The sequence below is a fragment of the Pongo pygmaeus genome, chromosome 22 (genome assembly GCF_028885625.2).
Source record: "Pongo pygmaeus isolate AG05252 chromosome 22, NHGRI_mPonPyg2-v2.0_pri, whole genome shotgun sequence".
Lineage (NCBI taxonomy): Eukaryota > Metazoa > Chordata > Mammalia > Primates > Hominidae > Pongo > Pongo pygmaeus.
The window spans coordinates 57,447,609-57,720,735 of record NC_072395.2 but is presented as its reverse complement, the minus strand read 5'-3'; the positions used below and the strand labels follow the sequence as shown (position 1 = coordinate 57,720,735).

The 273,127-nt window shown below is 50.1% G+C and overlaps 16 protein-coding genes and 2 pseudogenes across 41 annotated transcripts; 9 read left to right on the top strand and 9 right to left on the bottom strand.

Moving 5' to 3' along the window:
* Positions 1–55,773: 55,773 nt before the first annotated feature.
* On the top strand, positions 55,774–271,641 carry TSPEAR (thrombospondin type laminin G domain and EAR repeats). Its single transcript, XM_054468651.2, has 12 exons — positions 55,774–55,913; positions 201,222–201,442; positions 236,833–237,071; positions 239,505–239,595; positions 240,629–240,785; positions 241,997–242,128; positions 243,054–243,280; positions 244,736–244,922; positions 248,382–248,611; positions 261,524–261,711; positions 265,944–266,045; positions 269,612–271,641. The coding sequence occupies exons 1-12, from the start codon at positions 55,832–55,834 to the stop codon at positions 269,763–269,765; spliced, it is 2,010 nt and encodes a 669-aa protein (XP_054324626.2). The 5' UTR covers positions 55,774–55,831; the 3' UTR covers positions 269,766–271,641.
* Positions 63,452–63,940, bottom strand: LOC129022489 (keratin-associated protein 10-3-like; annotated as a pseudogene).
* On the bottom strand, positions 69,907–70,788 carry LOC129022486 (keratin-associated protein 10-12). The gene has a single exon (XM_054468676.2). The coding sequence runs from the start codon at positions 70,771–70,773 to the stop codon at positions 70,012–70,014; it is 762 nt and encodes a 253-aa protein (XP_054324651.2). The 5' UTR covers positions 70,774–70,788; the 3' UTR covers positions 69,907–70,011.
* Positions 85,697–86,343, top strand: LOC129022492 (keratin-associated protein 12-1). Of its 3 annotated transcripts, none has more exons than XM_054468681.1 (2): positions 85,697–85,918; positions 85,979–86,343. In XM_054468681.1, the coding sequence occupies exons 1-2, from the start codon at positions 85,719–85,721 to the stop codon at positions 86,085–86,087; spliced, it is 309 nt and encodes a 102-aa protein (XP_054324656.1). In that variant the 5' UTR covers positions 85,697–85,718; the 3' UTR covers positions 86,088–86,343. The 3 variants fall into 3 exon arrangements, with proteins under 3 accessions (XP_054324656.1, XP_054324658.1, XP_054324657.1); XM_054468683.1 differs by having other exon boundaries at positions 85,737–85,858; positions 85,919–86,087; XM_054468682.1 differs by having other exon boundaries at positions 85,737–85,901; positions 85,950–86,087.
* Positions 90,454–92,057, top strand: LOC134738979 (MICOS complex subunit MIC60-like; annotated as a pseudogene).
* LOC129022491 (keratin-associated protein 12-2) lies at positions 100,968–101,705 on the top strand. Of its 2 annotated transcripts, XM_054468680.2 has the most exons (2): positions 101,009–101,081; positions 101,226–101,449. In XM_054468680.2, exons 1-2 carry the CDS (start codon positions 101,009–101,011, stop codon positions 101,447–101,449), a joined length of 297 nt encoding a protein of 98 aa, XP_054324655.1. The 2 variants fall into 2 exon arrangements, with proteins under 2 accessions (XP_054324654.2, XP_054324655.1); XM_054468679.2 differs by having other exon boundaries at positions 100,968–101,705.
* LOC129022493 (keratin-associated protein 12-3) lies at positions 110,331–110,740 on the bottom strand. The gene has a single exon (XM_054468684.1). It carries the CDS (start codon positions 110,690–110,692, stop codon positions 110,402–110,404), a length of 291 nt encoding a protein of 96 aa, XP_054324659.1. The 5' UTR covers positions 110,693–110,740; the 3' UTR covers positions 110,331–110,401.
* On the top strand, positions 111,577–114,433 carry LOC129022701 (keratin-associated protein 12-4). The gene is given in 3 exon segments (XM_054468967.2): positions 111,577–111,609; positions 114,100–114,218; positions 114,220–114,433. Coding segments are annotated over 3 exon segments (366 nt in total).
* LOC129022478 (keratin-associated protein 10-11) lies at positions 121,417–122,313 on the bottom strand. Of its 2 annotated transcripts, none has more exons than XM_054468660.2 (2): positions 121,993–122,313; positions 121,417–121,881 (listed from the first exon to the last, which is right to left on the bottom strand). In XM_054468660.2, the coding sequence occupies exons 1-2, from the start codon at positions 122,311–122,313 to the stop codon at positions 121,417–121,419; spliced, it is 786 nt and encodes a 261-aa protein (XP_054324635.2). The 2 variants fall into 2 exon arrangements, with proteins under 2 accessions (XP_054324635.2, XP_054324636.2); XM_054468661.2 differs by having other exon boundaries at positions 121,417–121,755.
* On the bottom strand, positions 130,292–131,074 carry LOC129022485 (keratin-associated protein 10-10). The gene is made up of 2 exons (XM_054468674.2): positions 130,706–131,074; positions 130,292–130,609 (listed from the first exon to the last, which is right to left on the bottom strand). The coding sequence occupies exons 1-2, from the start codon at positions 131,072–131,074 to the stop codon at positions 130,292–130,294; spliced, it is 687 nt and encodes a 228-aa protein (XP_054324649.2).
* On the bottom strand, positions 140,589–141,467 carry LOC129022479 (keratin-associated protein 10-2). Of its 3 annotated transcripts, none has more exons than XM_054468663.2 (2): positions 140,778–141,467; positions 140,589–140,675 (listed from the first exon to the last, which is right to left on the bottom strand). In XM_054468663.2, exons 1-2 carry the CDS (start codon positions 141,465–141,467, stop codon positions 140,589–140,591), a joined length of 777 nt encoding a protein of 258 aa, XP_054324638.2. The 3 variants fall into 3 exon arrangements, with proteins under 3 accessions (XP_054324638.2, XP_054324639.2, XP_063515994.1); XM_054468664.2 differs by having other exon boundaries at positions 140,589–140,900; positions 141,120–141,467; XM_063659924.1 differs by having other exon boundaries at positions 140,589–141,053; positions 141,147–141,467.
* LOC129022488 (keratin-associated protein 10-8) lies at positions 155,626–156,501 on the bottom strand. Its single transcript, XM_054468678.2, has one exon. The coding sequence runs from the start codon at positions 156,477–156,479 to the stop codon at positions 155,700–155,702; it is 780 nt and encodes a 259-aa protein (XP_054324653.2). The 5' UTR covers positions 156,480–156,501; the 3' UTR covers positions 155,626–155,699.
* Positions 167,007–168,603, bottom strand: LOC129022474 (keratin-associated protein 10-7). 5 transcript variants are annotated; one of them, XM_063659922.1, is made up of 3 exons: positions 168,418–168,603; positions 168,136–168,387; positions 167,007–167,664 (listed from the first exon to the last, which is right to left on the bottom strand). In XM_063659922.1, exons 1-3 carry the CDS (start codon positions 168,592–168,594, stop codon positions 167,341–167,343), a joined length of 753 nt encoding a protein of 250 aa, XP_063515992.1. In that variant the 5' UTR covers positions 168,595–168,603; the 3' UTR covers positions 167,007–167,340. The 5 variants fall into 5 exon arrangements, with proteins under 5 accessions (XP_063515992.1, XP_063515991.1, XP_063515990.1 ...); XM_063659921.1 differs by having other exon boundaries at positions 167,007–167,635; positions 167,792–168,603; XM_063659920.1 differs by having other exon boundaries at positions 167,007–167,704; positions 167,837–168,603.
* Positions 176,754–177,659, top strand: LOC129022477 (keratin-associated protein 10-3-like). Of its 4 annotated transcripts, XM_063659923.1 has the most exons (3): positions 176,754–176,945; positions 176,976–177,284; positions 177,369–177,659. In XM_063659923.1, exons 1-3 carry the CDS (start codon positions 176,754–176,756, stop codon positions 177,657–177,659), a joined length of 792 nt encoding a protein of 263 aa, XP_063515993.1. The 4 variants fall into 4 exon arrangements, with proteins under 4 accessions (XP_063515993.1, XP_054324634.2, XP_054324632.2 ...); XM_054468659.2 differs by having other exon boundaries at positions 176,754–177,164; positions 177,372–177,659; XM_054468657.2 differs by having other exon boundaries at positions 176,754–177,284.
* LOC129022483 (keratin-associated protein 10-5) lies at positions 188,494–189,453 on the top strand. 4 transcript variants are annotated; one of them, XM_054468673.1, is made up of 3 exons: positions 188,494–188,739; positions 188,851–188,934; positions 189,148–189,453. In XM_054468673.1, exons 1-3 carry the CDS (start codon positions 188,494–188,496, stop codon positions 189,451–189,453), a joined length of 636 nt encoding a protein of 211 aa, XP_054324648.1. The 4 variants fall into 4 exon arrangements, with proteins under 4 accessions (XP_054324648.1, XP_054324647.1, XP_054324645.1 ...); XM_054468672.1 differs by having other exon boundaries at positions 188,494–188,769; positions 188,848–188,925; positions 189,022–189,453; XM_054468670.1 differs by having other exon boundaries at positions 188,851–189,453.
* On the bottom strand, positions 194,730–195,347 carry LOC129022481 (keratin-associated protein 10-12-like). Its single transcript, XM_063659925.1, has one exon. The coding sequence runs from the start codon at positions 195,345–195,347 to the stop codon at positions 194,751–194,753; it is 597 nt and encodes a 198-aa protein (XP_063515995.1). The 3' UTR covers positions 194,730–194,750.
* Positions 210,487–219,423, top strand: LOC129022487 (keratin-associated protein 10-3). 8 transcript variants are annotated; one of them, XM_063659805.1, is made up of 3 exons: positions 210,487–211,059; positions 219,085–219,234; positions 219,337–219,423. In XM_063659805.1, the coding sequence occupies exons 1-3, from the start codon at positions 210,487–210,489 to the stop codon at positions 219,421–219,423; spliced, it is 810 nt and encodes a 269-aa protein (XP_063515875.1). The 8 variants fall into 8 exon arrangements, with proteins under 8 accessions (XP_063515875.1, XP_063515874.1, XP_063515873.1 ...); XM_063659804.1 differs by lacking the exons at positions 219,085–219,234; positions 219,337–219,423 and having other exon boundaries at positions 210,487–210,731; positions 210,894–211,789; XM_063659803.1 differs by lacking the exons at positions 219,085–219,234; positions 219,337–219,423 and having other exon boundaries at positions 210,487–210,777; positions 210,934–211,789.
* Positions 229,890–231,121, top strand: LOC129022482 (keratin-associated protein 10-1). Of its 3 annotated transcripts, none has more exons than XM_054468668.1 (2): positions 229,935–230,270; positions 230,367–230,798. In XM_054468668.1, exons 1-2 carry the CDS (start codon positions 229,935–229,937, stop codon positions 230,796–230,798), a joined length of 768 nt encoding a protein of 255 aa, XP_054324643.1. The 3 variants fall into 3 exon arrangements, with proteins under 3 accessions (XP_054324642.1, XP_054324643.1, XP_054324644.1); XM_054468669.1 differs by having other exon boundaries at positions 229,935–230,279; positions 230,520–230,798; XM_054468667.2 differs by having other exon boundaries at positions 229,890–231,121.
* Positions 271,642–273,127: the final 1,486 nt, after the last annotated feature.

The window sequence follows — 273,127 nt, the reverse complement described above, 5'->3', positions numbered from 1 at the left end:
CTCTGCGTCTTGTTACTTAGCATGTCAATAAAGAGGCAGATTCCTGTGTCAGTGATTTGCTGTTTCTGTTTTGGTAGTTGGCGGTCAGCTTTCCTTTGTAATCCTGTGAGGCAGGGTCCCCAGGCTTCCCCAGGTGCTGGCGCCTCGTTCCCTGGGCTGGTTCCCAGGCTGCTCCTGGTAGGGTGCACTGGGCGAGTGCCTCAGCACAGGCCCCCAGGCGTGTCTGTTCTGCCCTTTGCCCAGTGTTCTCACTAAGCATACTTTTTAATGACTAAGAACTCTAATGTGATACTGAGTTAGGGTCCCCAAGACCACCCAGGGCGGCGATTCTCCAGGAGGACGGAGGCCACGCAGGTCGTGGTAGTCACGGCTGTGATTTCCCACAGGGAGGACACTGAGCAAAATCGGCCAAGGGAAAGGTTCCTGGGGCTGAGTCCAGGAGCACCAGGCTCAGCTTTGGAGGGCTCTCCTGGGGTGGGGGTCACGCAGGACACTCCTCACTCACCCTGCAAGCAGCTGGGACGCTGTGCGTGCGATGTTGGGGATGCCCTGCCTGGTGATGTACCTGGACACTGGTCACGTGAGCAGCTTCTGCCTGGGCTGCGCTACAGTTCCAGACTCTCAGCAGGGATGTGGGTGTTCTGCCTAAACCACCTTGTACAAACAGCACAGACCCAGTGAGGCGGGGCTCGGGGAGCCCCTCGGAAATCCCAGTTCCCAGACGCCAGCCAAGGGCCAGCCCGGCCAGCGGGCCTCAGGACGGCCGTCCCCACCCACTGTGTGGACCCTTTCTGCACAGATAGCCTTGGGGGTTGACAGTGATTTTTACCATTTCATTTGCTCTGTGTTTCTGGGTTTTGTCTGCTGGCACTGGTTTGCCACAGTTGTTTGCCTGTCTGGCTGAGTGCCGTCCTTGATTTTCCCATGTGCCTGTCTGCTTCCTGGGATGGGGAGGGCTGCTGGGGTGGCCAGGGAAGCTCTAGGGTCTCATCTTCTGGGTGTCGGGGCTTTTCACCCTTCCTGGGGGTTAGCGGCCACAGTTCACTGCTTGGGCCACAGCAAGGGTGGTGTCCACAGCTCTGACTTTCACTTCCAGGATTGCTGCACCTGCTGGGGCTTCTCCAGTCCAGTCTCTGTGTAGATGAGGTTGCTAATTTTTGAGAGGAGTGCTGTTCTGTATCAGTTTCTTCATAGGATACGGAACTGCTCCAGCTGCACAGAAAGGCACCCCAGGGCAGCCCCAGCTTCCCTCCCCTGGGCCCGCCCTGCACCGTGGCCCCCCTGAGCTGACAAGGTTTCTGCAGGCTGGAATTTGTGCTGGAGGCGAGGGCCCTGGGGATGCTACCTGGACACAAGGAGGGGACAGGAAACAGGTACAAAGATTCGGTACTGCCAAGGGGCAGTGAACACACTAAGGACAGGTGGATTCTGGAAACCCTGCCCTGGAGGGGACCGTGGGGCCGGTTGGGGTGGGGGCAGGGGTTGGAGAGGGGCTGTGGACAATGCCAGCCCCTCTGGATGTTGGCCTGGGGCCTGGACCCTGGGCTGTGGGGGGCACCCTGGGAGGAGGTCTTGTCGTGCTGATGTGGGGTGGTGGCCCCATCTGGGAGGGAATGCTGTTGGGCCCAGGTCCTGGCTGAGCCCTGTGGAAGCTGGAGGTGTTCAGCTCCTCAGATCTGTCCAGGTTGTGCCCCGTTGTCATGAGAGCCTGGCTTTGTTGAGGGGACAAAGCAATGTGAACCTCCCTGCAGAGGCAGGAAATACCAGCTTCCTCCCCCAAACCCCAGCACCACTCAGCCAGCCATAGCCTGCACCCCCTCCCCATCCCGGACACACCTTCCAGGCCTCAACACCCACCGAACCCACCCACTGTGCAGTGCCAACTGTCTGGTGCCCCCGAGGCAGCTGGCCCATGCCTTTCGTCATCCCCTGGCGAACATCTGTAACCCCTGCCCTTGGCCTCACCCTGTTGAATGTCTCAGCCCTGCCCTCTGCTGGGTGGGCGCACTGGTTTGGCGATTCCGTAGGAGCGTCAGGGAGGTGGGGTTCTCCACCTTTGTGCCCCTCCTGTGCCCCTGTTCCCATGCCTGGACTGTGAGCGCTGCTGGCTGTGGTGGAACCTGACCTCCAGGGCCCGAGCTCTGACACCAGAAGTTGGCAAGTCCTCACACGTCCGGGCATCTTCCCCTATGAAGGCTTCCCTGTGAACCCAGCCATGAGATGTCCGAGGACGTGCTCTGAGGAGTTGAGGTGGGGGAGGTGAGGTCCTTTGCCAAAGCCCCAGCCAAGAAATGGTCCTCGCCGTGCCCTGATGCATCGCTGAATCTGCAAAGCCCCCCACCCTCCAGGACTGTGGCCCCTCTTCCTCCATGGGGTGTGGTTGGTGGCATGAGGCCCACTGCACCGTCCTATGCAGTGTCCACGTACACCTAGGGGCCTGCTGGGCAGCCTCCACTGCTCCACCTTCCCCCGCTTCAGGTGCTGGCCTTTGCGACACAGCCACCTCACGCCTCTTCTCGCACCCTGGTCTGGTCCTCTAAGTCCCCCCACCATCAGGCTCATTAGCCCACCTGCTGCACTTGGCAAAGCCTCACCTTCCACTCGGGGCCAGGAGATACCAGGGCCCGGCTCTCAGCACCCTCCCTTACATGCCTGGAAGTTCCTCTGTCCACCAGCTCAGCGGGGACACCCCAGCCACTTTCCTTCTGCTCCAGACTCCAGATTTTCCTCCCCGTGCAGTGGCCACGCATGTTGTCCGCCTCCAACAAGTGTGGCCCTGCAGCCGCCTGCGGCCCTGCCCCCAGCTGGGTGGTGCACTGGTCAGGTGACTCACTCCCCTACATCCTTATCAGAACCCCCCTGGGGCTGGGGTGAAGATCGGCCAGCCTGGTAGCTGGCAGTGCTGTTGCTCTAAGTCGTTTGTCACAGGGATACCAAGAACGCATACTGTAGCTTTCTTTTGCCATCGCTTTCTTTTTTGAGTACAATTTCATGAGAGGCTAGGGTGGCAAAGTGAAAGGAACTGGTTTTTCAGGTGTGTAAGCACAGAGCATTCAGCCCCATCTCTGTGGTCGGGAGATGACGCAGGGCCCTATCCCCGGTTTAGGCTTTGCAGTGGCACCCTGTCCTGTGACTGTGGGTGGGGTGCTGTCGTGTAGGGGCCACAGACCTGAAAGCTGCTCATGGCATCGCCAGGACTGTTGTCTGGGGCCTGCAGAATAGGCATGGGTGGAGTTGGCGTGGGGTGGTGGGGGGGGTTGGAAGGAGAGCAGGGTGTGTTCTGTGGTCTTGCCCTTTGGGCAGAGGCTGACATGGGGCAGACCCACTGCTGCCTGGTCAGTGGCTGTGGGTGAGCTGTGGGCCTGGCAGTTGAAGGTGGCTCTGGCCAGCCTGCTGGGGGCTTGGCCTTCCTCAGACCCCAGCAGCTGTATGACTTGGACTAGCTAGGGAAGCTGTCTAGGTCTTTGTTTTCTGGTCTGGGAATGCGTTTGATGGCAGTCACACCCCAGCCCTGAGTGGTGGTGAGGATTAAGACCATGTGTGCAAAGCACAGAGAACACAGAGTAGCTCGGGAGACAGCATCCCTCCCTGTGGTGGGCGTGTCCAGGAGGCCGCCCCCGCCCGCCACTCGGGGCAGGATCTCCTGTCTTGGTCCCTCCCAGCCTAGCGCATGTCTGAGCTGTGGTCAGACATCCCCTTGTCCTCAGCTGTGCCCCTTGCCCAGTCAGCTCTTCAGGTAGCAGTGGGCACATGTGTGCCAGGAGGGAAGGGGGCATCGTCCTCACAAGGGTGACATGGGGCCACCTCCAGGGCACAGCCACGGGGCCACCTGAGACTTGGCAGCAGTCAGCAACATGGCTCCTGGATGCCTTCCCACTCAGGCCTGTCCGAAGGAGAACTTCTCCAACGTGGGGTGGATGGAGCCCCACCCTGGGTGGTATCCCTCCAGGAGGTCACCCACTGAGAGGCCTGGGCCTAGCTGCTCACTCTCCCACCACAGGGCCAGGTCCCTACCAGGCGGCCACCATCTCGGATCCTCAACATTCCAGTCTGAGTCTGAAGAGAACTTTCAGATCAGAGCACGAGTTCCATGGGCCTGGGGCGGCATGTGCTGGGTGTGTGGGTGCCCTGGGTGTGCAGGGTGTCCCGGGTGCCCCAATTGTGCCGGTTGTGCTGGATGCCCGGGTATGCTGGGTGCCCTGGGTGTGTAGGTGCCCCAGGTGTGCAGGGTGTCCTGGGTGTGCTGGATGCCTGGGTGTCCTGGGTGTGTAGATGCCCCGGGTGTGCTGGATGCCCGGGTGTGCTGGGTGCCCGGATGTGCAGGGTGCCCCGGGTGTGTAGGTGCCCCGGGTGTGTTGGGTGCCAGGGTGTGCTGGGTGTCCCGGGTGTGCAGGGTGCCTGGGTGTGCTGGGTGCCCTGGGTGTGTAGGTGCCCTGGGTGTTCTGGGTGTGCTGGTTGTGCTGGGTGCCCAGGTGTGCTGGGTGCCCGGGTGTGTAGGTGTCCCGGGTGTGCTGGGTGTGCTGGGTACCCCAGGTGTGCTGGGTGCCTGTCCCTTGGACGTCTCATGACAGGCACATCCCTGCTGGGCAGGGAGCACGTTGGACACCTGCCATGGCCCCAGCCTCTGTGCGCGGCACTCCTGTTTGCTCAGGGCTGGTGGAGGAGCAGCAAGAAACCAGAAGAGTTCTCAGGTTGTGTGCATGTGTGGGGCTTTCCGGCAGAGGACTGTCTCATGTTGGAACCAATTCAGATGGAAACAAACGTGGAAGGTTGTCCTTTGCTAATGGATCTTTGAAATCCTGGATAATATACTAAATGAGTTGGAACCACATGAAACATTTGCAGCTTAAGGGCAGAAGAGACTTGGGGATTCTCTCGGGTTTCTCCTGCTGGACTGGTTCCCACCTGAAGGAGCTCCTAAAGCAGAGGACGGGGCTGCAGCACGATCCCAAATGTCCCGGCGGGGGCTGATCCCACCCAGACCTCGGGTTCCACGTCACCAAGCATGTGTGTTTGTGCACACGTGTGTGCAGATGTGTGCACACATGTAGGAGAGTGTGTGTGCCTGTGGGGGCGTCTTTGGAGCAGTTCCAGCAAAGCATTTGGCCTGCTCTTTTGTGAAGTTCTCTGTCTCTCGGTCTCTGTCTCTCCATCTGTCTCTGTCTCTTTCCTCATGCCTGGGCTGCTCTGCAGATGTCCTGTCGTGTCAGCCCTGACCTGCTATGGAGGGTGGAGCCCAGGGGCAGTGAGGCCAGCGGCTCATGGACTCCAGGGGCATACGTGGTAGAGTTAGGGCCAGAGCAGCCCAGAGTGGGCACCTGGGAAGGCTACTCATCCCAGCCCCAGAGCAGCCCTGCTGACAGCCAGCGTTGGAGCACACCCCTCTCTCCTCCCACAGGGGCTGCTGAGAGGTGGATGTGGCAAGAACCTGATCCCTGGAACTGATGGGGACATGGGCAAGACAAACACGTGCCCTTAGCTGGCCACTCCTGGGCCTGCCTACAAAGACCCCAGGGCTGGGTGGAGCTGGGTCGCCATCTGGCCTGGGAGCTGCGTCCCTGGATGGAAGACAGGTTGGCTCCTCATCCTGCCCCCACCAGCCATGTAACCCTCCTTGATGCCGTGGGGTCATGAGAGTCTGTGTCTGGTGGCTCTGACGAGACTAAATTAGCTACCTAGCAAGGGTACCTAGCGAGCCCGGCTGTGGCAGCCCTTCCTGGTTGAAGTTGGCAGTTGGGGCATGGTCAAGGTCGACTCTTAGCACACTGGGAGCTGGACAGAGAGCTGCAGGCCACAGGCTTCCTGGCCAGAGGTCCTGGAATCGGCTTGCCAATGCCTGTCCATTCCGGTTGCTTCTAGCAAGAAATGTGAAAATGTAACCTCCAGTTGAGTGTGATCTCCAACCCAGTCCCCTTCTGTGTTTGTCACAGGGTTTCCTAACAAGGGGCTGCCTGGCCTCCTGGGCACACTGGGCGGCATCTGCAGACCTTTCTGGTTCTCACAGTGAGGGGCGGTGTGCTGTTGGCCTCCAGTGGGCAGGGGCTGGGGTGCTGGCCAATGGGCCCCCAAACAGGGACCCAACCCCGGAACTCAGTTGGACCGAGTCAGCCTAACCTTCCATTGGGCTGCTTCTGTTTGAGAACCCAGGGCTGGGGTTTGCCCTGGACAATGATGTGGGTGGTGACAGGGAAGGAGAGGAGGGCAGAGCCCGTGACATGCCGAACACCAGGTGCTGGAGGGCAGTGGGGTGGGGAATGGACCAGGGAGCTACCCGGCCACGCCCCTGCACCACCCTAGCGTGCCAGACCCCCACATCTGCACACCCACACAGTGCCACGCCCACACGCGCCCAGGCACACAGCCACCCACACGTGCTCACACATACACACAGACCCTTTGCTCTCTGTTCTTCAGAATACGCCGTTTCTATTCACCCATCTTCAAGGCCACTGACTCTTCCGCCATCTCCATTCTGCTACGTGCCCATGGGGTAAAATTTGTATTTCGTATGTTGTATTTTTTAGTTCTACAGTCTTTGTGTAGGTTTCTTTCCTGCTCTCCGTTTCTCTGTTGGGAACGCCTGTCTTCTCACGCAACCCAGGTGTGCTCACCTTCGCCTCCGGAGGACGCTACCGGAACTGCCTTAGAGCCTCTTCTGATGGTTCCAGCCTCGGCCGCATCTTGGGGTTGGCATCTGTTGATTATCTTTTCCTCGGGAATTGTAATTTTTAAATTCACTATATGTTGAGTAATTTTATGTGAGTATTTTGAATGTTATGTTTCCAGACTCTGGTGGTGGCGGCAGAGCTCTTGGGAGCTTTTCTGTGTGGCGTGGACCTTTTCTCTGTGCAGCTTTGGGGAGACAAGAACTTTCGCTGGTCCACGCCTGAGTGAGAGGCCTAGCCCAGCCCTCTTCCCAGGAGCTCCAGGGCACCTTCCCCACCATCTCTGGCTGGAATCTGGAATGCTCGGAGAATGTCTCCCCTGCTCCGTGCAGCTCAGCACAGCTGGAGCTGCTTCAGAACAAGGCAGTGATGAGCATGGAGAGAAAAGCAATGTAACTGTTCATGGAAGACGCCCTGGACTCTCCCCTTCTCCGGAAGAGAACTGTTGCTCTTGGTCCCCTTGGCGCTTGAGAACTGGTGGGTCCACCTGAGTTGGTCTGAGTTTGGTTTTATGCTTTGTTGGGTGGGGTCTGAGAAATGTCACAGGGGCCTCCCAAGTCTCTGTACCTGAGTGGGACTCCATGTCCACCCTCCTTCTCTCCTGTAGCTCCTGCCAGGACTTGCCTTTAGGCATGGCCAGCATCTAGGGTAGACCTTACTTGAGGGCGTCTTCCTCACTTCTCAGTTGTGGCCTTTCTGGTTTCTCGGCTGGATGCCCAGGGGATCTCAGAGGGACTCGGGGGCTCTTTCCATGCTGGCCTGGCCAGAGCTCCGTGTCCCCAGCACCCTCCACTTCTTGTCTATTCCCCACTCAGCCCAAGGCAGCTTCTCTGTCGGTTGCCACGTGCTCCCTCCGGGCAAATGCAGCAGCACCCAGCTGAGGCATGGGGTCCCCATGGATTTTAGGCCCCGCCTCTGTGCACTCCTGCTCCCGTCTCCAGCTCCTAGGCTCGGGGGCCCTGCCAGGCTCTGCCTGGAATCTAGCCTCTGTGCCTGGGTAGAAATTGCCCTGGGAAGGGAGCTGTGGCACCTGCAGTGTGTCCTTCCCCCCGGATCACAGCCTTCACCCACCCGTGCCTGTAGACAGGTGCCTGTGTGTTCCGTCCAGTGTTTGACTATTTAGGGCAGACGTGCTAGTCCAGGACTAGGCCCCCATTCTAGTCAGCAGCAGAACCTTGAGGGAATTCTCACCTTTATTTTGTATTGATTCCCTTGTTAGAGCCAATACGTGTCACTTTTTTAATTTGAAAATCATGAAATAGCGATGGGAACGTTGATAAAATCTGTGGCCTGCCTTTTGCAGGTACAACTCTGCCCGACTGCTCAGACCGACCGCTCTCGCTCAGCACTCTGAGGGGCAGGAGTGGGTGCAGCCAAATCTTCTGCGTTTTCTCCTGAAGTCTGCTGCAGGGAGAGAGTGAGGGCCGCACACCTCCAGGGAGGGGATGCAAGCAAACATAAATTCAGTTTTGACGCCTGTTCGTCACCCTTTAAAGAGAGCATTCAGAGCTTACGTGATGCTCATTTTGGCTTTAGTCATTGGGCATCTGAGCCCACACTCGGCGTTTGGAGGCCTGGTTTGGAGATTCCGACAGACCTTGGCTAAGGCCCATCCAAAGAAGCAGGAAAGGCCAGAAGCCCCATCTCAGAGAGGCCGCTGCCCATCAGTGTCGGCGCCCTGAGCTGGCCGTGGGGGGTTGTCAGTGGGCTCTGTGCAAGGACACCAACCACTGCCATGAGGGCAAGTCCCCCTGGGCAGGGATGGTCATCTGGCAACACCGCTGGCCTGGTGTCCACAGGGAGAAGAGGGGCCACGGGGCAGCTGGGGCTGCTCAGCTCCAGGCTCTTTCTGGATTGCGGCTCACAGAGGGCTGGCAGGAGGGCATGCTGGCCTGGTGGCCGGGCCCTCCCACTGTGGTGGGGTTTGCTCTGTGTTCAACTGGAGCCCTCTGTAGGGGTGGAGCAGTCCCTCACTTCCATGGCAGCCACTGTCAGCCAAAGTGGCCGGCTGATGGGAGATCGTGGCCCCGAGGTGGGGCTTCGGCCTCAGCGGGCTCAGGGAAGGCTGGAGCCTCAGCAGAGGGAGCCAGGTCAGGGTGGGGAGGGCTCAGGGCAGCAGCTTGTTCTGGAATGAGGGTGGAGCTTTGGAGCTTAGGGAGAGGCAGGGGCTCCTGAGCTGGCCTGGTGGGGCTGCGCCTGGCGGTGGGGGATGTGAGGGAGGCGTGGCACGGCTCTGGGGGGCCCTGCAGCCCGGGATCCAGACTGACCTTCGGGAATGTTCACCTGTGCTGTTGTGTGGGAAAGGATGGGGTCCAGGAAGGAGGAGACTGTGGCGGGAGCCCAGGGGCCAGCTGGCGACAGTGAGGAGGGGCCGGCCCAGGTATCACAAAGGGCCCCACATTTACGAGGGACCACAAAGACACACAACTCCAGGGGAGGATGAGGGGCTGCAGGACCTGGGGGGCAAACAGGCTCCGCATGCACACACGTGTGCACCACGAACTGCCCAGGGCACCAGCGTGCAAGCCCTGGACAGGCGACGCCTGATGTTCCTCCACCTGGGCTCGTCCCACTCCTGGGGTGCCTGCCGCGGGGCGGATACCTCCAGCCTGCACGGCCCCGGGCGGCTGGCAGCAGGCCCATGAGACAGCACTCACTTGCCCGCACTCAGTGTGTGTGGACCGCCTCTGGTATTACCATGTGCCCTCCAGACAATGATTACAAAGTAATTAACCTAAATTTAGCCTGTTTGTCATAAATAAATTAGCCACCTGAATCATCTGATTTGCCGGCCTACACAAGCTTGGCTACCAGGTGAGTGTCCCTGCAGGGGGAGCTGGGGTCCCTGCAGCCCCCATATCAGGCTGCTGCTGGCATGTCCACCTGCAGGTGGTAGAGGAGGTCACCCGTGGGTGCTGGCTCACACCCCAGCTGGGCCTTGGTGACTGAGGGTGTCGCTCATTGTACCTGGAGCTCCGCACTGGCAGAGAGTGCAGCCTGAGGGGTTTGCCTCGGATGCTGGCTGGCCCCTTCCACCAATCCCTGAGGGCTGAGTGGGTGGCATTGGGGGAAGACCCCGCAGGCCAGGGAGGTGGCACCCTCTGGCTGCAGGACCATGCTGGGCCTCAGGAACTGGCCCTGGGGGTTTGTGGACCACACGGGGCTGCTTGTGGCCACTCATATGGCAAATACCTGTGGCCTGCGTATGGTTTTGTGGGGGTCCCGGCTGGGGACGTGTTTCTGTCAGAGTGGGCCTGGCTTATGCTGCAGAAGCAAATGGTCCCCAAATCTTAGGGCTTGAGGTAAGTTTGCTTCTCACATTCATTACCAACCAGTCCAGTGAGATCTTCAGAGGGGCTGTGTTCCACAGTCACTCAGGGACCCAGGCTGGTGGGGGGTCTCCTCTTTGGCAGCCCCTCCTCAGCTGCCTCTTCCACCTGGGCTCTCTGGGATTCCAACTGGGCATCTGCTTTCCAGCACTTGCCTCCCTCCACAGTCTCATGGTTTTCTTGAAAACGTCAGTGCACGCCCTCCCTACCCTCCCTGTCCCAAACTGTCTGAGTGGTCCAGTCATTGCGGCTGGAGCTCCAGTCACCACCCCCAGCTGCCCCATCAGGTCCCAGGGTCCCCATGTCTTCCCCATCAGGCCCTGCCTGAACACATGGCCCCGTGTCCTGGTGATTCTCAAACTACCCCACCTGCGTTCTAGGTTGTTCTCTCTCACCTGGACCGTGGCAGTGGCCTCTCCTTAAATAGACAAAACACTGAAACAAGCCTTTTAATTTTCAATGAAAAATCAATTTATGATCATTTTGGAGAAATTAGAAAAGAAAGGTTAGCAAAAAGCTGGAGCTAAAATATATCCATGGTCTGGATCAGCACTGCTGATAATTGCTTCTTGGTGCCCTGGTCTTGTGCCCTGTCTTTGGACACATGTTATATTTTCATACCCGGCACAGTGCTCTGTACCAGGATGCTGGAGATGGCAGAGGTGGCGAGGGTGGGCCTGGTCAGAAGCAAGTGGGAGCCTTTTCATGCTGCCTGCCTGCTGGTGTTTCCGGCGCCGAGATGGGGCCCTGATGGACTACAGTGACCGACTCCAGGGCACAGACGGCGTTCAGCCCTGCACTTCTCCTGATCCCAGACTCACAGCCTTTCTCCGCCTTTCTCAGCCCCTATGCACATTCCCTCCAGTTGGCATTCAGGCGTCTGAGTGGCCCCCCACTTCAGAGCCACCTCAGAGGCCCTATCAGTCTTCTCTGTGGCAGTCAGGACTTTTCTACCATGAAAACCATTGCAAACACTATCTTTGTTCATATTCTTGACTGTGTCCTTAAGATGGCTGGACAGCTGTTGAGGGGAGCAGGGAAGCAGAGGCCCCATCGCATGCTAAGACTAGGCAAGTGTTGCAGGCCGAAAGAGTGAGGGTGGTGATCCACTCAGTATACCACTGGAGGCTGTATGAGCAAACAGCAATCTGTTCTCTTAAACGCAGAATGTTGGGAAACTGACAAACTGCGTCTGCTGCCCCGAAGAAATGCTGAGGGCAGTTACGCCTCAAGCGCAGTGTTTCTTGTGATTAGGCACATCTGAAGCCTGCGAGCAATAATGTGAACCTGTGATCAATCAAGCAGCTGACCGATCGTTACCTCTTCCTCCCTGCTCTTTCTAACAAATATGAAGGGCTGTGGAAGCTCGGGGCAGTGGCCCTTGCTCACTAGAAGCAGGGAGCCCTCTTCTTCTTCCCCGGACCCCTTCTTTAAAACAGTTTAAGTTTTCATTTCTGCGTTTGTCCTCCTTCATTCAGTCCTGTGGTAACTGTAGTAACCGTGGCAAACCGCAGCAGACAAGTCTCAAGAGAAACGTTTGTCCACAGGGTTCGATGTGGGGTCTGGTGGCCCTGCAAAGCAGATCTGGGGCCCTTTGGGTCATGCCTGGTGTCCAGACCTCCCTGCTCCTCCAGCATGCTTTGGTGCTCTAGCCATTGGCCTTCTAGAACCTTCCCACATTCCTGAACTTCAGTAGTAGTGCCCTCCCTCTTCTTCTCCATCACTCCAGTTCTGTTCATTCTTAAATTTTTTTGTGTGTGTGAGACAGGGTCTCACTCTGTTGTCCAGGCTGGAGTGTGATGGCATAATCACGGCTCACCTCAGCCTCAACCTCCCAGGCTCAGGCAGTCCTCCCTTCTCAGCCTCCCAAATAGCTGTGACTACAGGCATGCACCACCACACCTGACCAATTTTTGTATTTTTTGTAGAGATGGGGTCTTGCTATGTTGCCTAGGCTGGTCTCAAGCTCTTGGGCTGAAGCAGTCCTCCTGCGTCGGCCTCCCAAAATGCCGGGATGACAGGTGTGAGCCACTGTGCCCAGCCCTTAAATAAATTTTGCAAATTAAAAAGTAACTTGAATTTTTACGGGGCGGGCGGTGGTCTCAAAGGGTCTCAAAGAAATGATTACAAAGAGGGTCAAGATGGTATTCTTCTTTTTTTTTTTGAGACAGAGCCTTGCTCTGTCACCCAGAGGACATTTAACCCATTATACAGAACAGTCCGCTATAAATGTCTGGGGAATAAGTGGTGCCCCCAGGTGGCAGGATATTGAAGTTTCTATTTTACCAACCCAGCTGCTGTACAAAGAATGGAGGTCGCATCCAGGGGCATTTGCGTGGTGGGGGATTGTAGATTGGGAGTAGACCGGAAATGCCTCCCCACTGTCTCTTGGCTTCCACAGCCACTGTGCGGCTTCCTGTGGCTCCTCTGAAGGAAATCTGCAGTTTTCTTTGGCTGCTGTAATGCTTTGACTTTAGTTTTCTGTAGTTTCACTATGATGAGTCTACTCTGTGTTTCTTTTTATCTATCCAGCTTGGATTTCTCTTGGTCTCTTAAATCTGCAGAATGATGCATTTTATCAGTTTTGGAAAATTGCCGGCTAGTATCTGTTCAAATGTTCCTTTCTCCCCATTTTCTCTCCCCTTTGCTTCCGGGATTGGAGTTAAAAATATGTTGGAATAGTCCAGGGAGACTCATTTTGATCTTCCAACCTCCAGAACTGTATGAGAATAAATTATGTTATTTTAAGCCTCTAAGTTTGTGGCAATTTGTTTGTAGTGTTTCAAACATGCAGATTCCACTTTTCATAATTTCTAGTTTCCTGCCAGAATTTCCAAGCTTGCCCAGATGTTTACATCTATGTTTAATCTGGAGTCTTTGAGGGTCTATTTTCTGTTGTTTTGGCCAGTTTTTGTTCATGTGGTTGTGTATCCTTGTATGCTTGGTCATCTTTATATTCCGGGCATTTTATTTGAAAACTTATTCATAAAAAATAATTTGAGGCCTAGGATAGTGTTATTTTCTTCCAGATAGGATTTTACAAATTGCTTCTGCTAGGTGCCTGTTGGCATCAGTATTTGGAGATTGCCTTAACATAATTTCTGGGCTTGATGTTTTCCCAGCCTGAATGCCTAGAAGCCAGGCTGCAGGATGTGCAAGGGCTAACTTGTATTCTGCTCACCCTGGTCCTAGAGTGCAACCCTTCTGGGTCCTGGCATGAGGCAGGGGTGCTTCCCAGGGCACCCACCTTTTTTTTTTTTTTTTTTTGAGACAGAGTCTCACTCTGTCACCCAGGCTGGAGTGCAGTGGTGCCATCTCTGCTCACTGCAAGCTCCGCCTCCCGGGTTCATGCCATTCTCCTGCCTCAGCCTCTCGAGTAGCTGGGACTACAGGCACCTGCCACCACACCTGGCTTATTTTTTATATATTTAGTAGAGACGGGGTTTCACCATGTTAGCCAGGATGGTCTCGATCTCCTGACCTCGTGATCTGCCCGCCTCGGCCTCCCAAAGTGCTGGGATTACAGGCATGAGCCACTGCACCCGGCCTGGGGCACTCACCTTTGTTGGGCAGACCCCAGTTCCTGTTCTCCAGGTCATGGGCAACTCAGCTCAGCTGCTTAGCTGCCTCCTGCAGGTTGTCAAATGCCTCCAGAGCAAAGCGGTTCCAAACCCTGGGCCCATCTCTTGGCTTTGTGTCGTCTCTTGGGTCTTGACCCAGGAGTGCTCACTGGCTTGTTACCTCTTTGATGGTATTCACGAGATTTTAGACATGTTTTTCGAGCTCTGGAAAGGTCTTCAGCATGAGGAGAGCACAGACGGCCTGGGCTGCTGCTGCAAAGACTCAGGTGGGTCTCTTCACTTCACAGACGCTTCACTGCGCAGAATCAGGTGGGTCTCTTCACTTCACCTCTCTGGTTTATGGACTGCTACACTGTTTTAAGTCCAGAGCTTAGTTTTTCATATCAGAGCCATACGTAGACACTTTTCCCATGGTTACCTCCTGTGTGGAGGATTCTCTAGGAAGCTGTTCTGCTCGTTGTGAACTGACTCCTCTGAGAAGCTGCAACGATGAGAAATCAAGGATTGACTGAAACTGACCCTGAGCCTGTACATCCTGCAGCCAGAGCCACGGCCCCCTCTTCACCGAGGGCCTCGCACAGTGGCCTGGGGCTGGTGGAGAGCTGGGGCTCTGGCATCAGACAGTCCTGGAGCTGCTGCATGAGCTCCGTCGTGTGGGAGCAGCCGCCGTGCTTGTGGACACAGAGCCTGGCGCGTGGCAGGTGCTCCGCAAACAGCCCCGTGTCGTCCTCTTCATCAGCGCCATCGCTCTCCCATGCTGCTGGACAGAACTGGGCCTCCCCCAGGAGCCTCTGAGGGTGGGTGCTTTGACACGGGATTCTGCTACGAACACACGGCCCAGCCACAGACACGCGGAACAGGTAGCTGGGGCCCTGAGCAGTACGGACGGCGAAGATGTGTGATCTCTCAGGGTGCTGCACTTCCATCTTTTACAGGCACAGACGCACGTCGAGACCAGTTGTGGGCCGCCTCATTAGCAGTGGCACCCGACTGACGTCTCCTCGTGTTTTACACTTGAAAACCTGGAGTCACACTCGGAATGAGTCCAGCTTCCTCCCCTTCAGCCACCTGGAGATGCAATCATTTCCTTTATCTGGCTAGATTCTATCTGCCCCATTCAAAGCCATGGGCCTTTCCCCAGTTTTAATTACCTGTGGCAGGAGGTGACTCACAGCGCCTTGGAATCTAATGAGGCTATTGCTCTTGCTGGTTAGACAGCTACACTCACACACATGCACATACACGTGCACACAGCACACAAGCATGCATGCACACACACACATGCACACGCACTCACGCTCACACGCATTCATGGACATACACACATGCACTCTTGTGTGCACACAGCTTGTCGGCCCCGGGCAGTGAGGCCACGTGCAATGGCAGAGGCTCAGCACATGAAGAAGCACTAAGCATTTCCTGGCTCCTGTTGCCAAAATCACATCTTTATGCAATAAGTTGTCAACAAATTGTTAAATGTTAGAAGTTTAAAAATTCCCTTTTCCTTCCCCTCTCCTTCTCTTCCTCTCTCCCTCCCTTCCTTCCTCTCTCCCTCCCTCTCTCCGTCTCTTTCTCTCTACGCTTATTTACTATCCATCAGGTGGCCGGCGTTGTGCTTGGTGCTAGGATAACAGTGGAGAAAACACTCGGCAGCTGTGGGCTTCGTGGATTTGGGAGATGGACGATACACAAGTGAAAATGGATGAAGGGAACATCCAGTGCTCGAGGCGGTGAGGAGCGGCCCAGGGTGCACACCGTGAACCCACAAAGCCCTGGGCGGGTGGGAGGAGACTTCCCATCTGCAGTGGCTATAAAGGGTCGTTCTGGGAGCATCACAGGCAAGGGCTGGGCTGAGCAGAGGGTGAGGGGTCCAGGAGCCAGCAGGCCGGGGCCTCCTGCAGAGGCCTCCTGGGCAGAGCTGGTGGGGAGAAGTCTGGTGCCGTGGGCTCCATCGGGCAGCCTGGGGGTTTGGAGCTTACCCTCCTGCGAGGAGAGGCTGGAGGAGGTTGAGGAGCCGCACGCTGGGACTTGGGTCTTCAAGGGGTCCCTCTTGCTGGTGCGTCGGGTTGAGGGAGGAGCAGGCTGGGAGGCCGGAGGCTTAAGTGGGGGTGGGGGCGCCAGGGGGCGCTATGGAGAGGGAGACAGCAGGTGCACTGAAGATGGATTCGGAGTGGAATCCACAGGATGGGCCAATGGCTCGGAGGGGGTGGAGGGAGAAAGGGAGGACGAGGGCTTGCCAGTGGGACACTGGGCAGGGGGCGGCTGGAGCCATGGGGAGGACCAAGGGGCCGGGAGCAGGTTTGGAGCAATGGATGTGGGGCCTGTGAGATGCTGCGGCGACACGTTTGTGTATTCGGCCACAGAACCCATTCTCCCTGATTTGGGTGGCGCCCCCTCCCCCGTTTCCTTTTGGCAATCACCTCTTTCCATAGCAGTCGCACGGGACATGGGGAGCGTGTGGCCGTTTCCTCAGCCACCGGGGTCCCACCTCCTGGCCTGTGAGCTGAGGGTCCAGGGACAGAGCACACCCGGAAGCCCGTGCCCCTCCCGGGAGGCCCCGTGGCTGTGAAGAGGCTGTGACCCCGAGACGCCGTTTTGCAGAGCCCAGCCGGATGTTTTAGCCACGCTGTGACCCCGGAGCCGGTGGAGAGGCACCTCATCCACCAAGGGCGGGTTGCACTCTCAGCAGCACAGGGACCCTGGCGCTGGGCCTCTGAAGGTTCACCCTGCGAGGTGCAGGAACAGGCACGGGAGCTCCAGCGGCTGCAGGGAAGAGGTGCAAGCCCCAGCCAGCAGAGCCTCTGGAAGGGGTTAGGTCGCTGCGGGCGAGGGCCTGGGCATAAATGCAGCATTCTCAGTTTCTGTGCTCCCCTGTAACTGGCATCTGAAGTTTCCGGTGAATTCCAAGGGAGGCCTCCTGCCAGGCTTTGCTCCCTTGGGGAATGTTCTCTGTAAGAGCCGAGGCCATCACGGTCTCTGCCTGCCTCTGACAATTGTCACACTCACTGACCTGTGCCTTGTGAGCTTGGTTCAATTATCTAACACACACCTGGTGTTTAATTCTACCTTTTACAAAACACCCAGCCGCGGTGGATCAAGGAATCAAATTTGCTTTTAAAAAATACCAGTATTATTGGAACAAGAAACCAGCTAGTGATGTGTGTGCGGCTGTATAAGCAACAATGTCTGAGCGACTCTCATCACCTGGGCAGATGGAGTGCAGCCTGTGGAGGAAGCGTGACTTTAGGGCACAGCGCATTCACAGGGAGGAAGCGGGAATGGAGAGGCAGGGGGCCATCGTGGAGGGGTCAGGTGGTGTTGACCTCTGCCAACACACAGAGGTGCAGGGACACAGCCAGGCTGCTGCAAGGCCTCATGGGGTTGCAGGGAGCCCCACATCCATAGCAAGCAGGCCGTCTGCCCCGGCATGCACACGGCATGCACATGGCACGCACACGGCACACACGGCAGGGACGTTGGTTGGTTGGTTCAGCATGCACGGGCATTGCTCAGCCTGCCGGAGCAGGGAGTAGCCGGGATTTGGCCAAGGGCTTCCGAGCCCTGGGCAGAGGCTGGGCTGTGTACCCCATCCCTAGACACCACCACTGAGGACACAGTGCCCGGCCTGAGGATGGTTTCATTCCTGGGGCAGGAGGACTCTGGGTGACTGGCGCTGCGGGGTGCTGGCACTGGTGCGGGGAGGCCAGCCTCGTGGGGTAGGTGACTGGCATTGCGGGGTGCCAGCCCAGTGTGGGGAGACCAGCCGCGTGGGGTGGGTGACTGGCGTTGTGGGGTGCCGGCCTGGTGCGGGGAGGCCAACTGTGTGGGGTGGGTGACTGGCGCTGTGGGGTGTCGGCCCAGTGCGGGGAGGCCAGCCGCATGGGGTGGGTGACTGGTGCTGTGGGGTGCCGGCCCGGTGTGGGGAGGCCAGCCGTGTGAGGTGCTGCCCTTGGGTGGCGGTGTTTCTCCTGGAAGCTCCTCACCAGTGGCGGGTGGGCACAGCGCGTCCTGCTGGAGGGGCCACAGGCCCTGTCCCAAGCTGGGGTCTCCTGGACCAGCCCGGGAGGAGTGAAATTTGAGTAACTGCAAGGAAAGGCCAAGAATTCCACAGTCAGCTCACAGCCTTGGACGTGGCCCACAGGCAGGGATGGGGAGACCTCGCCGGCTTCAGAGGGTGTCAGGGACCTGGACCCTGGAAGCAAAGGTTAGGAGCAAGGAAGCAGCGCCACCCCTCACACCCCACCTGGAGGCCTCGGTGGGCCCAGGGCGCTGACACGGAGCTGGTGAACAGGCATCCTCGCTGGGGCCCCTTCATCAAAGCCTGTTTCCCTTGTCTGGAGACCCCCCGTGACGCTCTGCCCAGCCAAGGAATCCAAGGCCACCCCCGTGAGGGGATCCGGCCTTCTCCTTGGGCTCCCTTGCCCCAGTCCTGGCCTCTGTCTGCAGCTCACAGCCAGGTGAGGGCACAGAAATACTGCGAGGTCTGGAAAGAAGCCGAGCCCGGGTCTCCCCCGGCCTGCCTGGGCAGCCGCAGTGCTTGCAGCGGGAGCTCCCCCGAGGATATCTGTTCACCAGCTCTGTGCCGGCGCCCAGGCCTGACCGAGACCTCCAGGTGGGGTGTCAGGGGTCGCGCTGCTTCCTTGCTCCCAACATTTGCTTCCAGGGTCCTGGTCCCTGACACCCTCTGAAGCCGGCGAGGTCTCCCCGTCCCTGCCTGTGAGCCACATCTAAGGCCGTGAGCTGACTGCACGATTCTTGGCTTTTCCTTGCAGTTACTCAAATTTTACTCTTTCTCGTCAACCTGGGCTTCATTCCCCTGCCTGCCACTGCCCCTCCTCATCCACTGCCCCCACTTTCCAAATGCCTTACGGTGCTAGTCTCAGTGTGGCTGAATTTCTCCCTGAAGCCCCAGCGCTGGTTCCCAGTCCATAGAGAGAACCAGAGCCACTCCGAGGCTTGTTAAGACAGGGCTGGCCCCAGCCCTGCTTGCTGACTCCGAAGGGCTGGGTGGGGCCTGAGAATTTGCATTTCTAATGCGTTCCCAGGTGATAGCCCTGGGGCTGCTCTGGGAGAGCCTTTCAGAGGCTCTGCCCTAGAGCCGTGCTTCCTGACCTTGGTGCCTGGTGAACGTAGCTGGTGGCCTCAGCTGGTGGCCTCAGCTGCTGGCAGGCTGACTCAGGCCTGGGCTGGGGCCCCCTGAGAGCTGCTGATGCCCTGCGGGGTCTAACAGAGGTGGCGGCGGTCAGTGGACTCAGACACTGCTAAGCCAGCCTTCTGCAAGGGCCAGGGAGAGTAAAAGGACCGAAGCCCCGGAGAATACCGTGGAACGTGATCTGGTTTTCCAAAGACACAGAGGATCCACTTCCTCACCGTTGTAAAAGAGGTGTTTCTATTCCAGAAAGTCTTTTGTTGCTCATCACACTCATCTGCAACAAAAAATAGATATATTAATTGAAATTAAAGTTTAAAAAATTTTATGAACATAAGGATCTAAGTGCTAAATATATATTTTTTATTTTTTCTCTGGATTTTCTCTTAAATATTAATACAAAAATGTATAAAACTGCACTGTTAACTAAAAATAAAATTGGAAGCCCCCTACCAATTGAATGGACCTCCTCTTCGCCAAGGGGACCCCAGAAAAACCTGAAAAACATATTTCTTTCCTGGCACAAAAAGCCCTTGAGCCCAGGAGTTCCAGGATGCAGTGAGCCATGATCGCGCCACTGCACTGCAGCCTGGGTGACAGAGCAAGACCCTGTCTCAAAACAATGCCCCAAAACTGACGAAGTATAAACAGGACCTAAACTCCTGCCAGACAAGGGTTAAGTCACACACCCCGTAGGTCACACTGACCCAGTGTATTGGTTCGAAGACTTTCTGATGTTAAACATTCTTTTCTGCCTGCTCCAATTTTTTATACAAAGCTTTATTCCTTTAACCAATTGCAAATGAAATAATCTCTGAATCTACCTACAACCTCTAAGCCCCCCGTTCACAGTATTCTGCCTGTGACCCCAAATATCTGAGACAGGTCTCAGTCATTTTAGAACGTTTATTTTGCCAGGGTTAAGGACACCTGCCCGTAACACAGCCTCAAGGGGTCCTGACATGTGCCCAAGGTGGTTGGAGCAAGCTTGATTTTAAACATTTTAGGGAGACATGAGACATCCAACAATATGTGTAAGATGAACATTGATTTGGTCCAGAAAGGCAGGACAACTTGAAGCAAAGGTGGGACACCTCAAAGTGGGGAGGGGGCTTACAGGTTATAGGTAGATAAGAGACAAATGGTTGTGTTCTTTTGAGTTTCTGATTAGCCTTTCCAAAGGAAGCAATCAGATACGCACTTATCTCAGTGAGCAGAGGGATGACTTTGAATAGTATTGGGAATAGGCCCCCAAAATCTGGCCATAAACTTGTCCTAAAACTGGCCATAAACAAAATCTCTGCAGCACTGTCACATGTTCGTGATGGCCATGACGTCCACGCTGGAAGGTTGTGAGTTTACCGGAATGAAGGCAAGGAACACCTGGCCCACCCAGGGCGGAAAACCGCTTAAAGGCATTCTTAAACCACAAACAATAGCATGAACGATCTGTGCCTTAAGGACTTGCTGCTGCTGCAGATAACAAGCCAGAGCCCATCCCTTTATTTCGGCCCATCCCTTTGTTTCCCGTAAGGAATACTTTTAGTTAATCTGTCATCCATAGAAACAATGCCTATCACTGGCTTGCTGTCAATAAATATGTGGGTAAATCTCATCTCTGTTCAAGACTCTTAGCTCTGAAGGCTGTGAGACCCCTGATTTCCCACTCCACAGCTCTTTATTTCTGTGTGTGTGTCTTTAATTCCTCTAGTGCCGCTGGGTTAGGGTCTCCCCGACCGAGCTGGTCTCAGCAGAATAGAGTGGGAGGTAGGTTTAACCTAAGCAGTTCCCAGCTTGAATTTTCCCTTTAGCTTAGCGATTCTGGGGCCCCAAGATTGATTTTCCTTTCGCATTCATTTTCGGGCTGAACCAATGTATACCTTCCATGTATTGATTTATGTCTTTGCCTATAACTCTTGTCTCCCTGAAACGTATAAAACCAAACCATGGGCCGGGGATGGTGGCTCAGGCCTGTAATCCCAGCAGTTTGGGAGGCCGAGGTGAGCAGATCACCTGAGGTTGGGAGTTTGAGACCAGCCTGACTAACATGGTGAAAGCCCATCCCTACTAAAAATATGAAAATTAGCTGGGCGTGGTGGTGCGTGCCTGTAATCCCAGCTACTCAGGAGGCTGAGGCAGGAGAATCGCTTGAACCCAGGAGGCGGAGGTTGCAGTGAGCTGAGATCGTGCGACTGCACTCCAGTCTGGGTGACAGAGAGAGACTCCATCTCAGAACAACAACAACAACAAAAAACCATAACCCACCATGTCAGGCACACTTTCTTAGGCCTCATGAGACTGTTTCCGTGGGCCATCATCAGCCATGTTGGCTCAGAATATCTCTTTAAAATGTAATTTTACAGAGTTTGATTTTTCTGCTAACAGCACAAACATAATTATAATATTTAATAAACTACTGAAAAGTGAAGTAGGTAATTGTTTGGAAAGTGCGTCTCCTGCTTAGGTGGAATTTTTCCATAGTTCACATGTCCACACTCCATGTAGTATTCACGCAGTCCATGTGTCATTGATACAGGACTTCTCCTCCTTAGCTCAGCAAAAACCTGGGTTCTTGTCCCACAACCAGGAAAAAGTTAGGCACGTGAACATGCTGAAAGGTGAGGAAAGCAGAATTTACTAAAAAAAAAGCTCTCAGCAAAAGAAGAGGTCCTGCCAACAGGCTCCCACCACACAGATTGAATTCCAGGCCACCACACATGAGCCAGAGACAAGGCTCCTCCCTCTGCATAAGGCCCAGACTTCCCATGGCTCCACCGCATCCTCCTAGTACGCAGGTGGGCCCCCAGTCCGTTGTGGGCATGCGCAGACAAAGCCCTGGGCAGCTTCCCTCATCTGTCTCCTGCATCTGTTATTCCCCCTCTGAAGAAGTACATCTAATTGGTGTTAGAATAAGGATAAGAATAAGGACAAAGTCTTAATTGCTTCCTGCTGACAGGGGCACTGTTGTGGGGAAACAGCAGTCAGAGCTCCCTCATAGGCCTATTTAAGGGTTCCCAGCAGAAGGGGCTATCGCCCGAGGCTCCCCTTGCAAGACTGATTGGAGTTTGATGGCCTGAAGGCAAGAGGAGACAAACTAGATTATTAGAAAACATGTATCGAAATGAAATAATTGGGGGGTAAGGACAACTCAAAAATCCTGAGGCCTTTTCCCAGACTGTAGAAGGAGAGGGAGGCCAAAAATCCAACTGCTAAAAAAACAAAACAAAACAAAACAAAAAAACCTTGACCCTTTTGCTGGCATGTTGCACTTCTGGGATCCCTTCCCTTGAGTCCATTCCTAAGCCAACCAGTTTAAGGTTTGGGAAATTAACTTTTCCCAGTTTGGAGGATGCATCTGAGGGGAGTGTCCCATTGTACAGAGACACAATTACCTATCTATGAAGACAGGACAGAGGAAGAGAGAGGAAAAAAAAGAAGGGTTTTTTTTTTTTCAAAGGAGTCCCAGGGGTCAGGATGCATTTAAAAGGGGTACAGATGAAGATGGATAGCTACCCACTAGAAGGAGGGAATTGAGGCATCCCAGGTTCCCTTCTCTTCCTAGCAAATACCTGGGGTATGTGAGGGAGAGAAAGTGAGGCAACCTTTTTTCTTCTTCCATCCTCATATCCCTGGGTCCCAGCGACCACAACAGGGTGCCACCTATGGGTGTCAAATCGGCTTTCACCCATGTTACCAGGCGGGCCTAGGGGGAGGGAGTATCTGCTGTCACCCATGTACGTCCTATTTCCCCTGCTATCAGTAGCCTCCGAATTGCCTAGACCTCGCTTATGCCTTGGATACTAGCATGACCTTTATCCATGAAACGGGAGGCTCGGCTTAACCTGCAGGAATCACTCATCTGTGCTGTGCCTTTTAACTTCATTATCATCTGCCTCTGGGTCCTTCAGATCCAATTTTCTTTTCTAGGGCTTTGACCTGAAGCTTGGAACTGAGTTTGGGACAAAAATGTGTCTTGAGGAGGTTGCATGGACTCCTTATCATAGGCTGAACGGTAAGGTGAAGCTGTGGAATTGAGTCCTCCTCCAACAAGGGAGAGAAAAGGATGTCCTGTGACCTGCCCTGATAACTGGTGGATATAGTTACGCTTGCCAAGATTTGGGTGCATGGGGCTTGGCTTTGGTTAGCTCCCTTGGTCTTACTTTCACGAAAAGGAAACCTCCAGGTGATAGGCACTATATTTATTCCCATCACCTGGCAGGATTTGCAGGATCATTGCTCAGAATTAAATATTGATCCGGATTTTTACATTACCCATCCCCTTTTGTTCCTTCTGAGCTACAGTTGGAGATCACTGGTTGGTTCACAGGAATAAGCAGGGTTAGTCTAAAATGTAGGCAAAAACGTAAAAACAATGAATGAGTGTAGAATTTAATGAAAAATGTATGATAAGTTTTGAAACATAATGTCTCTCTCCAGTCCTCATTTTTAAAAACAAATCATGATAGGACTGAGTTGTTTGCAAAATAGACTTTAGTCTTATACTTGGCCTGATTATTTGCATAAAGAGCAGCAAGCATAATTATTTTAACATGGGGCTTTTAGATTTACATGGGCTTTGATGGAACTCTGTTTCACAAGGAATCTCAGATAGGACTTTCTAAAGCTGAGATTGTACCCTCAAATACTTGTAAGCTGGGTAAACTCCTCTCTTCTTGAGGTCCCAATAGCATGGAGTTCCTGGACCTGTTAGAAAGTGACATGCTTTACTCACCACAGGTTAGGAACCCTGTATGGGGACTGTGTAGACCAGTTATGAGGCCAGTTTTCCCAAGGGTCTTTTATTGGCTCACAAATCGAGCTTGACTCCTTAAAGGTGAGCATAACCTTCTAGTCAAAGCCTTGGTAAAACAACCAGTTTCTCCAATTGTGTCTTGTTGCAAAAGAAAATGGATTCTTATTGCACTGATGCAAACAACTATATTGCCATAAGTTAAGAATACTTATAACTAGTTTCCAAATCCCAGAGAAGCCAGGCAGAGAGAGAGACAAATATGTTCCAAATTGTGTTCACAGGAGTATACCTTACTCAGTTATTAAAGGCTGTAAATAGCTCAAAATGTTTCCTGGACTCTAAAAACAAAACAAGGATCAGCAATTTTCCAAGCAAAAGTAAAAAATATTACTTCAGTTTTCTATTAGTTCAGTCCTTTCAGTTAACTCTTGTTTTACTTGATATTTGTGAACATTTCAGCTCTTCATGAGTCCTGTACATTTTTCCTTTATTCTAATGTCACAATCTCCAAAGTTATTAGAAACCTGCATTTGAGAGCACCTGGTGAAGTTCTGTAGCTGATTATAAACCATCCTTTGAAGAGGATCAAAACAAGACAACAATTGTCTATGAGTAAAAAAATGTCCAGGGTAGTTACAGTCAGAAACACGATTGACAAATACATTTGGTTATCTCCATAGTTTACAATAACTTAACAACCTTAATTGTGATTGATAGCATATACTCAGACATTAGAATTTTAGAAATTCCATACAACTTTGGAACATATATTAATATTATTCCCTAAAATATAACCTGAAGAATATTAAAGATCATTTTGGCAATCCCATGTACCTAACTGTGTCAGGTAATCCTGTTTACCTCTCTTCTGGGTGCTCCAGGGGCCCTCTGTAGCATCCAAAAGTCAGGGATCAGGAAAGACAATTTTTGAAACAAGGGTTTGATTTTGGGAAGCCTGTCAAATATGTTAGAGGTTTAAAAGAGTTGATGTTATGAAATATAATTCCAGATTTTCATGTTATTTATTTCACCAAAATGATGACTCAGACATTTTTTTAAGAAGCGAAAACTTTTTATAACCCTTTACAAATTTTGCTAGATAGCATATTAGTGTCTTAAGAGAACCCTTTTTGGCTTTTATTTCAATGCTCAATTTATGGAAAAGCCATAAATTAAAGTCACGTGAGCTAAAAGGTACCACAGCTTTTATCTTCCCTTTAAAAAATATTTGATCCAAGTGCTTATCCTTCCTTGAGTCAATTAATTAGAGCTCTTTTTTTATAGACATCACACACACAACACATATATAACTACACAGGCAGAAGAAGATTCAGTAGCTATAATATTTTTCATTTACCAATCTCCTAATTGGATTGTTGGCCTCTGGGTGGAGCCCTTTAAGAGCAAGACTAGGAAAACATGCAGTTTCCAGGCTCTCATAAGCAAGTATAGCTGGGAGACAAAAACAGATTTTGAGAGGGATCCATCTGCCTCTAATTCCTGGGGCTCCATGAGGAAATCAGAGGTCTCTCGTCTCTCATGTGTGCATTAAGAGTGGCAAGGCAAAATGGAGAAAAATAACTCAGTTGACTGAGAAAAAAACCTCTTTCCAGCAAAACAAGATCCAAGAAGAGAAAAACAAAGGCCTTTTAAATATACCTGTAACTTGGATATCCACTTTTAATTAAAGCCGAGTGCTCTTTAATAAAATCCTTTTTAATCTCATTACCTGACTTTAGCCATGCCAAGCAGCCAATATTTCCGGCTTTCAAACTTTTCTGAAGGTTCAGAGAAAGAAAAATCCAAGGCGGTTTGTGGAGGGGAAGGGAATGAACAAATGCCAAAGGTCACGTAGATATCAAACCAGAAAGAACTCGTTCCCTAAGCCAGGATTGGACCTGGGCCGCCATTGTAAAATGGTGAAGGCTAAACCAAAGCACTGCCATGTCGTTAACAGGTCATGCTCCCAAGGACAAAACAAGATGGAGGCCTGCAGCAAAGTTTGCTACTGACCATACAGAAAGACATGCAGAGCACACCAGATTGGCTGTAGCTTAAGACCAACTCACAAATCTTTCCTTCCTTCCTTCCTTCCTTCCTTTCTGTCTCTCCTCTCTCTCATCTTTCTCTCTCTTCTCTCTTTCCTTCTTTCCTTCCCTCTCTCCCTCCCTCCCTCCCTCCCTCCCTCCCTCCCTCCCTCCTTCCTTCCTTCCTTCCTTCCTTCCTTCCTTCCCTCCCTCCTAGTTTTTTACTCTTGTTGTCCAGGCTGGACTGCAGTGGTGCAATCTTGGCTCACTGCAACCTCTGCCTTCTGGGTTCAAGTGATTTTCCTGCCTCAGCCTTCTGAGTAGCTGGGATTACAGGTGTGCGCCACCATGCCCAGCTAATTTTTTGTATTTCTAGTAGAGACAGGGTTTCATCATGTTGGCCAGGCTGGTCTTGAACTCCTGACCTTAGGTGATCCACCCACCTCGACCTCCCAAAATGCAGGGATTACAGATGTGAGCCACTGCACCTGGCCCACAAATCCTTTTTCATAATTAAAACTTTACAGAGAAAAACAATGATAGCTAGGGTCCTGGCCTACTAAAACGCTTTCTAAAAGGGGGAAAAAACGCTCTCACTTAAAAGTTAACTCCTGATCTGGTGGAGAAAAGAAAAAAAGCTTAAAGTGCAGGGTTGGAAAGATGCCTTGGGAAAGAACCTCTTATTCTCATGCAAATAGTTTTCTCCAACAGGGAGAGAAACTTATTGCTGTTTCTTCCCTAGGGCTTGAATGGAGCTGGACTCCTCAGTCATGGAATGGGGAGATACCATGGACATATGGTGGGGAATGCTGGCCAGCCTGCCACATGCAGCCTTTGAGCTACACACCCCAGCCCCAGCTGGGAGGGGAGGCCGGGGGGTGAGGGGGTGGGAGTTGCCGCTCGCCCATCTGTCCCAAACAATGAAGGAAAATGCCATAGAAAGTCTGGGTTGGACTGAGGCCAACATTGTTGACCCCTGGGAGTGGCAAGGGTGGGGGCCTGTTTCCTTTACCTTCAGAAGAAGTCTGAGGACAAACAGGCTCAAAAACAAAAGGGAAAAAGATGTTTTGGTCTGCATTTACTCACCTTTGCTCGTGTCCCTGTAGGGGCCACCAAAATGATGCAGGACTTTTACTCCTTAGCTCAGCTAAAACCTGGGTTCTTGTCCCATTACCAGGAAAAAATTAGGCACGTGGACATGTTGAAAGGTGAGGAGATTTATTAAAAGAAAGCTCCTGGCAAAAATAAAACGAGGTCCTGCCAACAGGGTCACACCTCACAGATTGAATTCCAGGCCACCACACACAAGCCAAAAAGGCCAGGCTCCTCCCCACTGCACAAGGCATGTACTTCCCATGCCTCCACCCCATTCTCCCAGTGCACAGGGGGGCCCCCAGTCCATTGTGAGCATGTGCAGACAAGACCCTGGGCAGGTTCCCTCATCTACACAAAAGCATCTGATATAAACACTTGTCGGGTGGGCTGGAGATTCTCTGGGGACCCTCACTTATCTGCCTCTTGCATCTATCATCATTTTGTGATAAAATGAAACTGAGCCCTGCAGAAATTAAAAGCAAAGAGATAATAATGTCTTGGCCATTAATAAGTCTGGAGCTTAGGATGAGTATTTTGAAGACTGTGCTAAATGTCTTATTTAAGCTAGAATTGGCATTGTGTTGTTGTTCATATGATCTAAGTCAAGTCAGGACTGATAGGAACGAATGGACAAGTGGAAACATAGCAGCTGGGCAGCAAGAAAAAAGACTTGTGCCCAAATGCAAAGTGACTCTGGATTTATAGTATGCACTACAGTCTACTGCTGTGTAACAAACTGTCCCCAAACAGTAGCTTAAAACAGCCAAATGTGTTATGGCACACAGTTTCTAGGCATCAGGGACTCGAGCAGCCTAGTTGGTGGTTCTTGTTCAGAACATCTTATGAGGTTGCAGTTAGATGTTGGCTGGGGATGCATCATCTGCAGGGTTTAAAAGGAGTGTCACTTTTAGGAAAGCTTCCTCACAGGGCTGGCAGTCAGGTTGTGCTTTGGTTCTGTACCGCATGGCCTGTCCAGCAGGATAGCCTGGATTTTTTACATGGCAGCTGGGCTCTGAGAGATGGGGGAGAGGAAGAAAGAGAGGGAGAGGGAGTTCTGATGTGTGTCCTTTTCCTTAAAGATTTATTACTGGTCCATCAGAAGGAAATGTGAGACTTCCCACTTCCTCCTCCTTGAGATGCTACAAATACACAACTGACCTTAGGGCTGAGGTTCAGGGGCAGAAGTGGAGCTCTCTGTCATGGCCCAGAACAGAGAGGATGCCGAGCGGCATTTCACAGCATGCTGTTTGGGTAACATGATACCCTAGGTCTGGGAGCAATAGATGCATAAATGGATGGCTGGGCAGGTGGATGGACAGAGGGAGGGACACTGAAGCTTATCCCAGGTGTCTCCTACATGGACTTGGGATCTACACTGCCATCTTTGCTTTCTTCCTACATTGTCATTGCTTGAACAGGACTGCCCCAGGAGAAATGTGTTTTTTGGCAAGTGCAGGGGCTAGAGAAGGAGCAGTTAAGGATAACTGCCACTGTGCCCACTCTACCTTCAGAGCACCCCATTGTGGCCTCAACATCCATTTTTTAATGCCAACTTTTCACTTTACATTTCAAGAAAATAATATATCTCTTAAACTCTTGGGCTTGGATCCTCTGAGGACTGCATGCCCTTGAGAGAGTGGGGCTAGCTTCTGGTTGAAGACCTTTTTTGTAAGATTTCTATTGATTCACTCCCCTTACATCTCTTAAGTCTGTGTATAGTTGTCCCTCCTTCTTTCTTGCTCCTCTCTCACTGGGATTATTGCTACTGCCTCTGTGGGGATGTATATGGTTTTGGCCTGTCCAGCACCCACTCATCTTTCCCCTGCTAACAGCTGCCTGGCTGGCCTTGGGGCCTATGCCATTCAGGGGACTTGGGGCTCCTGGCTCCAGGACAGGAGAAAGCTTGGAAACAGGATGTATTCCTCTTGATTTCATGTGTGCTGAGCAGAAAGGTAAGGCTCGTCAGGTTTCTCAGGTCAGAGGCTGACCCCTGTGGAGGACACCAGGCAGCTGCTGCTCAGAGGTCTCTGCAGGAAGGACAGAGAGCCCACTTAGCTGGTGCTTGCCAGACCAAGGCCTTGAGTCTGGCAAGATTGAGTATTTTGAGTAGCGATGCAGGAACATGATTTAGATTTGCATAGAGTGATGATGACTTCCTCCAACCCATTTCTGCCAGCTGCTGGATTCATACATCCTTGGAAAGATGGTTGTTTGCCATCTTTGCTTCTCTTAATGATCTATCTGGGATCTTGTGTCATGGAAAATGTCCAGATATACTGTCTTCATTTGAGTGGCTGCATAGTGTCCCTTGAATTGACATCCCAACCTTTACTCAGTCCCCTCTGTATTGACAGCCAATTTGTTTCCATCTTCTGTTCTTAAACAGCACTGCCATAATATTTTGGTTCTCATGTTGTTATATGTATGTGGAGGTAAATCTGTATATATAAAAAAAGTCCCAAACAGGAATCACTGGGTCAGAGGTATTGCCATTTTAAATACTGAGAGATTGCCCCCAAATAAACATGACTTGTACATTCCACCAGGTGCATAAGAGCAATGTTGCCTTTCATAAACAAACAAAACATTTGGTTCTGGTTCTGCCTTCATGACAGTTTGTGGTGAGCTTTTAAGGCCTCTAATGAGCTTTCTGGTGAATGTCAGCTCCTTTGCGAGCATATCTTGATTGAGACTCTCCTGCACTCTCCTTTTTGGATGCTCTGGCATCCACCAGCATGTTCTCTGCCTGAAACTCCTGTCCCCCTTGTTTTTCCACCCAAAAACCCCTTCTTCAAAACCTGTCTTATGCACCCTGTCTTTCAGGAAGCCCTCCCTGCCACACCCAGGCTGAGTCTCTTGTCTTCCATGCTCTGAGGTTCTTCCTCCATCTTTGGGTTCAAACTCCACTGTTCAAGTGTGTTGTTAGAAGAAGCAGGCTGCCTGTTTAATGGATGAGGGCTGGGCTGAGAGGGGACAATTTGGGGAAAATCATTTATTTCCCTCATCCATTTGGAAGAAACTTCCTTTATTACTCAAAATGCTTCGGAATATGACACCTTTTAAATTCATTTTCCCCCAAATCACTCTTCATGCTGCATTTTTGACCAGTGGGAGAAAAACCAGAGTCCATGCAGTGGCAGGCTATCCCTGTCCTTTGTTCTGCCTGCTGTTTGGCCAAGCAGTGGTGTGTGAGGGAAGAGGGCTCCCCATGCCTGCTCTCCTCCCTCACATCCACATCTCATTCTCCTTCAGCTCTGTCTGTCCAGCCTTTAAAATGTGTTAGTTTTATCCAAGCATCATTTCTCCAGGACATCCTAGATCCTCCCAACAGTCTCTTGCTCCCACTTCTGCCCCCAAGTCTCCTCTCCCCGGTGCTCAGATCATGCACCCCACCCTGTTCAAACCCTCCCTGGCTCCTTGTTACACCAGATTTAGACACAGACACCCTTCCCTGCCCACAAAACAGATGAAGCCTGCCCCCACTCGCCTGTCCCTCCCCTGCTCACCTGCCCAGCCCCCACCTGACCTTCCCCCTCCCCCTGCCCTCCACCCCACCCTACCCCTCTCCTGGCTGTTCTCTGGAAACCTCAGCCTTGTCTCCTGCAGAGGGCCTCTGCATCAAGTCCCTTCTCAGAGACACTTGGCTGGTTGCTTGCTGCATCCCAGCCACCCCGTCTCTCTGCTGTCCCCTCTGTGGGACGTTTGTTTGCATGATCCACCATGACATGGCCTCTGTGGCCCCACAGCAGATGGGGGACACCCAGAAGGGCTCTCAGGAGGGAGCTGTGATTTATCTCAGGGCACAGGGCCCTGCAGGTCCTTGCTAAGCACCAGTGTCTGCCCCTCCCATGGATGCCCAGCCCAGTCAGGGCAGCTGTGTCACTCACTATGTTGGCCTGGTGCCCATGCTCTGTGAGTTCAGCTGGACTGTAGTGTCCTGCCGTGTTTGCTAACTTGCTCCCACCAGGCTATTTCCTTGGCCTCTGGACATGCAGCCTACTGTAAATGATCATCTCAGTGAATCTAGTGCAGCTTTGCCACAGGGACCCTGAAGAAGATGCCCACTCCTCTTGTCCACTCTTGTGTGCATGAACTGGCAGATAATGAGAAGAGGGTGTCACTCGGGGAGGGCTGGTGCCCTGGAAGCATGTGGAGCCTGCAACGGCCCTGCTGCTGCTGGCTAGGACAGAGTGGGAAGTTAGGTGGGCCTGGGGTACCCAGGGATGTGGCAACAGGACAGGGATTTTGCGACGGCCTCAAGGCGAGGCTTCTGGAGAGCACCAGAGGATCCGGCCAGGAGCGGGCCCAGCTCCTCTCCAGCTTGCTGTGCCTCAAAGAAGCCTCTGGATCTCTCTGCCTCAGTTTCCCTAGCTCACCACTGACAGGCTGGACTTCAGGCCCTCTGTAGTGGCCCACAGAAACACCCATGATTCTGCATGGCCACCCCAAAAAAGATGCTGAAGTCCTGTTCCTGTGAATATGACCTTATTTGGAAAAAGGGTCTTTGCAGGTATAATCAAGTGCAGGTGAGGTCATTGGGGTGGCCCTAACCCAAGAGGCATATGTCCTTATGTGAAGGTCGTGTGGAGACAGACTCAGCAGGTGGCCGCATGACAACGGAGACAGAGGTTGCAGTGATGCGGCCACAGGCCGGGAAACACCGTAGCCGCCAGGAGCTGGAGGAGGCAGGAAGGATCCTCCCCTGGAGCCTCCAGAGACAGTGGGGCCCAGTGACACTTTGATCTGGGACCTCTGGCTCCAGGCCTGAGACAAGACTTTTCTGTTGCTTTAAGCTGCCCGGTTTGTGGCTGTTTGTCACAGCAGCCCCAGGACACTGGCACTCCTGACATCTCAGCCGGCCACCATGAGAGGAACCAGCTCTTCTCTCCTGAAGTCTACCTTTCTCCAGCCTAGACCACAAGGAAGGACACTGTCTCGCACCCTGCAGGGAGCACCCATGACCCTGCTGGGGGCTGGAGACCCCGTGTATTGTGGGAGGACGTGACACATCCCTGCAAGGAGGACCATCTGCTTCCTCTCTCCTCACGGTGCGTGGGTCTGACCTGGAATTCAGAGCTTTGGATTACCTCGCTGCCTGCGTGAAGGCTCCTCAAGTGGGACACCCTCTGTGTGTTCTGCTGCGTTGTCTATCTTAGGTCAGAGCCAAAGCACACAGCACACTTTTTATGCCTTTCAGAGTTAATCTGTCAGAAGGCAGGGCCTGCTGGGTAAACACCGGGAGCTGGGGACCCCAGCCTGGCTGCGAGGGCTGGAGAGGGCAGTGCCTGGAGCCCCACAGAGCCTGGGAGCTCCATGCCAGTGCCGCTCTTCTGCCTGCTCTGATCGTCTCCGGGTAGCTGCTGAGCCCTCCTGTTGTCACCAGTTTTTCAGGTGACCTCAGTGGCCTGCCAGTTGGGCCTCAGGGCTCATGCAGCCCATGAAGAATTTCTGGGTCCTCATTTTCCTGAACATTTATCTTCCATCCTGGAACATTTATGCTTCCTCACTGAGAAGACAGAGAATGCACCCCAGCCCTGGCCCCTGCAGGAGGCTGGGAAGCGACGCTGGGACAGTGAGTCCCTGCTCGTGACTTGCTGCCAGGCAGCCCTGGCCATTCCCAGAGCAGCTCTGGCCTCATTTCCAGGGATGGGGCCTCTCCTGTCCTGCCGCCTCCTATTGGCACCCTCCCTGCAGCTGGAGCCTGGGGTTGGGAGAGGGAGGCTCTGACAGTAGGGAATGACCTGGCATTGGCCACAGCAAGGAGGCAGACGTCTCTGGGACAGGCATGGAGGGCAGGGCTGGAAATGGTAATTGGGAGAGGACAGGGCCAGGGCGGGCGGCGTCCACAGGTTACATGGCTACTGCTCTAGCTCCAGCCCCATTTCTCCCAAACCTCCAAGTTTTGGGAAGCTCAGGAATTAAACGATTGCATCCTAAAGACCCGTGTCATGCCCTGAATCCCATGTGTGGGTGAAAAGTCACCGAGGCGGACAGCAGATCCATATGGAGTGTGCCCTGAGCACATGTATCCCTGGCACGGGGGGGTGGGTGGGCCCTGCTCTGTGGAATGACTGAGGGGCCGCTCCCCACTTCGGGGACCCTTTGGATGGAAGGCTGAGTTTCCAGGGGCCGAGTGGCATTTGGGAGTGGCCACTGCTGTGGTTACACTAACGGCATTATCTCCTAGCCCAGTGGAGGGGGCTGAGCCCAGACCCAGGCCACCTGCTTTGTAGGAACTCGGGAAGGCAGGACACCGGCCACCAGCAGGGTTCCCATTTTATGGGTCAGGAAATGAAGCCCAGCGAAGTGAAGGGATTTGCTCTTCCCTCTCACCCAGGGGCGGTTTAACCCCGCCTGCAGCCCCACCCAAGCCGGGCCCTATCTCGAGCAGTGACATTCGGACAGGACAGAGAGCCACAGCACGTCTGGGGAGGCTGACTTCAGGCCACGTGGCACTTTCTCATGGATGACATGTCCTGACCCCATAAGGGTTTTACCTCCTGGAGGTAATGCTCTGAGGCCGGGCACCCTGCACTCCAAGGCCAAGAGCCAAACCAGCTGAGTCAGTCACGAGACACAGGCCCAGATGCACCGTTCAGCTCACATAATGTGCAGCCCACATCCCCGTGGGTCAAAACAGCCAAGATCTATTTTTGCATGTCGCAAGTCTAAGGAGGGTTGAAGTTACTCAAGGCTCAAGGGGAGGGAGTACCCCATGCCCTGAGTCTCTGCTGCCCATGGCCCAAGGCCCAGGAAGCGAGCAGTCAGAGCCAAGAACCAGCAATCGCCCCCCACCCAGAAGACCCACTGCCAGGCCCAGCTCCAGGGGCAGGGAAGGCAGGCACAGCCGTCAGAGACAGCCGAAAATCTGCCCAAGAGTCAGGGCACACTCCGTATGGATCTGCTATTCCAGAAACACAGCCGTGCAGTAGCCTGGATGCAGCCTCTGCCCCGGTACTAGAAGGCCCCGTGACATAATCAGAAATACAGATTCCTGGCACGGAGCTTTTAAAGCCCTTGTAACTTCCTGAGCAATGGGGCTAGAGAAACATCGTGTGTTACAATATTTTGTCCTAGCTCCTAAGACCCTTGGACTCTTGGGAGAGATGAATGTTTTCTGTTTGTTGATAAGATGCCTGGAGGCGAGGCCCTAACCAGGTTCAGGATGGGGTGCTGGTGGCCCGAAAGACCAAGGCAGATGACTGGAGGTGGGGCCTTAGCCAGCTTCAGGATGGGGTGCTGGTGGCAGAAAGACCAAGGCAGGAGGCGGGGCCCTAGGCAGCTTCAGAATGGGGTGCTGGTGGCAGAAAGACCAAGGCAGGAGGTGGGCCCTAGGTGGCTTCAGGATGGGGTGCTGGTGGCAGAAAGACCAAGGCAGGAGGTGGGGCCCTAGGCAGCTTCAGGATGGGGTGCTGGTGGCAGAAAAACCAGGGCAGGAGGCGGGGCCCTAGGCAGCATCAGAATGGGGTGCTGGTGGCAGAAAGACCAAGGCAGGATTCAAGGCTGGGACTTGCCGGAACCTGTGACCTCCGTGCAGAGGTTGGGGACTGAGTCAGTCACCAGGAGTCACTAACTTCACCAGTCATGCGTCACGGAGGCTCCTTCAAACCCCCACACAGCGGATGCAGAGAGCTACCGGGCTGGGAACACATCCTAAGCTGGGAGGGCAGGGCAGCCCGGGCTCCACGGATGCCAGCTCCTGCACTCAGGGCCCCTCTGGGCCTTGCCCTGTGCACCCCTCACCCGCTGCTCATCTGTGTCCTTCAGCACACCCTTTATTAGGAGAGTAACCCAGCAAATGGAAATGACGTTTCCCTGAGTTTTGTGAATCATTATAGCAAATTATTGAACCCAGGGAGGGGGTCATAGGAACTCCCAATTTATAGCCGAGGTACTGGGGACAGATGACACCCCGGGACCTGTGATTGGCACTTGGAGTGGGGACAGTCTCCTGGGCCCATCCCTCGGCCTGAGGGGTCTGTGCTGACCCTGGTCAGTTGATGTCAGAACTGAATTAGATTGCGGGATACCCCATTGGCACTGATGCAGAATTGGAGAATTGGTATGGAAACCCACACATTTGGTGTCAGAAGTGTGGTAAACACAGTTTGTTTCCATTTACCCCCATCTTGCTTCTGTCTTTTAATGCCACTTTATCCTATTCCTAAAACTAAGCTGAAGAACAAAACCTGTGCTGAGGGAAGCTGAGCCCTGCAGGATGTGCCTGGTCTGGGCCCCGGCTATGGCTGTGCTCCTTCAGCTCCAGGCATCTCCCAAGCCTGCTGCTGCTTCCTGAGCTCCCATGCCCAGGTCGCAGGTGCCAGGCTCCAGGTGCCTCCTCACTGTTGCAGGGGCAGAAGTCCCTGTACTGCTGTGTATTTGGCTCTGAGTCTCACGCCCAGCCGTTCCGAGTGTTCCTTTCCCCTCACCTGCATCTCCTCTGTGGAGCCTGCCTTTCCTCCCTGTCTGTCCCTCTCCTTCCCTCACCGCCTGTCCCTCTCCTTCCCTCACCGCCTGTCCCTCTCCTTCCCTCACTGTCCTCTTGCTACCAGGTTGTCAGCATTTTGCAGATAAGACTTGTGTTGGATGGGGCTGTGACTAGCTTTCCATGTGACATAAAACCTGAGCATCTTGATGCGAGGAGTCTTGCCATGCTGTTTGGATTTCACTGAACTGAAATCTGGGTTTTGTGGTCATTGTCGTGGACTGAATGTTTGTGTCTCCCCCAAATATATATGTTGAAACCACAACCCCCAAGGTGAGGGTATTAGGAGATGGGTCCTTTGGGGGCTGATGAGGTCATAAGAGTGGAGCCCTTGTGAATGGGATTCGTGTCCATATAAAAGAGGCCCCAGAGAGCTGCCTTGCCCCTTCCACTGTGTGAGGACACAGCGAAAAGACAGCCATGTGCAACCCGGGAGAGCTTTTAACAGAACCCAACTGTGCTGGCACCCTGGTCTCCAATTCCCAGCCCCCAGCACTGTGAGGAAATAAATGCCTGTTTTCTGAACACCATCCAGTCTACAGGCACTGTTGTGGCACCCAAGCCAGGACAGAAGATCAGTGCGAGGAGTGAGAGCTGCTGCAACCAACGCCTGCGAATGTGGGTGTGGCCTTGGAACTGATGAATGGGGGCAGCTGGAATCATTCGGAGCCACATGCTAGAAAAAGCCTAGATGGCTACGAACAGCTTTTTAAAGGTGATTCTGGTGCGGGCTCAGCAAGAAGAGGAGCACTGCAGAGAGAGCCTCTGTCGTCTCAGAGGGCGCCTAGGGGATCGTGAGCAGAACCCTGGATGGGAAGGCTCAGATGGAAACCAGGAACATGTTAGTGTCGACTGGAGGAAAGGCCACCTTGTTAAAAAGCATCAAAGAACTCGGCTGAACTGTGTTCATGTCCCGGTGTTGTGTGGAAAGCAGAACTTGTGAGTGATGAAACAGGATATTTGGCTGAGGAGGTTTATAAGCAAAGTGTTGAAGGGATGGCTTAGTTCCTCCTGGCTGCTTACGGTAAAATGTGAGAAGCTAGAAATGATTTCAAGACCAAGCTGTTAAACAAAAAGAAACCAGAACTTAAAGATTTGGAAAATCCTCAGCCTATGCATAATGTAAAAAAATGAGAATGTATGTTTGGAAGAGAACATTAAGGGCATGGTCAGGTGACCGTGTGATAAGGGGATTTGTGTGGGTGTGAACCACAGTCACAAACAGCTGTCCCGGCAGGAACACTCAGCTTGAACCAAAGGTGGGAGAGAGGAGAAGGAAGTGAGTTTGGCTGTCCGATCTCTTGGGTTGTACCGAGCAGGACCAGGGAGCTATTTGGCTGTGAACATGCACTATTCTTCAAGACAAGGGAAGAAGGACTCAGAAGGTGACTTAGAGTCCATCAGGGCTGCCACATGGGCAGCTGCACCCTGGGAGCAACAGGCCAGATGCTCCCTGCCCAAAGCCTTGGGGGCAGGACTGCCCAGAGCCTTGCACGCATGACCCCTGCCCCCGAGAGCTGCAGGAGCAGGACCATTGCCACAGTGGGTCTGGAAGGCAGGACCACTGCCCCAGTGGGTCTGGAGGGCAGGGGCTCAAGCGAAAGAAGATGATTCTTGAGCCTGAAGATTAACATTGTTTGCCCTGTTGGGGTCCAGGCTCCATGGGACCTGTTACCCTTTTCTTCCTTCCCATTTCTCCCTTCAGAATGGGAAAGTCTGTCATATGCCTCTCCCACCATTGTATTTTAAATGCATGTAACTTGTTCCCTTTTACAGGTTCACAGCTAGGGAGGAAGTAAACTTTCAGTGTCACCCGTATCTGATTTAGATGATGTTTAGATGAGACTTTGGACTTTAGAGTTGATGGTGGAACAAGCCACCACTTTGGGGTTGGAGGGATGAAATGAATGTGTTTTGCACGTGAGAAGGACATAAAATTTCGGAGTCAGGAATAGAATGTTATGGACTGATTGCATCTCCCCAGAGTTCCTATATAGAAGTTCTAACCTTGGTGTGGTGGCGCTAGGAGGCAGGGCATTTGGGAGGTGATTAGGTTGTGGCCCTCATGAAGGGGTCCTCTTATGAAGGAGACCCCAGAGAGCATGCTGTCACTTTTGCTCTGTCTGCCACATGAGGGTGCAAGAAGACAGCTGCTAGCAAACCAGGAAGAGTGTCCTGGCCAGAACCCGACCCTGCTGCCACCTTGGCCTCCAACTTCCAGCCCCTAGACTGTGAGGAACACAGCCTGTTGTTGAAGACACCCAGTCAGTGGTATTTTCTTACAGCGGGCAAAACCCACTAACAGTCATCAAGAAGCTGATGTGTGATTAGGAACCACCTCTTGCCCAATGTTTGGGGAATCAGTTGGACCCCGACGGAGCTGCCTCGGTCAGGAGTCCCGGCTGCAGAGGACATCCACAGAACCCAGAAGTTATGGAGAAGCCACTGGGGCACACGCAGCCTGGCTCCCTAGGATGCAGAAGACACCAGGCTCTCCGCCCCCTCCCCGCTGCAGGCCACTTTGCTGCGCCTCTTGCTATGGTCAGGGGTGCCGTGTTCCCCTGGCCGCCCTCTGCGCTGCCTCGAGTCTTTGGCCCGCTTGTGGCTTGGGCTTGGTCTTACCGCAGTGCTGTTTTGTGAGGGGCACAGACGCACACCATCAGTGCTCAAGAGGCAGACGTGAGATCGGGTGATACTGGGCCAGCAGGCCAGTGTGCAGCACGCGCCACTTCCCGGCCCTCTCAGATGGTCACCTGTCCTGAGCCTGTGGCCCAGCAGGGCCCTGTCCCCCTGATCTGTGCATATTCACAGAGGCAGGGTGCTGGTGGAGAACTCAAGGGGGCCCAGGGCTGGGAGCAGCCGGTGCTCCTGGTGAGCTCACTCTGACCACCTGCACAGGTCATGTGGAGGAGGGGACGATCCCCAGGTACCCCACGGGCCCTCCTATCCCCCGTCTCTTCAGGAGAGGGATGACGGCCACTCCCAGCGGTGACTCAATGCCTGTGCCACCCACATCATCAGCTGTGCTGGCGGCTCACAGAAGATGATGGGACAGACCATGTTTTATGCCCATATATCATATATCTTTTATCTACAATGGGTATCTACATACATTCTTGCTGCACGGTGAGGAGATGCTCAGTGTCTATCTCTGACAGTGAAGTTGTGATCAGTTTTCATTTCCTACTTTTTGTCATCAATATGTGATGGGGTTTCAACAAGGAACCTATTATTACTTGTGTCATAGGAAAAATAAAGTTATTTTTAAAAGCAAATGTATGTCTAAGTGATGTAATTTATTTGCTGGGTGTAATAGGCTAGAACGCTCTCAGAAGCCTCCCACCTGACAGCTCCCCTCAAATCTGTCAGCGGGGAATAAAACTGTAAGGGCGCGACGGCCTTTCGGTTGTTAGTTTAGCAAACTGCACGAGTAAGACACAAGCGCGTTCTTGTCTATCAACGCAACGGCCTCTGGGTTGTCAGCTTAGCAAACTGCACGAGTAAGACACAAGCGTGTTCTCATCCATCAACACCAAGTGGGTTGTCGTGGCAGGGGCAGGACCAGTGCTATGAACTCGCTGTAATTTGGAATTCTACCCGAGAAAAATGCAGTTATTCAAGGGACACTTTGACCCTTGCATTTGAATTTCTTTCATTTTACTTGGACCAACATTATCAATGCTGGGGGTCTATGGTCTCCACTGTCCCACCACAAACATCACTGGTGGTGATGCTCAATGAGTTGCCATTTTGCCAATTTGACTTCTGATGCTGAGAATAGCACTAATGCCAAGATATGCTTTTTTTTTTTTTGAAACGGAGTTTTGCTCTCGTTGCCCAGGCTGGAGTGCAATGGCGCGATCTCAGCTCAACACAACCTCTGCCTCCGGGATTCAAGTGATTCTCCTGCCTCAGCCTCCCAAGTAGCTGGGATTACAGGCATGTGCCATCACACCCAGCTAATTTTATATTTTTAGTAGAGATGGGGTTTCTCCATGTTGGTCAGGCTGGTCTCGAACTCCTGACCTCAGGTGATCTGCCCGCCTTAGCCTCCCAAAGGATATGCTTTTATCTGCCTACTTTTGTTCTGAATAACGACCTCGTGTGTCTTCTCTGAGGATGGTTTTTCCTGAGCCCTGGCTGCTAGGGCGTCTCCCAGGGCTGCAGGTGTCTCCGGGTCTCTCGTCCTCTGGGTCTCTCACTGCTGACCCGGACTCCATCCCTCTTCCTGTCCCCTCCAGGCAGGCTCCACTGTTCCCAGGACCCTCAGCTCTTCCTGCTGCTTGTTCACTCTGCTCCCACAGCCTGGAAGCCTGTGGGCCACTTCCTGCCACTTGCCTGAAGGACGATGACCCCTCAGAGAAGCTCAGCGGCCCAGGACTGCCCCCATCTTCTCTGCCCACAGCACCCCTAGGGTCACCGTGCTGCCCTGCTGTGCCACCCGGCTCACGTGCCCCTCCCATGCCACTGTCACCAGCGCCAGGCTCTGGGAACCCAGGGGTCTCTCTGGAGCAAACACTCCCTCGGGGTTCGTGAGGCAAATGAATGACGTATGATCTCTAATACTGTCAGCCATTCTGATGGAAAGTGCTGGCACCGTGGTCCCTGGAAGTCCATTAGGACTGTGGTGACACGCTGTCCTCGTGAGGCATCCATTCCTTTGGGGAAGCCTGGGGTCTTCTGACCGGAGGCCTCCGCCGTCCTCTGAGCTCTGTGGGCTGAGAGTTGAAGCTGGGTCCATTTGAGCATCACCTGGATGTGGGCACTGAGCTGGACCTGGGATTGTCCAGGGACCAAGGCTTAGGAAGAGCCAAGGAATTCACAGGAGGCCAGAGAGGCTGTGGCGGAGGGGAGGCTGCGGCGGAGGGGAGGGGGAGTTCAGGGCAGCTGTGCTGGGCACAGCAAGGAGGTCTAGATCCTGAGTAGGAGCAAGTGAGGGGCACATGTCCCTCCAAGATGGAGAAGGACCCTGGGGGGACCAGCACCTCTGCTGGGGATGGAGCTATGGTGTTTCTCAAAGTGGGGTCAGGGCACTCCCAGCGCATGCTGACCTCACAAGCTGGAACCGCCAGGGGTTTGTGTGCACTGGATTTTGAGAACCCTGTCCAGGAGGGGTCCCTTAGAGGAAGAGGCGGCAGGGCTGAGTAGGGAGGGGTGCCTTCAGGAATGAGGACTGTGGAAGGGAGTTGGTGTGGACAATCCAGATGGCTGTGCTGGCCCTTGGTGGAGAAAGGGACAGGCTTGGGGTGGGGGAGACTCAGAACTTGGTGGCTGTGGACCTGGGGAGGAGGAGCGGGCATGGCTGGCTGCTCAGCTGCAGGAGCAGGAGCGGGCACCGGGAGCCTTTCCGGTATCTGTGATCTGCAGGGCAGCTGGGGCGGGCTCACGGTGCCCAGCAGGTGGGTCATGAGGGCTGCTGGTAAGTCCCGGAATCAGCCCACCATGGGGATGGTGGGTGCAATCCCTATGAGATGCCTGGGCACACTGAGAGCTCCTTATGGGGTAAAGACCTCCCCATCCCCACAGCCCCCACCACCACTGAGGCAGGCTCCCCCTCCCTCCAGCAGGCAAAGGCACTCACCCAAGCCCACACAGGAAAGATCTTGCCAAAGGAAAGCTTGATTCGTAACAAAGTCCACAAACTGCCACAAATTCTATTTCTAGTGAAGCTGAAAAAATGCGCACTCTTTAAATAGCCTGCCTGCCCCTGAGTGCCACAAAACGCAATTTAAGGAAAACACGTGGGTGCCTCAGTGACAACATTTGCAACGTTAACCTCGCTTTTAAAATTAATTTTTAAATTGAGGAATAACATACATACAAAATGTACCATCTGCACCATTTTAAAGCGTACAGCTCAGTGACGAGAAACACGTTTAGATTTCCCTCCTTTATAGCCCCTCCACCTCCTTCCTCTAGGAACCACCATTCCACTCTCTGCCTCCACGGGAGCCTCTGGTTTAGCTTCCACATGAGTGACAGCGTGAGATGTTGGTCTTTCTGTGCCTGGCTTATTTCGCTTAACAGAATGACCCCCAGTTCCATCTATGTTGCTGCAAATGACAGGATTTCATTCTTTTTGATAGCTGAATAATATTCCATTGTGTATATTTACCACATTTTCTGTATCCATTCATCCACCGATAAGCCCTTAGGTTGATTCCATATCTTGGCTATTGTGAACGGTGCTGCAATAAACACAGGAGTGCAGGGATCTCTGACATATTAATTTCCTTTCTTTTGGATAAATACCAGTAGTGGAATTGCTGGATTACATGGTAGTTCTGCTTTTCGTACTGTTTTTCATAGGGGCTGTACTGTGCTACCTTCCCACCCACGGTGTTCTATATCCTCACCAGCGTCTGTTATTGCCTGTCTTTCTGATACAAGCCATTTTCACTGGGCTGAGATGATAATGCACTGTGGTTTGATTTGCATTTCTCTGCTGATTAGTGATGTTGAGCATGTTTTAAAACACCTGTTGGCCTTTGTATGTCTTCTTTTGAGAAAAGTCTGTTCACATCTTTTACCCATTTTTAATCACATGATTATTATTTGTTATTGTTGTTTTGAGATAGGGTCTCACTCTGTTGCCCAGGCTGGAGTGCAGTGGCACAGTCATGGCTCCCTGCAGCCTCTGCTCCCCAGGCTCAGGGAATCAATCACCAATCGTCCTGCCTCATCCTCCGGAGTAGCTGGGACCACAGGTGTGCAACACCACGCCTGGCTAATTTTTGTATTTTTTGTAGAGACAGGGTTTTGCCATGTTGCCCAGGCTGGTCTCAAACTCCTGGGCTCAAGCAGTCCACCTGCGTTGGCTTCCCAAAGTGCTGGGATTACAGGTATGAGCCACTGCACCTGGCTTTTTTTTTTTTTTTTTTTTGGCCATTGAGTTGTCTGAGCGCCTCATATATTTGGGTTATGAATCCCTTGCCAGATGGATAGTTTGCAAATATTTTCTTAGATTTTGTGGGTTATCTCTTCACTTTGTCAACCTCATTTTTTTGAACTTGCCATTTCTGTCTTTGGCAAAATGTTAAGCAGGGCACAGGGTGGCCCTTGGGGAGGTCCACACAGTGACTGCAGCCTGGTGAGCCCTTTCCAAATGAGCCAGTCTCCAAGGCTTACCCCAGGCCCCAGGTCCCCGCAACACACTCCAAAAGCTCCAAATGAGCCAGTCTCCAAGGCTTACCCCAGGCCTCAGATCCCTGCGACATGCTCCAAAAGCGTGGTCCTAGTTTAAGACTTTTTTTTTTTTTTTTGAGACAGAGTTTTGCTCTTGTCGCCCAGGCTAGAGTGCAATGGTGTGATCTCGGCTCACCGCAACCTCTGCCTCCCGGGTTCAAGCAATTCTCCTGCCTCAGCCTCCCGAGTAGCTGGGATTACAGGTGTCTGCCACCACACCCGGCTAGTTTTGTATTTTTTGTAGAGATGGGGCTTCTCCATGTTGGTCAGGCTGGTCTCGAACTCCCGATCTCAGGTGATCTGCCCGCGTCAGCCTCCCAAAGTGCTGGGATTATAGGTGTGAGCCACCTCACCTGTCCACTTTATCAGATTTTTTAAAAATGTACTAGAAAATCATAAGAAGAAAAATAGCTCATAATCCCAAATGATCCCTTTTGGTCCTTCTAGAAAAGAAGTAATCCATGATTGAAACCTGGAATATTTAAATATTACAGAAACGTGCACAGAGCCAGAGCCTTCCCACCTGGCCCCACCACCTTCCCCACAGAGGCTCCTCTTGGATTCATTCTAGGAAGTCACTCCTACACACACGCCCGTCCACACTCACACCACCTACCCACACAGACCCTGAGCCCCAGTCAGCACCTTGCTGCCGGAGGGCACATCCTGCATCTGTGTCCTCAGAAAACCCTGTTTTAAAAACACCTTAAGATAAGAAGCATAGCACACCAATATGGAGGCCAGAATACTCGGACTTGGAGGCAGTCTGGGATCAACAAGCCATCAGGCAGGTGGCTGGTGGTCGGCCCCCTTGAATCCCACCCTTCCTTCTCTCTGGGTGGGTCCTTCTGGAACCTTCCCCACAGCACCCTCCCCATGGCTCCTGGTCCCCTTAGGCGCGGGGCGGGGGGGCTCCTGCTCTCCAGCCCCCTCCCTATGCGGACACCCAGGGCGGGCCCCAGCGGGGTCTCTGCCCTGTCTGGGAGCAGGGATGTGGCCAGTCCAGGCCCTGTGTCCGCAGATCCCAAAGGGTCCAGGGAGCCTGGCCGGGGGCAGACCAGGGCATCTCCATCCTGCTTCAGGCGCTGGGGGAGCACTGGCAGGGCGGGGTCGCCGTCCCATGCCATCGCCCCTAAGCCAGGCTTCCTTCTGCGCCCTGACTCTGCAGGGACTGGGCGGGAGAAGTGCTCCCGCCTCCCTTCCCTGGTTCTGGGTGATTCACATCAAACAGGAGGCGTCTTTGTTCCTCCCTGTCTCTTCGCTCCCACGCGGGCCTTTCCTTGCTCCTTGGAGGCCGCGAGGCGTGAGCAGGCCCGTGGTCGCCCGGCGGGGCCCGCACTAATTACAGCTCTGCCTCCCTCGGCTCCTCCCGCGCCTTTGAAGTGGGGGCTGCGGCCCCGCCGGCCTCGCACCCGGTAATTGCAGCTTCCCTCCAGGGCCCTGGGGACGGCTGGTTGCTAAGCTCCCTTGGTCTTTTCAACAGGTTGTTGGGGTAAATTACAATGCAGCTCACAGTGGAAGGGAAAACGTTTGCCTTTACCGGGTTTAGATTAATGTGGGTTAATCTGTAAAGAATTTTAAGAACATGCTTGGCTGGGTAGGGTGGGCTTTGCCTGGAGGTGGGAACTGGTGCCTCGGGCAAGCTGAAAATGACAGGCTTGGGGAACCCGAGGGGAAGGCGCGCCAGTGGCCTCCACCGTGGCTGAGGCAGCCTGGTCGTCTAGGAAACAAATGGCCAACGCTCGCTTGCCTGTGCCTTTAGACCAGAAAGCCTTGCCAACTGAACGTCGGCTTCCTTTCCCTAACGAGCTAAGAAAACTAAGTTGAATGCTTGCACTAATGCAGAGTTTGGTATTTGAAATAAGCCAAAAGTCAGTTACTGAGGGAAAAGGAGGAAAATAGTTCCTTCTTACCCCTATTCCCTAGATTCTCTGCAAGGAAACATACTGTCGAGTCAGTCCTTTGGAGACTTTGTCTCCAGCAGCAAATGATTGTAGAAAAGATGACCTGGGCTGGGGGCAGGGGAGTTTTGCGTGCGGAGATGTCATACGTAGAGATGCAGGAAGGCTTTACCCACCCCTCGCCAACAGTAGCTGCTGTCTTCCTGGAGCGCGTGGCTCCCTCAGCCACTCCACACCTGCCTTCCACACGTGGACATCAGACCGACTGTGGACAAACGTGGCAGAGCCCAGAATCTTCAAAGAGAAACTCCAGGGCCCTCCTTAAGTTGCAAGTGTGACATAATTTACTGAGTCCTTGGAAAGGGTTTGTCTGGGCTGAGTTCATACTGAAGAGTCTCATAGAAATTTATGGGATGTTATTAGAGAGCAGAATATTGTGGAAAACAGTAAATAAATGCCTAATTCATGTCTCAACCTACTTAAGGAAGGGGGGATCTGAAAACAGATCTCGGCCAGGCACTGTGACTCACGCCTGTAATCCCAGCACTTTGGGAGGCAGAGGCGGGCACATCACAAAGTCAGGAGATCGAGACTATCCTGGCTAACAAGGTGAAACCCCGTCTCTACTAAAAATACAAAAAAAAAGGAGCGGGGCGTGGTGGCATGCATCTGTAGTCCCAGCTATTTGGGAGGCTGAGGCAGGAGAATCACTTGAACCCAGGAGGCAGAGGTTGCAGTGAGCCGAGATTGTGCCACTGCACTCCAGCCTGGGTAACAGAGCGAGAGTCTGTCTCAAAAAAAAAAAAAAAAAAAAAAGAGAAAAGAAAAAAGCAAACAGATCCTACCATCAAATAGGTCACATTGAAATTCCCTAGCGGGCCGGGCACAGTGGCTCACGCCTGTAATCCCAGCACTTTGGGAGGCCGAGGCAGGTGGATCACAAGGTCAGGAGTTCGAGATCAGTCTGGCCAACATGGTGAAACTCCGTCTCTACTAAAAATACAAGAATTAGCTGGGCGTGGAGGCGCGCGCCTGTAATCCCAGATACTCGGGAGGCTGAGGCAGGAGAATCGCTTGAACCCAGGAGGTGGAGGTTGCAGTGAGCCGAGATTGTGCCATTGCACTCCAGCCTGGGCAACAGGGCGAGACTCCATCTCAAAAAAAAAAAAAAAGAAAAAGAAAAGAAATTCCCTAGAACAGTGGTTTCCAGGCTTTTACACTTTAATTTAGGAGAATCTTTTTCCCCTGAAGTGACATTACATAGAACTCCAATATATGATAATAATAAAAGCAGAACTCTTCTGTTTGTGAAGAGGTCAAGATCCAGGAGCCTCACTCCCTCAGTTCAACCCCCTCCTCTTCCTCCACCTCCTCCACTCTCCCCACCCTACCTTAGGGTGTATGTTGGAAAATAATTTCAGAATTACTGCCCTATCTATCTATCTTTTTATTTATTTTTGAGACAGAGTCTCTGTCATCCAGGCTGGAGTGCAGTGGTGCAATCTCAGCTCACTGTAACCTCTGCCTCCTGGGTTCAAGCGATTCTCCTGCCTCAGCCTCCTGAGTAGCTGGGACTACAGGCGCATGCCACCAGGCCAGGCTAATTTTTGTAATTTTAGTAGAGACAGAGTTTTGCCCTGTTGGCCAGGCTGGTCTCGAATTCCTGACCTCAGGTGATCCGCCCACCTTGGCCTCCCAAAGTGCTGGGAATACAGGCATGAGCCACTGCACCTGGCCCTATCTATCTATCTATCTATCTATCTATCTATCTATCTATCTATCAATCATCTATCTATGACATATTTTTCTGGAAAATCACCCACTTCCTTGTGTGTGTGTGTGTGTGTGTGTGTGTGTGTGTGTGTGTGTGTGTATACATATATGAGTGATTTATTTTAAGGAATTGCCTTATGTGATTGTGGGGGCTGGCAAATCCAAAATCTGCAGATGAGTTCAGCAAGCTGGAGATCCAGGGAAGAGTTGGTACAGCAGTTCGAATGTGAAGGCCAGCTTCTCGCAGAATTCCCTCTTCTTCATGGGGAGGTCAATCTTTTCCCCAAGGCTTTCAATTGATTAGAAGAGGCCCACCCACATTATGGAGAGTAATCTGCTTTACTCAAAGTCTCCTTATTTAAATATTAATCTCATCTAAAAAATACCTTCACAACAATATCCAGGCATGTTTGACCAAATATCTGGGTCCTATGTCCTAGCCAAGTTGACACATAAAATTAACCATCACACTAGCAAATGTAAGAGCATCATTAATTTTCCAAATGAAGACACTTTCTCTGAGGATACTTCTCATGGGCTCTGAGCAGGCAGTCCTGGACCCCTGGAAGAAGGGGTAGCTTTCCTGAGAGTGTGGGACTCAGTTTATGTCCAGCATATTTTTCTTTACTGACTTGGTTGAATATCATGAATGATATTTTATAGTACCACTCCTTTCAGTCTGGTGAAAAGAGATGATTAAGAGGAAAAGCAGAGGGTAGAGATAAGGTGGGCATTAGGCTCTATTTGACATGAAATTAATTAGTTAATCCTGGGCTCCTTACCATGGAGATTTACAAAGTATCTCTATTTCAGGACTGGTTCAAATGTCTCCCATGTTATGACTTTTTCACCAGCTCCTCAAAGCCATACCCCTCCTGTAGGCTCTTGTGGTACTTTTGTTGTCAGGTGGAAATCTGTATGGTGGTGTCTGGTGAGTGAAAGCAGAGACAAGTGACAGAGACATCAAACACTGTGAATGTTGGTGGAATGAGGGCCGAGGCAGAGCTAGAGCTGCTCAGGAGAGCTTCAGGGATAAAGAGGAATGTTATGTGCCAACCAGGGAAGAAGAAATGGAGAGCATTTAATGATCGTGAACATATATGCACCTAACAATATAGCATCGGAATTTATAATACAACAATAGACAGAATTACAGAGAGAAATGGAACAGAATAGAGAGCTCAGAAACATACACACACACTCACACAAACACACACAAACTGTAGGAGAATGGATTGTTTTGTAGGCAATGTTGGTAAAACTGTCTACTATATGGAGAAAAAGCAGAGTAAGACCTGTACCCAAGTACTTAAAATATGTCTAAATGTATTAAAGATCAAAAACTGAAAGGAAGAATTATAAAGCTAATAAAATATCAGGTCCAGGGGAAAAACAGAATATCTAAGGGCTTGGTAAAACATAATTTTAACATACATTTAGAAAACTTGGGTATTCAAAAGACTCATAGATAAACTCATGAGAAAATGAAGAAGGACAGAACACAAAAATATGCAACATTAAATATGAGAAAACAGAATTGCAGATGCAGGAGAGATTTATTTTAAGGACATTTTATGTTAATTATTTGTTAATAAATTTGAAAATTTGGAGGAAGTAGGTGATTTTCAGAAAACTTTGTCATCACTGTTATCTCATGAAAGAGTAAAAAACCAGAATAAACCAATAATCATAAGAGAAATATGAAAGTTTAAAGCATTTACCACCTAAAGAGTCCCTAGCTGGAATTGAAATGTAGAGTGTATATTAGCTATTTTTATGGGATCAGCGATATTTTTCTTAGATGTGATAATCTTATTGTAGAAATTTGGAGTGTCCTTATTTTGAGGTGACAATGCAGAGATATCTAAGAGTGAAAATCATGTTAATAATTTACATCTAAATGATTCAACAACAAAAAAGAGTTTACATGGGCACATGTAGACATGAGAGAGAAAGCAAATGTGACAAAGTAGTAACTAGCAGTGCATTGGGGTGAAGAGTGTTTGTCAAATTTTCTGTAGGCTGGAAAAGTGTTTTAAATGTTGCCAGGTGAAGAAGGCTCAAAAGTTTTCGCAAACGACTTCCAGTTTATCTTTAGGAAAGAAATTTTATTAGCCAAAATATTCTAGACCATATAAAAGCATGAAAAGCACTCCAATTAATTTTATAAAGCTAGCATAATCTTAGTATCAGCCCACAGTCAAGCTAATGAGTTCATTCGCTGATTGGTTACACATTTATTGAATGGCAGGCACTGAAGATACAAGGCTGAACCTAAAGAAGCATGGTCTGGGCCACCTGGAGATTCCAGTCTGGGCAAAAACACACACAATGATCACCTAAATAAGGGATGAAAACCACCACCCTGAAGTAGGGGCGGCACATAGTGCAGTGAGAGCTCCTAATGGGGTGGCTTTCCCCAGAGGAGTTAATTGGGACTGGGACAGAAGAAGGGTGTTCAGGGAGAGGGCCCAGCCTGGGGGCAGCCTTGGAAGCAGAAGCTCATCATGGATGCGTGCCTGGGAGACACTAGTGGCTGCAGCAGAAAAGGGAGGGCATGTGCAGGGCTGAAATTGCAGCTGGGTGGCAGGCGAGACTACTCCAGGGCCCTATAGGTCACATCCTGGAATGTCGTCTTTATTCTGGGGGCAACCAGAAGTCCTTGAAGGGAGTTCTGGCCTAACCAGTTCTGGGTTTTGCAGAGACTGCTCTGAATAGATCCAGGGGACCTAAAGGGGATGTGGGAGACTAGTGGGCAGTGAAGGCCATGGGCAACGAAAGTGGCTGGGCCAGGAAGGTGGCCAGGAAGGAGAGCAGGAGTGCTTGAGGTTAAACTCAGTGGGACTTCCTGAGAGAGATGCCAAGGATGACTTGAGGATTTCTAGCCTGAACCCCTGGATGGAGGGTCATCTTTGAGATGGGAAACATTTCCCACCTCAGTGGAGAGGGGTGGGCCGTGGCACCCATTTCTTAATCTCTGCATTTAGGGAAGACCAAAGCCTGAGGGGACTGTCTGGAAAGAGCACTAAGAAGAGAAGAATGTGTATAAATGCGACATCAGACTGAACTCAGCCGTGTATTAAAAGAAAAATGCATCTTCACTCTGTGTAATCTATTCCAGGAATGTGAGGAGGTTCAGCATTAGGAAAGCAATACTTGTAATTAACTCCATTAAAAACTAAAATTGGAAATGTGAAACCATATCAACTGATGTGCAACAGCATTTAAGAAAATTCAGCAGCCATTCCTACTCTGAGAGGAAAAGAGGTAAAATTCTTTAATATGTTAATGACTACTAAACCCCACAGCCATTACCATTGAAATTTGGAATGAATAAAAAGTCTACTATTGCCACTATTTTCAACAGTTTTGAAGGCTCTAGTTCATGCTATAAAATAAGAAAACAAATCTATTGGTACACATAGTAAAGCTGAAGAAGAAAATTATTTATCCTAGAAAAACAAGAGATTCTAAAATCACATAGTAAATTCAAGGTTGCTAGATATAACTGTACAAAATGAAACAATTTTCTTTATACAAGCAATAACCAATTACAAATAGAAATGGGGGAATATGTTTACAATAATGATAAAATCACAAAGAAATTTATAGGAAGAACTTTACAGAGAAAATACAGGACCTCTACAGTCAAAACTATAATTAAATAAAAAATAATTGAAAATTGGAATAAACAGAGAGATATCTTCAGTGGGAAGACTTCATATCATAAAAATGTCCATCTGAGATAAAAATGTCCATCATTCTCAAATTAATCTATGGATGTATTGTCATTCTAATAGGTATTTCTAGAGTGTTTTTCCTTGTTTGTTTGATGTTGATTTGGGAGGTGCAGATGGAACCAATAATTTTTAAAGTCCACGTGGAAGAGTAAGTATGTTAGAATTTCTAACACATTTTTGAAAAGGGAAACTAATGCGTATATTATCAGTATGAACGCTTACTATAAATACTGTTATTAAAATAATATAATTCTGGCAAAGGAAATTGACAGAGATAAATAGAGCCAAGATTAATGGAATAGATCCAAGTATATATAGAAGCCTAATTAATCATAAATGTGACATTTCAAGGTGGTAGGAAAGAAGTATGTAATAAATGGAATGTGCATAAGGACTTTCTGGAAACAGAGTTAGATTCACTGCATTCCATATGCAAAATCGCATTCCAGATGGAAGAGAGATCTAAATAGACACATACAATTAAATAGCAAAAAAGTCTAAAAATTGTAATTCAAAAATTGTCTCCAAGTTTAGTGAGCATTAGAATAAAAATTGTATTTTAAGACCCATAAAGTCTCAAAGAAAATATTGCTGACTAAATGAACATTTAAAATACCTGGCAAAATGACAAGGTAAAACAAAGCATCCAAAAAAGGGAAGCAGGCCGGGCGTGGGGGCTCATGCCTGTAATCCCAGCACTTCGGGAGGGCGTGGTGGCTCATACCTGTAATCCCAGCACTTTGGGAGGCCAAGGCAGGTGGATTACTTGAGCTCAGGCATTCAAGACCAGCCTGGGCAACATGGCGAAACCCCATCTCTAAACACACACACACACACACACACACACACACACACACACACACACACACACACACACACACACACACACAGAAGCAATCAGGATAAAGCAGACAAAGGGTAATACCCTACTATTTAAGGATCTCTTCAAAGGAAAAAAAAAAAAATGGAAACCCTAATGTAATAGGTTAAGGGTCAGATCCTAGTGTTAGATTTTAAGAACCAAAATTTCCTCTCCTTGGAGGTCAGGATTAATAATTATGTTGTTCTTAGTGATATAAAAGACCTACAGTATTTCTTGTTTGAAAAAAAAAAAGAACTCTGTGTGAGAAAATAATCTCTTATTCTCTTATTAAATAACTAATGAGATCTAAATGACTTTCAAATTGGAATTCTAGCATGCATTTTCTGGAGACAACGGACCTCACTTGTGCCTGGCCAGTTGACTCAGTTGACTGATGGACCCAACTGCTCAGTGATGGGGAGCCCAGCCTTGGAGGGCCTGGCCCAAGAGCATATAACCCCAGTGTATTAGTTCATTCTCACACTGCTATAAAGAACTACCTGAGACTGGGTAATGTATGAAGAGGCTTATTTGACTCACAGTTCCACAGGCTTAACAGGAAGCATGACTGGAAGGCCTCAGGAAACTTACAATCATGGTGGAAGGTGAAGGGGAAGCAAGCACGTCTTACCATGGTGGAGCAGGAGAGAGAGAGCAAGGGAGGGAAGCACCACACACTTTTAAACCATGAGATCTCCTGAGAACTCACTCACTACCACGGGAACAGCACGGGGGAAATCTGCCCTCATGATTCAATCACCTCCCACCAGGTCCCTCCTCTGACACTGGGAATTACAATTCGAAACGAGATTTGGGTGGAGACTCAGAGCCAGGCCATATCACCCAGAGAGCTGGCTAATGCTGATTGTCCAGGCTTGCCAAGTACTCCCCAGTCTATCTAAACTCATTGTCAGACGCCATGTGCGTGCCTTCTCTTTTTTTTCCAGATACCTTTTCAAATGTCATACAACAGTGGTCATTATATACCAAGTGATGGTATATTCTGGAAGAATTTTTGTGTCTTTAAGTTATTAAAAACCAGCCTGGGCAGCATAGTGACTCTATTTCTACAAAAAAATTAAAAATTAGCTAGGTATGGTGGTATGTGCCTCTCTGGTCCCAGCTACTTGGGAGGCTAAGGCAGGAGGATCACTTGAGGCCAGGAGTTCCAGGCTGCAGTGAGCCATGATCTTGCCACTACACTCCAGCCGGGGTGACAGAGCAAGACACTATCTCTAAAAAAGAAACAACAAAAACCAAAATACAAAGTCCTTCTGGGGTTCATAGACCACAGAAATGATGGTTTAGTTTAATAGAACACAAAACTGGAGGAGTGAATGTAAGAGTGTTATTTTTGTAACATACAGTTATCATTTCCAGTTTCTCTTTGAGCTCTGTTCCTTGTTTTCTTGGAGAATGCATTGTTCCCTGGTTGGGGCATGTTGAACATTTAAAGACATGGACACCCTTCACAGCCACCTTTGGCCAAACAGTGACATGCTCAGGGTTACTTCTGCAGCTTGATGAAGCCCATGATGACCTCCTGGGGTTTGCTTACTGATCTGACTTGACTAACAACCTGTGTCCTTAGAGGATAGATGGAGCCCTCCTCCTCTTCTGTTGATCGTCTCTATTTCCCTTGAAGCAGACAAATTGAGTGACAGCCTGCACCAGGATGTGTCTGGGGGAAGTTCTTGGGACATTTTCTCTTTTGTTGTTTGGAGGCAGAGTTAGCAGACCTGGGATGGGCTGCCGTTCCTTCCTATGCTGTGAGGGCCTGGTGGGCCGTGAATTCCCTTGTTAACAATGCAGCACTTACCCAACCTGCTTCTCAGGAGTGAAGTTCAGCTCTGATGTCCGATGTTATGGCAGGGACATGCTTTCTTCTTTACACGTGCATTTCTCTTAGTGGGTTCTGGGGATTCGTCTCCATGAGACTTTGATACATATGATGTGGAGGATTTCTCTCTTTTCTTTTCCTCTTTCTTTCTTGATTAGTCTATTTTCACACCGCTATAAAGAACTACCTAAGACTGGGTGATTTATGAAGAAAAGAGGTTTAATTGACTCACAGTTCCACAAGCTTAACAGGAAACATGGCTACGAGACCTCAGGAATCTTACAATCATGGTGGAAGGTGAAGGGGAAGCAAGCACATCTTACTAAGGCAGAGCAGGAGAGAGAGCAAAGGGGAATGCCCTATACCTTTCAAGAAACAGATCTCGTGAGAATTCCATCATGAGATGGCACAAGGGAGATGGTGCTAAACCATTAGAAACCACCCCCATGATCCAATCACCTCCCACCAGGCCCCTTCTTCAACATGTGGGAATTACAATTTGACATGAGATTTGGGTGGGGACTCCTTCCCCTCCTCTCCCCTCCCCTCCCCCCTTCCTCCCTCCCTTCCTCCCTGCTTTCCTTCCTTCCTTCCTTCCTTCCTTCCTTCCTTCCTCTCTCTTGACAGAGTCTTCCTCTGTCTCCCAGGCTGGAGTGCAGCGGTATGATCATGGCTTACGGCAACCTCCACCTCCTGGGCTCAAGTGATCCTTCAATCTCAGCCTCCTGAGTAGCCGGCACTATAGGTGCACACCACCACGTCCAGCCAATTTTTAAAATTTTTTGTAGACATGGAGGATCACTATGTTGCCAATGTTGGTCTTGAACTCCTCAGTTCAAGCAATCCTCCCAGTTCGGCCTCACAAACTGCTAGGATTTCAGGTGGGTGCCACCTCGCCCAGCCTAATCAGGCTTCTGATCACCAATGTCTCAGAGCTCTGCGTGGGTGAGCCAAGCTTGTGTCCCTGAGGAAGGGGCTGTGGAGTCCTCCTGCAAATGCACCTGCTTTTTCTCATTGAGCATTTTGGAGCTGGTGTTCCCTGGGTCATGGTTCAAGAAATGCTGATTTAGGTACGTTATACCTATCACTTAATTTATAGGACAGTCCTACCACACATGTCCTCCTAGGCGCATTTTACAGACGTGGAAGTTAAACCTTGGAGAATTTAAGTGACTTATCCAGGGTCACACAAGGAGCTGTAGAGGAGGGAACTCTGAGCTTTCCTCCTGCACTCAGCACATCTTTGTGAAGTTTTGTATATGAGGAGTATTTCCACTGGCTCACCCTTAGTTATCTTTGAGACTATTACTAGTATTACTGCATCAAATGTAACATGAGAAAAATTTCCCGGAAGGGTTCAAGGCAACTTAATTGTGATTCTTTAAATTAGCTCTGGAGTGCCACCTGCCCATCATTTGGGGGGAGTCCCCATCCCCTCAGGGGCATGGTCTCAGAGGCCACTGCGACCCACAGCTGGCCTGGGAGCGGCCCGGCCCAGGACAAGTTCTCATGGATTGGGAAACAAAAGAGGAAGACTCCATTTATTCCATTTACACAACGATCAGGCCTTTCACTCCTTTGAGGAACCACGTCCTCCCTCATTAGGTTAGGGTTGTCATGAATGGTGCTATGTGGAGCGTTTCCAGCTGCTGAAACCCCAGTGGGGTGGGGAGCCCACTCAGGAAGCCTCTGTCCTGGCACTGCATGCCCACCAGAGCTGGCAGGGGGTCCTGGGGGCTGAAGGAGGCACACCCCACCCCAGGGCTCACTTGGGTGCTGGAAGAGGAGTCATATATAATGGGAGACCTTCAACCTCCCTTCATATGATGCCAGTTAACTCAAGCCTCATAAATAGGACTACGAATTAATATCTGTGAATTAATATTAGCTATGAATTAATATCCCTGGGGGCAGGGCGGGGTAAAAGAGGAAGAGATAGGGAGACAGAATGAGCCTGTCCTATCACAGGGGCTGTTTATGGGAAAAGCCTCCAGAGCCCCAGGAGCTCTCTGTGCCTCCCCACTTTCTCCCTCTCCCTCTAGGTCTTTCCCCAGTCTCTGTCCCTCTCTTCGGCCCCTTTCTTCTCCCCTCGCTCTATCTCTGTCTCTCTCAACAGGCCCTAATGACAGGGTCTGTGCTCTTGGAAAACTCATTGTGTCAGAGGTCCCAGAGCGGGGGCTTCCTTCTGAAACTAGCAGGAGTGTGTGCACTTTGTGGGCCTGTGAACCAGGGAAAGCCATCGGCCTCAGACCAGTTTGCCAGGGCCTCCACACCAGGCACAGAAACCTAGCACCCAGTTGCGTTGATTTCTGCAAGAATGCTGCGTTCAGTGCTGTTTGGAGAGGGTAGAGGGCAGGGCACTTTTGTAAAAAGAATACTCCTAGTTAATAGCTGCTCCCCTCGAGTGGCGTTTCATGCCCATTGCAGTGTCGAGAGGTCAGACGTGAGGGTCCTCGGCTCTGGATGAGTGACCATGGCTGCGCCCCTTCCCCGAGGGACACTTACCCGCTCCTTCTCATTAGCTGTTCCCTTTAAGGACCGACTTCCCTCCAGAGGGAAATTCCTGAAACCCAACAGTTGACAAACCCACACACCCTCAGGAGGGCTGGGCACCAGATAAAAAGCCCTCCGAGGGAGCCCAGCCCCTCCTGGGGACGGCCGCTGCCGCCGGGGGACCCAGCAGAGCCCGGGACCTGCTGCCTAGACCCCCAGCAGAGCCTGGGATCTGCCTCCAGGACCACCCCCCACCAGCAGAGCCCAGGACTTGCTGCCTGGACCCCCCACCCCCCGCAGAGCACAGGACCTACCTCTGGGACCCCCCCTCCCCCACCACAGCAGAGCCCCGACCTGCCTCTGGGACCCCCTAGCAGAGCCCCGACCTGCCTCTGGGACCCTCCAGCAGACTGTGGGGACCTGCCGCCCAAATCCCCAGCCAGAGTGCACCCACCCCACCCGCTCCCGGCCTGCCATGGTCGCCTGTGTCCCTGGTCCTAAAAGGCGGTGAGCCCAGGGAGCCTGCGCCTGAGGGAAACGGGTCTTCTAAGTTTCTCTGGCTTGTTCTCAGCTCTCCCCAGCACGATCTATTTCTGTCTTTCCTTTCGGAAAGTGTGCTTTGCCAGTGACTAATCCCAGGCCGTGCCGAGATTGTTATCACCTGTCACCTGCACGCAGGACCCAAGCCCATCAGGGAAATGAAGAGATAAACCAGAGGCTGCAGCCCAACCTGCCGGGGCCACCTGCCTCCCACAGGCAGCAACCAGAAGCTTCCCCACCGCAACCGCCAGGGCCACCTCTGTCCCCCTGCAGGCCGCTGGCATGTGGCCGTCGCAGTGACCCCCGGAGGCCCCGCGGCCGCCCCTGGAAAGGCTGACGCAGACGTCTGAGGAGCAGCCACTTCCCTGCAGGCTGAGCAGAGCCCTGGATGGAGCTTGGCACCCAAGCCCCTCATGTCTGCCCTGCTGAGGCTGTGTTTTGTGCTGCCCCTGGTGGCCCCCGCCCACGGTGCGCAGCGTTGGGAGCCCTGCACAGGTAAGGCAGGCGCGTGGGAACTCGGGCAGGGGTATCTGGCAGGGGAGCTGGGAGGGGTATCGAGTCACAAATGCCACTTTCTAACACTGATTCAAGCCGCGGTGCCCGAGGACGCTTTGGCAGGACTGGCAGGTAGCACCCTGGGGAGACAGGCAGAGGCGGGAGGAGCACAGGTGGGGAAGATGAAAGCGCAGGGCAGGCAGTTGCAATAGAAACGCGGCTCTTTAGAACGCGCGCAGGGTGGGGACGAGCTTCAAGAGCTAACCAGCAGCCACCGGGGCCTCCGCAAGTGCTTACCTGCTGGGCCTCCCGGGAAAGGCTGACACCTGCTTTGGGAATGAAGAATGAAGTCGCAGCAGCCCAGGAGGCCGCTGTGCATGAGCCGTTTCCTTAGCTGGTGGAGATGCCCTCAGCCTGCACTCAGCAAAGTGAAGGGCCACACCGGGCCTGCTCCTTCCCCACATGAGCAAAAAGATGGAGACACAGACACAGCCCCAAACACAACCAGCTCCGGAGTGAAGGGCTCCGTTCTTTCGGGCATAACCTGTTTGAGTGGAGAGCCCTGGGCTGGCTCACCCGGGGGGTCCTGGCGAAGCCTGGGGGTCTCCTTCCCACCTTTTAGAAAGGCTGTTTGGCTTGCTCATGACCGTGACACGCTAATACTTTTCTAGAGTTTCTACTGAGGGATTTTACTTATCAAACCAAAATTTAATAAAGTAACAGGACAACTAGACCTGGTCACTAGAAACCCGGTTACTGGACAGTAAATTAGTGACTCGAGCACTCAGGCTCTGCAGCACGGCTATCAGGGGAGGCAAGGAGACGGCTTGCGCTTCTGGTTTTGTTTGCAAATCATGCATCCTTGGTTCCCTGGAATAGATGAAGTCCACCCCCGGCACCGGGCCACAGCTCTCTGCTCGGATGGCACTCAGATCCCGATGACATGACCAGGGGATGAGCATGATCACCCGAATATGGAACGCACTGACTCGAGCGGGTGGTGGGGATCGGGGTGGGGGGTCATAAACGTGCCTGCCCACCCAGGGACGGATGGCTGTGCCTCCAGGACAGCCCTCGGGCTGTGCGGTGGGAGGTAGGCAGGCCTTCCGTTCTGGAACCATTACTGCCTGGGTGTTGGGGACAGGACTGAAGCTCCAGCACAGCTGCACCTGCCCGCAGGGACTACCTTGGAACTGGGTGATTCTGCAAACAATACGAGAGCCAAGTCAGCTTGTCGCAGAGCAAAATCCCCTGGCTTCACGCGATCGAGGGCCCAGCGCCAGCCTTTCTCCCTCCCCTGCTCGGGGACCCCTGGGCAGCTGAGCGACTCCTCAGCACACCCTGGAGTGGGGGGGGTGGGGGGTGGGGGGCATGAGTCACAGACATGTATTTTCATGTTCCCTTTAGCTCTGGGAACAGAATCAACCTGCATAATAATAATACAGGTTATTTATAAAGCCCTCCCCCTCTCCCCTGAAGCTACGTTGCAAATAGTTAAAAGATGACCCAGTTATAAATACCACGAAGCAGGGAGGAAAGATAAAAGTCAAGTAGGTAATATTGAGCTAAATTTGGAGCACTCCCAAGAGACTTGCGTAAGGGCCAGCCAGGGCTTCAGATCGTTCTGTAGAAGTCACCTTGGTTCCATTCCGTTTTGGGAAGCACAGGCGCTCGCTCGCTCTGTAGGGTTCTGTGGGATTCCGCCTTAGCATGGGCCCCGCTGGCTGGGGCTGTGCCGCTGTGCGCGTGAAGGCACCGGGCTGTGGCTGCGCCGTCTCAGCTTTCTAATCCTGCTCCCTGAGTCTGTGCCCACGGCGTGGAGCCGCGGCGGGTGGTTGACCCGCAGGTCACAGGCGGTGGCGAGGCTGGGGGTTTGGGTCTGCCACGGGGCCCATGCCCCTTCTTTGGAGTTGTCGGGAGGGGAACCTGCTGTGATATTCGGCGCTCATTCCCCCTCTGTCTCTCGCTTAATAGGACTCACTTTGCTAATCAAGTGACTGCCAGGCTTTGGGGAAGTTGTGGGCTGGGATTTTCAGGCGGCTCCAGCCCCGTGGGCAGCAGTGGAGGACAAACCTGTGTGTTTACACCGTAGGAAGCCTCAGTGCGAAGGGCGATTGCAGGGACCCTTCCGATTCTTGTAAGGAGCCTGTTGTCCGGGCTGCGTGGTGCTGCGGACCCAGGAGAGTGGGCTGTGCCCTAGGCTCGGCACCCCTCATTCAGAGCAACCCACTTCACCTCCATGTGGATAGGAGATCAAGGCAGGAGATCCCGTGGGAGCCCTCTGAGGAGCGCTGGACCCAGTGGGCGGGGTCACTGGTGGGCTCTGGGGGGCTGGGTGGGAGGCTGGGAGGCTGGGAGAGCGGGAGCTGCAGGATGCGAGGGCGGCCACGTCTCTTTCCATTGCCTCTCCCTGTCCTGAGTGTTACCCCAGGAACCGTCAGCGGTGGGGACCGGTCACACAGGACCCTGCTCAGTGAGGCCTCAGTCCCTCAGCTACCTGGCTGTCCTCATTCACTCCCCTTCCCCCTACATTTGCTCAGCATCCACGCCAGGAAAGGCCGTGCCCCTACCCGGGATGTGGCAGCCACAGGCCAGGGCCCCTGCCCACACGGAGCTGGCAACTTGACCAAACTGCAGCTCTGCCCGGAGCGAGTGCTGTGAGGTCCCTCGGGCTGTGCCTGCCCTGCAGGTGTCCAGGAGGGCCTCAGGGAGCAGCATTCGGGAAGGGGACTGCAGGAAGGCTGTCAGCAGGTGGACAGACCCCAGGGTGGGCTGAGGGAGGAATGAGGGTGGTCAGGTCTCTGGGCCTGGGGACGGGCAGGGTGCATCCCCAGAGCTGGAGAAGGCACTGAGGAAATAAATGATGCCGCAGATTTGCATCTTAAAAGATCACTGGGGTGTGGAGGCTGCTGGCTGGAGCCCCTTTGCAATAGGAGGTTGGGGGAGGTTTTCCAGCCCAGCCCTCCTACTTCCACTGGTGCTCCCAGGAGCTCTGCCCTCAACCTCTGTCCTCTGGACTTCAGCGCCTAAAGGAGTGTGAGTGCTGGGGAGTCCTGGTCCCTGGCGAGGTCTCCAAGGCCGCTCCTGGAAGGCTGTGTGCCAGCGACACCTTCTCTTGGCTGCGTGTGCTTGACCAAAGCCCTTTGAGTGTCCTGCAGTTAGGAAGTGTGCCCATTCCTGACCCGGCAGCCCAGTCCTCTGTCCGGGCGGACCAGCTCCCCACTCAGACCAGCAGCCTGCAGTTCCCCCTGCTGGGGGCTGGGAGAGGGATCTGAGCTCCAGCCTGTTACCCCCAATGCATGCATGCACGGGTTACCCCCAGCGCACACTGGCACTCCCTCTCCCGTCCTCTCTCACTGGCTCTCTCTCATATCTCTATCGCCTCCTGCTGTGTGGTGTGTGGTGTGTGTGTGTGTGTGTGTGCGCGTGGGGCAGGGAGGGGAAGGGGGGAATCGGGGGGCACAGGCTAGGGAGCCAGGAGGGATTTGTGTGACCCCCAGGGCTCTGGGAAGTGTGGGGGACCGAGGCTGAGGGACTCACTGGGAATGGACTGTCCAGTCCACTCCAATGGGCCTAGGGCTTGTGGCATTTTTCTATCATGTTTATTTATTGAATCCATTCATATTCTGAAATGAATGACCCCCACCTATAGAGAATCAGAGGCTTAGCCGCCTCACTCATCACCTTTGTCTCTCAGAAAACAAATCTCAGAGTTAAGAAGCCCCTCATTCCCTGCTCTGAGCCAGGCAGTCACTATGGGACTCCTGAAGCACAAATTGTCAGTGGCCACGCCTTTCCTTTTATAAAATTCTAAACTATAAAGCCAGGGCTTTTCCCCTCCTCGGCCCACACGGTCATCAGGAAACAAAGAATGTTTAGCTTTAGGGCTGAGCCCCATACACTCTGTTGGACACTAGGTTTCCGCTCCAGACAAGCCAAGGGTCTCCAGCCTCTCTGTTTCCAGGATAACCAGCGGCACACGCAGGGCCCCGACGGGTCTGGACTAGGTTCCCATCTGAACGCCCCTCCTCTGCCCTTCCCTGCGCCCCGCAGCTGCGCGGCCTCGGCCTCCGCCTCTGCCACTACCCCTCACCCTCCCGACCCCGTGTCCTCTCTCCCCGCACCCCCCCTACCCCGCGTCCTTTCCCCACCCCCATCTTCCTGGTGGAGACCTTGGTATTGCGGTGGGGGCAGGGGTGGAGCGGCAGGAGTGGGGAGGGTAGGTGCGGTCCTCCTGGCTGTCACCCCCGTCCTAATCCCAAATCCGCGTCCAGTGGACTTCGCGCCCCGATCGCCTGGGCTTGGGCTAGGGGTGCTCGCCCAACCCCACCCAACTGATAAATGGAGGCGACCCTGCAGGATTCCTCACTGATCCCACAACCCCCAACTGAGGCCGGCACCAATTCCACTAGGAAAGCCGGGCGGGGGCGGACGTGAAAGCGGGTGCTTCCCAGCCCGCCTTTGTCCTTAGAGGGGTTGGGGGTGGGGGGATCCCATCTCTCGATGGCTCACTTTTCATCCCCTCCCCCCCACCAAGGTGGGGCTTGGGGGTGGCTTTGGCCCTGGGTGGGGTCTGCGTAGGAGGCTCTGTCGAATCCAATCCCATGGGCACCTTGGGCACTGTCAGGGGTTCAGGGGCGCCGAAGAAAAACAGAAGAGAAGCTCGCCTCGCTTCTAGGGTGACCTAGTCGGATTCAGCCTGGGGAGCCCCTCCCTGCCCCCGTCCCAGCATCTGGGAAAGGAAAATGGTGGCGGGGCAACCCCTGAGGCCCAGAGCTGCTCGATCCCCGGCACCTCCGCCTCGGCTGCCCCCTCTGAGAAGTGGGTGAAGCGCAACCCAGCAAAACGACTGCGTGGGAAGCGTTTAGCGTATGCTGCGTGCAGGTCGGAGCCGGGGACTCAGGGAGGATCGTTCTGCACGGCTGGGGACAGAGGTGTGCGCGCGTGCATGTGTGCGCATGGGTGCACGTGTGTGCGTGTGCGTGGGCGTGTACGCGTGGGTGTGTATGCGTGGGTGTGCGCATGGGTGTGCACGTGGGTGCGTGCGCGTAGGTGTGTGTGCGTGGGTGTGTGAGCGGGTGTGTGTGCATGGGTGTGCACGTGGGTGCGTGCACATGGGGGTGTGCACGTGGGTGTGTGCACGCGTGTACACACAGCCGCGCGGAAGAACCTGGGACGCCGCCGCCGTTCCTTGGTTTTGCCGGTGCATGTTTTCTGAGGTTTCTACCAGAGCCTGGTGTTGCAGCTGGGGAGGCGCTGCCAGCTCTACCTGGCCTAGGCCGCCGGTGGGCACTGGGAAGGGTCTGGGGGGACCTGTGCTCGCACTAGGCCTCGATCTGCAGCTGGGGGTTATGGGCTGAGCTTGGGGCACCGGGGAAGAGTCACCAGTGGTTGGGGACAGGCCATCACCAGCCACAGAGAACAGGTCAGCGCGTCTGGGCGGGGCGGGCATCCAGGGCTCCTTTGTAGTTAAACTGCGCTCCTGGAGGCAGCTGGGCTCCATCCAAGGTCCGTGGATGGCGTGCAGGGGCTGTTACATGACACTGGGTGGGAGCTGCTGCATCTTTTTCCTGAAAACATCTCCCCAGTGATGGGTGCGGAGACAGTGCACGGCTGAGTGGGCAGCACCTGCCACTGTCACCCACCAAGGCTCCTCTTCTGGTCCCCGTGGTAGATTTCTGGAAATTTCCTGTGGGCCCATCCTGGAGAGACCCCTGCTCCTCTTGTTAATCCAAGCCTTAGTGGAAAGACCCTCAAGCCGCTGCCCCTCGGTGTTGAACGATCTGGGTAACCAGCTCCATCCAGGTGTTCCCCTTGGAAGTCTGGTGTGTTCTGTCTCATGTGTTGAGAAACCTGTTCTGAGAAGGCCGTGGGTTTTACCCGCCAGCTGGAGGCCAACAGCTCTGGCAGGTCAGGGCCACCCCGCACTGTCTGGGTTCCCTGGGGGTTGGGGGGTGGACTTGGCTAGAGGGAGGCCGATGATGTCACGGAGCGGGTAAAGTCTGGACTGACAGGCCACAGAAAATTTCAGGCCTCAACAGCCAGGGAAGTGGGGAACTGGCTTCTCTCACCCCGTGTTCCATGGTAGGGACCCCTGTAGAGTAGGGTGCCCCAAGGAAGCAGGGGGCAGGGTCCCAGCTACCTCCCCACCCCCAGGGGCTAGGAAGAGGATAGTAGGACCCAGTCTGTCTGAACCCATTTACACCAGCCCCGTTCTAATTGCGGGAGGGCCCTCCACTCACTGAGGGTCCTTGCAGGGAGAGTGCACTGGAAAAGCTGGCCCAGTCGAGGGCATCTGCCCCACACTCTCCAGGGGACACAGAGGCCGGGTGATCTTAGACCTGCACTGAGGGTCCTGGGAACATCTTGCTGGATTTCAGGGCCTCCTGGGATTGCAGCCCTGTGCACCCCTCTCAGTCCCACCCTGTTCCAGCTCCACTGCAGCTGGGGGGACTCAGGAGCTGGGCAGTGGCATTGGTGTGGTGTGGAGGGGACAGCAGGTGAGGAGGCGGCTCTGGTGGGGAGTGAGGCTGGGTGTGGGACCCTTGGGGATCCTGGAAACACTGGTCTCAAAGGAAACCCCCGAAGAGTGGCCAGCTTGGGCCCCAGATGCCATCGTGTGGGATCCCTAGGTCATGTACCCTTTGGCCTCTTTCCCTCTGACCTCTGCCACGCCCGGCTAGACCTGGGGCTACAGAAGAGGTGCTGCCATTAGCCTTCACAAGCACAAACAGAAGGCGCTGGCCATTTAAATAAAATGCCAGGGCTCGAGGGGAGAGGGAGGCCGCACCCCATCCCACCCAGGAGCCGGTTGACCACAGTGACGCTCAGCTTCAGCTGTGCCTGCAGAGGCCAACCTGGGCCCTGTCCCCGGGGTTCCTCAAACTCACCGGGGACAGGGAGGCATGGGGGCACCAGGCCCCTCCTGCCAAGCAGCCCTGTGGCCAGATGTGCCACCAGAGACATCACCACCTGAATCCTGGATTTGCAGCAGGGTCACCCTGAGAGCTGCCTGGAGGTGCAGATCCAGGAGGCCTGGGCTGCGGGATGGGAGCCTGGAACTCAGCGCCGCTGGAGATGCTCCCAGGACGTGGCTTGTCTCTAGGGTTGCCGAAGCCAGGGCTGTGTTTGCATAGAGGGCCCGAGAAAGCATGAAATAGAACCCTAGGCTGGGGGAGGAGCATGCAGAGGCAGGGAAGGCCAGTTTATTCATTGTGCAAGGCACATGATGGGCAAGGGCAGCCGATGGCTTGGAGGAGAAGGGCACAGGGGGGCCAGGGACCTCCTGTGGCTATGGGGGAATATTCCGCCAGGGAACACTTGGGGCCCCTCAATAATAGAAGAGGGCTGTCTCACGGTTGCCTGGGCCTGGCTTGGAGATAGTGGATGGGTAAGCCGTGGTTGTGGGGTATGAGGTCAGCCAGCTTGCACACTGTGGTGTGTACCAGTGCGGTGTGTACTAGTGCGTGTGCTGAGAGGTCAGCAGTGGGAGAGGTTGGGAGGAACCTGAGCCTGGCTGGCCCTGGGGGACGTGCCCGTCAGCAGCTGGGCTTCTAGCCTGAGCAGAGGCCTCAGCAGGCCGGGCGGGAGCACACAGGGCGGCAGAGGAGGGACACGCAGGAGGCTAGGCGGCAGCAGCTGGGCTGGCAGGAGAAGGCGGGTACACAGAAGGAGGGGTCGGGGATGCAGCAGGCGGGTCTGCACACAGGGTGGCAGAGGAGGGACACAGAGGAGGAGGGTCTGCAGCAGGAGGAGGTGCAGCAAGCTGGCTGGCAGCTAGACTGCTGGCAGCATGAGGGCGCGCAGGAGCTGGTGCAGCCTGATTGGCAGAGGCTGGGCTCACGGGCCGCCTGGCAGCAGGAGCTGGACACACAGCTCACTGGGGTGCAGACCAGGGTCAGGCAGGGGGCTGGGGCGCATCAGCTGGGAGCATAGCAGAGGGGCTCACAGCAGCTCTCTGGGCAGTCGTCCACTCGCCAGGAGTCTGTGCAAGCACTGGAGCAGATGGACATGGTGGATGCAGCCATGCTGGGGGTTGAGCTGGGGGAGATGGGAGGGAGTGGGTGAGGGAGCAGGGGAGGGAGTGGAGGAGGGAGTGGGTGGGGGGAGGGAGGGGGCAGGGGGGGAGGGAGGGGGCAGTGGGGGAGGGAGGGGGCAGTGGGGGAGGGAGGGGGCAGTGAGGGAGGGAGGGGGGAGCGGGGGAGGGAGCTGGGGAGGGAGTGTGCGGTGCTCGGGGCTGGGAGCTTTTATATCCCTATGTGTTGGGTGTTGTCTCAACAAGAGGCTTCTCAGGGTTCCTCTTTCCTTGTTGGTGTTTGGATCCGGTTCTTGGGAACCCCTCATCAGGGCTGGTTGATTTTCCCTGGAGAGGCCACCGCCTCATAAAAGCCCCCCGGAGAGGCCACCGCCTCATAAAAGCCCCCCGGAGAGGCCACCGCCTCATAAAAGCCCCCCGGAGAGGCCGCCGCCTCATAAAAGCCCTGGCTGCGCTGGGTCTGGGCTGGCAGGTCCTGATTCGGCCTTGTTAGTAGGTAGGGAGAATCACGCTCCGGAATTTGAACCCTTGGGTGCTGGGCTCTCATCTTGGGGGACCCAGTGACGGGGTGACTTGGGCTCTCAGCTCACGGAATGGCTCAGTTGTGAGCCCCGCTCTGGGGCCTGTAGCCCCCTTCCGTTTGTGTTTGTCGACAGGTCTCTGCAGGTGAAGGGAGGGTGGCGATTCCAGGCCCAGCTCTGCCCGTGACTGAGGCCCACTGTTCCTGCCTCAGGCTGCACCCCAGATGTCTGTGTGCTGCCCAGGGCACCAGCAGCCCACGTGTTTTTTCTGCCAGCTGAGACACATGGGCTCCAGGTGGTGGGGTTGTGTTTGTGGGCAGGGGACCAGGTGGGCCGGCAACTGTCTGAGCAGCCACACGGAGGGTGTGAGTCCCTTCCAGCCATACCTGCTCACAGCGCCTGTGCTGCTGGCCCAGCAGGGGCTCAGCCAGGTGTGTGTGGCCGCACTGCGTGTCACAAGCTGGGGGCTCTGGAGGCCCCGTGGGCTTGGCTTTAGCCTCTGCTGCCCACCAAGGAGGTGGTTGGCGCTGCTTCTGTATCTTCTTCTGCCGCCCTCGTGTGTGAGCACAGACCCTCATGCCCAGTGCACCTTTCCTGGGGGCCGAGCCGAGGCATCCATCCACGGGCCCTTGGACAACCCCTGGGCTGCTCATTGGTGGTCAGGAGACAGTGGCTGATGCTCTTCCAGAAATGAAAGTTGTGGTGTCCACTCTCAAGGAGGCAGCGGGCACGCACAACTGCACTCAGGCTGCCTGGGCCCTGGGCTGGCAGGACAGAGGCAGGTGCCTGTGGGCAGGCAGGGGGCGAGGAGACTGCACTGTGGCAGGCCGCAGGTGCCTGTGGGGCACATAGGGGCAGCTGGAACACCACGACCACCAGAGGGTGGGAGCCCAAGGCAGGGAGGCCCTGCAAGGAGGCAAGGCTGTCAGGTCCTTGAAGACCGAGAGCACCTTCCTCTGCTAGGGATTGAAGGGGCTAGACCTGACCCATTAGAAGGCTGGGGCTCTATTTCACGATTACTATTTCACTATTACTATAATCTCAATGACATTTGAAACCAGAATACCCGGAAATTGTGCAAGTTACGTTGATCATACAATGCTTCACATACATTTGCAGAGTTTCTCATGGCTGCTATAATAAGTCATCACTAACCTGATGGTTTAAAAAACAGAAATGTATTCTGTTATTCTGGAGGCCAGATGCCTGGGAGCAGTGTTACTGAGCAGAGAGTGAGGAGTCTGCACAACTGTGCTCCCCGCCAGAGGCTCAGGGAGGCTCCTTTGTTCCTCTAGAGCTTTGGCTCTGTGGGTGGATGGTGGCCTCTGCTTGCATGGCTTCAGTCTCCACCCCTGTGCTCACATGGACGCCGCCTCTCCTGGGTGAAGTTTCCCTGCCTCCGTCTCATAGGAACGTGTGTGATGGCACTTAGGGTCTCTCTGGCTAAGCCAGGATCATCTCACATCTCAGGGCTCTGAACTCGGCTCAGAGATTGAAGACAGAGAACGTGGATCTCGCAGAAGGAAAACAGGGCAGGAGGTGCTGGAGGGTGGAAGGACAGGGCAGGGAGGATAGGGAGAGACTTGCTGAAAGACACGGAATTGCAGCTGGTCGGGGGGACACGTTCTAGTGTTCTATAGCAGGGGGTCCCAACCCTGGCACTGGGGACCACTAGGGCCGTGGCCTGTTAGGAATTGAGCTACACAGCCAGAGGGGAGTGGCAGGTGAGTGAGCTTTACCGCCCGAGCTCCGCCTCCTGCCAGATCAGTAGCAGCACTGGATTCTCAGAGGAGCACGAACCCTGCTGTGAACTGCACATGCCAGGGGTCTACGTTGCTCCTTGTGAGAATCTAATGCCTGATGGTCTGCCCCCATCTCCCCTCACCCCCAGACGGGACCATCTAGTTGCAGGAAAACAAGCTCAGGGCTCCCACTGATTCTACATGATGCTGAGTTGTATGATTATTTCATTATATATTACAATGTAATAATGGAAATAAAGTGCACAATAAATGTAACGCGCTTGAATCATCCCCAAACCATCCCCCTCCCCAGTCCGTGGAGAAGTTGTCTTCCACAAAACTGGTCCCTGGTGCCATAAAGGTTGGGGACCGCTGTTCTAGATAGCACTGTAGGATGACTGTAAATCAGCAAGAATATATTGTTTCACGTCGCTGGAAGGAAGGTATCAAATGTTCCCCACAGAGAGAAACAGTATGTTCCCCACAGAGAGAAACAGTCCGTGTTTGAGATGATGGGAGCTCTGGGCACCCCGGCCTGACCACTCCGAGCTGTCCCCATGGAAGCATCACTGGGAACTCCATGGATATGTACAATAATGATGTGTCGGTTTAAAAAATGTTTAAGGATCTTAATCAGCAATCTAATCAATCTGCAAAGTGCTTTTTCTCACTATAAGGGCAGATTCACAGGTTCCAGGGATGAGGGTAGGGACATCGTCTGGGGGGGTGTCATTTTGCCACCACACCCTTTCCCAGGGTTCTGTTGGTTTCTGCCTCTGTCCACCTCTCACCTCTGACTTGGCTTGCACAACCTTGGAATATCACCCTGTGGGCTGCGGTTTCCTTTTCTGCAAGATGGGGTCATGGTCCACTCACCCCACAAAGCCACGTGAGGATTACATGGTTCAAAACAGGTCACGAAGGCATCCTGAAGGTCAGCCACTGTTTTTATCGGCCACGAGCCAGTATCAAGCTTAACAGTGACACCTGAATTTCCTCTCAAGCCTGGAAAGCCTGGGATGCCTTCAGGTGGAAGGTTTCCCTGCTGTAGGTGGGTTTAACCAGACCCTGCTGAGGGGCTGAGGCTTCAGGGCCCCCAAGAGTTCTTTAACTGTGAAGTTCCCACTGCCCGGCCCCAAGGCAGATTCAAACCACTGACTTCATGGATATCGTGAAGTTCTAACAAAATAGAAGGCCTTATGAGGCACCCCCGGGGCTTCCAGGCCCCGCTCACTGTGTGCTGTTTGGTTGGCAAGGGGGGGCTCTGAGAAGTCTCTACTCCCTCAGTCGTGTGGACTGGCCTCCTCTCTCTGGTCCTTCAATGCTGAGCGACTGCAGGGATGGGCTGAGGGACTGCACGGAGGGTGCGGCAGAGGAGGGGCCCCAGCAAGGACAGAGGAACGGCTCTCCCTGCCAAGCACACGTGACACCCAGCACGACCCCGGCCTTTGTGCTGCTAGCCCTTTTCCTGCTCTCTAGCCTTCATGGTGGTGGAACCCTGGACTGGAAGGCAGAGTGTCGCCTGAAGTCACCAAGTTCTTCCTATCTTTCTCCAAAATCAGCATCTTCTCTTGGACAAAGAACATGCTTTCTTCCAAAAAAAATTCTGTAGAAGAATCTCTGTTGTCATGGGGCACTCTCAAAGCACGGGGCATCTCCTAGGATGCTCCTACCTGTGGACAGGACTGTTGGCAGCCCTGCTGGCCCAGAGCTGTTTAGCTAATCAGGGGCCAAAGTCACCCTAAGCTAAAGAAATGGTGGTGGGGAAAGGCAGGGCAGACCCCAAAGATATCTGGCAGCTTAGTGAAGATGGCAGGCCAGGGGACTGGGTGGAGTCCAGCTGCCCCAGCCTGTCAGGGGAGAGGGCAGTTTGGAGGAAGACACTAGCTCAGCTTCAGATGTGCCCAGGTGCAGCTTCCCTTCAGTCTAGGGGCACATCTGGAGGCCGCTGTAAGCGTGGCTGGGAGCCCAGGGGAGGCACCTGGTTGGAGGCCTGGAGTTTGGGGGCAGGGAGAGAACACACATAGAGAAAAGTCAGAGGAATGGGCGCAGGAACTGAGACAGACGCAGCCCAGAAGCCCAGGGAGATGGCATTACAGGGCCAGGCGCAGCAGGGGCTGGCCGGCAGAGTGAGGGACAGAGGGAGAGTGACCTCAGCACTGCAGTTCTTGGCCAGCTGTGGGAAGATGGAAGAGAAGAACGGTGTGTTGGAGGAGCTGGGGGTGAGATGGGGTCACCAGAAGCCACTTCATCTGGGAGGTGCAAGGCAGCACTGAGTCAGAGGCTGCAGTCAGGAGGGAGGGGCCTTCGGCTGCATCCCTTTTCTTTCCCCCACCATTTTTTTTTTTTTTTTTTTTGAGACGGTGTCTCACTCTCACCCAGGGTAGAGTGCAGTGGCTCAATCATAGCTCACTGCAGCCTCGATCTCCCAGGCTCAAGTGATCCTCCCACCTCAGCCTCCTGAGTAGCTGGGACTACAGGTTCATGCCACCATGCCCAGCTATGTATTTTTTATTTTAATTAATTAATTAATTAATTTTTTGAGACAGGGTCTCACTCTGTCGCCCAGGCTGGAGTGCGGTGGTACAATCTCGGCTCACTGCAGCCTCCGCCTCCCGGCTCAAGTGATTCTTCTGCTTCAGCCTCCCGAGTAGCTGGTACCACAGGTGCGTGCCATGATGCCCTGCTAATTTTTGTATTTTTAGAGACCAGGTCTCACTATGTTGGCCAGGCCGGTCTGGAATTCCTGGGCTCAAGTGATCTTCCTGCCTCAGTCTCCCAAAATGCTGGGACTGCAGGCCTGAGCCACACGCCTGGCCTTTTTATTTTTAATGGAGACAAGGTTTCACTCTGTTGCCCAGGCTGGAGCTTTATCTATTTTCTGTTAGAAAAGACTTCAAGATATTCATGATCTGGGCAGCAGGCTTTACACACGGGAGTTGTAGGGGCAGTGGAAGGAAGCTGGACCGCTTCTGGAGCTGGAGAGGCGGGAGAGGCTTGGGCAGCTGAGCCTGGGCACTTGTCCTGGGACTCTGAATCTCTCTGTGAGGACTGAGGGGCTGGGCTGCAGGTGGAGCGAGCCATCCTCTCTGTCTGGAGCCAGGACTCTGTGTCCAGCCAGCCCCCACTTGGCAGGGACCGGCAACTCGGCGGGGAAATGCGGGGCAGTGGGGGCGGCTGTGCCTGCGAGTGCCCCGCTGCCACCTCTGACACTCGCCCATCGGGTCCCTGGGAGATGGACTTGCCTGCTGGGCTGGGGTGGGGACGGCTGCTCCATTGACCCTCCCTGGGACTGGTACATTCCTGCGGGGACGGCACCAGTGCCAGACTTATGTGTGTTGGGGCCTGGAGAAGGGCTGAGGCTGGGCATGAGGGCCCCAGGAGGCTACACCTGTGTCCTGGCCTCCTGTCGGGCTGGTCAGCAATTCAACCAGAAATGACACAAAGAAGAGAGCAAAGCGCAGCCAGGCTACGTGGAGGGTGTTTATTAGGACCTCCAAGCATGGTCCTAGAATGGCCAGAGGAGGCACAGCAGCTTCCAAGGAGGCCAGACCACAGGGGCCTGGAATGTGGGAGTGGTCTGGAAGAGCGGGGGGCAGTGGGTGGAGGCAGGGTCATCTGGAGCTTAGCAGGAGCCCCCAGGGCTTAGGGGAAGAGAGGCTGTGCACGCACCTCCAAGGAAGAGACAGACACCAGAGCAGCCAAGGGGCCAGTAGTGGGAGAGGTGGGGGACTCATAGTGCCCAGTGGCCCTGGGGGACATGCCTGGCAGCAGCTGGACTTCTGGCCTGAGCAGAGGCCTCAGCAGGCCAGGCGGGAACATGTGGGGTGGCAGGGGAGGCACCTGCAGGAGACCAGGCAGCCGCAGCTTGGCTGGCAGGAGGAGGTGGGGGCACAGCAGGAGGGGATGGGCACACAGCAGGCGGGTCTGCACACGGGGCGGCAGAGGAGGGACATGGAGGAGGAGGGTCTGCAGCAGGAGGTGGTGCAGCAAGCTGGCTGGCACCTAGACTGCTGGCAGCAGAGGGAGGAAGCCCCAGAGCAGACAGGCACACAGCAGATGGGCTTGCCGCAGACGGGCACACAGCAGGACTGTTGACACGGGGAGGAGACGCAGCAAGCTGGCTGGCAGCTAGACTGCTGGCAACATGAAGAAGAAGGCCCACAGCAGACAGGCACACAGCACACAGGCTTGCAGCAGACAGTCTTGCAGCAGACAGGCACGCAGCAGGACTGCTGGCAGGGGGAGGAGCAAGCCGGCTGGCAGCTAGACTGCTGGCAGCATGAGGGTGTGCAGGAGCTGGTGCAGCCTGATTGGCAGGGGCTGGGCTCACGGGCTGCCTGGCAGCAGGGGCTGGACACACAGCTCACTGGGGTGCAGACCAGGGTCAGGCAGGCAGCCGGGGCGCAGCAGCTGGGGGTGCAGCAGCGGGGCTCACAGCAGCTCTCTGGGCAGTCGTCCACCTGCCAGGAGTCAGAGCAAGAGTCACAGGAACCAGGAAGGCAGACGTGGCTGCCGTAGCTCAGGTCGCTGGAGCAGATGGACATGGTGGACGCGGCCATGCTGGGGGTTGAGCTGGAGGAGACGAGAGGGAGGGAGTGAGTGTCTGGGTGCTGGATGGGAAGGAGGGAGGGAGGGAGTGTCTGGGTGCTGGATGGGAAGGACGGAGGGAGTGAGTGTCTGGGTGCTGGATGGGAAGGAGGGACTGAGTGAGCGTCTGGGTGCTAGGAGCTTATATATATCTCAAGTGTGTGTGTGTTGTCCCAGCACAAGGCCCCAGGCCTCTTTCCTTGTTGGTGTTTGGGGTGGTTTCTTGAGGATGCTTACCATGGACCGTGTAGTGTAGCTCAGCTCCTGAAGCTCCCCAGGTGTCAGAACTGAGCGGGACTGTGGGACCGTGGAGGGAGCCGACCAATGGGCTGGAGCCCAGCCTCTGCGTGGACCACAGAAGGTCAGCAGCCCCTGGCCGCTCCTCTGTGATTGTCTTTTGGGATTGCTTACTATTATTTCCCCCTAATTTCTTCATACTCAGTTGAGTCAAGGATGTTTTTCTTCTTGTTTTATATTCTTTTTATCTTGAATCTGTAGACCAATGAATGGCTTGGGAGCTGGATTTATTTTTATTTTTTTTCGGCAAACAGTCCTGTGATAGGTCTTGCTGTGTGTCAGGAAATATTCTGAGCAAGTTTGTAAATATGACCTCACTAACCCATACATCAACCTTGTAAAGTAGGGGCTGTTATTATCCCCACTCTACAGATGGAGAAACTGAGTCACAAGAACTTGTGCAAAAGCCTGCACCAGCAGGCAGAGGAGCCTGCACTGGAGGCCTGGCAGGCCCGTATTCTGTGTTCTTAGCCATCAACCTCTGCTGCCTCAGAGAGCAAGGGACGTGGGAAATCAGAATGAGAAACCCAGATTGTATGAGAGGAGCGGGGTGGAGCACGGTTTAGACATGGCGGTGTGGGATTGATGTGAAAGTATCTGATGGGTGCCCGGAGGGTTGGGTCTAGCTATGAAAAAGGAGCTCCTTCCATCTAAAGAGAGAGGATTTGGGTTTATTTATGAGTGGGAATGTGAAAAAACATTATTGTGAAGGGAAGCTCCGGTTCAGAGGGGTTGTTCTAGGAGGTTGAAAGATTTCTTTATGGGAAGTGAATTGTTTTTAATTTTGAGAAGAAGACATTCTGCAGCCTTTATGATTGAGGACTCCAGAGCCCTAGGGCTAATCTAGCCTGGAGGATCCTGAGATTAAGGGAGAGCTGCTTGGCTCTGCCTGGAAAGTTGGAGGGCTTCAGGCCCACAGGCAGTGACCAGCAGGTGAGGGCTCGAGGTGTGTGGTTGATGGGCCCCTTGAAGTGAAAAGCCCTGGTGTGTGGTGTCTGCTGGTCTCTGCGTTGTAAATATTACCCTGTGATGAGATGAAAGCCCTGGTGTGTGGTGTGTACCCCTGTCCCACTGTGGTGAGAGGAGAGCCCTGGTGTGGAGTGTTAGCTGTCATCCATGGTATAAATATTCATATCCTGGCTGATTTCAAGCTATGAGCAGTTTAACAACCTGCTTGAGAAAATTCTGAATATTTAACAATCGTTTCTCCTAAGCTGAATAAACTGGCCCACCACAAGGGACCAGGAACTTGGAGGAAAAATCGGACTTGGGAAAAGGGTCTTGGGATCGGAGGTCATTGCAACCCTGAGGGAGTGTGAGCCAGGTTGGGGCATGGCCAGGGAGAGGCCCGAGGGAGGGAGGACCAGCTGATGTCTCTGGCCTGGGTCGTGCATTCATTTCCTGCTTTGTGTCATGACCTGACCCCCCACCTCTCAGTAGAAGGTCTGAGAAGAGGTGCTTTGGGGACCGAGACCCAGGGGCCTGTTCTGTGCAGATCAGAGTCTGTGGTGCACTTGCGTACCTGAGAGGCAGCACAGTGTCCAATCCAGTGGGAGCAAAGGTGCCGGGACAGGACCAAGAGAGTGTGAATGCCCCGAAACCACAGGAGTCAGGGCGGGGGCGGGGGAGCCTGGATAGGCTCCCCACAGTTTGGAGGGCATTGTCTCTTGTTATTTTATTTGGATTATAAAGAATGACCTCAGAAGGACAGAGGATCTGGGGACATCTGGGTTAAACACCTCCGAGTTCAAGTGTCTGCATCAAGCAGCTCCTCCTCCAGCTTGTGGCAGAGGCCTGCAGGGTTGGGGCAAAGCACGACCCGCCTTGGGGCAAGTCCAGGGGAGACCCTCCATGCTCTGTGTGCGCAGAAGGGACATTGAAGAGCTGGAAGATACGCCATTCCACCCGGAGTGTCCTCGGCAGGTTTATTCAATCTTCATGCCGCACCAGCTCACGCGAAGCTCCGTGAGCGCCGCCTTCTCCCCACTTCCTCCGCGAGCTACTCGAGCCACTTTTCTGAGACTCAACAAGGTCAACAACCTGAGACTCAACAAGGTCAACAACCTGCAGCCTTGTGTGCATTATTTTCATTATAGGCACTCAATAATTATTGTTTATTATTACTTTATCAATAAATGTGTGCCAAAACTGCATGTTCTTCCATTTGACTGCCTTTAAAAATGTTTTATTGTGATAAAATATATATGACATAAAATAGCCAACTCTTTTCATCTTTTAAACATTGTGGTAAAATATACATAGCACAAAATTTACCATTTTAACCATTTTTAAGTGAACAATTCTGTGAGTTAAGTACATTCACAGTGCTGTGCAACCGCCACCACCGTTCACCTCCAGGACTGTTTCTTCTTCCCGAACTGAAACTCTGTCCCCATTAAACATTCATTCCCCATTTCCTTCTCCCCACTGTCACTGGTCACTTCTATTCTACTTTCTGTTTCTGTGAAGTTGCCTGTTCTAGATATTTCATGTAAGAGGAATCAAACAATATTTGTTTTTTTGTGACTGACTTATTTCACTTGGCACAAGGTTTCCAATGTTTATCTGTGTTGCAGTATGTGTCAGGACTTCTTTCATTTTTATGGATAAATAATATTCCTTCATACGGATATACCACGTTTCTTTTCATGTGGAAATCTAGTTTTCCCAGCACCATTTGGGGAAGAGATGATTCCTTCTCCAATGAATGGTCTTGGCATTCTTGTTGAAAATCGGTTGACCATGAATGAATAGCTTTATTTCTGGACTCTTAGATTCCATTGCTTTTTGTGTCTATCCTTATGTTAGTACCACACTGTTTTGATTACTGTAGCTTTAAAGTAAGTTTTAAAATTGGGAAGTGTGAATCCATTCATCCATTCATCTGTTGGTAGATACTTGGGTTATTCATACCTTTTGGCTATTATGAATAATGCTGCAAAGAATGTTGACATACAAGGATCTATTTGAGCCTCTCTCTTTTTATTTATTTACTTATTTTTAGTTCTTTTGGGTACTCCTTATTTCCTGAGTCATGTGGTAATTCTATGTTTAACTTTTGAGGAACCACCAAAATGTTTCCATAGTGGTTGCACTATTCTACATTCCCACTGGTAATGTATGAGGGTTCCAGTTTCTCCACATCTTTGCCAACACTTGTTATTTTCCTTAAAAAAAAAAAATTACAGCCATTCTGGTAGGTGTGAAGTAGCACCTCATTGTGGTTTTGATTTCCATTTTCCTAATGAGTAATACTGTTGAGCATCTTTTCATGTACTTATTGGCCATTTGCATACCTTTACTGGAGAAATGTCTACTCAATCCTTTGCCTATTTTTTAGTTGGGTTGTCTTTTCGTTGTTGAGTCACAGTCAGATGTATGATTTGCAAATATTTTCTTTCATTCTGTGGATTGTCTTTCCACTTTCTTGACAGTGTTCTCTGATTCAAAAAAGTTTTACATTTTGTCGAAGTCCAATTTATTTTTTCTTTTGTTGCTGGTGCTTCTTGTGTAATATCTAAGAACCTAGTGTCAAATCCAAGGTCATAAAGCATTTTTCCCATCTTTTCTTCTAAGATTTTGATGGTTTCAGCTACCATATTTAGGGAATTGATTCATTTAGAGTTAATTTTTATATATGATATTAGGTAAGGGCCCAACTTCATTCTTTCCCATCTGGAAATCTAGTTTTCCTAACACCATTTGTTGAAGAGATTATTCTTTTCTTATTGAATTATCTTGACACTCTTGTTGAAAATCAGTTGGCCATAAATGTATGAGTTTATTTCTGAACTTTGAGTTCTATTCTATTGATCCATATGTCTATTCTTAGGCCAGTACCACACTATTTTGATTACTGTAGCTTTGTAGTATGTTTTGAAATTAGGAAATGTGAATCCTCCAGCTTTGTCCCTCTTTTTTAGAATTGTTTTGGCTATTCTGAGCTCCTATAATCCATATGTGCTTGAAGATCAGCTTTTTCATTTCTGGAAAAAAAAAGACTTGGAATTTTGATAAGGACTGCATTGAATCTGTAGATTTCTTTGGGTAGTACTGCCATTTTAACAACATTAAGTCTTCTAATCCATGAACATGGATGTCTTTCCATTTATTTAGGTCTTCTTTAATTATTTCAGCAATGTTTTATAGTTATCATTGTACAAGTCTCTTACCTCCTTGGTTATATTTTTTACTATATATTTTTGTTACTTGGATGCCATTGAAATGGAATTGTTTTTCTTAATTTCCTTATCAGATTGTTCATTGCTGGTGTATAGAAACATGCATGATTTTGTATGTTGATCTTGTACCCTGAAACTTTGGTGAATTCTTTAATAAAGCTCTAGTAGCTTTCTTGTGGATTATTTGGGATTTTCTATAGACATGATCATGTCATCTGTGAAAAGAAATAATTTTACTTCTTCCTTTCCAATTTTAATGACTTTTATTTATTTATTTTTCTTGTTTAATAGCTCTGGCTAGAACTTCCAGTACAATGTTGAATATTGGTGGTGAAAAGGGACATCCTGTCTTGTTCCTAATCTTAGGAGGAAAGCTTTCAGTCTTTCATTGTCAAGTATAATGCAAGCTGTGGGTTTTTCATACATGCTGTTTAGCATGTTGAGGAAATTCCCTTCTATTTCTAGTTTTCTGAGTGTTTTAAAATCAAGAAATGGTATTGGACTTTGTCAAAGCCTTTTCTTTGTTAATTGAGATCATGTGGGTTTTTTCACTTCATTCTCTTTGTGTGGTATACTACGTTGATTATTTTTAATCTGGAACTATCTTTGCATTCCTGGGATAAATCCAACTTGATCATGGTATATAATCCTTTTAATATGCTGTTGGAATCACTTTGCTAGTATTTTGTTGAGAATTTTTGCATCTGTATTTACAAGTCATGTTTGTCTGTGATTTCCTTTTCTTTTGATGTCTTATGTGGGTTTGGTATCAACATAACGTTGGCTTCACAGAGTGAGTTAGAAAGTGATCCTTCTATTTTTTTCTTTCACAACTTGAGGAGGTTTTTGTTAAATTTTAAAAAAATGTTTGGTGATATTCACCAGTAAAGCTGTTGTTGGGTGGAGTGTACTATACATATCTTTTGTGAGTAACTGGTTTATAGTGGGTTCAGTTCTCTGTTTCCTATTGACCTTCTGACTAGATGTTCTGTTCATTATTGAAAATGAAATATTAAAGTCTCCAATTATTGTAGAACTGTCTATTTCTCACTTGAATTCTGTCAGTGTTTGCTTCATATATGTGGGGACTCTTTGTATGGTGCATATATGTGTCTAATTCTCATATCTTTGATGAGTTGAATCTTTTATCAATACATAATGTCCTCATGCATTTTTGCAATTGGCACAATATGGATGAATAGGTCCTTGATGTTCTGTCTCTCAGTTCTTAGGGTCTTAGTGTACGGACAGGGACATAAGGATTCTTGAAAAAATAAGCTTATTATAGAGAAAGTCAGCTGTAAGTAATGGCTGATACATCGTATGGTGTTAACAGTTATACATTAGAGACATAGGGGTGAGTGCCATTCTTTGCTATCAGCTCTGTTCCCTGGCCTAATGATGCGCATGCTAATTGCGTAATCTCTTAAAGCTTGGAGAGAGAGAGGGACTCAAAACAACAACGTTGTAAAATCATGTTCTTAGGAGACATTTCAGATGCTGCCTAGGTAAGGGGGTTAGCTGTGAAGACAGAGAAGTAGGGGGAGAGGAGGCGAGGGGAGATGAAGCAAAGGGAGGGGAGGAGGACAAACTGATAGGTGTCTGGATTCTCCACCCCGCTTTAAATTAGAGAAGCTGTGTTTTACTCTGTTTTACAGACTTGACATCTAGGTCAGATTCAGTTTGAAAAAATATTTCCACTACTTTAAAATATTTTGAAAAGAGCCCGGCATGGTGATGCATACCTGTAGTCCCAGTTACTTGAGAGGCTGAGGTGGAAGGATCACTTGAGCCCAGAAGCTTGATGCTAGACTGGCAACATGGCAAGACCACCCCTTCTCTATAAACAGACAGACAGAAATGTAGAAAAGCAAATGACCACACACCCAGAGGATAAAAGAATGCTACTTAGTCTTCGAAAAACACATATGCTTACTTAATAGTTTTATGGTTAATAATTTGCTGTCATGTTTATTGCTTATCTTAAGAACTGTTTATCTTCTGCTTAACCTGTTTATTTAGAGCATGCTCATCTTTGAAAGCGTGGGCTGAATGTTGACCTCCCGGACATCGTGAGTGTTGTTCTGTGAGTCTGTAGCATTCGGTGTTGCTGATGAGATGTCTGATGCTAATCTGATTTTTATTGCTTGTGGGTGACTTGTTCATTTGTTTGTTTGTTTGATTTTCTGGAAGCCCATGGGAACAACTTGTTATCTTTGATGTTATATCATTTCAACAGGACATATCTAGGATTTTTCCGTTCATTTTTCTTGGCATCACTTGGTTCTTTTCAGCCTGAAGACTGTGTCCTTAGCCTTGGGAAATGCTCCTCTTTAGGGATTTATTTGTGCATCCTCTCATCATTCTCACTGTCCCGCCTTTTGGGACTCCCACATCTCAGGGATCACATTCACTAGATCAGTCATTTGTGGTATTTTTTTCCTCATTTCTTTTTTATCTCTTTGATGTTTTGTTCCAAATCAGAGAGATTTCTCAACCTCCTGGTGATGGTTAATGCTGAGCGTCAACTTGACTGGGTTGAAGGACGCAAAGCTCTGATCCTGGGAGTGTCTGTGAGGGTGTTGCCAAAGGAGATTCACATTTGAGGCAGTGGCTGGGAAAGGCGGACCCACCCTTAATCTGGGTGGGCACCATCTAATCAGCTGCCAGCGAATATAAAGCAGACAGAAAAAACGTGAAAAGGCGAGACTGGCCTAGCCTCCCAGCCTACACCTTTCTGCTGTGCTGGATGCTTCCTGCCCTTGAACACTGGACTCCAAGTTCTTCAGTTTTGGGAATCGGACTGGATCTCTTTGCTCTTCAGCTTGCAGACGGCCTATTGTGGGACCTTGTGATCATGTTAGTTAATACTAACCCCCTCCATATATATATATATATATTCTATTCTGTCCCTCTAAAGGAAGGTGAGTACCTTCAAGCCTCTCTGTTTAATTTTAAATATCAATGAGATGTTTAATATCTGTGACATTTTAGGGATCATTGTTCTAATTGTTCATTTTCAAAGCATCTTGTTCTTGTTTGATAGATGTAACATCTTCCTGAATGTCTGAGTATATTTAAGATTTTTTTTTTTTTTTTTTGAGATGGAGTCTCGCTCTGTTGCCCAGGCTGGAGTGCAGTGGCATGATCTGGGCTCACTGCAAGCTCCGCCTCCCAGGTTCACGCCATTCTCCTGCCTCAGTCTCCCGAGTAGCTGGGACTACAGGCACCCGCCACCATGCTTGGCTAATTTTTTGTATTTTTAGTAGAGATGGGGTTTCACCGTGTTAGCCAGGATGGTCTCGATCTCCTGACCTTGTGATCTGCCCACCTCAGCCTCCCAAAGTGCTGGGATTACAGGTGTGACCAACCGCGCCTGGCCATATTTAGGATTTTTTAATTTCCTTAAACCACTGGTTTCCTCTGGGTGCAGTGATATGTTAGTTTATCTTGGTCTTGCTTTTCGTGCCGCTGGCTTCCCTCCTGGCTGGGGTGAGGGTGGTCCCGGGCTGCCCGGGCTCTTCTCCTCCTGTGTGTGTGGTCTGTTTTCTGCTGGAGGAGACCCCGCCTGAGTGGGGAGGTTGGACTGGTGCTCTATGCATTGGCCTGGTGCTCTATGCTCGGGGCGCAAGTCCATCCGTCGCCAGCCTCACTTTGGAGTAAGAGCAATGGGACCCCGAGGCCAGCATCAAAGAACTGTGCCTGGTGCCCCTCGGGGCCTTTGGGGGTCCTGGCCAGGGGGTGCTGTGCTCACACCTTCAGTCCCCTTCTCCACTGCAGCCCTCCCCACTCCCCTTCCGCTGGGCTTGCTGGGAAGCAGAGCCTCGTGGGGCTCCCAGGCAGGTGGGTCCCACTTCTGCCCTGGCCGGCAGTCCACACACACCCCTCTCTTTCCTTTTCATTTTTTTTTTTCTTTGAGACAGAGTCTGGCTCTGTTGCCCAGGCTGGAGTCCAGTGGCTCGATCTCGGCTCACTGCAAGCTCCACCTCCCGGGTTCACGCCATTCTCCTGCCTCAGCCTCCCGAGTAGCTGGGACTACAGGCGCTTGCCACCACACCCGGCTAATTTTTTGTATTTTTAGTAGAGACGGGGTTTCACTGTGTTAGCCAGGATGGTCTCGAACTTCTGACCTCGTGATCTGCCCTCCTCGGCCTCCCAAAGTGCTGGGATTATAGGCGTGAGCCACTGCGCCCGGCCCTCTCTTTCCTTTTCATTGCTGGAGTCCCTCATCCTTGGTAAACTCACTTACCCTCCCCTGTAGTGGTCTTGGGAAGGTGGAGACGGGAATGGTGGACTGGGTCTGCCATCCTGCCCTGGGGCAGCCATGCTGTTTGAGTGTCGGCTTCCTCATGACTGTCCTGCTGCTTCTGGGACATTTGGCTGACCTGCGATCCAAATTCTTATTCTCCTTGAAAGCTGGGTACCCCAATTCTCTGAGTGTATCCCACTTCCCTCTGATCATAGCCCAGTTCTCCAAAGCAAGGATCCCATGTGTGGCTTCTATTTTTTATGAAAACATTTACTATTTTCATCTTCTGAACTACTTTTTAAAAACTATCTTTATTTTCATTTTGTTATGAAAAACGGAAACATACAGAAAAGTTGTAAAAATTAAACAGTGGGCATCCACGCACCTGGCCCTGGATCTGCACCTGGCACAGCACTCACTCTGCTCGATCGGATACTCACCCCTGAGCCGGCCTCTGTCAGTGCATCTTATTTCACAGGCACTGCAGGGGAAGGCGCAGCAACTGCGTACTTCACTCACACACTGCAGCAACGTGCCATTAACTCAAGTTCAGCATTTGTTTTGCATGTGAAATGGTTCAAATCTCAAGGGTATCATTTGATGAAGTTTGCCAATCCGTCAACACAGCTCACCCAGGACCCTCAAGGCCCAGGGGTGAGGGTGGTCCCGGTTTCCCGGGCTGGGAGAGGACCCCCATCAGGACCCTGGCCTTTGCCATCCTCTCCAGCACTCTTCTGCCTTCCCCAGTCAATTTCACCCAATCCCCCAGAGATGGCCACTGTTGAGAATTTTTCAAAGCACAAATTGGTTCTCCTTGTTTTAGAACTCATTTAGATGGAGTCATACAGCAAGTCCTCCGGTGCTGGCCTCTCCCACGCCACGCGGTGTTTCTGCGATGCGTTCCTGTTGCCGTGTGCGTAAGCGATGCCGCCCTCAGTGCTCGTGTGGATTCCGCTGTACCGCTGTGTCAGGCTGTGTTTATCCATCCACCGGCTGATGGGTACATGGGCCATTCTGGTTTTGTCTGTTATGATACAGTGGGAGAAGTGTGCCTGCCGTTCAGAGCCCTCAGTACCCAGAAGCTGAGTAATCACCAGGCGCCAAGTGTGTCACTGGGAACCCTGGCTTTCAGGGGACCCTTCCTCCTGTTGAGCTGAAATTTACCTCCCCGTCACACTGGCTCAGTGGCCCCAATCCAGCCTCTGGGGAAACACACGCTGAGGGAAAGCCCTTCTGACACCCGAAGGCAGCCACCAGGTTCCCCAGGCTCAGCCTCCTTCTTCCCGCAGCCCTTTGTCCTGTGGCTTGGTTTCCAGGCTCCAGAAGAGCCCTGGGTGGGAGATCCTCATCTGAAACTACTGGGAAGGAGACACCCCCTTTGGACTCAGCAGCTTCAGCCACAGCTTTTCCCAGAGCGGCTTCCCGACATCCCAGGGTGAAGCTCCACCTCTGAGCAGTGACCAAGGACAGAACCCCGTGCTGTGCTGACATTGTCTTGGTCAGGAAGGCAAAGGACAATGAGAAACAGCTTCAGGGAAATTTTTAAAAAGACCCAGTATTGAGGAGCAGACAGACTTATTTTTGATAGGGAACTAAGCCTTCCTGCACAAGAACGTTCGGGGGAAATTCCAGCTACAGTGGGAGGTGGATCCGTCACTGGGGACTAAGAAGTGCAGGGGGATTCTGATAATAGGACAAAGGGAAAGGCTTTTGCTAAACAATAGCAGAGAGTTGATTATCAGGATAATCCATCAGCAGCAGGCCGGTGTGGCAGGTCACAGGCTACAGGCCAGGGAAGGGGCAGGAGGGCCGGCAGCACCTAGAGGACCGGCAGCACCTAGAGGACCGGCAGGAGGCGGCCACACACAGGCCCGACCTGAGCATGCAGCAGGCCAGCTGGCAGGAGGTGGACACCTCACACAGGGGCCGGCACAGCAGAGCTGCACAGTGCAGGGGGTGGGGCGGGGGTGGCCAGGTGGCAGCAGGAGGTCCCACAGCCCTGGGTGGGCAGCAGGTGGTGGGGAAGCAGCATGGAGCCAGGGCAGGCCATGGGCGTCTGGGCAGCAAGCCCCCTGGCATCTTCCTCCTGGTTGGGTTCTCCTCCTCTGCCCTCTCCTGTTGATCTTTCTGGGTTTTCTTGTTGAGGTTACTCAGTTCAGGAACCTCTGAGCTGGGGGCTCCCATGACTCAGCAGACCATGTGTTTCCTGGAAACAGAGCCGAGAGGAGCTGGTAAAGGGCTGTCAGTGAGGCCAAGGGTCCACCTCATGGATGTTCAAGGTCCCCGCATTGTAAATGCTGTCTGGAGCTCACACAAGCACAGTCACACTCACTGCACCAGGGGCCCCGTTTTGACTGAAAAGCTCAGTCATCATCAGGGTCTTCCCAAGTAACGAGAGCCAAGCTACTGGGCTCCATATTGTGGAATAATAATGATGATGATTGGGGTAACAGTAATGCACAGAGATCTAGTGCTGTGCCAGGCTGTGATTGGCAGCTTACGGGGTTATCTCATTCAGCTTTGCCAGCATTCGGGGTGGCCGATACCCCATTTTACAGACGTGCAATTTGTAAGTCATAGAGGGTTTGCACAATGGGTGCGTGTCTGCACCACTGCAGAGACGCAGGGATCTGGACTGCTTAGCTTCACTCTGGAATCCATGGTCATTACCACTGTGCCAAATTATACTGGGGCTTGAGGGTTCAATAAGTGATTCATCCTGAAGTCCTGAACCAGCTGGGACAGAGAAGATGGATGAAAACTTCAGCCACGTTGGCCTCTGCAGAGCATGGCCCAGGAGTGTGACCGCAGTGGACTTCCTGACACCACACTTCAGAAGTGCCCACTTCACACAAGTAGCACTAGTGGCCACAGGCCACCTCCTCTGCAGACGGAGCGCAGCCCAGGAGGACCCATCACGGAGTGGGGCGTGAGCTACTCATATCTGGTTCCTCTCCCACGCTGAGGGTCTGATCAGTCTCACCCCTGCAGAGGCAGCTTGGGGGAAAGTGAGGAGCTGGCGTGAAATTCCAGGATGCCCCTGCACTTGGGAGGCAGCGGGCAGGAGTGTGGATGGCACGCTCCTCCTCACGCTCCAGCTCTGTTCTCTTGATAGATTGGCCACAGCGCTTTATTCTACGGTGGTGTCACACGGTAGGGGGCTGAGCCATCTCTCAGGGCAGAGCTACTCCCTCCATCCCAGGCAGCACCCAGGGGCACCCTCTGCTCCTGTGTGGGTCCTCCTGTGCCTGCTGGTGGTGGATACAGGTGATTCCTGCCAAGAAGCCTTTGGACAAGTCAGACACCACGTTAATGAAATCCCCTCCAAGGCTGAAGACCAAGTGGGGTCTCAGAGCTGTGGACAGAACTTAGAAGTCTATGGACCCAGAGCTGATCTGTGGCCATGTGGGAGTGACCTTAAGGCCTAGGGACAAGCCGGGTGAGGCCACAAGTTCACAGGCAACTCCTTTCACTGCTGTAGTTCAGAATCACACTTAAAAACCAAGAGAATTGGGGCAGCCACAGTGACCACATGTTCCTATGTGACCTAGTCACCAAGTAATCCATTTTAAAGGTTGGTTGTCTTACGAGTCGACTACAGAAGAACGAGGATGCGTCTTTGATATTTACCTGCTCCTTTACCTTCCCCCATCCCCCCTACTCTTCTGTGCAGGTCAGGGTCCACCTGGCCTCGTCCTAGTCAACCGAAAGCACATCTCCACGTCGCCTGCAGCGCACATCTGCAGGGGAGGATTTCTCCCAGCTTTTGCTCTTCTGAACAGGTTTTCACTTCAATCTCAGTTTCTGGGGTTTTTTGAGACCCTTCTTGCTCGGTCACCCAGGCTGAAGTGTGATGGTGCAGTCATAGCTCACTGCAGCTTCGAACTCCTGGGCTCAAGCTATCCTCCTGCCTCATCCTCCTGAATAGTTGGGACTGCAGGTGCACACCGCCACACCTAGCTAATTTTTAAATTTTCTGTAGAGATGTGCTCTTGCTTGTTGCCCAGGCTGGTCTACAACTCCTGGGCTCAAGAGATCCTCTTGCCTCGGCCTTCAAAGTGCTGGGATTAGAGGTGTGAACCACAGTGCCCGGCCCGGCCTCAATCTCAGTTTTGAAGCACGTTCTTCATAGATGTGGACTTCTGGATTGCCAGTTCTTGTTGCTCAGCATTTTAAAGATGCGTCTCCATTGTTTCTCACGAGAAGCCAGGGTGTTTTTCTTATCCTTGTTCCTTTGTATGTAAAGTGTCTTCCTGTCACTGCTTTTGAGATTTTTGTCTTCATTTTTGGTTTTCATCACTTTATAATGTGCCTGGATGTGGTTTTCTTCCTATTTATCCTACTGGGGGTTTTCTGAGATTCCTGGATTTGGACGTTGTTGATTTTTGAAGTCAAATTTGGTGTATTTAAAATTTTTAACTACTGTACTTTTCAGTTCTAGGATTCCCATTTTAAAAAATGGTTTCAATTACTCTATTGAGATTCCCTATTTATCCATTCATGAAGACAATGTTTTCCTTTAATTATTTGAACAGTTTTCTTGGATTTTTTGGAACATGTTTGTAATAGCTGCTTACAGTCATCATTTGCCATGTCCAATATCTAGACCATCTCAGGTTTATTTTTTTTTAACAGCGAATTAAATTTACCTATATCTTTTAATACCTGATGATTTGTTTTTTGAGACAGGTCTTGCTCTGTTGCCCTGGCTGGAGTGCAGTGGTGTGATCATAACTCATGGCATCCTCAACCTCCCAGGCTCAATAGACCTTCCTGCCTCAACCTACCGTGTAGCTGGGACCACAAGCATGCACCACCATGTCTGGCTAATTTTTAACCATTTTTTTGTAGAGACAGAGTCTCACTATGTTGCCCAGGCTGGTCTCAAACTCCTAGCCTCAAGCAATCTTCCCATCTTGGCCTCCCAAAGTGCTGGGATTACAGGCATAAACAACCGTGCCTGTCCAATATCTGATGATTTTGATTGTGTATGAGGTATTATAATAATGCATTTACAGACTCTGAGCTGTATCATGTTTCTGATTTTTCTTCTAGCTGTCAGTTACTGGAGAATGACCTTAATCTTGTGAGTTTTTGTTCAACACTTTGCTAGGGTGGATCTCTGGGAAGTATCTACAACTTGGAACACTCTGTATCTTGGTGGGACTCACATTCCAAACTGTCTTCCCTAAAAATCCTATTCTGAATTGGTTTAGGCTTTGTTCGGGCTGGCCTAGGCGGGTCTCACTGTAGTCTGTGGTCCTTACTCATTTGGTGCTGGGCTGTAGGGGGTCTCGGCTGGATGTCGATGTGGGGGCTGGAGGGAGGCTTCACTCTCAATCCTCTAGCAGCTTCTCTCTGGTGAGCCTGTGGTGGCCTTGCCCTGGGAATGCACAGCCCTGCCCCATTCCACAGATTCACAGTCAGTTCCCACACTGCGGGGCCTGCTCTCCACACGGATCCTTCTTTCCACTTCTCTGCTCCTCGGACTCCAGGGCTTCAACTGCATGGGCACTGGTCCCTTCCTCCTCGGCAGAGTTGGGCCACTGTATTTTGCTCTGACTCCAGCTGGTGACACTGCATTTTGGAAGCCTGCCCCAGCAGAGAGCTGGGAAATGGGAGTTTATCTCCTAAGTTTCTTCTCTCTCAGGAAGCACGGTCTGCACTGCTGGTTGGCAGCTGCCTGAAAATGAGCATCTCCTAAATCTCAACTGTATAGCTGATAGAGTAGCCAGCTTTGCATCACTCACTCCAGCAGGTTTCCCAGTATGATTACATTGTCTATATTCAGTTCTGGTCTCTTCCCCAAAGTTTCTGGTTGATGCAACAGAAGTTGTGGTTCGAGGAGGTCTTTTGGGTACCACTCATGTCTGCTTCAGTGTAGAACTAATGAACGGAGGCAGATATCAGGCAGGTGGAGCTAAAACAGCCTGTGCATCACCGATAAATTTGGGCAGGTTTCCAAATGTAACAAGAGCTTGAAGAAGGTGCAATTAGTCATGAAACAAAGGGCCAAATAAAAAACATGAGCATCTACAACAGAAAACTGAGTTCCAGGAAACAGCCTTGAGGAAGAAAAACAAGGAAGACAACAGGTACGCGCTTCTGTGCTGTGGGGATGCCTGGGTCCAGGTATAAAGGCTGCCCAGGGAAGCTGTCCCCAGACATCACTGCCCTCTGCCTCGACCTTATGCAGCCACACGCCACCATGTGCCACACCAGCTGCTCCTCAGGCTGCCAGCCAGCCTGCTGTGTGCCCAGCCCCTGCCAGGCATCCTGTTATGTCCCTGTGGGCTGCCAGTCCTCCGTGTGCGTGCCCGTGAGCCTCAAGTCAGCCGTGTGCATGCCCGTGAGATGTCAGTCCTCTGTGTGTGTGCCTGTGAGCTACAGGCCCATTGTGTGCGTGGCCCCCTCCTGCCAGTCCTCCCTGTGTGTGCCTGTGAGCTGCAGGCCCGTCGTGTATGCGGCTCCCTCCTGCCAGTCCTCTGGGTGCTGCCAGCCTTCCTGCACCAGCGTCCTCTGCAGACCCGTCTCCTGCAGCACCTCTTCCTGCTGCTGAGCGTGAATCTCCAGACCTGCTGCTCCCCGTGCAGATGAGGCCACACCTGTACACTCCCTGGATGAGTCCTCAGTTGGTCTTCTGCACATGGTGCAGGTGAAAAGCATGCTCAGTGAACCCTCTGAATTCTGGATCGAGAATGTGACAGAATGATCTGGAGCCCTTGCTGACCTTGCCCATCCCCCCAGGGAAGTCTGGGGTCCCAGAGTCATTCTCTGACCCCATGAGAGCCAAATAAACCAGCTTTCCCCACGCAGCTCTGCGTTTCTTGTCTCTCTTTTTTATTTCCATACTCCCCGCTATCTATTCTGCTGATTACATAGAATTTGCTGCTAAACCCTTTTCAGTGATCCCTTCACCCAGTGCTCATCAGAAGGTGGTGTCCCCGGTGAAGGGCACAGCTGCAGATTCCCATGTGGCCTCTCCCAGGGCTCCCGGGGCCCAGGTGCAGTAGCCACAGAAGTGACTTACCCGCCTGTGGTGGAGTGGTCTTGCTTCCCCACTGGCTGCCCACTCCTGCTCCAGGCCAGCAAGCCCTGCACTGATGGCCAAAGCCTCAGAGCACTGAGGATCGGGTTTCCCCACGTGGTTGGTGGACGTCCTGTTTCCCAGGTCGCGGAGGATCTCAGGTTAACAGAACTGGATTAGGTCTGTAGCACACACTCCCATCACTGATCTACATATGGCACTTTTTAAAAATTGATACATAATATCTTTACATATTTATGGGGTATATGAAATACTTTATACACAGAGGATATGTAACGATGAAATCAGGATATTCATCACCTTGTCTATCATTTCTCTATGTTGAGAACATTTTACGCTCTCTCTTCTAGCTGATTTGAGACATACAATACATTGTTAACTGTAGTCACCCTATGCTGCTATCAAATATTAGAACTTATTCTTTCTGTGTAACTGTATGTTTGTACCCATTAACCAAACTCACTTCTCCTCTAACACACACCCTTCTTCACCTCTGGTAATATCATTCTACTCTCTACTTCCATGAGATCAACTTTGTGAACTCCCACATGTGAGTGAGAACATGTAATATTTGTCTTTAATGACCTTCGGTTCCATCCATGTTGCTGCAAATGGCAGGACTTCCTTCTTTTTTATGGCTGAATAAGATTCCATTGTAAATATATACCACAGTGTCTTGATTCATTTATTTATTGATAGACACTTAGGTTGAATCTGTATCTTGGCTATTGTGAATAGTGCTGCAATAAACATGGGGGTGCAGGAATCTTTCTGATACACCAATTCCCTGTCCTTTGAATAAATGCTTAGTAGCAGGATTGCTGGATAGTATGATAGTTTTATTTTAGTTTTCTGAGAAATCTGTATACCGTTTTTGATAATGGCTGTACTAATTTACACTTCCACAAATGATGTATAAGAGTTCCCTTTTCTCCACATCTTTACCAGCATCTGTTATTTTTTGTCTTTTTGATAATAGCCATTCTAATTGGGGTAAGATGATGCTATCTCATTGTAGTTTTGATCTGCAGTTCCCTGATGATTAGTGATGTTGAGTTTTTTTTAATATACCTGTTGGCCATTTGTATGTCTTCTTTTGAGAGACGCCTATTCAGGTGCTTTGCCAATTTATTAATGGAATTATTTGTTTTGTTGTTGTTGTTGAGTTGTTTGAGTTCCTTATATATTCTGGATATTAGTCACTTGTCAGATGCATAGTTTACAAATATTTTCTCCCATTAAACAGGTTGTCTCTTCACTCTGTTGATTGTTGCCTTTGCTGTGCAGAACTTTTCAGTTTAATATAATCTCATTTGTCTATTTTGGTTTTTGTTGCCTGTGTTTTTGTAGTCTTAGCCATAAACTGTTTGCCTAGACCAATGTCCTGGAGCATTTCATTTATGTTTTCTTCTAGTAGCTTTATGGTTTTCAGTCTTATGTTTAAGGCTTTGATACATCTTGAGTTGATTTCTGTATATGATGAGAGGTAGGGATCCAGTTTCATTCTTCTGCATGTGGCTATCCAGTTTTCCCAGCACCATTTATTGAAGGGGGTGTCCTTTCTCTATTGTATGTTCTTGCCACCTTTGTTGAAAATCAACTGGCTGTAAATATATGGATTTATTTCTGGGTTCTCTATTCTGTTCCATTGATCTATGTGTCTGGTTTTATACCAATACTGTGCTGTTTAGCCTTGTAATATATTTTGAAGTCAAGTGGTGTGATGCCTACAGGTTTGTTCTTTTTGCTCAGGATAACTTTGGCTATTCAGGGTCTTTTTTGGTTCCATATGAATTTTAGGACTGTTTTTTCTGCTTCTGTGAAACATGTCATTGGCATTTTGATAGAGATTGCATTGAGTCTGTTGATTGCTTTGGATAGTATGATCTTTCTAACAATATCATTTCTTCCGATCCATGAACATGGAATGTCTTTCCATTTGTTTGTGTCTTCTTCAATTTATTTTATCAGTGTTTTGTAGTTTTCTTTGCAGAGGTCTTTCACATCCTTGGTTATATTCATTGCCAGGTATTTTATTTTTAAAATAGCTATTGTGAATGAGATTGTGTTCCATGGGCAGGTCTATGCAAACCCACCCCCAAAGTTCAAGGAAGCTGAGAGGCCACAGAAAGAGGCTGACAAATCCAGTTTCTCAGAAAGAAACATTTAATAAGGACTTAAAACAGAAGGCATGTCTGTGTCTTGGGTGGTGGTAAGATAAGCTGGTGGATCCCTGTGCCATTACCCCTCCAGACCCAAGGCTTATATACCACAAGGAAAGGGTATATGTGATTTAGAAGGGCTCTGTAGACCAGTTGAAGTAGGATAACGTCAAGGTTGTTTTGAAGCAGGATTTATAGTATGTGCTCTTATACAAGGAACAGTAGATAAACTGGAAATCTTAGTGGCCTTCTCAGAACAGGTTAACTAGAAGTCCATATGGCAGATTAGCATCCAAGATGGAGTTGTTTCAGCCTTCATGGATTGCCTTTTTGCTTACTTTTTCAGCTAGTTTGTTATTGGTGTATCGAAACACTACTGATTTTTATATGTTGATTTTGTATCCTGCAACTTTACTAAATTTGTTTATCAGTTCTAATAGTTTTTTGGTGGAGTCTTTAGATTTTTCTAAATATAAAATCATGTCATGTGCAAAGAGGGATAATTTGACTTCCTCTCTTCCAATTGGGATGGCTTTTATTTCTATCTCTTACCTGATTGCACTGGATTGGACTTCCAGTACTATGTTGAATAGGTGTATTAGTCCATTCTTACATTGCTATAAAGATATACCTGAGACTGGGTAATTTATAAAGAAAAGAGGTTTAATTGGCCCATGGTTCTGCAGGCTATATAGGAACCATAGAGGCTTCTAGGGAGGCCTCAGGAAGCTTACAATCATGGCAGAAGGCAAAAGGGGCACCAGTGCTTCACATTCTGGAGCAGTGTGGGTGGGGGGAGGGTGCTACACACTTTTAAACAACCAGATCTCACAAGAACTGATTATCATGACAATACTATCGAGAGGGATGGTGCTAAACCATTCATGAGAAATGGCCCTCATGATCCAATCACCTCCTACCAGGCCCCACCTCCAGCACTGGGGATTACATTTCAACTTTGGGTGGGGACACAGATCCAAACCATATCAATAGGAGTGATAAAAATAGGCATCCTTGACATATGTACACATGTCTCCACTTACTCATGTCGCTATGGCAGCTCCCGCATCCACCAGCAGCACCGTCCGCTGAATAGATACTACGGGCCTGTCAGTTATCGAGGGTGACCGCTGCGGCCCAGAGTTGTCTCCGTGGGAAGTTAGTCCTCCATCCACTGCGACCATGCCACCGATACTCTACTTCAGGCAGCTCTGGGTTGACTACTGGCAACATTGCTGGAGCTGGCCTTTTGTTTGTTGGTGGAGGTATTGGTGGCACTATCCTATGTGCCAAATGGGATTCCCACTTCCGAGAAAATGTAGAGAAAACCATACCTTACTCAGACAAACTCTTCGAGATGGTTCTTGGTTCTGCACCTTATAATGTTCCATTGACAAAGAAATTGACTCAGTCTGGTCCACTAAAAATCTCTAGTGTATCAGAAGTAACAAAAGATTCTAAACAGCTTGACTCACAACTCCAAAAACAAAAGGGAGATACTCCAGCTTCAGCAACAGTAGGTGATACACTGTTGGCCCCTGGGGTTCAGCATGAGGAATCTTTAAAAACTGGTCACCCTGAAATTGATGAAGGAAAACCCACACCTGCACTTTCAGAAGAAGCATCCTCATCTTCTATAAGGGAACGACCACCTGAAGAAATTGCAGCTTGCCTTGCACAACAGGAAAAACAAGAACAAGTTAAAACTAAGTCTCTAGCCAAGAGCTTAGAAGATGCTCTGAGGCAAACTGCAAATGTCCCTCTGCAGGCGATTGCAGCTCAGAACACTGTGTCCAGGCTGTCAATGCACACTCCAACATATTGAAAGCCGCCATGGACAATTCTGAGATTGAGGGCAAGAAGAAGTCTGCTAAGTGGCGCACAGTGCAAGGTGCGTTGAAGGAACGCAGAAAGGCAGTAGATGAAGCTGCCGATGCCCTTCTCAAAGCCAAGGAAGAGTTAGAGAAGATGAAAAGTGTGACTGAAAATGCAAAGAAAGAAGAGGTTGCTGGGGCCAAGCCTCATATAAACTTCACAACACGATAGTTGATCTGGATAATGTGGTCAAAAAGGTCCAAGCAGCTCAATTTGAGGCTAAGGTTGTATCTCAGTATCACGAGCTGGTGGGCCAAGCTCGGGATGACTTTAAATGACAGCTGGACAGTATTACTCCAGAAGTCCTTCCTGGGTGGAAAGGAATGAGTGTTTCGGACCTAGCTGACAAGCTCTCTACTGATGATCTGCACTCCCTGATTGCTCATGCACATCGTCACATCGAGCAGCTGAACAGAGAGCTAGCAGAACAGAAGGCCACAGAAAAGCAGCACATCACATTAGCCTTGGAGAAACAAACGCTGGAAGAAAAGCGGGCATTTGACTCTGTAGTAGCAAAAGCATTAGAACATCATGGAAGTAAAATGCAGGCTGAATAGGACAGAAAGATAGAGGAAGTCAGAGATGCCATGGAGAGTGACATGAGAACCTAGCTTCACTGACAGGCAGCTGCCCACACTGATCACTTGCGAGATGTCCTTAGGGTTCAAGAACAGGAATTGAAGTATGAATTTGAGCAGAACCTGTCTGAGAAACTCTCAAAACAAGAATTACAGTTTCGTCATCTCAGTCAAGAGCAAGTTCACAACTTTACTCTGGATATAAACACGGCCTATGCTAGACTCAGAGGAATCGAACCCGCTGTTCAGAGTCATGCAGTTGCTGAAGAGGAAGCCAGAAAAGCCTACCAACTCTGGCTTTCAGTGGAGGCATTAAAGTACAGCATGAAGACCTCATCTGCAGAAATGCCTACTGTCCCGCTGGGTAGTGCAGTTGAGGCCATCAAAGCCAACTGTTCTGATAGTGAATTTACCAAAGCTTTAACCACAGCTATCCCTCCAGAGTCCCTGACCCGTGGGGTGTACAGTGAAGAGACCCTTAGAGCCTGCTTTTATGCTGTTCAAAGACTGGCCTGAAGGGTAGCAATGATTGATTAAACCAGAAATAGCTTGTACCAGTACTTCCTCTCCTATCTGCAGTCCCTGCTTCTATTCCCACCTCAGCAACTGAAGCCACCCCCAGAGCTCTGACCTGAAGATATAAACACGTTTAAATTACTGTCATATGCCTCCTATTGCACTGAGCATGGTGATCTGGAGCTAGCAGCGAAGTTTGTCAATCAGCTGAAGGGGGAATCCAGACGAGTGGCACAGGACTTGGCTGAAGGAAGCCCGAATAACCCTAGAAACAAACAGATAGTGGAAATCCTGACAGCGTATGCCAGCGCCGCAGGCATAGGAACCACTCAAGTGCAGCCAGAGTAAGGTCTAGGAAGATTTTCGTAAAGTCGTATTTCATGTCAAGGAAATCAGCAGTGATACGTGAAGGGTTTGCAACAAGGGTCCCAGAATTGTCTAGACATGAGCAGGTTTACAAGTACTGTTCTAAATGTTAACACCTGTTGCATTTATATTCTTTCCACTTGCTATCATGTCAGTGAACTCCAGGAGTGCTTTCTTTGCAACTCGTGTAACATTTTCTGTTTTTCGGGTTTTACTGATCAGACTTGTGAGGCCAATCAAAATAATGTGTGTGATATCTACTACTGTTGATTTTGCCCTCGGAGCAAACTGAATAAACAAGATGAAAACTGAAAAAAAAAATGCATCCTTGTCTCATTCAGTTCTTAGAAGAAAGGCTTTCAGCATTTTTCCATTTAATATGATGTTAGCCGTGGGTCTGTCATACATGGCCTTTATTATTTTGAGGTATGTTTCTTCTGTACATGGTTTGTTGAGAGTTTTTATCATGAAGGATATTGAATTTTGTCAAATGCTTTTTCTGCATCTATTGAGATGCTCATATACTTTCTGTCCTTCACTCTGTTGATGTGATATATCACGTTGATTGATTTGTGTATGTTGAATCACCCTTGCATCTGTGTGATAATTTCCACTTGATCATGGTATATTATCTTTTCGATGGGCTGCTGGATTCAGTTTGCTATTATTTTGTTGAGGAGTTTCACATCTATGTTCATCGGGGATATTGGTCTGTACTTTTCTTTTTTTACTGTATTTTTGTCTGTTTTCCGTATCAAGGTAATTCTGGCCTCATAGAATGAGTTAAGAAGAGTTCCCTCCTCTTCAATTTTTTGGAACAATTTGAGGAGAATTAGTGTTGGTTCTTCATGTGTTTGGTATAATTTGGCAGTGAAGCCATTCAGGCCTGGGCTCTTCTTTGCTGGGAGACTTTTTATTACTGATTCAATCTGGTTATTCATTATTGGTCTATTCAAGTTTTCTATTTTTTTTATTCAATCTTCGTAGGTTGTATATGTCCAGGAAATTATTCATTTCCTCTAGGTTTACCAGTTTTTTAGAGCATAGTCTCTGGTAATGTTATACACACACACACACACACACACACACATATTTTAAAGACAGAATCTCCCTTTGTCACCCAGGCTGGAGTGCAATGACCCAGTCGTGGTGTGGTCATGGCTTACCACAGCCTCGACCTCCTGGGCTCAGGTGATCTTCCCACCTCAGCCTTCTCAGCATCTGAGACTACAGGCATGTGCCAACATAACTAGCTAATTTTTGTATTTTTTATAGAGTTGGGCATTTGCCATTTTGCCCAGGCTGGTCTCAAACTCCTGGGCTCAAGTGATCCACCTGCCTTGGCCTCCCAAAGTGCTAGGATTACAGGTATGAGTCACCGTGCCCAGCCAGATGATCTTTTGTATTTCCATGGTATCAGTTGTAATGCCTCCTTTTTCATTTCTGATTTTGTGTATTGGGGTCTTCTTTCTTTTTTGCTTGGTTAGCCTAGCTAGCTGTTTATTGATTTTGTTTATCTTTTTAAAAGACCAACTTTTTGTTTTGTTATTTCTTTGTATTTTTTTAAAGTCTATTTTGTTTAGCTATACACTTTATTGTCTCTTTCCTTCTACTAATTTTGGATTTGGTTTGTTCTTGCCTTTCTAGTTCCTTGAGATGCATCATTAGATTGTTTATTTGAAATCTTTCTACTTTTTTTTTTTGAGATGGAGTCTTACTGTGTTGCTCAGACTGGCCTTAAACTCCTGGGCTCAAGTTATCATCTCACCTCAACCTCCCTAGTAGCTGGGACTATAGGCACCACCACATCTACCTTTTTGATGTAGGCATTTATTACTACTAACGTCCCTCTTAGCACTGTTATTTTTGTAGCCTATAGGTTTTGATATGTCGTGTTTCCCTTTTTATTTTTTTTTGAGAAATTTTTTGATTTCCTTATTAATGTCTTCATTAACCCAGTAGTCATTCAGGAACATGTCGTTCAATTTCCACATATTTGTACAGTTTCCAAAGCTCTTCTTGTTATTGATGTCTAGTTTTAATTATTGTGGTCTGAGAAGATACTTGATATTATTTTGATTTTTTAAAGTTAGTTGAGACTTGTTTTGTGGCCAAACGTAGGGTTTGTTCTGAATAATGTTCCATGTGCTTATCAGAAGAATGTGTATTCTGCAGCTGTTAGATAAAATGTTTTTTAAATGCCTGTTAGGTCCATTTGCTTTAAAGTTCAGTATAAATCCAATTTTTTTGTTGTTGTTAATTTTCTGTCTGGATGATATGTCTAATGGTGAGAGTGGGGTGTTGAAGTCCTCAACTATTATTGTATCGGAGTCTGTCTCTTCCTTTAGATCTAATAATATTTGCTTGTATATCAGACTCTTTTGGTATTGGGTGCATATAGATTTATAATTGTAATATTCTCTTAAGAATTTCCTATATGGCTGGTCCAGTGGTGATGAATACCCTCAGCTTTTGATTGTCCATGAAAGACTTTATTTCTGTTTATTTATGGAGGATAATTTTGCTGAGTACAGTATCCTTGTCTGTCAGTTTCTTTCTTTCAGCACTTTGAATATATCATCCCATTCTCTCCCGACCTGTAAGGTTTCTGCTGAGAAATCCACTGTTAGTCTGATGGGGGTTTCCTTATATATGACTAGTTGCTTTCTTCTTGCTATTTTTAGAATTCTCTCCTTGTCTTTGACTTTTAATAGTTTGACTATAATGTGCCATGGAAAGGACCTTTTTGAATTGTATCTATTTGGGGATCTGTATTAGTACGTTCTTGCATTGCTATAAAGAACTACCTGAGACTGGGTAATTTATAAAGAAAAGAGGATTAATTGGCTCATGGTTCTGCAGGCTGTACAGGGAGTGTGGTTTGGGAAGCCTCAGGAAACTTATAATTAATGCAAAAGGCAAATGGGAAGCTGGAATGTCCTACATGGCTGGAGCAGGAGGAAGACAGAAAAGGGGGAGGTGCTACACATATTTGAACAACCAGATCTCATGAGAACTCACTATCAGGAGAACTGCAAGGGGGAAATCTTCCCCCATGATCCAATCACCTCCCCCTCAGCCCCTTCTCCAGCGCTGAGGATAACAATTCAACATGAGATTTGGGCAGAGATAGAAATCCAAACCATATCAGGATCTCTGAGCTTCCTGCATCTGAATGTTTAAATCTCTTGCTAGACTAGGGAAATTTTCACCTATCATTTTGCTAAATAGGTTTTCTTTTTTTTTTTTTTTTTTTTTTTTTGAGACGGAGTTTTGCTCTGTCGCCCAGGCTGGAGTGCACTGGCGCCATCTCTGCTCACTGCAAGCTCCGCCTCCCAGATTCACACCATTCTCCTGTCTGAGCCTCCCGAGTAGCTGGGACTACAGGCGCCTGCCACCATGCCCGGCTAATTTTTTGTATATTTAGTAGAGACAGGGTTTCACCGTGTTAGCCGGGATGGTCTGGATCTCCTGACCTCGTGATCCGCCCGCCTTAGCCTCCCAAAGTGCTGGGATTACAGGCGTGAGCCACTGTGCCTGGCCTATTTTGCTAAATAGGTTTTCTATGCCTGTGGGCTTTTCTTCGTTTTCTGGAACATCCAATATTAGCATATTTGCTCACTTTATAGTGTTCCATATGTCACATAGGCTTTGTTTATTCTTCTTTTTTTCTTTTTGTCTGACTGAGTTGTTTCAAAAGACCAGTCTTCAACTTCTGAAATTTTTTCTTCTGCTTGATCTGGTATATTGTTGAAGCTCTCAAATGGATTTTTTATTTCATGTATTGAATTATTCATTTCCAGGATTTCTGTTGGATTCTTTGGTTATGATATCTGTCTCTTTGGTGACTTTCTCATTCATATCCTGAATTGTTCTTTCTGGTTTATTTGTATTGTTTATCCTTGTTATCTTATATCTCACAGAATATCTTTAATATCATTATTTTGAATTATTTTTCTGGTAATTCATACATTTCTTTTTCATTTGAATCTGTTGCACAATTCTTGTGTCCCTTTGGAGGTGTGACATTTCCTTGTTTTTTCATGTTTCTTGAGTCCTTATATTGATATCTGCACATCTGACATAACAATCACTTCTTCCAATTTTGGGGTCTGGCTTCTTTATGAGAAGACTTTTTCCTGAAGATGTGTCTATGGTGGTGGCTGGGTGGAATACTTTAGCTATGATTCTGGGTGCATGCAGTAGTTTAGTCTCTGTGTGATTTCTTTGGCTGTGAACAGCATCACTAGTGTTTGTGATTTCCTCAGCAGCTTGGCTGTGGTTGTCAGTGGAGGCTGTGGTGAGGCTTTTCTGGGGTCAGAAACACCAGGTTGGCCAGATCTCAGGCCCCATTGGTGGCAGCAGTGGGCCAAATGTGCCTGTCCTTAGGCCCCTGGGTAGCATATGCTGGCACTGGTGTTACCATGTCCAGGCTGGCTGATTCTTGGGCCTCCAGACAGCTTGCTTGTGTGCTAGCAGTGGCAGCAGTGGGTTGGATGCATGGATGGGTCCTTGGGCCACTGGGCAGTGTGCCTGACAAGGATGATGGTAGTAGCAATGGTGGGACAGCCTTTGGGCTCTCAGACAGCACTTCCTAATGTAAGTGGTGGTTGTGACAGGCTGGGCAAGCCAGTCCCCAGGCTCCCAGGTGGCACATGCAAGTGGGCGCTGGTGGTAGTGGCAGGCTGGGTGGGCCCATCCTCAGGTCCCTGGGAGGAGTGCATAGAGGGCTGGCATTTGTAGAATGGGTGGGGGGGATCACCAGGCCCCCAGATGGTATGCTTGGGCACTGAGGGTGCAGTGCCAGGCCACGCAGTGTGCATGGACACAGGCTATGGTGAATAGTGTGGGGTAATTTATGATGGTGGGTGGCGAAAGCCTGTACTCAGGGTACATGCAAGTTCATGAACCCCTGCCTTATTGATGCATCCAGCTGGTATTGCACTCCTGCAGCCCTCTTGGGTCAGTGGGGGTTGTGGGGTTCAGTAGGGCTGAAGGGATGTGGAGATGCAAGATCTGTTGGGCCCCAGGGCAGGATGCAGACTTTTAGGGGCTGGGCTCTCAAAATGGCACCATGCTACAGCTGCTCAGGACTTGGTGGGTGTGTGAGACCCAGCGTGGGCTCTTTCTCTGGAGCAATGCCATTATGTGGCATCCTGGCAAATCCCTATGTAAGTCTCAGGGTGTGTGAAGAACAAGAGGCTCTCCCATGGCTAGGGTTTCAGGTCCATGCTGAGTCCATGGTGGAAATGTAGACAGCTGGGAATCTCTCATTTACCATTTCCCTGGACTGGGGAGTCTCTGTGGGCTCCTGACTGATTCTAGCTGGGCCAGCTGCCTCCCTTCCCTTGCCTTCTGTGCCTCAGATATTTCCTGTCGCTTCTCTGCTGAATTCCAGTGTCTCTCTCAGATGTCCCATTCAAAATGTTGTTACCTCTCACTCTTTTGGGGTCTTCTTTGTGGAATAGGCAAGTGTCAGGTGCCTCTAGTCAGCCATCTTGAGCCTGCCCACTTTTTATTGATTGATCAATTATTAATGATTATAATATAACAACCCCCCCACCTATGAACCATGAACCCACTACCTGACACAGAAACTAGAACATCATCAATAATTTACCATGAACTTCTTGGGGCAGCCACTGTTGGGATTGTGTGCCCCTTATTCTGTTACTTTCTAGAAAAAATAGAGTTGAATCACATCTCTTTGTATTCCTGAAATGTGTGTTTTCTAATTTAGTGGTTTTGAATGATATTAAAAGAGAATTATTCTGAGTAATCTTCTGAGACTTATGTCTCCCACTCTGTATAGAGTTGCTAAGGGTCCTCTACATTTCTTGTGGGTGTATTCTGTCTTCAGCGTGCCTCCTTCCTGGGGTTCTGCTGTTTCTACTTCAGGTTAAATGCTCCCCAGTAGATGGGCAGGCCTGTTGTTCCCAAGAGTCTGCTATTACAGATGGTGCTGATATAAACATTTGCAAACCCATCCCACAATCTGTTTGTTAGTGTTCTGGGGGTAGGACTTCTGGGGGTGGGACTGCTGGGGCAAAGGGCATCCGGATGTTCATCCCAACAAGGCACGCCACCTCCTGTGGGTGATCCATAAGCCAAGGAGGAGGATGGTGGGAATACTGGGACGTCTGTTTCCAGTAGCAATGGAGTGTGCTGGAACCTGATGTCATGGTCTCGGTTTTCAGCCTGGCAGCCTCAGTCCAGGCTCCAGGCTCCTTAGTCTATACTGCAGGCACACAGCTAGCTTCTCTTTAACTGAAAGTACAGCCCTCCAACCCCTCACCCTTGCCCCCTTGATGCTGAGGGGTGGAGGAGGCTCTGTGTTTGTAGCTTTGTGTTTTAGGGGAGAATGCCCAGTGTTTTATTTTTTTATTTAATTTTGTTTGAGATGGAGTCCTGCTCTGTCGCAGGCTGGAGTGCAGGGGTGCAATCTCGCCTCACTGCAAACTCCACCTCCCAGGTTCAAGTGATTCTCCTGCCTCAGCCTCCCAAGTAGCTGGGACTACAGGCGCGTGTCACCACACCCAGCTAATTTTTGTATTTTTAGTAGAGACGGGGTTTCACCATGTTAGCCAGGATGGTCTCGATCTCTTGACCTCATGATCCACCCACCTTGCCCTCCCAAAGTGCTGGGATTACAGGCGTGAGCCACCTGAGTTTGATATTACATATATGTGATGCTGTTTAATGATGTCCCACAGGCTCTTTTCATTTTTCTTAATTCTTTTTCTTCCTCTCCTTCATTTTGGATAATTTCTATTGATGTGCTTCAAGTTCATGAACTCTTCTTCAATCTCATTCTATTTTTATGTCTATCATGTGGATTTTAAAATATCAGCATTGTACTTTTTACTTCTAGCATTCCCATTTAAAAAAATAGTTTCAATTTCTCTACTGAGATTCTCTCTCTTTGATCCTGTTTGAGTTAATTTTGTATGTGGTGTGAGGTAAGGGTTAAAAATAATCTTTTGTGTGTGGATATCCTGTTTTCCCACTGCCATTTGTTAAAAAGTCTGTCCTTCCCTCACTGAAAGGTCTTGACAGCCTTGTCGAAAATTATTTGACTGTAGTTGTGAGAGTTTATTTCTGGGCTCTCTATGCTATTCCATTAGTCTATATATTGGTCTTCATGCCAGTACCACAGTTTTGATTACTGTAGCTTTGTAGTAAGTTTTGAAATCAGAAAGTGTGACTCCTCCAGCTCTGTTCTTTTTTTAAGATTGATTTGGCTATTTAGGGTCCCTTGAGACGCCACATAAATTTTAGGGTGAGTTTTTCTATTTCTGCAAGAAATGTCCTTGGGATTTTGACAGGGATTGCATTGAATCTGTAGATTGCTTTGGTTAGTATGGACATATTAACAATATTAATTTCCAATTCATGAACATGGGATGTGTTTCCATTTATTTATGTTGCCTTTAATTTCTTTCAACAATGTTTTGTAGTTTTTGTTACACAATTATTTTACTTCTTTGGTTAACTCCTGAGTATTTTATTCTTTTTAATGTATTGTAAATGGAATTGTTATTGTACTTTCCTTTTGAGATTATGCTTGTTAGTTTATGGAAATAGAACTGATTTTTGTGTTTTGCTTTTGTATCCTGCTACTTTGCTGAATTCATTTATTACTTCTAAAATTTTTGTGTGTGGAATATTTAGAGTTTTCTACATAAAAAAATCATATCATCTGTGAACACAGTTAACTTTACTTCTTGCTTTCCAATTTGGATGCTTTTTCTTTCTTTCTTCCTTTTAAAAAAAAATTGCCTAGTTGCTCTTAGTAAAACTTCTAGTACTATGCTGGCTTTGTTCCCAATATTAGCGAAAAAGCCTTCAATCTTTCACCAGTGGGTATGAGGCTTGCTGTGGGTCTTTCGTGTATGGCTTGTATTGTGTTGAGGTAGTTTTCTTCTATTCTTAGCTTGTTGATTGTTGTCATCATGAAAGAATCTTGAATTTTGTGAAATGCCTTTTCTATATCAATTGAGATGATTACGTGGCTTTTTCCTTCATTCTATTATCATAGTACCAAGTTCCAAGTGATCTGGTGTTGACATCTGTAGGCTCAGAGATTCTACTGTCCCTGCAGCACAGGGTGCACATGGCTTTCTGCTGAACATGCCCAGAAGTCATTCTGGTCCTTGGAACCTTCTATATTCAGCTCACACATATCCTGCTGTGGCTGTCCATGGGACCCTTCACTGGCCTCACATGCTTCCCTGGGAACACGCTTGGACCAGCTTGATTTCCTTAGAGCTGTGTCTCCATGCATGAGGGCCAGTGGTGTTGTCTCATCTTGGTTCTTAACTAGGAGGATTTCTCAAGACAAAGATCCATGGTCACCACTCACAAGAAGTTCTCTGTGACCCACACCCTTTGTCCCCACTCATCCTATGGACGGGTGATTTCCATGTTCTTCCTCCATCTGCTAGCTCTCATCCAGCTCTAAGCGCTCAGGACACCCACAGATCAGCTAGACCCATTCTGTTCTGCCTCACATTGACTATGGAGCCTTCCTGAACAATGAGAGGAGTGTCAGCTTCTGTCGTTTAAGGACCATCATCACACAGAGAGGAAAATCTGGAGAACTGAGTTTTTGGAATCTCACAAAAGTAACTCAGGTGAAATTTTAAAGAACAAGGAAGAATCCAGATGAAGCCAGTAAAACACTCTGGCAGGTTTCCAAGCATACCAAGAGCTCAAAGAAGGTGCAATTAGTCATGAAACTAAGGACCAAACAAAACACAGAGACACCTACAACAGAAAATTAAGCTCCAGGAGACAGCACTGAGGAAGAAAAACAGGAAGACAGGTGTGCTTCTGTGTTGTGGGGATGCCTGGATCCAGGTATAAAGGCTGCCCAGGGAGGCCATCCCCAGATGTCACTGCCCTCTGCCTCGACCTTATCCAGCCACACGCCACCATGTGCCATACCAGCTGCTCCTCGGGCTGCCAGCCAGCCTGCTGCATGCCCAGCCCCTGCCAGCCAGCCTGTTGTGTGCCCAGCCCCTGCCAGGCATCCTGCTGTGTGCCTGTGGGCTGCCAGTCCTCCGTGTGTGTGCCCGTGAGCTTCAAGCCAGCCGTGTGCATGCCCGTGAGCTGCCAGTCTTCTGTGTGTGTGCCCGTGAGCTTCAAGTCAGCCGTGTGCATGCCCGTGAGCTGCCAGTCTTCTGTGTGTGTGCCTGTGAGCTGCAGGCCCATTGTGTGTGCGGCCCCCTCCTGCCAGTCCACCGTGTGTGTGCCTGTGAGCTGCAGGCCCGTCGTGTATGCGGCTCCCTCCTGCCAGTCCTCTGGGTGCTGCCAGCCTTCCTGCACCAGCGTCCTCTGCAGACCCATCTCCTACAGTATCCCTTCCTGCTGCTGAGCATGAATCTCCAGACCCGCTGCTCCCAGTGCAGATGAGGCCACACCTGTACACTCCCTGGATGAGTCCTCAGTTGGTCTTCTGCACATGGCGCAGGTGAAAAGCATGCTCAGTGAACCCTCTGAATTCTGGATCGAGAATGTGACAGAATGATCTGGAGCCCTTGCTGACCTTGCCCATCCCCCCAGGGAAGTCTGGGGTCCCAGAGTCATTCTCTGACCCCATGAGAGCCAAATAAACCAGCTTTCCCCATGCAGCTCTGCATTTCTGGTCTTTCTTTTTTATTTCCATACTCCCCGCTATCTATTCTGCTGATTACATAGAATTTGCTGCTAAACCCTCTTCAGTGATCCCTTCACCCAGTGCTCATCAGAAGGTGGTGTCCCGGGTGGAGGGTGCAGCTGCAGATGCCCATGTGTTCTCTCCCAGGGCTCCTGGGACCCAGGTGCAGTAGCCACAGCGGTGACTTACCCTCCTGTGGTGGAGTGGTCTTGCTTCCCCACTGGCTGTCCACTCCTGCTCCAGGCCAGCAAGCCCTGCACTGATGGCCAAAGCCTCAGAGCACTGAAGATTGGGTTTCCCCATGTGGTTGGTGGACGTCCTGTGTCCCAGGTCACAGAGGATCTCAGGTTTACAGAACTGGATTAGTTCTGTAGCACACACTCCCATCACTGGTCCACAAAGGTTTGGTTTTTATTGATTGACTGATGATCAATTACTGAGGATCCTAATATAGTAAACCCCCATGAACCCACTGCCTGACATAGAAATGAGAACATCATCAATAATTTACCAAGAACTTCTTGGGGCAGCCACTGTTGGGATTATGTGCTCCTTACTCTGTTACTTTCTAGAAAAAGTAGAGTTGAGTCATATCTCTATGTATTCCTGAAATGTGTGTTTTCTAATTTAGTAATTTCTGGTGATATGAAAAGGGAATTATTCTGAATGTAATCTGGAACTTGCTTTTCCCAGTCTGTGTTGTGCTGTTAGCGTTCTTCTGCATTTCCCCTGTCTGGGCTGTATTCCCCTCCTGGGGGGCTCTGCTGTGACTGTCTCAGGTTAGACGTTCCCCAGTAGATGGGCCAGCCCTCTTGCCCCAGGAGTCTGCTATTCCAGATAGCATAGCCCAGAACTGTCCCCCAAAGAACGTTCTCACTACTGGCTACCTTAGATTCCAAGCTTTTTATTTGCCTTGGAGGCAAGTGTTGAGTTTAGGGTTGAAAAACTGGTTTCATCATCTTTTAGGCAAGGTGGTCAGGGACCTATTGTGTAGTTTAAATTGGGGAGCTTTGGATAAAACTGAGCAAGAAATGGAACCAGTCCACCCAGACATATAAATGCTTGCAGCTGAACACATTCGAATCCATGAACACACCCAATGTGTGCACTATACAACGTGCACATACTTATGCACACACATAAGCACTCTGGTCCCCCAGGCTGGGAGTTGGAGGTGAAACTGGAAATCAGAGCATGAGAGGAGGGAGGGTTGGTGACCAAAAAATGCTTCTAGAGAACCTACCTGCCCTGTGCTCAGAGAAGCATGGACGAGGCCTGGCTCAGCCCCCATCCTCCAGAGCTGTGGGGCCCTCAGGGCCACTTGGAGCCCAAGTTCTGTGATGCTAGTGCTCCACATGGGGCATGTGTTAGCAAGTCCAGGTTTTTGCATGGACATATTTGTTTCTCTCTGTTGGGTAAACATCTAGGAGTGGAATAGCTGGGTCATATGCTAAGTAACTTTTTGCCAACACCATCCTGCCCTGATAAATGCAGCTTTATAGTATCTTGAAATCAGCTAGTGTGAGTTCTCCAATTTTGTTCTTCTTTTAAGAAGTTGTTTAGGCTACTCTAGTTTCTTTGTCTTTTCATATAGATATTTGAATAAGCTCATCAATATCTATAGAATTCGTGCTGAGATTTTGATTGGGAGTGTATTGAAACTATAAATCAATTTGGGGAGAGTCGACATATCCAGCAATCCATAACATGGTCTATTTATTTAGGTTTTCTCTGATTTTTCTCATCAATATTTTGTAGTTTTCAATGTATACATTTTATATATTTCTCCCAGAATTTATCCCTAAGTATTTTATAATGTTTAACGCTATTATGGTACTATTTTTAAGTTTCAATTTCTGATTGTTCATTGCTAGTATATTAAAATAAAATTGATTTTTGTATATTGGCACTTTTTCTTTGACCTTGTTAAATTCGCTTACTAGTTCTTGTAGCTTTATTGTAGAATTCTGGGGATTTTCTAGGTAGACAACAATGTAATATGTTAATAGAGACTGTGTTATTTCTTCGTTTCCAGGCTGCATGCTTTTTACTTCACTGTTTAGGAAGTCCAGTAGGGTAATAAATAGCTGAGGCAAAAGTGAATGTTCTTGCTTTATTGTTGATTTTAAGGGGAAAGCATATAGTCTTTCATCATTAAGTATGATATTAGCTATAGGTTTTTCATAGATACTCTTTAAAAGAAGTTCCTTTTAATTTCTAGTTTGCTAGCAGTTTTTATTCTGAATGGATGTTGAATTTTGTCAAAAGCCCTTTCTGAATCTATTGAGATAATAATATGGTGCTTCCTCTTTAGTCTGTTGATATGGTGAATTATAAGTTGATTTTTTAACACTGAACCAACCTTGCATTCTTGGGATAAATCTCACATGATTACAACCTTTTATCTCTTTCACATATTTATGGATTTAATTTGCCAGTATTTGGTTGAGAATTTTGCATCTATATTCATAAGAGATATTATTAATAGTGTATAGTTTTCTATATACTATAATACTTTTGTTCAAATTTGATATCAAGATTATGCTGGCTCTATAAATTTAATTGGGAATGATTCCTTTCCTTCTATTTTCTGGAAGAGTTCATGTAGAATTGGTTATATTTTCTCTTTAAATGTTTGGTAGAATTTTCCAGGGAGGCCATTTGCCCCTGGTTTTGTTTGTTGAAAGATTTTAACTGAAAATTCAACCTCTTTAATAGATATGTTACTATTCAGGCTACCTACTTCTCTGGAAAAAGCTTTCATACTTTTGTCTTTTAAAAAATGTGCCAATTTTATGTATGTTATCAAATTTAATCGTAGGAAGTTGTTTACATCATTCCTGTATCATGTTTTTAATAATTGTAAGATTTGTAATGATGTCTCTTTTTCACTCCTAATATTGCTATTTTCTGTCTTTTTTTTCTTTTTATTATAATTTTCCTGCTCAGTCTGGCTAGATGCTTATTCATTTCATTGTTCTTTTCAAAGAAGCAGCTTTTGCTTTCATTGAATTCTTTTCCATTTTCTACTTCACTATTTTTTTGCAGATTTTTAATTATTTCATTTCTTTTGCTAATTTTGAGTTTAATTTGCTTTTTTTCTTTAAAGTGCAAACTTAGATAATTGATTTCAGGACTTTCTTCTTTGTGAATATAAGCACTTAATGATATAATTTTATCCCTCTAAACACTATTTTAGCCATGTTCCATATATTTTGACATGTTGTCTTTTAATTTGTATTTAATTCAAAACATTTTCTAATTCTCTTGTGATTCTTCTTTGAACCATGGGTTATTTAGAAGTGTGTTGGTTAGTTTACAGTTCTGCAGGGTGTTTCTAGCTATCCTTTTGGTGTTAATGTCTAATTGAATTTCTTTGTGGTCAGAGAACATACATTGTATTAGTTCAACTTTTTTACATGGGTTGAAGTTTATTTTATGGCACAGAATATAGTCTTTTTGGTGAATGTTTCATGTGCTTGAAAAGAATGTGTATCTGTTATTGTTGGGTGGAGTGTTCTGTAAGTATCCATTAGGTCAAGTTGATTGACAGTGTTGTCCAGGCCTTCTGTATCCTTCCTGATTTTCTGTCTACTTGTTCTCTTGAAGCTGAAGTCCAATGACAAATCTGATTTATCTGCTTTTCCTTTCCCTTCTCAGTTTTTTTGTTGCATGTGTTTGGAAAGTTGGCTGTTTGGTGCTTACGCATTTAGAATTGTTATGTTTCCATGGTGAATTGATGCTTTATCATTATGTAATATTCCTTTTTATCCTTGGTGATATTTCTTTTGTGAAGTTGACTTTGTTTGATATTAATATAGCCATTCCAATTTTACTTGATTAGTATTTGTATGGTATATTTTTCCATCTGTTTACTTTTAACCGATCTATGTTTTTATATTTAACGTGAGTCTTCTGGTAGATAGAATATAGTTGGATCCTGAATTATTTAATACAATTAAAAATCTGTTTTTTGAAATGCAAATCAAAACCACAATGAGATACCATCTCACACCAGTTAGAATGGCAATCATTAAAAAGTCAGGAAACAACAGGTGCTGGAGAGGATGTGGAGAAATAGGAACACTTTTACACTGTTGGTGAGACTGTAAACTAGTTCAACCATTGTGGAAGTCAGTGTGGCGATTCCTCAGGGATCTAGAACTAGAAATACCATTTGACCCAGCCATCCCATTACTGGGTATATACCCAAAGGATTATAAATCGTGCTGCTATAAAGACACACGCACACGTATGTTTATTGCGGCACTATTCACAACAGCAAAGACTTGGAACCAACCCAAATGTCCAACAATGATAGACTGGATTAAGAAAATGTGGCACATATACACCATGGAATACTATGCAGCCATAAAAAATGATGAGTTCATGTCCTCTGTAGGGACATGGATGAAGCTGGAAACCATCATTCTCAGCAAACTATCGCAAGGACAAAAAACCAAACACCGCATGTTCTTACTCATAGGTGGGAATTGAACAATGAGAACACATGGACACAGGAAGGGGAACATCACACACTGGGGACTGCTGTGGGGTGGGGGGAGGGGGGAGGGATAGCATTAGGTGATATACCTAATGCTAAACGACAAGTTAATGGGTGCAGCACACCAACATGGCACATGTATACATATGTAACAAACCTGCACGTTGTGCACATGTACCCTAAAACTTAAAGTATAATAATAATAATAAAAAAAAAGAAATGGCAGTGCTAAATGAATTAGTGCTGTCTCAGTTAACATAAAAAAAAATCTCTGTTTTCTCGTTTTGGTGTTTAGATGATTTGCATTTAATTTAATTTAATAAATTAATTTGCATTTAATTTAATATTAGCAAAATATCACTTTGCTAATTGTATTCTATTTGTTCCATCTGTTCCTTTTTATCTTTGCCCTCTTTCTATGCCACTTTTTGGTTTAGTATTCTTAGTTACTTCCTTTTATATCTACTTTTTATATACATCTTGATATAGTTTGGATTTGTGTCCCCGCCCAAATCTCATGTTGAATTGTAATCTCCAGTGTTGGAGGTGGGGCCTGGTAGGAGGTGATTGGATCATGGGGGTGGATTTCTCATGAATGGTTTAGCATCATCCCCTTGGTGCTGTCCTTGCGACAGTGAGTTCGTTCTTGGGAGACCTGGTTGTTTAAAGGCGTGTGGCTCCTCCCCTGTCTTTCTCTCCTGCTCCTGCTCTGGCCACGTGATGTGCCTGCTCCCCCTTCACCTTCCACCATGATTGTAAGTTTCCTCACAATTCTGCCTCCCCAGAAGCTGAGCAGATGCCAGTATTTTGCTTCCTGTACAGCTTGCAGAACTGTGAGCCAATTAAACCTCCTTTCTTTATAAATTACTCAGTCTCAGGTATTTCCTTATAGCAAGGCGATAATAGCCTAATACGTCTTTTCAAACTTATTTGGCCTAAGAGTTACAATACATATCTTTACTGTAACAAAGGATACCTCCGGGTAATATGACGCCACTTCATCTGTAAGTGGCAGGACTTTAGGGCAGTGTACCTCCATGTCCTCTTTTATATTCCTTGTGTTATTTTTGCCATGTTTTACTTTTACTTATGTTAAAAATCCCATAATGCACTGTCACTATTTTTGCTCTGGACAGTCAATTAGTTATAATGCTTTTTTTTTTTTTTTTTGAGACGGATTCTCCCTCTATCACCCAGCCTGGAGTGCAGTGGCGTGATCTTGGCTCACTGCAAGCTCCGCCTGCTGGGTTCAAGAATTCTCCTGCCTCAGCCTCCTGAGTAGCTGGGACTACAGGCACCCGCCACCACGCCCGGCTAATTTTTTGTATTTTTAGTAGAGACGGGGTTTCACTGTGTTAGCCAGGATGGTCTCGATCTCCTAACCTCATGATCTGCCCACCTCTGCCTCCCAAAGTGCTGGGATTACAGGCGTAAGCCACTGCGCCCGGCCTATAATGCTTTTTATATTTATCTTCTTTTAAAATAATTTCTAGAGCTCTTCTTTTCTTTCTTTTCTTTTTTTTTTTTTTTTTTTTCCCCCCAAGATAGAGTCCTGCTCTGTCGCCCAGGACAGAGTGCAGTGGTGCGATCTTGGCTCACTGCAACCTCCGCCTCCCAGGTTCAAGCAATTCTCCTGCCTCGGCCTCCTGAGTAGCTGGGATTGCAGGGGCCCGGCACCATGCCTGGCTGATTTTTGTATTTTTAGTAGGGACGGGGTTCCACCATGTTGGCCAGGCTGGCCTCAAACTCCTGAGCTCAGGTGATCCACCCACCTCGGCCTCCCAAAGTGCTGGGATTACAGAGGTGAACCACCGCACCCAGCCAAGAGGTCTCTTCTTTTCTTTGTGTGGATCCAAGTGTCTCTCTGCTATCATATTTCTTGGCTCGAAGAAATTTTTTAAGAACTTCTTTTAGTGCATGTGTGCTGTTAATGAAGTCTTTCAGTTTTTGTTCATCTGAAAAAGTGCTTTCTTTCATTTTGGAAAGATACTTTTAGTGTCATAGGGTCGACAGATTTTCTTTCGGTATTTTAAAGATGTACTTTCGGTCGTGTGATTTCTGATTAGAAGTCTGATGTAAACTTTACCTTTGTCCTTATGCTCATAGTCTGCTTTTAAAATATTGATGCTTTCAAGATTTCCCTTTTACCTTTGGTTTTTGTCAGTCACAGATGTAATGTGACATGTCTAGTCAATTGTGGTGGGGATATAGTTACCCAATTTGGGGTTCTCTGAACTTTTTGGATATGGGCTTTATGTATTTCATTATTTTTAGAATATTTCTCAACTATTACCTCTTTGAATATTTCTTCCACCCTGCCCTCTCTTTCTTCTCTTTCAGAGACTCCAATTACATCCATAAATGAGGATTTGATGTTTTGCTCTTGTCTCCCTCCACCCTTCTCTTTCTCTTTCTCTTTGTATTTTAATTTGGTCAATTTATATTTACACGTCTTCAAATTCAAAGCTTCCACACCTGGTTGTATCAGATATACTGATGAGCCCACTGAAGGAAGCCATCTGTGATACCGTATTTTGATTTTTACCATATCCACTTGACCTTTCTTTTAGTTTCCATCTCTCTGCTGAAATTACCCATCTGTTCATATATGTTTTTAATGCTTTACTCTTGATCTTTTAATCTATTCATTATAGTTATTTTAAAGTTTATACCTGATAGCTCTAACACCTGTGTCATTTTACTTTTTACTTTCTGTTTTTAGAGATAGTGTCTTGCTCTTTTACCCAGGCTGGAGTGCAGTGGTGCAATCTCAGCTCACTGCAGCCTCGAACTACCAGGCTCAAACGACTCTCCAGCCTCAGCCTCCCACTGTGTGGGAGCAGTTCCAGGTGTGAACTGTGCCCAGCCCCTGGGTCACTTTTGAATCCATTTTTGTTGATTTCTTTGTCTTCTGACAATGGCTTGGTTTTTCCTTGCTTTTTTGCATGTCTTATAATTTTTTATTGAATATCAGACATCATCAGTTCCTTCTGGAAATGCGTGTGTCTCTTTTGTCAGGTCATTAGTGTATGGGGGGAGGTGAATGGATCAATCTGGTCAGACATTGACCGTGGTTTGGGTTTTGTTGTTCCTGTGGTTGCCTTCAGTGCACCAATGGCTTGTGCTTAGGGTGTATCAGTGCTTGTGCTTAGGATGAGGGGTGGGGAGGTCAGTGCTTTTGCTCCACCCTAAGTTTCACACACCCCTGCATGCCTGACATTCAGAGGAGATCTCTACACACTTCTGCCTTTCCCCAGAGGCAGGCTGACATTGCTTACTGAGCTGTGCCTGCTAGGCTGGACCTGGAGAAAGGAGGGCTCTCTGTTGTCCTGGTCCAGTGTCAGTCTCAGGCAGGCCCTTTGCATGTGGGACTTGGAGAATGAGACTTTCTTGGACTTCCTGCTACCCCTCCCTGGGACAGACGAACTCTGCTCTGTATTTGTGGTGGGTGTTGTTTGAAAGAGTTTCCCGCCTTCTTTGCCACAGTAACCCTTTGAGGTATTGCATGGGATCTGGGGCCCAGGACTATTTCTTGTCCATCCTTCTGGGTAGAGGATTGTTTTCTTCTACCCTCCCCCTAACACCCTCCATCTGGAAGCTTATTCTCTGGTGGTCTTTATACCCAGGTCCCAGGCATCCAGGTAACATAAAAACACAACAGTTGTCTTCCTCATGGTGGTTTCCACTGTGTTTCCCAACATCTTATTACCCCACAGTGCAGGGCTTGGGGAGGGAGTCGGGGGACAGCACCTTCAGGCCACTCCCCCAACCAAGGACCCTCCACTTCAGCTCAGCCATCAGGAAGGTGGCTCTCTGAAGAGGTGCTGCTGCCATTAAAGTTGGTATGTACCTTCAAGGAAAGAACTTACAAAATATATGAAGATAAAAGACAGAGACGAGGTGTATAGGGACAGCCGATTTATTTGGCTCACATGGGTTTTAGTTTCCTGCTGGAGTGAGACAAGGACTCTGGCAGCCAGGGCTTCCTTGAGAGGGTTCCCAGGGTCATGGAAGGTCTGAATCATTTTTCCACGTTCTCACCCCAGAGTTCAGAGGTTTCCTTGAGCATGCTTTTCATCTGCCCTATGTGTGCAATCTGGGGGTCTACCAGATGCTTATTCGCGGAGGGATACAGGTGTGTACCCCTGTGTACCAGGAGCAGCTGGTCAGCAGCAGGAAGGGGTGCTGCAGGAGATGGGTCTGCAGAAGACGGTGGTGCAGGGGGGCTGGCAGCACCCCGAAGATTGGCAGGAGGAGGTCACATATATGATGGGCCTGCAGCTCACGGGCACGCACACGGAGGGCTGGCAGGAGGGAGCCACACACACGATGCGCGTGCAGCTCACAGGCACACACACGGAGTTCTGGCAGCTCACGGGCACATAGCAGGATGCCTGGCAGGGGCTGGGTATGCAGCAGGTTGGCTGGCAGGCTGGGGAGCAGCTGGTGTGGCACATGGTGGCGTGTGGCTGGGTTGGTACTGGGGAGGAGGAGGGTGATGTCTGGAAGCTGCTTCTCTGGTGGTCTTTATACCTGGGTCCCGGGCATCTGGGTAACACAGAAACACAACTGTTGTCTTCCTTGTGATTGTTTCCACTGTGTTTCCCAACATCTTATTTTCCCGCGTGTACTTTCCCGCGTCATGCTCCACCGTAAATAGCTTCAGCCTTGAGGTTAGTTTCTTCTGTAAACAGGATGTTCTGGTTTGACATCATGCAGGTTTTTTGTCAATTTTTTTCAGGCTACTACTGTGCACACAGCACCACTGGCTCGACTCAAAGTACCAAATCCTGTTGTTTCACTTTTGTTTCATGCTATCAAGGAAGATGTTGAGGCAATAATGTATTTTGAGCTTTTATTTTGTAGAGTAAAACTTTAAAGCATAGGTTGGCAAACTATGGTCTGTGAGCCAAATTTGGCCCACTGCCTGTTTTTCAAATGAACTTTTATTGGATCACAGCATGCCATTAGTTTATGTGTTGTCTGTGGCTTCTTTTGCACTATAGTGGCACAACTGAATAGTTATCGAAGAGACCGTAACATGCAAAGGCTAAAATATTTGCCGTCTGCCCTTTACGGAAAGTTAGCCAACCCTGCCATAGAGTAATCTATACAAGAAGTTATTTGTTCATGCAACAAATATATATTGTGTACTAGCAGCAAAGAGGTCTTGACCTCAAGAGCATTCTAGCAGTGGGCAATGAATAAATGAGTAAAGGAAGAAATGAATGCATGAAATAATTCCATACAGGGCTGAGTGCTGGGGAAAATGGGTTCAGGAGATAGTAATGGGGGTGCTGGTGGGTGGTCTGGGGGGCCTCTGTGAGGAGACAATGTGGCCATGGAGAGAGTGAGAATGCTGCTTCAGAAACTGGTATGTCCAGGGGAGGCAGGAATCCTGCACTCTGGGTGTTGGGCCATGGGTGCAGGTGAACTGGTCAGATCATGAGGACCCAAGAACCAAGCATCAAAATCCCATGCTGGGGGGTCTGGAGTTTGGGGTTAGGAGTCAGATGGAAAAAGAGTCAGTGAACCTGAAGACACACCAGTAGAAATTATCTTGTTTCAAGAAGAGGAGAAAGAATCTAGAAAAACGAAAAGACATATGAGACGGTACTGAACTGTCTAACATACTAGTAGTTTCAACTTCAGAAAGAGAAGAGAGTGATACTGAACCATAAATAAGTTTTGAAAAAATAATGGCCCAAGGCACGAAATTTGATTAAAAAAATAGCAACTTACAGACCCAAGAATCTCAGAACCTGTAGGAGGATCAACACAAAGAAAACCATATCCAAGCATCAAATAGTAAAAGTAATGAAAACCAAAAAAATATTGAAGACAGTGGGAAAAAAAAGACACTTTTCATACAAGGTATAAGGTTCTTGCAAGAATGAGAAAATCCCTCACTTCTCAGCAAAAACAGTGGAGGCCAGAAGACAATGTAACAACTTCTTTAAAATGCTGAAAAAAAAATTTGCCAACCCAGAATTCTATACCTATGAAAAAAATCCTCCAAAACATATTGAGGTAAAAACCTGTTCAGAAGAGTAAAAGCTGGGAGAAATCCTCCCCTGCAGATGTGCGCTGCAGGCGACGTGCGTGGATGTCCTTTAGGTTGACTAGGACGAGGCCAGGTGGACCCTGACCTGCACGAAGGAGTAGGGGGGATGGGGGAAGGTAAAGGAGCAGGTAAATATCAAAGACGCATCCTCGTTCTTCTGTAGTCGACTCGTAAGACAACCAACCTTTAAAATGGATTACTTGGTGAGTAGGTCACATAGGAACATGTGGTCACTGTGGCTGCCCCAATTCTCTTGGTTTTTAAGTGTGATTCTGAACTACAGCAGTGAAAGGAGTTGCCTGTGAACTTGTGGCCTCACCCGGCTTGTCCCTAGGCCTTAAGGTCACTCCCACCACATGGCCGCAGATCGGCTCTGGGTCCATAGACTTCTAAGTTCTGTCCACAGCTCTGAGACCCCACTTGGTCTTCAGCCTTGGAGGGGATTTCATTAACGTGGTGTCTGACTTGTCCAAAGGCTTCTTGGCAGGAATCACCTGTATCCACCACCAGCAGGCACAGGAGGACCCACACAGGAGCAGAGGGTGCCCCTGGGTGCTGCCTGGGATGGAGGGAGTAGCTCTGCCCTGAGAGATGGCTCAGCCCCCTACCGTGTGACACCACCGTAGAATAAAGCGCTGTGGCCAATCCATCAAGAGAACAGAGCTGGAGTGTGAGGAGGAGCGTGCCATCCACACTCCTGCCCGCTGCCTCCCAAGTGCAGGGGCATCCTGAAATTTCACGCCAGCTCCTCACTTTCCCCCAAGCTGCCTCTGCAGGGGTGAGACTGATCAGACCCTCAGCGTGGGAGAGGAACCAGATATGAGTAGCTCACGCCCCACTCCGTGATGGGTCCTCCTGGGCTCCGTCTGCAGAGGAGGTGGCCTGTGGCCACTAGTGCTACCTGTGTGAAGTGGGCACTTCTGAGGTGTGGTGTCAGGAAGCCCATTGTGGTCACACGCCTGAGCCATGCTCTGCAGAGGCCAACGTGGCTGATGTTTTCATCCATCTTCTCTGTCCCAGCTGGTTCAGGACTTGAGGGTTCAATAAGAATCACTTATTGAACCCTCAAGCCCCAGTATAATTTGGCACAGTGGTAATGACCATGGATTCCAGAGTGAAGCTAAGCAGTCCAGATCCCTACGTCTCTGCAGTGGTGCAGATACGCACCCATTGTGCAAACCCTCTACGACTTACAAATTGCACATCTGTAAAATGGGGTATCAGTCACCCCGAATGCTGGCAAACATAATGAAATAACCCTGTAAGATGCCACACAGCCTGGCACAGTGCTAGACCTCTGTGCATTACTGTTACCTCAATAATCATCATTATTATTCCACAATATGGAGCCCAGTAGCTTGGCTCTCATTACTTGGGAAGACCCTGATGATGACTGAGCTTCTCAGTCGAAACGGGGCCCCTGGTGCACTGAGTGTGACTGTGCTTGTGTGAGCTCCAGATGGCATTTACAATCGGGGGGACCTTGAACATCCATGAGGTGGGCCCCTAGCTTCACTGACAGCCCTTCACCAGCTACCCCTGCTCTGTTTCCAAGAAACACACGGTCTGCTGAATGATAGGGCACCCCTAGCTGAAAGAGTCTCCTGAACTGAGTAACCTCAACAGAAAAACACAGAAAGATCAACCAGACAGGGCAGAGGAGGAAAAACCACCCACGAGGAAGATGCCAGGGGGCTTGCTGCCAGGATGCTGGTGGCCTGGGTATAAAGGCCACCTAAGGAAGCAGGCTCCAGACCAGCCCTTTCCTCTGCGCCCCCTGCCTGTCCACGCTCCATCAAGTGCCACACCAGCTGCTCTTCAGGCTGCCCAATGGCCTGCCCTGGCTCCCCATGCTGTGTCCCTAGCACCTGCTACCCACCCGAGGGCTATGGAACCTCCTGCTGCTGCTCAGCCCCGTGTGGCTCTGCTGCGCCGGCCCCTGTGTGGGGTATCCATCTGCTGCCAGCCAGCCTGCTGTGTGCCCAGCCCCTGCCTGGTGGCCTGCTGTGTGCCCGTGAGCTGCAAGCCTGTTTTGTGTGTGGCCTCCTTCTGTCCAACCTCTGGGTGCTGCCAGCCCTCCTGCCCCACCCTGGTCTATAGACCTGTCACCTGGAGCACCCCCACCTGCTGCTGAGCAGGTGGCCTCCTATGACCCTTGTAGGTGCGAGATCAGAAGCCAGCAGGCTCTCTGAACTCCTGCCAGGCAGTCCCCACATCCTCCCGCAGCAAACTGTCGTCACCTGACTAGACCACCTGCCTCCTTTGCAGCACCGTCACTAGATCCCAGCCAGTGAGTCCATGTGCCTTTCTACAGTTTCTCCTGGGTTCACAGCCTGGGTCATCCACAGGGCCCTCCGCACTGTCTGATGTTGGGTCTCTTGCAAATATCTAATAAATACCAGACGCTGAGTGCTCACCTGAGTCTGTGTGATGCCTTCTCCTCAGTGTCTTTCCCACACTCCTTCCTCAGGATGTATCTTCCCCAGGATTCTGGAAAGCTCCTTCCCTGCAGAGAAGGGGCAGGTACCGGATGACTGTTAGGCCTGGGGAATAGCCTCTCAACAGCACCCTCTCGGGCTAGTGGGCTGTGCTCCTGAGCTTGGCCTGATGAGAATCCCCCACCCCAGTCACATCAGGCTTCCTTTGTCCCACTTTGTTCCTTAAATTTATGAGGTCAGTTCTTACTCTCTTCTGGGTGAGATTGAGGACAAATGGCTAATTTTGTAGTTTGATCCATTTTAGGTAAAACGGGCCCTCTGCTTATTAGCTGGTATGTGCAACCCACTCTTGTCAAGAAATTAAAACTTTAAACTGAATTTAAATCTATAGCTACTCCTTCATCCAACTGGATGGGAAAGAGGTTTGTGGTGTTGATAAAAAAAGCTTTTAAGGAATTAAAGTGAACTTTACTCAGAAGTTTTACCAAGGACTATAGAAGAGTGAGGTTTCTAGCCGGGGGCAGCTCTGTCACAGGCTCCAGCACTGTGTTTCAGCTCACACTAGCCCTGGGGCAGCCCTGTCAGAGATTCCGCCCCGGGTTTCAGCTCACACCAGCCCAGGGGCAGCCCTGTCAGAGATTCCGCCCCCGGGTTGCAGCTCACAGTTCATATGCAGGTGGTGGGGAGGCCAGCACATGCAGATCACATCAAACTGGCTCAGAAGCTGCATCAAAGCAGAATCACATCCAGGTTTGGGGGCAGGAGCACATCTGGTTATGGACCTCAGAGGCGTCATCACTCGCCCTATAAGACATTATCTTGTGCAGGAAAAGGCAAGGACTAGCATTGTTTATCTTTTCTTTTTTTTTTTTTTTTGAGACGGAGTCTCACTCTGTCACCAGGCTGGAGTGCAGTGGCGTGATCTCGGCTCACTGCAAGCTCCACCTCCTGGGTTCACGCCATTCTGCCTCAGCCTCCCGAGTATCTGGGACTGCAGGTGCCTGCCGCCACGCTCGGTTAATTTTTTTTGTATTTTTAGTAGAGACAGGGTTTCACCGTGTTAGCCAGGACGGTCTTGATCTCCTGACCTTGTGATCCACCCATCTTGGCCTCCCAAAGTGCTGGGATTACGGGCATGAGCCACCACACCCAGCCAGAAGACTCTACATTTTAACTCTATATTTGCAGGTTGATGATTCTGAGTTCTGACTTTTCCTTGATATAATTTAACTATTTAAAAATGCGTACAAGAATGGGCCATGGTATGTAGTCAACTGGAGTCCCAGAAAACCTGGCATGGCTTAATGTTTGAGAATCCCAGTTTTGGCCATTTCAGTGTTAAATCTACTTTAGCTAACCCCTTACTTCTAGGGAGATACTTGCAAGTATAGACTCTGTATGGATTACACATGAAGCCATTCCTACCTAGTATCTTTCAACGAGGAGAATTCCCCCTTCTTAAGACATAAAAAGTCTCAGAAGAATTTACCCCTTCAGCAAGAAGTAAAATGAACTAACTGAATAAAACTCAGGACTCTCCACCAAGTGGGAGGTCAGAGACTCAGGAGAGACTCACTCAGTCATCTGTAACCACGGAGGAGCTGTGGGGGCTCAAGTGGCCTGTGCTGGTACCGGGGTGCTGGGACCCCGCAGTGTTCTAGACATCCCTGAGCAGTCCACTCTGAGTCCTATCTGGGTCACTGTGATTTTCAACTAAGGAAAAAAATTTAACTTTTAGAGAATGGGGCCCAGTGCGGTGGCTCACGCCTGTAATCCCAGCACTCTGGGAGGCCGAGGCGGGCGGATCACGAGGTCAGGAGATCCAGACCATCCTGGCTAACATGGTGAAACCCCGTCTCTACTAAAAATACAAACAATTAGCTGGGCAAGGTGGCAGGCACCTGTAGTCCCAGCCATTCGGGAGGCTGGGGCAGGAGAATTGTGTGAACACGAGAGGCGGAGCTTGCAGTGAGCTGAGATCACGCCATTGCACTCCAGCCTGGGCGACAGAGTGAGACTCCATTTCAAAAAAAAAAAAAAAAAAAGAATGAAAGTTAGTTTTATTCAGAAGTCTTACTGAGGCCTAAACTGCTCCTGGGCTATGTAGGTCTCAGACTATAATCCTCAGTAAGACTTCTGAATAAAACTAACTTTCATTTTTTAAAAGCTTGATTTTTTTTTCCCCTTAGTCCATAGAGGTTAACTTCTATGGCCAGCTGAGTATGGTTACCAATGATGTCCACATCCTGGTTCTCAGAACCTGTGAGTGTCACCTTTTGTGGCAGCAGGGACTTCACAGGTGTGGCTAATTAAGAGAACTTAACATGTGTGGACCATAAGGTGTGGCTAATGGGAGAGTACCCTGGATTATCCAGGTGGGCCCAGTGTCTCCACAGGGTCCTTATCAGAAGGAGGGAGGAGGACATTTGGCCAGAGGAGAAGGTCATGGCAGGTGTGAGTGAGATGCCTGCTGCTAGCCCTGAACCAAGGGCTCGAGCCATTTCCAGAAGCTGAAAGAGATGAGGAAAGATTCTCTCCTGGAGCCTCCTGAAGGAACTCGCCCTGCCCGTGCCTTGATTTTAGCCCTGTGAGACTCACGTCAGACTTTGGACCTCTACTGCTGTGAGATGATCCATTCATGTTGTTTGAAGCTACTAAGTTTGTGGCCACAGGACACACATCCACAGTGTGTCCTTGCCAGCCACAGTCGTGAGCTGTCTGGGGGTGTGTGAGGAAGGCAAGGAGAAGAGAAGGGGATGAGAGACAAGTCTCCTCTCTGGAGACCTGTGGTGACCAGGCTGTTGCTCTCTCTGCTTGCCGGGGCTTCGGCCTCACTCTCCCTCTCGTGGCCTGTCCATTTTGGGAGTTTTTCCCTGTGGCTCCCCCAGCCTGGAAGAGGCCCTACTCTAGCTGGTGGTGCCAACAGCTTCCTTCTGCCAAGACCTGTCCTGTCCCCAGGTTCTCTTGCAGACCCTGAGTCCACCCCTCATGCCCCCTCCCTGGGGGGGCTCCACATGGACCTGGGGGACCATCAGGGAGTGTCACCCTGTCCTCCCCCAGAGCATCTGCACAGATTCTGGCCTCAAACTTCTTGGGTGTGTCAGACCCAAGCCATGGTTGTCCCCTCTTCAGAGGACTCCGTCCACCTCTGGGGATCTCTGTGTCCTGTCCCTTGGCCTGTAGGATGTCACAGGCCCCAGACACTTCCCTCAGAACTCCTTTCCCAGCCTCCAGCCCCCTTTCCCCGGACTCTCCACCCTCACTGGGGGCTGGAGCTGGAGGGCGCGTTGACATCCGGGGGCTGCTGTGACAGAGTCCCACGCCAGCGATGTGACACGGCAGGAGCTCACATCTCACGGTTCTGGAGAACTGAAGTCCGGGGTGAAGGCGTTAGTGGGGCTGGTTCCTTCTGTGGTGGTGAAGGAGAGTCTGTCCCTCTCTGGGGGATGACTCTGTCCTGTTTTCTGGGCCTGTTGCCTTCTTCGGCATCCTTGGCTTGCAGTGGCATGCCCCACTCTCCGCCTCCGTCGTCACGTGGCCCCGCTCTCCGCCTCTGACGTCACGTGGCCCCTCTCTCTGCCTCCGTCGTCACGTGGCCCCGCTCTCTGCCTCCATTGTCACATGGCATTCTCCTGGTGCCCGTTTGTGTGCAAATTTTGGCTTTTTATAAAAACAGAAGTGGTGTTGGCTCAGGGTCCCCCACTAATGACTTCACTTCAACTTGACTATATCTGCAAAGATCTTATTTCCACGTAAGGTCACGTTTACAGTATGAGGGATTAGCATCCAACATATGCCTTTTCTTTCTTTTTTTTTTTTTGGAGAGGGTCTTGCCTGGTCACCCAGGCTGGAGTGCAGTGGCGCGATCACAGCTCACTGCAGCCTTGACCTCCCAGGCTCAAGCCGTCTTCCCACCAAAGTAGCTGGGACTATAGGTGCACACCACCACGTTCAGCTAAATTTTATTTTATATTTTGTGGAGATGGAGTCTCACTGTGTTGCCTGGGCTGCTCTCGAACTCCTGGGCTCAAGTGATCCTCCCTCCTTGGCCTCCCACGGTGCTGAGATTACAGGCATGTGCCGCATCTGGACCAACATGTCTTTTTTTAAGGGGACACTATTCAGCCCAGGAAAGGGCTCGGTGCAAAGCCATGAGAGCAGCCTGGGTTCCTCTGTGCATGGGTGGGCTGTGGCGTCTTTCACTGTGGTTCCTTGGGAAGGAAGAGTCAACTGAGAATCTGCATGGCTGGGCTTCTTCAGGACACAGCCCGAGCCTACTGCACACACAGGAAGGCCCGACGCTGGGCCTGAGGGTGGCCCGGCTCCCATCCAGGCATTGAGGCTATTGCAGAAGGAGGGAGGCCTGTGTGGGGGATGCTTGCGCTAATTCCAAGAATGGGAAGCTTGGCCCCCAAAACCGAGGTCTGCCCCGACAGAGCCAGCTTGGTCCCTGTGGCATGCGTGTGGGCCACACGGGAGAAAAGGTGTGAGCATGTCGTGGGTATGAGTGGGATTTGCCTGGAGGGGGTGCTGTCCTCAGTAGAAGGGGGCTGCTGGCACACATGGGTAGCGGGGTAGCCGTTTGGGAACCAAGAAATCAGCTAAGAGGAGCACCAGCCAGTGTACCCCTCCTGCTGAGAGGCCCATGTCTAGAAACTTCCGTTACCAGGATGCCCTGTGTTGACGAGCATGTGAGGTGCAGGGGGACTCCTTAGAGGGCTCGCTCCACAGACCGCTGCTCATCCCTCCTCCCAGGCCAGCAGCCTCGGCTGGGGCTGTGCTCTCACCCTTACAACTGGGCGAGGGTGCCTGCAGGCTGGAGGGTCTCTGATCACACCCTAACGAGCATGTACCAGCCATGTCCTCGCCTTACAGACACCCTCCCCCAGTCCCCAGGGGCCGTCTGGCTCTGTCCAGCAGGCGGTAGAGGGGACTTTGCGGTTTCCTGTGGTTTCATGGGATGCCTCTGCAGGCAGCAGCTGTCCCTGACTCAGTGGGTCCCGCATCTCCCTCACAGACAGGAGAGGCACCCCGGGACCTGGGGGAGCGGAACACTCGGAGCTGTCGCTGTGCTGTGAACACCTTCACGCACGTTCACAAGGGAGGGGACCCCGCCACTGCAGCCCTAGTCTCTCCTCTGCATCTGGCATGGCAGCCTGACTGTGTGGGCTTGGATGGCTGCATGGACACAGGGCCAGCAGCAGACCTGCATGTCAGCTGCCACACAGAGCACAGGGGCCCGGGTGTCACAAGCTGTGCCCGGCCATGGCTGTCCTTGGCTTTCCCCTCAGGAGCCATCGGGAGGCTCAAAGTCTCTGGTGCCCTGGAGGCTGAGGCCCTGGGTGCGTCTGCCCGCTGGCTGCACAGCGGCTCAGCCTCAGCAATGTTGGTGCCCCCTGTACCTTAGGCTCCCCTGTGCCTTAGGCTCCTCTGTTCCTTTGGTTAGTGGTGAGGTGGAAACGTCTCCCCCTCTTTTTTTAACTCTTTGTGCTATGAAAGGTCCATGAAGGCCTTTGTCCTCTTATTTATGGGGATGGCCGTATTTTTCTTAATATTTGAATAAGCAAGTAATGGACACAGGGGTTGAATAAACTCTGGCAAACTGAGAGATTTATGAGTCAATGCGGGTTTAAATTCAGCTACTTTCTGGTTAAAGGTCCTCTTAGGGTTTTTGTTCTGTTGTCTCTTCCCTGGGCCCTCCCAGCCTCCCGAGGAGGTGCTGATCTGACTGATCTCACTAGTGCCCTGTTCACTCTCCAGACTCTCCAGTGCTAGTGGTCCACTGAGACTACAGCCTCATCCTCTCCCACTGTCCTAAGGGTTCATCGATAAGGTGTCTTTTTGCTCTGTGTCTCCTCACCCAGGCCTTAAACCCTGAGTAGGATGAGTGACATCTGAGTGACCCCAGAACCCCTCTTGGGGCCCATGGAATTGCTACTGCTTCAGAGCACACAGGGTGGCCCTCAAACTCGGGGCAGCCCTCTGTGTGGGCACCTTCTCCACGGCCCACACACCACGAGGCCAGCACGGTGCCTGGGGCTCTCAGGTCCCAACTGAATGGGATTTCTGCTTCTTCCCGACTCAGATTTAGGTTGGACTGGCAGGGGACAGGCATGGGCAGGTGGCCCAAAGCTCACCAGAGGCCGAGCCCACTCAGCTCTGCTCCCCTCCCTGGCTCAGCCTGGAGGCTCATCCCCTGTGGGCTGCAGGAAGGGCATGGAGCTGATCGCATTTGCTTTCAAAGCCTGCTGTCTCCCAAGTGTTTGATCTCGGAATGAGAGACACTGTCCTATCTGCCTTTAACAGGACAGTGGGTCCCACACCCCAAATTTGGAGAAGGCAGAGGGGCTCAGGGGAAGAGCAGAAAGTGCACACCAGCCCGTATTTCCTGACTCAAGAATTTATTGATTAGAGCAGTTCTTCTTTGTCACATTGGGTGTAAGCAACACATTTGGAGAAGGGGGCTCCAGAAGGCCACAGTCCACCTGCTGAGGGATTTGTGGGTTGTCTCTTCCCAGACAGTGGGGAGGAAAGCTTGATGTGCTCAAAATCCCCTTCAGGCAGCAACTATGTGGCTACTGATGGAGCTGGTGGATTCTGAGGACTCCAGGGGCTCCTGAGACTGGAGAATCCTGCTTGGCGGCAAAGACACAGTCAGCAGGAGACAAGGATTGAGCACTCAGCAGCTGGACTTCTCGCCTGAGCAGAGGCTGTAGCAGGCCCGGCGGGAGCTTGCGGGGCGGCAGAGGAGAGACACGCAGGAGGCCGGGCGGCAGCAGCTGGACTGGCAGGAGGAGGTGGGGGCACAGCAGGAGGAGACGGGCACACAGCAGGTGGACCTGCACACGGGGTGGCAGAGGAGGGACACAGAGGAGGAGGGTCTGCAGCAGGAGGTGGTGCAGCAAGCTGGCTGGCAGCTAGACTGCTGGCAGCATGAAGAGGAAGCCCCAGAGCAGACGGGCACACAGCAGATGGGCTTGCAGTAGACGGTCTTGCAGCAGACGGGCACACAGCAGGCCTGCTGGCAGGAGGAGGAGGTGCAGCAAGCTGGCTGGCAGCTAGACTGCTGGCAGCATGCAGAGGAATCCTCAGAGCAGGTGGACACACAGCACACAGGCTTGCAGCAGACAGGCATGCAGCAGGCCTGCTGGCAGGAGGAAGAGGCACAGCAAGCTGGCTGGCAGCTAGACTGCTGGCAGCATGAAGAAGCAGCCCCACTGCAGATGGGCAAACAGCACACAGGCTTGCAGCAGACAGTCTTGCAGCACACAGGCACACAGCAGGCCTGCTGGCAGGGGGAGGACGTGCAGCAAGCCAGCTGGCAGCTAGACTGCTGGCAGCATGAGGGCATGCAGGAGCTGGTGCAGCCTGATTGGCAGGGGCTGGGCTCACAGGCCGTCTGGCAGCAGGGGCTGGACACACAGCTCACTGGGGTGCAGAGCAGGGTCAGGCAGGGGTCCGGGGTGCAGCAGCTGGGGGCGCCGCAGGGGGGCTCGCTGCAGCTCTCTGGGCAGTCATCCACCTGCCAGGAGTCAGAGTAAGCGCTGGAGCAGATGGACATGGTGGATGCGGCCATGCTGGGGTGGGGAAGAGGTGAGCTGGGGGAGGTGTGTGTGAGTGAGTGTGGGAGTGAGTGAGTGAATGAGTGACGCGCTCAGGGCTGTGGGGCTTTTAAATCCCTCCCTGGCATGTGTTGTCCCGACAGGAGGCTCCACAAGCTTCTCTTCCTTGTTGGTGTTTACAGCTGGTAGCTGGAGATGCATCATTCATGCTGGTTTATCTCTTTGTTTTTTCCTCATTAAACTGGTGCGTATGTCGCAGGGCTCTGTTTCTTCATCAGTTTTTATTTTGGCCACAGAAATGTGGTGGAAAATATTTCAAGCAAGCTTTTGTTGAGTTGAGGTTTTAGAGATGAACGTTTCTCCAAAGGAAGCAATTCTGGTTCCACCTATCCTGTTTCTGGACTGATTAGATCTATTTTATTACTTTTAGCATCTTAAAACATAAACATGGAGAAAAATGTGCACTTCATATGAAATAAAAATGGCACAGACGATAAGAGGAAGCTGGCCGAGCACGGTGACTCATGCCTCTAATCCCAGCACTTTGGGAGGCTGAGGTGGGTGGATCATGAGGTCAGGAGTTTGAGACCAGCCTGGCTAGCATGGTGAAACCCCGTCTCTACTAAAAATACAAAAAATTAGCCAGGCATGGTGGCATGTGCCTGTAGTCCCAGCTACTCAGGAGGCTGAGGCAGGAGAATTCTTGAACCCAGGAGGCGGAGGTTGCAGTAAGCTGAGATCGCACCATTGCACTCCAACCTGGGTGACAGAGCAAGACTCCGTCTCAAAAAAAAAAAATGCTAAGTGGTCCTCCCTTCATTCCCTCACACCTTGTAAGGAGAATATTCAGAGATTCAGTAGCTGGTGGATCCATGCTTTATTTTTGTCTCTTCAGCTCTTCCATGCCACCCTCAGAGGCTCTCTTTGTTTCATTTGAAGCTGCATTCTGGATTATTTCAATTTTCATTTTGCCTTGGTGAAAGATCAAGTACTTTTTCATATATGGTGATTTTAGGACATACATTTTAAGATTCCTTGCTTGTCTGAAAATATATCAACTTTATCCTCACATTTATAATGATAGTTTAGCTGGGTATAAAATTCTGATTTTAAGTTACTTTTCCTCAAAATGATGAACACATGTCACCATTTTTTTGTGATGTCCAGTGTTGCTGATGACAGTCTGATGCTGGTCATTTGTCATTTTTTAGTTTCTCTCTCTCTTTCCTTAACTATCTGGGAGCATTTGGGTTTCTTTTTATTGTTCTAAAGTGTCATGTTTTTGTTTCTAGGCTAATGCATTATTTAACTTTCTGTGGTTAGAACTTATTGAGCCTTTCAATATAAAGACTTATCTCCGAAGTGTTTTTCCATTTTTAATAATAATTTCATCTTTCCTGGTCTCTCTTTTTATGACTTTATTTTCAACTTGTGATGAATGAAATATGTTATCCATTTACTCTGATGATGTTACTTTGAGTTTTTAGATTTTTTTTTCTTGTTTCATTGGCCATCAGATAGTCTGCTCATTGGTGGCAGTTCATTCAGTTTTCTGAATAAAAGACTATTTTATTCCAGTGCATTAGGGTCCTGCTCCAATTTACTCCCTAACCTGTTTCTGTCTGCTTCTCTTTTCTACAAACATATGAAGGACCCTGCTGAGCCTCCCATTTTTGTTAGATAATTTTGATTTCATTTTTTATAACTCTTTAAATATCCTTTCAGTGATTATTAGTACAGGTGTGTGAGAACTGTGTGCTTAATCCACTTTCCGAGACTGAAGGACTTGGTGCTGCTTTCAGGAGATGATAGGAAAGCCAGGAAGTCTAGGGTGACATCGTATTAGTGGGTGCACTACAGACACACACAGTGCAAGTACGGTCTTTTTACATCAGCCACAACATGAGGTACAACTTTGGAGCCCCGGACTCACTGGAGACATGACTTTTTGGATCATGGAACTTTCCACTGGGGGCCAGCAGGGCAGCTTCTGTGGGGAATCAAATGATCAAACCATTTCTTAAATCAAGCAGACACTCTGGGGATCTGAGTGAGCTGAGTGGCAGGGATTAAATGGCCCTGGTTGGGAGAGGGAGGTGCCAGGAGGGGTTGTGAGTCTGGAAGGCAGGGTGGCCCACGGCCAGGTCTTCTGCAAGTGACGCACATTTGGATTCTTCTTTTCCAAAACATAGTCTTTTGTTTTATTTGACTCCCTTTCGTAGTGGCTGGCTGCCCAGCACAACGCTGGAGACGTGATGACAGCAGCCCTCTGGTCTTGTTTCCAAGTTAACAGAAATGCCTCCCGCAACTCCACACTAAGCCGATGTTTGCTGGTTTGAGCACAGCCTTGGTCTCGTGCATGCAGTGTTTCCCTACTTTAGTTTATCATGAATTTTGCCTCAGGCTTTTAAAGAAGGAGTGAGTTTGTTTGTGTGTGTGTGTGTGTGTGTGTGTGTGAATGTGTGTGTATTAATCTACTGAGAGTACCAGTGGCTTTTCTGCTTCTATTTCATGAGTATAGTTAATGATACCCTTGTAACTTGAGCGATCTAAGATATACATTACTTGATAATGGCTCATTATCCCTTTTTCCCCAGCTTTATTGAGATATAATTGACAAACAAGAATTATATAAATTCAAGGTGTACAACATGACGTCTTGATACATGTACACATTGTGTGATGATTACCATGGTCAAGCTAATTAATATGTCCATCACCCCACGTGGTTACCTTTATTTTGTGATGAGACATTTAAGATGGACTCTTAGAAGATTTCGGTGTTACTGTGTTACGTTCTGTGTTACAGTCAACTGTCCTCATGCTGCACATGAGGTTTCCAGAACTGACTCATCCTGCACAGCTGAAGCTGTATCCTGTCATCAACACGTCCCCACTCCCTGCACCCACCGGCCCTCCAATCCCTACTCTACTCTCTGCTTTGGTGAACTTGGCTTTTTTAGATTCCACAAATAAGCGAGGTCTGCAGTATTTGTCTTTCTGTGCCTGGGTCACTTCACCTAGCATAGTGTGTGCAGGTTCATCCATGTTGCCACAGATGACAGGACCTCCTTCCTTTCTATGGTTGAATCGTATTCCATCCTGCATACACACCGCATTTTCTTTATCCACTCATCTGTTGACGGTCACTTAGGTTTCTTCCATATCTTGGCTGTTGTGAATAGTGCTGCAGTTAGCATGGCAGTGCAGGTATCTCTGAGATCTGGCTTTAATTTGTCTTGTATAAATACACAGAAGTGGGATTGCTCATCACATGGTAGTTCCATTTTTAATTTTTAATTTTTTAATTTTTTTTTTTTTTTGAGATGGAGTCTCGCTTTGTCCCCCAGGCTGGAGTGCAGTGGTGCAATCTCGGCTCACTGCAAGCTCCGCCTCCCGGGTTCACACCATTCTCCTGCCTCAGCCTCCCAAGTAGCTGGGACTACAGGTGCCTGCCACCATACCTGGCCAATTTTTGTATTTTTAGTAGAGACAGGGTTTCACCGTGTTAGCCAGGATGGTCTCAATCTCCTGACCTTGTGATCTGCCCACCTCGGCCTCCCAAAGTGCTGGGATTACAGGCGTGAGCCACTGCGCCTGGCCCCATTTTTAATTTTTTGAGGAACTTCTGTACTATTTCCCATAATGGCTATACATACTGGCTTAGTTTTCTATTAATGTAGGTTCATACAATCTCTTACATTATTTTTTTAAATGACATTGGTCTACAGTCCTATCTCTCTCGCCGTTGTTCCTGGTTTTGGCATCAGGGTGTCACCAGTCTTACTAGAGGAATCCAGAGGACCTCTGGCTTCTTCTGATCTCTGGAATATTTCAAGTATCACAGAAAAGTCTTTGTATTGAAGGCTGATGGTATACGGCTTTGAAACATCTGAGTCTGCCTTCTGAAGAATGAGCTTTTTCAATACCATTTCTGTATTTTCCTGGATATCATTGTATTAAAATTTTTGTCTTGTTACTCAGTGTAGGTAATTTATATTTTTTAGAACACAGTACATTTAATTTATATTTCCAAATTTTAGGATAAATATACCCATACTATTTTCTTATACTGAAAAAAGGAAAATCTCTGAATCTGTGAGCATACTTCTTTTTCCATCTTTCATGTTTGCTTATTTTTATTCGACTTTATTTTTATTTTCTTTAGATTTTCCTTGATGGGTGTCTGTGGATTTTTGTGGACGTTTGAAAAGAGGGGGTCATGTTTCTTCTTATTGGAGATTGCTGAGTAAATGTTTCAGACAGCATTGTGGGTGGTAAACTTTCTGGATCCCTGTTGTTTAAGAACAGCCCCGCTGATGCCTGCCACAGCAGAGTCTAGGTGCGGAATTTCTTCCCTCCACCTTGGTAGAGGCTGGGCCACCAATGCGTCTCATATTTGTATAACTTTGATCTTCTTGTGAAGTCTTTCCTCTGTTTAGAACCTGGCACTATTGTCTCTTTCTTGTACTTCATTCATTTCACCAGACCCCTCTCCCGTCACTGTCATCAGCTGTGTTCATCCCCTCGGTCCCATCTTCTTTTAGTTCAAGGAACTTTTATTCCCATATGGGTTTGATGATTTTCTTCCATTCTTGGATTTTCTCCCCACTGTGATCCCGGTTAGGATCACAGACTCTGGGTCTCCTGGGCTCTTCCCACTCAGATCTCAGGGCTTTCTTGGCTTTATCTCTGTCCTTCTGCATTGGGTTTCAGTCAGTCCTTGCCTGAACTAGGGTCACTGTATCAGCAATTCTGCTTTCAGGGTCTTTTATGCAGACCGTCACTGAGTTTCATCTGTGTTTAGAGTGTCATGCTTTCAGTCTCCTGGAACTTGGGGTGTTTTCCTTCCTCCTCTTCCTCCTCCTTTTTGGTAGCACTCTGTTCTTGTTTCATGGAGTGACAGCCTCTTTTTTTCCTCACATCTGCATCATTGCTTGTTCAGACTTTGCTTCTCTGTCATGCTGTGATTTCCTCACATGTCTGAGGACCCTTAGTTGTCGTTCACATTTTTAAGTGAGGGTCAAGATTGTTTGGCATTCATTGCTGAAAGGTTTTCTGCACATAGATATACATATTCTGCACCCAGAGCTGATGCTGGGGCTCTGATGAGGGGGGCCTTCTTCATCGCTGATTGGACATGGGGGCTCCAGTTCATCTTGGCATCCAGAGCTTCCTGGGGTGTGGCCTCTTCCTCTCTAGCTTGCGACCTAGGCTGGGAGTCTCCTGGGCCAGCCCCACCCTTCCTGGTTCTCCCGCTGGTTGCAGGCATGGAATGGCTCTTCTTCAGAACTCGACCCATCAGTTAAAGACCACTGAGTGCCCACAGTCATCCTCATGTATGGTCCCTTTGCTAGGGTCTCTGGGAAAATTCATTTGTCTTCAGAGTCCTTCTTCTGCCTTTCTTTCTGTTGGATATAAAGTCAATAGAACCTGATCTTTTTGTCTTGCCTTTCCCAGAAAATCCTTACTGACCTGGTCTGTGGATGGCATGCCTCAGTTTTCTATCACTGCTCTGGCGCCATTCATTTTTATTTGGATGAAGGGGAGGTGGAGGCATTGGCCAGTGGCCATCCCAAATGGAGGGCTGAGACTATTTGTTTTTAACACATTGACCAAGAGAAAATTCACAAGCCATGAAGTTCACCCACTGTAAGTGCACAATCTATTGGTTTTTAGTATATTCCCAGTGTTTCTCAGCCATCACCAATATGTAATTTTACAACATTCCCACTCCAAAAACCACACCCATAAGCAGTCACTCCTCATGAGCCCCTCCACCAGCCTTGGTCACCCACTCATCTACTTCCTTTCTCTGTGGATTTGCCTGTTCTGAGTCTTTCATACAAATAGAATCCCACCACATGCGGCCTCTCGCTGAGCATCATGCTTTCAAGGCTCATGCATGTTGTAGCCTGTGTCACTATTTGATCCCTTTCATGGCTGAATAGTATTCCCATGGGAATGGGCTGCGTTTTGCTTGTGTGGATAGGCTGTGTTTTGCTTGTCCATTCATCCTCTGATGGACATTTGGACTCTTTCCACTTCTTGGCTACTGTCAGTGGTGCTGTGTACATGGGCACACAAATCTGTGTATGGACGTTTGTTTCATTCCTCTGGGGTAGATGCCTAGAACTGGACTCACAGGGTCACAGGGTCACACAGGGAGTGACATTTTGAGGAACTGTTTTCCAAGATGCTTTCACTGGGGGTTGAAGCTCTGATGAGGCAGAAGACACATCGAATGAGGACCCAGAGCAGGAGTCAGAACTGAGACCCCCCACCAGGAGGTGTCCTCCCTGGGGATGGCCAGACAGGCTGGGTCCTTTTGGTGCCTCGGACAAGGGCAGGTGGGAGACAATGGCAAATGTGGAGAAGGTCAGAGAGCCAGTCCCGGGCCCTCCTCCTGGCTCTCTGTTCTGACCCTGTGGCCATCAGTGGGCACAGTGAGGTGGGGCTCACACACGCATGTGTGGGGAGCCCCTCCCCAGGATGGCCCCGGAGCCCTAGAATGAAGGCTCGGCCCCTGCCAGCTGCCCCAAAAACCAGGGCAGGTTTTTGGACAAATATCTCTGTCCCTGGAGGCCCTCATTTGTCCTTTCATGGGGACTTGGCTTTGCTTCCAAGGAGGTGGACAAGGCTGTGTCAGTTTGGCCCCCGGCCCTGGAGATGGCTGCTGCTGGTTGTCCTGGGTGGTCTGCCTCGAGGGGAGTGATGGAGGCGGCTGTGCTGACCACAGTGAACTCTGTCGGGTGGGACTCCGGGAGGTCCTGGTGCTGGGGCTGGCGGCCTCTGGCATTAACATGCAAGGGTCATTTGCTGGAGCCGGACCTGGTCTCTCAAATGCGCACAGCGACCCGGTGGAAAGAGTGCAGCAGCTTGTGCCACTTCCCCCACGCGGCATCTGGGAGCAGGGTGGCAGGCAGAGCCGAAGGCTATTTGGGAGAGACCTGGGAGGCTGGGGGTGTGGGGACAGGGTCCTCGGGGTCAGAGTCCAGGACCACGGGACCAGGAGGGAGCCAGGACCCTGAATCTCCAGGCGAGGCCGCACGGGGCAGGGGGGCCCGCAGGCTTGGTTAGTGGGTGCCATGGTCCCTGCTCATCTGTGCTCTCGCCAGCGATGCCTGAGCAATGGGTATTCAAGAACCCCGTGAATACTGGGCTGCTGGGCTCGAGTCCTGGGGGAGGGCGTGGTCCCCATGTCTTACTGTGGAGGAGATGAGGGCTGCAGGGACCAGCACTGTGGTCCATAGCTTGTCTCCCCAGGGGTAACAGGAGGGGTGAGGCTGCTGGGTGGAGCCAGGCCCCGGGTGGGCTACCTCAGGCCTGGGGGGCAGCCACAGAGCTGGGGAGGGTGAATGTGGCTGAGGGGCCCAGAGCTGCTGCCAGGGTCCACTTTGTCCCAAAACTCCTGGCCTTGGTTCCAGAGGCAGCTTCCCTAAGATGGGCTGGGGGGCCACGTGCTGGGGTTGGGGGCCCACAGGGCTAAGAGGGAGACTGGCCTTCAGGGTTCACAGAGGCCAGCACCAGGCGGCATTGCTTCCTGCCTCATCCCATGCCCCTCGGGGGTCCACAGACAGGATGGAAGGTCGACAGAGACAGAGGGGTGGAGCCAGGCCTGCTGGGGGTCAGGACTCTCCCTGCAGTCAAGGGTGGCATCACTTCCCACCTCACCCTGTGCCCCCTGGGGGTCCACAGACAGGACAGAGGTCGGTGTGAGACAGAGGCGGCTTTATTAGAACTCAGAGGGAGTGCTGCCTTGGTGGAACCAGGCCTGCTGGGGGTTAGTTCTGCAGAACTTGGGTCTGGAGGAGCAGCTGGGGTCCCTCATGCAGCCAGCATCTGGGAAGGACTGGGGGAGCATTCTGGTCCCTAAGACAAAGAGCCTGCCCCATCTTCTGAGGGTGTCAATGCCAGAGAGGGCAGAGCTGGCTGGGGCAGCTGGGAGGTCAGCCCCTGGTGGGAAGGGACTCCAGATCACATCCAGGGCTGTCAGCAGCTGGACTTCTGGCCAGAGCAGAGGCTGTAGCAGGCGGGGCGGGAGCACACGGGGCGGCAGAGGAGGGAAACACAGGAGGCTGTGCAGCTGGGCTGGCAGGAGGAGGCAGAGGCACCGCAGGAGGGGATGGGCACGCAGCAGGTGGACCTGCACACGGGGCGGCAGAGGAGGGACACAGAGGAGGAGGGTCTGCAGCAGGAGGTGGTGCAGCTAGCAGGCTGGCAGCTAGACTGCTGGCAGCATGAAGTGGAAGCCCCAGAGCACACAGGCACATAGCAGACGGACTTGGAGCAGACAGGCACACAGCAGGCCTGCTGGCAGGAGGAGGAGGTGCAGCAAGTTGGCTGGCAGCTAGACTGCTGGCAGTATGAAGGGGAAGACTCGGAGCAGGTAGGCACGAAGCACACAGGCTTGTTACAGATGGGCACGCAGCAGACGGGCTTGCAGCAGACAGGCACACAGCAGGCCTGCTGGCAGGGGGAGGAGGTGCAGCAATCCGGCTGGCAGCTAGACTGCTGGTAGCATGAGGGTGTGCAGGAGCTGGTGCAGCCTGATTGGCAGGGGTTGGGCTCACAGGCTGCCTGGCAGCAGGGACTGGACACACAGCTCACTGGGGTGCAGACCAGGGTCGGACAGGGGGCCGGGGCGCAGCAGCTGGGGGTGCAGCAGGGGGGCTCATAGCAGCAGGGGGGCTCATAGTAGCTCTCTGGGCAGTCGTCTACCCGCCAAGAGTCGGTGCAAGCGCTGGAGCAGATGGACATGGTGGATGCAGCCATGCTGGAGTGGGGAGGAGGTGAGCTGGGGGAGGTGTGTGAGTGAGTGAGTGTGTGTGTGAGTGAGTGCGTGTGAGCCTGTCGGCTGCTGGGGCTTTTATATGCCCAGGGCCTGTGTTTTCCCAGCAGCAGACTCAGCAACGCCCTCCCCTTCCGTGTTGGTGTTTGGAGCCGGGAGGACCCTCATTATTTCTGCTTCCTTTGCCATGACTTGTCCTCACTCTGCTCCTGACACTCGGCTGGTCCTGGGCAGGACCAGCGCCCCTGGCTGAGCCTGTCCCCCGGGAACACCAGGAGGGAAGGTGCGGCCTCTCTGGGGCTGACCTGGTGACTTCCACCTGGCAGGTCCCGTGACTGTGCCCGGCGTGGGCTCTCGGCCCGGGGGAGGCCCAGCCTCTGTCTGCAGGGACCTCACGGGGCAGGCTGGCGTGGCTGCAATTGCGAGAGCCAGGATGGAGGTGCCTGTGTTGGGAAAAGACGCTTGAGGACAGCGCTTCCTGGCGAGCTCTGGGATCTTCTGAGATCCTGATGTCTGCTAAGGGCAGGAGGACAGGGAGGACCTCCCCTCCTCTGAGAAGGAGATGGAATGTTCTGGCAAGGCCTCTGGACAGTCAGCTCATTAGGAGGACAAGGTTTGGGGACTGGCCTTTGGGTCTGGAGTGCCGTCCCCTGGAGCCCCGGTCAGGTGTCCGGAGAGGGGCGGGTGCAGGTCAGGGTCTGAGGGTGGGGAGGAGCCTCTACCTTGGAGAGGCAGGTGTGGAGTGAGGGTTGCGTGGAGAGTGGAGGATACTTGGGGTTGGCAAAGCCGTCCTATGCTTGGGAGGTCATCGAGCAGGGCTGGCCCTGACCCCGGGGCAGGGACGGTCACAGGCAAGCTCCTCTGTCCCAGGGCCTGAGCCCAGCACAGCCTGAGGCTGGTTCTGAGGAACCACAAACATCTCCCAATGTCCTTCCAGCCTCTTCTGGATGAGAAAATGGTCAGATGGGGACACAGTCAGCCCCACTGCCCAGAAACCTGGCCTTACTCTATGTTTGCACCTTGGCTGAAGCCACATGCCAAGAAATTGAAATGTGATGTGAATTTCTGGTATCTGTAGGTGACATCATTGTCCACCTAGGATCAGAGTGACTGTCCCAGGCCATGCTCACTGAAGGGCTGGATGAGAGACAAAGTCACTGCACCCAGCACCCCCTACCTGTACCCCTGCGATGGCAGTGTGAAAATACAATGGGAAAGGAAGCCTGTCAGCCTGGCAGACCCAAGTACAAAATGCCCAGTGGAATGTTAGAGGGTCAGATGTGAACGAAAGCGTAAACCTTGAGCAGAGCACATACAACGTATGTCCCCTGGAATCCCGGCAGGGTTGGGAGCTGGAGACCGGTCCACGTGCCTCAGCTCAGCTCAGCATCCACGACGTTCCCATCACAGCCCCGAAGGAATTGTTGGGTACACAAATGAAGATATGAACTGCCAGAAAGTACTTGCAGTCTCCATGACAGGTGGAAGATTCATGTGAAAAATTTAAAGTCCTTACCACTAAAACAGGATAAGATACAAAAGAACTGAATACAAGATTAAAAGTTTTAAATTTCCAATAAGCATTAATGAGATGAACAGCTAGTTGATCTCATTAATAACTAAAGTTTCTTAGGTTTAAACACACGTCTCCCACCTGTAAGAGCAAACAAGATTTAAAATGCTGATAATATCCAGTATTGCAGAGCGAGGGGCTTCATTCTTAGAAACCATTGGCAGGTGTAATTTTATTTAAATTGTGATAAACCATAAAATAAAATGTACCATCTTACCCATTTTAAAGTGTGCAATTCAGTGACAGTACAGTCGCAATGTTGTGCAACCATCCCCACTACCTAGTTCCAGAACACTATCATCGCTCCAGAAGGAACCCCCGTACTATTAAGCAGCCACGCCCAGCCCCTGGCAACCACTGCTATTCTGCTTCTCTCTATGGATTTGCCTGTTCTGCACATTTCATATAGATGCAGTCATGGAATATGTGGTCTTTGTGTCTAGCTTTGTTCACTTAGCATGTTTTCAAGGTACACCCGTGTTGGGATATGTTTCAGAACGCCATCCCTTTTTTTGGCTGAATCATATTCCATCATAGGGACACGCCACATTTCATTTATCCATTCATCTGCTAATGCATTTTTGGGTTCTTTTCAACTTTTGGCTAGTGTGAATAGTGCTTCTATAAACATTTTTTTTTTTTTTTGAGACAGAGTCTCCCTCTGTCACCCAGGCTGGAGTGCAGTGGCACCATCTCGGCTCACTGCAACCTCCACCTCCCAGGTTCAAGTGATTCTCCTGCCTCAGCCTCCCGAGTAGCTGGGATTACAGGCACGCACCACCACACCCGGCTAATTTTTTATATTTTTGGTAGAGACGGGGTTTCACCATGTTGACCAGGCTGGTCTTGAACTCCTGACCTCAAGTGATCCTCCCCCCTTGGCCTCCAAAAGTGCTGGGATTACAGGCGTGAGCCACTGCGCCTGGCCCTATAAACATTCTTGTACACGTTTCTGTTTGAACACCTCTTTTTAATTCTGTTGGGTATATACCTAGGAGTGGGAACTGATGAGTTGTATGAAATTCCATGTTTACATTTTGAGGAACTGCCAGACTGTTTTTCACAGCATCTGTACCATTTTATATTCTCACTAGCAACATACAAACGTTCCAGTTTGTCTTCATCCTTGTCAATATCTGCTACCTTCTACTTGCTGGTGTATGTGTGTGTTAAATTATAGCCATCTTAGTGGGTATGAAGTATCAATAGCATGTCATTGTGGTGTGGATTTGTGTTTCCCTAATGACCAATAACGTTGAGCTTCTTTTCCTGCATGTATCATCCATTTGCATATCTTCCTTGGAGAATGTCTATTAAAGTACTTTGCCTATTTTTAAATTGGGTTGACTTTTTGTTGTTGAGTTGTAAGAGTTCTTTATATATTCTGGGTGTTAGATCCTTGTCAGAATTATGATTTACAAGCATGTTCTTCCCTTGTGTGAGTTGTTTTACTCTCTTGATAGTGTCCTTTGATGCACAAAACTTTTTAATTTTGATGACATCCAATTTATCTATTTTTCCTTTTGTTGCTTGTGCTTCTGGTGTCATACCCAAAAAACCATTGCCCAACATAAGGTCATACATATTTACTCTTATGTTTCCTTCTAAGAATTTTATGACTTTATCTCATATATGTAGGGCTTTGATCCATTTTTAGTTAATTTGTTGGTGTGAGATATAGTGCAACTTTATGATTTTGTGTGTAGATATCCAGTTGTCCCAGCACCATTAAAACAAATAGAGACAGGATATTGCTCAGCCTGTTGCCCAGGCTGGAGTGCAGTGGCACAATCATAACTCCTTGCAGCCTCAAACTCCTGGACTCAAGTGATCCTCCCACCTCAGTTTCCCAGGTAGCTGGGACTACAGATGCACACCACCATACTTGGCTAATTAAGAAACATATTTTTTTAGGGACCAGGGTCTTACTCTGTTACCCAGGCTGGTCTCGAACTCTTGGCCTTAAACAATCCTCTCATCTCAACCTCCTGAGTAGTTGGGATTACAGGCATAAGCCATCATTTTATAACATTTATGTACCTAACATCAGTTATAAACATTTATGTACCTAACAATTATAAACATTTATGTACCTAACATCAGACCCCCAAAATATATCAAGCATAAATGGACAGAATGGAAGAAAGAAATAGGCAATTCCAGTTCAACGATAATATTTGAAGACTTCAATAAGTCACTTCCACTGATTAAAAAAATTTTTTTAAATAGAACTAGATCAAAGATCAATAATGAAATAGAGGACTTGAAGAACACTATAAACAGGCTAGATCTAATATGGCCGTATATAAAACATTCAACCCAACAACAGCAGAATACAAATTCTCTCAATTCTCCAGATTAGACCATATGTTGGTCAAAAAACAAGTCTCAATAACTTTAAAATTATTGAAATCATATAATGTATCTTCTCTGACCACAGTGGAAATTAGAAATCAATAACAGAAGGAAAACTGGAAAATTCACAAATATGTGGCAATTAAACAACACACACTTATAACAACCAGTTGATCAAAGAATAAATCAAAAGAAGTTAGAAAATGCTATGGAATAAATGACAGTGACAATATAACAAACCAAAACTTACGGGATATGGCAAAACAGTTTATGGAGGGAAATTTATAGCTATAAATGCTTATGTTAAAAAACAAGAAAGATCTCAATTCAGTAATCTAACTTCACACCTTAAGGAACCAGGAAAAGGAAGAGCAAACTAAACCCAAACCTAGAAGAAGGAAGAAAATAAAGATTTTATGTAGAATAAAGGGAGCAAATAAAGAAATTGAGAATAGAAAAACAATGGAACCAAGGAAGCCTAAAATTAGTTTTTTGAAAGCAACAATAAAATTTACAAACCTTTAACTAGACTAAGAAAAAAGAGAAGGCTCTAATTATTAAAATCAGAAATGAAAATGTGAACATCACTGCTGACCTATATAAATAAAAAAGACTATAAGAGAATATATGAACAATTGTACACTAACACATAAAATCAATAAAATTTATTCCATTTAAGCGTGTTTAGTGATATTAAATACATTCATAATGTAGATAACCTAGATGTAATGGATAAATTCCTATTAACATACAAAATACCAAAACTGATACCTTTATTAGTGTTCTTCATTTCTTTTCTTCTTTTTCTTTTTGAGATGGAGTCTCGCACTGTCACCCAGGCTGGAGTGCAGTGGCACGATCTTGGCTCACTGCAACCTCTGCCTCCCAGGTTCAAGCGATTCTTCTTGCCTCAGCCTTCCATGTAGCTGGGATTACAGGTGCCCACCACCACACTCGGCTAATTTGTTTTTGTATTTTTAGTAGAGATGGAGTTTCACTATGTTGGCCAGGCTGGTCTCAAACCCTTGACCTTGTGATCTGCCCGCCTCAGCCTCCCAAAGTGCTGGAATTACAGGCGTGAGCCACCGTGCCCAGCCAGTTCTTTATTTCTTAATATGGCTTCAAGTTATTGTCTAGTGCCCTTTGATTTCATCCTGAGCTGTCATTTCTTGTAGGGCAGGCCTACTGACAATAAACTCTCTCAGTACTTATTTATCCAGAAGTGTCCTAATTTCTTCTTTAGTTTCGAAGAATCATTTCATTGGACACAGACTTCTTGGTGGACAATTTTTTTCTCTTTCAGCACTTTAAGTACATCATCCCATTGCTTTCTGCTCTTCATGGTTTTTGAAAAGAAATTGGCTGTTAATCTTCTCTTTTCCTGCTTTCAAGATTCTCGTTTTGTCTTTGGCTTTCGATAATTTAATTTTGTGTTTCTGTGTGGATCTTTTTGAGTTTATTCTACTTGAAGCTCATGGAGCTTCTTGGATGTGTAGATTCAATGTGCTTCATCATATTTGGGAAGTTTTTGGCCATTATTACTTCAAATATTTAAAAAATTATTGTAGTAAAGTGCACATGAAATTTATCCCATTTTAAGTGTACCATTCAGTGATATTAAATACATTCATAATGCAGTGCGGTCATTGCCACCATCTGTCTTCATAACTTTTCATCTTGGAAAACTGAAACTCTGTCCTCATTAAACACTAACTCCACATTCCTCCTCCCCACAAACCCCTGGCAACCACCATTTTACTTTCTGTCTCTATCATTTTTCTTCAAATATTTTTGAGTGCTCCATTCTCTCTCTGCTCTTCTTCTGACACTGCTGTTAAGTGTGCTGTTGGTATGTTTGATGTTGTCCTACAGGCCAGTTAAACTCTGTTCATTTTTTAAAATTCTTTTGTTTTTGTTTGTTTTGAGATGGACTCTCACTCTGTCATTCAGGCTGGAGTGCAGTGGCATGATCTTGGCTCACTGCAACCTCTGCTTCCCAAGTTCAAGTGATTCTCCTGCCTCAGGCTCCTGAGTAGCTGAGATTACAGGCATGAGCCACCATGCCCAGCTATTTATTTATTTATTTTATTTTTAGTAGAGACAGAGTTTCACCATGTTGCCCAGGCCATTCTCAAACTCCCAACCTCAAATGATCTGCCTGCCGCAGCCTCCCAAAGTGCTGGGATTACAGGTGTGAGCCATCACGCTCAGCCTCTTTTTGTTTTTATGCCCTTCAGACTGGAGTATTTCGCTTGACCTATCTACCTGTTCTCTAATTTTTCCTTCTGTCTGTTCAAATCGGCTGTGGGACTTCTCTAGTGAAATTTTCATATCAGTTATTATACTTTTCAACTCTAGAAGTTCTATTTGATTCCTCTTTACAATCTCTCTCTTTATTGACATTCTCTCTTGGTTGAGATGTTGTTTTCCGAGTTTCTCTTTGTTCTTTTGCCATGGTTTCCTTTAGCTCTTTGAGTATATTTAAGAGAGTTGATGGAAAGACTTTGTCCAGTAAATTCAATCCCGGGCTTCTTCAAGGACATTTTTTACTAACTGGCTTTTTTTTTTTTTTTTTTTTACTGCGAATGAACCATACATTCTTGCTTCTTTGCATGCCTCATAATTTTTGTTGAAAACTGGACATTTGGAATATTATCATTTGATAATTCTGGATGGCAGATTCTCTCTCTTCCCTGTGGTTTGCTGTGGCTGGTTGTGTGGCTAGTAGTTTTTTGTTTTGTTTTTAAGTGACTTTCCTAAACTATTTTAGTAATGACTATACTCTTTGTCATGAAGGAGGTCACTATTCCATTTGCTTAGTGCTCAGATAGTAATTTGACAGAGTTTCTTAAACACCTGGAGTCAAAAGATATTTTTTTCCCAGTCTTTGTAGCTGGGCTCTGTGTGTTGGTCCACACCCTCAGTGCTCACCTGGGCTGTTTGCGACTCTGCCTTCCCTTTCACTTCCCCTTCACTTTCCCTTCACTTCCCCTTCACTTCCTGCTTGTTCACAGCCTGCAGTTCAGCCAGAGGTGGGCACTGAGCCTCTAGGTCTTTTCTGTGCCCCATGATGGGCATGCGTGGGGGCCTTATAGGCTCCCAAGAATATGTGGAATCTTCCAACGCCCTTATTTCCCAAAGCGTCTAATTTCTCAGCTCTTCCTCCCAGGTTTTTTGGGGTGTCCATTGTTTTCCCAACTGGTATCCTTTGTCCAGGTGGCAGTGACTGGTTCATTTACCTTTAAATGTTCTGACCAAGCCTCTGTGTAGCTGCTTCTCTGGCTGGAGGGAATCTGAGTTGGCGAAATAAGGCAAGCCCTGTGTGTTAGTCCTTCAGGAAGCCATCACTACTGTGCTCCTCTCCTGCCTTGTTCTGTTAGATCTTTGGAAAAGAAATTATTTGCCTTCACATTTCACTTCCCCAGTGCTTGTTCCCCCTCTGCCCACCACAGGACGCCCCTGTCCACAGAATGTGACTGGAATGCCCCTCCTCAAGGTCTCCAAGAACTCCCATTCCTAAATCCTGAGTTGGTTTCTATCACTGTGAGTGTGCGTACCACGGCCCCTGAAGCCCTAGGTCACTCTCCATACCACTCAGGAAGCCTGTGCAAGGTGCTCCTGACCCCCGTGACAGCCCTGTGGCCCCCACTTTCCCTGCACCCATCCCTGTGTGGCCTGTCTCTTCCAGCACAGCTGCCTGGCCTGCACTCCATCCCCACCTTCCCCGTCTGGAAGCAAGCCATGCCTCCTGCGGTAGGACCAGTGAGAATTCCCCTTATGAGCCAGGCACTGGGGACAGCAGGATGCCTAAACAGGAACCATTTGGTGGGTGTCTGAGGCCTCTGGACAGCGTTGTTCAGCAGGTGGAGGAGCCCATGTGAGCAGAATTTCCCCGAGGGTCGTGTCTCTGTCCAAATGTCCATCCCTGCAGTTTATGGACAGGGAGTGCCTGCCCCAGCCAGGCCCCGCTGGGGTCTTCGAGGCACAGGTGGCCTCAATGCCACCCTCACTCCTGCCTCAAGGGCCAAAGCCAGAGCCCCCTAATATGGGCTGACTTGTGATGCCTCCGAATTCACAGGTTGAAGTCCTAAGTTAAGGTCCTACGGATGGGCCCTCATCCAATGACTGGTGTCCTCGTGAGAAGAGGTGAGGGCAGAGACACACACAGAGGGACAGCCCTGTAAGGACACAGGGAGGAGACTGTGTCTGCAAGCCTAGGAGAGAGTCTTCGGGAACCAACCCTGCCACACCTGGGCCTCGGTTTCCAGCCCCAGGACTGTGAGGGACTCCATGTGTGTGGCTCGAGCCTCCAGTCTGTGGACTTTGTCACAGCAGCCTGAGCTGACACGTGCAGGTCCTCTCAGGTGTGGGGGTCCTTTGTGCCCACAGAGTATGGCCGAGGCCCCCAAACCCAACTGTGTTCTCCTAAGGTGAGAAGAGTGGGCGGCATCGCAGCCCTGGGTCACCAGCTTGGGGGGCGTGGGTGAGGATTGGAGGGGACAGTGTGGCTCTGGCCGTCTGCCTGTCTCCTGTGGCAGGAGCTAAGAAACTATCCCCAGAAGGCCTCCTTCCTGCTCTCTGGTCTGGACACATTCCCACACTGTCCTGGGACTCCTCTGTCATCGCCCCTGTGAGACCTTCCTATTCCCACCAGCCCTCCAACCACCCAGCCCAGCACACGGAGCTCTGGAGACCACGTGTCTGTTCTCTGCTCTGCATCCCAGCGGCAAGCCCAGGGCTGGAGCAGGGGGCATCCCTGAGCATCTGTGAGTATGCGCAGGAGGCCAAGATGGCCAAGCTGTCTCCGAGTGGAACTCCTGAGTGCTGGGACAGCTGGAGCCCAAGTCTCCACACCCACCCCCCACCGCCCGTCTCCCACCTCCCAGCACAGCTGCCCAGGCCTGCCACCCCCTGGGACAGCCCCAGCCCTTGCCATGGGAAGGAGCTCCTTCTACCCACAGTGAGTGGGGCGTTGGCCCGAGCCATGTGGTGTCTGTGGGACTCAGCCAGTGAACAAGGCTTTTGGGCCCCACAGGACCTGGGAGGGGAGCCGGACAGCAGAACGTGCCACAAGGTGGACAGGAGCTTCCAGGTGTCACACAAGAGCCCCCCGAGGCCCCCCAGCTGGGGAAGTAAAGAGATCCACGGGGCCCAGCCCCCCAGAGCCAGGCCAGGCCCCACTCTGCCCCCTCCCGCCCTGGGTATGGAGAGTCAGCACAGAGTCAGCTGGGGCCGCAGGCGCTTTATTGGTGCTCAGAGGCAGAGGGTGACACTCCTGGGTGCGAGACCCAGGTCAGGAGGGCCCATCCCCGACCAGTGACCAGCGGAGGGTTGTGGTCTGCAGCCAGGAAGCACCGTGAGGAGCAGCCAGGGCTCGCCTGCCCCGGGGGAGGTCAGGGAGGAGCCAGTGAGCATCTCAGACCCCACCCCTTGGCTGGGCGGCTGTGGGTGGGGCTGCTCCTTCTCTGTGTTGAGCTGTGCTAAGGCTGGGTGGGCTGGGAGGTCAGGGGCTTCCAAGGACTGGAAGAGAGGTGGGGCCTGAGCCTAGCTGGCTCTGGGGGACATGGCCGTCAGCAGCTGGACTTCTGGCCTGAGGAGAAGCTGTAGCAGGCCGGGCGGGAGCACACAGGGCGGCACAGAAGGGACACACAGGAGGCCTGGCGGCAGCAGCTGGGCTGGCAGGAGGAGGTGGAGGCACAGCAGGAGGAGACGGGCACGCAGCAGGCGGGCCTGCACACAGGGCGGCAGAGGAGGGACACAGAGGACGAGGGTCTGCAGCAGGAGGTGGTGCGGCAAGCCGGCTGGCAGCTAGACTGCTGGCAGCACGGAGAGGAAGCCCCAGAGCAGACAGGCACACAGCAGATGGGTTTGCAGCAGACAGGCTTACAGCAGACGGGCACACGGCAGGACTGCTGACAGGGAGAGGAGGTGCAGCAAGCTGGCTGGCAGCTAGACTGTGGGCAGCATGAAGAGGAATCCTCAGAGCAGGTGGACACACAGCACACGGGCTTGCAGCAGATAGGCACACAGCAGGCCTGCTGGCAGGAGGAAGAGGCACAGCAAGCTGGCTGGCAGCTAGACTGTTGGCAGCATGAAGCAGCCCCACAGCAGACGGGCACACAGCACACAGGCTTGCAGCAGACGGGCACACAGCAGGCCTGCTGGCAGGGGAAGGAGGTGCAGCAAGCCGGCTGGCAGCTAGACTGCTGGCAGCACGAGGGCGTGCAGGAGCTGGTGCAGCCTGATTGGCAGGGGCTGGGCTCACAGGCCGCCTGGCAGCAGGGGCTGGACACACGGCTCACTGGGGTGCAGACCAGGGTCAGGCAGGGAGCCGGGGCACAGCAGCTGGGGGTGCAGCAGGGGGGCTCACAGCAGCTCTCTGGGCAGTCGTCCACCTGCCAGGAGTCGGAGTAAGTGCTGGAGCAGATGGACATGGTGGACGCGGCCATGCTGGGGTGGGGAAGAGGTGAGCTGCGGGAGGTGTGAGTGAGTGTGTGAGTGTGTCAGTGAATGAGTGTGTGAGGTTCTTGGGGCTCTCAGGCTTTTATACCCCTCCTGGCCTTGTTGTTCCAGGGCCCACAGCTTCCCCTTCCTTGTTGCTGAGAGGCGGCATCTGTCACGATTAGGGATGTTTGTTTGCTGGTGACATTGCCCAGCTCACAAGTCTCCTGTCACCTCTGGGTTATAGCCTGTCACATGTGGAACCTCAGGGGCAGGAGTTGGGGTGGGCCCGATCCCAGCTGGGTTCTGGAGGCAAGGAGGGCTGTGGGCGTCTGGTGGGTGGGATGTGGGTGGGATGTGCCTGGGGCCATCCTCGGTTGCTGGGGCATCATCCAGCCACTGGCCCCAGCAGCCTCAGGACACGGGCTCCCCCTGCAGGAAGCCAGCCCTTAGGAATTATTTCCCGTGGTGCAAACTCCTCCTCTAGCACGGTCCTTCCCCTGCGGCAGGACAAGGACTCGCCAATTTCTAATCCCCATGGCCTCTGTGCCTCCTGCCCTCTGTTCATTGCCCACCCTGTCCTTTGCTTGGGAGGCAGCAGGACTCTATACCAGGGCAAGGATCGTGGGCTCAGCCCACTCCTTGCTGAGGCACAATGACAGCATTGTGGGCTGTGGTTTCGGGTTCTGAACCTGTGAAGTAGCTGTGCTAGGCAGCAGGCAGCCGCCAGCCCTCACCACTGCTGGAGCCATCTCCTCCGTGTGCCCTGCACTGCAAGCATCTTTTTCTCACCAGCCCTGCCCGCAGGCCCCATCACACACCCCCAGGTCAGCCACAGGCACCTCTCACGGCAGCATGATCTTTGATGATGAATTGTTGTCACCACAGGGCATAATGAAGTCCCAAGCTTCTTGCCTTATAAAATGGCCCTGATCACTTTCCAGGAACATTGCTACCCACCAGCTAATTATAATATTGATTGTGATTTCACATTTTTATTTAAAAATTCAAGTACACATATGCATATTGCATTATAAAGTGAGACGTATTACACGATGTTGAGTAGAACGTCTTTGTTGCTCTGAATCTGGCAAAGCTGGAAACGACCTCTCATTCTAAAAATAATGCTAACATTCTGAGTCAGACCTGTCCCCACAGAGTTTCTAAAATAAGACAAATTGACCAGCTATGGCCAGCTGCCACACCCCACCAGTGCTGCCCAGGTTGTAAGAAGGAGGCTGTGGAGGCAGGGGTGGTCCTTCAGCCTTACGCGAAGTGTGGTGTCCCAGGGAGAGAGTCCTCCACCTGCTGTCCCTGGGGGTGTCTTTAAAGTGGGTCCTCACTGAAGAGGCAGGAGCAGCTGGTAGAAGCACAGGATCACTGGAGCAGCTGGAGAGAAGGTGCAGCAGTGGCCAGTGAGCCCCACAGTGGTGGCCCTGCACATTCCTTCCCCCGTCCCCATCACTGAAGAAATTAGAGCCCAAAACAGGGAGAAGGGGAGCAAGGAAAGAGAGGCCATGCCCCTCCCCACGGCCTTCCCCGAGCTCCACTCAGACTTGCATGTGGGAACACTGGGGATAGGACTGGGTTTCAGATGGGAAAGAAAAGTTTTGAACTGGGCCATTTTGGGCTATGGATTTGGTTCTGCTCTTTCAGGCCATAGCTTTGTGATGCACTTCAATCATAGATAGTTCAAGTCCCATTATCAATATTTCTTTTTGTAAACAAAAATTTTTTTTTTGTAGAGACCAGAGTCTTGCTATGTTGCCCAGCTGGTCTTGAACTCCTGGGCTCAAGTGATCCTCCTGCCTTGGCCTCCCAAATTGCTGGGACTACAGGCATGAGCCACCATGCCTGGCCCATCATCAGTATTTAAGACTCCTAACTTTTCTTGCTCATTTTCTTTGCTGTCCTCAGCTCCCATTCTTCAAAGGTAAGTTTCATGTGGGCAGGAAGTGTGATTGTCTTGTTCACCACTCAATCCCTGAGGGCCTAAAATAATGCCTGGAATAGGAAGATCCTTCATATAATAAATGTTTTTGGAGAAATTATTGAAGAGTAATTTTGAGCTCTGAAAACGATTCCATTGTGCTACCTTTTTCTTATGCTGTATAAAACTCTCTGTCAAGTTCTGCTTTTGTGTGTGGGGAATTGGCTGACATCAGACTGGCCATCTAGCTGAGAAAAATTAGGAAACCTGGTTTAACAAACAAAATCTCTATTTGAGGGCACCAGGAGTCACCAAGACAGCTGAGACTTGAGTGAGTGAATCCCTATTAGAGGGAAAGTGCACAGAAGTGAGTCCGATATTTCTTGTGGATTTTCTTATTGAGGCATTTACTGATTCACAGACCACAGCCATGAGGCTGAGGCTGAGCACAGCTTTTAGTAGTCTCATACAATTGGAAGACAAAAACATAGAGTTCAGCACCTGACAAGGGGGAGGGATTCTGGTAAAACAACAACAACAACAACAGACTTTCAGTTGGAAACAGTGAATATAAGTGAAGGATTACTCTCTAGGATGAAGGAAAAAACAGAAAGAAGAATGAAGCCCACCTTTAAATCAGCTCGTATTGAACTCATATGATCTGCCTGTAGCCTAAGTGCCTCCCAGAAACAAAAGTGATCTCTTCTGGAGACAGCAGCATCAACAGAGGCTCAAATCATCTTGGAAATTTTCATGAAGTCCTGGATTCAGTCAAAAATTACTAGGGATACTAGAAGACAAACCAACTGACCAAAGGACCAAGAGGAAAAAGCAAACAAGAGAAACAGATACACAGGACCTATAGATATTTCAATTGTCAAACTGGAATTTAAAGTAATGCTGATTAGCTTGCTCAAAAAACCAGAGGACAAATGGAGAATTTCAGTGTCAAACTAGATTTATGAAATGGAATCAAACAAATTCTGGAAATGAATATAATAGCTGAAATTAAGAACTAAGTAGATTAGCTAGACAACATATTAGACAAAACCAAAGAGAAGATTAGTGAAGAAAGGGAGATGAGGAAATTCAGTCCTGAGTACAGATATGGGAAAGAAAAGAGGGAAATAAAGAAAGTAGATTAGTAAGCATGCCCTTATGTTGTAAATAAATATGAATATAAATGGTTGAAATCATAGAAGGAGATGAGTAAAATAAGGGTAGTAAAATATTTGAAGGTTTAATAGACAAGAAGTTTAAAGTGATGAAAAACATTAACCCATAGATGCAAAAAGCATTTAAGAATCTTTAGCAAGGTGAATACAAAAGAAACCACACCTGTGCATATTGGGGCTGAAATCCAAAGACAGAGAAAAATTTAAAAACAGCCAGAGGAAAAAAAAAGAAATATTACCTTTAAAGAAGCAACAATAGCATTTACAGATGACTTCTCAGTAGAAATGATGGAAGCCAGAGGATGATGGAATGATATATTTACTGTCTGAAAGAAAAGAAGCACCAAGCTAGAATTCTACACCTGGGAAGAAGATCCTCAAAAATGAGGACAGGAAAATGATGTTCTCTGGATGCTGAGAGGATGTGTCACCAGTAGGATCTGCACTAAATAAAAAGATGATTAGGCAGAATGAAAATGATCACAGACGGAAGCAAGAAGTCAAAAAGGAAATGAACTGTAACAAGAGGAGGACACACATGGGGAAATCTAAATGAATATTTACTGTATAAGATGTCTTAGAAGTTGTAAAATATTTATAGAAATGAAATACATGGCAAGAAGATCACAAAATTCAGGAGGGGGCTACATGAAGTTAAAGTGGTCTTGGTACACTATACTATCTGGGAAATAGTATAAGATCTAATTTACATTAGACTTTAAAAAGTCATAGATTCATGTTGTAATCTCCACTAGAGTAATCAAAGAATATACAACTCAGGAGGAAGTAGATGAGTGTAGTGGGTTGAATCTTGCCTCCCCAAAAGTCATATCCACCCAGAACCTCACTGTGTTAGGCTGGTCTCACATTGCTATAAAGAAATAGTTGAGACTGGGTAATTTATAAAGAAGAAAGTTTAGTTGGCTCATGGTTCTGCAGGTTGTACAGGAAACATGGTGCTGGCATCTACTCAGCTTCTGTGGAGGCCTCAGGGAGCTTTACTCATGGTGGAAGGTGAAGGGGGAGTGGGCATGTCACATGGCAAAAGCAGTAGCAAGAGAAAGAGAGTGGGGGATGGGAGGTGCTACACACTTAAACAACCAGATCTTGCCAGAACTCCCTCACTATCACAAGGACAGCACTACTAAGTCATGAGGGATCCACTCCCGTGACTCAGATAGCTCCCCCTAGGCCCCACCTCCAACAGTGGCGATCACATTTCAACATGAGATTTGGCAGGGCCATAGAACCAAACCATATCACTCACAATGTGACCTTACATAGAAATAGGGTCTTTGTAGATGTAATTAGTTAAAATGAGGTCATACCGGGTTATAGTGAACCTTAAATCCAATGACTAATGTCTTTATCAGAGAAAGGAGAAGGAAGTTCAAACACACACACAAAGGGAAGAAGGCATATGACAACCAAAGCAAAGATTGGCATGAGGCAGCTATAAGCCAAGGGACGCCAAGGTTTGCTGGGAGCACCAGAAACTAGAAGCAGCAAGGACAGATTCTCCCTTGGAGCTAAGAGAAAGCATGGCCTTGTGGATATCTTCATTTCAGGTGCCTAGCCCTAAGAACTGCGAGATAATAAATTTCCACTCTTATAAGTCACTTTTTTTGGTGTCATTTGCTGTGGCAGCCCTAGGAACTAATACAGTGAGGGGAAGATGGGGGAATAAAAAATCTCAAAACACTAGATCCAAAAACAGTAAAGCAAGGAGATAAAAGGGAGTAGATTCCTTGCATAAGCAAAAACCAAAATGAGATGGGAGGTTTAAGCTCAAACGTATCAGCAAAGCCCCACATTCTTGCCAGTCCTGCACAGCAGATGTGTTGTTACTTTAGTCAACACAGCTATACAGAGAGAGTCCCTTGGGGTTTAAGTTTGCATTGCCCTGATGACTCATGATGTGGAGCATGTTTTCATATATTTATTTGCCATCTGTATCTGCTCTTTAGGGAAGGGTCTATTTAAGCCATATGTTATATGGCAAAATACTAAGCACCATGGGGTTCCATGTATATAACATTTTGGAAAAGCTAATTGTAAAGGGACCAAAAAAAAATGTCAGTGGCTGCCAGGGGCTAGGATGGGGATGTGGAATGACTACAAAGGGCCATGAGGGAAATTTATGGGATGATGAGAGGAGTCTATGTATTGATGGTGTTGGTAGAGACACAACTGTCTGTATTTGTCAAGACACCAAATCCACACAAAAGGAAAAAAAATACAAATATCCCATATTGATTAAATAACTTGAATCTAACATCAAAAGCTTTCCTACAGAGCCAACTACAGACCCAAATACTTTCCCTGCTGAATGTTCTCGAACAACTGGGAGAAAAATAATACCAGTCTTAAATTTATCAGCTTGTTTTATTAGGCCGCCATAATTTTCCAGACCTTAGGAAGTGGGGCCTGAAGTATCGGCCTCTAGTGAGAGCAACTGAGGAATGCTATGTGCTGCCCAGGGGGCCACATGGATGTTACCTGGGGACATGATGGCCCCACTGGGGAGGGGCCAGCCACAGGCCAGAAAAGGAGCCTGGTGAGGAAGCCACTGTCATACAGAAGCTGGAGCAGACTGATCAGCAGGGGCTGGCCCCACAGGACATTATGTAGTGATTAAAGTCCATCCATCAATAAGATATACCAATTATAAATATATACACATTTAACATCAGATCACCAATGTATATGAAACAAAAATGGACAGATTGGAAGAAAGAAATAGACAGTTCCAGTTCTACAATAAGAGTTTGAGACTTCAATAAGCCATTCTCTCTAATTTAAAAAAGTATAAAATAACAGAACTAAATTTTATTCAATAAGGAAATAGAGGACTTGAAAAATGACGTAAATCTACTGAGTCTAACAGATATGTGCAAAAACACACAACCCAACTACCGCAGAAAACTCACTCTCCTCAAGTTCACATGGGACATTCTTCAGATTAGACTATACCTTAGGCCACAAAACTAGCCTCAATAATCTAAATTGATTTGAATCATACAGAGTATCTTCTCTGATTACAATAGAAAGAAACTAGAAATCAGTAACAAAAGAAAAGCTGGAATTCACAAATATGTGTAACCTAATAGCACACTTTCAAACAACCAGTTGGTCAAAGGAGAATTCAAAGAGAAGATAGAAAACTCTTGGAAAGGAATGAAAAAGAAATCACAGTAAACCAAAACTTAATGAGATGCAATGAAGGCAGTACATAGAGGGAAATCGATAGCTATGATGCTTACATTAAAAAAATAGAAACATCTCAAATCATTAATTTAATTTTACACCTTAAGGAACTAGAAAAAGAGCAAACTGAATCCAAATTTAGCAGAAGGTAGAAAATAAAGACTAGAGTGCAGATAAATGGAATAGAAATTTAAAAAATCAATAGAATCAAGAAACAAAAAAGTTGGTTCTTTGAGAAGAGCAACAGATTTGACAAACCTCTATCTAGACTGATTAAAGGAATACAGATTCAAATAACTAAAATTGTAAATGAAAATGGGAACATCACTACTGACCTTACATTAATAAAAATAATTATAAAGGAATACTATGAATATTTGTACCCAACAAATTAGATAACCAAGATGTAATGGAAAAACTCCTATAAACACACAAACTACCAACATGGCTACTTTTGCTGTTGATCTTTCTTCATTCATATTGCTTCAGATTACTATCTACTGCCTTTTTATTTCAGCCTGAATTAGCATTTCTTGTAAGGCACATCTTTCAGCAATGAGCTCTCTCGGGTTTTATTTACCTCAAAATGTGTTACTTCTTCACTTTTGAAGGATCACTTTGCCAGATGAAGACGTCTTTTTGGTTGTTGGGTGCTCCCCACCCCTTTGCCCAAACCCAGCATGTTAAATATGTCATTCCAATGCCTTCTGGCCTCCATGGTTTCTGATGAGAAATCCACTGTTAGTCTTCTGTCCCACTGCTTTCTACATTCTCTTTGTTTTGACTTTTGAGAGTTTGATTATACTGTGTTTTTATGTGAATCTCTCTGAGTTAGATTGATGTGTTTCCTCAATTCTGGAAGTTTGTGCCATTATTTCTTCAACTATTTTTTCTGCTCCCACTGTCTCCCCTCCAACTGGAAATCCTGCTAAGTGTGTTGGTATGCTTGATGGTGTCCCACAGGTCTTTTCAGATTTGTTTATTTTTCTTCATTCTCTCATCTGCTCCTCATTTTCTCATCTACTCCTCAGACTAGAATACTTTAAGGGATCTATCTTCATGTTCACTAATTCTTATAGCTGCTAAAATCTGCTGTTGAAACCGTATCATAAGTTATTTATTTCAGTGATTGTACTTTCCAATTCCAGAATTTCTATTTAATTTCTTTTTAAAATTCCTCCTATCTCTTTATTGCTATTCTCTATTTGGTGAGGCATCATTCTCCTGGTTTATCTTAATTCATTGTCTGTGATTTTATTTAGTTTTTTGAACATGTTTAAGAGAGTTGATTGAAAGGCTTTGTCTAGTAAGTCCAATATTGGGCTTCCCCAGGAAGATTTTCCATTAATTGATTTTCCTCCTCATGAGTAGCTTATATTTCTTGCTGCTTTGCATGGCACATGCCTCTGGCGAAAACTGGACAGTGACAATTACAATGGGATATTTCTGGGTATCAGGCTCTCCTCCCTCTGTGCAGTTTGTTGTTGCTGATTGTTGTGGATTGTGGTTGTTTTTGTTTGTTTCTGTCAGTTTTTAAAAATAGTTTCTTCACCATGTGTGCTCACTGTTCTATTAGCTTAGTGCTGAGATAGTAATTTGACAGAGAGTTCCTTAAACCCCTGGAATCAAAAAAATATTTTTCTTCAGGGTTTGTAGCTGGGCTCTGTATGTTGGTCCACGCCTTCAGCACTCGGCTGGGGAGTTTGTGACTCTGCCTTCCCCTTCACTTCCTGCTTGCACCTTCACTTCCTGCTTGCACCTTCACTTCCTGCTTGCATCTTCACTTCCTGCTTGCTCAGAGCCTGAAGTTCAGCCAGAGGTGAGCAATGAGAGCTTCTCAGCTCTTTTCTGAGCCAGTGCCCCATCATAGACATGCACAGGGGCTTTCTGGACTCTTAAAAATATGTGGAACCTTCTAACTCCCTTATTCCTCAAAGCATGTCATCTCCTAGCTTTTCCTCCCAGGCTTTTTGGGGGTGTCCAGTGTTTTCCCAACTGATAATTTTTGACTTAGATGTCAGTGACTTGTTCATTCACCTTTAAACGTTGTAACACACACCCTCCATATAGCTGCTCCTCTACCTTGAGAAAGTCTGAGTTGGTGAAATAAGGCAAGCCCTGTGTGTTAGTCCTTCAGGGAGCCACCAGACATGTTGAAACAGACAACTGCACTGCCTTGCAAACAAGGTCCACTCTGCTTCCCTGGCAGCAGCACCCCACACCAGGAACTCCGGCTGCTATCTTCCTGACTGTCACCCAGCTGGGGAGAGGGGATGGGGCAAGGGGAAGTTAAAATCCACAAGGTTCTCCTATTGGGCTCTGTTGCTTTTACTTGATTATGTGTTCCCTTGCTTGCTGCAAAGCTTCGACTATTTTCCAGAGTTCAGATAAAGTTGATTTTACCAGGTAGTGTTTGTTTGTTTGTTTTTGTTTGTGTATTAGTCCTTTTTCACACTGCTATAAAGATACTATCCAAGACTGAGTAATTAATAAAGGAAAGAGCTTTGATTGACTCACAGGTTCACATGGCTGGGGAGGCCTCAGGAAACTTACAGTCATGGCGGAAGGCAATGGGGAAGCAAGGACCTTCTTCACATGGTGGTAGGAGAGAGAAGCAAGTGAGAGCAAGGAAAACTGCTTTATAAAACTCAGATCTGGTGAGAACTCACTGTCACAAGAACAGCATAGGGGAAACCAACTCCATGATCCAATCACTTCCCACCAGGTCTCTCCCTCAACACCTGAGGATGACAGTTCAAGATGAGATTTGGGCAGGGACACAAAGTCCAACCATATCTGTTTGTTTTGCCAGTTTCTGATGTTCCGTGGAGGGACAGGCCCTTACAGTTCCCCGCTGCACCATTTCCTCTGTCATCAGTCTTAGCAGGCAGTTTGGACACTCTTTTTGAGGGTATTTCTAAATATCTTTATGAATTTGGAATCTGCTAACACTCCAGCTTAGAAGTGCCACTTTTAGGAATTTAGGCAAACACATACCTGAGTGTGGAAAGGTATATAGTGGAAACACCCACAGAAGTGTTGTTTGTAATAATGAACAATGGGAGACATTCAGTGCCATCCACCTAGCGGTGCAGACATCAAGTGCAGCGTGTTTACACTTTGGAACACTGTGCACCTTGCTGAAGAAAACCATAAGATATTTTTCTTTATTAAATTGGCAAAGAAAGAATAATGCATGCCCCCAGCATTGTGATTGTATAGCTGTTAAGAAGTAAAGACTCAGGGCCTCTTGCAGGCAACCTGGTGATGGCCACACCTTGCCAGCATCCCTTGCCTGCAGTTGCATTTCTAGGAGTCTGTTCTCAGATTTGCTCAATCCTGTTTGAAACCACATCTGGCTACATCTGGACCTGTGTGTCCATGTGTTTCTCTCACCCTCTGGTCTGCATGTGTCCCCACGCTGTCCTGGACTTCCTCTGCCATTGGGGCCTTCCTGTTCCCACCGGCCCTCCGCCCACCCAGCCCAGCACAGGGAATTCCAGAGGCCGTGTGTCTGTTCTCTATTCTGCATCCCAGTGGCAAGCCTGGGGCTGGAGCAGAGGGCGTCCCTGAGCGTCTGTGAGCATGCACAGGAGGCCAGGATGCCCAAGCTGTCCCTGAATGGAACTCCCTGAGCGCTGGGACAGCTGGAGCCCAAGTCTCCCCCCATGTCCCACCTCCCAGCACAGCTGGGGCCTCTGCCACCTGCCAGGAGTCAGTGCAAGTGCTAGAGGAGACGAACATGGTGGACGTGGCCATGCTGGGGGTGTGGAGGAGGTGAGCTGGGGCAGGTCTGAGTGAGTGAGTGGGTGAGTGAGTGAGTGGGTGAGTGAGTGAGGTGCTTGGGGCTCTTGGGGTTTTAGAGGCCCACCTGTGTGTGTTTTCTGGCAGGGTTCCCCACTGCACCCTCCTTTCCTGGTTGCTTTTCCTGGTGGGTGTCTAGGCCATGGCACGTGTTCCTCCTAGGAACTTTTAGCACAGCCTTGGGCTGTGTTGAATTGGCTGGGTTATTTGGCCCCAGAAGCAAAAGTCAGACAAAAAATACACCCAAGTGGGCAGGCGTGACCAGAGCAGAGGCTGAGGCTTGGGCGGGCACCTGCTGCCTTAGGGCTGCTTGGTGTGGTCACACCGCAGACTCTGTCCGTGCGCCGCCTGCGCTGAGCCAGGTGTCTGGTGCACAGCCGCATCGTCATGGTGTCTCATTCTCACTGCTGAGCAGAGCTCTCAAATTGGGTGCTGACCAGGGCAGTGTCTCGGGTTCCAGGTAAACAAAGCCAGGCTTGCCCCGCTGATCTGAGAACAGGGACTGGAGGAGTTGTGGGAGGTGGAGGAGGAGGCAGGGCCAGGCAGCATGGTGAGGGACTGGGGACCCAGGGTCGGGGGCTGACAGTCTGTGAAAGGGAAGAGCCCGGTGGCTGCACACCTGTGACATTTGGGCCAGTGCCCCAGCCTTGTGTCTGTGGTTGTGTGGAAGGTGGTGTGGGGTGGAGAAGGGAGGTGCCCACCCCCAAGGCAATATCCTGGCAGAGAAAAAGAAGAATTGTAAGATCTCTCCCCCCTTTACAGACAAAAGGGTACCGCCAGAGCATCCACCTCCCCTGGGGTTTGTTCCCTGCTGTCATGTCGTTAGAGCAGAGGTGACCCTGGCAGGGATCTGGGGCAGCTGCCTTTGCCTGCATCGAACAGATGTGGCCTCGGGCTGGAGAGCCTAAGCATGTGTGCAGTGACACATAGGAAGCCCTGTTGGGAGGTGCCCGCTGACACACTGCACTGTGCCCAGGCGCTGCCGACCTCTGTCTGTGGAGATGGGGTGGTCTTCTCTGTGTGGCCTCCACTGGCGGATGTGGCTCTGTGGGGACACTCTGTTGCTCAAGCACCTCCTGACAGTGGCTTTGGTGTCCCTGGAGGCCCCGCCTGAAGCAGTTGTCTCATGGGCGTGTTTTCCTTGATGAAGACCTCACAGCAGCGTCCAGAATGCTCAGGGTCAGGTCCTGGGAGGACGCTCCTGGGTTAAATGAGACGAGAACATCAGGGTCACCAGGGCAGTGCACAGACCTATCTGATTCCAGTTTGAGGGGCTTTCTGGGAAATTTGGATACGACTGTTGCATGACGCTCTGCTTCTTTTGATAACTATGTATATATAGAAGTTGGCCATCCTCAGCTGCACTCACTGCGGGCAGGTGGGAGAAGGCCCTCACTCCCAGGAGGCACCTGCAGAGGGACCGGGGGGAGGTGCCGCCATGTGGCTACAGCACTGAATTTCAGATGGTTCAAAAAAAAAAAAAACAGAATAAATTTAAAAAAAAAACAAAAAAACCTTTGATCATGGAATTAATGACATCAGGTTAAACTGGGTGGTGAGATCTCGGCTGTTACTAATTCCACGGTAAAAATTTCTCTAATCCCCCAGCTATTTCTCTGGAAAATCCGCTGAGAGGTGGGATCCCACCCACTTATTTACACAAACTGCTAAAGCGTGTCCCCAGGCCAGAGAGCGCTGCCTCGCTTGGCACCTGTGCGGCTCGCGCTCCTGTGTGTGTGCGGCCCCGGTGAGCGCAAGGCCCTCCTCGTTTAGGGCCTCCCGGTGGTGCGGCGCTGGCTCCATTCGCCTTCATTCCCTCGTGGATGGATATTTAGGTTGTTTCTGATTTTTCATGGTGACAAACAGTGCCGCTTACGTACATGCGCCGGAGATTTTTCAGCACAGCCGATGGTGGGGTCCAGGAGGGCCTCTCACATGGTAGGATACGGCCCCGCCTCTTCCCAAAGCGGTGGTGCCAATCCCCCATTTCCACAGCCAGCTGGAGCTCCTGCGCCACGTCCCGTGAGCGATGGGTGTGTCCGGCTTTTTCTTCCAGGACAGGTGGGGTGAGGTGCCTGGGGTTCCTGTCGGCAGGTGCCTGCCTTCCAGGGGTGCCGATGTCTCATGTTCCAAGGCCATTTGGGCCGCTGGGTGGGAGTAGCCTGTCCATGCCTGTTTCCTCCTGGGAGTTTGTGCCTTTGTCTCATTGAAATCTTCTCAGTCGAGTGTCTTCTCTCACACCGTGGCTTCCTTTTTCACTGGTTTTCTGCTGTTGTCTTGCGGCATAGAGAGGTTACTGTCTGCTTATGGAGTCAGGCGCATCAGGGTTTTCTTGAACTCTTGCTCTCCGTGTCTCATTGGAGAAGTCTGTCATGCATTCATCTGTCTGCTGGTGATGGTCCCTCCAGCCCAACACCCCCGGGCAGGCCCCGTCAGAGGGGAGAGGAGCCAGCAGGAACGTTCCGGAGCCCGGCCACACGGCCCTGCCAGGAACCAAGCCTGGAACTGGGAGGAGAGGAGGGCAGACCAGGGACTCTGTTCCACCCTCGTCTGGGCCTGGGATTGGTCACTCACGAATGGCAGAGGTTTCTTGGACTCCCTGTCTGCAAGGGGGCCCACCCTGACAGTCCCCTGGGGACGGTGCCTGTTGTAGAGCCGGGCTCCCTCCAGCCACTGTGACTACTGGTCGTGTCTCTGGGCGCTGTCCCCATGGTGGTGATGCAAAGTGCACGGCACAGGCCAACTTAGGACTGCCTGACATCAGTGGGGACGGCCATCCCCAGCTCAGACCGTGTGCTGGGCTTGAATGGGTGTAGAGGGGGCAGTGACGCTGGCGGCACGGATCGTGAGTCGTCAAAGCAGCGAGCGGGGGGCTTGGTGCTGTGGACAGAGCAAGATGGGGGAGCTGAGGTCCCCAGAGACAGATACCAGACACCCCGACAGACACCAGAGCAGGAGCTCATGGGGCCCAGCAGAGCAGGGGCCGTCCCTATGCCACTGCACAGGATGGAAGGAGGAGAGGCCCGAGCTGGAACTGTGTGGACCCCTGACCCGGGTCAGGGCAGCAGAGCCACAGGGCCTTGAAGAACCTGATCAGGCCTGGCCTGGGAGAAATTAAGGACAAGCCTTGAAAATCACAAGTCGCGCACCTAAACGACATGCAGGACGTGCATGTCAGGGGCAGGGGGCGGCGGGCCTTGGTGAATGTCCCAGTCAGCAGCAAGCATTCCGCCCCCATCCCATCCCTCTGCCCACTCCATGATGCTTTTGTCTCCATCAAGATCCTGGGGGAATCCTGTGTGTCCCTCCACCCACCCCATGATGCTTTTGTCCTCATCGAGTCCCTTGTCTCCTGTGCAGGTGCAGCAGCCCCTCACTCTCCCCTTGCGTTGCTGCTAAACGAGCAGAACCCTCGGGCGGGCGGCACACAGGGAGGGTGACCAGGCCTGGAGGCTGTGGTGCCTGGATTCCAGGCCAGCTTCCCGGCAGGTGACTCTGCAGGGTGGGCTCTCCCAGGTGAGACAGCGGGTGGGACGGTCCTGGGGCCTGGACGGCCCCACAGCCCAGGGCACAGCAGTGAATGACCAGGCTCAGGAAGACCCGGGCACAGGGGCTGAGCTGGGACTGAGCCTTCCTGGGAGTGACCATGAGTCCCACCTGGTGACCCCCTGGAGGAGTTAGGCCACTGTCCCCTGTGACTTCTAGGTTAAGTAACTCACTCCTAGAAACAATCATGGCTGGAGGAGACCAATGTCCGCTCAAAACCATGTGTCCTCCCAGGAGAACAACAGGAAAAGAGAATCAGGTGACCAAGGAGAGTTTATTGGGGAGCAGGAGGAGGTACTGAGAGGTTCAAGTTGAGGCCAAGTGACCCAGAGCAGAGAAGCTGGGAGGGAGGACAGGGGACCCAGCAGGCAGGTGGGCAGCTGCTGGAAGGCAAGAGCTGGGGAGCAGCGAGGATGGAGGCTCCTGGGAGTAAGGAGGGGAAGGTCACCTCAGCAGAGGGGAGACACGGGGACCCTGTCCCAGGTAGGGGCAGCCACTTAATCCAGGTCAGGACCTGAGCCAGCTGGCCCTGGGGGATGTGCACATCAGCAGCTGGACTCCTGGCCTGAGCAGAGGGCTCAGCAGGCTGGGCGGGAGCATGCAGGGTGGCAGAGGAGGGACAGGCAGGAGGCCGGGTGGCAGCAGCTGGGCTGGCAGGAGGAGGCGGGGACACAACAGGAGGGGACAGGCACACAGCAGGTGGGCCTGCATACAGGGTGGCAGAGGAGGGACACGGAGGAGGAGGGTCTGTAGCAGGAGGTGGTGCAGCACGCCGGCTGGCAGCTAGACTTCTGGCAGCACAGAGAGGAAGCCCCAGAGCAGACAGGCACACAGCAGATGGGCTTGCGGCAGATAGGCACACAGCAGGCCTGTTGGCATGGGGAGAAGGTGCGGCAAGCTGACTGGCAGCTAGACTGCTGGCAGCATGGGGAGGAAGCTCCAGAGCACATGGACACGCAGCACACGGGCTTGCAGCAGATGGACTTGCAGCACGCAGGCACACAGCAGGCCTGTTGGCAGGAGGAGGAGGTGCAGCAAGCCGGCTGGCAGCTAGACTGCTGGCAGCATGAAGGTGTGCAGGAGTTGGTGCAGCCTGATTGACAGGGGCTGGGCTCACAGCTCACTGGGGCACAGACCAGTGCCAGGCAGGGGGCTGGGGCACAGCAGCTGGGGGTACAGCAGCTGGAGGCACAGGAGCGGGGCTCGCAGCAGCTTTCCTGGCAATTGTCCACCTGCCAGGAGGAGCCAGTGCAGGTGCTGGGGGAGGAGACTCGGCTGACACAGCCCACATCACTGGAGCAGACAGACATGGTGGATGCAGCAATCACATACGTCCTGGTGCAGCAGGTGTCAGCCATGGTGGGTGCTGGGCTGGGTGGTGTGAGTGCTGGCATGAGGTGTGTGGGTTTGTGTGCCCTGGCTGCTGAGGTTTTATACCCTCCCTGGGTATTTTCCTCACAGGAGTCTCACAAGCCTTACCTTTCCTTGTTGCGGCTGAGACTTTGCCTCCAGGCAACCCTAATTAGTTTACTTGCTGTAGGATGTTACCATGGTCCCAGGACTACAGCATGTGGTTGGGTGATGCTGGCCACTTACAGGTGTCTGTGCCCTGCAGCCACACACAGTGATGCTGCATGTCTGCTGGTGGAGCTGGGAGTTGAACAGATTGTGAGTTGGCGAGTCTGGAAAACCCGGCCCCACTTTCCTCCTGTCTTTGCCTGTGTGTCTTTGCTATTGGGGTATTTGGTACCAGGGGTGGGGTGTTTTTTACCAGCAGATGTTCTCTACCTGTCCCAGAGTCCTGCTCCATTGAACAATGGGTGTCTCGGCTAGGAATGCCCCCTGGCTCCCCACCCTGCCACCCCTACCTGTTCCATCTGCAAACTCTGGTGGGATGCCCCTGTATTAGCCCATTTTCACACTGTTGATAAAGACATACCCAAGACTGAGAAGAAAAAGGGTTTTAATTGGACTTACAGTTCCACGTGGCTGGGGAGGCTGCAGAATCTTGGTGGGAGGTGAGAGGCACTTCCTACATGGTGGCAGCAAGAGAAAATGAGGAAGAAGCAAAAGCAGAAGCCCCTGATAAACCCATCAGATCTTGTGAGACTTATTCACTACCACTAGAATAGCACAGGAAAGACCGGCCCCCATGATTCAATGATCTCCCCCTGGGTTCCTCCCACAACATGTAGGAATTCTGGGAGATGAAATTCAAGTTGAGATGTGGGTAAGGACAAAGCCAAACCATATCATTCTGTCCCTGGCCCTTCCAAATCTTATGTCTTCACATTTCAAAACCAATCATGCCTTCCCAACAGTCCCCCAAAGTCTTAACTCATTTCAGCATTAACCCAAAAGTCCACAGTCCAAAGTTTCATCTGAGACAAGGCAAGTCTCTTCCACCTATGAGCCTATAAAATCAAAAACAAGCTAGTTTCTTCCTAGATAAAATAGGGGTACAGGTATTGGGTAAATACAGCCATTCCAAATGGCAGAAATTGGCCAAAACAAAGGGATTTTACAGGGCCCATGCAAGTCCAAAATCCAGCAGGGGAGTCAAATTTTAAAGCTCTGAAATGATCTCGTTTGACTCCAGGTCTCACATCCAGGTCATAATGATGCAAGAGGTGGGTTCCCATGGTCTCGGACAGTTCCGCCCCTGTGGCTTTGCGGGGTACAGCCTCTGTCCTGGCTGCTTTCATGGGCTGGTGTTGAGTGTCAGCAGCTTTTCCAGGCACATGGTGCAAGGTGTCAATAGATCTACCATTCTGGGGTCTGGAGGATGGTGGCCCTCTTGTCACAGCTCCACTAGGCAGTGCTCCAATAGGGACTCTGTGTGGGGGCCCTGGCCCTACATTTCCCTTCTGCACTGCCCTAGCAGAGGTTCTCCATGAGGGCCCAACCCCTGCAGCAAACTTCTGCCTGGGCATCCATGCATTTCCATATATCTTCTGAAATCTAGGTAGAGGTTCCCAAACTTCAATTCTTGACTTCTGTGCATCTGCAGGCTCAACACAACATGGAAGCTGCCAAGGCTTGGGGCTTCCACCCTCTGAAGCCACAGTCTGAGCTGTACATTGGCTCCTTTCACCCAGGCTGCACACAGCATGGGGACCCTGGACCCATGAAACCACTTTTTCCTCCTGGGCCTCCAGGCCTGTGATGGGAGGTGCTGCCATGAAGGTCTCTGACATGGTCTGGAGATATTTTCCCCATGGTCTTGGGGATTAACATTAGGCTCCTTGCTACTTATGCAAATTTCTGCATCCGGCTTGAATTTCTCCCTAGAAAATGGGTTTTTCTTTTCTATTGCATAGTCAGGCTGCAAATTTTTCAAACTTTTATGCTCTGCTTTCTTTATAAAACTGAATGCCTTTAACACCCCCATCTCTCTGGCATGCATCCCTCCCAAGGCCCATCCCAGATGCTCTTCTTAGTTCTCCTGTTTATCTCAGAATTATTAAACAATGTACATGCTCTGTTATTTCTTGCATTTTCAATTTCAGATATGATCTGATTTCCTATTGTGGAGGAAAGTTCTTTCTCTTGTTTATCACCAGGCCCATAAAAAGTTCCCCCTTCCCATCCTCAGAAGGCAAAGGCAGTAAAATATCAATATTTTGTTAAATCAGTGTTCAGAATGTATATTATAATAAAGTAAATATTGTTCATAGCCAAGTCTGAATAGTGGAACCAGATTAAATTTCCTTATTTGTACATGTTTTGTTTTTGTTTATGTTTTTCCCCTCTTGAAGTTAACAATTGCTTCTCTCCAAACTCTGACTCATTCATCCCCATGCTCCACTCAAGAGGTTCAAATATAACAATCTATTAGCTTCATTTATTTTTTGGAAACATCTCTCTTAGAGCTCTCGTATGTGTGGACCAGTCTCTATTGGCTGCTCCCTCAGCCTGCTACACAGGTTTCCTGGGATCTCCCTTCACTCTTGTCTTTGGATTTTCATTCATCTCTCTCTGATATTGGATCCATTACTTCCTGGATGCCTTGTCTTTTTCTTTCTGGATTTATGCCCTTGTTTTGGTGGAGCACATCCTCCAGTAACTTTCTGAAAATGGGTGCAAGGAAGATATATTTTTGAGCCATAGCATGACTAAAAATGCCTTTATTCTGCTCTTCTATTTGATTGATAGCTTAGCTGGATATAATTTCTGGGTGGAAATATTTCCCCTTAGAATATTTTGGGGAAGATGTGGAACATTTCCAGAATCCTAAATGATCCCTTGTGCTGTCTCTCTGTTAGTCCCTCCTCCCTAAGTATTAGTTGCTGTTCTACCTTCTCTCCTCGTTGGTTAGCTTTGCCTGTTCTATGGAACTCTTTTGTTTTATGGTTCATTTTGTTCAGCACAATGTCTGTGAGAAGCACCATGTTGCTGCATGCATCAGTACTTCACTCTTTTTTTGCTGCCCCATTGCATTAAATTCTACAACGTGTTATTTGTCCATTCTCTTTCACAGTGTTAGAGATTTAGATTGTTTCCAGATTTTGGCTGCTATTAATAGTGCTGCTAGCTCCGAAGAGATAGCGACCATCGGGAGCGGGCCATGAGGACGATGGCGGTTTTGTTGAAGAGAAGGGGGGGAAGTGTGGGGAAAGGAAGGAGAGATCAGATTGTTGCTGTGTCTGTGTAGAAAGAGGTGGGCATAGGAGACTCCATTTTGTTCTGACTAGGAGAAATTCTTCTGCCTTGGGATGCTGTTGATCTATGGCCTTTCCCCCAGCCCCCTGCTCTCTGAAACATGTGCTGTGTCAACTCAGGGTTAAATGGATTAAGGGCGGTGCAAGATGTGCTGTGTTAAACAGATGCTTGAAGGCAGCATGCTCTTTAAGAGTCATCACCACTCCCTAATCTCAAGTACCCAGGGGCACAAACACTGCAGAAGGCCGCAGGGACCTCTGCCTAGGAAAACCAGAGACCTTTGTTCATGTGTTTATCTGCTGACCTTCTCTCCACTATTATCCTATGACCCTGCCATATCCCCCTCTCCGAGAAACTCCCAAGAATGATCAATAAATGCTTAATAAAAAAAAAAAAGAAAAATTTCAAAAAAAATAAACAAAAAAAAAGAAAAAGAAAAAAAATAGTGCTGCTAGAAAAATTCTTGTAAACTTTTTCACTGATATTTTTACTAATTTCTCTTCATTGTGCTCCCAAAAGTGGAACTGCTTGGTCATAGATAGGCATATGTTGGCTTAACATATACCAACAACTTTCTAAAGAAATTTACATCCTCACTAGTTGATTTTATAATTCCATTTATTCTGTATCTTTACAAAATGAGGTTGATCAGTCTTTTAAAATTTTTTTATTTTGGAACGTGTGTAGGAATATTGCACTGTTGCACTAATGTGCATATCCCTGATGAGTAAAGCCACTCATTGAACCTCGGATATCTTTTCTTGTGAGGTGACATTTGCTTGCTTTTTAAAATATGGATACTTGTGTTTCTTATTGATTTGCAGAAATTTATTATGTATTCTGAATATGAGTTGTATATATGCAGTGTGTCAGTGAACGTTCAATAACTAGCTTTTGTTTTTTGTAATGAAAACAAAAACAAAAGTCCCAATTGGTTGCATTTGCCAACGTCCACGTGTGAATGCTCCCAACCCAGCTAAATCCAAGCTACCAAGACAATGTCACTTAACACAGAGATGGGAAGAGAGGGGTGCATGTCAGCTCTCATGAGCCAGGGCATGCTGGCTTTAGTGCACCACTGAGTATGGGAATTGCAAATAACTCATCCAAGTCTGGGGTTTAAAAATGAAGTTTTTAAAAAGTCAGTTTTATTGAAGTATGATTACATGCTGTAAAATGTACCTATTTAAAGTTACCATTTGATGAGTTTTGAGAAAATATACACCCGTGTAACCACTACCACAAGCAAGATCTGGATTTTCCATCATCTCTGAGTTCCCAGGTGTACTTTTCATGATCAATCCCCAGGAAATGACTGATCTCCTCTGTATCTCAAATAGGTTTGTCTTTCCTGGAATTTCATATAAATCAAATTCTATAGTACAATTGACCCACGTATCGATGGACACATGGCTTGTGTGGCAAAAGCGTCTTTAAAAATTTGTGAGCAAGTCTTTGTGATATGATTTCACTTCTCTTGGGTAAACACACAGGAGGTGGAGTGTGTGGGGCATATGAAGGGGGTGTGTGTCATGTTTATGACACTGCCAAACTGTTTTTCAGAGGGATTGTTCCATTTCACATTCCCACCCCAGCAAATGTAGGAGAGTTCCATTTCCTGCACACATTTGCTGACACGCGGTATTGGTCATCTATTTCAATTTGAGTCATGCTTATGGATGTGTTGTGGTATTAATAGTATCATTTGATGAAGAGACGCTCTTAATTGTAGTAAAATCCGATTTACTAATTTACTCTCTTATGTGTGGTGTTTTTACCCCGTTCCCAAAGTCTTTGCCTACCACAACATCATGAAGACATTCCCTTATATGTTCTTCTAGAGCTTCATTATTTTTATTTCATTCATTGCATAGTTACTAATTTTTAAACTGACAAATAATAATTGTGTGTATTTACTGGGTACAATGTGATGTTTTGATCTATAATGTGATGTTTTGATCTGTGCATGCATTGTAGAAAGATTAAATCAAGCCCTGTAATCCCAGCACTTTGGGAGGCCAAGGCGGGTGGATGATGAGGTCAGGAGATCAAGACCATCCTGGCCAACATGGTGAAACCCTGTCTCTACTAAAAATACAAACATTAGTTGAGTGTGGTGGCACGCACCTGTAGTCCCAGCTACTTGGGAGGCTGAGGCACAAGAATCGCTTGAACCCGGGAGGCAGAGGTTGCAGTGAGCTATCGTGCCACTGCACTCCAGTCTGGCAACAGAGCAAGACTCTGTCTAAAAAACAAAACAAAACAAAAAAGATTAAATCAAGCTACTTAACATAACCATCATCTCACCAACTTACCATTTTTCTGGTAAATTAAAAGTATATTCTTTTACCAATTTTGAAGTATGCAACACATTATTTTTATGTGTCACCATGCAATGCAATAGGTCACTAAAGCTTTTTCCTCCAGTTTGATGGAAAGGTTGTTTCCTTTGATCAACATCTCCCTTCCCCATTCCTCTCCTCTGGCAGCCCCCGGCCTCTGGTAACCACCTTTCTGCTCTCTGTTTCTAAGTTTGACAGTTTTAGATTCTAGATACAAATCATGCCATTTGTCTTTCTGTGCCTGGCTTATTTCACTTAGCATAATGTCCTCCAGGTCCATTCAAGTTGTCACAAATGACAAGATTTTTTTCCTTTTCATGGCTGAATAGTATTCCATTGTGTATATATGCCACACTTTCTTTATCCATTCATCTATTGATGAACTTTGATTCCATACCTAGACTATTGTGAATAAGACTGAAATGAACATAGGAGTGCAGACCTCTCCCCAACAGAATGATTTCAGTTATTTTAGATATAAACCCAGAAGTGGGATTTGTGGATCATAGGCAAGTTCTATTTTTAGTTTTTTGAGGAACCGCTATACTGTTTCCCGTAGTGGTTGTACTAATTTAGATTCCCACCAACAATGTACAAGACTTCCCTCTTTTGTACATCCTCCCTAACACTTGTTCACTTTCATCTTTTTGATAAGAACCATTCTGACAAGTGTGAGGTAATGTCTCATTGTGTCTTCAATGTGCATTTTCCTGATGACTAGTGATGTTGAGCATTTTAAAATATACCTGCTGTCCATTTAAATGGCTTCTTTTGAGAAATGTCTGTTTACGTCTTTTGCCCATTTTTATTTATTTATGTAGTTTCATTTTTTTGAGCCAGGGTCTTGCTGTGTTGCCAGGCTGTTTTGTCCATTTTTAAATTGGGTTATTTATTTTCTTGCTACTGGGTTGTTTGAGTTCCTTATTGTGAGTAGTAGCCCCTTATCAAATATATGGTTTGCAGATATTTTTTCCCAATCCATGGGTTGTTTCTTCACCCTGTTGATTGTCTCCTTGGCTGTACAGCTTTTTCGTTTGATGCAATCCCATTTGTCTATGTTTTCTTTTGTTGGGTGTGCTTTTGGGGTCTTATTCAAGGAATAATTGCCTGGACCAATGTAATGGAGATTTTCCACTATGCTTTCTTCTAGCAGTATCACATTTCAAGTCTTATGCTGAGGTCTTCAATGCATTTTGAGTTGATTTTTTGCATACGATGTAAGATGAGGGTTCAATTTTAGTTTTCTGCACATGGATATTGAGTTTTCCCAACACTGTTTATTGAAGAGTCTGTCCTTTCCCCATCATTTGTTCTTGGCAAATAAATTGACAACAAATACTTGGGTTGGTTTCTGGGATTTCTATCCCATTCCATTGGTTGATATGTCTATTTTTATGTCAGTCCCATGGTGTTTGGATTACAATAGCTTTAAAGTATTTTGAAATTAGGGAGTGTGGTGCCTCCAGTTTTGTTCTTCCTACTCAAGACTGTGTTGGCTATTCAGAGTCTTTTATGGTTTCATATGAATTTTGGGATTGTTCTTTTCTGTGTATTTGTAAAAATGATATTGAAATTGATAGAGATTGCATTGAATCTGTAGACAGCTTTAGGTAGTATGGACATTTTAACAATATTAATTCTTGTAATCCATGAATATGGGACATTGTTCCATTTATTTGTGTCTTCTCTAACTTCTTTCATCAATGTTTTGTAGTTTTCAGTGTACAGATCTTTCACCTCCTTGGTTAAATATCTTTCTAAACTCTTTTAAATGCTATTGTAAATGGTATTGTTTTCTTAATCTCTTTTTTGGATCATTGTTCATTGTTAGTATATAGAAATGCTATTAATTTTTGTATGTTGATTTTGTAACTTGCAACTTTATTAAATTTGTTTGTCAGTCCTAACAGTTTGAAGACTAACAGGTAGAGTCTTTACAAGAAAAGAAAACTACAGGCCAACGTCCTTGATGAATATAGATGCAAAAATCCTCAAAAAAAGACTAGCAAACTGAATTCAACAGCACATTAAAAAGATCATTCACTATGATCAAGTGGGATTTATCCCAGGGATGCAAGAATGGTTCAACATACATAAATCAATAAATGTGATACATCACACTAACATTAGGGATAAAAACCACATGATCACCTCAATAGATGCAAAAAAGCATTTGAACAAATTCAGCATTCATTCATGATTAAAACTCTCAAGAAAATAGATATAGAAGAGATGCACCTCATCACGATAAAAGCCATATGCAACAAGCCCACAGCTGATGCCATACTCAGTGGTGAAAAGCTGAAAGCTCTTTCTCTAAGATCAAAAACAAGGCAAGGATGCCCACTCTTGTCACTTCTATTTAACATGGTGCTGGAAGTTCTAGCCAGAGCAATTAGGCAAGAAAAGTAAATAAAAGGTCCTGAAATAGAAAAGAAAGAAGTGAGACGGTCTCTGCTGATGATGTGATCTTATATAGAGATCTCATTATTTTATCTTTGACATTTAAGTCTAGGGTTCACCCCTAGTTAATTTTTGTGCACGGTGTCTTGATGGTAGGTGAGATTGGCTATCTTATCCTATGATTTTTGACCATTGGACATCTTATCCTATAATTGCATATTTCCATCTCTTTTATTCATTTCTTTTTATGTTTTCTTTATAAATTCTGAATTTGAATCTTTTGTTACATACTGTTGGTGAAGGTAATCAATGCTGGTTCAGAAACCAACAGAAGTCAACATGTCAATGGCTTAAGCCCACAAGGCCTTCCCCACTCCTCACATTGCCATCCAAGCATGCCATGCCCTTACCTTGTGGACCCACTCTCTGGCACGTAAGCCTCCAAGATAGCCTGGCAATGAAGAGAGGCAGCAGGGCTCCCAGAACCTGTGGCCCGGAAGTGGCAGACATCTCTCCATGCACGTTTAACCAATAGAAACTCATTGTGTGGCCCTAACTAACTGCAGGTGGCTGGAACCTGCCAGCCCACGTGCCCAGGAGGGAGATAGGGAGCCCGCAGTCTCCCCGTGATGCCCCACAGGTGGCTTCTCTGGGATGGGATTGGTGGAAACTTTGATTGTGTGCTTGTGCTTTTGTGTGCATTTTACTGCATTCAAGATTGTCAGTATTTTCTCTAATGATTTGTGCCTTTTGCATTTTTTATGAGATATTGGTTCTTTCACCAAGGATGGCAGTAGGCATGGTTGACCGGGGTCAAATGGTAAATGTCCAGCTGACAAAGGGCAGTTTCAGCCACCGTCAGCTTCTGTGATGGGGCTGAGAATGGCCCCTTGGAGGAGGCTGCCTCTCTCTGCCCGGCCACCCTGGCATGCCCTTCGTCTGCAGGAGGTTCTGAAGTTCTACCTGTTGCCCTTGGAAAGGAACTTGATGTTTCTCCCCCACAGCACACCTCCCCTGAAGTTCACACCCGGGGTGTGGGGGGTATGTTTCCCCAGAGGCTCACGTGCCTGGATGCTTGCTGGGGCCATGCCTAGGGAAGGAGCCGAGTCTGGGATCCGCAGAGGAGGGCGTGCTTCTCTGAGCAAGGCTCCTCCGTCTTGCCGTCTGTGGGATTCAGGTGCCTGTGGTTGGGGGACTCACCACAGGGTCGCCTTGGTGCCTCCTGGAGAACCAGAGGGGAGCCAGTGAGGCAAAGCCTGGATGCCAACTTAGGGTGCAGCCCTGGTGCCAGAGAGAAGCCTGGCTCATTTCTTCTGCATGGGGGCTGGGGTAGGGACAGAGGAGTGCCGGGTGGGACATGTGGGGGCTTATTCCTTGCCAGCTGGTGCTCCAGCCCCACGCCAGAGTTTCAGGCCACAGCCTCTGTGGCCACCACAGGGGAGGGACAGCTTGTTGCAGGCGCAGGACGGCTCTGCTCCTCGTGAAACCCACGATGGCCTGGCCTCACCCAGCCTCCTTCTCTGTCTCCACCCCGTCTGGAGCAGGAGTCAAAGGAAGCACTACCAGAAATGCGCCCAGCACTGTCCTAGGACAGCATTGTCGTCGCTTGGGAAGGGCAGCTTGGGGTCTGTGTCAGGGTCCCCAAGACCACCCAGGGCGGCGATTCTCCAGGAGGACGGAGGCCACGCAGGTCGCGGTAGTCACGGCTGTGATTTCCCACAGGGAGGACACTGAGCAAAATCGGCCAAGGGAAAGGTTCCTGGGGCCGAGTCCAGGGGCTCCAGGCTCAGCTTTGGAGGCCTCTCCTGGGGTGGGGGTCACGCAGGATGTGCCTCACTCCCCCTGCAAGCAGCTGGGATGCCGTGTGTGTGATGTTGGGGATGCCCTGCCTGGTGGTGTACCCGGGGACTGGTCACGTGAGCAGCTTCTGCCTGGGCTGCGCTGCAGTTCCAGACTCCCAGCGGGGCCGTGAGTGTTCGGCCTAAACCACCTTGTACAAACAGCACAGGCCCAGTGAGGCGGGGCTCGGGGAGCCCCTTGGAAATCCCAGTTCCCAGACGCCAGCCAAGGGCCAGCCTGGCCAGCGGGCCTCAGGACAGCCGTCCCTGCCCACTGTGTGGACCCGTTCTGCACATGGCCATGGGGTTTCCTTTCTGGAGCCAGGGGCTGGACACAACCCAGTTTCTGGGGAGCCCCCAAAGCAGCCCCACCCAGGGCAGGCGCTGCTGTTGGATCACTCGCCTCTCCCATCCCTCAGGCCTGCCTACCCCTTGGACATCCGTGTGGTGAGGGTGGCGCAGGGCTGCCACGACGCCTGGGAAGGACAGGGACCCGTGGCGTGGGAGCAGCCCAGGACCACCCGCGGGTGGGGGGCATCAGGCAGGGGTCTTTGGTTGTGAACAACAAGAATGAATTCCAGTTGTACTTTTTAGGAAAGGAATTTATTAGAAGGGTCTGACCTGCTCCCGTGGTCAGGGAAGACAGAGAAAGAGGCTCAGGCCCTCAGCAGGGGGGGAACAGGGCTCGCCACTGCTCCCCACCCCAGGCCATGGCCTGGGAGGACCTGCTGGCCTTGCTGGGGTCACTGCCCACCTGTTGCTGGGGAGGCAAGGCTGGGTAATCAGGGGAAAGTCAAGACTTGGAGAAACAGCTGAGCTGCTGCTAGGAGGAGAAGCGCACACTGGGTGTACCGCTGACCACTGACGTCCACTGCAGGGCTCAGGAGCGGGATGTGGAGAGCTGTCAAGGTAAAGAATCCAGGGGTGCAGGTGGCAGTGAGCACTCAGGTTTTGGATGATCTTAAGGAGACCACTCAGCAGCTGGACTTCTGGGTTGAGGTGGGGCCACAGCAGGCTGGGCGGGAGCTTGTGGGGCGGCAAAGGAGAGACACACAGGACGCCGGGCGGCAGCAGGTGGCCTGGCAGGAGGAGGTGGGGGCGCAGCAGGAGGAGACGGGCACGCAGCAGGCGGGCCTGCACACAGGGCGGCAGAGGAGGGACACAGAGGAGGAGGGTCTGCAGCAAGAGGTGGTGCAGCAAGCTGGCTGGCAGCTAGACTGCTGGCAGCATGAAGTGGAAGCCCCAGAGCAGACGGGCACACAGCACACAGGCTTACAGCAGACGGGCACGCAGCAGCCCTGTTGGCTTTGGGAGGAGGTGCAGCAAGCTGGCTGGCAGCTAGACTGCTGGCAGCATGAAGTGGAAGCCCCAGAGCAGACGGGCACACAGCACACAGGCTTACAGCAGACGGGCACGCAGCAGCCCTGTTGGCTTTGGGAGGAGGTGCAGCAAGCTGGCTGGCAGCTAGACTGCTGGCAGCATGAACAGGAATCATCAGAGCAGGTGGGCGCATAGCAGACGGGCTTGCAGCAGACAGGCACGCAGCAGGACTGCTGGCAGGGGGAGGAGGTGCAGCAAGCTGGCTGGCAGCTAGACTGCTGGCAGCACGAGGGCGTGCAGGAGCTGGTGCAGCCTGATTGGCAGGGGCTGGGCTCACAGACCGCCTGGCAGCAGGGGCTGGACACACAGCTCACACAGCTAGACTGCTGGCAGCACGAAGAGGAAATCCCAGAGCAGACAGGCTTGCAGCAGATGGGCACACAGCAGGCCCGCTGGCAGGGGGAGGAGGTGCAGCAAGCTGGCTGGCAGCTAGACTGCTGGCAGCATGAAGAAGCCCCACTGCAGATGGGCACACAGCACACAGGCTTGCAGCAGACAGTCTTGCAGTAGACGGGCACACAGCAGGCCTGCTGGCAGGGGGAGGAGGCGCAGCAAGCCGGCTGGCAGCTAGACTGCTGGCAGCATGAGGGCGTGCAGGAGCTGGTGCAGCCTGATTGGCAGGGGTTGGGCTCACAGGTCACCTGGCAGCAGGGGCTGGACACACAGCTCACTGGGGTGCAGACCAGGGTCAGGCAGGGGGCTGGGGCGCAGCAGCTGGGGGCGCAGCAGGGGGGCTCACAGCAGCTCTCTGGGCAGTGGTCCACCTGCCAGGAGTCAGAGCAAGTGTCACAGGAACCAGGAAGGCAGACGCGGCTGCTGTAGCTCAGGTCGCTGGAGCAGATGGACATAGTGGATGCGGCTATGCTGGGGGTTGAGCTGGAGGAGATGGGAGTGAGTGGGTGAGTGAGTGAGTAAGTGAGTGAGTCCTTGTGTTAGGTGCTCAGGGATGTTGGCTTTTATATGTCTCCCTGGCCTGTTGTCCCAGCTGGAGTGTCAACAACTCCCGCCCCTTCCTTGTTTGTGTTTAAAACCTAGAGAATGCTTATTAGTGCAAGTTTCATGTTTAGTCCTATGAGATGCCTTTCAGTTTGTAAAGTCCCGAGTCTATATTTGGGTCCGTTGACGCACCCTCACCTACCTTTGGCTCCAGAGCATAATATTGAAGTAGACAGGGTATAAGGTCTGCAAATAGAATGTCCCGGGGGCCTGTGCTGGCTGCAGGAGAGATCCATCTATCCTAATCCCAGCGCCTCTGGGCCATCGCCAGGGGACTCTGCTTGTCTGGGTAGCTGTGGCTTCTGGAATGCCAGGCTAGAGAAGCCCCTGTCAATGATGGCATGAGGGTGGAACGTTCCTAGAACTGACTCCCCACACTCTCTCTGGTGCATGAAGTCCCCCCAAGGGCTTTAGAGCAAGTGGCAAATGGGAAAGGGTGGACAGTGGTGTGAGCCATTTCCCGTCAGGTTCACAGTAGTTCCTGGGGGGCCATGCACCCCCTCTTCCATCTGGGCACTTAGGGAGGCCCCAGATCCCTGTATGGAGCCTCCCATTTCCATTTGGTTTTATCCCAAACACTGCAAACCTGTAAGTCTAACCCAGAACACCTAATGCATCTCCTCCGCAAAAAGCACAGCCACTCGCGACAGCACTGCCGTGTGAAAAGCAGCAAGCACTGCTTTCGCTTGCAGTGTATTTTCTTGATTGCCAACTAAGTCCTTGGTCACCCCAGCTAGACATCTGATCTAAGTCTCCATTTCTTCTGCAAATAATATCCAATTGGCCACCACGTCTTTTTGGTTCTTTCTGCTAAATGTTTCCAATTTTATCTGATACTTTTACTTCTCAAGCATTCATTTATTCACGATGCAGTGAGTCCTCCCATGTGCTGGAAATTGCACCAGGTGCTGAGAATGTGAAGGTGAAGGGGTAGTAGCCCTGACTGTGGACCCCACCAGGGAGGGAGGTGGGCTGCTTGGTGCCTGGTGATGTCAGTGATGATCAGCCATAGCCCAGCATGCATGCAGCCCAGAGGAGTGGCTCCTACCCAGGGGAGAGGGCTCCAGGGGCCCTTCTGGTGGGGTTTGATGCCCAGGCAAGTCTCAGAGGCTCAGGGTGTTCTGTGTCTCTGTGTTTCCCAGTCCAGGCCTCTTAACTCCTAGGGGATTTAGGAAAAGTACAAAAGGCCACAGAGGGCTAGAAATTCAGTTACATGGTGGGATGAATTGTCTTTCTGTATATTTTGAACTATAAAAATAATATAAATTTGAGCATGGCCTGGTCCCTCCAGAGGTACAGGATCTGGTCCTATAGGATGGAAGTACATTGAGAGAGAGAGAGAGAGAGAATGGGGGCCTCTGCTTCCATATGGGACAAAGTAGCTATGTCAGACATATACTCCTGCTGAGAACAACTTGAAAAGCTGAACAAAATGTTTTAAAAATGATTCCTTTTAAAGGAATCATTAAACAGCTCTCCTAAAAGAGCTGTTGAAGAAACTAAAGGTAATAGAATGACATCTTTAAAGAGCTGAAAGAAAATCACTGCAAACCTAGAATTCTAGACCAGGAAGAACATTGTTCAAAGGTGAAAGTGAAACAAAACATTTCTGGATAACAACTGAGCAAATTGAACACGAGCCGACCCACTCTACAGTAACCACGAAAGGGAACTTTTCAGGCAGGATGACGGAAAGATACAAATGCAGGAAGGAACCAGGAGGATCTGAAAGGGTAATATTACTATATTTATAATCTCTTGTGGGGTCTAAACTAGAAGTAGAAAAGTAATGCATGATGACATTAACAATAAAAGGTGAGAAGGATAAATGGAGTGAAAGTCTTCTAAGGTTTCAGCACTGCTTTGGAAGTGGTAGAAATGCTGATGTATGTTACCCTTGAATAATCTAAGCATGTGTGCTATAATCTCTAAAGTGACCATTGAAGAGATAGTAAAAACTATGTATCATTAATGTATAGTCAATACTGTCAGAAATAAGGCTCAGAGTCGTTAGGAAAAACGAGCACTGAGACAAAGGATTTCTCAGCAAAGCAAATTTACTTCTGCACAGGAGGGTGTCTCCTGTATGGCTGGTTGCCACGAGAGCACACAGAACAAAGGAGAGTAGAAGTTTTTATTCCTAACACGATCCTGCCCCTGTGTCCTTTCCCCACTGGCTGGGGTTGTGCCGCACAATTTAAACTAGACCCGATTGGCTAAACATTTAAACTTTCTTAGATAAGGTGGATGCGTAATGGGAGAGACGGGAGAGGAGGAAGGGGTCATCTACGGGAAACTAGAGAGCCAGTCTTTTCCTAAATATGGAAGGGAATGCGAGCTGGTGCTGATAACGCCAGTGGTGCTGCGGCATGCCTGGGCATGTAGTAAAGTCAGAAAGAAGAAAAGGAGAAGAAAGAGAGGGGGCGGGGGTACTAGGAATTAAAGAATAAAAGGTTGAGCAGCCTGTTTGAAGAGAAGCCTTGCCATATCTCACGAATAATGAATAGAACAGAAGAGGGAAAATAAATAATAAAAAATACTTGATTAATCCAAAATAGACAGGAAGTGATTTTTAAAAGAAACGTTAAAAAATTGGGACAAATAGAAATTGTACAATCAGATGGTAGATAGCTATAAACTAAATCGTCAGTCAATAAAGTATCAGATATTCCAATTAAAATATATTGTTGGTCTGAACAAAAAATAGAAAACCTAACCACATGCTGCTTACAAGATACAGGGCCTGAATACAAGAGCATAGAGGCCAGGCGCTGTGGCTCCCCCCTGTAATCCCAGCACTGTGGGAGGCTAGGGCAGGCAGATCACCTGAGGTCAGGAGTTTGAGACCAGCCTGGCCAACATGGTAAAGCCCCGTCTCTACTAAAAATACAAAATTAGCCGGGCATGGTGGTGGGCGCCTGTAATCTCAGCTACTTGGGAGGCTGAGGCAGGAGAATCGCTTGAACCCAGGAGGTGGAAGTTGCAGTGAGCCGAGATCACACCACTGCCCTCCGCCTTGGTGACAAAAGTGAGACTCCATCAAAAAAAAAAAAAGAAAAAAAGAAAAAAAGAGCACAGAAAGCTTGAAAGTAACAAGATGGAAGAAAATACACCACGCAAATACTAACTAAAACGCTAATGTGACTTATGAATATCAGAAAAAGGAGATTTTAGAGCAATAGAGATGAAGAAAGAAATGTATAAAGCTAAAAGAGTCAACCTACCAGGAAGATGTAACAATTCTAAATTTGGATGTATCTAATTACATAGTTTAAACATAAAATTAAAAAAATAAAAAAATTAATGTTTTTAAATTTTTTTAACTGGCAGAGCTAAAAGTAGAAATAAAGAAAAGGGAAAATCATAGTGGGGGATGTTAATACACCTGTCAATAATGTTAGGAAGGGAAAGAAAAATCATCTCAGAGTGGAAAGGGATATTCTAAGTTTTGAGTAAAACACCGAAGCCATTTAAAAAACCGATAAAACTAATTATATAAAAATTTTTAAATTGCAGGAGAGAAAACAGTATAAACCAAGTCAAAAGGCAACAATATGGGAAACACATTTCCTATCTGTATATCAGAGAAAGGGCTAATTTGCTTAATATCCAAAGAGCTCCCACAAGTTGTTAAGATCAATAACAGCAACATAACAGAAAATGAGCAAAGGATACAGAGGGACAATTGAAAGAAATATACATGGTTCTTAAATGTGAAAACATGCTCAGCCCCATTTAAAATGAGATGAAACAAATTTAATGGCCATATGATATCATTTTTTATATTGGAAAAAATTAAAACCATTGATGTTCCCAATATGGGTTGGCGAGGGTGTGGGCAAACTACCCAGATGACTTGCTGCTGGGCTGAGGATGGCTCCACGGCTTTGGCAGGCAGTTTGCTGCTACACATCAAAATTCAAAACCTCATGCCTTTGAGCCTGAATCACTATGCAAGCATCCTGTAGATACTCCTGGGTGGATACAAGGTATGTGCAAAGCTATCACAGCCATGAGATTGTCCAGACAGCGGGAGACAGACTCTAGGGTGGCCCCACGTCCCTCACCTCCTAGTGGTCATTGGCTGTGTGCCCCACACCCCTTGAGTGTGGGTGGGACTGCGACATGTGTATAAATACAAGGAGCACAGAGAAGGTGATGGGATGTGCATGATCCCATTACATAAGGTCATAATGCTCATCTTGGGAGGACTCTGTCTCCCTGGCTGGCTGTGAAAAAGCCAGAACATTGCAAGCTGCCCATTGAGGCCACGTGGAAAGAGATTATGGCAGCCTCCAGTTGACAGCTGGTGAGAAACTGAAGCACTTAGTCCAAGAAGCTGCAAGGAACTGAGTTCTGCCAACAATCACATGAGCTTGGAAGTGGATCCTTCTCCAATTGAACCTTCAGATGAGACACTCCAATACAGCCCTACAGAGACCCCAATTTAACTGTGCCTGGACTCCTGACCCACAGAAACTGAGATGATAAATGTGTTATTTGAAGCCACTAAGCTTGTGGTACTTTGTTACACAGCAATAGAAAATGAACAGACAGAACAACATGGAATTCTATGCAGCTTTAAACAAGAGAAAGATCATTATGTATTCATAGGAAAGGAGCTCCATGTTTACAAAAACATAGTGGATAGAGTATGACATAATTTGCATTTAAAAAATTTATGTATACAGAGGCATTATATGTATGTATGTGTATGTACATGTATGTTTACACATACACATAACAGAACGAGGTGATGTTTTGCTTTCCTGTCTCAGCTCACAAATGGCAAACAGGTGTCCTTGTTATGTTCTCCTCAGTGCCGCGCATTCCTCCACGATGCTCTGATCTTGTTGTTTAAAGTGCCCCAGTGCCGTGCTGCTGTGCTGCTGTGCTGCTGGGTATCCGGAGCTCAGAAGGCTCCAGCATGTCTTACAGAGAAAACACATGTGTTCAACCAACTTCATTCAGGCTCTGTAGGGCTGTTGGCTGGGGTTCAGTGTTGATAAATCAACTATATAGATTCAATAAGGTGTCTTTAGACAGAAACACTCATAAGACATGTCTATGCATTGATTGGATGATGAGAATGTTGTGATCAGAGGCTCATGAGACCATAACCCTGTGCTTCCTGTAAGAGCAATGGTTATTCGGTGCTGGTGGAGACTGTATAGAGCACAACCTCTGGGAATAATGAGAATGGGCTGTGTGTGTGCATATACGGAAGAGGCAGACAGACAGAGACAGAGAAAGATGGAGAGATACAGAGAGAAAGAGAATAAATGGGTGAAAGTAGCTGCTTCCTGAGAAGAGAATTGGGTGACTACTTGTATTCACTTAAAAAAATCACCATCTGGCTGTGTGCAATGGCTCAGGCCTGTAATCCTAGCATGTTTGGGAGGCCAAGGTAGGTGGATCACTTGAGGTCAAGAGTTTGAGACCAGCCTGGTCAACATGATGAAACCCTGTCTCTACTAAAAATACAAAAATTAGCCAGGCATGGTGGCTTATGCCTGTAATCCCAGCTACTCAGGAGGCTGAGGCAGGAGAATTGCTTGAACCAGGAGGTGGAGGCTGCAGTGAGCTGAGATCGTACCACTGCACTCCAGCCTGGGCAACAGAGTGAGACTCCATCTCAAAAAAAAAAAAAAAAAAAAAAAAATCACAGATCCGTAAGTCTGGAAAAAAAGAGGAGACTTTGTTTCTTCTAAAGAGGCACAGCCTGCAAGAAAGCCATCCTGCCCACTGGGAAGCACAGCCTCTGGCCAAGACCAGAACCAGGAGGAGGGACTGGGGCAGGAGCTCCACGCTGACCAGATTGGCTGAATACACATGTGGAATAGGTTATGGAGGAATAGTGAATATTCACGAAGGAGGAACTGAACAAACATGCATGTAACATACGACCTGTTTTCACTCTGGGGTTGTGAGAAACACACTTACCCATCCAAATCCAAAGAATGGACTTAGAGGCATGAAGAACAGTGAAAGTGAGACTTTAATGGAGGTCTTGCAAGATCAGGTATCTGATGGGCAGGCACACCCAGCACAGTTTCAACAAGCAATTTACCCCCTAGTGTGCAGGTCCCTCCCCTAGTTCCTCGCAGCCTGAGTATTATGGGGTCGCAGGCTTCCTGGACATCACCTAAGTTTCATTATCCCCTTATAAGGTTACATCTTGTCCCCTTCCCCACTTTATGTTTGATTTCTCAATGGCAAAAGTTTCTTTCCTTTTATGCGTTAGCCATCCGCCACTTTTTCTTCCTCCCCTCTGACTTCCGTGAGTCTGATCACTCTTCCCAGATGTCTGTACTGTGTGGCTTGTCACATCTGCAAGGGAGCTGCCTGGACTTGCCAGGGCCTGTTTTCTGAATATGGACCACTTGAAATGTACTTCTTACAATGTGGAGTCTTAACATGTCAGTATGTCGCAATGAGGCCCTAAACCTCAGAGGTCTTCTCCGGACACAGGCACTCAAGTGCGCAGCCTCTGTAAACCGGCCGGAGCCGGTCCATGGTCGAGGTCCCTTATCAGGAGGAGGTTCCTGAAGTCAGTCTCCTGCCCAGTCAGAGCTGTGGTCACGGCTGTGGAACATGGTCAGTTGGCGTCTGCGGGTGGATGAGCTGCAGTCGTTTGAATCTTGCTCATCCTCATCGCGGGGCCAGTGCGTGTTTAGCCGCTGCAGAAAAAGAAGCAGCTGTGGCGTGAGAGCAGAGTCGGTCCTCTCAGTGTAGAGTACGTGGCTCGACCCTTGCCTGGCGCGGCCTGAGGTCCTGTTTGTAATTTGTTATCTTATTGCCACAGAGTCTGTTCTGTGGGTCTTACAGTCTCTATTTTAACTTTAATGCTGGGCAGTGGTTGTGTCTAAACCATAAAGGGAGGGGATGTAACAAGGCGTGTCTGACCTCCCTTCCTGTCATGGCCAGGAACGCAGTTTTCAGGGGTCCCCGTGGCCAAGATCGGGTCCATTTAGTCAGTTGAGGGGCTTAGGATTTTGTGTTTAGTTTACACTGGCAATGGGGTTGCAGTGAGATCAACTTCTCATGGACCAATTTTGTGTCTTCTGTGTGGGTTCTTTGGACAGATGTCCCTTAATTTTAAGGTGGTGACACTAAGAGGCCTGGCACAGGGCTTGGAAGACAGGGCTGGGAAATGGGCCCAGCAGGAGGCTGGGTGGGGGCTGACGGGCAGCCAGCCTCGGAGAAGCAGAGCACACAGAGGAGCCACCCCAGGCGGGGAGGAGGGCTGCTGACTGCCCGCTGCTCAGCACGGTTACTCTGCAGGTTCAGAACCCAAAACCACAGCCCAGAAGGCTGTCATGCTGTCCAAGCAGGGAGGGGCCAAGCCCACCGTCCTTGCCCTGGAACACACAGGTCCTGCTGCCTCCAAAACACAAAGAGGAGGTGGGCACGAAACAGGGCAGGAGGTGCATAGGCTGTGGGGATGAGAAGTCGTCCAGAGCTCAGAGCCAAGAGGTCTGGGCACAGTTACAGCTGCCCCCCCATGCCATGGCCCTGGGCAGGTCAATGAAGGCTCCTGGGCCCCAGGTTGTCCCTCAGAAGATGGCCACAGTCCTGTGTCCTGTGATGGGGGAAGGACCACGCTGGATGAGGAGTTTTCACCACCAGAACACTTCCTAAGGCCGGCTTCCTGCAGAGGGACTCTGTGTCCCGGGGCTGCTGGGGCCAGGGGTGGACGATGCCCCTGCTTATGGTTCTCCCAGCTCCCAGAACCCAGCTGGGACCAGGCCCAGCCCAATTCCTGCCCCCAGGAATCCACATGGGATGGGACACAGCCCAGATATGATGGGAGATTTATGAGCTGGGCCACATCACAGGCAAACAAACACCCCTAATCCCGGCAGACTCCAGCTCTCAGCAACACAGAAGGGGAAGCTGTGGGCCGGGGGACAACAAGGCCGGGGGAAATAAAAACCCGAGAGCCTCAGCACCTCACAGGCTCACTCCCTCATCCACTCACTCCCTCACCCTCTGCCAGTTCAACCCCAGCATGGCTGCGTCCACCACGTCCGTCTGCTCCAGCAACCTGAGCTACGGCAGCCGCGTCTGCCTTGCTGGTTCCTGTGACTCTTACTCTGACTCCTGGCAGGTGGATGACTGCCAAGAGAGCTGCTGTGAGCCCCCCTGCTGCGACCCCAGCTGCTGCGCCCCGGCCCCCTGCCTGACCCTGGTCTGCACCCCAGTGAGCTGTGTGTCCAGCCCCTGCTGCCAGGTGGCCTGTGAGCCCAGCCCCTGCCAATCAGGCTGCACCAGCTCCTGCACACCCTCATGCTGCCAGCAGTCTAGCTGCCAGCAGGCTTGCTGCACCTCCTCCCCCTGCCAGCAGTCCTGCTGCATGCCTGTCTGCTGCAAGCCCGTCTGCTGCGTGCCTGTCTGCTGCAAGCCTGTGTGCTGCGTGCCCATCTGCTCTAAGGATTCCTCTTCATGCTGCCAGCAGTCTAGCTGCCAGCCAGCTTGCTGTGCCTCTTCCTCCTGCCAGCAGTCCTGCTGTGTGCCTGTTTGCTGCAAGCCCGTGTGCTATGTGCCCAGCTGTTCTGAGGATTCCTCTTCAAGCTGTCAGCAGTCTAGCTGCCAGCCAGCTTGCTGCACCTCCTCCCCCTGCCAGCACACCTGCTGTGTGCCCGTCTGCTCTGCGGCTTCCACTTCATGCTGCCAGCAGTCTAGCTGCCAGCCTGCTTGCTGCACCACCTCCTGCTGCAGACCCTCCTCCTCTGTGTCCCTCCTCTGCCACCCCGTGTGCAAGTCCACCTGCTATGTGTCCGTCCCCTCCTGCGGTGCCTCTGCCTCCTCCTGCCAGCCCAGCTGCACAGCCTCCTGTGTTTCCCTCCTCTGCCGCCCCGTGTGCTCCCGCCCCGCCTGCTACAGCCTCTGCTCTGGCCAGAAGTCCAGCTGCTGACAGCCCTGGATGTGATCTGGAGTCCCTTCCCACCAGGGGCTGACCTCCCAGCTGCCCCAGCCAGCTCTGTCCTCTCTGGCATTGACACCCTCAGAAGATGAGGCAGGCTCTTTGTCTTAGGGACCAGAATGCTCCCCCAGTGCTTCCCAGATGCTGGCTGCACGAGGGACCCCAGCTGCTCCTCCAGACCCAAGTTCTGCAGAACTAACCCACAGCAGGCCTGGTTCCACCCTGGGCAGCACCCCCTGAGTTCTAATAAAGCCGCCTCTGTCTCACACCGACCTCTGTCCTGTCTGTGGACCCCCGGGGGGCACAGGGTGAGGTGGGAAGTGATGCCCGCCCTGACTGCAGGGAGAGTCCTGACCCCCAGCAGGCCTGGCTCCACCCCTCTGTCTCTGTCGACCTTCCATCCTGTCTGTGGACCCCCGAGGGGCATGGGATGAGGCAGGAAACAATGCTGCCTGGTGCTGGCCTCTGTGAACCCTGAAGGCCAGTCTCCCTCTTAGCCCTGTGGGCCCCCAACCCCAGCACGTGGTCCCCCCACCCATCTTAGGGAAGCTGCCTCTGGAACCAAGGCCAGGAGTTTTGGGACAAAGTGGACCCTGGCAGCAGCTCTGGGCCCCTGAGCCACATTCACCCTCCCCAGCTCTGTGGCTGACCCTCAGGCCTGGGGTAGCCCACCCGGGGCCTGGCTCCACCCAGCAGCCTCACCCCTCCTGTTACCCCTGGGGAGACCAGCTATGGACCACAGTACCCGTCCCTGCAGCCCTCGTCTCCTCCACAGTAAGACATGGGGACCACGCCCTCCCCCAGGACTCGAGCCCAGCAGCCCAGTATTCACGGGGTTCTTGAATACCCATTGCTCAGGCATCGCTGGCGAGAGCACAGATGAGCAGGGACCATGGCACCCACTAACCAAGCCTGAGGGCCCCCCTGCCCCATGCGGCCTCGCCTGGAGATTCAGGGTCCTGGCTCCCTCCTGGTCCCGTGGTCCTGGACTCTGACCCCGAGGACCCTGTCCCCACACCCCCAGCCTCCTAGGTCTCTCCCAAATAGCCTTCGGCTCTGCCTGCCATCCTCTGCTCTGGCACTCAGACATGGTCCAGGATGCTGCACTGGGCGAGTGGTACGAGCCACACTTTCTGCCAGGTTGCTGTGTGCATTTGAGAGCCCAGGTCTGGCTCCTGCCCCAGCAAATGACCCTTGCATGTTAATGCCAGAGGCTGTCAGCCCCAGCACCAGGACCTCCCAGAGTCCCACCCCACAGAGCTCTCTGTGGTCAGCACAGCCACCTCCCTCACTCCTCTCGAGGCAGACCACCCAGGAAAGCCAGCAGCAGCCGTCCCCAGGGCTGGAGGCCAAAGTGACACAGCCGTGTCCACCACCTTAAAAGCAAAGTCAGGTCCCCATGAAGGGACAAATGAGGGCCTCCAGGGGCAGAGATGTTTGCTTCCTGCCCTGGTTCTCCGGGTAGCTGGCAGGGGCCAAGCCTTCATCCTAGGGCTCCAGGACCATCCTGGGGAGGGGCTCCCCACACATGTGTGTCTGAGCCCCACCCACCTCACTGTGCCCACTGATGGCTACAGGGTCAGAACAGAGAGCCAGGTGGAGGGCCCGGGGCTGGTTCTCTGACCTCCTCCATGTTTGTCATTGTCCCCACCTGCCCTCTTCTGAGGCACGGACAGGACGCAGCCTGTCTGGCCATCCCCAGGGAGGACACCTCCTGGTGGGGGTGTCTCACCTCTGACCCCTGCTCTGGGTCCTCATTCGATGTGTCTTCTGCTTCATCAGAGCTTCAACTCCCAGTGAGAGCACCTTGGAAAACCATCCCTCAAAATAGTCACTCACAAAGTGACCCTGTGATCCTGCCACTCCAGTTCTAGGCATCTACCTCAGAGGAATGAAACAAACGTCCACACACAGATTTGTGCGCCCATGTACACGCATGACTGACAGCTGCCAAGAAGTGGAAGGAGCCTAAATGTCCATCAGAGGACAAAGCAAAACACAGCCCATCCACACAAGCAAAATGTGGCCCATTCCCATGGGGAATATTATTCAGCCATGAAAAGGAATCCAATACTGACACAGGCTACAACATGCATGAGCCTTGAAAGCATGATGCTCAGTGAGAGCCCACATGTGGTGACATTCTATTTGGGTTTTTTATTTTTTATTTTTATTTTATATTTTATTTAGGTTATTGGGGAATGGGTGGTGTTTGGTTACATGGATTAGTAATTTAGTGTTGATTTGTGAGATTTTGGTGCACCCATCATTCGAGCAGTATACACTGCACCTATTTGTAGTTTTTTATCCCTCACTCCCTTCCCACCCTTTCCCCCTGAGTCCCCAAAGTCCATTGTGTCATTCTTATGCCTTTGTATCCTCATAGCTTAGCTCCCATTTATGAGTGAGAACATATGATGTTTGGTTTTCCATTCCTGAGTTACTTCACTTAGAATAATAATCTCCAATCTCATCCAGGTCTCTGTGAATGCCATTAATTCATTTATTTTTATTACTGAGTAGTATTCCATCATATATATATATATATACACACACATACATATATATATACATATATACACATATGTATATATACACACACACACACACATATATATATCAGTTTCTTTATCCACTCGTTGATTGATGGGAATTTGGGTTGGTTCCACATTTTTGCAATTGTGAATTGTGCTGCTATAAACATATGTGTGCAAGTATCTTTTTCGTATAGTGACTTCTTTTCCTCTGGGTAGATACCCAGCAGGGGGATTGCTGGATCAAATGGTGGATCTACTTTTAGTTCTTTAAGGAATCTCCACACTGTAGTCCACAGTGGTTGTACTAGTTTAAATTCCCACCAGGAGTGTAGAAGTGTTCCCTTTTCACCACATCCATGCCACCATCTATTATTTTTTGATTTTTTGATGATGGCCATTCTTGTAGGAGTAAGGTGGTATCCCATTGTGGTTTTGATTTGCATTTCCTTCAACATTAGTGATGTTGAGCATTTTTTCATATGTTTGTTGGCCATTTGTACAACTTCTTTTGAGAACTGTCCATTCATGTCCTTAGCCCACTTTTTGATGGGATTGTTTGTTTTTTTCTTGATAATTTGTTTGAGTTTGTTGTAGGTTCTGGATATTAGTCCTTTGTCAGATGTATAGATTGTGAAGATTTTCTCCCACTCTGTGGATTGTCTGTTTACTCTGCAGACTGTTTCTTTTGCCATGCAAAAGCTCTTTAGTTTAATTAAGTCCCAGCTATTTATCTCTGTTTTTATTGCATTTGCTTTTGGGTTCTTGGTCATGAAATCCTTGCCTAAGCCAATATCTAGAAGGGGTTTTTCATGTTATCGTCTAGAATTTTAATAGTTTCAGGTCTTAGATTTAAGTCTTTGATCCATCTTGAGTTGATTTTTATATAAGGTGAGAGATGAGGATCCAGTTTCATTCTCCTATATGTGGCTTGCCAGTTATCCCAGAACCATTTGTTGAATAGAGTGTCCTTTCCCCACTTTATGTTTTTGTTTGCTTTGTCAAAGATCAGTTGGCAGTAAGTATTTGGATTTATTTCTGGGTTCTCTATTCTGTTCCATTGGTCTATGTGCCTATTTTTATACCAATGCTGTTTTGGTGACTGTGGCCTTATAGTATAGTTTGAAATCAGGTAATGTGATGCCTCCAGATTTGTTCTTTTTGCTTAGTCTTGCTTTGGCTATGTGGGCCCTTTTTTGGTTCTCTATGAATTATAGAATTTTTTTTGTAATTCTGTGATGAATGATGGTGGTATTTTGATGGGAATTGCATTGAATTGCTTTTGACACTGGTCATTTTCATAATATTGATTCTACCCATCCATGAGCATGGGATGTGTTTCCATTTGTTTGTGTCATCTGTGATTTATTTTAGCAGTGCTTTGTAGTTTTCCTTGTAGAGGTCTTTCACCTCCTTGGGTAGGTATATTCCTGAGTATTTTATTTTTTTGCAGCTATTGTAAAAGGGACTGAGTTCTTGATTCTCAGCTTAGTGGCTGTTGGTGTATAGGAGAGCTACCGATTTGTGTACATTAATTTTGTATCTGGAAACTTTGCTGAATTCTTTTATCAGTTCTAGGAGCTTTTTGTAGGAGTCTTTGGGGTTTCCTAGGTGTACGATCATATCATCAGCAAACAGCGACAGTTTGACTTCCTCTGTACCGATTTGGATGCCTTTCATTTCTTTCTCCTATCTGATTGCTCTGGCTGGGACTTCCAGTACTATGTTGAAAAGAAGTGGTGAGGGTGGGCATCCCTATCTTTTTCCAGTTTTCAGAGGGAGTGCTTTCAACTTCTCCCCATTCAGTGTTATGTTGGCTGTGGGTGTGTCATAGATGGCTTTTATTACATTGAGGTATGTCCCTTGTATGTTGAGTTTGCTGAGAGTTTTAATCATAGAGATGCTGGATTTTGTCGAAAGCTTTTTCTGCATCTATTGATCATGTGATTTTTGTTTTTAATTCTGTTTATGTGGTGTTGAATTGTGAATGTTAAACCATCCCTGCATCCCTGGTATGAAACCTGGTGGGATTCTATTTGTATGAAAGGCTCACAATGGGCAAATCTACAGAGAAAGAAAGATGAGTAGGTGCCTGAGGCTGGGGGAGGGGCACATGGGGAGTGATGCTGATTGGTGTGATTTTTTGGAGGGGGGAATGCTCTAAAATTATATATTGGTGATGGCTGAGAAACACTGGGAATATGCTAAAAACAAATGGAGTATGTCCTTGCAGCAAGTGAGCTTCATGCCTTGTGAATTTTCTCTTGGTAAATTTTTTTTAAAAGCCTAAGCCCTCTGTTTGGGCTGGCTACTTGCCAATGCCTCCACCTCCCCTTCATCCAAATAAAAATGAACGGTGCCAGAACAGTGATAGAAAACAGGCATACCATCCACAGACCAGGTCAGTAAGGATTTTCTGGGACAGACAAGACAAAAAGATCAGGTTTTCTTGACTGTAAAATTCAACAGAAAGAAAGGCAGAAGCAGGACTGAAGACAAATGGCTTTTCCCAGAGACCCTGACACAGGGATAGCACATGAGGACAGCCACGGGCACTCAGGTGTCTTTAACTGAGGGTTGAGTTCTAAAGAAGGACCGCCTGGTGCCCTGAGTCCAGCAGGAGAGCCAGGCAGGGCAGGGGTGGCCCAGGAGGCTCCCAGCCTGGGTTCTAGGATGGAGAGGAAGAGACCACACCACAGGAGGTTCTGGATGCCAAAATGAACCAAAGCCCCTGTACTTGGCCAGCGGCAGACAAGGCCCCATCCTGAGCCCCTGTGTCAGCTCTATGAGAAGAATACATGTGTCTACGTGCAGAGAATCTTTAAGCAATGAAAGCCAAACAGTTTAGACCCTCACTTAAAAACATGAACAACAACTAAGGGTCCTCAGACGCATGAGGAAATCACAGCATGACAGAGAAGCAAAGTCTAAACAAACAATAATGCATGAAACAAAGAGGCCGTTACTCCATGAAACAAGAAGAAAGTGCTACCAAAAAGGAGAAGGAGAAGAAAGGAAAACACCTTGGGTTCCTGGAGACTGAAATTGTGACACGCCAAACGTATGGAATTCAATGACAGTCCTCATAACAGACCCTGAAGGCAGAAGAGCTGACACCATGACCCCCAGTTCAGAAAATGATTCACCAAAACCCAATGCAGAAGGACAAAGAGATGAAGCCAAGAAAAGCCTGAGGTCTAAGGGAGATGAACCCAGGAGACTCAGGGTCTGTGATCCTAACCAAGATCACAGCAGGGAGAGAAGCCAAGAATGGAAGAAAATCATCAAACCCATATGGGAATAAAAGTTGCTTGAACTAAAAGAAGATGGGACCGAGGGGATGAACACAGCTGATGACAGTGACTAGGGAGGGGTCTGGTGAAATGAATGAAGTACAAGAAGGAGAGAATAGGCCCAGGTTCTGGAAAGAGGAAAAGCTTCACAAGAAGATTAAAGTTATGCAAATCTGAGACACATTGGTGGCCCAGCCTCTACTAAGGTGGAGGGAAGAAATTCCGCACCTAGACTCTACTGTGGCAGGTGTCAGCAGGAGGGCTGTTCTTAAACAACAGGGATCCAGAAAGTTTACCACCCATGAAGCTTTCTGAAACCTTTACTCAACAATCTCTAACAAGAAGGAACACGACCCCCTCTTTTCAAATGTCCACAAAAATCCGCAAATGCTCATCAAGGAAAATCTAAAGAAAATAAAAATACAGTCTAATAAAAATAAGCAGACATTAAAGATCAAAAAAGAAACATGCCCACAGATTCAGATATTTTTGTTTTTATGTAAAAGAAAGTAGCATGGGTATGTTTATCCTAAAATTTGAAAATATAAATGAAATGTACTGTGTTCTAAAAAAAATAAATTACCAACACTGAATAACAAAATGAAAATTTTCATACAATGACGTCCAGGAAAATATGGAAATGGTATTGAAAGATATTCTTCAGAAGGCAGACGCAGATGTTTTAAAGGTGTATATCATCAGCCTTCAATATAAGACCTTCCTGTGATACTTGAAATATTCCAGAGCTCAGAAGAGGCCAGAGATCTTCTGGATTCCTCTAGTAAGACTGGTGAGACCCTGATGCCAAAACCAGGAACAATTGTGTGTGTGAGAGAGAGAGACGGAGAGAGGACTGTAAATCAATCCCATTTAAAAAGATAAAGTAAGAGATTCTATGTGCCTAAGTTAAAGAAAAACTAAGCTGTTACATACAGCCATTATGGAAGACAGTATCAAAGCTCCTCAGCAAATTAAAAATAGAACTACCATGTGATGAGCAATCATATATACAAGACAAATTAAAGGCAGATCTCAAAGAGATACCTGCACTCCCATGTTAACTGCAGCACTATTCACAACAGCCAAGATATGGAAGCAACATAAGTGCCCATCAGCAGATGAGTGGATAAAGAAAACGCGGTGTATATGCATGGTGGAATACGATTCAGCCATAGAAAGGAGGGAGATCCTGTCATTTGTGGCAACATGGATGAACCTGCACACACTATGCTAGGTGAAGTGACCCAGGCACAGAAAGACAAATACTGCAGACCTCGCTTATATGTGGAATCTAAAAAAGCCAAGCTCGGCAAAGCAGAGAGTAGAGTGGGGGTTCACAGGGGCAGGGGGTGCAGGGAGTTTTCATTTTTTACAACTCTTTAAATATCCTTTCAGCGATTATTAATACAGGTGTGCGAGAACTGCGTGCTTAATCCACTTTGATGCTGATGACAGGATACAGCTTCAGCTGTGCAGGATGAGTCAGTTCTGGAAACCTCACGTGCAGCATGAGGACAGTTGACTGTAACACAGAACGCAACATAGTAACACCGAAATCTTCTAAGAGTCCATCTTAAATGTCTCATCACAAAATAAAGGTAACTGCGTGGGTGACGGACATATTAATTAGCTTGACCGTGGTAATCATCACACAATGTGTACATGTATCAAGACATCATGTTGTACACCTTGAATTTATATAATTCTTATTTGTCAATTATATCTCAATAAAGCTGGGGAAAAAGGGATAATGAGCCATTATCAAGTAATGTATATCTTAGATCGAAAGTTACAAAGGGTATCATTAACTATACTCATAAAATAGCAGAAAAGCCACTGGAACGCTCAGTAGATTAATACACACACATTCACACACACACACACACATATATGAACAAACTCACTCCTTCTTTAAAAGCCTGAGGCAAAATTCTTGGTAAACTAGAGTGGAAAAACACTGCATGCACGAGACCAAGGCTGTGCTACAAACCAGCAAACACCGGCTTGGTGCGGAGCTGCGGGAGGTGCTTCTGTTAACTTTGGAAACAAGACCAGAGGGCTGCTGTCATCACGTCTCCAGCGTTGTGCTGGGCAGCCAGCCACGATGAAAGGGAGTCAAATGAAACAAAAGACTACATTTTGGAAAAGAAGAATCCAAATGTGTGTCACTTGCAGAAGACCCGGCCGTGGGCCACCCTGCCCTCCAGACTCACATCCCCTCCCAGCACCTCCCTCCCTCAGCCAGGGCCGTTTAATCCCTGCAGCTCAGCTCATTCAGATCCCCAGAGTGTCTGCTTGATTTAAGAAATGATGTGATCTGGCCGGGTGCAGTGGCTCACACCTGTAATCCCAGCACTTTGGGAGACTGAAACGGACGGATCACTTGAGGCCACAAATTCGAGACCAGCCTAGCCAACATGGCCAAACCCCATCTCTACTAAAAATACCAAAAAAAAAAAAAAAAAAAAAAAAAAAAGAAAGAAAAATAGCTGGATGTGGTGGTCCACACCTGTAATCCCAGCTACTCAGGAGGCTGAGGGAGGAGAATTGCTTGAACCCGGGAGGTGGGGGCTGCAGCACCACTGCACTCCAGCCTGGGTGACAGAATGAGACTATGTATCAAAAAAGAAAGAAAAAGGAAGAAAGAAAGAAGGAAGGAAGAAAGAAAGAAAGGGAAGGAAGGAAGAAAGAGGTGTGATCATTCGATTGTCCATGGAAACTGCTGTGGTGGCCCCCAGTGAAAAGTTCCATGATCCAAAAAGACACGTCTCCACTGAGCGCAGGGCGTGGACTTAGATTAGGCACACTGAGACCCTGGAGGTGTTGTGGGCACAGCAATGACTGTGGAAAGACACTTTGGACAGTGGTGGGTGGTCCAGACACCAGGAGAAGGGAGCGACAGAGGGCGTGGATCACAAATAGGAATAAAGAGACGAGGAATCACCACACCCATTCGATTAAGGAGGCTGCCAGAGACAGATGGGAAAACTAAAGCAAATTATCATACAGGCTCCAGGGCTTGTCGCAGAAGCCATGTCAGCCTCACCACATCCCGCTGGCTCAGGACCACCTCCCTCCCTGCCTGCCACTCAGGAAGCACGCACTCTTCTGGGAGCTGTGTGACGGAACGGAGCCATTTATGGCTGTGAGGGAAAGGAGTGAGAGCTCGCGGTTGTCAGGTTCACTGCCGGCCAGCTGTCCTCTTTCAAGGTTACTTATCTTCTCTCAGCATTTCTGCAACTGTCAAAATGGGCTGCAGAGTCACCCCTCACGCGGTGGCTGATGTGGAGACTGCACCTGCGCCGTGCGTGTCTGTGCACAGCCGCTAATATGATGTCACCCTAGCCTTCCTGGCTTTCCTGTCATTTCCTGAAAGGAGCATCGAGTCCCTCAGTCCCAGAAAGTGGGTTAAGCACACTGTTCTTGCACAACCTCTACTAATAATCACTGAAAGGATATTCAAAGAGTTATAAAAAATAAAATCAAAATTGTCTAACAAAAAGGGAGGCTCTTTAAAATCCTTTATATATTTGTAGAAAAGAGAAACAGATGGAAACAAATTAGAATGTAAACTGGATCAGGACCCCAATGCCCTAGAATAAAATAGCCTTTTACTCAAAAACTCAAATGAACTGCCACCAATGAGCAGAGCTTAACTGATGTCCAGTGAAACGAGGAGAAAACGTTTAAATGCTCAACATAACATCATTACAGTGAGCCAAAAATGTATTTCATTCATCGTGAGACAAAATCAAAGTCACAAAAGGAAAGACCTCAAGAGATAAGAGTTATTTTTAAGAGCGCAAAACACTTCCTGAGTCTCCATGTTGAAAGGCTCAATGAATTCTAACCACAGAAAGTAAAATAATGCATACGCATAGAAATAAAAAGAAAACCAGATGTTCCCAGAGAGTTAAACGGAGAGAGAGAGACAAACTATAAAAAATGACAAACGACCAACCTCAGTCTCTCATCAGCAACGCTGGACACTACAGAAAAATGGTGACAGGTTCATCATTTAGAGAAAACAGATGTTTTGTTATTATTTATAATAATAATTCTGATTTGAAACTGGAATTATATACCCAGCTAAACTATCATATAAGTGTGAGGGTAAAGTTGAGTACATTTTTAGGCAAGAAAGAAATCTTAAAATGTATGTCCTAAAATCACCATATGTGAAAAAGTACTTGATCTGTCACCATGAGGAAATAAAAATGGAGAAAACCCAGAGCGCAGCTTCAAATAAAACAGAGAGAGGCCTCTGAGGGTGGCATGGAAGAGCTGAAGAGACAAGGATAAAGCACAGATCCACCAGATACCGAATCTCTGAGCATTCCCCTTACGAGGCACAAGGGGTTGAAGGGAGGGCCACTTAGCTTCGTTTTACCCTCTGTGCCAGTTGCGTTTTATAAGAAATGCATATTTTTCTACCTATTTATATTTTAATATGCTAAAAGTAATAAAATATATCCAATCAGTCCAAACACAGGATAGGTGAAACTAGAATTCCTCCCTTTAGAGAAGTCTTCATCTCTAAAACCTCTACTCAACAAAAGTTTGCTTGAAATATTTTCCACCACATTTCTGGGGCTAAAATAAGAACCGACGAAGAAACAGAGCCCTGCAACATACACACAAGTTTAATGAGGGAAAAACAAACAGAGATAAACCAGCACGAGTGACGCATCTCCAGCCACCAGCTCTAAACACCAACAAGGAAGAGAAGCTTGTGGAGCCTCCTGTTGGGACAACACACGCCAGGGAGGGATTTAAAAGCCCCACAGCCCTGAGCGCCTCACTCACTCCCTCCCTCCCTCACTCCCTCCCTCCCTCACTCCCTCCCTCACTCACTCCCTCCCTCCCTCACTCACTCCCTCCCTCCCTCACTCACTCCCTCCCTCACTCACTCCCTCACTCCCTCTCTCCTTCCCTCACTCACTCACACACTCACTCACACCTCCCCCAGCTCCCAGCTCACTTCTTCCCCACCCCAGCATGGCCGCGTCCACCATGTCCGTCTGCTCCAGCGCTTGCTCCGACTCCTGGCGAGTGGACGACTGCCCAGAGAGCTGCTGTGAGCCCCCCTGCTGCACCCCCAGCTGCTGCGCCCCGGCCCCCTGCCTGACCCTGGTCTGCACCCCAGTGAGCTGCGTGTCCAGCCCCTGCTGCCAGGTGGCCTGTGAGCCCAGCCCCTGCCAATCAGGCTGCACCAGCTCCTGCACGCCCTCTAGCTGCCAGCCGGCTTGCTGCGCCTCCTCACCCTGCCAGCAGGCCTGCTGCGTGCCCATCTGCTGCAAGCCTGTGTGCTGTGTGCCTACCTGCTCTAAGGATTCCTCTTCATCCTGCCAGCAGTCTAGCTGCCAGCCGGCTTGCTGCACCTCCTCCCCCTGCCAGCAGACCTGTTGCGTGCCTGTCTGCTGTAAGCCTGTCTGCTGCGTGCCTACCTGCTCTGAGCATTCCTCTTCATGCTGCCAGCAGTCTAGCTGCCAGCCAACTTGCTGTGCCTCTTCCTCCTGCCAGCAGTCCTGCTGTGTGCCTGTCTGCTGCAAGCCCGTGTGCTGTGTGCCCACCTGTTCTGAGGATTCCTCTTCATGCTGCCAGCATTCTAGCTGCCAGCCGACTTGCTGCACCTCCTCCCCCTGCCAGCAGTCCTGCTACGTGCCTGTCTGTTGCAAGCCTGTCTGCTGCAAACCCATCTGCTGTGTGCCCGTCTGCTCTGGGGCTTCCACTTCATGCTGCCAGCAGTCTAGCTGCCAGCCGGCTTGCTACACCACCTCCTGCTGCAGACCCTCCTCCTCTGTGTCCCTCCTCTGCCGCCCCATATGCAGGCCCGCCTGCTGCATGCCTGTCTCCTCCTGCTGTGCCCATGCCTCCTCCTGCCAGGCTAGCTGCTGCCGCCCGGCCTCCTGTGTGTCCCTCCTCTGCCACCCTGCATGCTCCCGCCCAGCCTGCTGAGGCCTCGGCTCAGGCCAGGAGTCCAGTTGCTGACAGGCACATCCCCCAGGGCCAACTGGTCCTGACTCGGGTTAGGAGGTTGCCCCCACTTGGGACGGGGCTCCCATGTGCTGAGGTGACCTCCCCCTCCATACTCCCAGGAGTCTCCATCCTCGCAGCTCCCCAGCTCCTGCCTCCCAGCAGGTGCCCACCTGCCTGTTGGGTCCCGTGTCCTCCCTCCCAGCTTCTCTGCCCCAGGTCACTTGGCCTCAACTTGAACCTGTCAGCACCTCCTCCTGCTCCCCAATAAACTCTCCTTGGTCACCTGATTCTCTTTTCCTGTTGTGCTCCTGGGGACACATGGTTTTGAGCTCAGATTGGTCTCTAGCCATGACTGTTTCTATGAATGAGTGACTTAACCTAGAAGTCACAGGGGACAGTGGCCTAACTCCTCCAGGGGGTCACCAGGTGGAACTCACAGCCACGCCCAGGAAGGCTCAGTCCCGGCTCAGCCCCTGTGCCCGGGTCTTCCTGAGCCTGGTCATTCGCTGTCCTGCCCTGGGCTGTGGAGCTCTCCATGCCCCAGGACCGTCCCACCCACCGTCCCACCTGGGAGAGCCCACCCTGCAGGGTCACCTTCCAGGAAGCTGGTCTGGGGTCCGGGCACCACAGCCTCCAGGCCTGGTCACCCTCCCTGTGTGCCGCCCGCCCAAGGGTTCTACCCGTTTAGCAGCAACGCAAGGGGAGAGTGAGGGGCTGCTGCACCTGCACAGGAGACAAGGGACTCGATGAGGACAAAAGCATCATGGGGTGGGTGGAGGGACACACAGGATTCCCCCAGGATCTTGATGGAGACAAAAGCATCATGGAGTGGGTGGATGGACGCACATGATTCCCCAAAACCGGCACTGCCCCAGGTCCTCCTCTGGGGGCACCAGGCTCCGCATGGGCTTTCAGGACCCAGAGTCCCCGCCTGCAGGGCCGTGCGTCCGGCCCCTTTTAGGTGAGGTTGACATGGGCGACACTGGAGGGCACAGGTGGACAAGGCCCTGCTGAGACCTGGGGGATTTTCTGGGGGGATGGCCTTCCAGGGGCTGCGGTGGTGGCTGGAACTGTTTTAGTAAGTAGGCAACTGTCCCCAGTGGGTAAATTTTCAGTTATCCTCCCTGTAAGGCTATCTCAGGGCCAAGGCATGGCTGTTCCTCCGTGAGTCCCCCTCTCATCCCAGGAGTCTGTGTCCGTGGCCAGAGCCCACAAAGGGAGTCCCTGCCACCCGTGAGGCCTCAGCCTCCGTCCCCTAATCCCTAGCACCCTCGCCGACACTGTGTCTACCCCCATGGTTTTCTGGAAAAGTCTGGGTTAGATTGGCATTATTTCTCCCCTAAATGCTTGGTAGAATTCAATAGCAAAGCCATTCAGGATTGGCATTGTCTTTGTGGGAAGGGTTTTAATTACGAATCCAATCTCTTCAATTGATGGAGGGCTATTCAGATTTTCTGTTTCTTCTTGTATCCCTTTTCATAAATGATCTATTTCCAGTCATTTGCCTGTTTCATCTAAGCTGTTGAATGTGTTGACATACAATTATTTGCATTATTTCTTTGGTTTCCTTTAAATACCTACAGATTCTGTAGTGGCAGCCTTTTATTCATTCCTGATGTATTAGTTCATTTTCACGGTGCTAATGAAGACATATCCAAGACTGGGCAATTTACAAAAGAAAGAGGTTTAATGGACTCACAGTTCCACATGGCTGGGGAGGCCTCACAATCATGGTGGAAGGTGAAAGGCACAATTCACTTGGTGGCAGACAAGAGAAGAGAGCTTGTACAGGGAAACTCCCCTGTATAAAACCATCAGATCTTGTGAGACTTATTTACTATCATGAGAACAGCACAGGAAAGACCCACCCCCATGATTCAGTTACCTCCCACCAGGTCCCTCCCACAACATGTGAGAATTCAAGATGAGATTTGGGTGGGGGCACAGCCAAACCATAACACCTGATATTGGTAATTTATTTGTTCTCTTGTTTTATAATGACCAGTAAAGTTAGAAATTTGCCAATTTCATTGGTCTATTAAAAAAACTAGGTTTGGTTTTATTTATTTCCCTGTTTGTCCACTTTCTATTTGGTAGGTGATATGGTGGATATGTGTCCCCTCCAAATCTCATGGTGAACCATGATCCCGTGTTGGAGGCAGGGCCTGGTGGGAGGTGATTGGGTCATGGGGACGGCTCCCTCATGAGTGGCTTGGTGCCACCCCCACAATAATGAGCGAAGTCTTGCTCTGTGCCTTCATGGAGAGCTGGTTGTTTACAAGAGCCTGGCACTCCCTCCTCTGTGTCTCTCTTGCTCCCCTCACACCATGTGATGCCTGCTCCCCGTCCACCTTCCACCATGAGTAAAGCTTCCTGAGACCTCAGCAGAAGCTGAGCAGGTGCCATGCTTGTACAGCCTGTAGAACCAGGAGCCAGATAACCACGGGCCTTTCCTTATAAAGTGCCCAGTCTCGGGTATTCCTTTACAGCAGTGCAAAATGGACAAACACAGTGGAGTTTTTAAATTATTGATTATTTTATTATTTCTAGTTATTTTTGGGTTCAACATATGCTTCTTTAGCTTCTTAAGCTGGAAGCTCAGATAATTGATTTCAGGCCTTCTTCTCTAATAAAGCAAATTACTATGCATTTTCCTCTACATGCTTTGTTAGCTGCATCCCACGAGTATTGATATGTGGTGATTTCATTTTCATTTTATTCCAGATATTTCATAATTTCTATTGTGATTTATATTTTTACTCATAGATCTTAAAGTGTGTTATTTAATTTCCAAGTATGTGGCAATTTTCTAAATGTCTTTCTGTTAATGATTTCCAATTCTGTGTGGTCAAGCAGCACACTCAGCCCTCCTGTCATTTCATCCCTCCTGAAGACACTGAGACTTGCTCTCAGGCCTCTCCAGTGGTTTATGTTGGTGGTTGTTCCATGTGCACTTTAAACAATGTGCATCCCATTGTTGTTGGATGGGATATTGTATAAATATCCCTTAAGTCATCTTGGTTTATAGTGGTTTCTCAACTTTTCTATACACCTCCTAGAAAATGACTTTCTGAAGACAGAGTGAGGTTTGGTAAAGACACAAAGGACCTCAACCAGCAGTGTTCTCAGCTCACGTGAAGGGAAACAGCACATGAAGGGAAACAGAGTTTAATGAAGACTCTTCCACAGAGTCCCCCTTCTCTGGAGTTATTTTTAACTCTCTGCTTCTGTGGGTTGCAATCAACACATTGAGTTGTGTTGCTGAAAACCATGGGCATGTGCACCCATGAGGTTTGCCCCCTCACCCACCCTGGGACATCCGTTTGTCTGTTCACCCATGAGGTTTGCCCCCTTACCCACCCTGGGACATCCGTGTGTCTGTTCACCCATGAGGTGCCCACTCTCACCCACCCTGGGATGTCTGTGTGTCTGTTCACCCATGAGGTTCATGCTCTCACCCACCCTGGGACGTCTGTGTATCTGTTCACCCATGAGGTTCATGCTCTCACCCACCCTGAGACATCCGTGTGTCTGTTCACCCATTAGGTGCCCACTCTCACCCACCCTGGGACGTCTGTGTGTCTGTTCACCCATGAGGTTCATGCTCTCACCCACCCTGAGACATCCGTGTGTCTGTTCACCCATTAGGTGCCCACTCTCACCCACCCTGGGACGTCTGTTTGTCTGTTCACCCATAAGGTTCATGCTCTCACCCACCCTGAGACATCCGTGTGTCTGTTCACCCATAAGGTTCATGCTCTCACCCACCCTGGGACGTCTGTGTGTCTGTTCACCCATAAGGTTCATGCTCTCACCCACCCTGGGACGTCTGTGTGTCTGTTCACCCATGAGGTTCATGCTCTCACCCACCCTGGGACGTCTGTGTGTCTGTTCACCCATAAGGTTCATGCTCTCACCCACCCTGAGACATCCGTGTGTCTGTTCACCCATGAGGTTCATGCTCTCACCCACCCTGGGACGTCTGTGTGTCTGTTCACCCGTGAGTTATGCACTCCCTTCCACTCCGGGACTGTGACTCCATGTGGCCAGTGCTCTGGGTCTGTCCTCACAACTCCACCTCCACTGCAGCTGAGTTCCCGGGCCACTCTCTGACACCTGTGCATGGAAATTCTTTGTGATCTTATCATTGCTTTATGAGTATGTTTTATAATCATTGGAATAGTTGGCACTTCTTCCAGTGGTTACAACACATTATTATTCCAAATATAATTTTAAAGACTTCTTAAAATGCCCAAAACTCCTCAGACCATCCTGCTCTGGCCAGTCCACTGGCCCTGGGCTCACTGTGGTCACACGTGCTCTGTCTGTCGTTCTTACCACTCCATTTGGAAACCTGAAAGAGGGAGTCCTACTTCCCTGACCTTAGAGAGGCCGGAGGGTCGAGGAGATGATTCTGCTCACACTGGGTGGAAGCGACAGAGACCCGATTCCAATCGCCTGCCTGTGTTCCTCCCACCACACCAGTGATGTCTGCACAGGGCACGAGAGGTTTTAGGCAATGTTGATGAAGACTACTGATTTTGAAGCTAGGGAGGCATTTGGACACGCTCTGGGCAATCATGGCGCTAGAAGACACCATTCTTATTTGACAAGTATTGTGCAGAAGAAGGATAATTTAAAAAGCAAGTCAGCAAAAAGAACTATGACGTGACTAACAGCACAGGAGGGTTAGGGACAAACCCAAGGGCCTGAAATGACCAAAGGGCTGCAAGGCTCCCCCCGTCCATGTCCGTCTAGCCTGGACCCCTGGGAACCACACACCCATGGGCACAGGAAAACACTCAGGGGCCTGAAGGACAGCAGAGGGTTGTGCACAAAGGAGAAAACCATGGCCGTGAGCTCCAGCCAAGGCATTAATCAACACACCTGGATGTCAGTGCCATTGCAGTCTCAGGGCCTTTATTGGTCAGTTTGAGGGCATCCAAAGAAGGCTCTGGGGCTCTGAGCCAGGAGGACAGAGACCTCACGGGTCAAGGCTGAGCTGACCCTCATGAGAGGTGGGAGATATGGAGGGGAGGCCACTGCCATGGGAACTTTCTAGAAGCACTCCCCCCACCCCGCCCCGCAAGAGGGCTGCAGCATTGAGTATAGACATTCAGTTCTTCCATTGTCCAGCTCAGTAGCAGACACCAGGAAATGGTCAAAGTGCAGGAGCAATTCAGGACATGACTATCAGCTTTCAGGTGGGACCTGAGCCTGGCTGGCACTGGGGGGCGTGTCCATCAGCAGCTGGGCTTCTGACCTGAGTGGAGGCCTCAGCAGGCCGGGCGGGAGCACACAGGGTGGCAGAGGAGGGACACACAGGACGCCGGGCGGCAGCAGCTGGGTTGGCAGGAGGAGGTGGGGGTGCAGCAGAAAGGGACGGGCACGCAGCAGGCGGGCCTGCACACAGGGCGGCAGAGGAGGGACACGGAGGAGGAGGGTCTGCAGCAGGAGGTGGTGCAGCAAGCCGGCTGGCAGCTAGACTGCTGGCAGCATGAAGAGGAAGCCCCAGAGCAAACAGGCACACAGCTCACAGGCTTGCAGCAGACGGGCACGCAGCAGCCCTGCTGACTTTGGGAGGAGGTGCAGCAAGCTGGCTGGCAGCTAGACTGCTGGCAGCATGAGGGCATGCAGGAGCTGGTGCAGCCTGATTGGCAGGGGCTGGGCTCACAGGTCACCTGGCAGCAGGGGCCGGACACACAGCTCACTGGGGTGCAGACCAGGGTCAGGCAGGGGGCCGGGGCGCAGCAGGGGGGTTCGCAGCAGCTCTCTTGGCAGTCGTCCACCTGCCAGGAGTCGGAGCAGGAATCACAGGAACCAGGAAAGCAGACGCGGCTGCTGTAGCTCAGGTCGCTGGAGCAGACGGACATGGTGGATGCTGCTGTGCTGGGGGTTGAGCTGGGGGAGACGGGAGGGAGTGGGTGAGGGAGTGAGTGAGGTGCTCAGGTTTGTGGGGCTTTTATACTCCTCCATGGTGCGTGTTGTCCAGACAGGAGGCTCAGCAAGCCATCCCTTCCTTGTTGGGGTGTACAGCCAGCTCCAGGAGAATAAACAGTAGCTGTGTTTTTGTTTCCCAAGAGCTGTTGCTCAGTTTACAAAACTTGGAATTGGCCTGGGGCGCATGTGCATGTTTTAGACTCAGGAGGAAGAACTGAGGTGCAGTTCAGGCTGTGCTGCTTTGCTCCCCAGGCTCACGTGGAGGGTGGCGAGGTCCGTGTGTGTGCCGGGCTATGGGGAGTGGGTGCCTGTGGGTGGCTCTGCTGGGCCTTGGTTTTCTAGGCTGCTGAACAAGATCATGTGCCTCTGTGATTCAAAGGTTAGGGAGAGAGGTTCGTTTGGGTTCTAAATAAAGATAATGTGAGTCATGATTTGTATGCTGTAATGTATTCCTTTCCTTGGGCTGCCGTGACAAACAGTACCACAAACTGGCTGGTCACACAACAGAAATTCCATGTCTCATGGTTTTGGAGGCCAGAAGTCTGAGATCGAGGTGTGGACAGTGGACAGCGTGGGTTCCTTCCGAGGCTGCGAGGGGCACTGTCTCACCCTGTTTGCCTCACTCCTGTGGGCTGCTGCTATCTTTGGGGTCCTTGACTTACAGTGGCCTCACCTGAGCTCCGCCTTTATCTTCACACAGCTTCTCCGTGTGTGTGTGTGTGTGTGTGTGTCCAAATCTCCCCTTTTTATAAGGACACAAAGCATATTGCAGTAGGGCCCATCCTAACAGCCTCCTCTTAACTTGATCATCTACAAAGACCCTATTTCCATATAGGGTCACATTCACATGTACCAGCGGTCAGGACTTCGGCACCTTTTGAGGGACACAATTCAATCCACAGCAAGCAGACACAATGGCAGAACCTGGGATGAGGAGATGGGCGCAGGAGCAGAACCTGGGATGGCAAGGCAGGCACGGCAGAAGTGTTTCTCGTGGACTTGGGCCTGGGGCAGGTGGAGCATGGGGGGTGGCGAGGGTAGCACAGGACAGCAGGTGCCCAGCACTGGGCACTCAGCAGCCTTTGCTTGTGAGGTGTGGCTTGACCTCGTGGAATGGTTTTAGGGAATAGTGGCTGAAAAGCGGAGTTCACATCACCCTTCACCAGCTTCCCGATGCCACCGCAGGTCGGTTCCCAGCTCTGAGAAAGCAGCGCTGGTCTGTTTCTTCTCACCCAGGACGGGCTTTAGGCAAATGCATCAGCTTCCCGTGGGTCCTGCTCAGGACCCCACATGGCGTTGGCTGAAAGGTCTCCTCGGCTTCTCTGGTTTGTGACGGTTGCCCAGTCTTTCCTTGGCCTCAGCCACCTTGACTGGTTGGGTGTTTTGTAGAACGCCCCTCCACGTGGACTTGCGTGAGGTGTCCTCGTGTTGGGGGAGGAATCCCACAGGAGCAGTGCACATGGGGCACGGAGGTGACATGGCTGCGTCCCATCCCCACGGTGCCGCCGTTTCCCTCCGTAATTGGTCGTGTCTGAGACCTGGCAGCTGTCCTGCGTCTGCCCAGGCGTTTGCCCGGCAGTGTTGGTGCCCCTCCAGGGGCCTGGCCTGCGCGGTCCCTGTGGGGCTCTGTTGAGGATTCTCCTCCCTGCCTTGTTCCTTCCACACTTACTAATTGAAATTCTCGCGGGAAGAGGAGCTGTCCTGCTCTTCTGTGTGTCTATTTGCTTCCTTATTTATTTATCTAGGTGTGGACTAAAGAATGTTTATCTATTACTTGAGCCATAATCCAATACGATCACTATGTATTTTGTGGTTGCAGTGGTTCCAACTTTGGCCCTCAAGTTCTTTCGTTTTGGCCCTGGTGCCCTTTCAACACGCTGTCCCTCCCTGACCTTTCTGACTTTTGGGTCCAAGTTCATCTCAGATTTGCCCTGTTTCATCCCTGGAATCAGACGCTTCTCTATGAAGCCCTGCTCCCTCTTGGTGGACGAAGGCATTTAGAAACCAAAATCTGGAGCAAGCTGTGCCCACACTACTGGGGTGTTGCTTTCCCAGCCCTCCCAGGAGACAGAGCAAGGGGACCGGCATGTGCATTAACACCCAGCTGATCTTAGAGGGAGGGGTTTCCCCACTAAGAATCGTGTTGGCACTGGTTTTTCCAGACTAGTGTTATCTGGTCTGAAGTGTTCCCTTCTAGGCTGGATGTGGTGGCTCGTGCCTGTAATTCCAGCACTTTGGGAGGCCAAGGCAGGAGGACATTTAAGGCCAGGAGTTTGAGATCAGCCTGGGCAACATAGCCAGACCCCATCTCTACAACGTATTGTCCTTTTTACATGTTGCCGGATTGTATTTGCTAATATTTTATTGAGGATTTTGGTTGGTCTGTAGTTTTCTCTTATTGCAATGCCTTTGCCTGGTTTGGTAACACTGCCTTCATGAAAAGAGTTGGTGAGGGTTTTCTCCTATTCTATCTTCTGAAAGAGATGATGTAGAATTGACATTTTTTCTTCTTTAAACGATTGGTAGTGTTTTCCAGGAAACTGTAGTTTTTCTGTGTTGGAAGGTGTTCTTTATTAGATATTGGACCTCCCAGTTATCTTTTCTTCTTTAATGAGTCCTGGTATTTGCGCCTATCAAGGAATTGGACCACATTATCTGAGGTTTTGATAAACAACACGTGGTGTTGTGTATGGAGTTCCCTTATCAGCCTTTTAATTTCTGACAATTGTTTAGCAATATCCCCTTTTGTTCTCCATATAGTTTATCAATTTGATTGATCTCAAAGAACCAGCTTGGGTTTCATCAATTTCCTCTATTTTCCTTTTGTTTTCAATTGTGTGGACTCCTGCCCCATCCTTCCCTGTGCTTGCTGTGGGTTCCATTTCCTCGTCTTTCTCTAGTTTCTCAAGGCAAAGCTCCTATGTTGGATTCAATACCTTTCTTCTTTTCAAAGCAGCGCTCGGCCCCCTCTTTCTCCATCCTTGGTGGCCGTACCCGGCTTGTGCCTGAGGCTGTGAATGAGCTTGTCTCTGCAGCACCTTCTGTAATTCCATAATTCCTGGCTTCTGGACCCATGTCTCACAGATGATAGAGTCAAGGAGGATGCCCCACAAGGTGGCTGTGAGGGCAGGTCAACCTCCAGAGGCCCCCACCCAGCACTGCCGAGGCTGTGTCGGGAACTCATCTGCCCTTGGGTGTCCACTCCCAGGAGGCTGAGAGGCACACAAGACTGCAGGCGTGGGGTCTGGAGCCAGGAAGAGGCTATTTTAATTAAACAGTGGAGGGAGAGGCTCTTGCTGGGATGGGCAGGATTCTGTTTTCCGATTGCCAAAGCCCAGCGAGCAATGGGCTGACTGTCTGTCCTGGGGCTCAGCAGGGCAGAGGCTCATCCCGACTGCTGGGCAGGATGGGCTGACTGTCTGTCCCAGGGCTCAGCAGGGCAAAGGCTCACCCCGAGTGCTGGGCAGGGCACCTTCTGGATGGTGGCCCCACATTGCCTCAATGAGGAGGTGGCACCTGGTCGTGCTCAAGCTAAACCCCCGGGGGTGAGCCCAGCACCAGGCAGTGCTGTGCAGCAGTGTCTCTCTGAGACTGGGGGGAGGGGGTGGTAGGGTGCATGGGGTTTACTTAGAGACCCATTCTTTCCAGGGGACCCAGGACGCAATGCCACAGGATATGGAGTCTCATCCCCAACCTCCATCAGCCTGAGGCTTGGGCCAACATCAGAGCCCTGAGGCACAGAATCCCCCCACACCAAGATGCCAGAATCCTCCCAGAGTCAGTCTGGGACCCCCCAGACACACACAGCGGCCTCCATCGGGGGTGGTCGCTGTACACAGACCTCTCTACACACAGTGTCCACTGTTGCTGTCCCTATGTCATGGCATGTTTTATAGCTCAGGGTCTTTCCAAGAAGCGGCAAAGCCTCCTCACACTCTACCTTTTGTGTTTAATTGCATAAATAGTAACAATAATAATACATTCTCCTGTCCTAAAGCAGGCCACCCTTTCTTCACCGTGCTACCCCCATCTGCATGTCCCCACACTCTCTGGTGCTGTGGGTCACACACACACACATCCCCGCCCCAGCCAGGACCCTCTGCATCCTTTCCATCCTTGGCCCATGGTGTGTCCTGCCACATCTTCCCGCTCTGTGCCTGGGCCAGGCCCAGGCAGTGTCCCGCAGCCAGGATGCTCACGGCTGCTTTGCCGGCTGTTCCTGCACTGCACGTCTGGGTCACATCTGGTTTTTCTAAGTGCCCTTCACACCCTGTGTGCACATGTGCGGACGTGCACGTCTGGGTCACATCTGGTTTTTCTAAGTGCCTTTCACACCCTGTGTGCACATGTGCGGACGTGCACGTCTGGGTCACATCTGGTTTTTCTAAGTGCCCTTCACACCCTGTGTGCACATGTGCGGATGTGCACATCTGGGTCACATCTGGTTTTTCTAAGTGCCCTTCACACCCTGTGTGCACATGCGCGGACGTGCACATCTGGGTCACATCCGGTTTTTCTAACAAAGAAGTGCCCTTCACACCCTGCGTTTCACACCCTGCGTTTCACACCCTGTGTGCACGTGTGCAGACGGGGATGCTTTTCCAGGGTATGCTCTTCTGCAGACCTGCTCCATCCCAGGTGCTCACACGCTCTGGAGGACATAGAGGACCCAAGTGTCACTGCAGCTGTGGCACTGCAATGCACATGGCTGTGCAAGGAAGGGCTGTGCCTTCTCCTGGCCTGGAGTGGAGTCCTGCTCTCCAGCTGCTCACTGGGGCCCTGCCACGCACAGGCAGGCGGGGGAGGAAGGCCTCTGCTTGAGATGTTTGACCGAAGCCCTTCCAGGGCCTTCACGGGGAATCCATGACATTCCCCACACAATGCCGGCCCGGATGGGCACGTGGGGGAAGATGAACCCTAGAGGGTGCCAGAGTGGACTGACCCAACACCCTTATGCCAGGCTGAGGCAGGAGGCCCCTCAGCAAGACTGCCAGATGGAGGGAGACAGCTCCGGGAATGCCTGCCTCACTCCGCCACGTCCTGGCATTTACCCAGGCTGGGGCCAGCTGCAGTGGCCGGGCTGAGGAGGGTCCAGGAATCAGTCTCAGGCTCTGCTCCCAGCCACTCAGCCTGGGCCAGGGATCTGGTCTGCAGTCCTTAAATGCCTTCCATGCTCCCCATTTTCCTCCCTGTCACCTGGCCTCAGAGGAGGCCAGGCCAGCCCATCAATTACGTTCCCACCAACTTTGAATCTGAGGTTCCCCAGGAGCTTATCCACTCCCCTGGCACGCCCAGAGGGGGACGAGGGGCAGGCACTGCCAGCTCCACGGCAGCACCAGCCTCCCACAGCACCCGAGGGCAGCACAGGGACCTAAGGGAGGCCGGCAGACAGGAGCCTGGGCCTGCCTGGTCTCATTCCCAGCCGCTTCCTGAGTTTCCTTCAGGGTCCCCGTGGCTGCGGTGGGGCCATGCATTCCTTCCTTCGTCCCGCACAGCTCGCCCTCCACAGTGCCTGGCTGCCGACTTGAAAACAGCAGCCATGGGTGGAATGTTACCTGCAGCTCAGAGGCAGCCGTGCAAGATCCCCCGGGAGCAGGAGGAGGGGTTGGGGGAGGCCACACGGGCACGCCTCATGGTGCCTCTGTTTCCTTGCCACTGAAACAGAGATAACCTTGGTTCACCGCTCACAGGGGCTATAGTGCTATGTAAAGTGCCTGCCACGCTGATGCCCCATACATGTTGGCTGTTATGGGTATCCACTTTTGGGGGTGTCCTGGCCTAATCCACCTGTGATTTCTTTGCCACAGACCTGCGCCCCCTGGACATCCTGGCGGAAGTGGTCCCTTCTGATGGCGCCACAAGTGGGATCAGGATAGTTCAGGTTCACGGTGCACGGGGACTCCAGCTCTCAGCAGCCGCCCCCCGCACCATGAGCTTCCCTGCATCCAGGATTTTCTCCCGGTGTGACCTCTTCCCTGAAGAATTTTCCATCGTTGTAACTTTGAGAGTTCCCAGTCTTCCACCCAAGGTCAGTTGCACTTTCTGCGCTTTGTGTTATAATAGCGTAATTTTCGTTTGTGAGGTTCCCAGTACCAACTCGTGCACAGGTTGAGGGGCGGCATTTGTCAAGGATTCTCTGGGTTTTTCTGGGATCAAGAGTGGCTGGCCTTGCTAGGTAGTGGGGTCCCTGTCACTGAAAGTATGTGAGAGTCTGTGCGCCCATTTGCTAGTGGTTTGCACAGCCAATTCCTGCAATCGAGGGTCTAGTGCTCAGAGTTTTTATGTTGACATCCTTTGGCAGGCAGCGCTAACAATAAAATCACATCTAAAAAGGGACACTTTGTAGACCCATTTATCTAAGACTTGAAGTGCCATCAACCCCAAATCTAACAGACAAGCCCCATCCCATCCTCTGCCTACTAGTTTGGAAGGTGAAGACAGTAATGTTTGTCTCTGTCCCCTTCCCCACGGTTTCTGGGACAGTGCATATCATATCTGTGCAGCAGATCCTTCTGAAGTAAATGAAAATGAATTTGCATTTCCAACAGTGGTGTTGAGCACTTCTCATGTGTGTACTGGCCATTTGTGCATCTTTCTTGGAGAAATGTTCATTTAAACTTTTTGCCCAGTTTTTCATGGATTAATGGATTTCTTATTGCTCAGTTGTAAAGAATTTTTTATATATTTGATGAGCCCCTTATCAGATATATGATTTGCAAACATTTGCTCTCATTCTGTGTGTTTTCCTTTTACTTTCTTGGTAGAGCCCTTTGGAGCACAAAACGTTTAAACCATGATGATGTTCAATTTATCTGTTTTTTTTATTGTGTTGCTTGTACTTTTGGTATCATATCCAAGAATCCAATGCCAAATCCAAGGTCATGAAGATTTACCCTTATGTTTTCTTCTAAGAGTTTTATACTCTTGGTACTTACATGTAAGTCTTCAATCCATTTAATTTTTGTATATGGTGTGAGGTAGGGGGTCAATTTTGTTCTTTTGTATGTAGATATTCAGTTGCCCCCACACCATTTGCTAAGGAGATTATTTTTTCCTCATTGAATGATCTTGACAACCTTGTGAGAAATAAATTGACTATAGATATGTGGGTTTATTTCCAGACTCTCAATTTTATTTTATTCATTCGTCTATTTATATATTTGTACCACACAGTCTTGGTTACCGTAGCATTGTGGTAAATCTTTAAATTGGGAACTATGAGTCATCCAACTTTGTTCCTCTTTTTAAATTTTGGTTTGGCTATTCTGGGTCCCTTGTAATTACCTATTGATTTTATAATCAACTTGTGAATGTCTACAGAGAAGTTAGCTTGAGAGTGGACAAATCTGTAGGTTAATTTGGGGAGTATTGTCATGTTAACAATATTAACATGAGTGGATCATGGACTTCAGATTAATGAACATATGATGCTTTTCCATTGATTTACATCTTCCTTAACAAAACAAAAATAATGTTTTATAGTTTTCAGAGTATAAATTTTATAATTATTTTGTTAAATCTAGTCCTAGTATTTTTTCCTTTTTGATGCTATTATAAATAATTTCATGTTTGGCTTGTTCATTGCAAATATATAGAAATACCATTACTTATTTATTTATTTATTTTTGAGACAGAGTTTCACTCTGTCACCCAGGCTGGAATGTAGTGGTGCAATCTCGGCTCACTGCAACCTCTGTTTCCTGGGTTCAAGCGATTCTCCCACCTCAGCCTCCAGAGTAGCTGGAATTACAGGTGTACACTACCATGCCTAGCTAATTTTTGTATTTTTAGTAGAGACAGGGTTTCGCCATGTTGGCCAGGCTGGTCTGGGCCTCCCAAAGTGCTGAGATCACAGACATGAGCTACCACCGCTGGCCTGAAATACCACTGATTTTTTTGTGTTGACCTGGTGTCCTGCAACCTTGCTGAGCTGGCAGTTTCTTAGTGAATTTCTTAGGATTTTCTATATATAAGATCATGTCATCTGTGAATAGAGATGATTTGTTTCTTCTTTTCCAATATGAATGCTTTTTATTTTTTCCCACTAAGTATGATGTTAACTGTGGATTCTTCATAGATGCCCTTAACAAATTGAGCAAGTTTCCTGCTCTATCTTATTGAGTGTTTTTAACATGAAAGGATGGTGGATTTTATCAAGTGCTTTTTCTGTATTTATTGTTATAATCATGCTATTTTTGTTTTTTATTCTGTTGATATGTTGTGTTACATTAATTGATTTTTAGATATTAAACCAATCTTGCATCCCAGGGATAAATCCCATTTAGCCATGGTGTATAACTCTTCTTTTATGTTGCTGGATTCAGATTGCTAGTATCTTGTTGAGTGTTTTGCATTCATATCATGAGAGATAGTGGTATTGGTCTGTAGTTTTCTTTTCTTAGGATGTCTTTGTGTGATTATGGTATGAGAATAATACTAGCCTCATAGAATAAGTTAGGAAGTAATACTTCCTCTTAGTTTTTGAAAGAGTTTGTGAAGAATTGGTTTTAATTCTTTATTTATTTCTACTTTAATCTTCATTATGTCCTTCATTATGCTTGCTTTGAGTTTGCTCTTCTTTCTCCAGCATCTTAAAGTAGGTTAGGTTATTGATTTGAGATCTTTCTTAATACAGATATTTACAACTATAAACTTCTCTCTAAGCAATACTTTTGCTGCATCTTATAAGTTCTGGTATTTTGGGTTTCATTTTTATTCATCTTGATGATTTTATGATTTTCCTTTTGGTTTCTTTTTTGACTTGTTGGTTGGTTATATAAGAGTGTGCTGTTTAATTTTCACATATTTGTGTGTTTCCCCAGTTTTTTTTTTTCTATTATTGATTTCTAATTTTATTTTATTGTGGCCAGAATACATACTTTGCATTATTTCTGTCCTTTTAAATTTACTGGAGGTTTATTTTATGACCTAACATATGTCCTATCCTAGACGATACTGCATATGCATTTCAAAAAAATGTATATTCTGCTGTCATCAGGTAGAACAGTCTAAAGATGTCTGCTACACTTTATTGGTTTATTGTATTCAAGTTTTCCTTTTTCTTGTTGATCTTCTACCTGGTTATTCTATCCATTGTTGAAATTATGGTGTTGAACTATTCAATTAATATTGTTGACTTTCTATTTCTCCCTTCATTTCTGTCAGCTTTTGCTTCATGTATTTTGGTGCTCTGTTATTATTTACCTACATGTTTATATTTATTATGCCTTCATGATAGGTTGACCTTTCATCATTATGAAGTGTTCCTCTTCATCTCTAGTAACAATTTTTTTTTTTTTAATTTATTTTATCGGACAGCAGTTGGGCTACTCCAATTTTCTCGTGGTGGTTGTTTGTATAATTTATCTCTTTCTGTTTACTTTCAATCTAGTTGTATATTGGAATATAAAGAATGCCTACTTTACAGAGCATCTAGTTACATCTTGTTTTTTATTTAATCCAGTCTGACAGCCTCTGCCTTTTGATTGGGTTATTTAATCTATTTACATTTAATGTTGTTATTGATATACAGTTGACCTCATTTTTTATGAATTTTGTATTTGCAAATTCAGCTACTCTCTAAAATTAATTTGTAATCTCAAAATAAATACTGATGGCACTTTTGTGGTCATTCATTGACATGCACAGATTAGTGAGAAATTTGAGTCTCCCAAAATGCATGTTCCCAGATAAGGTTGAACAAGGCACACTCTGCATTCTTGCTTCAGCTCTCATATTGTAAATAAGCATTTTTTTAATAATCTACTTAATGCCACATTTTCACATTTTTGTGATTTTTTTGGGTGACTTTACTGTTTAAAATGGCCCTCAGGCATGGGGGTGAAGGGGCTGTTCAGTGTTCCTAAGTGCAAAAAGGCTGTGATGTGCCTTATAGAGAAAATATGTATGTTAGAGAAGCTTTGTTATGGCATAAGTTGTAGTACTGTTGGCTGAGTTCAGTGTTAATGAATAAACAATAATTATTAAATACATATAACACTCAATTATATGTTGATAGTTGAAACTGTGACCAGAGGATTACAAGAACCAAACTCTGTGTTTCCCCTAGGAACAATGGTATATTATTTTCTAATTCAGTATTTGCAATGACTTTATGTAATTACTACTAACAATGAAAATCAACTCTACTTGGATTTATGTCTACTAGTTTACTTTTTATTTCCCATATGTTTTATATGGTTCTGTGGTTTTATGGGGTTTTTTGTCACCACTGTCCTTATATTCTTTCTTCACTACTTTCTCTTATATTAAGTGCATATTTCCTAATGTAGCATTTTGATTTCTTTATGTTTTCCCATGACACTGTTTTAGTTTTTCCTTAGTGGTTGCTCTGGGGTTTACCATATACTTATTTTGACTTATCAAGATCAACTTCAGATTTGTGCCAACTTAATACCAGTGAGATACAAAAAGATTGCTCCTGTACAAATCTTTTCCTTTTTGTCCTTTTTGTAGTCTTGTTGTTATATATATTACATCTACAGATGTTAAAACCCAACAATATATTGTTATACTTATTACTTCCTATAATTTTATGGCTTTTAAAGATGCTTAGAGAAGAAAGAACAAGTATATATTTACAGCATTTGTTATATTAGCCTTTTTATCATTTCTGATCCTCTTCATTTTTTCCTGTGGATTCACATTACTATCTTCAGTAACTTCCTTTGCACAATATAGCTTTGTTTCCATGTAACTCCTTTGTACTATTATTGCCAAATATATTAGATTTCTGTATGTTATAGGCCCAACAATACCAAATATACATTTTTATATTGCTTTTTAAAAATCAGTTAAGAGAATAAAGGAGAAAATATGCATTTGTTCTACTTTTTATAATTACATAATTATTTTTACTGCTGTTTTGTTTTTCTTTGTGGATTTGAATTTCTGTCTGGAGTTGCTTGCTTTTGGTCTGCAGAACACTAGTATGACTTGTAAGATGCACCTGCAGGTAATAGATTCCCTCAGTTTTGATTTATCTGGGAATGCCTTTATTTTGCCTTTATTTCTGAAAGATAACTTTGTTGGATACAGAATCCTTGGCTGACTTTTTTTTCTTTGAGCACTTTGAATGTACCATCATACTACCTTCTGGTGCCCATTGTTTCTGATAAGAAGTGAACTGTTGCTCTTCTTATGGTTCTGTTATAAGTTGTTTTTCTCTTGCTGCTTTCAAGATTTTCTCCTTGTTTTTGACTTTCAGTATTTTTACTATGATATGTCTGCATATCTTCTGTGTATCTCCACCTTAGAGTTTTCTGAGGTCCTGGATATGTAGATTAATGTTTTTCAATAATTTTGGAAAGTTACTAATTCTGTGAAGAATGTCAGTGGTAGTTTGATGGGAATAGTATTGAATCTATAAATTACTTTGGGTAGTATGGCCATTTTCATGATATCAATTCTTCCTATCCATGAGGATGGAATGTTTTTCCATTTGTTTGTGTCCTCTCTTATTTCCTTGAGCAGTGGTCTGTAGTTCTCCTTGAAGAGGTCCTTCACGTCCCTTGTTAGCTGTGTTCCTAGGTATTTCATTCTCTTTGTAGCAATTGTGACTGGGAGTTCACTCATGATTTGGCTATCTGCTTGTCTATTGTTGGTGTGTAGGAATGCTTGTGATTTTTGCACATTGATTTTGCATGCTGAGACTTTGCTGAAGTTGCTTATCAGCTTAAGGAATTTTTGAGCAAGACAATGGGGTTTTCTAAAAATAGAATCATGTCACCTGCAAACAGAGATAATTTGACTTCCTGTTTTTCTATTCGAATACTCTTTATTTCTTTCTCTTGCCTGATTGCCCTGGCCACAACTTCTAATACTATGTTGAATAGGAGTGGTGAGAGAGGGTATCCTTGTCTTGTGCTGGTTTTCAAAGGGAAGGCTTTCAGCTTTTGCTCATTCAGTATGATATTGACTATGGGTTTATCATAAATACCTCTTATTATTTTGAGATATGTTCTATTAACATCTAGTTTATTGAGAGTTTTTAACATGAAGGGATGTTGAATTTTCTTGAAGGCCTTTTCTGCATCTATTGAGATAATCATGTGGTTTTCGTCATTGGTTCTGTTTATGTGATGGATTACGTTTATTGATTTGCATATGTTGAGCCAGCTTTGCATCTCATGGATGAAGCTGACTTGATTGTGGTGTATAAGCTTTCGATATGCTGCTGGATTCAGTTTGCCAGTATTTTACTGAGGATTTTTGCATCAATGTTCATCAGGGATATTGGCCTGAAGTTTTTTTTGCTGTTGTGTCTGCCAGGTTTTCATATCAGGATGATGCTGGTCTTATAAAATGAGTTAGGGAGGAGTCCCTCCTTTTCAGTTGTTTGGAAAAGTTTCAGAAGGAATGGTACCACCTCCTCTTTGTACCTCTGGTTGAATTTGGCTGTGAATCCATCTGGTCCTGGGCTTTTTTTGGTTGGTAGACTATTAATTACTGCCTCAATTTCAGAACTTGCTATAATCTATTCAGGGATTCAACTTCTTCTCGGTTTAGTCTTGGGAGGGTGTATGTGTCCAGGAATTTCCCATTTCTTCTAGATTTTCTAGTTTATTTGTGTAGAGGTGTTTATAGTATTCTCTGATGGTAGTTTGTATTTTTGTGGGATCAGTGGTGATATCCCCTTTATCATTTTTTATTGCATCTATTTGATTCTTCCCTCTTTTCTTCTTTATTAGTCTAGCTAGTGGTCTATCTATTTTGTTAATTTTTTCAAAAAACCAGCTCCTGGATTCATTGATTTTTTGAAGGGTCTTTCATGTCTCTATCTCCTTCAGTTCTGCTCTGATCTTAGTTATTTTTTGTCTTCTGCTAGCCTTTGGATTTGTTTGCTCTTGTGTCTCTAATTCTTTTAATTGTGATGTTAGGGTGTTGATCTGAGATCTTTCCAGCTTTCTGATGTGGACATTTAGTGCTATAAATTTCCCTATTGACACTGCTTTAGCCGTGTTCCAGAGATGCTGGGACATTGTCTCTTTGTTCTCATTGATTTCAAATAACTTCTTGATTTTTGCCTTAATTTCATTACTTACCCAGGAGTCATTCAGGAGCAGGTTGTTCAATTTCCATGTAGTTGTGTGGTTTCGAGTGAGTTTCTTAATCTTGAGTTCTAATTTGATTGCACTGTGGTCTGGGATATTTTGTTATGATTTCAGTTCTTTTGTATTGGCTGAGGAGTGTTTTACTTTCAATTATGTGGTCAATTTTAGAATAAGTGCCATGTGACACTGAGAAGAATGTATCTTCTGTTGATTTGGGGTGGAGAGTTCTGTAGATGTCTGTTAGGTCCATTTGATCCAGAGCTGAGTTCAAGTTCTGAATATCCTTGTTAATTTTCTGTCACGTTGATCTGTCTAATATTGACAGCAGGGTGTTAAAGTCTCCCACTATTATTGTGTGGGAGTCTAAGTCTCTTTGTAGGTCTCTAAGAGCTTGTTTTATGAAACTGGGTGCTTTTGTATTGGGTGCATATATATTTAGGATGATTAGCTCTTCTCATTGAATTGATCCCTTTATCATTATGTAATGCCCTTCTTTGTCTTTTTTTTTATCTTTGTTGGCTTAAAGTCTGTTTTATCAGAGACTAGGATTGCAACCCCTGCTTATGTTGCTTTCCATTTGCTTGGTAAATTTTCCTCCATTCCTTTATTTTGAGCCTATGTGTGTCTTTGCAAGTGAGATGGGTCTCTTGAATACAGCACACTGATGGGTCTTGACTCTTCATCCAATTTGCCAGTCTGTGTTCAGCTATTATTTCTATGAAATAATATTTTTCCATTGTAGCCTGACTTTGCCAGGTAGTCCTCCAACAGAGCCCTTAGCCATACCCATCAAAGGTCAGAGGCTTCAAACCCTGCAGCTTATGGGCCCCCACCAAGCACTCAGTGGAGCCCTGGCCTAATTCTGGAGAGCCCTGCAGCCTAGAGCATCATCAGAGCCTCTGCCTTTGCCATTTCAAAGATTTAGTAGAAAATAGTGATCATAGAGTGAGGAGATGAGGGATCCATGATCAGAACTTTGGGGGCTTACTAGCACACAGGTATGATCCCGAGCACAGGCATGGGCTGATACACACAGGTGTATAGGTATTTGTGAGACAAGGCTCTGCAATCAGACCCTTTTATTTGTACATTTACTATGACAATGTCCAGGAGCCAACAGTAGAACTAATACATTCTGATGACTTTCTGGCCCATAAGGGAAGAGACCTTGGAGTTCCCAAGGACACCATTGCAGGTAATGTTGCCTGAGATGTGAGAGGAGAAGGTGTGAACACTATTGTGCACACCACTGGGGGAAGGCCCCATAACAGTTCAACGTGAAATGAAACAAAGGTGCTTGCCCCTCATCTCCATCCCTACTGTGCTGGGCCTGCAGCTGCCTCCCTGCTCCCCTCTGTGAGCCAATCTCTGCCCAGGAAGACACTATTCCCTCACACCTGCCCCAGGGCTCACCCCCAGCAGAAATATGCCCCATGGTTCCCACTGACAACCAGCAGTGTCAACCCACAGGGTGGATCTCACCGTGCGGCCAGGCCAACTGAGCATCAGCAAACTTGTCCACAGCAGAACACATCTCTCCCTTTCCTCAAGGCCCAGAAACTGAGGTTCTCCTAACCTCATCCCCCTTAGGTGTAGAAGTCTTTTTTTAAGTGCAAACTCCTCCTGGGATGGAGCAGAGGGCTGTCAATTCCAGAATATCTCCTAATTGCTACTGTCCCTGCTTCTGCAGTGTGCTTTGATGCAATCAATATATTTCTACTAGTTTATCTATGGACAAACCCACATTAGGGAAGACCCAACTCCGGTCAGGAGCCTCACAAACCAGAACATCCACAAACAATGAACCAACACTACTAACACAACAGTGCCTACAACAACAACAAGGAAGAGGAAGGCTTCTCAAAGCCAGGCAGGGGCAGCACAATCAACACAGAGGGGTATAAAGGTTCCGACCACTCAGAGACCTGGCACGATCACTCACTCACTCACTCACTCACTCACTCACGTCTCCCCCAGCTCACCTCCTCCCCACCCCAGCATGGCCGCGTCTACCATGTCCATCGGCTCCAGCACTTGCTCTGACTCCTGGCAGGTGGACGCCTGCCCAGAGAGCTGCTGCGAGCCCCCCTGCGGCGCCCCCAGCTGCTGCACCCCAGCTCCCTGCCTGACCCTGGTCTGCACCCCAGTGAGCTGTGTGTCTAGCCCCTGCTGCCAGGCAGCCTGTGAACCCAGCCCCTGCCAATCAGGCTGCACCAGCTCCTGCACGCCCTTGTGCTGCCAGCAGTCTAGCTGCCAGCCGGCTTGCTGCACCTCCTCCCCCTGCCAGCAGGCCTGCTGTGTGCCCGTCTGCTGCAAGCCTGTGTGCTGTGTGCCCGTCTGCTGCAAGCCTGTGTGCTGCGTGCCTACCTGCTCTGAGGATTCCTCTTCATGCTGCCAGCAGTCTAGCTGCCAGCCAGCTTGCTGTGCCTCTTCCTCCTGCCAGCAGGCCTGCTGTGTGCCCATCTGCTGCAAGCCTGTGTGCTGCGTGCCTACCTGCTCTGAGGATTCCTCTTCATGCTGCCAGCAGTCTAGCTGCCAGCCAGCTTGCTGTGCCTCTTCCTCCTGCCAGCAGGCCTGCTGTGTGCCCATCTGCTGCAAGCCTGTGTGCTGTGCGCCCACCTGCTCTGAGGATTCCTCTTCATGCTGCCAGCAGTCTAGCTGCCAGCCAGCTTGCTGCACCTCCTCCCCATGTCAGAAGTCCTGCTATGTGCCCGTCTGCTGCAAGCCTGTCTGCTGCAAGCCCATCTGCTGTGTGCCCATCTGCTCTGGGGCTTCCTCTTCATACTGCCAGCAGTCTAGCTGCCAGCCGACTTGCGGCACCACCTCCTGCTGCAGACCCTCCTCCTCCGTGTCCCTCCTCTGCCGCCCCGTGTGCAGGTCTACCTACTGTGTGCCCATCCCCTCCTGCTGTGCCCCTGCCTCCTCCTGCCAGCCCAGCTGCTGCCGCCCGGCCTCCTGCGTGTCCCTCCTCTGCCGCCCCACGTGCTCCCGCCTCTCTTCCGCGTGCTGCGGCCTCTCCTCAGGCCAGAAGTCCAGCTGCTGACGGGCAGGTCCCGTTTCTCCAGAGTTGTTCCAGGGCCAACTCTGACTTCCGAAAATCCTTGCAGCCCTGAGCTCTGTCTGAGTCTCCTCTGCCCAGAGCCACTGCACCTCCAGCCAGCAATGCTGAGCTTTCTTGCCGAGTTCCCTCCAGGCATGCATCTCTCCCACACCCTCATCTCCATCCTGGCCAGCCAGTGGTCACTGTGTCCTGCCCTATGTGAGTGATCAGTCTGTCAACAAATAAAGACCACTGTGCCCTCTCAGAGGTCTTTTTTGCATATCTGGCAAACCCTGTGGGAAGAACTTTGGTGTGCTGTGTGGGGTGGGAGCTTTGGGACTCTGGCCTTGAGCTGCATCCAGGCTGACAGAACAGGGGGGTGGAGCCAGTCCTGACTTCCCGCTGTGCTGGGTCTGCTGTTGTGGGGTTCCCCTGCCAGCCTCAGCGTCTCCAGGCCCTGGGGGTGCCCTTCTCTGTGAATCCCCCACAGCCACCAGGCCTGGCCTCTCCCTGGGCTCGGCTCCTCACCCTCTCTCCTTCCTCTGCCTGTCCAACCCCCACTCACCATCTTCTCACCAGCCCTCTCTTATTAAATAAAATAAATATTTCTCATTCCTGGAAGACATTTTAGAGCTGATCTCTTATTTCAAAGTATCTGTGTACGTTTGTTGGACAGTCCGTGTTCCGTGTACGGTCATCCCAATGCCTGAAGTCTCTGTGGGTCCATTTCAGCTTTCTGTCATTTCCGCCAGTTCTCACTCATGGTGTCTTGTTTCCTTGTGTGCTTCGCTGTTTGTGGCTGAGTAACCACCCTTGTCCTTCGAAAGTATTTGTGGGCATTTTTGAGGCCTCTAAGAAAGGTGTGTTTGCTTTTGCCTTATGTGAGGAACCCTCTGATTTCAGGACCACCTTCAACTAAATTCATGACTTCGATTTGTGTGGGCCACCCAAAAGGTGCCAGTTTGGGCTGCAAAGCAGAATGAGGGCAGGCTTGTTGGGGTAGGATGTTCTCCTCTGGGCGTGCTGAGTCCCCAGGCAGCCAGCAGCCTCTGGGATGGTCATAAGCCCATGCTACCTCTGACTCCCTCTTCTCTGAGGGTGCAGCCCATGCAGTCTCTAGCTTCATGTAGGGATGGTCTTCTTTAGACCCCATCACCAGGGGGGCTCTTGGCTTCCGTTTCTGTCCTCTTCATCCTGCAAAACTATTCAATCCTAAATTTAAAATTGCCAGACCAGCAAATGTCCTCAAGAACGAAGTGAATTCTGGGTGTTTCTAAATGCTATGGGTTAGAGCAAGAGTCATTCACCTGGGGTCGGTGAGCTTGGATGAGAAGAAAAAAAAAATGCATCCTTATTTTCCCAAACATCTAACTGAAATGTAGTGTTTCAATCAACTGTGAATGTAGCCGACACAACCTACGGCGGCACCTGCATCTTTGTCACCAACAGGAATGAGATGTGTGGCGTCACATTATGCCGGCTGCAAATGCTCAAAACCTCATTCTGGCCACTGCTGTTTCATAATTACGGTAGCGCGAGATGCACCTGCTAGGTCCCACCAGGCACATGTTCCCTAGGGAAGTACAAGCTATATCACCAGTTTGCTTTTTCATAGTGTAATAGCCGTGTTTTCATGAAGTTGGTTTCCTTTTACTCATCTGAAAACCTCCAAAGCTTTCACGAGGTGGCCCGGAAGTTCCCTTGCACAAAAAGGGCAAAGACCCCTGCCTTTGATTTGGGCCTGTAATCCTGTAATTCTTTATTCCTTTTCCAGTTTCCTGTTGCAACTAGGAAGATTCTTCCTAGTGTTTTCAATTGTTTTCAGCAGGATGATGGGTCAAACAATCTCACCAACAGGTTTCCAGAACTGGGAATCCCTGGAGCAACTTCTATTTTTTTTTAGACGGAGTCTGGCTCTGTTGCCCAGACTGGAGTGCAGTGGTGCGATCTCGGCTCACTGCAACCTCCACCTCCTGGGTTCAAGGGATTCTCCTGCCTCTCCTCCTGAGTAGCTGGGATTAAGGCGCAGGCCACCAGGCCCAGCTAATTTTTTTGTATTTTTAGTGGAGACGGGGTTTCACCATCTTGGCCAGGCTGGTCTTGAACTTCTGACCTTGTGATCCACCCGCCTTGGCCTCCCAAAGTGCTGGGATTACAGGCATGAGCCGCTGCACCCGGCCTTTTGTTTGTTTTGTTTTGTTTTGTTTTTTGAGAGCGGGTATCACTCTGTTGCCAGGCTGGAGTGCAGTGGAGCGATCTCCGCTCAGTGCAACCTCTGCCTCTAGGGTTCGAGCTATTCTTCTGCCTCAGCCTCCTGAATAGCTAGGACTACAGGTGCACACCACCACGCCTGGCTAATTTTTGTATTTTTAGTAGAGACTGGGTTTCACCATATTGGCCAAGCTGGTCTTGAACTCCTGACATCACAATCTGCCTGCGTTGGCCTCCCAAAGTGCTGGGATTACAGGCGTGAGCCACCGTGCCCAGCGCAACTTCTTAATTCTTAAGAATATCTGGAAATTTTCTGTAACCTTCCCCTGTTGTTCGCAAGGATTCCTTAATTCTTGAGTAGGTCTTTTCCTTTGAACCACTGTATCTATTAACTTGTCCCAGCAGTCATTTATTCCTTTGCAGTTTTGATGGCATGTCTGTGCAAATGCAATACACAGTTGGAAGTCCCTGTCCAAGTGTCACAGGCTGCCAGGACGGAAGGACACAGGCCCCTTGTCACTGTCATTTTCCTTTGCAAGCTCCCAGCCCAGCCATCAGGACAAGGGGAGCAGGCACGGCAGGAAGGGCTGTCCCCAGCCCTCTCTGTGTCCTGGGTCTGATCAGTAGCCCAGAGTGAGGCTGCCCTGCCCTGAGCCCCAGGACTGTGTGTGTGCAGCCTCCACCCTGCTTGTGAAGCGGGGGTGGGATGTGTGTGTGGCGGTGGGGGACTCACCACACAAGGACTGGGAGGGGACTTCTCATGCTGGGGCTCCCAGATCCTGGTGCCCTTTACCACCCGTCTCCCACAGCCCTTGGCCAGCTGGCCTAGCCAAGTGCCCATGTCTCCCCACTGGGTGGGACTCTGTAAGGGAACACAGTTTCTGCATCTTCAGGGAGTCCTGAGCCAGGCTGCCCTCCCTTTGGCTCATCCTGTGGGATGTGGCAGCCCTGCTAGTGCGGGAGTCCCCATTTCTAGGCTGTGTGGGTCACTCCTTGGGGAGGGTGGGAGAGGAGGCTCTGTGTGGGCCCCAACAGCCATCAGACCTGGGAGACGTCTCTTTTCCCTCCTGTTACTGTTTAATTGTGACATTAGTTACCTTATTTCGGTTTTTATTTTATAAACCGTTTTGAGAAATGTTTTCATCTAATAGGAAACATCAGGAGCAATTTCCTTTCCTTTCCAACTGGCTGCTTCGCTCCTCATCCTCACATTTTCATGGTCCTCTCTGCTTTTGAGGTTTTTCTCCTGTTTCGGTTGCTTTTCCGTCTTTAGAATATCCACCACGGTTTGTTTTTTCTCTTCTACTTTTATTTGCTGTTTTGAAAAATATACATTCTGTTTTTAATTGTACTAATAAATAGCTTTTAAGTTTACCTTTATGTTTATTTTTTAACTATTAAAGTGAGGAATGGAACTGCAATTTAAGAATTTCTACTTAAAACAGAATTAATCTTGCTCTCCTCAACATCAGCCCATGGGTCCACCCCCACCCGCTTCTCAGTCTTTCTTGTTTAATTGAAAGCAACATACAGCATATTCCAGTAGAAACAGAACGACACATACAATCCTAAATATTATAACAGCCACATTTAAAGATGGCAAAAGGAACAGGTGAAATTAATTTAATAATAGATCTTATTTAACCCGGTACATCCAGAATGTTACCATTTCATCAAGTGGCATGAGCCACATTTCAAGCACTCGAGAGCCACATGTGGTTAGTGGCCTCTCACATTAGCATGCAGTAAAGTATTAGAATCTTATCATTGCTATTCAATTAGGATGTTGAATATGCATCTGTCGTATGCATCTGTTATAAAAGATGTGAAATTTGCATTTGCAGTTATAACTGAGCACATTGGTTATCTGGAAACAGGTCAGTGTCTTCCTGTCTTTGTATCTGGGCCAGCCCTTTGATAGCCCAGCCTCTACGTTCTGGAGCTCTTGTCTTTGCTTCTTCTCTGTCATAGTCAGTTGGGGCTGCTATAACAAATTGCCGTGGACTGGAGGGTCTTGAGCAGCCGGCATTTCTTTCTCCCAGTTCTGGAGGCTGGAAGTCCAGGATCAGTCCGGGTGCCACATGGTGGGGTTCTGGAGAGGGCTCTCTTCCTGGTCTACAGACAGCCACCTTCTTGCTGACCTCACATGGCCCAGATAATCTCTCCAGGGCTTCTTCTTTAAAGGGCACAAATCCCATTTTTGAGGGCTCCACCCTCCTGACCTAATTACCTCCCAAAGGCCCCACCTCTTCATACCATCATATTGGAATTAGGGTCTCAACGTGTGAATTTTGGGAGGATACAAACATTCCATCCGTAACAATCACTTTGCCATTTGTCATATTTCCTTAAATATTTTTTCCAAGAGGGATACCTGGGTGGAGTACTTTCTAAGCTCTTGCTTTTGTGAAAATAGATTGCTGTTATCTTTATTTGAGAAAGATGTAATAATTTGAAAAAAGGAAAATTAGAACCTTAGTCCACCAAAGATTGCCCTGGAAACTCTGAGGATATTGCCATACCCTGGTTAGTGGGACAGGGGTCTGAGGTCAGCCTAATGCAGTTCATTTCCAGATCGTGTATTATTCGTCTTGCCTGTGAGAGGCCTGTTCTTAGGTCTTCTACATTGAAAAACTTGTCAATGCATGTCTAGGGTGGGCTCTGGAGGCCTGATTTTCTTGAAATTCATTAAGTTCTTCTACTCCAAATACACACACCTCTGTCCATTCAGCCCAGAATACCTGATCCACAATTATTTCTTTGATTATTACTTTGATCTTATTTTTTTCTCCCTATCAATTGAATTTTCATGTTTTGTCTCAGCTAAATATACACTCTGTTTGTTATCTTTTCTCTCATTATATTTGTGGGTTTTATCCTTTACCTTGGTGTTCGGAAGAACTCATGTTTGGACTTAAAATTGAATTGATTCTCTGGGGTATTAATTTTGCTCTTCTGCTTCTGATGTGAATTTTTAATCCAGCTGTTTGGTATTAAATTTGGTATTGAAGACTTGCTATCTTTCATCTTCAATATTTTTTTTTTTTTGGAATCGGAGACGCACCGGTTGAGAATGCAGATCCTATGCACAGACCGGCTGGCTTCTAGTCCTGGTTCTGTCACTGTTTTCTGTGTGACTTTGAGCAGATTGCTCAACCTCTCTGCTGAGGCTTCCGCGTCTGTCCATAGTAACTTCGACAAGAAGTTAATGCCAAAATTAAGTGAATTAATAGATGCCAAGTGCTTGGAATGCTGCCTGGCGTAGCCACGTGCTCTGACCTTGCCAGCTTCATCATCAGTGCTACTAGGGGGGTCATTTTCTAAGATCGCCCAAGCTGTCACTACAGTCAAATGCTATAACTTGTGGCTCCAGGTCTGTGGGACCCTCCCCCTCATTCTCCATTAGGGAACGAAGCTGCCTCGGCTTCCCTTCAGCTCTCACCCTGGCTCCCAGTGCTGACTGCCCTGCGTCTTCAGATGAGAGGCTCTTGTCGGGAGCTGAGTCTTCACAGACATCACCCCTGAGAGGTCGGAGGGGCTTGTTTGACAACAGCCATGGAGGGCAGAGTGACTTGCACGTGCTGGAGGCCCCAGGTTCAGGTGGAATTTCCATCACAATGGCGAGGCAGATGTGCAGGGAGGGGCTGTTGGGGGCTGTGAGTTTATCCCACGTCCAGCCGCTGAACATGGCCGGTGAAAGTCACAATGGCAGTGACTCAGATCTTTAGGTGGACAATTGTGTCACCTGCGAATAACAGAGGTTCACGTCTCATTTCTATTTCTCGGCTTGCTGCCTTAACTGGCCCTGCAGGACAACAGAGAAAGGTTCTGGTGACCAGGGGCCTGCTCACCTCCTGCTACACTATGACAGGAGAGCTTCCAGTGAGCCTCCCTAGCACTATAGGCTTTCTGGGCCACCATGAAAGCCTGTCCCAGGCTGCCGTAGCCTCATCCCCAGCTGAAAGAGGCTGGAAGGACATTGGGAGATGTTGCTAGTTCCTGGTGAGAACCAGCTTCAGGCTGTGCTGGGCTCAGGCCCCAAGACAGAGGAGCTCGCCTGTGATGGTCCCTGCCCTGGGGTCAGGGCCCATCCTGCCTGGTGACCTCCCAAGCACAGGCTGGCTTTGCCCACCCCAAGTGTCCTTCATTCTCCAGTGACCCTCATTCCACATCCACCTCCCCAAGGCAGAGGCCCCTCCCCTCCCCCAGGCCCGGATCTGCACCCGCCCCTCTCAGGACACCTGACCAGGGCTCCAGGGGACGGCACTCCAGACCCAAAGGCCAGTCGCCAAACCTTGTCCTCCTAATGAGCTGACTGTCCAGAGGCCTTGCCAGAACACTCCATCTCCTTCTTAGGGGAGAGGAGGTCCTCCCTGTCCTCCTGCCCTTGGCAGACATCAGGATCTCAGAAGATCCCAGAGCTCGCCAGGAAGCGCTGTCCTCAAGCGTCTTTTCCCAACACAGGCACCTCCATCCTGGCTCTCCCAATCGCAGCCACACCAGCCCACCCTGTGAGGTCCCTGCAGACACAGGCTGGGCCTCCCCCGGGCCGAGAGCCCACGCCGGGCACAGTCATGGGACCTGCCAGGTGGAAGTCACCAGGTCAGCCCCAGAGAGGCCGCACCTTCCCTCCTGGTGTTCACGGGGGACAGGCTCAGCCAGGGGCACCGGCCCTGCCCAGGACCAGCCAAGTGTTAGGAGCAGAGTGAGGACAAGTCATGGCAAGGGAAGCAGAAATAATGAGGGTCCTCCCGGCTCCAAACACCAACACGGAAGGGGAGGGCGTTGCTGAGTCTGCTGCTGGGAAAACACAGGCCCTGGGCATATAAAAGCCCCAGCAGCCGACAGGCTCACACACACTCACTCACACACACACTCACACACTCACTCATTCACACCTCCCCCAGCTCACCTCTTCCCCACTCCAGCATGGCTGCATCCACCATGTCCATCTGCTCCAGCGCTTGCACCGACTCCTGGCGAGTGGACGACTGCCCAGAGAGCTGCTGTGAGCCCCCCTGCTGCACCCCCAGCTGCTGTGCCCCGGCCCCCTGCCTGACCCTGGTCTGCACCCCAGTGAGCTGTGTGTCCATCCCCTGCTGCCAGGCAACCTGTGAGCCTAGCCTCTGCCAATCAGGCTGCACCAGATCCTGCACACCCTCATGCTACCAGCAGTCTAGCTGCCAGCCGGCTTACTGCACCTCCTCCCCCTGCCAGCAGGCCTGCTGCGTGCCCGTCTGCTGCAAGCCTGTGTGCTGTGTGCCCACCTGCTCTGAGGATTCCTCTTCATGCTGCCAGCAGTCTAGCTGCCAGCCGGCTTGCAGCACCTCCTCCCTGTGTCAGCAGGCCTGCTGTGTGCCCATCTGCTGCAAGCCTGTCTGCTGCAAGCCTGTCTGCTGTGTGCCTGTCTGCTCTGGGGCTTCCTCTCTGTGCTGCCAGCAGTCTAGCTGCCAGCCGGCTTGCTGCACCACCTCCTGCTGCAGACCCTCCTCCTCTGTGTCCCTCCTCTGCCGCCCCGTGTGCAGGCCTGCCAGCTGCGTGCCCGTCTCCTCCTGCTGTGCCCCCACCTCCTCCTGTCAACCCAGCTGCTGCCGCCAGGCCTCCTGCGTGTCCCTCCTCTGCCGCCCCGTGTGCTCCCACCCAGCCTCCTGCAGCTTCTCCTCAGGCCAGAAGTCCAGCTGCTGACGGCTGTGTCCCCCAGGGCCAGCCGGGCTCAGGCCCCACCTCCCTGCCAATCCTTGGACCTCCCAGCCCACCCAGCCTTAGCACAGCTCAACACAGAGAAGGAGCAGCCCCACCCACAGCCGCCCAGCCAAGGGGTGGGGTCTGAGATGCTCACTGGCTCCTCCCTGACCTCCCCCGGGGCGGGCGAGCCCTGGCTGCTCCTCACGGTGCTTCCTGGCTGCAGACCACAACCCTCCGCTGGTCGCTGGTTGGGGATGGGCCCTCCTGACCCGGGTCTCGCACCCAGGAGTGTCACCTTCTGCCTCTGAGCACCAATAAAGCGTCTGCGGCCCCAGCTGACTCTGTGCTGACTCTCCATACCCAGGGCGGGAGGGGGCAGAGTGGGGCCTGGCCTGGCTCTGGGGGGGCTGGGCCCCTTGGATCTCTTTACTTCCCCAGCTGGGGGGCCTCGGGGGGCTCTTGTGTGACATCTGGAAGCTCCTGTCCACCTCGTGGCACGTTCTGCTGTCCGGCTCCCCTCCCAGGTCCTGTGGGGCCCAAAAGCCTTGTTCACTGGCTGAGTCCCACAGACACCACATGGCTTGGGCCAACGCCCCACTCACTGTGGGTAGAAGCAGCTCCTTCCCATGGCAAGGGTTGGGGCTGTCCCAGGGGGTGGCAGGCCTGGCAGCTGTGCTGGGAGGTGGGAGACGGGGAGAGACTTGGGCTCCAGCTGTCCCTGCGCTCAGGGAGTTCCACTCAGGGACAGCTTGGGCATCCTGGCCTCCTGCGCACACTCACATACGCTCAGGGACGCCCTCTGTTCCTGCATTCCTACAGCTGGGATGCAGAGAACAGAGACGCGGCCTCCAGAGCTCCCTGTGCTGGGCTGGGTGGGCGGAGGGCCAGTGGGAACAAGAAGGCCCCAATGGCAGAGGAAGCCTGGGACAGCGTGGGGACACATGCAGACCAGAGGGCAAGAGAAACACATGGACACACAGGTCCAGATGTATCCAGATGTGCTTTCAAACAGGATTAAGCAAATCTGAAAACAGACTCCTAGAAATGCAACTGCAGGCAAGGGATGCTGGCGAGGTGTGGCCGTCACCACGTTGCCCGCAAGAGGCCCTGAGTCTTTACTTCTCCACAGCTATACAATCACAATGCGGGGGGTACACATTATTCTTTTTTTTTGCCAGGTTGATTTAAAAAAAATATTTTCTCATGGTTTTCTTCAGCAAGGTGCGCAGCATTCCAAAGTGTGGACACGCCGCACTTGATGTCTGCAACGCCAGGTGGATGGCCCTGAATGTCTCTCCAGTTTTTCATTATTACAAACAATACCTCTTGTGAGATATGGCAAGGTTTCTCTTCAAACAGCCTAATCAGTCCTTTATTGTTTAATTCCCAGTACCCCTCCCCATGTCTTTCTTCTTCTTTCCTTCTTTCTGCTTTTCCTACACGCCCAGGCATGCCACAGCACCAGTGGCCTCATCAGCACCAGCTCACATTCCTTTCCTTATTTAAGAAAAGACTGACTCTCTAGCTGGCCGCAGACGACCTCTTCCCCTAAATGTTTAGCCAATCGGGTCTAGCTTAGATTGTGTGGTCCGACCCCAGCCAGTTAAAAAAGGGCACAGGGGCAGGATTTGAGTCAAAAATAAAAACTTTCACTCTCCTTTGTTCTGTGTGCTCTTGGCAACCGGCCACACGAGAGGCACTTCGTGCAAAGATAAATTTGCTTTGCTAAAAAGTCCTTTGTCTAAGCGCTCGTTTTCCTTACGACTCTGAGTTCTATTTCTAACACCTCTGTGGGTGTTTCTACCATATACCTTTCCACACTCAGGTACATTTTTGCCTAAATTCCTAGAAATGGCATCGCTAGTGCGGAGTGTTCATGGATTTCGAATTCATAGAGATACTGAGAAATGCCCTCCAAAGATGGTCCCTAATTGTGCCTGTGAATACCGATGTCAGAGGAAATGGTGCAGCAGGGAACTGTGAGGGCCTGTCCCTCCACGGAACATCAGAAACTGGCAAAACCCAAATAAACAAACCCACCGCCCCCGGCCAGCCCCCGGCCAGCGTCCCCTGGCTCTGCAGTTGTATTTCTAGGAGTCTACTCTCGGATTTGTTCAGTCCTGTTTGAAACTCTCTGGCTCCATCTGCACTCGTGTTCACGTGTTCACGTGTTCATGTGTTCTCCCACCCTCTGGTTTGGACGTGGTCCCACACTGTCCTGGGCTTCCTCCACCATTGCTTCCCCAAGACCTTCCCGTCCCCACCTGCCGTCCACCCACCCACCCCAACAAAGGGGGCTGGAGTTCAATTTTATCTGAACTCTGGAAAATACTTGAAGGTTTGCAGCAGACAAGGGGACACATAATCAAGAGAAAGCAGCATAACTCAATAGAACCTTGTGGATTTTAACTTCCCCTTGCCCCATCCCCCCTCCCCAGCTGGATGACAGTCAGGAAGACAGCAGCTGGAGTTCCTGGTGTGGGGTGCTGCTGCCAGGGAAGCAGAGGGGACCTTGTTTGCAAGGCAGTGCAGTTGTCCGTTTTGACCCGTCTGGCGGATCCCTGAAGGACTAACACACAGGGCTTGCCTTATTTCACCAACTCAGACTCAAGGCAGAGAGCAGCTACACCGAGGCTTTGTCAGAACATTAAACAGTCAATGCCACCTGGGGCCAAAGATATCTGCCAGAAAACATTGGGCACGCCCAAAAAGCCCGGGAGGAAAAGCTGGAAGATGACATGCTTTGAGGAATAAGGGAGTTGGGAGATCCCACTTATTCTTGGGAGTCCAGAAGGCCCCCACGCATGCCCATGATGGGGCACCAGCTCAGAAAAGACCTGAGAAGCTCTCAGTGCTCACCTCTGGCTGAACTTCAGGCTCTGAGCAAGCAGGAAGGGAAGGTGCAAGCAGGAAGTGAAGGGGAAGGCAGAGTCACAAACTCCCCAGCCGAGTGCTGAAGGCGTAGCCCAACATACAGAGCCCAGCTACAAACCCTGAAGAAAAACAATTTTTTGATTCCAGGGGTTTAAGGAACTCTCTGTCAAATTACTGTCTTAGCACCAAGCTAATAGAAAGTGAGCATACATGATGAAGAAATTATTTTTTAACTTGACATAAACAAGCAAAAACAACCACAATCCACAACAATCAGCAACAGCAAACTGCGCAGAGGGAGGAGAACCTGATACCCAGAAATATCCCATTGTAATAGTCACTGTCTGGTTTTCACCAGACAAAGCAGGAAGAAATATGAGCTACTTGTGGGGGGAAAGCAATTAATGGAAAATCTTCCTGAGGAAGCCCAGAATTGGACTTACTAGATAAAGCCTTTCAATCAACTCTCTTAAACATGTTCAAAAAACTAAATAAAATCACAGACAAAGAATTAAGATAAACCAGGAGAATGATGCCTCACCAAATAGAGAATATCAATAAAGAGATAGGAACTTTAAAAAGAAACCGAACAGAAAATCTGGAATTGAAAATTACAACAACTGAAATAAATAATTCATGATAGGGTTTCAACAGCAGATTTTATCAGGTGGAAGAATTAGTGAACATAAAGACAGATGAATTAGCATACTCTAGTCTGAGGAGTAGCTGAGACAAAGGGGAGTAGATGTGAGAATGGAGAAAAATGCACAAATCTTAGAAGACCTGTGGGACACCATCAAGCATACCAACACACTTAACTGGATTTCCAGATGGAGGGGAGACTGGGGGAGCAGAAAAAATAATTGAAGAAATAATGGCCAAAACTTCCCAAATTGAGAAGACATATCAATCTACACATTCAAGCCACTCAGTGAACCCCAAGTAGAATAAACTCAAAGAGAATCACACAAAAACACAGTGTAATCAAATTCTCAAAAATCAAAACAGAATCTAGAAAGCTGCTGGACAGAAGACTAACAGCGGATTTCTCATCAGAAACCATGGAGGCCAGAGGCATTGGGATGACATATTTCACATGCTGGCTTGGGGTACAGGGGCAGGGGAAGCCAACAACCAAAAAGACATCAGCATCTGACAAAATTATCCTTCAAAAATGAAAGAGGGGCCGGGCACAGTGGCTCATCCCTGTAATCCCAGCACTTTGGGAGGCCAAGGCAGGTGGATCACGAGGTCAGGAGATTGAGACCATCCTGGCTAACACGGTGAAACCCCATCTCTACTAAAAATACAAAAAATTAGCCGGGCCTGGTGGCAGGAGCCTGTAGTCCCAGCTACTCAGGAGGCTGAGGCAGGAGAATGGCAGGAACCCGGGAGGCAGAGCTTGCAGTGAGCAGGGATCACTCCACTGCACTCCAGCCTGGGCAACAGAGCGAGCCTCTGAAGAGAAAGTGATTCATTTCAAGGTAAATAAAACCTGAAAGAGCTCATTGCCAATAGACTTGCCTTACAAGAAATGCTAATTCAGGCTGAAATAAAAGGGTACTAGACAGTAACCTGGAGCCATATGAAGGAAAAGTAGCCATGGTGGTAGTTTGTGTGTTTATAAGAATTCCTCCATTACATATTAGTTATCTAATTTGTTGGTGTACAAATTTTCATAGTATTCCTTATAATCCTTTTTATTAATGCAAGGTCAGTAGTGATATTCCCATTTTCATTTATGATTTTAATTATTTGAATCTGTCATCTTTTAATCTAGATAAATATTTGTCTGGATAAAGATCTAGACAGATAAAGATTTGTCAAATCTGTTGCTCTTCTCAAAGAACCAACTTTGGGGTTCATTGATTCTACTGATTTTCTACTTTCTATTCCATTTTTCTGTGCTCTAGTCTTTATTTTTTACCTTCTGCTACATTTGGATTCAGTTTGCTCTTCTTTTTCTAGTTCCTTAAGGTATAAAGTTAGATTAATTATTTGAGATCTTTCTATTTTTTAAAAAATGTAAGCATTCAGTTATCAATTTCCCTCTATATACTGCTTTCACTGCATCTCATAAGTTTTGGTTTGCTTTTTTCATTCATCTCAAAGTATTTTCTATCTTCTCTTTGAGTTTCTCTTTTGACTCTGGTTGTTTGAGAGTGTGTAATTTAATATACACATATTTGTGAATTCCAGTTTTTCTTCTGTTATTTTCTAGTTTCTTTCCATTATAATCAGAGAAGATAGTTTGTATGAGTTTGATCATTTTAAATTATTAAGACTAGTTTTGTGGCCTAAGGTATAGTCTAATATGGCAACTGTTCCATGTGAACTTGAGAAGAGTGTGTTGTCTGCTGTTGTTGGGTTGGGTGTTTCTGCATCTATGTTAGACCTCTTTAGGGGGTTCTTCAAGTCCTCTATTTCTTTACTGAATGTCAATTTAATTCTTTTTTTAATTAATTAATTAATTAATTTTTTTTTTTTTTTTTGAGACAGAGTCTTGCTCTGTCACCCAAGCTGGAGTGCAGTGGCCTCGGCTCACTGCAAGCTCCACCTCCCAGGTTCACGCCATTCTCCTGCCTCAGCCTCCCAAGTAGCTGGGACTACAGGCGCCCACCACCACGCCCAGCTAATTTTTGTATTTTTAGTAGAGAGGGGGTTTCACCATGTTAGCCAGGATGGTCTCAATCTCCTGACCTTGTGATCCGCCCACCTCAGCCTCCCAAAGTGCTGGGATTACAGGCGTGAGCCACTGTGCCCGGCCTCTTTTTTTTTTTAATTACAGAGAATGGCTCATTGATGTCTCTAACTCTTATTTTAGAACCAGAACTGTCTATTTCTTTCTTCATGTCTGTCCATTTTTGTTTCACATACTTTGGTGATCTGATATTAGATATGTATATATTTACAATTGGTATATCTTCTTGACAGATTCACTTTCATCAATGCATAACATCCTGTGGGCCCAGCCCCTGCTGATCAGTCTGCTCTAGCTTCTGCATGACAGTGGCTTCCTCATTAGCCTCCTTTCCTGGCCATTCTCCTGGCCTGTGGCTGGCTCCTCCCAAGCCAGGCCATCATGTCCCCAGGTAACATCCATGTGGCCCCCCCAGGCAGCACAGAGCATTCCTTAGTTGCTCTCACTAGACAGGTCCCACTTCCTAAGGTCTGGAAAATTATGATGGCCTAATAAAACAAGCTGAGAAATTTAAGCCTAGCATTATTTCTCTCCCAATTATTTGAGAGCATTCTGTGGTGAAAGTCTTTGGGTCCATAGCTTGCTTTGTAGAATGGCTTTTAATCTTAGATTCATTTAATCAATATGATATATTTGGGACTTTTCCTTTTCTTGGATTCTGTGTCTTGACAAATATAGACAGTTGTGTCTCCACCAACACCATCAATACATAGACTCCTCTCATCATCCCATAAATTTCCCTCATGCCCCTTTGTAGTCATTCCACATCCCCACCCTAGCCCCTAATAGGCACTGATTTTTTTTGTCTTATTATGATTACTATTGCCATAATATCACATCTACAGAATCCCACAGTGTTTAGTATTTTGCCATATAATATATGACTTAAATAGACCCTTCACTAAAGAACAAATATGGATGGCAAATAAACACATGAAAACATGTTTCACATCATGGATCACCACGACAGTGCAAATTTAAACCCCAGTGAACTCTATACAGCTGTGTTGACTAAAGCAACGATACATCTGATGTGCAGGACTGGCAAGAATGTGGGGCTTTGCTGATACGTTTGAGTTTAAACCTCCCATCTCACTGTAGTTTTTGCTTATGCAAGGAATCTACTCCCTTTTATCTCCTTGTTTTACTGCTTTTGGATTGAGTGTTTTAAGTTTTTTTATTCCTTCATCGTATTGGTTCCTAGTGCTACCATAGCTAATTACACCAAAGGTGTAACTGGAAACAATGGAAAATTATTCTCTCACAGTTCTTAGGGCCGGGCACCTGAAATAAAGGTTTCCACAGGGTCATGCTTTCTCTGAGCTCCAAGGGAGAATCTGTCCTTGCTCTTTCTAGCTTCTGGTGGCACCCAGCAAACCTTGGGGTCCCTTGGCTTCTATCTTCACTCCAATCTTTGCCTCTGTTGTCATATCATCTTCCCTTTGTGTGTATGTCTGAACTTCCTTCTCCTTTCTCTGGTAAAGACATTAGACATTGGATTTAAGGTTCACTATGATCCCGTATGACTTAACTAATTATATCTGCAAATACCTTATTTCCATATAAGGTCATATTGTGAGGTTCTGGATGGAGACAACTTTTGGGGAGGCATGATTCGGCCGAGTACATGCATCTTCTTCCTAGTGAGTTGTATATTCCTTTATTATTATAGCGGAGATTATAACATGAATCCATGACTTGTTAAAGTCTAATGTAAATTAGACCTTATATTATTTTTCAGATGGTGCAGTGTGCTTAAGCTACTTTAACTCCATGTAGCCCCTCCTGAATTTTGTGTTCTTGCCATGTATTTTATTTCTATAAATATTTTACAACTTACATTTTATACAGTCAACATTCATTTAGATTTTCCCCATGTGTTCTTCTTTTGTTACACTTCATTTCCTTATCAACTTCTTGCTTTCATCTGTGCTTGTTTTTGTTCTACCTAATGTTTCCTTTAGTATTTTCTGTAGTGCAGATCCTGCTGGTGACACATCCTCTCGGTATCCAGAGGATGTCATTATTCTGTTCTCATTTGGGGGAATCTTCTTCCCAGGTATAGAATTCTAGCTTTGTGCTTCTTTTCTTTCAGACAGTAAATATATCATTCCATTGTCCTCTGCCTTTCATCATTTCTACTGAGAAGTCACCTGTAAATGTTATTGTTGCTTCTTTGAAGGTAATATGTCTTGTTTTCCTCTGGCTGTTTTTAAATTTTTCTGTCTTTGGATTTCAACCCCAATGTGCCCAGGTGTGGTTTTCTTTGTGTTCACTTGCTAAAGATTCTTGGTTTGGAGGGTTCCTTTTTTTCTTTTTCTTTTTTCTTTTCTTTTTCTTTTTCTTTTTTTTTTTTTTAACAGGTCTCCTTCTGTTGCCCAGGTTAGAGTGCAATGGTGCAATCTTGGCTCACTGCAGCCTCTGCCTCCCAGGCTCAAGTGATCCTCCTCCTTAGCCTCTTGAGTAGCTGGGACTACAAATGTACCACCAAAGTGGGCCAATTTTTTATATTTTTTGTAGAGATTGGGTTTTGCTATATTGTCCTGGCTGGTCTTCAACCAGGGCCACCTTGGCCTCCCAGAGTGCTGGTATTACAGGTGTGAGCCATCATGCCTGGCCTAAAGATTCTTAAATGCTCTTTGCATCTATGCATTTCATCAGGTTAAAGTTCTTGTCCATCATATCTTCAAATATTTTACTACCCCTGTTTTACTCCTCTCCTTGTAGGATTTCAATCATTTTTCCCATAAATTTTCACAAAATATAGGCATGTTTATTGCTCCACTTTCTTTATTTCCCTCTTTTCTTTCCCATCTCTGTATTCAGGCTTGAAATTTCCTCATCTCCCTTCCTTTACTAATCTTCTCTTTGGTTTTGTCTATATGTTGTAAAGCTAAGCTACCTAGTTCTTAATTTCAGCTATTGTGTTCTTCGTTTCCAGAATTTCTGTTTGATTCCATTTAATAAATCCAGTTTGACACTGAAATTCTCCATTTGTTCTCTATTTTCTTGAGCAAGTTAATCAGCATTACTTTAAACTCCAGTTTCACAATTCTAATATCTAGATCTCCTGCAGATCTGTTTCTCTTGTTTTTTTCCTCTTGGTCTTTTGGTCAGTTGGTCTTGTCTTCTAGTATCCCTAGTAATTTTTTGACTGAATGAAGGACTTTATGAAAATTTATAAGATGATTTGAGCCTCTGTTGATGCTGCTGTCTCCAGAAGAGATCACTTTTGTTTCTGGGAGGCAGTTAGGCTACAGGCAGATCATGTGAGTTCAATACAAGCTGATTTAAAGATAGGCTTCATTCTTTCTGGTTTTTCCTTCCTCCTAGGGAGTAGCCCTTCACTTACATTCAGCATTTCCAACTGAAAGCCTAGAGTTTTTTTACTAGAATCCCTCTACCTTGTCAGGTCCTGAACTCTGTGGTTTTTTTCTTCTAATTCCATGAGACTACTAAAAGCTCTGCTCAGCTGATCAGCCTCTCGGCCTCTTGGCTGTGGTCTGTAAATTGGTAAATGCCTCAATAAGAAAATCCACAAGGAATATTGGACTCACTTCTGTGCACTTTCTCTCTAATGCGGATTCACTCACTCAAGTCTCAGCTGTCTTGATACCTCCCAGCCCCTTTGAACAGAGATTTTGTTTGTAAACCAGATTTCCTAATTTTTCTCAGCTAGATGGCCAGTCTGATGTAAGCCAGTTCCCCACACATGAAAGGAGAACTTGACAGAGCATTTTATACAGCATAAGAAAAAGGTGGCACAATGGAATCATTTTCAGAACTCAAAATTACTCTTCAATAATTTCTCCAAAAAAGTTTATTATTTCAGTCCATTTTTATAAAGGCTCTTCCTTGGGCCAGGCATGATTTTAGGCCTTTGAGTGGTGAACAAGACAAACACACTCCCTGCTCACACGCAGCTTACGTTTGAAGAAAGGAAGCTGAGGACAGCAAGGACAATGAACAGGAACAGGGAAGACACGTGGTGCAAAAATACCGATGATGGCCAGGCACAGGGCTCACGCCTGCAATCCCAGTACTTTGGCCAAGGCAGGAGGGATCACTTGAGACCCCATTTTGTATAAAAAAAAAAAAAAATTAAGAAATATTGATAATGAGACTTGAGTCATCTATGATTGAAGCACATCACAAAGCTATGGCCTTTAAGAGCAGAACCAAATCCATGGGCCAGTTCAAAACTTTTCTTTCCTGTCCGAAACCCAGTCCTATCCCCAGCGTTCCCACACAAACGTCTGAGTGAGCCTCTGGGAAGGCCGTGGGGAGGGGCATGGCCTCTCCTTCCTTGCTCCCCTTCTCCCTGTTTGGGGCTCTAACTCCTCCAGTGATGGGGATGGGGGAAGGAATGTGCAGTGCCACCACTGTGGGGCTCACTGGCCACTGCTGCACCTTCCCTCCGGCTGCTCCAGTGATCCTGTGCTTCTACCAGCTGCTTCTGCCTCTTCAGTGAGGACCCGCTTTAGGGAGGAGATGTCCCCACAATCGTGAGTGGGACGGCTCTTGCCTTGGCATGCCACACTTTGCATAAGGCTGAAGGGCCACCCCTGCCTCCACAGCCCCCTTCTTACAACCCAGGCTGCACTGGTGGGGTGCTGGGACCAGGTCCACCTCCACTCTTGCCCCCAGGGATCCACATGGGACAGGCTACAGCCCAGACATGACAGGAGATTTATGAGCTGGGCCACATCACAGGCAAACAAACATCCTTAGTCATGACAGACGCCACCTCTCAGCAACCAGGAAGGGGAAGCTGTGGGCCCTGGAACAACAAGGCCAGGAGGGGTATAAAAGCCTGAGAGCCCCACGAAGCTCACACACTCACTCACACACTCACACACACACTGACTCCCACACTCACTCACTCCCACACTCACTCACACACACCTCCCCCAGCTCACCTCCTCCCCACCCCAGCATGGCCGCGTCTACCATGTCCGTCTGCTCCAGCACTTGCTCTGACTCCTGGCAGGTGGACAATTGCCCAGAGAGCTGCTGTGAGCCCCCCTGCTGCGCCCTCAGCTGCTGCGCCCCGGCCCCCTGCCTGACCCTGGTCTGCACCCCAGTGAGCTGTGTGTCTAGCCCCTGCTGCCAGGCAGCCTGTGAGCCCAGCCCCTGCCAGTCAGGCTGCACCAGCTCCTGCACGCCCTCGTGCTGCCAGCAGTCTAGCTGCCAGCCGGTTTGCTGCACCTCCTCCCCCTGCCAGCAGACCTGCTGCGTGCCCGTCTGTTGCAAGCCCGTCTGCTGCAAGCCTGTGTGCTGCGTGCCCATCTGCTCTAAGGATTCCTCTTCATGCTGCCAGCAGTCTAGCTGCCAGCCAACTTACTGTGCCTCTTCCTCCTGCCAGCAGTCCTGCTCTGTGCCTGTTTGCTGCAAGCCCGTGTGCTATGTGCCCACCTGCTCTGAGGATTCCTCTTCATGCTGCCAGCAGTCTAGCTGCCAGCCAGCTTGCAGCACCTCATCCCCCTGCCAGCAGGCCTGCTATGTGCCCGTCCGTTGCAAGCCTGTCTGCTGCAAACCCGTCTGCTGTGTGCCTGTCTGCTCTGGGGCTTCCACTTCATGCTGCCAGCAGTCTAGCTGCCAGCCGGCTTGCTGCACCACCTCCTGCTGCAGACCCTCCTCCTCCGTGTCCCTCCTCTGCCGCCCTGTATGCAGGCCTGCCTGCTGCGTGTCTGTCTCCTCCTGCTGTGCCCCTGCCTCCTCCTGCCAGGCCAGCTGCTGCCGTCCGGCCTCCTGCATGTCCCTCCTCTGCCACCCTGTGTGCTCCCGCCCGGCCTGCTGAGCCCTCTGCTCAGGCCAGGAGTCCAGCTGCTGATGTGCATGCTCCCCTGGGCCAGCTGGGCTCAGTTCCTGACCTGGGTTAGGTGGCTGCCCCCACCTAGGACGGGTCCCCATGTCTCCCCTTTGCTGAGGTGACCTCCCCCTCCTTGCTCCCAGGAGTCTCCATCCTTGCAGCTCCCCAGCTCCTGCCTCCCAGCAGGTACCCACCTGCCTGCTGGGTCCCGTGTCCTCCCTCCCAGCTTCTCTGCTCTGGGTCACTTGGCCTCGACTTGAACCTGTCAGCACCTCCTCCTGCTCCCCAATAAACTCTCCTTGGTCACCTGATTCTCTTTTCTGTTGTTCTCCTGGGGGACACATGGTTTTGAGCTGACATTGGTCTCCTCCAGCCATGATTGTTTCTAGGGGTGAGTTACTTAACCTAGAAGTCACAGGGGACAGTGGCCTAACTCCTCCAGGGAGATCACCAGGTGGGACTCACGGTCACTCTCAGGAAGGCTCAGTCCCAGCTCAGCCCCTGTGCCCGGGTCTTCTTGAGCCTGGTCATTCACTGTCGTGCCCTGGGCTGTGGGGCCCTCCAGGCCCCAGGACCGTCCCACCCACCCTCTCACCTGGGAGAGCCCACCCTGCAGGGTCACCTTCCAGGAAGCTGGTCTGGGGTCCGGGCACTGCAGCCTCCAGGCCTGGTCACCCTCCCTGTGTGCCGCCCGCCCGAGGGTTCTGCCCATTTAGCAGCAACGCAAGGGGAGAGTGAGGGCCTGCTGCACCTGCACAGGAGAAAAGGGACTCAATGGGAACAAAAGCATCATGGAGTGGACGGACGGATGCACAGGATTCCCCAAAACCCGGGCGCTGCCCAGGTTCTCCTCTGGGGGCAGCAGGTTCCACAGAGGTGTAGGGATGAGGAGCCTGGGTTCCCACAGATGATGCCGATGTGGGCACACAGTCAGCGACACTCTCATCTCTCTAAGGCTTGGTCCACGCGGGGAGCATGAGCTGCCTGTGATGTCCTGTGGGAAAGGCCGTCAGCGGGGACAGTGGTAAGATCAGGCAGCGCATGGGGCTCCACCACCCTGGGTGGGCGCAGAGCCGTCAGTCCTCAGACTGTGAGACAAGCTCCTCCAGGCCAGCTGCAGAGACCAAAAAACTGATGGGATTGCCCGCCCCTGGGATGCTGCAGTCACCCCACAGCCAGGCCGGCCGCAGCCTGATGGACGTGGTGCTGCTGTGGCTGTGGTCAGAACAGGCACAGAAATGCCACAGAAAGTGAGGTGGAGCCTGGGGGCGGGCGGGGCCTGCGTGGTTGCTGCCCAGGGCCCTCAGTGGCTGGGGGACCCCGTGTGACCCCGGCTCAGCCTGATCTGCTCTCAGCTCCCTGCCCTCCACACTGATGGCTGCTGGGAACCCACTATGGCCTAAGTGCACGGCCGTCCACACTGTTTCCTGTTCACATTCCTAGCCCATTTTCTATCATGCTATGTGTATTTTTCTTGTGGATTTAGGGCTGGGGATCCTCTGTCCATCATATGCACTCCAAATATTTCCAACCCATCATTGCTTCTATAAAGCACACTCCCCGAGATTGGAAACAGGCCTAATTTTGCTGATATTGGTTTCACTGTTATTGCTTAGATTTAACTTTTTGCCCCATTTGCTGATATGACTTGTGTGAGGTATGACGTATTAATTTTTCTCTTCCACCAATAGCCAACAGTCCTTTTTTAAAGTTAGTTTATTCTCTCCATCTCCCATTTGAAACATCTCTTTCATCTGATAGAAGTGTTTGTATAGTCTGCTTCTGAAATCCGTATTTTGTATTTTGTTCTATTAATCTCTTGATCTATCCTTGCACCCATTCCAGATGTTCTATCCATGTTATTCAGCTTCGTAATATATCCTAACAGCTCATAAGGAAGGTGCCACTATCTTATTTTCTAAAAATGTTGGTTCTAGCTTGTTCTCAATTAATTTTAGAAAGCTTTTCAAGTATTTTTTAAACTGCTATAATTTTGATTGGGATTACATTGAGCTTTTAAATATGTAGGAGGAAACTAACAGCTCATAAGGAAGGTGCCACTATCTTATTTTCTAAAAACGTTGGTTCTAGCTTGTTCTCGATTAATTTTAGACAGCTTTTCAAGTATTTTTTAAACTACTATAATTTTGATTGGGATTGCATTGAGCTTTTAAATATGTGGGAGGAAACTATAATTGTTCATCTCGTCTTGCCTTGCAGGAAACTATAATTGTTCATCTCGTCTTGCCTTGCAGTTACATAGTACAATAGTTCCATTTAGAATTCTATCATTTTCTTCTATAGGTCTAAAATATTCCTCTTTGGATTAAATTCTAGGTATTTCATAGGGATGTTTTACTAGTGTGAATGGGGAACAGCTTTCTATTACGTTGTCTTAGTATATAAATCTTATATATATGTCTATATAAATTATTCACATATATATTGTCTTCATATCAAACCATATGTTTAGCTCCTTTCCTTTGCAAGTTGTCTTATTAGTTCTTACGGTTTGTCATTGAATTTCTTGGAATTTTCTATGTAGATGAGCTCATCATTTGAAAATAGGGAGAATTTAACTTCTCATTTCCAATCTTTAAAACTCCCATTTCTATTGTTTTTCCTGTGGCAACATTACTTTGAACACCCAGGATGATGCTGAATAAAATTAAAAGAATCCTTGTTTGTTCCTGACTTTCATGAGAAAGCGTCAAACGTTCACCACTACACACGGTGTTTGCTGTGGGGTTTAAGTAGAAACCTTTTATTTTTAAACCAAGTTTTTCTATTTCCTTTTTGCTATGAATTTTCATTTACTAGAATCAAGGATTGTTTTGAGGGGGAGGAGTGGATCCTAGAGACATGGTGCTACCTGAGGCATAGTTTCTAAATCTCCCTAAATCCCAAATAGAAACAGACAGAATTATCAGATAGAAAAAGAAAAACCCAAGGGTTCCATTTAGGACAGAACTTAACGGCAAGATATCACCCAAGGGCCCAAAATGCGAGTGGGTAGGAACCAGGCCCAGAAGCCAGTGTTGCTGAGGTCTGTACAGGAGGACGCCCAGGGGAGCACTGGCAGGAGCAGCAGCCTGAGGATGGGAGAAGCCCAGCACCGCCTGGAAAGGGGGCCAGAGTGTGAACAGCCACTGCAGCTGGGCAGGTCCCTCCTCTCCATCAGCCATGGAACACAAGCGGCTGCAGGAGGAAGCCTGACAGGGCTGGACTCTGGCCACTGTGAGCTCTTGAGTCGGAGCCACCAGGGCTTCCTTCCACAGAAGAGTCCCTCTGTCTCCCAACCTGAGGGTAAGGAGCTTGGAGTGGAAACAAAGTTGGACAGAACAGAAAGTCCACTTCCAATGGAAAAAGACCTAATAGCCCCATAGATAGTTTTTTTTTTCTTTTGATAAACATAGAAATTGATCCTTCTGGTCTTAAAGCTCAAAACTTTGCTTTATCTGTAATCCCAGCACTTTGGGAGGCCGAAGCGGGCGGATCACGTGAGGTCAGGAGTTTGAGACCAGCCTGGCTAACATGGTGAAACCCCATCTCTACTAAAAACACAAAATTAGCTGGGTGTGGTGGCGTGCACCTGTAATCCCAGCTACTTCGGAGGCTGAGTCAGGAAAATTGCTTGAACCTGGGAGGCAGAGGTTACAGTGAGCAGCTACTTACAGCACGCTACTGTGTGAATACTGCAGGCAGTCGCAGTGTACAAACAGTGTATTTGTGTTTCTAAACACAGATAAGATACAGTAAAAAGTCAGTGTTATAATCTTATAGGACCACCATCCCCTATGCTGTCCACTGTCGACTGAAACATGGTCTGGCCACACGTGACTGTATGCTCTCTAACTGTTTTCACACCTGCTTTACCTTTCAGGCTTAATCACTTTCAATTCTTTAATTGTGTTGGGCTAGGAATTAATGGAATCTAAATTGGAAATAAGTATAATCAAGTGCTTTGTTTCACATAACCCAAATTGGAAAGGAAGCCAAAAAGCTCTGAGGTCTTGGTGGACACCACATTTGTATACGTTCTTGTTTTTTAATTGTGGTAAAATACACATAACGTAAAATTTACCATCGAAACTATTTTTAAGGGTACAGTCAGTGGCATCCAGGACATTCATGTTGTTGTGTAGCCATCACCACTGTCCATCCCCAGAACTTCTTCATCTCCCAACATTGAAACTCCACACCCATTAAACACTCACTCCCCATCACCCCCCAGCCCTGGCACCCACCATTCTACGTTTTGTCTCTGTGAATCTGACCAGTCTAGTGACCTCATATAAGCGGAACATCCCCAAGGTTCATCCATGTTGCAGCGTGTGTCAGCATTTCCTTCCCTCTTTATGGCTGGCTAATATTCCACTATGTGGATGGACCACACTGCGTTTACCCATCCGTCAGTTCATGGACACTTGTGTTGCTTCTACCTTTTGGCAATTGTGAGTAAGCTGCTATGAACATGTGTGTACAGATAGCTCTTTCGATTCTTTTGAGAATGGACCCAGAAGTGGAATTGCTGAATCATTTGGTCATTCTGTTTATAACTTTTTGAGGAACTGCCATCCTGTTTTCCACAGTGGCTGTACAATTTTAGATTCCCACCAACAGTGGGCAAGAGTTCCAGTTTCTCCACATTGTTGCCAGCATAACACATTCTGTTCTTTGGGCATTAGCCATCCTAGTGTGTGGGGGTGCCTTTGGGTTTTACCATGGACCCGTGCTCCTGACTAAGCCGGTCCCTACTGCCTGGTGCCAGCCTTGCCCCTGGCCCAGCAGCCCCGCCTCTCACACATCAGCCCTGTCACATACCAGCCCCACCCCTCACACACCAGCCCCGCCCCCTCACACACCAACCCCGCCCCACACACACCAGCCCCGCCCCCTCACACACCAGCCCCACCCCCTCACACACCAGCCCTGCCCCCTCACACCAGCCCCACCCCTCACACGCCAGCCCTGCCCCCTCACACACCAGCCCTGCCCCCTCACACCAGCCCCACCCCCTCACACCAGCTCCACCCCTCACACACCAACCCCGCCCCCCACACACCAGCCCCGCCCCCTCACACACCAGCCCCGCCCCCTCACACCAGCTCCGCCCCCTCACATCAGCCCCGCCCCCTCACACCAGCCCCCACCCCTCACACACCAGCCCCGCCCCCTCACACCAGCCCCACCCCCTCACACCAGCTCCACCCCTCACACACCAACCCCACCCCCTCACATCAGCCCCGCCCCCTCACACCAGCCCCACCCCTCACACATCAGCCCCGCCCCCTCACACCAGCCCCCACCCCTCACACACCAGCCCCGCCCCCTCACACCAGCCCCACCCCCTCACACCAGCTCCACCCCTCACACACCAACCCCACCCCCTCACATCAGCCCCGCCCCCTCACACCAGCCCCACCCCTCACACATCAGCCCCGCCCCCTCACACCAGCCCCCACCCCTCACACACCAGCCCCGCCCCCTCACACCAGCCCCACCCCCTCACACCAGCTCCACCCCTCACACACCAACCCCACCCCCTCACATCAGCCCCGCCCCCTCACACCAGCCCCACCCCTCACACATCAGCCCCGCCCCCTCACACCAGCCCCACCCCTCATACCATCTGCACCCTCTCACATACCAGCCACACCCCCTCACACACCCACCCCACCCCCTCACACTAGCCCTGCCCCTCACACACCCATCCTGTCCCCTCACAGCAGCCCCACCCCCTCACACACCCATCCCTTCACGCAAGCCCCGCCCCTCACACCAGCTCCACCCCTCGCACCAGCCCTAGTGCTCCATCAACCCCATTCCTCCCCATTAGAGGGCTAATTAGAAGGCCCCTATCCACCCTGCCCGTCCCATCCACTGCGCCCCCTTGCCTTGCCCCTCCAGTCAGCCCCTGCTCCTCTCACCTGTGCTCATCACCTCTGCTATTCCCATCTGCCCTGCCCGTGCACCCAACCCCTACCCCAGCCCCGTCCTGAGCCTGGCCCACTCTCCACAGAGGAACGAGTACCTGCTGACGGTGGTGGCAGAGGAGAGCGACCTGCTGCTGCTCGGCCTGCGGTTCTCACCTGCCCAGCTGCACTTCCTGTTCCTTCGCGAGGACACGGCCGGCGCCTGGCAGACCCGAGTGTCCTTCCGCAGCCCGGCCCTGGTGGACAGCCGCTGGCACACACTGGTCCTGGCTGTGTCCGCAGGCGTCTTCTCCCTCACCACGGACTGCGGCCTCCCGGTGGACATGTAGGTACCCACCCGGGGAGGGTGCACCTGAGGCCCTCAGAGTCCTGCCAGGCCAGGTGCCCTTCAGCCATGCTCGCCAAGCAACACCTGCAGGAGCTGTCCTGGGGCAGGAGCCGACCAGGGGCCAGGAGCCATGGGGTGGAGGGGCAGGAGCCATCCACGGGACAGGAGCCGCCCAGGGGGCAAGAGCCATTCATGAGGCAGGGGCTGACCATGGGAGGTCAGGTCAGGGTCCGCGCCAGCCTCTGAAGGGCTGCATGGGGTGAGGCAGGCTCACCATCTGTGGGCAGAGTGGACACTGGCGAGAACAGGTGGTGAGTGATGCCCTGGATTCGTGCTGGAAGGGGAATGGGCCTCTCCCGCGGAGCGTTTATGAAGCACGCTCCTGTCAAAACCCAGATTTTAATGTTTCTCCAAGCCTTAAACACAAAACCCGCCACACATCAGAGTCAGTGGCTTAGAACCAGGTAAGGGCGATCATACCAAGCGCACTCCTTTTCCAGAAGTAGCTCAGGGGACTTGGCAGGGGACTGGCACTGTGGGGAGGGCGTTAACATCACAACAGGCAGCAGCAGGAAGTCAGAGTAACTCCTTCCCCAACCTCCAGGCTGGAGGCCGAGGCCTGGCTTCGTGACTCCACACGGCATGTTCCTCGTGGACGAGGGAGCAAATGTTGACAGAAACTCCAAATGAGTACAAGATTATCCTTTGTAGCCTTGGACACAAGGGGGCTTTTGGAAGCCGAGTTTGTTTCTCGTTTTTGCCATCGCCTGGTTTCTGTGGCCTGACGGTAGGTCCCCTGGACAGGAGCCCTCGGTCCCCATAGCTCAGCCAGTTGGTTACCCATGTCAGGATCTACCACTGTGGAGTAGGGCTGTGCTTCTGTCTTTTTAATTGCAAATGATCCAGTTTATATTAAATCTATTAAATATTAAATTATTTCAGATATTACTTTCAAAGGTAGGATCTTCTGTTTTGTTATGAAACTTATCTCATAATTATTTTTATTATGCAGTTAGTTTAAACACACTTTTATCACAGCCTCTCTCCCACCATACCCCAGACTCATTAGGGCCCTTAGGAGGGTGATGAGTTCTCAGGTCCCGAGAGCTGGAAGCCTCCCAGGAACGTGCTGTGCAGGCTGAAGACAACCTGATCTAGCAGCGGCTTCCTACCCCGTAAAGAAAGTCCTGGCTGGACGTGAATGCTGCCTGACTTCTGGCTTTGCTACAGCAGCTAGGAATGATGCGGCGGCAGCGCCTGAGGCCTGCACAAACGTTCACCTGCCTCCTCAGGAGAAAGGAAGAAATTAGGGTCGAAAGCATAATGATTAGGAATGTTCCCCGAATGTTTTAAAAGTGGACTTCCTGGGGAAGATGGTGGGACATGAAGAGTCACAGGCCTGGAGCTGAATGTGGCCATGGAAGAACTTAAGCCCTTGGCAGGCTGCCATGGAAGGTACAGGCCAGGGCTTGGGGGGCCAGAAGCCTGGACCCTAGCAGAGGCCGAGCTGTGTGCAGAGGATGGGGCCTTCTGGGACAGCAGGGCAGGAGCTGAGCTCACCATGGCCAGCTGCAGCCAGATAGCAAAGACTGGAAGGAGCAGGTGTTTTACAAGAGACAGTGGCAGCGTGGGCAGGAGGCGAGCCCGAAGGCACCCCTGCTCTTCCGCCCAGGAGCTCTAGCCACCCCGTCCCTCAGCGGGCACCCACCTTGCTCCATCTCCGGAGTTCAGCCTCCACTCACTCATCAAGACCGCCTGCTCCTGACACCCTCATGGGTCACCAGCCTCCTTCCTGTCCTGAAGCCATCTGTCCCAGCACCCCAGGCCGGGTGATGGTGCAGAGGCTCAGTGGAGGGAGGGTGAGTAGGCTGGAGGGCCCTGTGCAGGTCGAAGCCACTGCACGTTACCATGAGATGGGGAAGAACCGCTAAGCATGTCACCACGCACTTCTGCAGGAGGCCCTGGCCCTGGGGTGAAGTGCCCCCCAGAATTCATGTCCACCCAGCACCCATGAATGTGACCTTACCTGGAAACAGAGTCTTTGCAGTCATCGAGTCAAGCTGAGATCATCCTGGAGTGAGGCAGGCCCTGCTCCAGTGTGACTAGGATCCTTACCAGGAGATAGATACGGGGAGAGTCGGACATTGGAGCGACATGGCCACAGGTCACGGGGAGCACGTGGAGCCACCAGAAGCTGATGAGTTGAGGAAGCGTCTTCCTCTGGAGCCTTCGGAGAAACCCTGACTCAGCTTGATCCAGGCTACTGGCCTCCAGAGCTGTGCAGGCAATTGGCCCTGTGTGCCATCCTTTGTGTGGCAGCCACAGCACAGATGCACGCTGCTTAGTGAGGGGCTTGTTCCCGTTCCTTCTGTGAGTCAACTGGGGCGACCGCTCTCCTGTGGCCCTAACACAGTCCTTTGATATTTTCAGAATGGCCGACGTGCCCTTCCCAGCCACCCTATCGGTGAAAGGAGCTCGATTCTTCGTTGGCAACAGGAGGAGAGCCAAAGGCCTGTTCACGGCAAGTATGGAGGGGCTGCCCTCCCAACACCCGTGCTGCGGGATGGGACTGCCCCAGGCCAGTTGTCCTACTGCTCTAGTTGAACAGATCCTTGGATGTGCTAACTGGGAAAAGAAGGCACAGCGTGCATGGAGTCTCTACCACGGGGCCTTCATGCTTGCTGTTTCCTCCTGGCACCCTCCTCCCTGATCGTCTTGGGTCCCTGCCCAACGGTCCTCTTCAGGCTGCCCCCACCATGCTGAGCTGATGCCCACACTCTGCCCTGCAGCCCCTTCCCCGGAGCTGTCTTTCCTCAGTAGGGCCTACTGCTCTCCGGCCAGCTGTGTGTCTGCTCGGTGCCTGTGTCTCCACTCACATGTGAGCGGGGACCTCACTCCATGAGGCTAGAGGCCTTTGTTCCCTGCTGAGTCCATTGTCTAGAGCCATGCCTGGCACATAGCAGATGCTCTGAATATTTATCGATGCATGGTTTGACAGATGGGTAAGTGGATGGGCAGATAGAGGGATGGACAAATGGATGGATGGATGCGTGGAGAGATGAACAGATGGAGAGAAAGATGAATGGATGGATGAATGGATGGGTGGATAGAGGGATGGATGGATGAGTGATGGATGAATGGGTGGATGGATGGATGAATGCATGGATGAATGGATGGGTGGGTGGAGGGATGGATGGATGAGTGATGGATGAATGGATTGGATTGATGGATGGACAGATGGATGGATGAATGCATGGATGAACAGGATGGGTGGATGGGTTGCTAGATGAGCAGAGTAGCCAGTTACTCTAAGTTCACATAAAAAAACCCTTCTGTGGTTCATTTCCATCGGAAGGGGGGCAATTCTTCACCATTTTTTCCATGGCCTCCTCAGTAACCATCATGTAAACTCTTCCCACTTAGCTCTGCAAAAGGTTAGAGTCCATCCACCCGACCCTCCTCCAGGGTCTGGATGGGCCAAGCTCAGTGGTCCCCTCCTCAGCAGGTCCCTCCCCAGCAGCGTGGGCCTGAAGGAGCTGTCCCTCTCTCTGCAGGGCCTGGTGAGGCAACTGGTCCTGCTGCCGGGCTCAGACGCCACCCCAAGGCTGTGTCCCAGCAGGAACGCCCCGCTGGCGGTGCTGTCCATCCCACGGGTCCTGCAGGCTCTCACGGGGAAGCCAGAAGATAACGAGGTGCTAAAATATCCCTATGGTTAGTAAGGGGGCCACCCGCCCCCACACCAAAGGCAGACGCGAGAGCCCTGGCCTCACACCAGGTGGGAACTCGGCTCAGCTCTCAGCCCCTCCCGTGTGCTTGCCCCTCTCATCACCGCCACAGGGGCAGCAGGCACACTGGCCAGGGCGATACTCGGGGCCCACCCATAGTAAGGCAGGCGGCACCATCAGACAGGCCAGTGTCATCCTGCCCTTCCCTCCAAGCACTCCCACGACAGCCAAACAGCCCCTTCCCGGGGACCCCAGGCAGACAGCAGGCCTAATTTACTTTAGAAAGTCTTTGTCCAGAGCTATCTGACATCCCTCATCCCCTTTTGCCCCCCAAGGACAGCGTTTGGGCCATTTCTCCCCACCCCGCCTCTGTCCCACCGTCATCCAGACCAGCCTACCCCAGTCGAGCCCACTCTGGCCCTACACTCACGTCTTCCACAGTCCCCCGGCCCAGAGGGCCTCCCCGCTTGGCTTTCTCTTGTGTGAAGTTACAAGGGTGACTGTACTTACTTAAACCACACTCCTGCCATGGAGAATCTGAAATGCCCCTCCCCACCGCATCCCCACTGCTCTCGGCCACCCCGAGGGACAGTGAGGTGGAGAACAGCCAAGCCCCCGAGCCTCAGGGTTAGCAGTTACAAGGTAGGGGAGCCCCCACCTCCAACACATCCAGGCCGCATGGTATACTGTGTCACACAGCTGGCCAGCACCGGCTGGCAGGTGCACAGATGTCCCATGTAGAGTCAAGAGGTGGCAGAATTAGGACCCATGGTGGGCTGTGACTACTGGAAGTGATGAGATCAAACCGTCACAGATCCAAGCCAAGCGGTCGTTAAGATACACTGGTGTCAACAGGGACTTCCTCCCGAGAGGGGACCACGCCCTGTGCAATCGCTGAGGACTCTCAGAGGAGCAGGCCTTTTCTGTCTCAATGGGATGGAAGCCACGCCTTTCAGAGTGGGCAGAGGGTGGGCTGACCATATAGAGGCATCGTGATGTCCTTCGTCACCTGTAGGCCAGGTTCTCACTTCCCCGCCTGCGATGTGGCAGGCTTGTGCCAAGGTGCCTGCAGGGGCCCTTCCAGGCCCGCGTGCAGAGGCTGAGGCAGGGCAGCCTGCTTTGGGGGCCTCTTCCTGCGTCGTCTTCCTTGTGGGGCACTGGCTTGCTAGATACTCATCTTCTTGGTCTTCCCCTCAGAAACCAACATTCGAGTGACGCTGGGACCCCAGCCACCGTGTACCGAGGTGGAAGATGCCCAGTTCTGGTTTGATGCTAGCCGGAAGGGGCTGTACCTGTGTGTTGGCAACGAGTGGGTCTCCGTGTTAGCAGGTGAGGCAGCCCTGCACCCGGGGCGTTGGCATGCCACTCTGGCACAGTGTGACTGGGAGTGGAGGCTAGGAAAGGGGGCACCTCAGCCACCTCTGAATGACCTCAGGCTTGGCCGTCAGGCTGGGGCACTTCTGAGAGTGAGAGGCAGCATCAATCCTGACCCCCAAAGCAAGCGGCGGGCAGGACACTGCCCTCCCTAGAGCCACAGGACTCTCAGCCACGGGCCCTCCTCAGGGCAGGCACCACTCAGGACAGGAAACCGCCCCACCAGGAGTCTCGAGCCTGTGCATATCATTTGGAAATGTGAACCTCCAGGGCATGGCACACGGGCTGACAGGGCTGGGCATCGCGTGGTACCCCTTCCGAAACTATAGGAAGACGAGGCCTGCCTCCCTGCAGCCTCCTTGGTAGGGTGGCCCAGCCACCGCCTCTGCCCACACCCTCCCTGTCCGCTAGATCAGAGATGAGATCCAAGGAGATGAAGAGCCTGAAAAGTTATTTACAGAGAGCCTTCTCAGCAGCCTGTTCCCGCTGCTGGGGAGGTGAGTGGAGGTGGCGATAGATGCTCCAGACAGGTTACCCGTGGGAAATGGGCACGGGTTCTGCCTAGCACGTGTGTGAGCTGCTAACTCTCTTTCACATTATCAAGGGCACAACTTGCCGTAGAAGCAGTGAGCCTTTTAACAAGGCCACAACGTGTAAACTTCACTGGGAGCTGCACAAATCACAAAGCCCCTGGTAGCAGTGAGCAGCCTCCCTTTGACAGGCCTTTCCTGTGAGAGTGAAATGTGGAAACTGATGCCCGAGGCTGAGGTGCAGGAGTCATGGCTTGTGGCTTGGGGCTTGGGAATCGCGCTCCCACGAGGATTGCTCTGGATTTCCATTCTTCGAAATCTTAACCGAGTCACGATGTTTCTATCACAAGCCAAAGAAAGACTGGACTACGTGGAGGAGCATCAGAACTTGTTCACCAACTCAGAGACCCTGGGCATTGAGGTGTTCCGCATCCCTCAGGTGGGGCTCTTTGTGGCCACAGCCAATCGCAAAGCCACATCTGCCGTCTACAAGTGGACCGAAGAGAAGTTCGTCTCATATCAGAACATCCCCACGCACCAAGCACAGGCCTGGAGGCATTTCACCATTGGGAAAAAGGCAAGTCTGTGTTCGCTGACTTTCTCCATCCCCTTTCACTTGGAAAGCCCTGAGTCCACGGGCGGAGCCCCCTACACTGATTCTGCAGGTAAAGGAGTTTCTCACGGTGTCAACACCTCGTTCAGGCGGTAAAAGGCTCACAGAGTTGCACACGTTAGCCCACCACCCTCAATCCAGGATGTGACTTTGAGACAGTCTGCTTGGCTCCCGCAAAATGGAAGACCAGACCATTTCCCACATGCCATCTGGTTCTACATAGACCCCTCGTCACTACATTTAAAACCTGTTGAGAGTGTTTACATGAGCCGGTCAAGAACCCACAAATCGTTTCAGAAAGACATTAGAAGATGGACTTTCCTGATCCTTCCTTTCCTCAAATGTTGAGGACACATGATGTCCACATGCAAGGCTGAGGCCAGGCTCAGGGGAGCCATGGGTGGGACCTCGCAGGCTGGCAGCCACCTTCCTGTCAGGGCTGCTCTGGGCAGAGGGTCGAGGTGGTGGGTCTGGGAGACGGTTGACATCTCAATGGGAAGGATTGAGTTTCCTCTTCCCAGCTCCGTCCACTCCCTGGACTCCACATAGCCATGTCCTAGAGACAGCACCTCCTGACTGTCCCCAAATAGTCACTCACTGGACTACAATGTGCCAAGCACACCCACCAGGCCCTGCCTGGACACAGGGCTAAAGCAGTGAACACAGCAGACGGAAACTGCTCTCCTGTGGCTTACAGCCACCGTCATGCAGGCTGCATTTGCATCCAGCATAGCAGGTGAATAACTAGGTTTTTTTTTTTTTTGATTGATGACATCATAAGGTTTTAATTTTTTATTATAAAAAAAAACTTTGCATCAAAGAACAATTGGAAAATTCAGAAAAGCAAAGGGGAAAATATTCTGTTCCATCATCCAAGCAAGTACGTAGGGTCATGTGGTGTCCTTGCCGCCAAGCACATCGTCCACGAACCGTGCGCCTTGCCTCTCATTCTGTATGTTCACACAGCTACACCATGAGCCCCGGGCACACTGTGCCATGTTCGTGTTTTACACACATTGCCCTGACACAGCTTTGCGTGGTGATCACACCCGTAACACAGGAGAGCAGGTTCTGATGAGTTTTTCTGGTCATCTGGGTTACGAAGAACATTTTTGTGCATAAAGCTTTTCCTGAATTTGGGAATTTTGGCTTTTGTGTTTTTTGCCTTCAGATAGCAATAGAAATGGAAATATTGGGTAAAGAATATGGACATTTTCAAGGGTCTTGATGAATGTAATGACCGGCTCTGCACCCACCCCACCATGATGACCTGTAATGCGGGGTCCTCGGTCCTCTGTCCCTGCACCACGTAGCAGCCGTGGATCTGGAGAGAGATGCTGATGTTCAGAAGCCCTCAGAAACCAGGCCGCTGGCACCGACCCAAGCAGAACCACGTGGTCCCGGTTTACTCTCTTTCAGATTTTCCTGGCAGTGGCTAATTTTGAACCAGATGAAAAGGGTCAGGAGTTCTCTGTCATTTACAAATGGAGCCACAGAAAGCTGAAGTTTACCCCATATCAGAGCATTGCCACACACAGCGCCCGAGACTGGGAGGCCTTCGAGGTGGATGGGGAGCACTTCCTGGCGGTGGCCAACCACCGGGAAGGTAGGGCAGGTGTGGCCTTTACACCGGGAGGCAGCCATTCCGGGGGCAGAGCAAGACTTGCAGGCAGGGCGAATGTATATCTTATCAGAAAACAATAAGCCACATGCAGTACAGGGTGAACGTGCGTTCTGGACCGTTCCTCACTGTCTGGGGGAGGGAGATCTACCGGTGGTCCCTGGGGCGCCTGCCCGCAGCACAGCCACCCCAGAAACATGGACTGCCAGACTGACTCCCAGCACAGAAGGCCTGCCAGCCTCCCTCCTTGTCTGAAACTAACTGACTGACTACCTGACTGACTGACTAGCTGACTAACTACCTGACTCACTGACTACCTGACTGACTACCTAATTACCTGATGACTGACTGCCTGACTGATGACTGATTGACTACCTGACTGACTTCTTGACTACTTGACTAATTACATGACTAACTGACTAACTACCTGACTGAGTGACTGACTGACTACCTGAATGACCAACTACATCACAGACTGACTGACTACCACTGACTGATTGACTGATTGACTGATTAACTACCTGTCTGACTGACTACCTGACTGATACCTGATTGGCTGACTGACAACCTGAATGACTCACTAGCTGACTGGCTAACTGACTGACTGACTATCTGACTAACTACCTGACTGGCTGGCTGACTGACCACCTGAATGACTAACTGACTGACTGCCTCACTGACTGACTGACTGACTGCCTCAAAGAGTGACTGACTGACTGACTACCTGAATGACTAACTACCTATCTGACTGACTGACTACCTAACTACCTGACTGGCTGACTGACTACCTCACTGACTGATTGACTGATTGACTAACTACCTGTCTGACTGACTATCTGAATGACTACCTGACTCTCTGACAACTAATTACCTGACTACCTTACTGACTGATTGACTGTCTCACTGACTGATAACCTAACTACCTGAACTGACTAGCTGACTGATTAATTACCTAACTGACTAACTGATGACTACCTGACTGATGACTGACTACATGACTGACTGATTACATGACTAACTGGCTAACTACCTAACTGATTGACTGACTACCTGACTACATCACTGACTGATTACCTTACTGACTACTTGTCTGACTGACTGCCTGCCTGCCTGCCTATCTACCTGACTGACTGACTACCTGACTAACTACCTGACTGTCTGACTGACTGATTACCTAACTACCTGATTGGCTGACTAACTAACTGACTCATTGAGTGACTACCTCACTCACTGACTGACTGACTACCTGACTAATTACCTGACTCTCCCACTAACTGACTGATTACCTGACTACCTACCTGACTGTCTGACTGACTGAATGATTAGTTGACTAACTACCTGACTGGCTGGCTGGCTGACTGACTGATGGACTACCTCACTGACTGATTCACTGACTGACTGACAGAGTGACTACCTGCCTAACTACCTGACTGTCTGACTGACTGATTACCTAACTACTTGACTAGCTAACTGACTGACTGACTACCTCACTGACTGACTGACTGACCAACTATCTGACTGACTACCTGACTACCTCACTTATTGACTGATTGCCTAACTACCTGACTGACTGATGACTGACTACCTGACAACTGACTCACTGACTACCTGATTGATGACTAACTACCTGACTGATGACTGATGACTGGCTGACTACCTGACTAACTACCGAACTGACCAACTGACTACCTCACTGACTAATTGACTGACTGACTGACAAACTACCTGACTGATGACTGACCAACTACCTGACTAGCCACTGAACTGACTGGCTGACTACCTAATTACCTAACAAACTGACTGACTGACTGACTACCTCACTGACTAACCGATTAACTACCTCACTGACTGGCTGACTGACTGACTGACTACCTGGCTGACTACCTGACTGACTGACTGACTAACTGATGACTAACTACCTGACTATCTGACTGGCTGACTGATGACTACCTGACAACTGACTACCTCACTCACTGACTGACTGATGACTGACTACCTGACTGATTAACTACCTGACTAATGACTGACTACCTAACTACTGGACTGACTGACGACCTGACTAACTGACTGACTTACTGACTGACCATCTCAATGACTTAAGTGACTACCTCACTGACTGACTGACTGACTGATGACTGACTGCCTACCTGACTGACTACCAAACTAACTGCCTGACTAACTGACTGATTACCTTACTAACTACCTAACTGACTACCTGACTTATTAACTACCTAACTGACTGACCAACTGACTACCTTACTGACTGACTGATACAACTGACCAACCACTTCACTGACTGACTAACTACCTGATTGACTGACAAACTGACTGACTGACTGAATACCTCACTGACTAATTGGCTGGCTGGCTGGCTGGCTGACTGACCAACTACCTGACTGACAAATTAACTGACTGGCTGGCTGACTACCTCACTGACTAATTGACTTGCTGGCTGGCTGGCTGACTGACTGACTGACTGACTAACTACCTGGCCGACTGACAAACTACCTGACTGACTACTTGACTAACTGCCTCAGTGACTAACTGATGACTATCTGACTAACTGTAATAACTGACTGACATCTGACTGACTGACTACCTCAATGACTGACTGACTGACTAAGCAGCCTCCCAGCAGGAAAGGTCTGACCAGCACAGGGAGGGCAGATGTTGGGTGGTGGGCCCAGGCCCATGGTGGGGATACTGGCCTGGTGGCTGGCATGGCCAGGTGTGCGGTGGAGGACAGCTGCCAAGGACATGGGATCTGGATGGCCTCCATGGCCTTGTTTCCTGAGGACAGGCAGATGTCCCACCTTGTGCCAGCAGAGACAGTGAGGAGCACTGGCCTGGGAGGCACCGGGACACCTGCTTTCCAGGCCAGAACACTGCCCTGAACGGCCACCACGAGTACCTGCCGTTGTGTAGCTCCATGAGCCGGCCTGGGTCTGAGGCATCTCCCCGCCTGCAGGACCCCCAGACCCAACCCTGCCCAGGCTCCACAGCTCTGCACCCCTCTGAGCCCACGACCACCCAATGGGGGAGCTCCACAGTGGAGAAGGAGGGGCCTCCAGGCAGAGGTGGCAGTGCGTGGGAAGGCCTGGCCTGTGGGGATGCTGAGGAGCCATGGGCGGTGGGGCCAGGACATGGTGGGCCCCACCTCCAGGACACAGGGAGGCCCTGGAGATGTACACCTATCCCGAGGGCGGTGGGGGCCACCAAGCATTTCCACATGGGAATGGCACCTGTGATGGCCCAGAGGTGGAGTCAGCAAGGGGCTGAGGGCGGGAGGCTCAAGGTAAGAAAGGATGTCCCCAACGGCTGGCCTTGCCCTCGTGGGTCTTCGGTCCTCGGGGCAGGGACTTGGACTGGGCTCTGGCTCCGTCAGGGCTGCCATGGGGCTGTGGAATCTGCCTCCCTGCCCCCAGCACAGTCCCTTGGTTCCAGGCGACAACCACAACATCGACAGTGTCATCTACAAGTGGAACCCGGCAACCCGGCTCTTCGAGGCCAACCAGACCATTGCCACCTCCGGCGCCTACGACTGGGAGTTCTTCAGTGTGGGGCCCTACTCGTTCCTGGTGGTGGCGAACACCTTCAACGGCACCTCCACGAAGGTGCACTCACACCTCTACATCCGACTCCTGGGCTCCTTCCAGCTCTTCCAGTCCTTCCCGGTAAGGCCCCCGGCATGAGCCCCGGCTCTCCATTGCTGGCCACTGTGTCTGTCATGTGCACCTGCTGGACAGGTGATGTGGGCTGGGGGTCCACCGAGAGCCAAACCTAGTGCTGCTCTGCACCCGCGACCCCAAAACCCAGGCAGGGCCTGCCCCTCTGGACGGCACAGGATCCTTGCCTAGCGTCTAAGCCCCTTGCCTGAGAGCCTCTGTGCACCCAGGGACAGTCCAGGTGCCTGGAAATGAGGCAGGAGGCGCACCCTGGCTCTGCCCCACCCTGGCGTGGTGTTCTCCATAAAGCAGCCCCCAGGCTCAGAACAGGCCCTCCCTCCCCTCGGAAGCTCCCGCGGTCTAATCTGAGTCTGTATGGGCGTCAGGGCCCTGGCCCTGTGGCAGCTGGGCAGCTCGGCTCTGACCCAGGGCAGCATGGGGGCCGGGTCGGGGCAGCATGTGGCGCTCCCCTCCAGGCCTCAAGTGTCCCTTGGCTGCTTCCAGCCACCACGAGACCTTTGAGTTGAGGCAGAGACAGGTGCTTATTAGGCCACCTCCTGGGGCGGGGACAGCGTGCTGCCTGCTCCCAGCAAGTATGCCGAGGACTGTGACCGGAGCAGAGGTGCGAGGTACGGGACAGGTGGGGGCGCATCTCCCACCTCGGGCTCAGCCTCTATGTGAGCCACAGTTCCCCTGAGGGGGCAGCTCAGGGGCTCTGCAGTGCCGGTGACAGCACTCCCACTGTTTTCTGGAAGTGTGCCTCTCATAAGACATCACCTCCCTCGTGTCCTTCCGGAGTCTTCTGTGCCCCCTGACCTGGCGACTCATTCCCCTGCAGAAATGTTCTCAGGGCCTTCTGCACCCGAGGCAGTGAGACTAACCCAGGCCACTCTTGCCACGTGAGCTGCCCCCATGCCACGTCCCAGTGAGGCTGGTAGAGGGGCAGAGCCATGGCGGACGCTGATGCCCAGACCCCTCGCCCCCATCAGGGAGTCTGGAAAAACAGCAACAACAGTCAGGCCTTGCCAAGCTACCCCTGCATTAGACAAGAGGCTGTGCATGTGGTGGGTGGGACTTTATGGCTGAAATGATTGAAGGCATTCTGGAACATTCCATACATAACATTCCATACATACATCTCATTAGAGCAAGCCTGCAGGTAGCACATGGGAATGAGCTTCAGAACAGAAGGGAGGAAGACGAAGTTCAGCAGTCGCAGGTTCCTGGAGCCCCTCCACCCAGCAGGAGTGAGAGCAGCTTAGGAAACCGGGAGTGTGACCACCTTGAGAAGCCCGCAGGGGCCGGACCAGGAGCCGCGGCTCACAGGGACCAATCACACGCGTTAATGCGTGCAGAGAATTGCACCGGGACTCCCACGTGCTCAGTCCTCTGGCAGGCTGGGGCACAGTGTCATCCAGGTGACCACCGCCCCACCCTTCAGGCACTCGTGATCCAGTGGGGAAGGGCAGCTTTACGTGGATGTTCAGGGTACGAGGAGAGCAGATGTCAGGGAGCACCCTCACCAGGAGGAAGTGAGGGCTGGGAAAGTGGGGAGGGCACCTGCAGGGCAGTGGGGCTGGGAGTAGGCAGCAGGGTCACCACCCAGAGTCACAGGCTGTAAGTGATACATGAAGCCTGCCCTTGTGGGGCTGACAGGGCTGCATGATGACGACTGGTCGGTGGCTGGGAGGGAGTGAGCCATTGGGAGGCTGCTGTGGCCGCCCAGATGAGCCGCAGGTGCCCAGGTGAGGAGGCAGCAGTGCCAGAAGGAACACACCTTGAGCTCGCTATGGATGGAACAGGTGAGCGTGCCTGAGGGCCAGGAAGAGGAGAGATGAGCCTCCTGGCACGGGGGCAGAGTGAGGCTCAGTGCGGTGGGGTTGGGGGTGAGCAAGATTCCTTCCAGCCATTGGCCTTGGTAACAGCCTCAGGAGGTAGGTGGTGGTAGCAGCTCACACTGGCTGAGCCTCAACTCTGTAGAGCACCTGTGCCAAGAGCTCTGCCCGCATCCTCCCATGTCACCCTCACAGCACCTTGAGAGGGGCTTGCTGCCACTGGTCCCTGTTACCCACAAGGACACAGAGGCTCAGAACGGTGGAGGGCTTTACCCGTGACAGAACTGGGATCAAGCCAAGCAATGCGGCCTGTCGCTTGGTTTGATGTGGCACAGGACAGAGCTAAGCATAAGTTCCTTGTCTTACTGGTCCCTGCACAGTCCTCTCACCGCAACACGCATCCTGCTAAGACTCTGGGAAACTACAAGGGTGTCCTGGGCTGGTGGCCATGTGCTGGTGTGCAGACAGCAGACCTGAAGAAGGGTTCAGGAGCCTTCGGTCATGGGTTAGCCTGACCACAGGGCTCAGCAGGAATGGCCCCTCTGACCAGTAATCATTGACCTAGAGTTGGACTTGAGGCTGGTGAGGTTTGAGATGCGAAAGCAGCTGCAAGCTGGGGCCAAGAGCATGATATGGGCTGGAAATTGGGACTCCCAAGGAGGCCTCGACACGCGGGGACAGTGGCTAAAAAGGCAAATGGTGGGCTGGGCGCAGTGGCTCACGCCTGTAATCCCAACACTTTGGGAGGCCAAGGCAGGCAGATCACGAGGTCAGGAGATCAAGACCATCCTGGTCAATACAAAAAAAAAATTAGCCTGGCTTGGTGGTGGGCGCCTGTAATCCCAGCTACTCGGGAGGCTGAGGCAGGAGAATGACGTGAACCTGGGAGGTGGAGCCTGCAGTGAGCCGTGATCGCGCCACTGCACTCTGGCCTGGACGACAGAGTGAGACTCCATCTCAAAAAAAAAAAAAAAAAAGCAAATGGTGACATGGAGCAGCAACAAAAGAGTGGCTTGGGGACTTGGGCGCAGCTGCAGAGCACAGGCGATCCGGCCGACAGCAGTTCCCGTGGAAACACCTGGGGCTCCACACCAGTCACGTGTCATCAGGATCTCACTGGTGCCCTGACATGAACGTGCGCCCTGCTGGCCCCAGGCTCACACATGCAGAGCCCCAGCACACTGGAGCATGTTCGAGGAGCTTTGCCAGAACCAGGAAGGGATTTGAAACGTTATCACACAAGGAACAATTGCAGGACTTGAGGCTTTATCCTGAAAGAAGGAGTAGGCAGTCACTTCCAAGCATCTAACGGATGAGCTGGCGGGGGGCGGGGGGCGGGCCTCCAGGGGGTCTCGAGAGCAGAGTCGCGCACCCTGGATGGAAAGGCACCGCAAGTGACTTTTTCGTCAACTAGGCAAGGTCTCCTAACAGCTGTTGTGCCCCGGAGAGGCTGCTGTCCTGGAGGCCCTGCATTCTAAATCACAAAGTGAGGTGACAAGAGAAAGGATCCCTGCAGTGGGTTGGGGAGTGCATTTTGGAGATTATCATCCTAGATCTACCAACACCGTCATCCTAAAGCTCCTGTGATAACACCAAGTCCAATTTACAGTGTCTTCTTCATGACACTGCACCAAGGTGCTCAAGATGCCCCAGTGCCCCAGAGCGTACCTGGCCAGCTGTGTGTCACCCATGCCATCCTCTCCAGCTAAGGGTCCCTGGATGTTTGACAAAAATCCTGAAAACTGCAGGAGTCAGGCTAAAGAAAATAAAGATAAGCTGAAAGAAACTGAGCTAGCTCTAGAAACAGAAAAGAATTTTTTTAAATTATAATTATCTCCAGAAGTATTCAAGATGATAATGCACTTATGAAATAAAGAATGCTACTAATGAGACAGAGAGCTTGGACATTAAAAATGCAATTGCTGGCATTAAAAGAAGACATTCATTAACATGACTGAAATATAAAGTTAAGAGTATCTTCTAGAATGTAGAATGAAAAGAGACAGAATCAACCCAGGAGAGTCTGTATCTGGCTAACCAAAGTTCCAGAAAAAAAGAAGAGGGTGAGGACAGTGACGGAATTGTCAGAGAAAGCCTTGAAGAAAACCTCCCAGATCTCATCAGACTGAAAGGGCGCTGAGCCCAAGGAGGGCGACAGCAAAGGAAAGTTACCTTCAAAGCACACAGGAGCCACGGCAGCCTGGGATTTTCCATCGGCAGCCCTGGATATCAGGAGGTAGGAGGGCTCAGTGTTCTGAAGGCGAGTGATGTACGCAGCGTCCCCGCAGGACAAGGACACTGGCTGCTGCCGTGCACGGCTCCCACATGTCAGTGGCTTCCTGCCATATTGGGTTAGTTCTCATATCAAGTCAGACAAGGAGCACACACACGGGGAAGCAGCAGGAAGGGGCTGACCTGACCTGTGCTCACAGCCCATTGGCCAGTGCCAGTCACATGTCCCAGCCTAGCTGGACCTGTACTCACGTGTCCTCACAGCTCATTGGCTAATGCTTGTCATATGACCCAGCCTAGCGGGACCTGTGCTCACATGTCCTCACAGCTCATTGGCTAGTGCCAGTCACATGACCCAGCTTGGCCCTGTGCTCACGTGTGCTCACGTGTGCTCACAGCTCATTGGCTAGTGCCGGTCACATGACCCAGCTTGGCCCTGTGCTCACGTGTGCTCACGTGTGCTCACAGCTCATTGGCTAGTGCCAGTCACATGACCCAGCTTGGCCCTGTGCTCACGTGTGCTTACGTGTGCTCACAGCTCATTGGCTAATGCCAGTCATATGACCCAGTCTGGCTGTCAGTCTGAGATATGTGGGAGCCCTGGACTAGGCGGTGTTCCCGGGGTGCACTGGCAAGCCCGGGTACTCAACCAGATGCAGGCGATCCGAACTGGAAGTGGTGGCTCCACCCAAAGATGACCATAAGGAAAGTTCTGGAATGAGAACTGGTGTGTGTCCTAGAGAGAAGCCAGCCCAGATGGTCTGGGGTCAGGGAGGGCATAAGAGGGGGTTTGGGGGCTGTGGAGTCCAAGGAGCACAAAGTGTGTCCAGGGATGGCGCGCTGAAGGAGTGACAGAAGCACAGACTGCAGGAGACGAGGAAGGCAGAGACACAGGGGCCAGGCCAGGACGGCCTTCCTGTGCAGCAGCCGCCGAGGTGGGACGGGACCGAGAGCCCCAGGGAGCAGGAGCGAGGGGCTCCTGGGATGGGAAGATGGGAGAGCTGGGAGCGTTCTTGCATGCAGAGCTGGTGTGTTTTCTTCCTCTGGGAAGGAAGGAAGGAAGGAGGGGAGGGCCAGACCCAGGAGGGGACAACCAGAAACTTGTTGAAAAGCAGCGTACATAGATCACAGGTCCAAGTACGAAGTAGGTGAACCAGTCCTGTGATTTTAAGCATGAAAGGAGAATGTTTGCTTGGCATGAGGGATTGCCCCAGGGATGGCACATTTGGTCGTCCCAACATAGAAATCGCCTAGGTGGGTGGTGCCATAGCCCGGCCCCTGGCTCTGGGGGCTGACATTACCATAAAATCAGGACCACACGAAGCTGATCATGATGTGTCACTCAGAGAATCGCCCCGTGGCCAAACCAACCCTGGGCACGGGTGTTGGTGTTTATTAGTGGAGGTACAACCCAGGCTGCTTGGGGGAGTGGGGAGAGGAGAAGGAGAGCAGAGGCCCTGCATATCCATCCCACACCCTACATCGTGGGTGAAGAGGTGAGGCCAGAAGCCACCCACCAGGAATCAGAGGAGCTCCCAGCAGCACCCACTGAGGAGGACAGTTGCCACAGACCCTAAGCAGGAGCAGCTCTGCCTTCGGGTGCCCAGATCAGGTGCAGGCAGGCAGCCTGGCGCTCCCAGATAAACAAGACCTGGCAGCCCTGGCCCCTGCCCTGTGTGTGGAGCATGGCTCCCTTCACTCCTGACAGCCTCATTCTGGAAGCCCTGGAATTCCTGCTGATGGCAGCCTTCCTTGTCTTCCTGTTTTGGAAAGCCTTTTGGAGATTCCTGGAAGGTGGTCTGTGTCTGCACATCCTCAGCTGGTTGGCAATTCCACCTCAGACCCATCTCACAGGTGTGGAAACTGAGGCTCAGGAGCATGGACCTGGCCACAAACACACGGCGGTAAGCAGCCGAGCCAGGGCATCCACAGGTGTCCCTGTGTCCACATGAATTGCCTCCTCTATGCCTGCCCCATGGGGATGGAGCCTGCAGCCTGGTTTGGGCCGTGACGGGAGTGCCTGGGACGCCTCACACCATGGTGGGGTCTCAGCCCTTCACTCATGGGGCCCATCCCTTTGATGGACTACCTGCTCTTCATGAAATGACATCGGGACTGGATTCTGAGCTTTGTTGATCTTCGTGTGTTCTGGAAGGCAGTCGGGAGGTGTTCGTGGAACGTGGTTACTGAAAAACACGGGGCTTCTGTCACGGGTGATGTGGTGGAGGTGGCAGCCCAGCCCAGAAGGTGGCCACTCTACATTTTCAGGCTGCATGTGAAGGCCAGCTTTGATCTACACCAAGGACTGGAGCAGTGGTCCTGGACTCACACGGGCATCCTCAGAAGGGGGCCAGCAGCAAAGGGGCAGAAATGGAACCACCTGAGCCAAGGGGAGGGTCTGGGCTAGCGACCCACGGAGAAGTCCCAAGGGGTGGGTGACATCTGCCTGAAAGAAACATCAGAGAAGAGCAGGGGCTGGAGCAGGACCGCAGCAGACAGAAGGAAGCACAGCTGCAGCTCCCGAAGCAGAACCAGAACTCCAGGAATGGGGACCTGGCTGCTAGGGGCACCGTCATGGCCCAGGCCCTGCACGCGCCTTATGAGGGCCCTGGGCAGGCGCTGGGACCACGCACAAATGGACAGACTTCCTCTCCACCCGGCCTGAGCCTCATTTTTCACAACTCAGTAATTCCTCAAAACTCACAAAGCCCACTTTCATGTTTTGCCAACATTTTTCACATTGTGTTGAAATCCTTTTAGGTCCTAGAGATGTCTTCATTTGTTTACTGTTTGAGTTTTGCAATGTCTTTCATGAACGTGAGAGCTTTGAAGCGGGTGAAGCCGAAATGCTTTGAAAGTGCGTGTGTGCCGTAGAGAGGCGCCCTTTCTGGAGGGGTCTGCGGGGGTGTGGGGTGCAGGTGGGGTTTGAAGAGCTGTGCACACAGACCTCACTTTCTCCCGGAAACACAGGGTGGGCGTTCCCAGGGCACTGCAGGTTAAGTGCAGTGCTCCAAGGGAATGGTCGGTGGGCATGGCAGGACTTTGCAGCCCCAGGGCAGATATGAGTGAGGAGCTGGCTGCCCACCCTGGGGAAGGCAGTTTGATGTCCCATTCTTCCGCCTGCCCTCAAAGTCTTTCTGCCCATCCCACCAGGAATTCTAGAACCTTCTTCCAGGTGGGAGAGACCAGGCCTCCAATGACTGGGCCTCCCCAGCTTGGACCAAAGGAGGAGTGAGCTCTGTCCCTAGAAGTCTAGGCACAGGGTCCTGCTCCCTGAGCTGATGGAGTAGGCCCTGCAGTCGCGGTCACCAAATGTGGACCCCAAAATAGGTTTGGCTTCTAAGTGAGTTTGCTGCAGACCTCAGAAGGTGTTGCAGCTTCCAAAGCTTGGTGGTTCTGTGATTGTAGCTGTCGGCATGTGGGGTCCTCACAAGGACAGCAGCAGCCATCGTCTTAGCAAGGACCCCTCGTCACAGCTGGGCCCCCAACTTGGTGCCACACACTTCCCAAGGGTCCCGCCCATGGCTCAACACACATGTACATGCACACTCATGCACACGTGTGTGTACTTGCTTCCATGGTGATGGAAGGGCAAGAGGTGCTGTGGGGCAAGGACGCAGTGGGGGCCACTTGGGACAGGTGCCCGGCAGGCAGCCATGTGGTGGTTAGAAAAACAGGCAGGAGCCCCTAAGCACCCTCATGAGGCCTGGCTGTGTCTCTCTGAGTCTCCATCTGCACATCTGTCAAGGGGGTTGCATGTGGGGGCCCCTCTCCATGGTCAGCACTGCCCAGGACAGCCTGAAGGGGCTGGGCAGAGCCTGGGCGGGAGGGCTCCAGGAAGGTGGCAGCTATGCCCCATGACTTCCGTCTTCTCTGTGACACAGGAGCTGGCAGTGACCTAGGCAGCTTGGGGAAGGTGCCAGGCTTGTGGGTTCTGCAGGGCCGGGAAGAGCACAGGGGGGCACCCAAGAGTTGGCTGGGGAGTGTGCTGAGCCCAGTTCTGTCAGGGGAGTGCCTGTCATCCAGTAGCGCTGCCCCCACGGCCGCCCAGGATGCTTGTCCAGCCTTAGCTGGCTATCCTCGGAGAGGATGCCAGTGCCCCACCAACCAGGGCTTGTTGGGGAACTGCCTTCTCCTGGTGGCTAGGGAGGGAGCCCCAGGGGTGCATCCTGCCTCCCTCCCCTCCCCTGGCACTCCCAGACCACAGAGGCATCCTCTTTCTTTGCCCCATCAAAGCTGGAACCCAAGGGCCTCTTTGCCCAGCAACTAATCCACTGATTACCGGGTGCCCACCCGCCCTCGAGGGAGCTGTTGGGGGCTCCAGGTGCTCCTGGCTGCCAAGTCCCGGAAGCACCATCATCCCAGCAAGATGCTCCTGAGCTGCCAGGCACCGTGCCAGGGCAGCAGGGCCAGGCTCTGGGGAATTCCATTGGAGGGTGGGTGGGAGGGGCCTGCCCAGCCCAGCAGGTGCCTGGCCGCTTGGCTCCCGTGCCAGCCAGGGTTTGGCACGGCCTTTGATGTGAAGATTCTTTTTCTCTCCTCTATGAGTCCCTAATGCGCTTAGAATCTGGGAGTGGGCTGACAGCGGGTCCCACGCTGCACACCCTCTGCCTGGGTTGGCACAGCCCCTGGGGGGCACCTCCTCACTTCTGAATGGGAGAAGGCCCCAGCTTCAGCAGAGGGACAGGTTCACTCCAACCTGCAAAGGGCTTCTGACAGCCTGGCGTAGGGAGGAGGGGCTGTCGACAGCCAATGACAATGACCGCCCTGCTGTGGACTCGGCCAACTAAATGCTGGGACCACCAGGAGCCGGTGACACCAATGGGGGGGTCTCTGCCAGCCTCCAGCCAGTTTCAGATAAACTAATTTTTCTTTTTGTCAAAGTATGTCTCAAGTATTACATGGGATACACACAGACTAAAGAATCATTCGTTGTCTGAAATTTAGATTGAACAGGGACCCTGGATTTGCTACATCAGGTGCACAGACCCTGGCTGGGTGCAGGGAACAGAAGGGTGACTTGAGCAGCCTCCGAACCGCCCCCGGACCCCCCAGGCCTGTCTGGCCCTGCACTCCAGCAAGGGCTCTGCTTTGTAGCAGCAGCCAGGCAGGTGGCCACACAGCGCCAACTCCCGCCACTGCCATGTCCTGGACAGACCTCCATGCCCACCCCCACAGCTGACAGGTGCTCTTCTTGGAACAAATACACGCCCCACCTTGGGCTCCAACCAAGATGCAACTCAAGGTTTGCTCCCTGCCACCCCATGAAATGTGGGCACAGTCCCTGCCCTGGAGGCAGGCTGCAGTGCTGCAGGTCCCACCAGACCAGACTGCCCGTCTCAGGCATTCCCAACCCAGGGTCTCCACCAGCCTCGGGGCTGTGGCCAGAGCACCGCCACCTCCATCCTACGCTCCTGCCACCTGCCCCTCCCCAGGGCTCACACAGCAGCCCGTGTGCCACCTGTGCCTAGGGAAGTACCAAGTTCTCTGAGGGGTCTCCCAAAGCCCCTGTCTCCATCCCTAGGGATGTACCGAGTTCTCTGAGGGGTCTCCAGAAGCCCCTGTCTCCAAGGACCCCACCCTTCTTTCCCCTCTTGGGAGTGGGACCCACTCCACCCCACCCCACCCCCACAACACTTGGCTCACCTCTCTCCTGACACCTTCCTAGCTCCTGTGGGTCTCAGAGTCGTCCACATACATCTGACCTCCTCGTTCTGCTCAAAAGCCTCCTCTGGCTCCAAGTGACCTTTGGCTGGAGGCCCAGCTGCTTTCCACAGCACCCAGGCCCTGTAGGCCTGCCCCAGCCCCTGCTCCGCACTGTGTGCACCCAGCCCTCCTGGCTCCCTCAGTCCTCTGTGTCTGTCCTGCAGTTCCTTCTGCCTGGATACCCTTCCCTGCTTCCTGCTGCCAACTCCCCTGTCCTTCCTCCATGCCTTTAGGCCCTCTTCCTCTGTGCTCCCAAGGCCCCAGGCAGCCCCTCCGTGGTCCCCTATCTGCAGCAGCCCCTGTTCCAGGGCTCCTTTGGGCAGGGAGGGCACCTCACTCATCACTGAGATGTGATGCCTGGCTCAGCCCCAATTTGCAGTAAGCTCTTTCTACACAGTGCTCAGAGTGCCAGCTCGGGGTCTCCCATCACCCTGGGCTGCTACAGGGCGGGCACTCTGGGGCTTTCCCTGAGAGGGAGTTTCAGGCTCTTCTGGCCCCAGCAGTCCATCAGGATCTGCCTCAACACAGGTGAGCATCAGCAAGTAGCTAAGAAGTAGGGGGCCCCACTGGAAGGACGCCCAGGGCTGGAGGCATGTCTCTTCAGTCTTCCCCAGCAATGTGGGGAGAGCTGTGCTATGTGGGTGCATGTGTGCGTGTAGATGTGGTCATGCAGGCGGGTGCATGTGTGTGCCTGCAGGGATGTGCCTGTGTACAGGCATGTGTGCAAGTATACACATATGCACATGTGCACACGTGTGTACACATGTACACACATGCAAGTCATGGTTGCATGCATATATACGTGTGTAGGTGTACATGTGTATGTATACATGAGCAGATCTGTGTATCCACATGTGTGTGGGCATGCATATCTGTGCATGTAAAAAATGTAAGCATATATGCCTGTGTGTGTGCGTTTGTGTGTGCACGCACAGTGCACATCCATGTTTGTGTGTGTATGCATGCATGCAGGTGTGCAGGTATGGGCCTGTGCGTGCAGGTGTGTGCGTGTGTGTGCATGCATGTGCGTGTGTGCGTGCATGTGCGTGTGTGCGTTTGTGTGTGTGCGTGTGCACAGTGCACATCCATGTTTGTGTATACATGCATGCATGTGTGCAGGTATGTGCATGTGTGTGTGTGTGTCTGCCTGTGCGTGGGTGCACGCACCGTGCACATCCATGTTTGTGTGTATGTATGCATGCAGGTGTGCAGGTATAGGCCTGTGCGTGCAAGGGGGGTGTGTGTGTGTGCATGTGCATGTGTGTGTGCAGGTGTGTGCAGGCCTGTGTACAAATGTGTACACACATGAGGGTTGCCCACTCGGTTTCCTCAGCACAGGCGTGGGAGGAGCCCAGGGTTTAACAGTCTGATGATTCCTGTTTGTCTTCTGCTAAGTCGGAGAACTGGCCTGTGTGTAACACTCCCACCCGCCCACCTGTGAGGCAGCCAAAGGCCAGATGATGCTGAAGGTCCCACCGCCCAGAGTGTCTCAGAGTCCCCTTGAAGGACGTGGGGTGGCTCTGGACAGCTGTTCTCCAGCAGATAGGAATAGTCACATCTCGTGGAGCCGCAGGAGGGGAGGGCGCGCTGACCCGGGAAAGCCTCAGCCAGCCCCTGGCCCCGCCCCCGCCGAGGGTTCGGAGCCGCCAGGTGTCCTGGTCCCCTATCCTTGCCTAGTGAGTCTTGGTTTCTTAGCATAAGCTCACCTATGTGCGCTCCTCTGACCGGCTGCGGATCTGCCTTGGGACCTTCCCTGGTGCCCACGGAGCTGTGTCCTCACCGGTGGCGTCCTCCCCTGCGGGCAACGGCGCCCCCTGCTGGGCGTGGAAAACGCACGTTGACGTTGGGCCCAGAGTTTTCTCTTTCCTGCAGCACCTGAGCCGGCCGGGCAGGCGCCGGACAGTCAGGGGGACCAGAAGACGCCTGGGCAGCCCCGTCCTGAACATACAAGCATGGGAGGGTGCCTAACCTACTGCAGAGGGCAGGTCGCATCAGATCCGGGGGCGTCTGAGCCGGGCCCTTGCCGGTCGATTTGGGCAAATAGAAAACGTCCCAGTGGTTGCTGTCACGGGAGGCTCTCAGAGCTGCCTCGCACCTGGCCCGGTGGTGCACAATGTCCCTCAGGCAGAAGGCCCTCCGGACGGGGGTGAGTCAGGAAGAGACGCAGCCCCGCAGCATGACCGGCTCTGTCCTCAGCTAGGACAGCCTGGGACCGTGCGCAGGGATCCCCGGCCTGTGGGGACACTGTCCCCAGGGAAGCAGCCTTCCCCTTCCCCGTGCAGCCCCACCACCCTTATCCCCAAAGGTGCTGGCATAAGCTTCCGCCTTGTGGGCCCCACATGCAGACAGGCTCCTGCAGCTCAAGGCTGGTGGCAGAGGTGCCACAGTTGGGCTTCCGTGTGCAGCCCCAGACCTGTTGCCTCTTGAGGGTGATAAGTGATTTATAGAGGAATGGCAAGCACAGGAACCCAGAGATGGCTTCTGTCTACAGAGCCAGAGGAAAGCCTCAGCTAAACTGCAAGGCCGGGGAAAGCGTGTAAGAGAAAACTCGAGAGATACCTGATGTTGCTTCAGTGTCTGAGGCTAGGACTAGAGAGATCAGGGTGGGCTTCCTGGAAGAGGTGAGACAGCAGGTGGTGCTCCTAGGAGGCACAGCACTGGGGCCTGGAGTAGGAGGAGGCATGGATTGCCGACAAGCAAGTCACACAGATGGTCGCTGGGGGCGGGGGTGGGCACAGCTGGCACTAACATTCAGGAAGAGAGTGGTAGCCAAGGAGGCTGCCAGCAGGAGTGCCACATCTGGCACCTGCAGCGCAGCAGGCCCTGGGCTGTGCCAATATCCCACATCCTGCTAAGTGGCAGCCCTGGGGACAGCCAGGGAGAGTGCTGCTCACTCACACCTCTGTACCCGCTTTCCCACACCTCTGCACCTGCTCACCCACACCTCTGCGCCCGCTCTCCCACACCTCTGCGCCCACTCCCCCACACCTCTGCGCCCGCTCCCCCGCACCTCTGCACCCGCTCCCCCACACGTCTGCGCCCGCTCCCCCACACCTCTGCGCCCGCTCCCCCACACCTCTGCGCCCGCTCTCCCACACCTCTGCGCCCGCTCTCCCACACCTCTGCACCTGCTCTCCTTTGGTCCTAGACGTTCGGTGCTGCAGACTGGGAGGTCTTCCAGATCGGGGAGAGGATCTTCCTCGCTGTGGCGAACAGTCACAGCTACGATGTGGAGATGCAAGTCCAGAATGATTCCTACGTCATCAACTCCGTCATCTACGAGCTGAACGTGACCGCGCAGGCCTTTGTCAAGTTCCAGGACATTCCCACCTGCAGGTGTGCACCACCACAGGCTAGCGGGAGGGTGGGCTGATCTCTGGGAGGCCCACCATGTCGGAATCCCCGTTAGGCTCATCCTCACCACCCTTCCCCTGGAAAGACTGGCCTGGGCACCTTCCTGGCCTGGGGAAGTCAGTGCCGCCCTGAGCCACAGGTTTGGTTCCCAGAGCCGGGCGCTGTGTGCAGAGTTCTGCCCCTTCACACCCGTCGCCTCATTTCATCCGGGCAGTGGAGGCAGGTGGGGGCTTCATGCCCGTCATGCGGAGGGATAGGCCCCACAGGGACAGGTGCGAGGTGCAGGCTTCGAGTGCCCGCTGCCTGCCAGTGCCAGCTGCCACCAGACATGATTACTTCCTTCCCCAATGTTGCATCCTCCCCGACAACAAACACCAGCACACAGAGACTGGCATGTTGAGACAGACGTGAGATCCAGGGAACATGAAGGGTGGGTCTGTATGTACGAGAAAGTGGTGGTTCCAGACCGACACGCTCTGTGCGGCCACAGGAGGTTGTGTGGGCACATTTTGGACAGCGGGCACTGAGAATCCATAACCATCCTGACCAGTGTGGGGCTTCCTTTGGGGTGGAATTCCGAAGTCTGTGACTAAACCTGCAATCGAATCCATATTACTCAGATCCCAGAGCCAGGGGCCGTGGGTCAAGCTTGGAGCTGGAATCTGGCCCATTCCCATCCTGGGATGGAGCAGGCGGCTTTCCCAGGTTTCCTCGGGTTTCATGCACTCCTATTTCATTCAGTAACAATTCACTTGCCCTCCTGGGCACTGGGCTCTAATCTCAGCTTGAGAGACACAACAACACATACCTTTAGACCCTTCAAGGAGAAAAGTCTCCAAGATGAACTGCTCTGTGGAAAGGGCTGGGTGAGGTGCAGTGAAATCTCAAGACCCCAGTCCGGAGGAGCGAGCCCGGCCGCTGTGTGCCGCTTAGCTGTGTGTGCCCGCGGAAGTGCAGAGAAGACTCTGGAAGGGAGTGCCCTCTCCGTCAGCAGTCACCCCAGGACCGGGCGGGCTACAGGGGTGTGCAGGCAGGCCAGGAAGGACTCTCCCTGTTTGCTCTGTTACTTCTGAACTGCTGGCCTTACAAAGGACGACAATGTTAACTTACTAATATCTTACTTACATGATTTTTAAAAATTAGAACACTCAGAATAAAGAAAAAGAGCCAGCTGCGGTGCCTGCTGGGGGCACTGGGGATTCTGGGGTGACCTGCCTGTGGGCTCCGTGGCCCCTGCGTGGCCTGGCAGCCGTGGCAGGAGAAACAGGCACGGGGCAGCGGTGGCAGTTGCGTGTCCCCAGCACGAATCCACACCATCCAATGTCAATGCCGAGAATGAAACAAAGATTAGGCTTTTTAGAACAACGTTTAGAATAAGACAGGTTGGAGAATGAACTGTGATTAAAAATTAGTCATGGAGATGATGCCAGTCTAGAAACAGATGAGGCAGACGCCTCAGTATTTGAAAGCTGCGGGAACGGACAGGACACAGCTACACACTCACGACTTATGGTCATGTCACCACTGGACAGTGGTGTGGACAGTTTATGAACTAAATTATGAAACACAGAAAGTACTTACTGATTAATTAAGGTAATGTTTAATAATTACCATCAAAACAGCACACAAAAGTCAATCTCCTAGCCCTTCTACCCAGCATGGGGAATTCCCTACACTTCCCGGAGACGTGATGTGGCCTCACCAAGTCCAAAACCCTATTCAAGGGCGCTGAGGGGTTTCGTGGCTTCTGTGCGTAACCTTAGCTCTGGCTGCCTTCAAATGGTCTGCTGTGTTTGCTTTTTAGATTCAGTAGTTCTGTTAAATCCACAGATACGTGCAGCCATGGCTGCAGTCAACTCTGGAACATTCTTATCCCCTCAGAAGGAGCGCCCACACCCTTTGCCAGCCCCTCCCTCCCCACCGGGCACCCCCAGGCCCACTTCCTTGTCTCTGTGGTTTCCCATTCTGGACACTGCACAGAAGTGGACTCGCAGAGCCGTGGCCTCTGTGCCTGGCTTTTTCTCCCAGCACCGTGTCCTCCGGGTTGGTGGCATGGCCGCGCGGGTCAGAGCATCCCCCTTCTCATGGCTGAGTCACACTTCATCCGTCCATTTGTCCGATGATGGGCACTTGCCAGAGGGCGTGATTCTGAAGAATAACATCTGTCCTACAGCGAGTGTCACCCAGGGCTGCTTTGGAGGCAGAATTGGGCACTAGATGCCTTATTTTGTGGTGAAACCGAAGCTGGCTTCTGATGTGAGCCTCGGTGCAGCCGGACAGGATCTTCCACCACTGGTACATCCGACATGGCCGCTTGTCTTCCTCAGGTCTGGGTTTTAGAGCTCAGATCCGATTGAGAAGTAACCCCACGGATTCACGCTGACCCGGAGCCCGCGGCCGTGCCTCCAGACCAGAGCATGTGATCACAGGCATCCTCATCGTCCTCCCAGCGAGCTGGCACAGGCTCCATGGGAACCAAATCATAACCTGCCATTAATGGAGGTGGCTCCAGATGTCACCCTGACTGACCGAAGGAGTGAGGAACCCAAGGCCCCATGGGATCTGCCCGCCCTGCCTGTTGCTGGACACCTCCATGATCCCTCCCTCTCCCAGGGTCCTGTCTGAGCCCCTGCTGCAGGCCGGCCCCTCAACTGCCTGCAGGGAAGCACCGGGATGAGGCCCCTCTGCTGCCTGAACTGGCCACAGCCCTGAGGCTGCTGAACACAGAGGCACCAGCCTGGCCTGCATGTCAGCAGGACGCCTGCGTGTGCATGGCTTCGACCTCCATTTCCTCATCTTGAGATGTGGGGCTGATGGTGATGGCTTAGCAGGTGGGCTCCTGGGGAGGAAAGGTTCCGGGGGAGCCGCTCGTCAGACCCCTCAAACCGAGCCATCCCCAAGCACAGATGCATCCTTGGCAAATTCAGGCGAGACTCCTAAGACAGGACAGCAAATTTGTTTGCAACAAACAGCTTCTGCTTGTAGGAGAACGTCTGTGAACCAGCAGGTCCTGCAGGTCCTGTAGGCCCCTCCTGGAGTGACCTCACGGCTGCTGACCTCACAGCTGAGGACACGATGCTGCGAGAAGAAACCAGGCACAGAGGCCACAGCACTGTGACTCCATTTCTGCACAGTGTCCAGAGCGGGAAACCAAGCTCCTGCCTCCAGCAGGTGCCAGGAGCCTGAGACTTCTTCTCTGATTGTTTCAACCTCCTAAAAGTGGACTTTCGTACCCAGGTGTTCATAGCAGCATTATTCACAGTAGCCACATGGAGGAAATTCCCCAAGTGTCCGTCAGCGGATGGACAAACACAATGTGTCCATTCACACAGCGGAGCATTACTCGGCCTTAAAAAGGAAGGAGATTCTGACACACATTGCAACATGGATGAATCTTGAGTCACTGGAGTCTCAGCTAAGGCAGACACAAAAGGACAAATACCGTGTGATTCCATTTATATGAGGTCCCTAGAGTGGTCAAATTCATAGAGACAGAAAGTGGTGTGGTGGGTGCCGGGGCTGGGGAGGGGGTTGGGGGTGATGTTTACTGGGTGCAGAGCTTCGGTTTTGCAGGATGAAGGCGTTCTGGAGGCGGATGGTGGTGGCGGCCACACAGCAGTATGAATGTGCTTAATGCCCCTGATCTGTGCACTTAAAGACGGTTGAGGTGGGAAATGTTATGTTATATGCATTTTACCACAATTTAAAATTTGAGGCCAGGCACGGTGGCTCATGCCTGTAATCCCAGCACTTTGGGAGGCTGAGGTGGGCAGATCACTTGAGGTCAGGAGTTCAAGACCAGCCTGGCCGACATGGTGAAACCCTGTCTCTACTAAAAATACAAAAATTATCCAGGTGTGGTGCCGCACACTTGTAATCCCAGCTACTCGGGAGGCTGAGGCAGGAGAATCGCTTGAATCCGGGAGGCAGAGGTTGCCATGAGCTGAGATCTCGCCACTGCACTCCAGCCTGGGTGACAGAATGAGACTCCATCTCAAAAATAAAATAAAATAAAATAAAATTTGAAATGTTTTTTAAGCAAACAACTAATTTACATTTTCCTGGAATAGACCAACACATGTGACTGTGAGAAAATCACTCCCCACTTTGGCCCCGGCTCCTCCTCTGTGAATTTTAGAGGTAGCTTCAGGCCAATCCCCTAGTTCCCTGGCGATGTCTGTTGTGTCCTAATATCCGCCCACTTGTTCCCGCAGTGCTCTGGACTGGGAGTTTTTCTCGGTGGGAGAAGATTATTTCCTGGTGGTCGCTAACTCCTTCGATGGGCGCACCTTCTCGGTGAACAGTATTATTTACAGGTAATGAGCTGCCAAGGCCGGCTTCCTCCCAGCGCCTTGCTTCCCCCCGGGGGCTCACCGAGGCCGGCCTCCTCCCAGCACCTTGCTTCCCCCTGGGGGCTCACCTTCTCTTGCAGGTGCCACTGGCTCACAGCGAGTCCCAAGTCAGGTGTCATTTCTGAGATTGGCTGGGCCCAGTGGAAGGCCCGGCACTGGCTGCGCCCGTGTGGGATCTGAGCTGGGGCCCCTGCCCCGGGTGTAGCCACGACCCACGAGTGCTGGCGCTTCTGCCTTTGGATTCTGTCGGGGATGCGGTGTGTGAACATCCTAACATGGGAGTTGTTGATATTTAATTTTTCTCTCATAGACACTGTGGTGTTCTCAACACATTTATTTCTAGGAGTTTTCCAAGTATTGTACGTTTAACGAATGGGGTTGGCTTTTTTTTTTTTTTAAACTTTTCTTTTGCAGCTGCTCATCATGACAATCATTTTTTGTGTCTCGCCACCTAACCAAACTATCAGTTCTAAAAGCTTTTCTTAAAAAGATTCTCAGGGGATTTAGGAATATAATTACCTCTGAGAATAAAGAACATTTCCCCTTGATTTCTAGTGTTCTAATTGATTATTTAGCTTGCTTGCCTAGCTAAAGATTCCAGAACAATCTTGGATGGTGGCAGAAGCAGCAGCTGTCCCAGCTTGCTCTAATTTAACGAGCATATCTGAGCGTGGCCGTTCGATGGGCTGTGGGCCATCCAGGCCAGGGCTGGGGTCTCCTTTGGCATCTGTGAGTGCGTGATGCGGTCCACTACGTTTACTGCTGATGTCATGATTTATAGTGAGAGATCTCCTCGTGTTATTAGACCCGGTGCCACTTGGTGATGATGCAGAATTATTTAATAAGCCACTGGCTTCCAATTGCCTATCTTTAAGCTTTTAGCATCTATAATAGGAAATTAGATTGCTCGGTGGTTTTCTTTTGGGGACTTAACTTTATCCAGTGTAAAATGAAGCCTAACAGTAAATACACACTGCCGGGTTTTCTAACTATGGACACTGCAGGGCTTTCTAACTGTGGACACTGCAGGGCTTTCTAACTGTGGACACTGCAGGGCTTTCTAACTGTGGACACTGCAGGGTTTTCTAACTGCACCTGTGGACACTGCAGGGTTTTCCAACTGTGCACACTGCAGGGCTTTCTAACAGTGGACGCTGCAGGGCTAACAGTGGACACTGCAGAGCTTTCTAACAGTGGATACTGCAGGGCTTTCTAACTGTGGACACTGCAGGGTTTTCTAACTGTGCACACTGCAGGGCTTTCTAACTGCACCTGTGGACACTGCAGGGCTAACTGTGGACACTGCAGGGTTTTCTAACTGTGGACACTGCAGGGCTTTGTAACTGCACCTGTGGACACTGCAGGGCTAACTGTGGACACTGCAGGGCTTTCTGTGGACACTGCAGGGCTTTCTAACTGTGGACACTGCAGGGCTTTCTAACTGTGGACACTGCAGGGCTTTCTAACTGCACCTGTGGACACTGCAGGGCTTTCTAACAGTGGACACTGCAGGGCTTTCTAACAGTGGACACTGCAGGGCTGTCTCACTGCACCTGTGGACTGGGATAGTCTGAAGAATAGGATTTTTCTCTCATTTCTGACAGCTGGGTTAAATTCAGTTATAAAGCCATCTGGGCCTCGTACCTTTTTAATAATATCTCCTTTTTATTTATTTATTTTTTGGGGGGGACAGGGTCTCACTCTGTAGCCCAGGCTGAAGTGGAGTGGCATAACCTCAGCTCATTGCAGGCTGAAATTCCCAGGCTCAAGCAATCCTCCCACCTCAGCCTCCCTAGCAGCTGGGACCACAGGCATGGGCCACCATGCCTGGCTAATTTTATTTTTTCTTTTTTGAGATGGAGTCTCGCTCTGTCACCCAGGCTGGAGTGCAGTGACGCAGTCTCGGCTCACTGCAAGCTCCACCTCCTGGGTTCACGCCATTCTCCTGCCTCAGCCTCCTGAGTAGCTGGGACTACATGCACCTGCCACCACACCTGGCTAATTTTTTGTATTTTTAGTAGAGGTGGGGTTTCACTGTGTTAGCCAGGATGGTCTCGATCTCCTGACCTTGTGATCTGCCCACCTCAGCCTCCCAAAGTGCTGGGATTACAGACATGAGCCACCGCGCCCAGCCCATGCCTGGCTAATTTTTGTATTTTTAATAGAGATGGGATTTCACTATGTTGGCCAGGCTGTTCTTGAACTCCTGACCTCAAGTGATCTGCCTGCCTCAGCCTCCCAAAATGCTGAGATTACAGGCGTAAGCCACCCCACCTGGCCATAAGTACTATATTTGAAGGCAATGAGAAAAGGATGGCAATGAGAAAAGGATGGGCTTTACTTGATAACTCCATATGATTCGAGAGATTAGCTTCATGTAATCTGGAAGAAAACAAAGCTTACCCCCACTTCACATTGTACACAAATATGTTATATGGATTAAAAGTCCAAATGTGAAAAAGAAGAAAAGCTAAGGGCAGTTGTATAACCTCAAGGTTCTATGAAGAAGACAAGCCCGGAAGGAAAGGCACTGCGTCTGACCACCTGCATTAAAAGCTTTCTATGGAAACAGACATCCTATTCAAAAGCAAAAAAAAAACCTCTTTACCACACATATGACAGAAAATGAATCCTTACAAACTAATAAAAAATGTGTTTTTAAATTTGGAAAAATGGACAAAAGATATGAATAGGAATTTTTAGAAGAAAAGATGAATAGTGTGAATAAACATTATAAGTGATTTGTCCTCAAAGCAAAACCCTGACAGGTTCTCCCCCATTTGTTTGGAAGTGTTTTAAAGATGGGCAGTGGAGTGAGTTGGGGGATCCCAGGGGGATCTCACCCTGCCCTTTCCCATGAGGACAGGAGCCACCACGGCTTTTCCAGAAAGCAGTCTGGAAGAATTTATTTTCATACTTCAATATTTAATATTTAATTAAATGTAAACAACTCGTGCCCTTTGATGTTGGCGCCCTGCCTTGGGGACTCCACGCCTCGGAAATGGAAGCCCCTGGGATAAATGAGTCCTTTTGAAAGCAAACCCTGGCGGCCAGCAGCTGCCCAGAGCAAGGATGAGGGCCCGGGGCAGCCCCTGATGTAGGGCCGCAGAGCAGCGGGCAGAGAGCTGGGCTCCTGTATCTGAGGACGGAGGGGCTCCGGCCTGCGTGGTGGCCTGTGTGTGTTTGAGGGGGCCCTGGGGAAGGTCACGCACCTCACGACTGAGGCCGACCCTCGGAACTGCACGTTTGGGGATCCCTGGGGGTAGGATCTTGGGTGGATAGGAGGCAGCGCTGGGATCTTGGTGAGATCTGGAATCTTTCCTCTTCTGGGCCTCAGCTTCCTGCTTTGCAAGATGAGAAGGCCCTCATGGCCCAGAATCGATCTCTCCATGCCGTGCCAGTCGGGGGGACGGAAGAGGCTCAGATGTGACCCAGAGCTGCTGGGTCCCTGACAGCGCGGGTGGGAGCTGGGGGAGAGGAGCCGCCCCGCAGAGCCCAGGCTGACCCGGCTGCCGCTGTCTGTCCTGCAGGTGGCAGGGCTACGAGGGCTTCGTGGCGGTGCACAGCCTCCCCACTGTCGGCTGCAGGGACTGGGAGGCCTTCAGCACCACGGCTGGCGCCTACCTCATGTACTCCAGTGCCAAGGAGCCCCTCTCCAGGGTCCTGCGGCTGAGGACGCGCTGAGGCTGCGGCTGTCCGGGAGCCAGGCGGGGCGGGACCCCAGCACCTCCCCCAAGTGGCCCTGGACGTCCAGGTGGGCCAAGCCTAGGGCATCCCGTGCCTGGGCATCAGGCAGGGTGCAGATGGGGCCATCTGTGGCCCTGGTTCGGGTAGGGACATCCATCCACCTCTGGGTCCTTCTGAGCCACAGCCCCAGTAACGGTCTGGGTCTTGCAGGCGGAGGCCCAGAGCCCCTGCCAGTGCTCGCCCATCTGAGTGTCAAGCGGGGATTTTGCTGTCAAGGAACTGTTTCTATAAATTTTTACCTCAAACAACAGGACCTCAGCTCGTGTCCCCGCGGCTGACCTCTCGCCAGCCACTCCTGCAGTGTGCGTCCGGCCGCCTGAGCAGGCGTGGTGCCGTCCCGCCATTGCCGCCACCTATTTATTGTGTTTTATCTGAACGGAACTGTATTTATACTGCTCTTTACAAAAGCACCGGTGCTCCTCTCTCGGCAGCGGGTGGGCACAGCCCCTCACCACGGACACGGACAGAGGACCACCTCCCCATACAGGGAGAGGCTTCCCTCCCAGCCTCAGTTTACCCATAAATGCACTGGCACAAGGTCAGAAATCATAAGCCTGGGCATGGCCTGGGTCGCACTCCCTCCCCACGGCCCCACCCACAGGGACCTCAACTTCTGGGCCCGGGATGTTTTCCCTATTCAGCAGCATTTTAATCACATGTCCTCCAGCTGACTGGGACTCAGGCTGCGTGCCTCCGTCTGCCTGTGTGCTGGCTGTCCTAGCTCCCTGGTAACAGCATCCTCTGCTGGCTCTCCTGTGGTCATCTTGTCTCTGCAGCTGGGAGAGCTGCTTGTCCGTCCGTCACAGGCAGTGAGGATGAGAGGGGGTGATGGGCGCAGGGCCCCGGGGCTCCTCCCTCTTAACCCATGTGGGTGCCAGAGAAACCACCCCCACTCCATGAGAAGAGGCTCAGACAGCAGGCTCCGGGGCCACACAGCCCAGACCGCACCTGCCAGGGTCTTCCAGGAACGGTGCTCCTGCTTCTGCAACACAAATCGGAACAGGAGCGATCCTCAGAGAGTTTACAATGTGCTTTTTCCGCCAATCAGAACTGTGGACAAAACTTCCTGTTTCCTACACTGCAGCTGTCCGTTCACCTTCAGCTCAGAGAGCACTCCTGACCTTTCGTAATGAAATGGAAGCCTCCCCTTGTCTGGCAAATAACAAACTCAGTGTCTACTTTTGCCGGCTTTGGGACCTTTGTGTTTTTCTGGGGCTCAGGTCTCACTCCAGCCATCGCTGTGGCCAGTGGAGAGCCACTCCCCTCTGGGGGCAGTCGCTGAGAGCCTCCTTCCCTTCCATCCAGCCAGCAAGGCTTTCCCAAGCGTCCTGGGCAGGGGGTTCGGACCCTGCTTTCCACCAAGTCACTCAGAAATCCCAGTCACACATGATTGGCCTCATTGGGTCAGCACTTGTGAAAGGAAGATAAAAACTCGAGACCCCAATTCACTCAACCAAGAAGAAAAAAGCTGAAAGCTGAGTCCTGCAGGAAGCTGCCTTTCCCTTTGCCCTAAGCAGACAGCTACAGATGAAAGGGTCAGCATCTCCACTAGCGGCTGCTCTGTGTGCACCTTATCTCATGGAAAGTGCCGATTTACTGAGCACGAGATAAACAGGTAACTGACTGTTCCCACCTGCTCCTTTTCTCCTGCAGCACGGGGCAATCAGTCATGTGACCACACCCTCCTCCCTCTGCCCCCTCCAGCCGGCTTTTCCCCTTGACTGAAGCCCTCAACATCATCTTGGGAGAGAGGCCAGACCTGTCTCCTGGGTGTGTCCTTAGCCTTGGCAAAATAAACTTCTCAATTGATCGAGGCCTGCCACAGGTACTTTTTTGGTTTGCAGACTCATCCACATGCTTTTCCAGTTGGGCCTTGCTCTTCTCTTGTTTGTCTGAGTAATTTGTTTCTGTTCATGTGAGGCTGACGGTGCCGCAACCGTTCCAACTCCCATCTCTCAGCCAGATCCCTTCATTCCCAAAACTGTTCTAGATTTGGGAATGAAGGGATCTACTCAAGCAGAGCCTGGCTTGAGTAGCTGAAAATCTAAGAACTTCTGGGTAAAGTTACCAAACACTCAGTATGTGGAGCACAAAACTGAAAGTGTCTGAGCCAGGTCTCAGTCAGCTTAGAGGGTTATGATGCCAAGGTTGAGAATCTGCCCAGGAAAAAGCGGCACCAGTCACAGCAGGACCTGTGGCCAGGCCTTTTCCAGAGAGTGTTTTGAGGTGCTGAGTATTTAAAAGAGGAGGAGAGGAGAGGGTGGGGGAAGGGGGAGAGAGAAAAGGGTGGGTAGGCAATGAGGCCAGTGATCAGGTTCCTGTGAGGCTTTAATTAGCACGCGCTGAGTGCACGTTACAAATGAAAGGGGGAGGTGGGGGAACAGCCCTCTCTACTCACTCACCTGGTGCTCAGCAAACCTGCATCTGACGTCAGATAGAGTGGACACAGAAAAGAAGAAAAAGCCAAGCCTGTGTTTGTCTCGAGCGTTTAACCAGAAGTCACGGCTGGAGACACAAAAGCACCTCCTTGCCTATGTAATTTTGTTCCTTTACTGCTTTAAACAAGCAAGATGTGGTTCTATTCCTTTAGCAGCTGGTGGTGTTGGCTTTGTGTCCCTGAACAAAAATAAAAGCAAGCCCTAGTCTTGCTTTTGTCCCACACTCGCGAGGATCAGCTGCTCATCGACACTGTCAGAGTGCAGGAGGCCTCCCGGGGAGATACACGGCCGGCCGTCTTGCAAGCTCTCTGTTCAGAAACAGACTGGTTCTCCTGAAAGGCAGGTTTTTGCGTGACGCCATTTCCAAGCTTTCCCTTTCCCTTTGGAATAGTGAGTTTGGCATCTCAGGATTCTGTTTGCCTTTCACAGGACGGAGCAGCTCCAGACGTGGGCTCGCCGCTGTCCTTCCATGCCCGCTCTCGGATGGAATCAGTGGGCCCTGTGGCCCCGCCCACCTCCCCAGTCTTCCCCTGGGGTTGAAAAAGAGCACTTTTCTGTGTGTTAGCCATGATTTCAAGCCAACGTTGGAAAAGCTCTGATTTCCTGGATCGTGGGGAAGCCCCTGTCTGGGCGCCCCAGCAGCACGTAGTTCAAACACCTCTCTCGGCACCGGGGAGCGGTTCCAGCATGCTCTTCTGAGAACCTTCTTCAGCTGCAAGTGCAGTCAGTGTGCTTTCTCTTGTGTAACTGGAATCAGGACCTTTTAATCCTATCTGCAAATTTATGCAAACAATATGCAAAAACTTGTGACAAAAATTGCCAAAGGAAGACCTTTTGCAGGTGAAGCACAGTTGCCACCTA

What these genes read in the sequence shown, in the direction of transcription:
- LOC129022478 (XM_054468660.2), bottom strand. Translation starts at nt 122,313, where the DNA reads ATGGCCGCATCCACCATGTCCATCTGCTCCAGCGCTTACTCTGACTCC. An exon ending in TGCCTGTGTGCTGCAAGACT is followed by an intron (nt 121,882 to 121,992) that starts GTCTGCTGCAAG and finishes TCCTGCCAGCAG; the next exon opens with GCCTGCTGCATGCCTGTCTG.
- LOC129022491 (XM_054468679.2), top strand. Translation starts at nt 101,009, where the DNA reads ATGTGCCATACCAGCTGCTCCTCGGGCTGCCAGCCAGCCTGCTGCATG.
- LOC129022487 (XM_063659801.1), top strand. Translation starts at nt 210,487, where the DNA reads ATGGCCGCGTCTACCATGTCCATCGGCTCCAGCACTTGCTCTGACTCC. An exon ending in TGCCCATCTGCTGCAAGCCT is followed by an intron (nt 211,090 to 211,212) that starts GTGTGCTGTGCG and finishes GTCTGCTGCAAG; the next exon opens with CCTGTCTGCTGCAAGCCCAT.
- LOC129022482 (XM_054468667.2), top strand. Translation starts at nt 229,935, where the DNA reads ATGGCCGCGTCTACCATGTCCGTCTGCTCCAGCACTTGCTCTGACTCC.
- LOC129022474 (XM_054468652.2), bottom strand. Translation starts at nt 168,594, where the DNA reads ATGTCCATCTGCTCCAGCGACCTGAGCTACAGCAGCCGCGTCTGCCTT.
- LOC129022485 (XM_054468674.2), bottom strand. Translation starts at nt 131,074, where the DNA reads ATGGCTGCATCCACCATGTCCATCTGCTCCAGCGCTTGCACCGACTCT. An exon ending in TGCCCATCTGTAACAAGCCT is followed by an intron (nt 130,610 to 130,705) that starts GTGTGCTTCGTG and finishes TCCTGCCAGCAG; the next exon opens with GCCTGCTGTGTGCCTGTCTG.
- LOC129022477 (XM_054468657.2), top strand. Translation starts at nt 176,754, where the DNA reads ATGGCTGCGTCCACCACGTCCGTCTGCTCCAGCAACCTGAGCTACGGC. An exon ending in GCTGCAAGCCCGTGTGCTAT is followed by an intron (nt 177,285 to 177,368) that starts GTGCCCAGCTGT and finishes TCCCCCTGCCAG; the next exon opens with CACACCTGCTGTGTGCCCGT.
- LOC129022479 (XM_063659924.1), bottom strand. Translation starts at nt 141,467, where the DNA reads ATGGCCGCGTCCACCATGTCCATCTGCTCCAGCACTTACTCCGACTCC. An exon ending in TGCCCGTCTGCTGCAAGCCT is followed by an intron (nt 141,054 to 141,146) that starts GTGTGCTGTGTG and finishes TCCTGCCAGCAG; the next exon opens with GCCTGCTGTGTGCCTATCTG.
- LOC129022481 (XM_063659925.1), bottom strand. Translation starts at nt 195,347, where the DNA reads ATGTCCGTCTGCTCCAGCGACCTGAGCTACAGCAGCCGCGTCTGCTTT.
- LOC129022492 (XM_054468681.1), top strand. Translation starts at nt 85,719, where the DNA reads ATGCAGCCACACGCCACCATGTGCCACACCAGCTGCTCCTCAGGCTGC. An exon ending in TGTGTGCCTGTGAGCTACAG is followed by an intron (nt 85,919 to 85,978) that starts GCCCATTGTGTG and finishes TGTGAGCTGCAG; the next exon opens with GCCCGTCGTGTATGCGGCTC.
- LOC129022486 (XM_054468676.2), bottom strand. Translation starts at nt 70,773, where the DNA reads ATGGCCGCGTCCACCATGTCCATCTGCTCCAGCGACCTGAGCTACGGC.
- TSPEAR (XM_054468651.2), top strand. Translation starts at nt 55,832, where the DNA reads ATGTCTGCCCTGCTGAGGCTGTGTTTTGTGCTGCCCCTGGTGGCCCCC. An exon ending in GGTGCTAAAATATCCCTATG is followed by an intron (nt 240,786 to 241,996) that starts GTTAGTAAGGGG and finishes TCTTCCCCTCAG; the next exon opens with AAACCAACATTCGAGTGACG. An exon ending in ATTTCACCATTGGGAAAAAG is followed by an intron (nt 243,281 to 244,735) that starts GCAAGTCTGTGT and finishes ACTCTCTTTCAG; the next exon opens with ATTTTCCTGGCAGTGGCTAA.
- LOC129022483 (XM_054468670.1), top strand. Translation starts at nt 188,494, where the DNA reads ATGGCCGCGTCCACCATGTCCGTCTGCTCCAGCGCTTGCTCCGACTCC. An exon ending in CGCCCTCTAGCTGCCAGCCG is followed by an intron (nt 188,740 to 188,850) that starts GCTTGCTGCGCC and finishes TCCTGCCAGCAG; the next exon opens with TCTAGCTGCCAGCCGGCTTG.
- LOC129022493 (XM_054468684.1), bottom strand. Translation starts at nt 110,692, where the DNA reads ATGTGCCACACCAGCTGCTCCCCAGCCTGCCAGCCAACCTGCTGCATA.
- LOC129022488 (XM_054468678.2), bottom strand. Translation starts at nt 156,479, where the DNA reads ATGGCTGACACCTGCTGCACCAGGACGTATGTGATTGCTGCATCCACC.